Here is a 239,930-nt window from a genome sequence, read left to right as displayed (position 1 = left end):
GGTAAATGATGTAAGAGTCCCTTTTCCTTCCCTCCCCTTCTGTCCTCTTCAAGACGAGATGTCTCCCTGGGAGTGGGGCGAGCTCTCTGCACATGCAGAAACTGGTCCTGGACTCCCCCCATGGCCAGACTGAAGACGAGGTCGCGCTGCGGGACGGAAGCGCCCAGATCAAGTCCAGCTTGGGTCCCTCTCGAAGAATAATAATGGTGGCATTGGTTAAGCGCTTACTATGTGCCAAGCACTGTTCTAAGCATTGGAGTAGATACGAGGTAATCAGGTTGTCCCCCATGGGGCTCCCAGTCTTAATCCTCATTTGACAGATGAGGGAACTGAGGCCCAGAGAAGTTAAGTGACTTGTCCAAAGTCAAACAGGTGATAAGTGGCAGAGGCGGATTAGAACCCACGTCCTCTGACTCCCAAACCCGGGTTCTTCCCACTAAGCCACGCTGCTTCTCTAAGTCATGCTGCCCTTTACTGGCCGACCCCCCAATTCTTCCGGCCCTCCCGGCGTTTGAGTCGTTACACATTAACTGGGGGGCTCGGAGAAGGCCCAACCTTCCTGGAGGGCTGGATTTCGGCGGGGAGCTCGAAGCGAGAACCGGACACCTCGCGGATCACCCAGGCCATCATCCCCAAATACCCACGTTGGAACACACCTGTTTAAAAACATGAATATTTGATAATAATGGTGACATTTATTAAGCGTTTACTATGTGCAAAGCACTGTTTTAGGCGCTGGGGAGGTTACAAGGTGAACAGGTTGTCCCACAGGGGGCTCGCAGTCAATCCCCATTTTACAGATGAACTAACTGAGGCACAGAGAAGTTAAATGACTTGCCCAAAGTCACACGGCTGACAATTGGCAGAGCCGGGATTCGATACTTGGGGGCGGGCAGGCCCCCTTGATGGGGGCGAGCAACGCGGGTAGAATGGGCCCGTTGAAAGCCGGGGAGCCCCTTCTAATCTCCTAGGAGGGAATTTTATTTTTAAAGCCCCGTTCCGCCTCCGGACCGGCTCAAGGTGCCCGTCTCCCCTCCCCTTGTCCCCCATCCCCTTGACCCTATTGTGATTTAAATGGGACCCCTTTTACCGGACGAAACAAAAGCACCTTAATGGCAGGCGCGAAGAATTTAGCTCATCTGAAAATCCAACAGTATTTAAGTGGATTAACTCCAATAACCCAACGGGGCGAGTGATAACTATCGCCCGGCGAAACAATGGACTGTAAAGGCACAGCCGCGAGCCCCCGGCCTTTCATCTCCCTCGCCTCCCTCTCTCCCATTCTCTGGCATTTCAAAAGGGGGAATGTTTTCGAGATGAGGCCTGGAGGGCAATTTTCCCTCCCCCGCCCCCGGCCTACCCGTTTCCCCTTTCCCCCCCCCCACCCTGTGCGAAGCTCCCGGGCCTGGACGAGCTTCGAGGGACCGGACCTGTGCTAGTGAATGGTCACCCCCTGCGGGCAGCCGCCTCCACTCCGCCCTCACCCCAGCCACCCTCCCACAACTGACACTCTCTCTCCAGTGGCGCTTGCTGCTTTCTCGCTGTCTGTCTCATGATGTAATAGAAGCACTCAGGGTGGTCTGGAGAGGGAGAAGGGCAAAAGCAGAAAAAAAAAAAAGGGAGGGGGGAAGGGAGAAAAAAAAGCCCCTAAAAGATTTGGAAGCACTTAAAAGAAGGGACTTTTTTGACATGGAAAACATTTCATCCAGTGAGCAAGCATTTCCAAATGTTTTATGATAAAGTGGGGAGGGAGGAGGGGAGTAATGGGATTTGAAACTCATCCGCTCCTCAGTGATGCCCAGACAGCAGGGAGAAGGAGGGGACGACCCCTGACCGAGTGATATCATATATTTTTTTTTTTTTTGGTGTGTGTGTGTGTCTGTGAGAGAGATGTTTGCCCTGGTTTAATCATTGGCTGGCGATTAAAAATAAAACCACGGTTCACGTTGTCATAGTAATAACAATAACAGCGATAGAGCGCTAAGCGAGGTTGTAAAAACTTCTCTCAACAATGCGGATTTCTCCTGACCTGCTCTCGTCCTTTTTCCGGAGTCGCTGCTAGGAAGGGGTTCGCAGATGGCGGGGAGCTGGGGGAAGGGATTGAACTTTCCGAGCTGAAGTTCCAGATCCTCGTTCTCGCCTCCAATGCCAGCACCTGTCTGGACACACACACACACACACCCTTCCCAGGATCGACGACAAACAAAACAGCGGCAGAAACTGTCTGAATGCGGGACCCTGTCATTTCTCCCTTGATTTAACTCGAGGAACAGGATTTACATGCTTAGAAAAACAACGGGGTATATGTTCCACCACTTTCTGCCATTACAGCTGAGAGCACATACACATCCTGCATTTCTAGAGCACTAATTTTTTAAAATACGGCACATCAGACATTTCCCTTTTTATCCTCACAACATCCCCTGAGGGATGGGGGTGGAGTGGGGCGGATGAGAAACTGAGGCCCTAGGTTTCCCAAATCAGAAGGGCTAAACCTAAATTCCCAGCTTCCCAGGCTAGTGGGTTCGGGGCTGCCCTTGCTCATGGCACTTCCTCCTTGCACCTGGGGCCAAGCGAAAAGAAATATAAAATCTTGGGAACTTCCCACCAGTTCCAGGGTACCCTAGCGGATAGAACACAGGCCTGTAAATCAGAAGGACCTGGGTTCCAATCCCGCTTCCGCCACTTGTCTGCTGTGTGACCTTGGGCCAGTCACTCAGCTCCTCTGTGCCTCAGTTACCTCATCTATAAAATGGGGATTAAAGCCCTGGGCCCCATGTGGGACATAGACCGTGTCCCACCTTATTACCTTCTATCTACCCCAGCGCTTAGTATAGTGCTCAACACATAGTAAGCGCTTAACAGGTACCATAAGAAATGCACCCCTCACTGGGACCCACGATCCTCCCCCCAGCCCCCCACCACCAAAAGTTCAATTTCTGTAAAATTAAAATGGATTTCAGGGGTTGTTTTAAAACTCTACCCTGCGGCCATGTGAGAAAAAGCTGGCTATTGTCCGCTGCGATTGGGGCTATTTTACGCGCACATAAAAAAGGGGTATTCCTGTGTTTCTCTATTAATCTCTGGTAATTGATGTGGTCACAAGCGTATTCCTCCTCCGGAGTCGAGTTACATACACTTCAAGCGGCGATTAGGCTGTTCCTATGGTTCACTGCAAATATTTGATAATGAGGCTAAATATATTTTGAGCCCGATGAGCATAGTCAAGTGATCCGAGCATTTGCATAAAGTCGGCACACAACCTTTCCTGTAGGCAATTTCTTTCCTCTCGGTTATTCTCGCAGCCTGGCAAGGTGAATGCCCCGGGAAACAAAGAAAACCGGGATCTTTTAACTTGACACCTGGGTTTTGTGTGGGAGTGAGAAAACAGGCTCGTCTCAAACCCTCACATTACCACACTAGTCACAAAACAATGTTATCAGGCCTCTTGGCTGGGAGTAGCGTTACCTGCGGGGCCCTGGTGAAACAGACTGTTGAGACGGTGGTCAGGGAAAGCCGAAATCTGCAGTTATGTTTTTTTATGAATTTGAAACAAGAAGAGTACAAATTACTGGTGAATAAAACGCGGAATTTATTGGCAGGCCGAGATTTATGTGGCAAAGGTTATATGCCTATAAAAGTCACAGGGGATTGCGAATTTCCCTCCAGTTGCAAATGGGCAGGTTTCGAGTTTAGATAGACGCTAGACAGTTACTGAGACGGGGCTCCTCTGAAGAAGCGAGGGTTTCGCTTGGATATCTTTAAAGCAGGGAGTACCAATACCTATACTCCGACATGCAGAAACACGCCAATTTCTCAATAATTAAGGTGAGTCAAGAGCTATAAATAGGTCCGGAACGGGAAGTCCGCCCATCAGAGCGCTGACTCGTTTAGCCCCCGCCTACACTGACACCCGGGCGGGGATTGGGTTGGGGAGGGGTGTTGGTGGGAGGAGGGGCGCCGTGTGAAAACCTAATGGGGGTTGGGGGGTTCACCGACTCAAGTGCACCCCTTCAGAAAATCTCTGTTCAATTAACTGATAAGGCGAGTAGGTGTATTTCATATCTTAAAACATCATCTCTTTCTTTAAAAAAAAAAAGAGGCACATCACTTAGAGCAAGAGCAGACACTGGTCTGGGTTTTTCAGATGGGGACAGTTTGGGGCTGAGCGACCTTTCTATTTAAAGAGAGGCTACTGGAGACGATTATGTACAATTTGCAATTACTAAACGCCACATTTCTTTATCTCCTTCCGAGGGTTTCTTGGTTCAGAGTAATTCATCAGAAAGCGTTATTAGTTCATGTTTGTAAGTCTCCTTGAAGATCAAAAGGGTCCTACAAGTGTTAATTATGTTGTGATTATTATCAGCATTGGTGATCAGGACTTTCAGGTTGGTGACTACCCAGAACAAGGGATGAATGAGTGTCTGAGCCTTGCTCCCCTCTGCTGCAGCAGGGAACTGGGGAGGGGGCTGGAGACAGAGCCGGCCTGATTGGGGAATAGAAGCCCACCAGTGGTCCTCTTCTCCTCCTACCTGCAAGAAGACACAAGAGGAGGAGGCGGGGAGAGGAGGGGAGAGGCAGAGGGAACTGCCAAACAAGACTGTCACTACTGCGGTTGAACACACATACTTCTCCCCCATCAAGTCTCTCAAACCCCTCATGCATGTATATATATATATATGCATTCATCATCATAATAACAATAATTTTGGTATTTAAGTGCTTACCCAATGCCAGACACTGTTCTAAGCACTGGATTAGATACAAGTTAATCAGGTTGGACACAGTCCCTATCCCACATGGGACTCACACTCAGAACTCTCTGGTAACCAAAACATTTGAGGTTTAAACATGTTTCAGAGAAGTGAATTTTTTGGATGACTCTGAGTTAAAACCTGGGTGGCCTCTTCCAGCTTGGGTATGATTTCAGACTCTTTGCCTGATGGATAATGATGATGATGGTAGTGGTAAAGAAGAAGTTTTCTCCCGCATCCATGTCTTTCCCTCGACCTGGCCAACTTCACCAGCCCTCCTTACTGTCCTCATCTCTTTCTGTTTCCTTTTCTGAGAGACACTTGCCTAACTGGAATAAATTCCAAATGGAAATGGGTGTGTGGGAAACCCGGGGGAGGGGAGCACCCCAACAAAGCCGGAAAAAGCTCAGGCAGAGCCGTTTTCCAGCCATGAGGAGTGGGAAGAGGCTGGGTGAGGGTGGGTCCAGGTAACTGGGCTGGCCAAGAAAGAAGGGTCTCCTCTTTGCACATTCTATCCCAGAGTTTGAAGTGCTAGACCCAGACCCAGAAGAACAGGCAATTCATTCATTGAATCGTATTTATTGAGCACTTACTGTATGCAGAGCACTATACTAGGCACTTGAGAAAATACAATATAACAATAAACAGACACATACCCTGTCCACAATGAGTTTACAAGCAAAGTCCTCAGGGCCCAATCAAGAGGCTGGCTAAAGGCTAAAGAGAACGGGATAAAAGGTCGATTTGGGAGACTGTGGGCTCTTCTGGCCCACACCTGAGAGGGTAGAGGAGGAACCCTAAACCAAGGAGTCAGAATTGTCCAGGAGAGCCATATGAGAATTCAGTTTAGAGAAATTTGAGAGACACAGTCCAGTGGGTTTGCATGGAGGTTTATTCTTAAATGCCTTATCTATAAAGCAACCAGATTTTCTGGAGCCCAAATGAGAACGAGGGCTTCTGGGAGAGAGCCAATGGCCCAAGCCTGGGCTGCGTAGTTAGTGAGAAGGAGGAAAAAGCAAGGAAGAAAAAGAGTCAGAGGGAGGGAGAGAAAGAACAAACAGAGGCAGAGACAGTCACACAGGCAGGGCACACATACACACTTACAGAGACACACAGATGTACACACATTCACACCCACTGTAGGGGTGAGGCCTTTGATTTAGGGTCTGAAGGTGAAGTAGACTGTTAACGCTCTAAGGCATTCCAGTTTGGCACTGCACTTGACTTGGGGCCTGTTCCTTAAAATCTTTCAGCTGACGTAAATAAACATAACCCAGGCTGTTCACGGAGACAGAGACGAGAAGGGGTCCTGAGATGGCTGTAACTAGAGGTTTGTGTTCATCCATCAGTTCCTCCCAGTCCTAACTGGTTCCAGTATCTGCTGGTGAGTTGGGCTCTGCACTGCAAATGGGGCTCTAGGCCCCAGATCCGTCGCTAACTCCCTGGGTGACCTTGACAAGTCACTTTATTCTGCTTCTGTTTCTCCTTCAGGAGGAAGAAGACAGCAGACGCCAACCCCATCTCCTGCAAGGGAGAATGATGAGGGCAAATGAGATCATAGATGTAAGAGAACTCTGGGATCATAGGAGAGGAGGCCCGCAGAACCTTGAAAGAGCCCTCGTCACTGTTGTGATATGGGTCCTAACCTAGAGAGTTTGACCAAGACATAACGGAATAGCAAATTTATTATAATAATTGCAGTATTTGTTAAGCACTTATTATGTTCCAAGCACTGAACTAAGTACTGGGGTTGATACACTATAAGCAGATCGGGCACAATCCCTATCCCACACAGTTTTCACAGTCTAAGAAGGAGGAAGAACGGATATTTAATCCCCATTCTACAGGTGAGGAAACTGAGGCTTAGAGAAGTGAAGTCACTTGGCCAAGGTCACACAGCAGGCAAGTGGAGGGACCGGGGTTAGAACCCAGGTCCTCTAACCGCAAGGCCCATGTTCTTTCCACTAGGCCCAGCAGCTTGTTCCTCCATGGTAGTATAGTGTTCTTTTTCTGATGGAAGGTGTAAGGTCTGGTGTTGATTCACCAGAATGTGAATCAACTCTCTGTTACTCAAAATAAAAATAACCGTTGAGGACATAATATTGACCGCCTGGGCTCTCCTCCTGCCATAGCCAAATATATCTTTAATGCACTTCAAAAGTGGCAGTTACATCCTGACTCTGAAAAGCTAAGGATCAAATCAAACTTTGCAGCCTAGAAATAAGGCACCGGGGACGGTGGCGGTGTCCATGGGAAGTAGGGTTGGGCCATGTCGTAGCTTTTTGGGCATTAAGTCACAGCCTGGTGACCGTGAGGGTGGACTACATTGTTCTGGGCTTGGGAGGGGAGCCTTAGGGGAGAGAGAAGCCGGAGTTAAATTCCATCTTTTGCGAAGTCCTGGTGAAATCATAGCAGAATTGCCGGTCTCCAGAAGCCTCAGCAGGCCTGGAAGTTCTGGAATCTCCTTAAGGGCATATATACTGTCTGCCAACTCTTTTCTCTCCCTGAAGCACTTAGTACAGTGCTCTGCCCACAGTAAGCACTCAATATTTTTTTGTGGTATTTCTTAAGTGCTTACTCTGTGCCAGGTACTGAATTAAGTGCTGGGGTAGATACAAGGTTGTCAGGTTGGACACAGTCGCTGTCCCACATGGGGTTCACAGTCTTTATCCCCATTTTACAGATAAGGTAATTGAGGCACAGGAAGTTAAGTGGTCACACAGCAGATAAGTAGCAGAACCAGAATTGATTGGTTGAATTTGCCCACCTGTTAGGAAGGGTCTGAAAAGGGCCACTGTCTAAGTGACCATCTAGCGGGGGTTTGGGGAAAGAGTGTCCTTCCAAATACCTGTTTGCTTAGTTGGGCCAGATTTGCAATTCAGCAGTAACCAGTCCCTCTGTTTCCAATGAATAACTTGCTGGCCACCTTTAAATATGAGTAATTCAAACTGTTACACCTGCCAGTGACAGTTAGAAAAGAGAAAGTGGCAAAATGTGCCCACAGAGAGGAAGGAAGAGAATGAATATTTGACCCTTTAAATATCTTTGCAAGTAACCAGTATTGCTGGTGTTGATGTCAAGTAATGATTTACACCCAGCAAAAAGTCAAGAAGGCTGATTCCAAGTAGTGCTCTTCCTGGAGGAAAGATGGGTGGGCAAAAATAGTGTTGTGGGCTGATACATTTTAAGAATGTACTTGCAGGCCTGCTTTTAAGCTTCATTTCTTAATGAGAGGCTGTACAGAATCAAGAGTAACTGTTTTTAATGTGAGGGAGGGAGAGAGAGAGATAGAAAGAAGGAAAGGTAAAGGAGGACAGGGAGGAGGATAAAAAGGGAAAGACGAGAGAAGGGAAGGAGGGGGAGAAAGAAGGAGATGGGAGAGGGAGAGAGAAAGAGTGAGAGAAGGGAGGGAGGGAGGGAGAGAAGGAGGGAGAGCAGGGAGAATGCTTCTACAAATGTTTTCCTGGCTGATGAGAGCAATGTCCATTTTCCCTTCTTCATGACTTATCCATTTTTCCTAGTTCCTGACTCCGGGGGCCAAGTGGGATCCATATTCCAAAAGTTGATTTAAGGAAATGACATTCCCCTGAAATAAATACTCTGGCCTGAAACACAACCTGTTCCTGCCCCGGGTGTCCAGCAGCAGGTTTATGGTGATGGATTGCCACTTCCTTAATGGGCTAGTAGCAGCAGTCATCACTGCACAGTAGCTTTCTAGAGGGGGAGACAAAGGTTGGCGTGCCACACAAATGTGTTTCCATGAGCGATGGCAAGAAAATAAGAATGAAGACCTGTAGATCACTGCGACCTAATGGCTTTCCTCTTTTCACTCTGGTGACAGAATGAAAAGGATTAAACGATGTGTCCATCTCTCTTCCATGCAGAATAGAGGGGGCCAGTGAACTGAATCTGAAGTTAGGGCATCTGGATCGAGTTCTGCCCTGCTTCGCTGTGTGACCCTGGGCAAGTCGATTAACCTCTCTGTGTTGGTTTCCTCATCTGTAAAATGGAGATAATGTTATCTCTCCTAGCCCTCCCCCGCCCCATCTCCTGGCTTCAAAGGCAGCCATAGCTGAGGTGGTCCTCTTGGACTTCCTTTGATCTTTTCTGCTCCTCCTCCTCTCCATCCCATCCCAGTGGATGAGATGCGCTAGCTGCTACTCTATTTAGGAGTAGGCGAAGGAGAGGGTGGGGAATCCCAGCCCCTTCTTCCTCCCCACGCCCAGGGCACAAAACCATCTTGCTCAGGATGGTCACTCCATTTGTAAATAGGAATAAATGTGCAGCTAACTCTCAGGGCCCTGCTACACACCCAAGGTATTGCATAAATTCATTTATTCAGTTGTATTTATTGAGCACTTACTGTGTGCAGAGCCCTGTACTAAGCGCTTGGAAAGTAAATGCCACATCACAATAATAAACGGTGGTAAGAGGCTACAGGACAACCCCCTATCTGCATAATCCTCACAGCTGAGGGAAACAGAGGAGCCTGAGCCAGAAGAACCATCTTTCAAACCCTGTTCTGTTTTTTATTAAGAGCTTCCTAATCATCCCCTGTCTCGGAAGCCATTTTCTCCATTGTTTTCCTAAACTCCAGGACCCTATAGGAGTCTTATCCCTTTCTGCTTTGGTTGTCCCTACTTTCATTCACTCATACTGTCGCATTTATTGAGCACTTACTGTGTGCAGAGCACAGTACTAAGTTCTTGGGAAAGTACAACAGTACACAGTGACATTCCCTGCCCACAATGAGCTTACAGTCTCGGGGGTGGGGTGGAGGGGAAACAAACATCAATACAAATAAATAAAATTACAGATATGTACATAAGCGCTGTGAGGTTGGGAGGGGGGAAAAGCAAGGGGAGCAAGTCAGGGCGATGCAGAAGGAGTGAGAGATGAGGAAAAGTAGGGCTTAGTCTGAGAAGGCCTCTGGGAAGAGATGTGCCTTCGTTAAGGCTTTGAAGGAGGGGAGATAACTTTCTGCTCTCAGAGGAATAGTGAATAGTGAATAATGGACAAGGACCATGTGCAACTGGATTAACTTGTTCCTTTCCCAATGTTTAGCACACCACTTGGCACATTGTAAGAACTTAGTTGTAAGCTCATGGAGGGCTGGGATTGTGTCTAAGTAACTCTATTGTAGTGTCCTAAGCACTTAGTACACTACACACAGAGTACACACACTGCACAGAGTAAGTACCCAATAAATCAATTTATTGATAAATTAACCTTAATGAAATGGTAGTAAACAGATCTGGAACTGCTTTGGCATTTTGGGGTTCAGCACCCCAAAATATATAAGTTTAGGTCACTGTGCTAAGAAATCAAAACCATTTAGAAAACTATCCAGGCTGGAAGATTGACAGTCATATTTAAATATATTAAGATTCACCCACCTACCTAAGATTACTCATTCATTTCTCTGGAACACTGTATCTGTTGGAATACTTAAACCTAATTTCAAGATTGTGCTGTAAGACCTAGTATTTTATTCAGTTTGTCTAGCTATATAATTTCCAGGCAACTTCCTGATTAGTGTGAAAAAAATTATATCATAACACCGAAAATGAAGTACTCACACTGGCTCCAATGGATGTAAATTTGAAGTTTGTTCAGCCCCATGAAATGAAGTGTTTGGTATCTCATCAGTGTGGTGCTGGACTAATAAATCCAACATGTATTTATGAGCAGCGTTGTGGCCTAGTGTTTAAAGCCTGGGTCTCGGAGTCAGAGGACCTGGATTCTCATCCTGGATCTGCTACTTGTCTGCTGTGTGACCTTGGGCAAATCACTTAACGCCTCTGTGCCTCAGTTATCTCATCTGTAAAGTGGGGATTAAGACTGTGAGCACCAGGGACTGTGTCCAACCTGATTAACTTGTATCTACCCCAGCGCTTCGTTCAGTGCCTGGCTCATAGTAAAGGGCTAAACAAATGCCATGGGGGGAAATCAATCCACAGTCGATCCACACAGAGAATTTACTCTGTTGAAATCAATGTAAGAAGCTATAGGAAGGTAATACCCTAACTCTGTGGAAGGAACTCACAGAAGTCTGCTACCCCTAGAGAAGCTGGGAGTGCCTTCTCTAAACAGCCAGTTATTCTGGTAGGGAAAGAATTATAAATAATTCTTATTTTGAAGATTGAGCTCTTGCATATAACTGATGTGGATATAAGAATGTTTGTAGATCAAACCCAGTGAGACCAAACTGTTATTTGATCTGGTAAAACTCTTTCCATTAGCAAATATCCGGTTTCAGTTCTCCCCTAGACACATGCACGTCTCTCCCGTTAAAGTTGGTGGAGTTTAGGTTCGACTGTGGAAAGAAGACAGCTTGAGTCTAGCATTTCAGCAGCCTTTTGCTTCTTCATCGAAGGATATTTTCAATCCCTCAATCAATGGTGTTTATCGAGCGCTTACTTCTACACACGGGGCTAGTCTACTCCAAAAGCTAAATAAGTAAGATTTTCCATCCTGAGTCATCCATTTGTATCCTATCCTTTTTCCTTTTTCTCTCCCAATATTCACTCAACCCACCTCTCCTTCCATTTGTTTCTTCTTTCTTTTTCAGTGGCCTTCTCTTCATCTCGCAAGCCAGAAAGATCGACCTGTCTGCTGTATGACCTTGAGTATGTCACTTAACTTCTCTGTGCTGCAATCTCTGCATCTATAAAATGGGGGTTTAATACCTGTTCTCCCTCCTATTTAGACTGTGAGCCTCATGTGGGACAGGGACTGTGTCCAATCCAATTACCCTGTTTCTACCCCAGTGTTTAGGACAGTGCTTAGAACAGGGTTAGTGCTTTCAAAGACAATTATTATTATTAGTAGTAGTAGTAATAGTAGTAGTAGTGGTAGTAGTAGTAGTAGTAGTAGTAGTAGTAGTAGTAGTAGTAGTAGTAGTAGTAGTAATGTTATCAACATCAATGGTATTTATTTAATTTTGAGTGCTTGGGAAAGTACAACAGAGTTGGCAGACACATTCCCTGACCTACTGAGCTTACAGTCTCGAGGGGGAGATAGACATTGATATAAATACATTATTTATTATATATAATTTAAGGATATGTACATAAGTGCTGTGGGCTTGAGGGTGGGCAAATATCAAATACCTAAAGGTTACAGATCCAAGTGCATAGATGAAGCAGAAGGGAGATGGAGCCAGGGAAAAGCAGGGCTTAATCGGGGAAGGCCTCTTGGAGGAGATGCTACTTTAATAATGTTTTGAAGGAGAGGAGAGTGGCGATCTGGTGTATATGGAGGCAGAGGGAGTTCCAGTCTAGGGGGATGATATGAGATAAGGGTCGGCAGTGAAATAGATGAGATCGGAGCACAGTGAGCAACCTGGGGCTAGAGGAGTAAAGTGTCAGTCAATCAGTCATATTTAATGAGCATTTTTGCATGCAAAGTACTGTACTAAGCGGTTGGGAGGGTAAAATGCAACGATAAACAGACACGTTCCCTGCCCACAAGGAGCTTACAGTCTAGAGTGCAGCCTGGGCTGAAGTAGTAGAACAAATAGAAGTAGAAGTAGTAATAAATAATAAATAATAATAAATGATGAAATAAATGATAAAAATAATAATAATGATGGCATTTGTTAAGCGCTTACTACGTGCCCAGCACTGTTCTAAGAGCTGGGGTAGATACAGGGTAATCAGGTTGTCCCACGTGGGGCTCACAGTCTTAATCCCCATTTTACAGATGAGGTAACTGAGGCAGGGAGAAGTTAAGTGACTTGCCCAAAATAACACAGCTGACAAGTGGCGGAGCCGGGATTAGAACCCATGACCTCTGACTCCTAGCCCATGCTCTTTCCACTAAGCAGTACTAGTAGTGATACCCACTGGTTCAAATTCTCAGGCCTTAAAATAAATCAGGTGGTGGGGGTCGGGGTCACAGGGAAGAAAGAGGAAGCCTAATGGTACTTAGCAGACCCATTGAAAAATCAGGCAGTAAACCTAAAAGAAAATGAACACATTCACTTCTCATTTCCATTCCTGTCGGTTTGGTTTTCATGAGGAACTGTTTATTGCGGTTTCTGAGTGTTTTTGCTGCTGTCAGGCTGAGGTATGTGGATTCTCTCAGCTCAGCAAGGTGGGGGATAGCGGCACTAAAGCAGTGATTTAGAGCAGTGAGAGCTGCCCTTCATTCTTCTGGGGCAGCTTCCTGCAGGAGCTCGGTGCTCTCAAAACATTCCGATCAAAAGCAACTGAACATGCTCAGCAAGACTCTGTGATAACAGAGGGCTCTTCAATAGGCGTTGTCAACACATTACTGAAAATAACAGGAGGGCTCCTCTGCTTTGAGAGCTCTCATTGGCTCTAAGTGCACCCAGCCCAGACTTCCAACGTCTGGGCTCCTCATCTGGACGTGGCTACAAGAGAGTGAACACAATTGGTCACAAAGGAAGCCTCTCTCAAGCCCTGGAAGAAAAGTCATCCTGTAGCCTGCAGGGGCTATTAAATGTCTCAAACAGGTCAATGTGGAGAGGAGAGGCCCTTCCCCACTTTTTTCTATCTTCTAGAATGAATCCATCTCGGTGACATGTTGGGCTCCTCAGTGGTAGGTTTGTGGAATGAGGAGAAACACCAGCCTCCTGAGGAGATAAAGTAGATTTGGGAAATTATTTAAAGGCAAAGCAGCTTTTGAAAGGAGCCCCAAGGTAGCTAAGATATCTCAGTTTCGCCACTGTCTGTGCCTTTCCCAATCTCTCTGAAGTTTTTCCTTTCCCTTATAATTTCACGGGGTTATCACAATGTCTTCCTATTGAAGACGGGTTCAAGCCATTTTTAAGTCCACTTTTATTTGCCTTTCAGACTTTCCCTTCAACGTTCAATTCTAGAAAACTCAGAGTTGATCTTGACACTTGCTTAGAAGTCAAGATGGCTCTCTTTCTTCTTACTTTCAGTTGCAGAACTTTGTGGGCTTCGTGCTACACTGTAAACTCATCAGGGACAGGGAACGTATCTACCAACTCTATTATATTGTACTCTCATGACCTAGTGGATAGAGCATGGGCTTGGGAGTCAGAAGCTCATGAGTTCTAATCCTGGCTCTGCCACTTTTCTGCTGTGTGACTATGGGCAAGTCACTTAACTTATTTGGGCCTCAGTTACCTCATCTGTAAAATGGGGATTCGGACTGTGAGCCCTGTGTGGGACAGGGACTGTTTCTGACCCGATTATCTTGTATCCACCCCAGCGCCTAGAATGGTGCCTGACACAGTAAGCGCTTAACAAATACCATAAAAATTATCATTATTATTATTATTATTACTCTCCCAAGCACTTATACAGTGTTTTGTATACAGTAAGCGCTCAATAAATACAATTGACTAATTGATTGATTCACTCACCAAAGGAACCATCATGTCTCCATTTCTTAATTCAACTACTGCCTAATTTAGGGATTCCAACAAAGGCCTCCTTCAGAATTTTAATAAGCTCCTGTTACCCAAGCTTCAGGGGTTCAACAGGTTTCAACCAGTCTTTGGGCCTGGAAATGAATCTAGATGTTTTATCTATCCACTATTATCTCCCTTGATTCCTTCTCCATCTCAGCAACAGCCTCCTGGAAACCGTGCACCTACTTGTTCCAGCCTATGTCGAAGACTTCCTCTCCAAATCTTCCCCACCCTTCCCCCACATTGCTCCACCCCTCTTATCTTGTACTCAGTTCTCTTCCCCATGACTCCCCACTGCAGGGCTGTCACTCTTGGACTTGTGCCATTGCATCTGTCTGGAAATCACTTTTGGTTTCTCATTCTATGACTACGTACCATTTCCTGCTGCCATTGTGATCCAGGAATTTGCCTTTGTAGTGTCTGCCGGTCCCTGCGTTGAAATTTGTGATTTTCCTTTAACTATGTTGGTATTCAGTCAATCAGTGGCAGTTCTTGAGGGGCTACTGGATGTACAGCACCATGACAAGCATTTGGGAGAGTACAATAGAGTTGGTAGACACAATCCCTGCCTTCAAGGAACTTACAATCTATTGGACTTTCTTCAAGGATTAAAAGGAAATGGAGAGTCATTAGGTTCTTGAATTATTTCTGGCACTACAGAACAAACAACAAAGTCTGCATTACAGAACTCATTAGGTAATTGGAAGCAGTTTGAATGTGGCACGTGTTTATTCATGATCTCTCCAAAGTTTTAATAGAAATAAGGAAAGGTACAGTGCCTCTCCTCCACAATGGGCATTTAGCTGAGCCTTTTTTCCCTTTCCATTAAAAAGACACTATATATATCTATAAGAAATGATCTAATATATCCTAAATGGAGGCCAGGAAAAGGTCTTAAGAATTAGATATTCTCATTTAAGGTGAACTAGTTGCAAATCACTGAGCCTTGTGGCTCAGTGGAGAAGCCAGTCATTTCCTGTCACATGTCCCAGTGCTCCGTGGGCTTTAGTGAGTTCCCTTCATTGTGATCTTCACAATGTAGGTCATGCCCACTGCCATTCTTCTACCACCTCCACAAAGTAGAAGAAGTAGAAGTTTCTTCCCAGTCAGATTTATAAGGGCTGAGGCCAGTTCTCCCATGTACAATTGTTTAATAAATCAATTAATCAATCAATGGTATTTATTGAGTGCTTACTACGTTCCCAGCATTGTACTAAGCACTTGGAAGAGTACAATATAAGAGATTTGACAGTCATGTTCCCGGCCTGCAACGAGCTTACAGTCCAGCGAGGGAGGCAGACATTAATATAAATAGGTCATTTGTAATATTGCTCTGAGGACTCTGGGCATGTGTGTGTGTGTGTGTATGTGTGTCAGAAAAAGAAAGAAGGAAAAAGAGGGAGAGGGAGGAAGAGAATGCAAGAGAATAGCTCACCCTCCATCTTCAAACCAGTGCTGCATAATATCACATAATGCCACTCCATTCCTGCACATCCCAGGCTGTATATTAGTGAAGGGGAACTTGGCCTGAGGGTACAAGGAGGAGCACTACTCAAATTAGCTCTCTTCATTCTTCAAGCCCAGCAACATTCTGCAGCCCTTCCCTCCCCTCATTCTTTTCATTATGGCCTCCGGTCGGAACCTCTTTATGTTGACTGAATTTGTAGAACCCTGCTGTTAGTCTATTGGAAAGAGCCTAACTCTGGGAATCAGGAGACTTGGGTTCTAGTCTGCTCTGTAATTAGGGAAGTGCCATCAGTGATCAAGTGTTCTGCTTGAAGAACCCCTGGGGTGTTCTGTGAGGTACAGGCCCAGCAGGAATTCCAAAAAAGCAAGTGGCTAACAAAGGCAGCATTACATCCGTGGCTACCAAGGCAACTACCTACTGGCACAGCATTGATACTACACTGTGTTCACTTGGGCCGATAAATGGATCGTGCTTATTCATGTTGCAGCATTCTGCGTCTCTACCCACCTTGTGTCCCAGAATGAATTAAGATTGGCAGAAACTGGAGCGTGAGTGAAACTGTGCAAACCACGATAATCAATTCCTTCATGCAGGCTGTTGGTCCCGAAATCTCAAGATCATCATTCTCTATGGGAGATTCTATCTTTATCATCATCTGTGCAGCCTAACCTTCTTGAGGTCAGGGACAGTGCCCTCAAGAAGTGGGTTTCAAGCACTTACATCAGTACACTTGTGCTCAGAGATCACTCAGAGGACTTGTTGGCCAGTTGACTGACTGAGGGCGGCAAGCATCCATTTACTGTGAGAATTGTGGAGAATTGTGGAATGCTCCTCCTCTGTGTTCTGGGGAAGTGGGGTAACCCTGCGAAATTGAGCAGACAGCCAGGGAATTCTCCATCCCTCCCAGGTTGATGGAGAAGGGCAGAGAAAGAGATTGCGATAGAGAGAAAAATCAGAGGGCCAAAAAAGGTCAGAGACAGAGATCGTTGATCATTAGAATGCTCTACTAGGTCAGAGTTAGACCAAAGGTCCATCTTGTGCAGGGTTCTAGACTGTAGACTGTAAATTTGTGGACAGGGAACAAGTCTAGCAACTCTGTTGTACTCTCCCAAGCATTTAGTACAGTTCTCTGCATGGGATAAGCACTAAATAAATACCATTCATTGATTCTGTCTCAGTGCACCGGGATGCTTGGAGTGTCATGGTTATCAATCCTCAGGGTCATGGATGTGAATGAATGAATGAATGAATGCATGTGCCACCTAACTCCTTTTTTTTCCTCTTCTAATAAAATCTAATCATAGACCTAGTGACCGTGAATTTATGCAAACCCTTCTTGAACCTTTCTCATTAATATCCTTGACCTTTCCCCTTAATAAGCCCCACAGACCCCTTGACAACAAATGTATCCTAATCTTTCCTTGACTTATTGTTACTTTCTGCCCCTAAGTCTTCCACTGGAAACAAATTTGGCACATTCACCACTTGCTGTGTGAAGTTTTCTTTCTGTTTGTGTTGAACCAACCCCCTTCAGGCATCAGTGGGTGCCTTCTAGACCTATTGTTGTGGATTTGGGGAGCCACCATTTCTCATCTGTCCTGTCCTCACCCTGCACTGAAGACAAACAGAAACAGATAAAAATGGCCAGACAGACCAAGAGAGACATGGAGAGAAATCAGGTAGAGAAGCAGACATAACACGCAAAAGCAAAAAGAGGATATAAACAAGTGTCAGGGATGGAGGGGGGCTTGAAGTAGCTCAAGATTCTAGTGCATTTGAAATCAATTGTTTGTGTTGTGATTTGCTGAACAGCCTATAACGTTGGGTGGCCTAAATTCCGGTCGTGAGCAAATCAGTCCCCCTGGGGGACATTTAGAAGGCAGGGCAACTTAAATGTTGGGCAAATGGGACATTTTCCCAGGACCCTCCATTTTCAGGGGTTGGTCCTCCTACCGACCCCCCACCCCCCGACCCCTCCCGGCTTCCCCACAAGATGACTGAATGGTCCTCCTTAGCTACCCCTCCCCAACTCCCCATCCCCATTCTTACCTTGGCCAAATGGTTGCCCTGATTTAAAATAGCCCCCACAGTACCAAGGGAAGAAAGGGATAGCAGGCACAACCCTCCTGTTTCTCCTGCCCTGGCCCTTCAGATCCTTAAGTCAGTCCTGCCAGAAAGCCAAATTTTCTCCTCCCACTTTCATTTTCCTCTTTTGTTCCTCATGCCTTCCTGGTCCAGAGGGATGGCCAGAAGATCCCTGTGAGTGGTTTAGATGCAATCCTTCCTGGAGGCAGGGGGATGGATTCTGACCTCGGAGGCCCTTTCCTCTCTGAGGAATTGCCTGTGTTTTTGAAGCACCCCGGGAAAAATGACCTCCCCTCCCTGAAGCCTTGGGACAGTCAGAAGGATTACTGTAGAATTAGGTGCCCCTCCCCTTCAAAGAAGCTGAGCCAGACGTGAATGGAACATAGAAGCTCTTTTCATTTCATTGTCTAGACGGTCTGAGTAACCAGTCTGACCATATGGACTTCCGTTGAATTTCCTTTCTCTCACCCTTGCGCCTGGTCCTTTCTCTTCCTGGCATTCACATACCTTCCCCTCACATTAATGGGAAGACCAGGCACACACCAGAAAGGGGATTTGTCATTCCTTTGTATTTTGATTCTAGCCATGAAATCCTGGGGAAATGAACAGTGTTTGCTGTGCATGTGCACCCATCATTTATTTGGTTTCACGCTATCAGCAGGTTCAAGAATAATTGGTTTGTTTGTTCTTTTTAAGTCATCTATTCTGAATAAATATAGCTGAGTTCTGGATTCTGACCCTCACTTTCCTCCCAGTTTCACATAGTCTTACTGCTCTCACACGTTCTCTCTGTTTTCTATTTTTGAACTTTTTTTTTATTATTATCATTCCCATGTCCTGCCCTGGATCCCACTCTGACTGTGAAAGCCCTCAGCTACAGGACTCCAAAGAGAATCAAAATAAATTATGTCATGTGCACTCCCATTATCAACCCTCCCCAGAGTTTCTTTCTCAGAACCGGCCCAGGCTATTTTGGGACCGCTCCCCGCAGGCGAAGGGTGCTGGGGCCCAGACTCAAGAGGCTCAGACAAATTCTGGGCTGACCCCGTTTAGAAATTATGTCCATAGGATGAGATTTTTTCCCTTTGATTTTTTTTTCTTTTAAGTTCTGCAAGAATAAAAAGGTCTCTGAAGGAGAAGCTGAATTCTGAGGATTTTAAGAAAATCAAAACAATAACAAAACAAAACAAAAAAAAAAAACAGAAAAAAGCTAGTCTTATTTTTAACTGAAATCAATCAAATTAATAAAAGGCCTAAGATGGTGATTACATACAAAGCCTTGCCAGCAAACTTAATCATCTACAGTTGGAGCATCAGAGAGTCCTGACTAGGAGACTGAGAGAGACTAGGATTTCAGAGGTATTTCCGAGGAGGAGAACTTAGCTAGACTTGGCCTCTGTGAACGTTGCACAGTTCAGAAAGAAGACCAGAGGGGAGATTGGGATATATTTGTGTTTCAAAAGCCGCAACTGGATGCCATCAACTGATGGAGATTTCAGGAAACACAGGCTGTGGAATTAAGTGAGGGGGTGGTAAACATTCAAATTTGACTGACTTTTTAATTTCTGATAATCTGGGAAATACTGGCCCAGTGGCATAAATCAGAAACAATAGAACACTCTCGATGAAAAGAAATCCATTTTCATATGAAAAGAGCATGAGAGTCAATTATATAAAATATCTGGAGTTTTGAGAATCCCAGGTCTTAAGAGGACCTTGGGAAATCATCAAGTCCACGCCCCTGTCTGGGTAGGACTAAGAGATAGCTGCTCTTTCCCTCTTACTTTTCCACTCTCTTCTCACACTTCACCCAGCTCACACCCTTCACAAGGTAACCTATTAATTGGCCCTCAGTTTTGTCTCTCCTGTCTCCCTTCCCCCTGCCCTCCCCCTTCAAATACATCCATCCTCAGTTCTCTCCTCTTCAAAGCCCTTCAGATATTTCATCTCCCCAGGAGGCCCTCCTCAATTAATCTTTCTTCTCCCCAGGTTATAATTCTCACTACTACCTTAGCACTTCTCCTATTACACACTTCGTATTCATTCACACATGTAGCACTTCTGTACACATCGACTTACATGCCCTACTCTTTAAGCATTTACTCATCTGCATACTAAGCCCAAGTGCTTAGTACAGTGCTCTGCACACAGTAAGCGCTCAATAAATACGATTGATGATGATCTGCATATCCATTTTTTCTTTCTCTTCTATTCGTCAATTATTTTTTGTTGTCGTTGATAAACTGTAAGCTCCTTCATGGTAGGCATTGTGTATTCTAACTCTACTCCCCTCAAGCACTTTGAACAGTGCTCTGCACCCAGAAGGTGCTCAATAAATGCTATGGATCGATAGATTCGTTGATTGCGATGATTTGAAATGAATAGACAAGTCTTAAACAATATGTCCCATTTTCACTAGCTGGTAAAATATATGTTGCATTCCTTTAAAAGAGTTTTTCCCAGGAACATTAACAATGATTGTGGTACTTGTTGACCACTTAATATATGCAAAGTACAGTACTAAACACTGGGATAGATAGATTACAATTAGATAGAGTCTACCCACATGAGGTTTCCAGTTACAAGGAGGAAGAGGATGAGTATTTAACCATTTTACAAATGAGGAAATGGAGGCACAGATGAAAAAGTGACTTGCCCGTGGTCACACAATAGGCAAGTGACAAAGTTGGGATTAGAACCCAGGTCCTCTGACTCCTAAGCCTGTGCTCTTTCCCAGAAGCTGCTAGAGGATATACAGCTCTTCCACTGGGGCCGTAGAAGAGAACAGGGATAGGGGAAGAAAGTTGTTAACCTACATCAATCAGGGCCAGGTCCCTCCAGAGAGGTCTGAATCAGAACAGATAAATCTGTTTAAATATCCCAAATTATTAATCCCATCACACTCCACTGGACCATTTCTACCCTGGACTGATTGCGTTCCTCACCCGAGGTGGCATCGCTTCTGCCACCACTCGTCAGGGATCGATTGTGGCCTCAGAACCCTCAGCCCTGAGTCATCATTGGCTTGCAAATGAGATGCAAATTGTGAGTGACAACCCCAACCTACTCCCCTAGAAAATCTGTTTTCTCTGCCAGTGCTTGATGCATCCTGTTCCCATTACCAGGTGTGTTTCACTAGCGGCGAGGACATGTCAAAGACCCAACGCCCGTCCTCCAGGGGATTCCATGGATAGCCAGAGCGATCCTCCCTTCTCTTTAAGATGCACAAGGCATCCCGCTTCCAGACAGATCCAGATTTCATTTCACCTGCTTGGTTTCCTTTTCCCATTTGAGCTGCTGAAAACTCCCCTGGTCTGAAAGATCGAGATCTATTATCACGTCTGACTGAAAGCAGCAGAGGAGGGGAAATGAAGCATCTGATGTGCATCTCCACCAAGTAGCTTTCTCACCATTTAAGGAAGAACTTCCTGGTTGTCAGGGTGATTAAACACTGGAACAGACACCGGATGGGTTTTGGATTCCCCATTCCCAGAAATATACAACCACCCACCCCGGATGGTTTGGGTGTGCACCAGCCTAGATGCAGGAGGCTGGAGCAGATGACCTCTTGATTGAATGATTTATTTCCAGAAATGGGAAGCCCAGCAGCTCTGGAGAATCAGGGTGGGTTGGGGGAACGTGGGGGGCAGTGAGGGCGGGGTGGTCAGAGGCTCATTGCCAGAAGCCTCTAAAGAGCTGCTTCTGCCCTACGGCACCGAGTGGACATTCCTTTAGGGTGTCTCAGTTTCCTCCATGGGCAGCTCCCTTGCTCGGGAGTTGAGGTTCTGGAAACTTTCTCCTGAGCGCATATTCTCCCTGCCTTATCATCGCTCTTGGGAAGGGGAGGGAGGTCTGGGGAGAGGCGGAGGGGAAGAGGCCACTCACTTTCCAGATGGAAGGCCCCATATTGCCCTTCAGAGGGGAGTGGATGTATAACCTGTGAGACGAGACACCAAATGAGACAGTTCAAAGGCCTAGCCGGGCCCCTCCGGCAGACGGGGGAGAGGCAACGATCCCAGGAGGGCCCTCTCAGCTGATTCAGCCACCCAACCTCTCCTGTGTTAGAACTTGCACAGGCAGCTGGGTGCTCCGGCACAAAGACTCTCTCGACCATGGGCACAAGAAGAAGAAAGTGCTTTTTTGGCCCAGGATGATGTTAGTTAATTGAGTACTGAGTGCATTCATTCCAGGCCATTTCCATCTTCTGCTCCAGGTGGCTAGGGTGTCGAGTTCTTACATCCCCAGGGCTGCATGGGAGTGGGCAGGAGCGTCTTTCCAAGAAAAATCTCTGGGCCCATTTTGGATCAGGCTCAGAGACAAATACGGGGAAAGTCTTCAGATAGGCACATCTGAAAATGCTTCTCAGTTCTTTACGATCTGGAGGAGAGCCAAGCAGAAGCGCTGAAGTTTGGGTGGGTGGATGGGTTTCTTTGGCTCAGTATATCCCCATAGGGGCCATCTAGACTAGTGAACACAGAGGCTCCTGTGTGTTGGTATAGTCTTTTATAGTACCTGTTCTTGGGCCCTGTCTTGTACCCTCTGGGAATGGTTGGAAAACTAAATGGAGAACTAAAACAATACTTAATAGGACAAAGAAAATTTGAGCCCTAAAAAAGATCTTCTTGCATTAAAAAGATCCAAGCGCACAGGTCTGGGAGTCCAAAGGACCCAGGTTCTAATCCTAGCTCTGCTACTTGTCTGCTGTGTGACTTTGGGCAAGTCACTCCACTCGCTGTGCCTCAGTCACCTGGTCTGTAAGATAGGAATTAAGACTGTGAGCCCCATGGGGACATGGACTGTCTCCAACTGGATTAGCTTGTATCTATGCCAGTACTTAGTACAGTGCCTGACAAATACATAGTAAGTGCTTAACTATTACAGCAGACAGATTCCTTGAGCCTTTCTTAGCAAAAGGGTGCATTGTGGTAGAGCCCCGCCCAAGCCGAAGACTCAGACTAGGAAGTTCTACAACAAACCCAGCCCAAACCAAACTTGAAGAGTGTGTGCTGTCTCTATATCGAAACCTTGGTTGAATCTGACCTCGCGGCTTGGTGGGGGTTTGTGCTGGGATCACAGTCCCAGCAAGCACACATGAACTTCAGCTCACATGTTTCTCATGTACTCTGCCAAGAACTTGGTACAGTGCTCTACACTCAGCAGGAACTCAATAACCATTGACTGACAGATTGAATTGTTGACATCCCCTTTTAGGGAGAGGCTCATAAATTTATTTATTCATTTTATACATTCTTTTATTCCTTTTTGCCATATTCCTGCTGTTCCCAGTTGGATCTGCCTTTCCTCCTGTTCTCTCTATATGTATATTATTTAGTGCTGTCTGTTTGTCTTCATTAGATTGAGAGCGTCTTGAAGGTAGGGACTGTGTCTTCTACGGTACTTCTATTGTCCTCTCCTGAGCAGCTGCTACAGTGCCTTGTTCACTGTAGGCTCTCAGTGAATACCATGGGATCAACTGGGCCAGCCCAAGCTCCTCAGCCTGAACCCAGCCCCTGACTCCTATAAGGATATATCCTGCCTTGGTTTACTCAAGGGGCATGAGTACTAACTAGTGCTCTGTGATAACCCCCCAGAGGCATGGAAGTTTTATTTGAATAGTATTGTTGCACACACTCTCAAGGTGCCTAGCTATCTTTCCACTTCAGGAGAACACAGGCCCTCCCACATTACTAGTCCCTAGTAACAAAAATAAAAGAATATATATATATGTATGTGTGTATATATATATATATATATATATATATATATATATATATATATGTTTTAAATGGCATTTGTTAAGCACTTACCATGTACCAGGAACCATACTAAGCGTTAGGGTAGACTGGGCACCGTCCATGTCCCACATGGGACTCATGGCTTTAATCCCCATTTTATAGACGAGGTAACTGAGGCACAGACAAGGTAAGTGACGTACCTAAGGTGACACAGCAGACAAGGGGTGGAGCCGGGACTAGAACCCAGGTCCTCTACCTCCTAGACCTGTGCCCTTTCCACTAGGCCATGCTCCTTCTCAATTCTTAATTCTAAGGAAGACTATAAGATTTCTCATGGTGACTCTCCCAGCCATCCCATTTGGTTTGGATTTCATCTATTTCCCTCTCACTTGACCGCTGTATTCCAGGAAAATGCCACACCCGCTCCCTTCATAAAAGTGTTCACTCCTGGGGAAGAGTTACAGAACAGTTACCAGCTTTCTATGGCTCTTTCCAAATGGGGGACACCATTCACAGCTGGGAATTAGTTGACTGAAAAATGACTCATCCCTTGCCTAACCTTGTCCCCGCCCCATTGGAGCAGTCGCTGACTGGTCGGCCACCCCTTCCTCCATCCCAGCCTGGCCCTGAAGGAAGCCAGCTGGGCAGCGAGACCTAGCGGGAAAAATCCCGCTTTAGAGCTGCCAGCTTTGTTTACATGTTTCCTAAGAGTTGGACACCTTGTTCAGCAATCATCCCCATGACAGACTCTCTACATCTTCAACATTGCCAGGAGAAGCCAGCCTGCCTGGCCTCCCTGTCTGACGCAGACAAAAGGGTCCCAGAAACTGGACATATATGGCCATTATCCAGAAACCACCATGACTAATGATGCCATCATAGAGAAAAGGCGAACCAGATCCCTACAGCTTCTCCAGATTACCCAGTATCAACCAGGCAAGGACAGTGGGGGCACAAAGATTGAGAAGCAATGTGGCCTAGTAGAAATAGCATAAGCCCAGGAGTCAAGAGGACCTGGGTCTTAGTCCTGGCTCTGCCATTTGCCTGCTGGGGACCTTGGGCAAGTCACTTAGTTTCGCTGGGCCTCAGTTTCCTCATCCTTAAAATGGGGATTTAATACCTGTTCTCCATCCTACTGTTGACCACCCCCTTCTCCTGGAAACATTATCCAACCTCTCCTAGTTCTCCTCCTATCTCTTCAATGTCCTCTCTTACTTTTTCTCCTATCTCTCTGGCCATTCATTCTCAATCTCTTTCACGACCTCCTTCTCTGCCTCCCACCCCCTAACTGTGGGTATTCCTCAGGGTTCAGTTCTGGACCCCCTTCTATTCTCCCTCTACACTCACTCCCTTGGAGAACTCATTCACACACATGGCTTCAACTACCACCTCTATGCGATGATACCCAAATCTACATCTCCAGCCCTGATCTCTCTCCCTCTCTGCAGCCTCACATTTCCTTCTGCCTTCAAGATATCTCTACTTGTAGCTCAGTGGAAAGAGCCCGGGCTTGGGAGTCAGAAACTGTGGGTTCTAATCCCAGCTCTGCCACTTGTCAGCTGTGTGACTTTGGGCAAGTCACTTAACTTCTCTGTGCCTCAGTTCCCTCATCAGTAAAATAGGGATTAAGACTGTGAGCTCCACGTGGGACAACCTTGATTACCTTGTATCCCCCCACTGCTTAGAACAATGCTTGGCACATAGTAAGCACTTAACAAATAACATTATTATTATTATTATTATGTCCTCCTGCCACCTCAAACTTAAAATAGGTGGGACAGAACTCCTTATCTTCCCAGCCAAATCCTGTCCTCCCCCGACTTTCCCATCACTGTAGATGGCACCACTATCCTTGTCTCACGAGCCCGTAACCTTGGTGTTATCCTTGTCTCTCTCATTCAACCCACATATTCAGTCCATCACCAAGTCCTGTCGCTTTCACCTTCACAACATCGCTAGACTCCTCCCTTTTCTCTCCATCCAAACTGCTCCCACGTTAATAAAATCACTCATCCTATCCCACCTTCATTGCTGTAACAGCCTCGTTGCTGACCTCCCAGCCTCCTTTCTCTCCACACTCCAGCCCATACCTCCCTCTGCTGCCCAGATCATTTTTCTACAAACACATTCAGGCCATGTTTCCCCACTCCTCAAGAACCTCTAGTGGCTGCTCATCCACCTCCACATCAAACAGAAACTCCTCACCCTTGGCTTCACAGCACTCCATCACCTGCCCCCTCTTACCTCACCTCACTATTCTCCTACTACAACCCAGCCCACACTCTTTGCTCTTTTAATGCCAACCTTCTCACTGTACCTCCATCTCTTCTATCTTTCTGCTGATCTCTCACTCACATCCTGTCTCTGGCCTGCACCATCCTCCCTCCTCATAACCAGCAGACAATTACTCCCCCAGCCTTCAAAGCCTTAATGAAGGTTTATCTCCTCCAAGAGGACTTCCCTGACTTTCCCTTTTCTTCAACTCCCTTCTGTGTCATCCTGACTTGCTCCCTTTATTCATCCCCACTCCCAGCCCCGCAGCGTTTATGTACATATCTGTAATTTATTTCTTTCTATTAATGTCTGTCTCCTCCTCTAGACTGTAAGCTCGTTGTGGGAGGGGAATGTGTCTGTTTTATCATACCCCAGTAAGTAAGCACACTGTAAGCACTCAATAAATAGGACTGGCCGACTGAAAGGCTCCTTAGACTATGAACCTCATGAAGGACAAGGACTGTGTCCCCCTGATAATCTTGTATCTATGCCAGTGCTTAGTACATTGCTTAGCACATAGTAAACGCTTAACAAATACCACAGTTGTGATTATTATTTCCCCTCCTTAGGCTATCTCATACCTCCTGAATGCCCTCCAACTGGCCCCCAAATAATGAGGGAGCAAGTGTCAACCAAGGGACTACTACCATCTGGCCTTTAGCTCCCTCTACTGCTGGGCTGGGTGGTGTTCTCAGTCTCCCTCTTCCCGGCCTCATCTTCAGGGAAAGAAAATCTGAAGAACTCACACAGGTCATTCCTACACCAAGAAGGGCTGTCATTCTCAACCAAATTCTCTGTAGGCACGTCCCTATCAGCCGCAATTCCTTACAGTCCGACCGGTGCCAAACTAATGCTCCATGGGTCTGGGTTGGGATCAATCGATGGTACTTATTGAGTGCTTACTTTGTGTTGAGCACTGTGTAAATTGCTTGGGCAAGTACAATGCACTTGGTAGATTTATTTATTTATTTTACTTGCACATATCTATTCTATTTATTTTATTTTGTTAGTATGTTTGGTTTTGTTCTCTGTCTCCCCCTTTTAGACTGCGAGCCCACTGTTGGGTAGCGACTGCCTCTGTATGTTGCCAATTGGTACTTCCCAAGCGCTTCGTACAGTGCTCTGCACATAGTAAGCGCTCAATAAATACGATTGATGATGATGATGATTTCTTTATTTTACTTGTACATATCTATTCTATTTATTTTATTTTGTTAGTATGTTTGGTTTTGTTCTCTGTCTCCCCCTTTTAGACTGTGAGCCCACTGTTGGGTAGGGACTGTCTCTATATGTTGCCAATTTGTACTTCCCAAGCGCTTCGTACAGTGCTCTGCACATAGTAAGCGCTCAATAAATACGATTGATGATGATGATGATTTATTTATTTTACTTGTACATATCTCTTCTATTTATTTTATTTTGTTAGTATGTTTGGTTTTGTTCTGTGTCTCCCTCTTTTAGACTGTGAGCCCACTGTTGGGTAGGGACTGTCTCTATATGTTGCCAATTTGTACTTCCCAAGTGCTTAGTACAGTGCTCTGCACATAGTAAGCGCTCAATAAATACAATTGATGATGATGATGGTAGATGCGATCCTTGCCCTCACTTAGTTTATAGGCTAGTGGGAGAGATTGAAATAAAGTACTGGTAATCAATCAACCAACCAGTGGCATTTATTGAGCACTTACTATGTGCAGAGCACTGTACAAAGCTTTTGGGAGAGTGCGATACTGCAGAGCTGGTAAACCAGTCTCTGCCCACAATGAGATATTGAGTGCAAGGGAAAACAGTTGAATATAAGGCCATGTACAGGAGTGTTGTGGGAGTGGGGGTGGGGTGAGAAGCTCAGAACTTAGTTCTATAATCCATTAGGGACACAGGCACCACAGTTCTGCCACTGAGCCCTCTTAGGGGCATATTTCAGGCTCTTCCCCTTTCCTTTCCCTGTCCCCAATGCAGTTCCCAGAACCCAGCCCTGTCCATACCTGGGAGTGACAGGAAATGGGGAGGAAGAGCGGAAAAGGGAAAGTAGGCCCACTCATTCTCTGGGACCTCAGCAACACATGGAGAAGCCTTCTGGCCCAACCAGGTAGCACATTCGAGGAAACTCACTCTGTAGCTCTCCTGCCTGGTCTCCGCCAGCCCGACCATCACCAAGGCAAACAACGCTGAGTTGCCCCAACAGTAATGGTTAGTAACCAATCTCCCCAAATAGGTGGATTGAAGGGTGAGGCGGGAACCACAACAACCCGCTCAATAAATGTTATTGATGATGATGTCAAGGTGCAACAGGGGACAACCCTTCACAGGATTCTTCACCAAAGAGTAGCCAGGAAGCAGAAGAAAGCTTTTGAGAGAGAGAGAGAGAGAGAGAGAGAGAGAGAGAGAGAGAGAGAGAGAGTGAAAGAGCACAGGAAGGAAACGGAGAGGTTCAAGAGATGTTCAGTTCAGAAGTCCAGAAGACCCATGTGCTCACCTAAGGGAGGACCTGCTGACAAAAGAGGATTCTGTCTGTCCATCTGTTTGTCTGAAAGCAGTAGGGCACACTTCCTCTCATGCAAAATCATAGCTATTTCTCTTCACAACAGCTGGAGAACACTTCCAATCCTCCTCCAAATTGTAAGGTCCTTGAGAGTAGGGATGATGTCTCCCAACTCTTTTGTACTGTACTCTTCCAACCACTTAGTACAGTACTCTGCACTCAGCAGGCACTCAATAAATGCCGCAGACTGACTGTTTTCTCAAAGGCAAGACTGTTGGGTGTTGTAGCCTTCCTGGGCTAAGGGAACAGGAGACTGGGCTGTGGGCCAGAGAGAGTAGCCTTGGTTTGTAATTTGGCTCCATTCATGGCTGACCAATAATCTTTTCGTACCTGAGGAACCCGATCAGAAAGGACATGAGAACCTTTCCCATGCTGACACCAATTAGTAGAACTGCATACTGGATAGAACACGGGCCTGGGAATCCGAAGGTCATGGGTTCTAATCCCAGCTCCACCACTTGTCTGCTGTGTGGCCTTGGGCAAGTCACTTCCTTCACTATGGCTCAGTTCTCTCATCTGTAAAATGGGGAATAGGACTGAGCCTCAGACAGGACAGGGACTGTGTCCAACCCAATTTTCTTGTACCCACCCCAGTGCTTCGTACAGTTCCTGGCACATAGTAAGTGCTTAACAAAAACCATAATTATTATCATTATTATTATTTTTACTAGAGGAGCAGAGATTTAGTCTCCTCACAGATCAGAGTACAACAGTCCCAGCTGCAGCTCCAGTGGCCACAACAACTGCAACAGTTGCCCCAGGCAATGTTCTACCTTCTGAAGGGCCTGAGAGAGGAATAAAAAGGGACGTAACATTTTGAAGGTTATTTTTTGTTGCTGCTTGAAATCGACTCCTGGTCTCCCTTAAAATATGTTTTTTTTCTTCCATTGAAAGGCAAAACAGCTGAAAAGCCACGTTAGAATGCTGATTGGAGTCCAGGAGAGAATGACCTCCCCCTCTCCCCCCAATCCCCGGGCTTTTCAGAGAGAGGTGAGGCTAGAACTCTTCCCCCAGGAATAGACTGAGGGAGACAAGGGATATTGTGACTTAACTGACTGATGCCCATGGGTGGGGAGCCCGGGGGACAGGTTTAGGGTTTATTTGATCTTGAAAGCCTGGAAGAGGCAGGCAAGGAGACCCATTCTGCCCAGAATATCTGCTGCTACTGGAAAAAGGGTGAACTTCTGATTACTATAAAGGCATTGCACACAGTAAGCACTCAATAAATACCACTGACTGATTGATTGCTGCACAGTACTTTGTGCATACACACACACACACACACACACCACTTGGGAAAATAAATGCATTCAACCCAGATTCACCTACTAGCAAATTAAATATCACCATCTCATTGAAAACCCCCTGTCCTTCCCAGTGTTAAGTGGGAAGCAATCAGGATTTCTTTTCCAGCCTCCCCTCAACCTCCCCCATTGATCCTACCAGAGAGCCCCCATTGAAATGCTATCATCACATCTGCCAGATGAGCTGAAGTATTCAGACTCTCCCACCCTTCTCGTTTTTTCCCCACTAGTCCAGTTCCCTTTCCAGTGGTATGGATGTCCATATCACCCAGTACAGGTGGCACAGTTCTCATAGGGCAGGGTGCCTTGGGAGCCATATCTGGATCTTCTGGGATCCAAATGTGGCTCTCGAGCCAGGGGGGTGGGGAGAATGGCCAGACATTTAAAACCGTTCTAATCTGGCAGTGAAGCACACTACACTGATATGCATTTAAATGGGATGACTGGCTCTATGTACACCAACTGCTCAAAGCTTCCATTTCATTTGGCTCTGTGCACGAAAAGGCTGCTGACCCCTGCTTTAGGGTTATTTGTACCTTTGAAGGCCTTGCATTCAAATATGACAAATACTAAGTAAAACCATTGCTGCGGATATCAATAAAAGTTAATCTCATTATACTCCATGGCAAATATGTCTACCCAATAGAACGGTAGTTGGATTTATTTACATCTTAAATCATTGGAGACAGGATTCAGGGTAGATTAGTTAGTTGAACTGCTGTAATCTGCTTTTAAGGCAGAGGAATATGAATTTCTTTTGCTGAATCATTTTAGCCTCCAGAATATCTTCAAATGTGGAACCGATTCAAATGGAAAGGCTACATCTCCCACAGGCTGTAAAATGAAGTTGGAGGTGGGCCATGATAGGTTCCTTCCTACTGGGATGGGGAGGAAGAGCGGGAGAAGGGGCTGGTTTTCTTCCGACATCTTCCCTCTGGAACCTGGGTTTCACTTGGCATTTTGTTCTCCAGCAATATGAACAAGGTCGGTGGCCCTGGGAGCTGCCACTGGCCCTACACAGCTCTGGGCATCACTGAGAAAATCTGAAGTGAACATCTCTTTCCTCTTGATTGGCCTTCTTTGGATTCATCCAATGCGGTCTCTTTTTCTTGGCAAACTGCTTCACTCCTACAGAACTAGGCAGTCCACTAATAACACTAAAAATTGCAGTATTTAAGTGCTTACTACTTGCCAAGCAGTATACTGAGCACCGGGTTAGAAATAAGATAATCAGGTTGCACACATTCCATGTCTCTTCCGGACCTCATGGCCTAAAGGGGAGGGAGAACAGGTATTCACTCTCCATTTTACATTTGAGGAAATTGAGGTACCAAAAGGTTAAGTGACTTGACCGAGGTGACACAGCAGGCAACTGACAGAGCTGGGATTAGGACCCAGGTCCTTGACTCCGGACCTCAGCTCTTCCCTCTAGGCCACATTAGCCTAATGCTATTAAATGCCATTTAAAGAAATCACATGAGGAGTATCAATCAATTGATGGTTTTTATTGAGCACTTACTGTGTGTAGAGCACTGTACTAAGTGCTCGGGTGAGTACAACACAACAGAGTAGGTAGATACTCTACCTGCCCACAGTGAATTTACAGACTAGAGGGGGAGACAGCCATTAATGTAAGTTGGAAGTAGTCTCCCCGGCTATCTGAGAAATACCTTTAGCAGTCAATGGATGGACCTGGAGAGGCCCAGACGGGATTAAGCCTAGGGAGTTGTGGGAGTCTGTGAGGGTAGAATGAAACAGCAAATTGAGGAAAGGCATGAGTTTCTTCCTACCACTTCTGCTTAGCTCTTGGCAGAGTTCATCTCTGCCTACGAGCTTAAGTGTACTGTCTGCATCAATGTGAGTATATTTGTATTTGAATCTGTGTTGCCTTGAATATGTCTGTGTTTGTGAGTTTATGTGTGTGCGTGTGAAGGAATATGAGTTGCCTCGACTATGTTGGTGTTTGTTTTTGTATGTGCGTATGTGTGTGTGTGTCTTTGTGACCATGTGTGTGCACATTAGAAACTCTGTATGTATCTGCCTGTCTCTTTGTGTGTCTCTGGGTGTATGGACCTATGAGAATGTGTATATCTGTTGCCTTTACTGATATTAGCCTCTGTCTCTGTCTCTCTCTGAGCGCCTGTGTGTCTGTCTGTCGTCGCTCTGTCTCCTTTTCCTGCCATTTTCTACCATCTCTCCCATGTGCTGGATCACTGGCCCCATCCCATGAAAAATCCCACCCTCTTCCCACTTTAAAGCCTGAAATATCTGGTCTAAGATTGAGGCAGGTCAACCCCGGCTTCCAATGGAGAGATCACCCCTGAGCAGCAGCTCTGGGGGATGCCATCTGTTCTGCTAACTGAACCAGGTGTTCAGTGGGGAAGCAGCGTGGCTCATTGGAAAGAGTCAGGACCAGAGTTCTAATCCTGACTCTGCCGTGTGACCTTGGGCAAGTCACTTAACTTCTCTGTGCCTCAGTTTCCTCATCTGTAATTGGGGATTAAGTCCTACTCCCCCCCCTCGCTTAGAATGTGAGCCCTCTGTGTGAGAGGGACTGTCCAACCTGTTTACCATGAATCTACCCCAGCGCTTAGAACAGTGCATGGCATATTCTAAGTGCTTAACAAGTACCACTATTATTATTTTTAGGGACTGTGTCTGATTTGATTATATTATATCAATCAATCAATTGTATTTATTGAGCACCCACTGTGTGCAGAGCACTGTACTAAGCGCTTAGGAAGTACAAGTTGGCAACATATAGAGACAGTCCCTACCCAACAGTGGGCTAACAGTCTAAAAGGGGGAGACAGAGAACAAAACCAAACATACTAACAAAATAAAATAAATAGAATAGATATGTACAAGTAAAATAAATAAATAGAGTAATAAATATGTACAGACATATATACATATATACAGGTGCTGTGGGGAAGGGAAGGAGGTAAGATGGGGGGGATGGAGAGGGGGACTTAGCACATGGTAGGGTTCTTAACAAATACCACAGTTTTCATTACTAAGGATAGGGCTCATCAATCAGTGGTATTTATTGAGTGCTTACTGTGTGCAGAGCTCTATACTAAGCGCTTGGGAGAGTACACACAACAGAGTCGATAGATACGTTCCCTGACCAAAACAAGCTTACAGTCTAGAGGGGGAGTATATATGTATATATGTTTGTATGTATTTATTACTCTATTTATTTATTTTATTTTTACATATTTATTTTATTTATTTTATTTTCTTAATATGTCTTGTTTTGCTGTCTGTCTCCCACTTTTAGACTGTGAGCCCGCTGTTGGGTAGGTACTGTCTCTATATGTTGCCAACTTGTACTTCCCAAGCACTTAGTACAGTGCTCCACACACAGTAAGCGCTCAATAAATACGATTAAATGAAAGAATGAATGAGAATAGACAATAATATAAATAAATGAATTCATAGATATGTTAATAAATTTATAGATAGATGTACATAGATAAGTCATTTCTTCTAACTTTAGAGCACTTTCCCAAACACAGTGCTCTGCTTACGGTCAGAACTCAGTAAATACAATTAACTGACTAGCTGCACTTCCCACAGATACAAGGGAATGAGGAGTCAGTCTTTCAATCGGAAGGGGACCCAAGGAAATCTGGATATCCAGAGGACCGGGAGGGCCAACCCTGGAGAGGCTTTTGTCTGTCGAATTGCTTTTCGAGGTTCCTTCCTTATTAATCATCCCAGTCTTTATGTATATTTGAGAGTAGTTGGATTTCTTTTAGGTGTTAGACTCCCACCTCGCTGACCAGTTTCAGTTAGTGAGCACCTTGATGACAGGGATCGTGTCTGCTAATTTCATTTTCTTTTCCCCGGTCCCAAGACTGGCACTTAATTGCTGTTGAGCATAATGATAATAATAATCCTGGTATTTGTTAAATCCTTACTATGTGCCAGGCACCGTACTAAGCACAGGGGTGGATACAAGTAAATCAGGTTGGACAGAATCCGAGTCTCACATGGGGCTCACCGTCTTAATCCCTGTTTTACAGATGAGTTAATTGAGGCCTAGAGAAGTGAAGTGACTTGCCCAAGATCACACAGCAGATACGTGGCAGAGCCAGGATTAGAACCCAGGTTCTTCTGACTTCCAGACTCATGCTCTATCCACTAGGCCATGCTGCTTCCCGGGCCTAGTGAAGAGAGGAGCCCCTCAAGAGGTGTAGGAGAGTCAGCCCAACTCTATCCCGGCAGGGAGCCTTGGGTTCCGCAACGTTGCCGTTCTCAGCTGCAGATACTGGAAAGTCAGAGGCCAGCTGTGGCCCAGTAGGCTGGGATTTTTTAGCCCACTTTGGATATTTATTTCCAAATCCACACTTGACCACTGTGCTCTGAGAAAGTCCACGGGACGTACTGTGGCCTTGAGGGATTTGAAAAATTCATCTGGGTCCATTTGCCCCTCGTCCACCTCCTCCAAACCGTCGCTAAGCTGGCTCCCTTGGCTTCATTCCAGGAACCGCAGCTGCTGTCCCCTCTGCAGTGCTTTCGCCCTGAGAAAAAGCATCGACAATTTAACATGCTGCTGACATCCGAGCCGTTCTCCTGCAGGCAAGGACATTTGTTTAGAATTGGTTTGGAGAGTCAACTTTTCTGCATATGCCAGGCCAGCCCGTGACTGCTCTGAGCCTGGTTTACTGTCCCCCATCTGCTCAGAGCAAGCAAGTGCCATGAGCCCTCTCCGGCATCCGGAAGCGAACATCTCTCCCATCCCGCAAGCCACCTTCATTTCCAGAAATCGTGCCAGCAGTAGCAGCAACACCCTCGCAGGGCACGTTCCCTTCCCCCATTCACATTCCGCATTTGCACTGATTTCCTGGAAATAGGGCCGGAAAGGGAACCCTGCTTCAGGGAGAAGAGAGAAGCACACAGTGGGTGAACAGTAAATGTCAGCAGTGAGCAGCGGGAGAGCAAACGGCCAATGCTGGAGCAGGTAAGTGGAAGGAGGTGACCTTTAGAAAGCTGCTCTATTCCTGTCACTCCAAACTATGGTTCAGATCCATTCATTCATTCATCAAATCATATTAATTGAATGCTTCCTGTGTGCAGAGCACTGTAGTAAGTGCTCAGGAGAGTACACTATAACAATAAACAGACACATTACCGGTTCAGAACCACCCCTATACCCGCTTCGCTGGTCCAGGCTTGGGTATGGAAGTCAATATCCTGGGCCAGTTTTTAGTAGAAAGAGAGCACTGATCATCAGAGCTCCTGCATGATGCTCTGTGGGTTGCCAAAGCGTAGCGATCACGAGAATATTACCCCACCTGCAGGTTCAGGGACGGGAAGCCCAAGGCAGGAAGTCATTACTCTGCAGCCTCTTAGGGGGCCGGTGGACCCATGACCCCCCCGCTGTCCACCCGAGCCCGGCACAGCGTGGGGTTGACCTACCTCTGCTCCAGATGTTTCTCCGAGACAGTGGCATTTCCAAGTGTCAACCTGTTTATTCCTCTCGGTGGGAATGAGTGCGTACGCGGCCACGATTGGAGAAGCCCAGCCGGCATCTGGCTGTAATCACGTCTGATTTGGGGTTGGTTCTACTTCTGTCTTAAGGCTACAATTATGCCTTTAAGAATGAAAAGCATTAAGTCACCTAATCATCACATTATCCTATCAGCACGTACATCTGCTCCTCATGGACACCCAAGAACTAGGGCTTTGCTCTTAAGACAAGGTGGTTTGCCCCTAGAGAGGAGGGCCAGAAAAGCTCTGGGAAGCTCTGAGGAAAACTTGGGAAAACGGGAGTGCCCCACCAGCGACTAGGGATCGGGCAAACCTATAAACACCCACTGTACTTTTTCTTCCCATCGGGACAACATATGGCAAACACACCAGCCAGACACACCAGCCAGACACTAAGTCACTGGGCCAATTCCACAAATAGGACAGAAGAGAAAGCCCCATGTGGTTCAGTGGAAAGAGCACAGGCCTAGGAGTCGGAGGACTTGGGTTTTAATCCTGGCTCTGCCACTTGCCTGCTGTGTGACCTTAAGTCACTTCACTTCTCTGGGACTCAGTTTATCTGTAAAATGGGGATTCGATACCTGTCCTCCCTCCCCCTTGGACTGTGAATCCCACATAGAACAGGGACTGTCCCGATTATCTTGCATCTACCCCAGCACCTAGCAGAGTCGTTGGCACAGAGTAAGAACCAGACAAAGGCCCCAATTATTAGCACAAGGGAGAAAAGCATTTGCAGCCGCCTCTCGCCATTTTCACCGCTGCTCCAGAAAACGTGGAGGGGTGGTACCGTCCATCGTATTTCACAGCACCGCACGGCGATGCGCTCGGACAGAACAATCGCTAGGCTTGTAGTCTCACAGCAAGACAAGGGTGCTTTCAAAACTATAACAATCCATTTTCTGTATCAAAAAGGGTCAGGAATGGCTACTTCCCCTGCAAGGCCCTCGGCAGAGTTTTCCGAAAGCAGCACAGCAGCAGCAGCCCACAGATGAAGAAAGCACAGGCGGCCGGCAGAAGTTATCCAGACCCTCGTTCACCTCCACCTCCCCACCACCCTGGCTGGAGAGCCATGAAATCCAAGCGGTTGGGAAGGACAAGAGCTGCAGGATAAACTGAGGGGAAGGAGAGTAGCCTGTCATCCTCATAAACCCAGGCTTCAACAGAGAGAACCCAGGCTTCAACAGAGAGCCTTCTCCACTGGGGTTGCTTTACTGAAATCCCAACCAAGAAAATTAGTACAGTGTCTGGCACACAGTAAACACTTAACAAATACCATTAGAAAAATAATGTCTGTCTCCCCCTTTATCTTTTTGTGGTATTTGTTACACGCTGACTATCCCAGCTCCTCCAATTGTCAGCTGTGTGACTTGGGCAAGTCACTTAACTTCTCTATGCCTCAGTTACCTCATCTGTAAAATGGGGATTAAGTCTGTGAGCCCCACGTGGGACAACCTAATCACCTTGTATCGACCCAGCGCTTAGAACAGTGCTTCGCACATAGTAAGTGCTTAATAAATGCCATTATTATTATTATTATATGCCAGGCACTGTTCTAAGTGCTGGGGTAGCTACAAGGTAATCAGGTTGGACACCGTCCCTGTCCCAGATAATAATAACAATAATGGTGGCATTTGTTAAGCTCTTACTGTGTGCAAAGCACTGTTCTAAGCGCTGGGGGGGATACAAGGTGATCGGATTGTCCCACGTGGGGCTCACAGTCATCACCCCCTTTTTACAGATGAGGTAACTGAGGCTCCGAGAAGCTAAGTGACTTGCTCAAGGTCACACAGCAGACATGTGGTGGAGCTGGGATTCAAACCCATGACCTCTGACTCCAAAGCCCATGCTCTTTCTCCCTCGTCCCCCTCTCCATCCCCCCCATCTTACCTCCTTCCCTTCCCCACAGCACCTGTAAATATGTATATATGTTTGTACATATTTATTACTCTATTTATTTATTTATTTATTTTGCTTGTACATATCTATTCTATTTATTTTATTTTCTTAGCATGGTTTTGTTCTCTGTCTCCCCCTTTTAGACTGTGAGCCCACTGTTGGGTAGGGACTGTCTCTATATGTTGCCAACTTGTACTTCCCAAGCGCTTAGTACAGTGCTCTGCACACAGTCAGGGCTCAATAAATATGATTGATTGACTGATTGATTGAGCCATGCTGCTTCTCTCAAAGTCTTAATCCCATATTTAACAGATGATGTAACTGAGGCCCAAAGAAATGAATTGACTTGCCCAAGGTCATATAGCAGACAAGTGGTAGAGCCGGGATCAGAACCCAGGTCCTTCTGACTGCCAGGCCCATGGTCTAGCCACTAGGCAACGCTACTTTAGGTTGGAAGTTCGTTGCGGGCAGGGAAAGTGTTTACCAACTCTACTGCAGTGTAGTCCTCCAAGTGCTTAGTACAGTGCTCTGCACACAGAAGTGCTCAATAAATATGATTGATGATGATGATAATTAAGTGGAACGTGTAAATTCTCCAGTGGCATATGAGTGGGGCTCTTTGCAATAAGCCACAGGGAGCAATACAGAGATGCAGCTGCACACACGGCTGGGTTTGGATAGGTTCTGGATAGAACAGAGGAATCAGAGTCGGAAGGGACAATTCTGGAAAGAACGTGGGAATCAAAGTCAGAAGGGTTTGCATGGTCACCTGCTTCCCTCCTCCCCCTTCCCCCCACTTTAAACCATCTGAGACAGAGAGTTGCCTTTCTGATTGCCTACCCTATAAAGATTTCCAGGGCTGGAGGCTTCCAATGTTTCTCAGCGGTCCACTGAATCAATCACCCTGGCAGTCAATCAATCAATGGTGTTTGTTGACAGTCAAGATGCTCTTCTTCATGTCCGACCCCAAATTCTTTCTATAAATTAATCCCATTTCCTCATCCCTCCTTTCTCTGCCCAAGCACAAAGCAGTGCAAAACTAGAAACTGTGTTTCCACTCTCACATGGTCCAAATGAACTGAATTCTTTTTACGCTCAGACCATCAGTGTCTTTGCATGTGCAATTCCCTCAGGGCGCGTACTCTCAAAACTGGGTTTGGCCTCCCATCAGTTATGTGAGAAGCAGCGTGGCCTAGTGGAAAGAGCACAGGCCTGGGAGTCAAAGGACCTGGATTCTAATCCTGATTCTACTACTTGCCTGCTGTGTGACCTTGGGCAAGTCACTTAACTTCTCTGGGCTTCGGTTTCCCCACCTGCAAATGGGGATTCAATAGCTGTTCTCCTTCACCCCTAAACTGTGAGTCCCACGTAGGACAGGGAAAATAACTGTTCTGATTGTACTGTACCTACCCCAGTGCTTAGCACAGTGCTTGGCACATACTAAATACTTAACAAATATCTAAGCAGCATGGCATAGTGGAAAGCAGTGTGGCACAGTGGATCGAGCACATGCCTGGGAGTCAGAAGGTCATGGGTTCTAATACTGGCTCCGCCTCTTGTCTACTATGTGACCTTGGGCAAGTCACTTCACTTCCCTGGGCCTTAGTTACCTCATCTGTGAAATGGGGACTGAGACTGTGAGCCCACTGTTGGGTAGGGGCTGTCTCTATATGTTGCCAACTTGTACTTCCCAAGCGCTTAGTACAGTGCTCTGCACACAGTAAGCGCTCAATAAATACGATTGATTGATTGATTGATTGACAGGGACTGTGTCCAACCCAATTTGCTTGCATCCACCCCATGCTTAGTACAGCACCTTGTACATAGTAAGCACTCAACTAATACTACAATTATTATTATTATTATTACTATTAATAATAATAACTGTGGAAAGAACACAAGATAGAGCAAACTTCCCACTGCCAATTAGTTTAGCTGGAGACTGAACTACAGGGTGCTTTTTGTGGGCAGGGAATGTGTTTGCCAATTCTGTAGTGTTGTACTCTCCCAAGTTTTTAGTACAGTGCTCTGCACACAGTAAGCACTCAGTAAATACCATTGATGATCAGTCTACTCCCCCTCCTCCTCCTGGCAGGAGGCAGGCTTAAGGATTGTGCTTCCGGATAGGATTACGACTTTGACAAGATCAACAAGTGAGATCACTCATGGGAGAGGGCCCAGGGAAGCCCAAAATATCCCTGGCTTCTTGAGAGCCTTTGGATGGCCACAGGGGCTGGCACCAGGATAGATCCATGTTTTGGAAGAAAGGTCAGCCTTCTGGGAAACCTTCCCTTCCCCCAGCTGCTCAAGCTAAAACCCTCAGCCAAGGGTGGCAGAGCATCAAATGCACACCTCCTGGATCCCATAACCCCTGATTTCTAGGTCCAGCACCTAACCGTCTGACCCTTCGATAATCGTAATAATACTAAAAAAATAATAACGAGGGCATAGCTGTGCTCACCTAAGCACAGCTATCCCAGGTGGGACTCATGGGCGGAATAAGCAACAACAGCAGGATACCCAAATAGCTGCTGTACGGCAAGATGAAGCAGGGAGACAGTAAGCATGGAAGGGAGTGGAAGCATTTTAAGGATCCAGATAAAATGGAGCTTCAGACAATACTACAACCCAGCTGAAAACTGGGAGTCAATTGCAGACAGTAGATCTGCCTGGTGCATTGGCCCACCAACAGGAAGGGAGTAGTTCTCTTAAAGATAAAGAAGCCAAAGAGAAAACAGCTTCAGGTACTACAAACATCAAGTTCAACAATACAACCAGGGACAACCTTTGTGGAGGCCCACTGAGGCAGGGATTGTGAATGTCGCATTGGCTTCTTCAGCCACACGTGTAATCATAAGGTAAACTTCACTGCCCATGGTGTCTTCTTTGAATACACAGGATGACCATATTTAGTAATAATAATTGCAGAAGCATTGGATAGAGCATGGGCCTGAAAGTCAGAAGGTCATGAGTTCTAATCCTGGCTCCCCCATTTGTCTGCTGTGACCTTGGGCAAGTCACTTCACTTTTCTGTGCCTTGGGTGCTTCATCTGTAAAATGGGGATTAAGATTGTCAGCCCCATGTAGGGCAGGGACAGGGACAGGGATTTGCTGATTTGCTTGTATCCACCCCAGTGCTTAGTAAAGTGCCTGGCATATAGTAGTTGCTTAACAAGTGCCATAATTATTATTCAAAATGCTGGAGTAGATACAGTATTAGCAGATTGGACACAGTCCCTGCCCCATACGGGGCTCACGGTCTAAGAGAGAGGGAGAACAGGGATCTTATCTCTATATTTACAGATGAGGAAACAGAGGCACTGAAAAGTGAAGTGACTTGCCCAGGGTCACACAGCAGGCAATCAATTAATCATACTTATTGAGTGCTTATTGTGTGCAGAGCACTGAAAACGCACTTTGGAGAATACGATATAACAGAGTTGGTAGACGTGTTCCCTGCTTTCAAGGAATTTACATTCTAGAGGCAAGTGGCAGAGTTGGGACCAGAGCATATGTCTCCTTTCCAGAGTTGCTCAATGCTTAGGAATTTGCACAGTCTAAGAGCTGAGTGGTTCTCTTTGCTCCCCAGAATCTTCTTTTCTTTTCTCAAGACAGCCTCCTGGCATTGGCATTCTCTGGAGCTTTGAGCGAAAAAGAAACTCTGCCATTTAGCCTCCAGTGCTCTAACCTGCTTGAAACTGGGGGATCTGTAGATGCCTGTTTCATTCCCTACAGGAATGGACTGATTGACTGAAGTGCCCTTTGCATAACTCTGTCATCCAAAACCTAGCTATTGGGTTGTGAAGGCTGCAGCTCAAGTGAATCTTTAAGTAGGTCTTGTGACAAGTGAGGAGGAGCCCAGACTATTTGGAACACAAGTTGGTAAAATTACAATCCTGTTTATTCCATTTCCCTAGTTTCTTTCCAGAAGGCTTCTCTTTCCAGTTCACAGTGCTCCTAGTACCAAAAAATGACTTCCACATTCTTCCCTTTCCCTCCTCATCTCCAGTCTAAATCCTGCTCAGTGAGCCCCAGAATTCACCACCTCAGTTAAACTGATTTTGGGGGTGAATCACACCATCGACTTTTTCTTTGAGCCAACCATCAAATAGATACGGGACCAGCACCAGGAGGTGGTCCCCTACACTGTCAATTAACACATTTACCTCTAGTATAAATGGGATGCAGCATGGTCTGGAGGATAAAGCACAGGCCTAGGAGCCAGAGTACCTGGGTTCTAATCCGGGCTCTGCCACTTGCCTACTCTGCGACCTTGAGCAAGTCACTTAACTTCTCTGTGCCTCAGTTTCCTCACTTACAAAATGGGAATTCAATACCTGTTCTCCCTCCTATTTAAATGTGAGCCCCATGTGTGACAGGGATTATATTCGGCCTGATAAACTTGCATCTACTCTAGCCCTTAGAATAATGCTTGACACATACATAGCAACTACTTAACAAATACCATTCAAAAACATCATTTGACTTGGAGTATTGAAATTCACATTATCCTCCAGAGAGATATTTTTAAAGTTATCTTGACTATGTCTCAGCATTCATTCATTCATTCATTCATTCAATCGTATTTATTGAGCACTTACTGTGTGCAGAGCACTGTAGTAAGCGCTTGGGAAGTACAAGTTGGGAACATATACAGATGGTCCCTACACATAGCACTCCCTTCTGCACTGCTTTGATTGGCACCCCATCACCGGCTCCATAGCACTTACATATATATACTTAAACTCTGTCACTTTCCCTATCTGTAATTTAATGTTTGACTCCTCCACTAAATTGTAAGCTTCTTGAGGGCAGGATTCTTGTCAACCACCTTTATGTATCGTACTTTCTCAAGCTCTCCACACAGTGAGTGCTGAATAAATACAAATGATTAATTCATATGCTATTCTTGTTTTTTGGTATCTACATGCGTAAGAGTGAAGTTGTCACGGTCTGGGTGACTCCCTCCATGTCCTCTGCTGGCTCTGAGATGTTCCCAAGAGAGTTGGCTGAGCGGGCGAGGGGCCATGTACACAACACGGGCTGCCCATTGTCCAACATCACCTCCTCCCACTTTTTTAAAAATGGTATTAGTTAAGCACTTACTACTTGCCAGACACTGTATCAAGTGCTGGAGTAGATACAAGCTAAATAAATTCTCACATTCTTAATCTCCATATTACAGATGAGATAACTGAGGCCCAGAGAAGTGACTTGACTTGCCCAAGGTCACGCAGTAGACAAGTGGCAGAGCTGGGATTAGAACCCCAGTCCTACTGATTCTCAGACCCATACACTTTCCACTAGACCATGCTCCTTCTCAGTTACTGCAGTACTGTCTCCCGGAAAAGCATGAATGTGGAAAAATGACCCCTGTGAGCCAACTGGTTTCAACCCTTTCCCATCTGCCAACCCCTCCTCTCTCTCCATCCTTCCCCAGTTACAGAATTAAGGGCTGAATCTCAGGGTGGGGTGAGGAGAAGCTTCTTTCTTCTGCCTGCCATTCCAGGTGTCTCCAACAATGGCTTTCCCCAGAACAGACACAGGATGCGGTCAAGACTGCCTGAGCCCACAGAGATCGCACTTTTAGCCATGGCAGTCACAACAGAAGCCCAACTCCTCGAGGATGGGGATCGTGTCCACTAAGTCTACAGTGCTCTCTCAAGCATTTAGTACAGGGCTCTGCACAGAGTAAGCGTTCAATAAATACTACTGATTGACTGACTCAAGTGGCAACAGGGAGTCTAAGAGAGGAGCAGTTAATCTCCTACCCCCTCCAAATCTCCACGTCTCTCTCTCTCTCTTGCTCTCTCCTCAAATGTCTTACTCCATACTTCATGCTGCTGCCCGGATTATCTTTGTCCAGAAACGCTCTGGACATATTACTCCCCTCCTCAAAAACCTCCAATGGCTACCGATCAATCTGCGCATCAGGCAGAAACTCCTCACCCTGGGCTTCAAGGCTGTCCATCACCTCGCCCCCTCCTACCTCACCTCCCTTCTCTCCTTCTACTGCCCAGCCCGCACCCTCCGCTCCTCCACCACTAATCTCCTCACTGTACCTCGCTCTCGCCTGTCCCGCCATCGACCCCCGGCCCACGTCATCCCCCGGGCCTGGAATGCCCTCCCTCTGCCCCTCCGCCAAGCTAGCTCTCTTCCTCCCTTCAAGGCCCTGCTGAGAGCTCACCTCCTCCAGGAGTCCTTCCCAGACTGAGCCCCTTCTTTCCTCTCCCCCCTCGTCCCCCTCTCCATCCCCCCGTCTTACCTCCTTCCCTTCCCCACAGCACCTGTATATATGTATATATGGTTGTACATATTTATTACTCTATTTATTTATTTATTTATTTATTTTACTTGTACATTTCTATCCTACTTATTTTATTTTGTTGGTATGTTTGGTTCTGTTCTCTGTCTCCCCCTTTTAGACTGTGAGCCCACTGTTGGGTAGGGACTGTCTCTATGTGATGCCAATTTGTACTTCCCAAGCGCTTAGTACAGTGCTCTGCACATAGTAAGCGCTCAATAAATACGATTGATTGATTGATTGATTGATTGATTTGTCTCTGTGTCAGTGACCCCTCCCCTGTATATGTTTCCCTCTGTGTCACCCTGGCATGAAGTATGGGTCTTTTTGCTAGTTAACTATAAATGAATGTGAGTCTGCATTTCATGCATACCTGATTATAAAACAACAACCGCCAAAGAGCCATGCTGAGCCTCAGTCTCTAGTCCAGGATTAGCCATTTATTTACTGGGGAATACCCCAATTTAACCTTTTCAGGGTTTCTCTTTCTCATTCTGCAGATATGAATAGGATTCCTTGCCTAGATCATCATAACATTGTGGGGATTTAGATTAGCTGTAAAACCAATGACAGTACTATTTTAAATTGAGCTAATTATTTGGTAACGTTTTATCCAGAGATTGACAGTTCGATATGCAATGAGGGACAGAGGCTCTGCATGTTGAAATTAAATGATTTTCTGATTCAGGCACTGTGGACTCTACTAACCTCTCTGCGTATCCCTGAATCTAAGTGTGAGGGAGGGATTGGGTTTCAGGGGATCCTTGCCTCAATTTCTGTTTTGTACAAACCCCCAGAGTTTTGGGTGGCCAAGGGGAGCTCTGTGCAAGGGCCAGGATTCCTAGCACTTGTTTTGCAGCAGGGTTCCCTACCTGCCTTGGGGCTGATCAAATTCTGGAGGTGGGTCTGTGTGGCTTCTGAGAAGCAGGGTGGCCTGTACGATAGAGCACCCTATACATTTTCTTTCCAGTTCACAGTGCTCCTAGTACCAAAATATGAATACGATAGAGCACCCTATACGTTTTCTTTCCGGTTCACAGTGCTCCTAGTACCAAAATATGACTTCCACATTCTTCCCTCCTCATCTCCAGTCTAAATCCTGCTCAGTGAGCCTCAGAATTCACCACTTCAGGTAAACTGATTTTGGTGGTGAATCACACCATCGACTTTTTCTTTGAGCCAACCATCAAATAGATATGGGACTACCAGGACGATAGGTCCTGGTAGTCAGAAGGACCTGGGTTCTGGTCCTGGCTCCGCCACTTGTCAGCTGGGCGACCTTGGGCAAGTCACTTCACTTCTCTGTGCCTCAGTTACCTCATCTGTAAAATGGGGATTAACACCTTGAGCCCCATGTGGGACACGGACTGTGTCCAACCTGATTAGCTTGAATCTACCCCAGCACTTAGAACAGTGTTTGACACATTGTAAGCACTTAACAAATAACATAAAAGGAAAAGAAAAAAAAGGAAAGCTCTGGCCTGGACTAAGATACCATGAAAAATTGGTGTTCCCAAGTTTTGTGGGCTCCAAAAGCAGTGTGGCCAAGAGGAAACTGGATAGAGCACAGGCCTTGGAGTCAGAGGACCTGAGTTCTAATTCCAGCTCCATCACTTCTCTGCTGTGTGATTCTGGGCAAGTCACTTAAATTTCTCTGTGCCTCAGTTACCTCATTTGTAAAATGGAGATTAAGACTGTGAGCCCTATGTGGGTCAGGGACTGTTCAACCTGATTATCTTGTATCTACTCCAATGCTTAGTAGAGTACCTGGTACATAGTAAGCACTTAACAAATGCCATTTCAAAAACAAACAAAAAAACAAAGCAAAACTTCAGATACTATATGACATGTTTCGATACGTCTAAGCAGGTCCCCAGTGTAACCGTGGTTTTCACTATTTGAAAGTTCACAATTTCACTAATATAGTTACTTCATACTATGTCTTCCTCCATTTAATTACTACAATCATTTTTATAAGGTAATAGACTATCACATACTTCAAACAGTCTTCAATGATTTTATTTTTCTTCAAACAAGAGTTCAAATCTGGTTTCCATGATCTTTATATATGGTTTAGCTCACAGAACAACTGCAGAAGTTAATCTTCAATCAGATAAGCACTTTCAAGTTTAAGTAACCATCAAATGTTTTCCTACACATTACACCAAACACAAGATTTGTTGCTTTGTTTCATTTTACTAATACAGAAGCTAAAACACAACAGGGAAATATTATGTGATTGCTGAACTGAAGACCTCAATTATTTTTTAAAAACAGACTGCGTAAATCTACACAAAAGATGAAGACAGCAAAATCCAGCAAAGAAAATACAGCCCTTATGTAACCAAGCTAAAGGAAATGATTTGTGGGATCTTGTAGTCAGTTCTCTTATAACGCAGGGGACTACATTCTTGATGATTAAGGAAAAGTCACAGGGTATATGAATTTTGACTGACACCATGGGCATGCATATCCTGTTCCTTCTGACTCTGCACGGCATTGCATCCAGATTCACAAGATTCTCTCTTGTGGGAAGAACATTTCCTAATGCCCTAACAGCATTTCTAGCCAAAAGGTGTATAGGGAGCACTTGTGTTATGGGAGATCTGAGTGCACATAAGAATTATTGGTACAAAGTGATCAAAACCCTAACACTGACGAATTAATCTAATCTTGAGTTGTCTTCTAATAATCTTCTAAAAAAACCCCCAATCATCAACACCTTTTTGTGAATCAGTCCTTTCCATAAGCCTCAGCCAAACTTCTGCCCTAATAACTTTTTTGACAATTGAGAATGTCAGCACCTTAATTTTACATGGAATTTGTCAATGTACGTGACCGGAAGGGCATTTTGCTGCTCTGTTACATTTTAAAGTGATTTAGTTTAATAGGTTTTTACTATAGAGTAGTTATAAAGAGATTTTAATGTAATAATCTGTTCACATGATTGAGTCTATAAATGTACCTACTGTGTCCGATGGATTATCAAGAAAATGTCAAAAAAGACATTTTTCTCTGTTTACATTGGATTATACATGAAACATCTAAAGCATAATATTAAATAATAAATATAACTCAAGCGACCACCAAAAATAATCTAAAATATCTTGAAATTACTAAAAACCGGCTGGTAGAGAAAACATAGGAGTTGATTTGTTTTTATATTTTGGTTTTGTTTAGTTCATGTATGTAAAAGGACCTTTTGCCTTAGACAGTTAAAAAACAATTTCTGGAGTCTATGTCCCAGAACGTAATTTGGTTCACTGCATTACTTCACATGCATGAAGCATCACACAAATAATCTTACTGCAGTTGCACAGTAACATCCCTGGAGATGAGATAAAAAGGTAATAGTTTATAATTTTTAAAAGGCAGAAAGGTGTTTAAATCAATAAAAAAATTGCCTCAGTTGTTAAGACAGAAGAGGCTGCTTTTTATCATGAGTTAATATTTGATACTGTTCCCATAATTCCCAATTTTAGAAGATTCCAAAACAGGGCTAATATGATACTTTTAAAAATAAGAACAACAGGTGTTTGAGACGAAAAAAATATAGTCAGGCAGAAAAAAAACATAGATAATGGGTTTAACTATGATCTGAGTTTCAGGTGAGCTAAGTGAGCTCCAACATTTTATAATTGATCCATTACTTGATGAAATATTGAATTGCTGTTAAACATTTCCAACACCTTTTTTTGCGTGATCTTCAAGCAGAGGGATGTGAAACCCACTTTGTACAACTCTTAAAACCACCCTGAAGAAACATCCTTTGTCACTTAAAAATATCAAAGGGGGGAAATCAAGGAAAGAGAAAGATGAGGGGAAGGAAAGAAGAGGGTTCTATTTATTTTATTTTGTTTGTATGTTTGGTTTTGTTCTCTGTCTCCCCCTTTTAGACTGTGAGCCCACTATTGGGTAGGGATTGTCTCTATATGTTGCCAACTTGTACTTCCCAAGCGCTTAGTACAGTGCTCTGCACACAGTAAGCGCTCAATAAATACGATTGATGACGAAGAGGGTGAATGAGTCTTGGGTATGGAAACAGCCTATAAAATCTTGGATGTGCGACAGCCCCTCTCATGATTTCCTCTATGCAACACCCAACTTTTTTTTAAGGCTGGAGTCCTGGTTTGAGGTCCCTGGTTCTCTGCTCCCAGAGCCCAGGCACTTCGAACTCTACAATTTTTGGAAATGTCCATATTATGGTACAAGACATAAACATCTGACTCAGCCTTTCATACAAGTACAGTTTTACCCAATCCCTACACTTCACCGGTAATGTCTTCGTGTTAAGTACACTAGCGAAGTGATAACATGATATCAGTAGCACCTCTCTCTCTCTTCCCTTTCACTTACAGACATTATTGGTTGGTGACACTTGGACGCTCCTGAAAAATGATTCCTCTTTTAGATGCTCCCCTTCGCAACTCTGAGTTGCTAAGGAGACTGCAAGTTTCAATAACAGAATGACCCAGGATTTGACTTTTTAGCACTCAAGTGTTCCTCCTCTAGACTGTAAGCTCCTTGTGGGCAGGGAATGTGCCTACCAACTCTGTTGTGTTGAACTCTCCCAAGTGCTTACTATGGAGTGCTCTGCACAAACAGCATGTGCTCGATAAATACAACTGACTGACTGATTCTCTCGCCTGCCTCTTTATAACTTTGCTATTGACTACCATCACATGGATTTTAGAGTCCATACCCATTTAAACATATTTTCCCCTAAAAGGCAAAGGGTAAATTACCTGAATGCCTCATGAAATTCAGCTAAAATATAAGGGTCTTCACTGGCATTTTGTCTGTAATTTTCATAAAGACCTTGAAATACAGAAGGTGGTTATTTTTTCTGCCAATATGTGAGTCAAAAATCTTATAATTCATCAAGGTGCTGAGAAGCTAGTTTCATCCAAGCAGTTGTCTCCCTGTTTCAATGGTGTGCAAAAATGGAGTTTATATCCAGTACATGAGAAAGTAACATAAAATTTCACAAAAAAATGCACATCTCATTTTCTCAAACAACTAGGGAAATGGCACAGGTCAATTTTTTTCGGGCACAAAGGAACACAAAGGTGGCAATTCCAGATGACGTTTCTTAAACGGTCAGAGAAATGAAGCTGTTGTATCTCTGAATGTTTCTCTTCAGGATCTCAGAACATGGGCCGAGCACCCGTTCAAAGCGAGGACGATCCAGTTTTACACACTTCAGTGGACCACGGGCCACCACGGTGGCGGCCCGAGGTCGGTTGAGCAACAAAGCAATTTCTCCTGAAAGAAGGAAGAAAATTCCGGTCACACTTTTTTGTTTCTCTTTCTGGTGGTCCCTGCAAATATGGTTCACCTCCAGCACATTAACAGGGCTGACGGAGGAGGTGTCTGCTGGATACCAAACCTATTTCTGTGACCCAGAAGCTCAGATGGCCATGTGGGTCACATGCATTGAAAGAGAGATTTTAGTCACAGGGCTCAATAAATCCAAGTGAGTGATGGACGGATTGGCTTTAATGAGCTCTGCTTTTGTTGGAAATTCAAGAAAACTAGTTCCAAAAGGAGGAGGAAAAACGCCAATTTTTTCAGAGCAACATGAAAAACAAAGATGATGTTCTTACCGAAGTAATCTGACGGTCCAAGTCTTCCGACCTCTACGTATTCCTCATTATCAGATCTGCGCTGAAGGACAGAAGCTGTGCCCTAGAGAAAGAAAAAGGCCAAAAAAAGAGAGACTAAATCATGGGTTTCCAAATCTTAAAGGACATGTTGGTGCATAAAGTGATTTGAGAGGTTTTCGTCTTCATAGTCAAGTCCTTTTAATGATGGAATCTCCTGTCTGAAAACTTCAGGACCAAGAACCTGTGCAGAGGAAGTGACTACACTGATGATACTCTCTCGTCACTGCCCGCTATATTTCTGCTGAGGTATTTTTATAGTATATGGAGAAAAAATGAGTTAGCCAAGACCAGCTCATTATTTCCCAAGTGTAAATATAAGGTCATGGGACAGAAATGCTGCTCAGTGACATATGACTGAGTGCATCTCTACATATTCTGCCATACCTTAAATAACCCAATTTCCCGTTGTATTTTTGGAAATATTTAGAGTTTCTTGAAATAGAAACCAATAAAAGAACCAGTTACAAGAGCCAGAATCTTACATAGCAAGAAGGAGAATGCTAAGAAAATAACTCTCTTCTTTTTTTTCCAAGAGTATTTATGTTAGTATCACTTTTGCTGCCCAATGCTTCCAACTGACCTTTTATTAGCATTCAAGGTCTGGGAAATGTTCCACAACACTCTCTGTCCTCCCACCATACAGAAGCAAGTTTTCAGGAGACAGAGCATCAACTGGACAATCCTTCTCCCCTTAGAAATCTATCCTGGGTGGGGAGGGGAGCTGGGTAGACATTCGACTGTTAAATTATTAACACCAGGACTGTGAGCTCAGTGGACATGGCAGAATAATAATTAAGGAATGCCTGATAAAGTCCCCACAAAATACATTACACATTAAAAAAAGCCCAACCTTCAGCTCCAGGCAGACCCCAAAACATAGTTTATCACAATGTCAGAAGTGCTCCCTGACCCCTTACCTCAAATGACACCAGTGTTAATAAGAACATATACCGAGCTGGATGCGAAGTCAGATGAGACTCCAGTATCAAGTTATACAACTGACCAAATTCAATATCAGTGATTGGGGCAAACCTGCTGGTTACTTCTTGTGCACAACGTCTCTTCTGTTTCTTGGGTTAAGGCTACACAGCCCAAAGTGTAATGGAGAGTTGGCATTAATCCAGTGACTCTGGTTATGTAGAGCGCCAATCTAGATCACCCAGGGCCAAAAATGCAGTAAGACAACTTTTTTGGCACTAGAGGAGAGATAAGAATGGATTCATTTTTCATCCACAATTATACACCCATCCTCAAGCCTCATCATTTGTGAATATATACATATTCCAGACAGTTATTCTTAATACTTTCAGAGAACCTGCACACCATTTTTGTCCAATTAACTTTAACAAATTCCCCAAAAGAGTAATCAGCTAAGCGTGAGTGAGCTCTGTACTCCGTGACTGTATTTTGCTCACCCTGGCTCACCTGAGGAGCAACGCATTAAGAAACGTTAGGCTTTTTACTGGGTTAATTTATAATCTTAACCTCTAATTGGCCTACAGAGTACACAAGTCAGAGGATCCAACTGCTACTGACCACACCAAGAACCTGCAGGCACCTTATATTTGAAGCTCGGATGAAATTTTCTGAGTATCCACGTCCCTATCATTGGGGGTTATTTATAAACTGTGTGCCATGTTTACCAACTCAATCTGAAAGACTACAGGTAACAGCTTCTCCTAGGAACCACTATTAGAAAGTGCAAACTGCACTTAGATTGTGGAAACGCTTGGGAGGAGAAAGAAGACATTGTCAATTGCTCAAATTCTCATGAATTTAAACCATTCTGAAGCTTTATGACAACCACAATAATACTACCTTACAATAACAATAATTAATAATATTAGTACGATCTGATTATATTGGGTTGAGGCCCCTCCCCAAAGTCAACACTCCTCTAACCTTTAAGGAGGAGTTTTTATTCCCAGCATATTAGCTTTATATAATAATAATTGTGGTATTTATTAAGCACTTACTATAGGCCAGGCACTGTACTAAGCACTGGATACAAGCAAATCGGGTTTGACACAGTCCCTGTCTCACGTGGGGCTCACAGTCTCAATCCCGTTTTTATAAATGAGGTAACTGAGGCACAGAGAGGTGAAGTGACTTTCCCAAGGTCACAAAGCAGGTAATTGGTGGAGCTGGGATTAGAACCCATGACCTTCTGACTCTCAGGCCCGTGTTCTATCCACTATGGCATGCTGCTTCAAACCAATCAATCAATCAATCAATCAATCGTATTTATTGAGCGCTTACTATGTGCAGAGCACTGTACTAAGCGCTTGGGAAGTACAAATTGGCATCACATAGAGACAGTCCCTACCCAACAGTGGGCTCACAGTCTAAAAGGGGGAGACAGAGAACAGAACCAAACATACCAACAAAATAAAATAAGTAGGATAGAAATGTACAAGTAAAATAAATAAATAAATAAATAAATAAATAAATAGAGTAATAAATATGTGCAACCGTATATACATATATACAGGTGCTGTGGGGAAGGGAAGGAGGTAAGACGGGGGGATGGAGAGGGGGACGAGGGGGAGAGGAAAGAAGGGGCTCAGTCTGGGAAGGACTCCTGGAGGAGGTGAGCTCTCAGCAGGGCCTTGAAGGGAGGAAGAGAGCTAGCTTGGCGGATGGGCAGAGGGAGGGCATTCCAGGCCCGGGGGATGACGTGGGCCGGGGGTCGATGGCGGGACAGGCGAGAGCGAGATACGGTGAGGAGATTAGTGGTGGAGGAGCAGAGGGTGCGGGCTGGGCAGTAGAAGGAGAGAAGGGAGGTGAGGTAGGAGGGGGCGAGGTGATGGACAGCCTTGAAGCCCAGGGTGAGGAGTTTCTGCCTGATGCGCAGATTGATCGGTAGCCATTGGAGGTTTTTGAGGAGGGGAGTAATATGTCCAGAGCGTTTCTGGACAAAGATAATCCGGGCAGCAGCATGAAGTATGGATTGAAGTGGAGAGACACACGAGGATGGGAGATCAGAGAGAAGGCTAGTGCAGTAGTCCAGACGGGATAGGATGAGAGCTTGAATTAGCAGGGTAGCGGTTTGGATGGAGAGGAAAGGGCGGATCTTGGCAATGTTGCGGAGCTGAGACCGGCAGGTTTTGGTGACGGCTTGGATGTGAGGGGTGAATGAGAGAGCGGAGTCGAGGATGACACCAAGGTTGCGGGCTTGTGAGACGGGAAGGATGGTAGTGCCGTCAACAGAGATGGGAAAGTCAGGGAGAGGACAAGGTTTGGGAGGGAAGACAAGGAGCTCAGTCTTCGACATGTTGAGCTTTAGGTGGCGGGCGGACATCCAGATGGAGATGTCCTGAAGGCAGGAGGAGATGCGAGCCTGGAGGGAGGGGGAGAGAGCAGGGGCAGAGATGTAGATCTGGGTGTCATCAGCGTAGAGATGATAGTTGAAGCCGTGGGAGCGAATGAGGTCACCAAGGGAGTGAGTGTATATTGAGAACAGAAGGGGACCAAGCACTGAACCTTGGGGAACCCCCACAGTAAGAGGATGGGAGGGGGAGGAGGAGCCTGCAAAAGAGACTGAGAAAGAACGACCGGAGAGATAAGAGGAGAACCAGGAGAGGACGGAGTCTGTGAAGCCAAGGTCAGATAACGTGTTGAGGAGAAGGGGGTGGTCCACAGTGTCAAAGGCAGCTGAGAGGTCGAGGAGGATTAGGACAGAGTATGAGCCGTTGGATTTGGCAAGCAGGAGGTCATTGGTGACCTTTGAGAGGGCAGTTTCCGTGGAATGAAGGGGACGGAAGCCAGACTGGAGGGGGTCGAGGAGAGAGTTGTTGTTGAGGAATTCTAGGCAGCGCGTGTAGACAACTCATTCAACCAAACTCAGGTAATTGAAGATGTGAACTATAAATAGGAAAAAGTAGAATAATAATAATAATTATGATATTTGTTAAGCGCTTACTGTGTGCCAAGCACTCTTCTAAGCACTGGGTTAGATACAAGGTAATCAGGTTGTCTCCCATGGGGCTCACAGTCTTAATCCTCATTTTACAGATGAGGTAACCGGCACAGAGAAGTTAAGCGGCTTGCCCAAGGTCACACAGTAGACAAGTGGAGGAGCCGGGATTAGAAACCATGCCCGTGCTTTTTCCACTAAGTCATGCTGCTTCAACAAAAGAGGCAAAGGGGCAAATTGGGGATGGGCAGTGATGTATTGGGCAATGAAGTGCCTGATGAGTTTGGGCTGGGTAGAAAGAATTTTTGGTTGAATAGTGAAGATAATTTCCTTAAGTCTCTACGAATGGAACTCTCTCCACTGCAAACCCAAATTCCTGGAGACACCCAAATCAGGAAGGACCCAGTTCTCAAGTCTTCTAATTATTTCACCCTCAAAACCTGAGTGTGATGAAAGTGAACCCTTCCTTAAAGACTAACAACCACCAGACCAAAGTTGGAGGATAAAGAACTGCCTTTGTATCAAGCCTGCACTCTCTTTTTCCTAATTTCCATTCCTGTCAACTTCTCTGCAGAAAACAAACCAACGTAGCTTCCAGGAACAGAAATACAAACCTTGAGCAACGCTCCAGCATAAAGGGGAGTATTCAGAAGTAATTACACCATTAAGCAATACTATTTTATCTCACTTAATAACATCATGCTGCATCCATGGTTTTAATCGTGGCAAGAGCCAATACTCCGTGCAATTTCTTTGACCCTTCTGGTGCAGTCTGCATCTTTAATTCAGGAACGCTGTGATATCTGCTGGAGAAAGACTGAGATGTCTGGGCTCCTCAATAAACACAGTGCTTGGCAGGAGAAAGCAATGCTTATTCCAGATACATATTTTTCCATTCTCATTTTAACAGTCATACTCTCGTCCTGCTGCTGAGCAAGTACAGGACTAAAACCAAGGCAAACATCCCTGACACTGAAACTCATGTACCACAGTTTCAATTCGACTGTGGGATAGTTCATGAGGAATTCACAGGGGACTGCCAGATTGACTTTCCTTGGTACTCTCTGCCTGTTTGGATACCAAAGAGAAAATGTGTAAAGGTCTCCCAGGAAATCCTTTACAATAATGACTATGCTCTGTTGGATTTCTATCACACTTTTCCTCCAAAGAGCTTTCACATCTCATTTGTCTTCTCAATATCTCTGTGAAGTTGGGTGGACCACATAATGTTCCTCTGTTTAGGTGGGTGAGCCGAGGTTCAGTGAGATTAAGGGATTTGCACCAAATGATAGTTTGTCTGTAGCCGAAGGGGGACTAGAACTCAGATCTCAGTTCTCAGCATCTGGTAACTTCTGATACCCTCTTATATTTATTTACACAAACTTAACAATATTCCAGGTTGGTCTATTTCTTCTTTTCTAGACTTCTTTCAAAATGCCACAGAAGGACACCCAATCAGGATTCACTTAAAACTAGCATGTTTACTGATAGCTTGTTAGCAGCCTACATGCTTGAACTTAAACAACCCTGGACACGTACGGAAATGCAGCATAAACCACAGCCAAGTTTTAACAGATCTTGATAGAGGAATTGTTAGCTAAGCAAATACCTAGTTCCTGAAAGCAAGCAAGGAAGCCCGGCTCATCACCAGGAGATGTCTGGGAGTGAACCCTTAATCTTTAGTAGACTTGGACATTTTCTCGCTAAGGCAATGAAAGGGCTCTATCTTCTCGGTAACTGATACCATTAACCTCTCCTCTCAGTAAATTTAGGGATCGAGTTGCAAAGGCAACAAATGCAGTTGATCAAAAAGCAGCCTGCTTCTAAAATCTCTTCACCACCCCCTCTTCATCCACCTGCTCATTCCCAAAACAAGAGGACTCGGCCGAGGCTCCTCATTCGTCTTTCTTGGCGGAAGACTCCATCCACCAATGGGATAAATACCCAGAGCTGAACCTAGAGCAAAGCCCACACCATAGTGCCCGCTGGGGAGAGGAAATCCAGAGACCTCCAGTGAGTGATCATAGTAGTAGGATTTAATAAGCTCTTACTATGTACAGACCACTGTATTAATTACTGGAAAATAATACATAACCATGACTTGCATTGGGTAGGAGGGGAGAGCAGGAGTGGTAATGCTCTAGGAATAATAACTGCGGTATTTGTTAAGTGCTTACTCTGTGCCAGGCATTGTACTAAGCGCTGGGGTGAATACAAGCAAATTGGGTTGGACACAGTCCCTGTCCCAAGTGAGGCTCACCATCTCAATCCCCATTTTACCAATGAGGTAACTGAGGCCCAGAGAAGTGGAGTTCCTTGCACAAGGTAACACTTAAGATAGGTGATGGAGACAGAATTAGAACCCATAACCTTCTGATTCCCAGGCCCATGCTCTATCCACTGCACCATGCTGCTTTTCTAAGCACACCACAGCCCCTGACACCACGTGGGACCTTGTCCACCCCATCTCTGGAGCTCTGCTCGGCAAGAGGGATGGGACATTCCAGATTGGAGGTGCCTGGGCAGCCTGCTGTCCTGCCTAGAGAGGCAGAGAAGTGGCAGCACAGTACCTATCTGGGAATGTGAGGAGGGAAATTTAAGGACAAAACCTTCTCTCAGACCACCTCGACCCTCAGTAGATAGATGGGGTGGGTCCTACACACTAGCTTCACTGCACTCTGAGTGGCCCTGATGCCCAAGCTAAGGCAGTAACAAATCTTCAGCCATAATTGTCCTCCACTCAAAATGGAATAACTAGACAGGCAAAACTAGAATACTCCTTTCCGAATCAATCGATCAGTGGTATTTACTGAAGGCTTACTATGTGCAGAGCACTGAATTAAGCCCTTGGGAGAGTTCAAGACAACAGTTAGTAGACATATTCCCTGCCCAAAAGGGAATCTACAGTCTAAAGAATCAAGAACAAACTCCTGTTAGCTCTCTCCCTCTTACTTATCAGCTTTCTTCTCCCACTCTGAGCTATCACCCAGTCTTCACTACTCCCTGTGCCTTTCTCACTGTGCCTTATTCTCTACCCCCTCATCTGCTCAGACCCTTCCTTCTACCCGAAATTTCTTTCTCATTCATATCTGTCAGGCCACACCTTCCCCCATCTTCAAGGTGGTCTTGAAATCACACCTTCTTTAGGGAGGCATTCCTTAATTAACCTTCCCCTCCCTTGGTCACATCCTTCCTACTATCACCTCAGGACTTAGGCATTCACAATCACCCAGTGCACTTTGGTTCTTAGAATTCTATGTACTCTATTTAAGCACCCATTTATTCCTCTATCTAGTCAACTCTTTTCATTCATTCATTCATTCAATCATATCTATTGAGCGTTTACTGTATTCAGAGCAATGTACCAAGGCTTGGGAGAGTACGATACAATAATAAACAGACACATTCCCTGCCCATAACGAGCTTTTTATCCTTTAAGTAATCTATTCTGAATCTGCTTCTCCCAGTAGACTGTAAACTCTTCGAGTTTAGGGGTCATGGCTTTCATCTTCCATTGGACTCTCCCAAGACTCTCCCATGCGCTTAGTACAGTGCTCTGGCATCTAGGAGGCACTCAATAAATAATAGCGAATGATAAATCAGGAGAATTAGTCATTAGTGGTTGAGAGACTGGGATTAATACTGCAGCCTCTCACCATAACCCACTCAAGGGCACGTTGGTCAATACCTTCAAGACCTATTAATGTGAGACCCTAAAGAGTTGCATCTTCATCTGTCATTTCAACAGAAGAACCATCATTTCCTTCCTGGTCCCCATCTTCTAATTTAGGGTTACGCATATGTCCTAAACATTCACCAGCCCATCACCATTTTCTTCCCCCAGGCCACAAAGTTTCCAGCTATCCTTCCACTAAATCGTACACTCCCTGAGGGCAGGGATCATGTCTATTCATTCTATTGTACTCTCCCAACTGCTTAATACAGTGCTCTGCATAAATTAGGAACTCACTAAATATTATTCATTTGATTGATCCAAGTAGAAAAAAAATCAGCTTTGTTTCATACTCTGTCACTTAACCTTGGCAAAATTACTCTAACCAGAGAGCATACTTGAAGACTTTAACTGTAGGTGTGCGTCTGAAAAACATCCCATTCCAGGCAATTAGTTGTTTCCAACTTAAATGCCAGTTAAACTATTTTGAAGAATGTAAATTTTGTTATAAGCCCATCTCACAACTGCTTATCACTTTGCCTGGAAAATTTCAGGTTATGCCCAGGGATTCCTAAACAATAATATTATGTGAATAGATTTCACTCATTCGTTCAGTTTATCTTGTTTATTCTCACCTCACCCCTGAAAGATAAAGATAAGTCTTTGGGCAAATCATTTTTCAAAGGAGAGAAGGGGTTTAAGTAACTTGCCCCAGACCACATAAATCTGGTCCTCATTAGATATGATCCAAATAATTTGTTTCTTAACTTTGGTGACAATTTTATAGTTACTTCAAATGAAGGAATTTTAAGATTGAAATACCATCATCATTATCAGTATTCCAGATTACTGAGGCCAAAGAATATTGTTGACTGGATCTATTGGGATTATCTGCTAATGTAGATTTGGCCAAAATGTGCCTGTGATCACACTCGGTATGGATTTCATATTAGAATCCTTGCTCAGCGCTCCACATCCAAACAGTGCTGCTTCCTCACTGTGGACCTCAAATCAAATATTTGTTGAGGGCTTGCTCTCTCCTACACAATGCTCCTCCTATACTGGTATTGGTTTCAAAATGGCATACATATAGACTAAAGAAATGAACTGTCCATTTTTAGAGGGAGGAAACTTTGCACTTCTAAATCTATTCATGGAAACATCCTTTTCAACTTCTTTGCTGTTACACATAGTTATTTTGCTACAAAATTTCTCTTAAGTTATGAGTCCACCAGATAGCATTCACTGTGTGAAACAGAATTGTACTTTCACAGACTGAGGCTTTTACTAATGTCAGAAGAGGCCCCAAATGACATTACTGTAATAATGAGAGCACTGTGTTGCTTATACACTTGTCCTGACAGTATTATAGCTCAGAAGGGGCCTTTATATTGTTAATACAATTGCACTGACATTATAGGAGCTTGGAAATATTAATGCACAGTATACTTACTATGCAAAATTCTGACACTATCTGCTTGGCAATATTAATGCATGCTATAAGCCAAATGGAATGCTGGAAAACAAATTGAGACCTGACTGGTTAATGTACTAGACATTAGTTCTCCACGAACGCCTGGTACAGCCCAATGTGTGGTGTGATATGTATATCAGTGATCTCATATAGGGAGAGAGGGCGTTGTCTAGTGGTTTGAGCTCAGCATTGGCTGGCAGGAGCCTCTGGGACACATCAATTATCCTCTGCGCCTCAGTTTCTAATCCATAAAAGGGGCTAATTCCTCTAGCCCCATCCACTCTACTAAATGATCCAGATCTCTCGGCTGCAAAGATACAACCTCACTTATCCTATTTCAGAGAATGAAATGCCTGCAGAGGACCTGAAATTTCAAAATAATTGCAGTTTGAAGTGCATTTTCTAATCCAAATCGCTTACCAGTATAGCCCCAGTTTTAGGCCACGGACAACAAGAGCAAAATGAAGTGGACAAATGAGGCAATCCCTGGATGATTATGGCCAAAGAACACTTTAACTTGAACTACATAGATAACTGGGGCCCATGTGGCATTTTTCTAAAATTATCGGAATAACTGTCCCAATTTTTTACTTTAGCTGGCTCACAAAGAACCCAGCCAGAGGGCAGCTCTCTGAGATCCTTTCATAAATGCTTTGAGCTCCTTCGAAGAAAGGCATTACTGCACATAAATGTCAAGTGGAAGTAATACAGTAGTCATAAAGTGCAAAGCATTGTCACTAAACAGGGCAACTGCAAAAAAAAAGGTGCTTTAAAACTTCAAATAAATATGCAATTTCAAACCACCATTAACAGCTGAGTCTCCCAGGAGACAGGATTCGTTCATGATAATGAGTTAAATACAGCCAATCCTCCAGGTCACCATTGAAATGTCAGGAAACCTCAAAGTAACGATCACTTAGCCCAACCCTTTCTTACTATCAGTGGCCATCTTAATGGACAGCAATCCTACCTTGAGGGATAGGTTTGCATATCCGAGAGCTTAGTAAAATTGCACCGATTATCAGTTGGCCTTTCAAAGATTCTGTGGGTGATCATTAGACCTCTCTTCCCACCAGATTGCAGAGCAAAACCAGTGGGAACCCCTGCCGCCCTCCCACCGTGCCCCCCCCACCGTGCCCCGTGGGGCATTAAGCAGCAGCAGTGGGGCACTGCCTCCACAGATTTCAGGATGTTGAGAAGCTCTAATTGACTGGATTCTGGCTGACCTGGGCAGGCGGCACCCTGAGCCCCTACAAGACCCCTTTGCCTTCAGACTTGTTGGACTCTGAACTTTGTTGTTGGTGTTGTTTTGTATTTATTTCATCTTTCAGACTGTATCTGTTGCCATCTACTTTCCCACCTTATTTTTGGACTGCGAACACTGTAAGCTCCTTGAAGGCAGGGATTATTATTATGATTATCATTATGTGCCAAGCACTGCATTAAGCTATGTCTACCCACTCTACAGAACTCTCCTAAGTGCTTAGTACAGTGCTCTGCACCCAGTAAGTGCTCAATAAGTATGATTGATTGATTGACTGAAAGGTAGGCCAGGGACCATGTTTTTATTATTATTATTATTATGGTATTTGTTAAGGGCTTACTTTGTGCCATACACTGTACTAAATGCTGGGGTAGATAAAAGGAAATCAGGTTGGATACAGCCCCTGTCCCACGTGGGGCTCACAGTCTCAATCCCCATTTTACAGATGAGGTAACTGAGGCAGAGAGAAGTGACTTGCCCAAGATCATACAACAGACAAGTGGCAGAGTCGGGACTAGAACCCATGAGGGCCTGACTCCCAGGCTGTGCTCTATCCACTACACCATGCTGCTTCTCTCTCAAGGGCATTTTTCCCCAGCACTCAGCACAGTGCTCTGCACACATTATGCACTTACTAAACACCGTTACAACACCTAATACATTTCTCTTTTTTCTCTCCCCTCACCAGACCTAAGGCTCCAATTTATCTGCATCTCTGCCTCTAGACATTGGGCTTTAGAAAAGGGAAATGAGGAAGAGCTCAGCAAAGCACTGCTGGAATCTCCTACTACTGAAACTCCCCACATCAGGATCTGGAAATTTTGAAAATTACAGATGTTTTCAGAAAAGTGAAAAGTGTGTCCAGTGACTGTTACTCAGAGTAAAAAACAAAGCTCATCCTGTCTCTGGGTCAAGCCACTTTTCTTCCAGGATCTCTTTGATGTGGGTGCATCCGTGGTAAGAAGCACAGAGGTGAAGAGCCAACACTTCATCCTCCAGCTTAGTACCTAATGATGGTATTAAGTGCTTACCAGGTGTTGAGCACTGTTCTAAGCACTGGGGGTAGATGCAAGATAAACGCAAAAGACACAGTCCCTATTTCACACTGAGCTCACAGTTTAAGGAAAGAGAGCAAGTATTTGATCCCCATTTTACAGATGAGGAAACTGAGATAAAGGAAGGGAAGGGACGTGGCCATGGTCACACGGCAGGCATTTGGCAGAAATGGGTCTAAAACCTGAATCTTCTGACTCCTCTTTCCCTTAGGCCACATACCTCTGCAGTAATTAGCCATACCTCATTCTTCTTCTGATTCACCAAACCCCTCGATGCCCTTCCCCTCTTGGAACAACACAGTGAATCTGTAGTGAGTTGACTAACCTTTTCCTCTAACATGATATTAATGAAAAAATTCAGTTCCATATCTAAGTAAGAACAGATCAGGTGAGAAGCAGCCTAACGGATACAACACAGGCCTAGGAATAAGAAGGACCTGGGTTCTAATCCCAACTCTGACACATGTCTGCTGTGAGACCTTGGGCAAGTCATATAACTTCTTTAAACCCAGTTACTTCATCTGTCAAATGGGAATACTTCAGTGAGCCCCATGCAGGAAATGGACTATGTTCAACCTGATTATCTTGTATCTACCCCAGTGCTTAATACAGTACCTGGCACATAGTAAGGGCTTAACAAATATTATTTAAAAAATGACAAAAAGAACAACAAAAGCCATAAATCTGGTCAGCCCTACTGTGCAGCTTACACTGAAAGAGTGTCCTCTTTGTGAATGAGCATCCCTGCCTGTAATGAGCTTACAGTCTAGAGGACGTCCCAGTATTTGCCAAATAGTAAGGGCATAATAAATAGCTAAAATGGAATTTCATGAACAGAAGACTTTCCCCATTTTCAGACAATGTTAAATCCCAAAATAAAATAGCAAAAGTGGACAGGAACTCACACTTTTAAATCACTTTTTTCATTTATTTTTAGGGAGCTAAATTACACTTAACCTTGTGTGGGTGCATTTCTATTTTATTTGTGCACTTATATACTATATGCTTATATTGTAGTATATGTCCATTTGATGTACTGATTTGCATATAGAAATAAATGCATCCACATAAAGAACATACCACTAAATAGCTGTATAACACATTGGCATTTGAAAAGGATTATTTCACAACTGTTACCTAAACTTCCCCCACTTCAAATCATTTTCTGTCCACTAGTACAAGCAACTTACCCAAGGACTTCCCAGTTAGCAAAATGTTTTATGGTTTGGGGTTGCTTTTTACAGTTTTCATGTCTCCAAAACTCTTGGAACGAACGTGTTTGTACCCTCTATTTGTGAAATCTCTCTTTTTTAGCCTCTTTCTGATTCTCTCTCTATCTCTTTCTCTCTCTCTGTCTCACACACACACACACTCCTACATCAAACATTCCAAGTTTATACATTTTGTGGGGTTAGTTGTACTTGAAACGGCATAAGAACCTGTTTCGGTAGGTGGACTTCATAAATTAGACCCAGGTGCCAACTTTTAATGAATCATCTTAGAGATACTTGGCCTTGGCTAAGGAACTAATCAGTAGCTTCTGTGGGAAAACAACTGAATTAACATTCATTCTGATGCCAGATTTTAAAGACGGTCTGTGCCAAGCACTGTGGATTATTGCCAACAATGCACTGTTTTCCTCCTTCATACATATCAATGTACAAGGCAATAAAAGTCACAAAGAAAAAAAGTTGCATTTTAAAGATTCTTTCTTTCTACAAAGCTAGCCTTTATTTTAATTCTCTCTGAAGCCAGGAAATGTCCACTGGTTTGACATAAAAAGTGACTCTATAATGGATAATTCATCAACTGTTCACACTTCTAACTGACCTTAATAGCTAGTATGTCTCAAGACTAGCTGTACAGAACACTTCCACCTACAAAACCTGAAATATTGGAAGAAAAATACTGAACACAAGAGGAAAAAAACACTGAAAAAAAAAGCTTTCCTAGCGATAACCAGTTTTAGTTGTGAATGTCGTTTCACGGCCCAATTACTCCTACCACCATCTGTTACACTGTGAAAACATTCTGAAGATACTAAAGTAACCAGACCAAGCAAAAGTCTGGGACAGACATCATGATTAAAGTCTCATAACTAATAGAGGGATGGGAAATGGGAAGGAGGAAAAAACATTTATGCTAATAGTGAGAAAGCAAATTTTTCATTAACAAACACTAAGGAAATTTCCAAAGCCACTAACAACATGGGGGAGGAGGAGGGAGGAAGGGAGGACGGGGGAGAGGGGAAGAGAAAGAGAGAGAGATGGGAGGGTTGGGGGGACACACCAGTTCTCCTTCTTATTTGGACAAATGAATGACCATTCAGTAAAATACATATTATCGCAGTGCGGCACACACAGAAGTTTTCAGTCACGTCAATATTCGGGTGAGATGAAAGAAAACTTTTGAGTTCCAAGTGAGAAAAAACAAGTAAAAACCAAATGTATTTAGTTTGGACCCAGCAGAATTACTGATCATGTTGACTAAGTAGTTTGAGTCATGGCATGCGAGAAATAACTTTAATTCCCCGAAGGCTTTAGACATATCCTGGGAACCTCCGGAAAACTCTCAGAGACCGAGCACATTTAAGCGTAGCATCAAGAAAATTCTAACAAAGTGCAGTTCCCCATAAGGCTACAGTGAAGGAAACTTAAAAATATTTAACATTTTACAACTTCTTACACATGAAAACTTGCCATCATCAGGAGATGAGGGCAGGTGGAGGAATGGTACCGCTGATGACTAAAATTGGACTGATTTAGATATTAGTTTTATCCACTTTCCTCTAATATTTGGGCCTCACTGAAGAAGCACCTGGAGGCTGTGGTGAGCTGCAGTCAGGTCCCTGGTCAATCAAGCAATCAATCGTATTTATTGAGCACTTACTGTGTGCAGAGCACTGTACTAAATGCTTGGGAGAGTACAACTTAAAACAGTTGGTAGACACTTTCCCTGTCCATGATGAATCAGGATTTGGGTTGTAGTCCCGGTACTTCCACTTGCCTGCTGTGTGACCTTGGGCAAGTCCCTTAACTTCTCTGTGCCTCAGTTCCCTCATCTGTAAAGTGGGGATTAAGACTGTGAGCCCCATATGGGACAGGGACTATGCCCAACCTAATTAGTTTATATCTACCCGAGAGAAGAGGAAATGAGGGTATAGTCAGGGAAGGCCTCTTGGTGATGTGCCTTCAATAAAGCTTTGAAGGTGGGGAGAGAATGATCATCTGTGGGATGTGAAGAGGTAGGGTGTTCCAGGCCAGACTGGCTGTGTGTGAAAGGTCAGCAGTGAGACAGACAAGATTGAAGTATACTGAGTAGGTTGGCATTAGAAGAACACAGAATGCAGGCTGGGTTGTAATAGGAAATCGGGAATAGGAAATCAGGGAGGTAAGGTAGGAGGGGGCAAGGTGATTGAGAGCTTTAAAGCCAATGGGTTTACCCTGGTACTAGGATAAACCTCAATTTTAAGGGGATTAATAAATGAGCTGCTTCAAATTACATCCAAATGAGAATGAAAATTATATGCAAACCGTCATTCCAGATGTGAAGTTTTTTGCTAAATAGAAGGGAAAAGCTAATCCACAATGGGGCAACTTTGTAGTACTGTTTGTGGACCACCCAAAAACTATTGTTTGCATTGTGCTACCTAAAAACACAAGCCCCCTTTTTTTTTGCTTTGTTTTCCTGAGAGTTAAATTTCAATGTGGTTCTTCATGTTTTGGTACCTAAAAGAAGAAAACAACAGAAAGGAGCATAAAAGCATGAATAAGGAAGGGCACTAGTTACTTTCTGAAATGATTATATTGAATTCCTTCTATTTGTACTTCTGACTCCTTGTTTTGTTTCCCTGAAAATGGCCCTGACATTTTAAATGCATTCTTTCCAATCGAAAACTTTCTTTAGTTTCCCAAAACTAAAATGGGATTACTCCAAATAAACTGTTTTTCATTTATTTCTCTTCCACCCTTAACATCCCCTAACACAAGTTCACTTCCAATTTTATAGGTAGCAGATGTGATGTGAGCCATTTGAGGTTATTATTTCAGCACTAGGTGAGCTGGAAGTTTGCCTATTATTTGGGTAATTTGACTGGATTGAAGGGATTTTATCAGAACCTGATAATTGTCAAATTTTCACTGCAACTGTTCATTGGGCCCATTCTTAGAATGGACTATTTCTACAGGTGACAAAGCTTTTAGTGAGTTCAGAAAGTGGCAGGAGATTTTTGGTGACTTTGGTCACTAGTACACTAGTACCCCAGGACACTAGTACATAATGCACAGAATGAAATACAGTTCCCATTCTCTTTAGGGAATGAACTCAGCTTCAGAGGACTACTCTGTCCTCAACCAAAATTATCCTTCCTTATTCAGTCCAAAATGGGCATTGCTTCCCTTAGTTGGTTGTATGTATTATAATGATAACAATAATAATAATAATAATAATAATGGTATTTGTTAAGCACTTACTATGTGCCAAGCACTATTCTAAGCTTGGCACACTGTTCTGTTATTTTCAGGAATTAATAAAAACCCAGGCAACACCAAAGCAGTGCAGACTGAAGCGTCTGAGACACCATTTCTAGACAAGATTTGTCTTTGTAATTAATAATTAATCATGCGGTGTTTCTAAAGAGATTATCAGGGTGATAGCAGAGTGTGCCTAAGGCAGGGACTTCATTAATCCAGGTTGAAGAGGTTTGCTTTGTAGTTCCTCTGCTTGCTGTAGAGCAGACCAAAGGGGGTCTTTTTCAGGTTAAAGTCGAAGGGTGACCATTTAAGTCAGGAAATGCACTGGCACAGTCATTTTTTTCTTCTTGTTTTCAGTGTTGCTCTTCCACCATTCATCTTCGGAGGCTGGTTTTTATCACTACACCTGGCCCCTGGACCTACCCTCCCCTGTTTCTGGAGCAAAGGGAGAAAGGATCAGCTTAGGCACGCAGCAGCCACATGATAACATACATGGTTTTTAATGAAAGACCCTTTCAGTAACTGCTATGGTTCATATTTAGGCAATGACTGCTTCATGTCTATGGCTTTCTCAGGAATTTGATGATGATGATGATCATCATCATCATCAATCGTATTTATTGAGCGCTTACTATGTGCAGAGCACTGTACTAAGCGTTTGGGTAGTACAAATTGGCAACATATAGAGACAGTCCCTACCCAACAGTGGACTCACAGTCTAAAAGGGGGAGACAGAGAACAAAACCAAACATACTAACAAAATAAAATAAATAGAATAGATATGTACAAGTAAAATAAATAGAGTAATAAATATGTACAAACATATATACATATATACCGGTGCTGGCATTTATTAAGTGCTTACTTTGTGCCAAGCACTGTTCTAAGCGCTGGGGAGGTTACAATGTGATCAGGTTGTCCCGCGTGGGGCTCACAGTCTTTATCCCCATTTTACAGATGAGGGAACTGAGGCCCAGAGAAGTGAAGTGACTTGCCCAAGGTCACACAGCTGACAGGAAGTGTAGCCGGGATTAGAACCCACAACCTCTGATTCCCAGGCCCAGGCTCTTACCACTGAGCCACGCTGCTTCTCCGCGTTCCAACCTGTTTAATTCCAAACTTTTGCTACGGCAAGTTTTCTACTTCGAGAAGACAGCTCACAGGACTGGTTCTATCTTTCACCTCAGAAGTGAATATGTTAATTGGGAGAACTACATTTTCTTAAATTTAGGAGCTGCCTATCCACTGAGGGATTTCTGTGGCTTCCATTTATCTTAAAAGCACATCAGAATTTAGAGACTCAAATGTTACTCATTTAAAAACAAAAAGCAATGTCCATTCTTATCACATCCATTGACATGTTTTTCCACTTTGCCTTTAATCTTCTCATAATCTGCACAACGCCAGGGAGGTGATGGGGTGTGATTCAGTGGAAACATGTCCAGGGCCATCCTATTTTATTTCCTAGCTTTATGCCGGAATACTCGGGGAGTGTGGAAAGACAGCAAAAAGCTGTGAGACATCTCCATACATGGTTATAGTTTGGCATCACTTTAGAGCTTTGAGGATTCTTTCTGGGTCCAGCTTTTTTTCTTTTTTAACTCTGCACGCATCAAGATGAAAGTTCGTGGCTACCAACTGGCAAGAGAGAGAAGTTTTGAGCATATTCACTTTGACGCACACTCAGCCTGACTCTGAGCCATTAAATACATGATTTATAGCATCTGCTTATTTTACAAAGGGCTTTTAAAGAAATCATCTCTGTAACCCTGTGATGTAGAGAGCAGTGGGCAATCACCTCTGTGTTCCTGTAATGAAGAGAACTGTGGGTATCATTTCTTATTTTGATGACGATGATGACGGTAGTGAGGACGATGATGGGCAGGGAATGTGTCTGTTATTGTATTATACTCTTCTAAGTACTTTGTAGAGTGATTTGCACACAGTAAGCATTCAGTAAATATGAATGAATAATTGAATGAATGGATGATGGAGTCTCCCACTGGGGATTCATTCATTCGATCATATTTATTGAGCGCTTACTATATGCAGAGCACTGTACTAAGTGCTTGGAAAGTACAGTTCAGCAACAAATAGAGACAATCCTTGCCCAACAATGGGCTCACAGTCTAGAAGGGGGAGACAGATTTCAAAAGAAGTAAACAGGTATCAATAGCATCAATATAAATAAACAGAATTATAGGTACGCACACATCATTAATAAAATAAGTAGAAAAATAAATATACATATATATATATATATATACACACACAAGTGTTGTGGGACAGGATGACAGATGAAACTCTAGGTAAGCACCTAGTACAGTGCAATGTACTAAATAGATACTCAAACACTCCTACTATTAGTATTACTACTCTGAGACTCAGTCCTGATATTTTGGAACTAAAAATCTACAGGAAGGAAGTGATTACAGTGATTACAGTGGTCTGAACAGTCCCACTCACCCTCTCTTGTTCCTGTCATTCATGTTCCCGCTGGGACAGACTGTAAGCTCCCTCTTGACTGTAAGCTCATTGTGGGCATTCATTAATTTATTCATTCAATCTTATTTATTGAGTGATTACTATGTGCAGAGCACTGTACTAAGCGCTTGGGAAAGTACAACACAACAAAACTATGACATTCTCTGCCCACAACGAACTCACTGTCTTGAGTGGGGGAGACAGACATCAATACAAGTAAATTAAATTTCAGATACGTACATAAGTGCTTTGGGGCTGGGAGGGGGAGAAGAGCAAAGGGATAAATAAAATTTCAGATCTGTACATCAGTGTATTGGGGTTTGTAGAGGGGAAGAGCAAAGGGAGCAAGTCAGGGCGATACAGAAGGGAGTGGGAGGTGAGGAAAAGTGGGGCATAGTCTGGGAAGGACTCTTGGAGAAGATGTGCCTTCAATAAGGCTTTGAAGCAGGGAGGGTGGTTGTCTGCCGGATTAGAGGAGGGAGGGCATTCCAGGCCTGAGGCAGGACGTGAACTAAGGGTCAGTGGTGAGATTGAGGCACAGTGAGAAGACTAGCACTAGAAGAGTGAAGTGTGTGAGCTGGGTAGTAGAAGGAGAGAAGCAAGGTGAGGTAGGAGGGGGCAAGCTGATGGAGTGTTTTAAAGCCAATGGAGAGGAGGAGTTTTTGCTTGGTGGATGGGCAGCCACTGGAGTTTTTTGAAGAGTGGGGTGATGTGTCCAGAATGTTTTTGTAGAAAAATGATCCAGGCAGGGAACATGTCTGTCATATTGTACTCTCCCAAGCGTTTAGTACAGTGCTCTGCTCACAGTAAGTGTTCTATAAATACAATTGACTGATGACAGACAGTGCAACAAGTGTAGGCAGGCAGGGGTGTGGTACATTTCTAAGGACAAAGGCTTTTTCTATGTGCATGACCAATTGCTGGCCAAAGTGACCATAACAAAGTGCCAAGGCTCTGCCGTGACCCGACAGTCAGTTGCCTTGGTAACCACTACAGTCCTTCTTGCCCTCATTAGCCAGCTATTTGTCAGGATTCCTGTTGGGTCTGTCCATCTTGTGCAATGCCCTAATTGGCTCTTCACTTAATCTTCCTCACTGATAATATAAACTCAGCAGACAAAGCTAGGACTATAGTAATAATGAAAATGATGATAATAATAATAGGACTAAGAATCCAGTTCCCCTGATTCTGAGTAGTGCTCTTTCAAATAGGCCTTATTGCCTATTTCTCCCATTTTAGAGATGGGGAATCTGGGAGCCAGAAAGGTTAAGCGATTTGTTCATGGTCACACAGCAGTGGCAGACCTGGGATAATAACAATAATAATAATTATGGTATTTGTTAAGTGCTTACTATGTGCCAAGCACTGTTCTAAGCACTGGGGTAAATACAAGGTAATCAGATTGTTCCACATGGGGCTCACAGTCTCAATCCCCATTTTAAGGTAAGGTAACTGAGGCACAGAGAAGTTAAGTGACTTGCCCAAGGTCACACAGTAGACTAGTGGCAGAACTGGGATTAGAACCCACGGCCTTTGACTCCCAAGCCTGTGCTCTTGCCACTATGCCATGCTGCACGCTCTCTCCATTAGATAACACTGCCTCCCATTCACAGTTTTATCATGACAAACTGATTCATAGGATCAAAAATGTAAAAGTGGTAGGGCCAACATAGTATTCCACAGCCGTGATTTCTAGTAATTAGAGCAAGTGAATCATATAGTCACCCTGGGCAAACCTTGCTGCTAATACATGGTCAGAATTTAGAGTACCTGAGGACAGCTTCCTTTTTTGCCACTATTGTTCGCTATGTCATTAGCCTGATCTGTATTAACGCACATCTAGGACAGTGCTTTTTCCCTTCATCCCCACTGAATAACAGCTCCAATTCAAATTACTATGTCCAGGAATATTTTTTTTAGCCTCTTAGCTCTGTGAAATGTGCACCCTAATGGTCTGAACTGATAGCCAAAAAACACTCTACGCTCCCTCCAAAGTCAATCTCCTTGCTGTGCGCATACACAGTTTGGTGGTTTGCTACAACTGCAAATTTATTTGTTAAAAGCTGCACATCTGTTATGATTCTCCCTTGCCAAAATATCATTCTTTATGGCAACAATCATTGCATGGTGCTTAAAGTTCTTCACCTCGGTGCCAGGAATCTCATATGGGATAATCCCATGACCTTGGAATCCGGCAGATACATTCCACATCTGTCTAGTCTGGGAAAGCCTGAGCTGTTTGTTGTGTGGAGAGCAGAGTAGGAAACAAGATATGGAAATGTCTGAACATTGAAAATAACTCAGGGTTTTTTTCAGGGGCTGGGAGGGGCGAGGAGGGGTGAAGATTTTGGTGTTCTTTTTTCCCAGCATTTATCTACCTTAAAACTAAGCATTTACTGATCTCCCAGTGGATTCCTCTTATCTTCATGGAAAAAAATACCAATTTGATTGGTCCTCAATTATTTATATGAAGGCTTACTTGAAGATTAACAATAACACTTTTATTCATTATCATGGGCCAAACAATTGGATGATTTAGACAAACTACTCCCGATAACACTCTAACAAAAATCAATGTTAAGATCATCTCACAGTCTACTGTGGCCTGGCCATCTAGTACCCCACAAAGGACTGCTGAGTTTCTAAAACCTTAGTTCTCAGGGAAGCTCTATTCACTCAATCGCATTTATTGAGTGCTTAGTGTGTGCAAAGCACTCTACTAAGCGCTTGGGAGAGTACAACATAATAAGCAGACACATTTTAGGACACAGGCACCTTCCCTAGAAATAATCCCAACACCTTCATGCACAGAAATCATTTCAAAATTATCCTAATGGCCCATGAACATGAGAACATGTTCAACAGGGCCAATCAGGTGGAAATTAAAATATGCGGTTTGTAATAATACCACCCAAGTTCTCAGGGGGTGAATTACAGTGGCTTCTCTGTAATGAACACAGCCAGAGACAATTGTCTCTGTCCAACAACAAACTAATAGGTAGAGACCAGTAAAGTAGATGGTTGCCCTGAACCGACCAAAGCCAGTTTTGCGAGGAGTGCAGTTACTTCCAAGTCAGGGGACATGAAAACAGGCAGTAAAGATGAAAATATTCCCTACATGAAGATCAGTCAATCCACCAGAGGTATTTATTGAGTGCTTACTGTGTGCAAAGCACGGTACTGAGCTAAAATGACATTTGTCAAATGCTAACAAATGGTATTTGACAAACGCTTGTCAACTACTGTACTAAACGCTGGGACAGATAGAAGCTAATCAGGTTGGATACAGTTCATGTCCGATATAGAGCTTCACAGTCTTAATCCCCATTTTACAGATGAGGTAACTGAGACACAGAGAAATTAAGTGACTTGCCCAAAGTCACAGAGCAGACAAGTGGCAGAGCCAGGATTGGTACCAAGGTCCTCTGACTCTTGGGCCCGCGTTCTTTTCACTAGGCAATTCTGCTTCTCTGCTTTATACGCTTGGGAGAGTACCATAAAACGAGTTGGTAGACACATTCTCTGCCCACAAGGATCTTGCAGATGAGACAGATGATCCAACTGCATGAGGGAGAGATTTTACTCGATATTGGAAGCGTTGATTGCAACATAAAATAGCTGTAGAACCCCATGAATATATTTCTACTTCAGCAAAATGTGAAAATTATCAGATAACTTAAAAGAAGTTTGTGAAAACTCTCCAATGAGGGCTGCAGAAGAATGCCTGTGCTTCTGCACACTGTTTAGAGGTTCCTTGGTTCCACTTCTTTTCTGAAACATTATAATGAACTATCATATACAACCCTATGTTTCAACTTTGTCAGCAGCTTACAGAACCAGTGCATGTATTACTAAAAGCTAAGAGACCAGGAAAAACTCATAAGCACTTTGGAAGTTTTACCATTCCTTCAAAATATGAGCATACATAAAACAAATTTGTAAAGACAGAGTTCAAACCAACTAAATGTCTCCAAAAAAACGCAGTGTGCAGCCTCAGTAGATGGGAGATATTGATGTGGGAATGGATGTAAAGATTTCATTCTTCAAATCTATGGGGAAAAAAATGCCTTAATTTTACAGATAACCTGTTTGCAGTGACCCAGCTGCCACCAGTAGGAACTGTTGGTTCTCATGAAGGAGGAAATTTTAGTGGCTTGGAAAAGAGGAGCCAGCATAGAGGTTTGCACAGTGACAATGACTTGACCAAATAATAAGGGGATTTAATGAAAATGAATATGGTTACCTCACAAGTAGTGGCAGTAAAAGTGTTAAGTACTTACATACTATGTGCAGAGCACTCTACAAAGTGCAGGGAAGGAATAAATAGATGGGAATTAGACATGTCCCCTGTCTCTCAGGGGGCTCACCATCTAAAAATAAAAATGGGGAGCGGTGACTTTTTTATGGTAAATGTTAAACTGTTTACTATGTGCCAGGCACTGTACTATGTGCTGGGGTAGATAAAAGCTAATGAGGTTGGACACAGTCCATGTCCCACATGGGGCTCACAGTACTAATCTCCGTTTTACAGATGAGGTAACTGAGGCACAGAGAAGTTAAGTGATTTTCCCAAGGTCACACAGCAGATAAGTGGCAGAGCTGAAATTAAAACCCAGGCCCTTCTGACTAGCCCATACTGCTCCTCTTGGTGACAGACACATAGGGAGAGAAGAAACAAAAACACAAAGGCAATGTAAGACAAAAACCAAAGGCTGGTAGGGTGTTGTGGCTAGAAGAGCAGAATTTCAGGTTTCTGTGGCTCAGAATCCAGTCACAACCACAGCCACGGTGACCGCTACAATAGTAACAGCAGCTGCTTTTCTCTGTGCCAACAGGGTGATGTGAGGAATGCCCGGATGAAGGACAGCAGTGCGGGTACCCAGGGAGGTAGCATGGGCCCTGGAACCATGATGGAGGCAGTGACAGGTGCCCAGAGGAGTCCCATGGCCATCTGGGGGAGATAGAGGTAATACTGATACTAACTACTAATTTTGGCATTTGTTAAGTGCTTCCAGTGTGCCAGGCACTATACTAAGCGCTGGGGTGTATACAAGCAAATCAGATTGGATACAGTCCCTGTCCCATGTGGGGCTCACAGTCTGTCTCATTCCCCATTTTACAGATGAGGTAAATGAGGCACAGAGAAGTGAAGTGACTTGGCCAAGGTCACACACGGCAGACAAGTGGTGGAGCCGGAATTAAAATCCATGACCTTCTGACTTCTAGGCCCATCCTCTATTCACTATGCCATGCTGCAGTGAATGCCTAGCAATGACTTGAGTCCATGAGATTGGTGGTGCTTAGGTCATGATGGGAGCAGGGGCCTGGGAGATGTGATTGGAGGTGGGGGGCAGCTGGCACCTAGAGAAGTCACACAGCCATTAGGTGGACAGAAACAATGTTTCTCCCAATTCCAAACCTTCCCCTTAAGGCCCTGCCCAAATCCTCTGCTAAATCACAATCCTGGTGAGCATAGTACAAGAAGATCTACATTCTATCAAGACTTTTATAACAGCCAGACTATCAGTCAGTGTCATATATAGGAACTGAACTCTCTTGGTGTCTTCTTTCTTATCTTTTTCCAGACCAAAAAGTCTGTACTCTGGAATAGGTAAATTCCTTTCTAACCCAGATAATAATAATAATAACTGTGGCATTTGTTAAGTGCTCGCTATGTTCCAGGCACTGTACTAAGCCCTGGGGTAGTTACAAGGTAATTGGGTTGGACATTGTCCCTGTCCCGTGTGGAGCTCACAGTCCTAATCCCCATTTTATGGATGAGATAACTGAGGTCCAAAGAAGTGAAGTGACTTACCCAAGGTCATACAGCAGACAAGTGGCAGAGCTGGGATTAGAACACAGGTCCTTCCGACTCCCAGACACGTACTGTATCCACTAGGCCAGGCTGCTTCCCATGATCCCCCATTTGTTCAGTTTCTGAGCTTATGGTCTGTCTCCAGCTCCAGACTGTAAGCTCGTTATGGGCAGGGGACATGCCTGCTAATTCTGTTGTACTGTACTCTCCCAAGTACTTAGTACAGTGCTCTTCACTTAGTAAGCATACAATAAATACAAATGATTGACTGACTTCCTAGATCTTTAAGGCATCACACAGTAAGAAAATGCAAGCCCTAAAACAGCTGTTTCTGACACCCAATTCTGAGGTCTTTGTGTTCCCACAAGGTAGAAGAAAGAATCCTGGGGATAGTCAACTACCCTTAGGTAAGTCCCTTTTTCTTTGAGGTGGATACCAAGCAAGGGGAAGATGCTGACTCTTATGAGGCGGCACAGCTGCTATTGACATCATCCACCTTCTAGCCATGTGGTTTTTCTATTCCGCCTTTCTTCCTGCTCCTAATAACAAGTACCAGGCCAGGGAAAGGGGTGCTTCAACTTTGGGCGGCTGAGCATACTTTCCAAGACCTTTGGGGATCGGGTTTCAGAGCGGTTGGCAACTCCTAAATAACTTCAAAGACAGCTGGTGTGAGCCGCCAGAGAAAAGGAGGCTCCTCCACACAACCTCCACCAGCAGGAGGGAAGAAGTCCTGGAGGGAGATGGCGTCTTCTCAGGTCATGGAGCTGAAATCCAGAAACAAGACAAACTCCTTGAATCCTCTCTCTCTCTCTTTCTCCTTCTCTCTGTCCCTCCCCCTCTCTCTTTACCTCTTACTCATTTATCAGTCAATCAATCACAGTCCTGCTTGCACACTTTGCTCTTCTAACACCAACCTACTCGCTGTACCTCTATCTCTTCTACCTCGCTGCTGACCCCTTGCTCATGTCCTCCCTCTGACCTGTAACTCCTTCCCCCTCCATATATGACAAACCAACATTCTCTTCACCTTCAAAGACTTACTAATGTCCTACCTCCTCCAAAAGGCCTTCCCCAACTAAGTCTTCATTTCCCTTTACTCCCTCCCCATTCTAGTCACTGACACATTTGGATCTGTACCCTTCAAGAACTTGATATTCACCCCACCCTCAACCCCCAGGACTTATGTACATATTCACAATTTATTTTAATGTCAGTCTTCCCCTATATACTCTAAGTTTATTGTGGGTAGGGAGTGTGTCTACCAATTCTTTTGTATCGTACCCTTCCGAGTGCTGTGTATGGTGGTTTGGGCACAGTAAGCGCTCAATAAATGCCACTGATTGACTGAGCATTTTCTGTGTGCTCACCGTAATAAATCCCACTGATTCACATGCAACCATAACGTCAGACTCAGTGATCAGAAAGAACAAGGAGAGATGTAAAAATTTAGCTGTTTCCAAATGGAGAAATGGAGAAGAAATGCTCTCCCTAACTACTAGTCAAATAAGTATTAGCTCGGTTGTCATGTCCTGAAAGTGGTCTTCAAAACCTGGGAGATAGTTAACTCCTTACTGAATGATCAGAAAGCATTTGACCATGTGGAGTAGGATAATTTCTACTTTGCTAGTCAAATGAATGTATGTTGGCACCAAAGGGTTTCTAACCTTCATAGAAAGCTGAAGGTAAATTAAAAATAACAAGACAAGGTTATTTTCCTGCCGTTATGCTCTCTATCAAGGAGACCGAGTAAAGTGATGGTGTAAAAGTCTTGGAGAGTATAAAATGTCCACAAAAATGAGGGTTAATAAGCCAAAACTACCCTAATGCTCCATCTTGAATTTTCAATTTTTATTCCATTCTGTATTTGCCCACAGCCTGATTTTCTTTAGATGCGGCCAAATTTCTTCTAGGCCCCGGTATTTCACATAGCTGTAGGATACCTGTTTGAAACCCAGTAAATAGGACCCACCAAAGAATCAGAAACAGTTTCTTAATTGAAAACTTTGGAGAACACTAATCCAAATGGTTCAATGGAAATTTACAAATCTCCGACCACAGAATCAGAGAGACAAAGGCACTTTATAACACAGGGAAATAAGACCATTAAAGCACTAGATGACAATGCAATAGCACCGATCACATGCTGAGAGACACTTGTATTAGGGTGCTTCATACAAAGAGAGCCAGGGGTACATAACATACAAACAGATTTTCTCCCAAAAAGTCAGATTGATTTCCGTTTTTCATAAAAGAGGTTGTATATTGAAATGTTATGAAATAATGACGGGAAATTTTGAATAGGGTGTTTGTTGTTTTTGTAGCCCCGGTTAAGACAGGGTTTCTGTAGTTACTTGAAGGTCAAATCTTGTGCAGTGTTACAATAGAACAGGCATGACAGCTGTAGCCAGAACTTTAAAGTGGGGTGGTAGATCTGCATTAGACATAAAGTGCAAATAAATTACATTCCACTGTCCTCTATCTAGAAACTTACTTTTCTAAAAGGCAGTACAAATGTACCCTTAAGGAATAATTTTCCAGCTTTACCAGAATGTTATACATGACAAAAATACAAGCACCCAGGTTGGAAACACCTGTAAAATGTTAGAATAAAAACCTAATAAAACATTCACAATTTAATCACTGCCTTCAGAGAGATAAATTATAAGAAAATCCCGGCTTTTCCATAGACCACTGGTTAATTTATTTTAATTTGGAGGCAATTCAAGGCATCGGCCGGTAAACTAAAGTATTTTCATATCATTACCGAAAACTAAGATACACTTTTTTTTTCCTTTCTCTAATTATGCTTTCTATCCTAGGGAGAGAAGTTGTTTCCTTTTAAGGCACAAAAATACATTTATATAGGCTGACCAGAAAGATGATATTTTCTGCTGAGATTTCTATCTGTGCATGTAAAAATTACTGCTGGAGGAATTTCTAGCCCCAGGGATGAGTAACAATTTTTAATGGATTCTTTTAAAACTAATTTGTTCTCATGACAAGAGCAGGCTATTTCATTCCCTCTCTCACCCTTCTATCCCAGTATAAAAGCAAGGGTGACAACTTTACATTTTGATTTTGGGGGTGAACTTGGGGTGGAGCTTGGAGGGGATGCGGTCGCCCAAAAGAGTTATAGCCTATAGGAGCTATGGTTTAGAGAAGCAGAATTTCCTCCCTCTTTCCCAGGTGTTAGAAGAGGAGAAGCAGCCTAGTGGAGAGAACATTTGTCTGGGAGTCAGAAGGACCTGTGTTCTAAACCCAGCTCTACCAACTGCTTGCTGTGTTACCTTGGGCAAGTCACTTAACTTCTCTGGGCCTCAGTTTCCTCAACTGCAAAATGGGAATACCTGTTCTCCCTCCTATTTAGACTGAGAGCCCCGTGGTGGGCCGGAATTGTGTCCGACCTAATTAATTTGTTTCTACCCCAGTGCGGAGAACAGTGTTTGACACATAGTAAGTGTTTAACAAATGCCATAAAAAAAAAAAAATAAGAGTCCCAGACCCTGAAGCCTGATGGAGATGCAAAAAGGTCCTAGCAATTCCAGGAGTCACGGGGGAAGTCAAAAGAGTCCTGGGCTCAGAATCTAATGGAGATGGGAGGGGCGCCCAGCTCATTCTGCCAGGCTTTCTAGCCAGGGGTAAATGATCCTCTGCTTGGAATATCCAGTGAATATGGGAAGAAGCTGGTGTTCTGGTCTGGGCCCAGGTCAGGGACACTTGGCATGCTTAGAGAAGCAGCCTGACTTAATGGAAAAAGCAAGGGCTTGGGAATCACAGGACCTGGGTTTTAATTCTAGCTCTGCCACTTACAAGCTGGGAGATCTTGCATGGCTCAGTGGAAAGAGCATGGGCTTTGGAGTCAGAGGTCATGGGTTCAAATCCCGGCTCTGCCAGTTGTCAGCTGTGTGACTTTGGGCAAGCCGCTTAACTTCTCTGTGCCTCAGTTACCTCATCTGTAAAATGGGGATTAAGACTGTGAGCCCCCCCGTGGGACAACCTGATCACCTTGTAACCTCCCCAGCGCTTAGAACAGTGCTTTGCACATAGTAAGCACTTAATAAATGCCATTATTATTATTATTATTTATCCGTACCTCAGTTTCCTCACCTGTAAAATGGGGATTAAATATCTGTTCTCCTGCTCCTCTAGACTGTGAGCCTCAAGTGGACTTGAACTGTGTCCAACCTGATTATCTTGTATCTACCTCAGTGCTTGGCACATAGTAAAGTGCTTGATAAATGCCACGATTATTATTATTATGACTTTGGCAGAAGGCAAGAAATGGAGCCAACATCATGGCTCCATGGTTCCAGTCCCAGTCTCCATCTGGTTCCAAGAAGATCGACTGGCTTGTGGCTGCTTTCCTCATCCAAAAAGCTGGAGCAGGAAATCTAATGGCTTCATGCCCACAGAATCAAATCCACAGGAGCAATGGCGCTCAATAGTCACCGAACTGACCTCCCCTCTTTAAAATAATATTTTCCACTTATGCAAGGTACACAATGGTTATTCTGGGATTGGTGATCTAGTTTATGGGTTTAGATGATCTCTTTGTCTCTCTTCCCCCTTCTTACTGTTTCTCTTTTGACTATTTCACTCCTCATTTGTATCTCCTCTAATCATTGCATGACTTGGGGAGGTAGGGGAAAGGAAACTCAAATTAGTAAATTGTACTATTTGTTAACAACTCTAATAAAAGGCTTTATGGAAAACGATGTTGAAGATTTTTTTTTACATGATCTGGATTTCATTATTATGCTCTTCACGTTCCCCATTACAACTGATATTTGAGAAATGATTTTATAAGATGTTCTGTGTGGTACAGAAACAGTTTTTTTGGTGGACTATGCTCTACAAAAGATTTCATATTATATAATTGTGTAAGAGAACAGGTACTAGGTTTCTGGCCAAAATTCATGAGAAATGATTTTATAAGATGTTCCGTGTGGTACGGAAACAGTTTTTTAGGTGGACTGTGCTCTACAAAAGATTTCATATTATATAATTGTGTAAGAGAACAGGTACTAGGTTTCTGGCCAAAATTCACTTAAAAGACAACTGCCATCCTTCTCTATGAATCCCCTAAAGCTTCAATAGTTTTTCCATAAGCACATTTTTAGGTCATTCAATTTTCTTCTAGTAGTAGTAGTAGAAGCACTGTAGAGGGCACTTGGGGAGTCTAGAATAAAGAAGTGACACTTTTCTTGCCCACAACTCCAAAGTGCTAACTGTATTTTTCCTCCAGAGGGGGTCACATTTCAATAGTGAGAAAAGTGATTCCAAGATCCTCTGGTATTTATGATTTGATTGATATAAAATTGGGGAGACTGCTCTGAGATTACGGGTGATAAAGGTACACTATGATCACTGCAGGCAGTGAGCCAAAATGGGAACACATTTTCGACCAGGGAAAATAGAACAGCAATAAATTAAATTTGCTGGATAATTCATTTCTGGACTACACAGTGCAGCATACGTTATCTCAAAGTGAACATTTACTGCTATTCTACATTCCTCTGGAAAACAAAATGAGTTTATAACAGGAAGTTGACAACATTGCACCACGGCAATACTAGAGGTTACAGCTTTAACCATTGTACACAAAAATAAGTGGTTGTTGGAAGGTTTTTACATCTTCCTACGGAAAGGCACAGGCGCCTCCTAAAGAGATAAACTGGATTTTTGTAGCCATCAAATCCAGTGTGGAAAATTGGCGGCATGCACAAACAGTTACCAAAGGGTATTTTCCCGTCCTCCTCCTGTGAACAGCTGCTGAGATTTGGATTGATGGCAAAAAAAAAAAATTAACATGGTCTACCATATCTTATGACTCCAGGGAGTCATGGACTTCAATTTTAAAGCATGCATTAACGACTTTACAAATAGTAGCACTTACCAAGACATTCTGGTATTTTTAAATATATAGAATTAATCCAAGTGACTCTAAATTGTACTCCCAAAAAGTGTTAGTGACCCCCATCCAATCTAGTATCAACTGCAAACTTGAAAAGTGTAATATCTCAATTTCTTCACCCTAATCACTGAGAAATAAACACAGTCAGACCAGTCTCTTGGGGGCATCACTCAATATATCCTCCCCATCTCTCTTTCCCATTTGACATTTTTAGATCCTTGACTAATCTCTCCCTCCTAGTAAGAATCAAATCAAGGATGTTTAAGTTAGTGAATTCCTCTATTTTCTGAACATGAAAACTGTCCCGACACAATGAAAAATCTATTTGATGATCTCAGGCTCGCTTAACTGGTTTTACAGCAAATATCTGGTTTGTTTAAGTCTTCTTCCACCATTAAATTCTGACCTGAAGTAACTTTGGCTATTCTAGGACTACCCAGACTTCTACCATGGCACCTTTATTCTTCTCCTATTCATATTTACCAACACTCACGTATATTTCTTTAGGGATTAAACGTTAATTTCTTGAGTAAATTTGACCCAACAATGTCCACAAAAAGCAACAATCGTATGGATCTCACAACTAAAAACCCAAATCAGTAGCCAATTTAAAAGATCAAAGAATCATTCAGATATTTGTTCCATCATAGCCATTTTCAGGGCTCGTTACAAGTTATTTATCATCAATAATACAATCCTAAGTGCTTGGTATAGTGCCAAATACTTAGTACAGTTCCCTGAACCCAGGAAGCACCCAATAAGTACCATTGATGATAATGATGATCAATAATATTTATTGAGCACTTACTGCGTGCAGAGATTATATTAAGCACTTAGGAAAGTACAAGAGAATCAGTGATCGTGGTGCCTGCCTTCAAGGAGTTATTCAATAGATAAATCCTGCTGTTGGTCCAGTGGAAAGACTACTTCTCTGAGAGTCAGGAAATCTGGATTCTACTCCTAGTTCCATCTTTTCAGACTATACCACCAAGTGGTAATGTTTTTTTGACTACAGAGCACCTCAGGGCATTCTGCAGGACCCAGCACGAGTCCTGGAAAAAAAAAAGACAGCTGGCTAATGTGAACAGCAAAGAGCTGCCGGGTCACTGTGCTATGGCACTGTAACACTACATTTTCGTCACTTCAGTTGGAAATGGATCTAGCAAGTAAAATAATTCTGTGGTATTTGTTAAGAGCTTACTACGTGCCAGGCACCGTTCTAAGTGCTGGGGTAGATACAAGATAATCAGGTTGGACACAGTCTGTGTCACACAAAGGGCTCCCATTCTTAATCCCCGTTTTACAGATGAGGGAACAAAAGTGATTTGCCTCGGGTCCCACAGCAGACAAGTGGCAGAGCTGGGATTAGAACCCAGGTCCTTCTGACTTCCCAGACTGTGCTATATCCATGCTGCTTCTCAAAATATCTTTAAGTGAACTCTGCAATGCGCTGTAACCCAGCCCGCCTATTTATTAGTTTTGCTTGTTGCACTCCATGTTCCTCTGGTCCAGGAAATGACCAGCGGGGATTAAAGGGTGTGAGTGGTATTGTGCAAAACCACTAGCGACTATAATCAATTCCTTTGCACAGATTCTTCGATCTGAAATCTCAGGACTGAGGCTCATCCATCATTCCTGACAGGAGACACCATCATCATTTAAAGGTAACACAATATTTGTTGAACTTCTTTTGGAGAGAAGATCTACATTTTCCATTCTATGGCCAAAGTTTGTTCCTTCTGAAGAAAGAGTTCTTAGGAAGAAATCCAAGGTATTATCTACACTAGGTTTTTCACTATTTAGACTCATCGGAATTGGACCTAGTTTAGCTGATTGATAATCTGAAGGACCCAGAGAAGCCTTTAATTTAAAACTAATCTAATACTCAACAAACCATATTAAAACCAATGGCCTGGAGGAAGGGAGTTTTAGGAATGGTAGTTCGCTGGGCAAAGTGGTTAGGGGAGCCGAACCAAAGCCATTCCCTCACCTCAGGAAATCTGGGTCACCCTTTGAAGCACCCAAGCACTCAATAAATACGATTGAATGAATAAATGAATCTCAATGACTAACTGATGGGGAATGCCACTGAGTGACAATTTTCGAGAATAGAAGAGGATGTTCCAGCATTTCTCGGAATTGCCTGTTTTTTAGACGAATGCTAGAGTGAGGGCTAAATGCAAACTGGCCTAGATGATCCCAAAATCCAGATAATAAGGGCTACAAACATTACTTTGCTAGTAGAGAGATAGAGAAGTCTCATGAAGTAGGACTCACCTCTGTAATAATGAAGAAATCATCCCCTGGTTCACCCTGAACAACAATTTTTTCTCCATCTTCAAACTGGACAGGTTCAAGTGCATCAGCCACTGTCAGTCGCTCCCATTTATCCAATGATTCTAAAGCAATAGAGATTAAAAAGACAAACAAAGAACTGTTCATTATATCTCATAAGACGTGGAATTTGGGACCTAAACCATGACAATGCTATCATTACTCCTCCTGAAACATTTGAAAACAAGATAATTTTTTTGCCTTTTCCTTCAAAATGTATATTCAAAATAAATCTGAAAAATAGCTATGTGATGATTAATCTTTGCTGAGGGAATAATGAATAACACATAAGGCAGCAAAGGTTACAAAAATGCTTTTTCCAATCTCTTTATACTTCAAAATCCCAGGCACTTTAAAATTAAGTTGGACGCTTGCAACATATGATTAGAACCCAGCCTTTAACAGCTATACATGGTATAACACACTAAGAGATCTAATTAGTCAAACCTGAAAATTAGGCATAGGTAATAGCAAATTATTTAGCAAGAATCACTTTTGCTGATTGCAAAAGAAAAAAAAATACTATTACTTGGACTGCAAAGGTTTTCTATTGATTTTTTTAATCTCCCAAGCACTTAGTACAGTGCTCTGCAAACAATAAGCACTCATTAATTACTTTTGAATGCTTGACGACTTCAAATGGGAAAATAATTTAATAGCGAAAGCAAACTGTGCAACCAAATAGCATCGTCATCAATCTGGGAAATACTGAAGGAATTTGTACTGGCCTTAATGTTCTAATTTAGAAACATATCCTAGTTTTAACTGTTTAAGGTGAAAATGCCTAAATAGAAATTAAAATTAAAATTTCCATGTCTATCTTTTTTCCACCTCTTCCAAAGCAGGGAAGAGATATGTGCTTTCTGTAGGAAAAAAATTTATTTGAATAATTATTGCCTTTTCTTTTTTTGGTAAAGAAAATTTCATTTGATTTTGCCCCGTATATAGGGCAGATGCTAAAAATAAAGGTAAAGTCAATTTATTTAAAAACTAGGTTAACAATGGGAATCGCTAAAAAACTTCTTGCCAGTTTTAATGTTACAAATTATACAATAGTACTTATATTGAAAGATGAACAGCTGGTTTCTATTCAAAAACCTACACAATTTTGTAGTTGTAGTGCAAGTGAATTGATGTCATTTTAAGTAAGTTTGCTCAGAAACAATCTAAAAAAATGTGCTCTGGCATTATGGACATGGTCATTTAATAATTCAGAACAATGTTAGAGTCATATTATTTAGAAGTTATGCAAGAATACTGATTATAATATCCCTGGTACTACTACGAGGATAAGAATAAAATACATGGTAAGCCTGGCATTTAACAACATAATTTGTATTTATTTTCAAAATGGTAATTAACAGCATTATGCTTGCCCAAAAAAGTAGTTACTAGATTCGATTCCACATTTGTTTACTAGCAGACTTTTCCTAGTAATTTGAGAACGTTTATTTCTGATAAAGAGTTTCAACAGCTTTATAATCATTGAAAAAAAATCCCTCTATTGTATTTTGCCAAGATTAGAAGAGATCCGAGAGAAGAGATCAAGAGGAAGGAGAAGATAAGGCCATGTCAGCTTTATTCAACAAAATTCTAAAATGTCAAATGGATTTGTGGCAGTTCTTTAAGAACAAAAAACATTTTCAGTCTTTTCAACTAAATTCAGACCCCTTGAAACAATCAATACACTGAATGCTAAAAACGTGCTATATTTAGAAATCACAGAATATACTTACAGCAGCAACCTATGACTGGAGTTTGTGATAATTAATGAATCTTTTCAAGAAATTCATTGTAAACATTTCAACACTGAGACTACCCAAAATAAATGCAGGTGCAATTTTATAAAGCATCATGAAATAATTTAGAAAAATTGATGTTTCCAGTGTTGAAAAACAATCTTAAATTCAGCAAGGAAGCAGGTGCTCTTGTTGTGCTGGAAAGAAAAATTATCTAAAAGAATAATTCAATGCTAAATTCTGCCTATTCACGTTGTGCAACTGCTGACTTTCAGCAGCGACCATGTAGAGAACTCAACTCCATTTTCACTCTTTTTCACTCTCCAGGAAAGAGGACCAATCTTCTTTTTTAAGTACAATTTTCTTTTCATATTTATGCAATTAAAATTTAGAATTATAACTAGAAATAGTTTACTTAGTCTAAGACAATATAATTTAAGAATACACTCTGAAGGTAAATTTCTCAACTGAAACATGATACACTTCCTCCAAAGTCAACCTTTCTGTATTGTCTAACTCTGCTCCATTTATTAGAGACTTTTCTTCTTTTAATGGTGATTGATCAGGAGGGATTAGAAGCTTGTTGTTTTTCCTACTGAAGGCCATCAAGAACATGTCCACATTTTGTGACTATCACATTAATCAAAGAAAAACATTATCCACACGCATGAAGCTAAACAGATGGTTTAAGAATGCTTGACAAGATTGTAAAAAGACCAAAGACCAAAAAAAAAAATAGACTTCAGACCATTTCGATTTTGGGGTGTTAGTTAGTTTAATGTCCACAAAATTATATGAGAGGTTACATCATCTCTTTTACAAGGAAACGTTTCTCACCTTTCAAGTAGAAACATCTTGGATGATAGTAAAACATGATACTAAATTTCTCATCTTTCCAAACGTCCTTTATACCACAGAGTCATCTAGTGGCTCTGCCACTTGTCAGCTGTATGCCTTTGGGCAAGTCACTTAACTTCTCTGTGCCTGTTACCTCATCTGTAAAATGGGGTTTAAGACTGTGAGCCTCATGTGGGACAGGGACGGTGTCCAACCTGATGAGCTTGTATCTACCCCAGAGCTTAGAACACTGCTTGACACATAGTAAGTGCGTAATAAATACCATTATTCTTATTCTTATTGCCTAGCAGATTATTCCCACTAAGTGGGACCAATGGGAAAAAAAAGGGGGATTATTTCCAACCTGATTATTTTGTATCAGTGATTAGCACATAATAAGTGCTTAACAAATACCACCATTAAAAAAAATTATGTTACTGGACAGTTCTTCAGGCCAGATGCCACGCTGCTGGTAGCTGTGCACTTGAATGGCCCTCCTTATCAATGTCAAATTAATAATAATAATAATAATGATAATAATAGTGATATTTTTAAGTGGTTACTGTGTGCCAGGCACTCTACTAAGCACTGGGGTAGAGGCAAGCAAATTGAGTTGGACATAGTCCTTGTCCTATATGGGGTTTATAGTCTTAATCTCCATTTTACAGATGTGGTAACTGAGGCCCAGAGAAGTGAAGTGCCTTGCCCAGTATCACACAGCAGACAAGTGGCAAAGCTGGAAGTAAAACCCACGACCTTCTGACTCCAAGGCCTTGAAGATATGCAGAGAAGCAGCGTTGCTCAGTGGAAAGAGCACGGGCTTTGGAGTCAGAGGTTATGGGTTCAAATCCCAGCTCCGCCAATTGTCAGCTGTGTGACTTTGGGCAAGTCACTTCACTTCTCTGTGCCCCAGTTACCTCATCTGTAAAATGGGGATTAAGACTGTGAGCCCCCCGTGGGACAACCTGATCACCTTGTAACCTCCCCAGTGCTTAGAACAGTGCTTGCACATAGTAAGCACTTAATAAATGCCATCATTATTATCATTATTATTATTATACTCCCGATAGTTATGAGCATTGGTGCAATGCCTCAGCAAGGGGCTGATTTTTCCCTTCATTTTTATTTTTAAAAAATTATCTGTAGTTTGATTTTAAACTACACCTAGTTTTTTTCAGTCCCCTAGCCTGTGGGCCAGTCTTCAACTAAAAAGCTAGCAGAGATGACCTTTTAAAATCTCTTCCTACCCCCGCGATTGTACGCTTCTGACATGTTTTTCTAGATGGACATTCGACTGGGAAGAATTCTGCTAGATAGTTTACCGCTTTCACCATTTCTTCCCAAACAGAAATACACTTAGCCAGCACGCATGATAGAGACACACAGACACTGAAGAATAAAGAACAACTGACCCAAAATGGAGACCTTGCTTAGGAATTCCTCATACATCTTCCGTTTCCTCAGTGTGCTGCCCTAATAGAGAGAAGAAAGAAACTGATAAGAGCACAAGGCATTATACAAATATTTGCATAGTGTGCTCCTACAAATGTCTTTTCTGAACTGTTTCCTATCTGAAGGGCAGATAGAATACACAACCCAAAGCTAAAATTACTCTTTCATTTACAATTAATACACGGTACCAGGACTCAGATTTTAACACCATTGAACATGTTCCCGCTGGGCTTAATTAAATTTTTAAAAAATATCATCCCATGAATGGAGGCAGTATAATAAAGGGGATAAGTGTACTTGTGCTTACAAATCTTATTCCTACTCTTGGTACTCAAGTACATATGTATATATTTAAGTGTACGTTCAAAAATGAAATAATTCCAAACAGCTTTAGAGTCATATTATTCAAAAGTTATGCAAGAATGCCTTTATAATAAATTCACAATTAAATAAGTAAAAATGCAATTGCCATTCCCTGAAATTAGCAAGAGTATATGAATAAAATAAATGGGAAACCTGGCATTTAACATCATTTTTATTTATTTAAAAAGTGGTAATTAATGCTTGCAAAAAAAATGTAGTTACAATGTTCATTAGACATGCGTTTACTAGAAGATCTTTCCTAGTAATCAGATCCTTTTATTTATGATAAAGAGTTCCAACAGTTTTACAATTATTTAAAAAAACTAATTTGTAAATAACTTTTACCAGTCTCCAACATTAAATTGCAAGGTCTTTGAAGGCAAGGAATGTGTCTTGCTAACTTTTGTACTTCCCAAGTGTTTAGTATGGTGCTTAGCACTCAGGAGTTACTAAAGTAGGTCAAGCATTTTGAGCACGTCTCCCCACTCCTCAAAATCCTCCAGTGGTTGGCCATCCACTCAACTCTTTCCCTCATACTTATCCTTGCTTCTCTCCACCTACAACACAGCCGGCACATTTTACTCTTCTAATACCACACTGCAAACTCACGGTGGGCAGGGAATCTTCCACTCTTGTAAGTACTCTCCTAAGCACTGGAGAAGCAGCTTGGCTTAGTGGAAAGAGCACGGGCTTGGGAATCAGAGGTCATGGCGTTCTAATTCCGGCTCTGCCACTTGTCAGCTGTGTGACTTTGGGCAAATCACTTAACTTCTCTGTGCCTCAGTTACCTCATCTGAAAAATGGGAATTAAGACTGTGAGCCCCACGTGGGGCAACCTGATTACCTTGCATCTACGCCAGTGCTTAGAAAAGTGTGAGCCCGCTGTTGGGTAGGGACCGTCTCTATATGTTGCCAACTTGTACTTCCCAAGTGCTTAGTTCAGTGCTCTGCACACAGTAAGTGCTCAATAAATACGACTGAATGAATGAATGAATGTTTGGCACATAATAAGTGCTTAACGAATACCATCATCATTATTACTTAGTACAGTTCTCTGCACATGGTAAGTGCTCCATGAAAACCAATGATTGATTAATACCAACCTACTCATTATTGCGCCTCATTCTCAACTCTCTCACTCCCTACCACGTGCTCATACCTCTCCCTGCATGGAACTCTTTCCCCTACATACAAGTCACTACTTTCCCAATCTTAAAAGCCCTACTAAAATCACATCTCTTCCAGGAAGCCTTCCCTGACTAACCTCTCATCTCCTCAATCTATTTTCCTTCTCTACTGCATCATCTTTGCACTTAAGTCCATACCCTCTAAGTACTTAGGTCCTCACCCCATCCCTACCCCAACAGCACTTATGTACATATCCTTACACATGGTTGCCTCACTTACTATGTCATTTATTTTAATGTCCTTCTACCCTGATAGATTTTTAAGGCCTGTGAGGGCAGGGATTGTGTCTACTTATCCTATTGTACTCTCCCAACTGCTTAGTACCTCTGGATATACTAAACACTCGATAAATACATTGATAGTGATGATGGTACTCCACAGATACCAATCAGTAATATTTATTGGGAACGTACTGGGAACAAAACCCTATATTAAGCACTGGGGAAAGTTCAATAGAGTAGGCAGACATGATCCCTGCCCTCAAGGAATTTACAATCTAGCAATGGAGAAGGGCATTAAAATAAATTACAGGTAGGGATACAATTGAGTATAAGGATAACGTATACCAATCTTGGGGGTAGGGGGAGGGAAGTGAATACTTAAGTGCTTGTGAGGGGGTGGGGGTACAGATTCAAATGTATAGGTGAGGTAAAGGTAGGGAAAATAGGGAGGGGAGATGGGAGGTTGGTTAATGGATGATTGACAGGGACTGTGTAAATCAGGAAATGTATAACCTAATCTCAGTTTCACCACTGACTCAATGGACAACTCTGGGCAGGTCACTCACCTGCTCTGTGCCTCAGCTTCTACACTTATAAAATGTAATAATGCCTAGGCCTTCCTAATTCAGAAGGAATTTCCTTATGAAAAACCCCCAAATAAGAATCAGAAAATTATTAGATATCTTTTTTAAAAAGATATCTAAAAATTTTCCCATTCTTATCTGGGATTTGTTCATATATCTTTTTAGAGATCTTTGCAAGAAAGTAGTTTATCAAGTCTCTATTATCTCTGCTACTTCAGGAGAGCAGTGGCACAGATAGTGCAAATAAGTGGTAATACAGAGGAGGCAGCTGAACCAGAGGAGAAGACTGCTTTTTGACAACTACAGAATGTATTTATTATTCTTCTTTTGGCATCTACTAAGCACTTACTGTGTGCCGGGCATCATACTAAGCACTGGGGTACATACAAGCTAATCAGGTTGGACACAGGCCATGTCCCACATGGGGCTCATGCTTTTAATCCCCCTTTTTCAGATGAGGCAACTGAGGCACAGAGAAGTGAAGTGAATTGCCCAAGGTCAAACAGCAGACAAGTGGCAGACCTGGGATTAGAACCCAGGTCCTTCTGACTCTTAGGCCCATGCTCTATCCACTAGGCCATGCTGTGCCTCCATTATTGAGGTTTTATTGAGTACCTACTCCGTGCTCCCTACTCTGACAGTAGGGGTTTGGAGAACATACAAAAACATATAATCTTTAGCTGCAGACAAGCAGTGTGACCCAGTGGAAAGAGCACGGAAATGGGAGTCAGAAGAACTGTGTTCTAATCCCAACACCACTTGTCTGCTGTGCAATCCTGGCCAAATCACTTAACTTCTCTGTACCTTGGTTCTCTCAGTTGTAAGCCCTATGTGGAAAGGGACTGTGTCCAACTGATTATCTTGTATCTATCCCAGCATTTGGTGCAATGCCTGGTACAAATACCATTAACAGAAGAAATGAGGTGTCTAGAATCTAATGACCTATTTACAGGTCAAGGGAGGGAGATTTAAGTCAGCAAAACCTACAGAGAAGCCCATTATAGTCTTTGAGTACCTGGGTGAGACAAGGCCTGTAGGGTCACAGGTTTACAACTACTGAGAGTTTTTAACATGCTATAAATTTTTCATAAAGGAGATGAACCCTCAGTGAATAATAATGGGTTGGCTATTATCCATTCCAAGTAATTACTAATCTATTCAATCATTACTACCATTACTTTTATTACTAATAATGATGGCAGGTCATTTTCAATACCAACAGCTATTCCTCTCCTAAGGTTTTCACCCTGTTTACAAAGAGTGCACAGATACAAATTGGAATGGGACAATACGATGACACGGGAAGGCACCAAGAACCACTACAACATAGTTCTTGCTATTTTTGACAACGACTGACTGCTGTGTTCTTGCTATTTCTGACAACGATTGACTGCTGTGGACTAAATAAAGTTACGACAAAAGTAGTAAAACATTTTGAGGTGTAACACGACACCTGATTGAAAAAGCAGACTACAGTTACTACCATAGTCAGTGAAGGAGAAGGAACATGGAGAGAACATGTTGATTTTCTGAAACAAGGAAAAACACAGGCCCTAGCCTCTCTTGTAAAAGGCCCTATTGCCTTATTCTCAGCTCTGGGGGATGCGGAAAAGATAAAATGAAAAAGGATGTGCCAAGGCAAAGTGGAATAAAAGACATTAACTCTAGTCAGAGTTATTCCTCTCTTTCAATTCAAGTCTCCAGTGCCCTTGCTTTTTCTAATGCTTTCTTCTTTCTTCAGTAGACTGCAAGCTCCTTGAGGGAAGGGATTATGTCTATCTACTCTATTGTATTGTTCTTTCTCAAGGATTTATTACAATGGTCTGCCCACGATAAGCACTCAAATACCACTGAATGATTCTGTGGAGTTTAAAGGCTCTTGTTTCCCCTTTCATCACCTGCACTCTCTCCTAATCAGTACTGTTTTGAAGTCTTCTTATTTACAGTTTTTTTTTATTTTTATGGTATTTGTTAAGCACGTACTATGTGCCAGGCACTGTACTAGGCACAGGGGTAGATAAAACTAATCAAGCTGGACACAGTCCACGTTCCACAAGGGGCTCATCATCTTAATCCCCATTCTACAGATGGGTAACTAAGGTACTCGGAAGTGAAGTGACTTATCCAAGATCACACAGTAAACAAGTGGCAGGGCCAGGATTAGAACACAGATCCTTCTGGCTCCCAGGCACAGGCCCCTGCTCTTTCCACTAGGCAACACTGCTTCTCATCACGTTCTCACAGTGCTTATAGTTTTCAAGAGTTATTTCCGTCCTTCTCGTGACACGGCTGAATCCATAATTTCTGCTCCATTTCCATGCCCTAGTGGGCACGTGATTGGGTACGGAAGCAAGAGTGTGATTAGTGCTATGTAAACCACTACCACCAGAGTCCATTCCTTGGCACAGGTTCTCATCTGTCACTCTTGATGGGAGACTCCATCATCAGAAGTGGTTTAAAAGCAGGTTTGCAAATATGCCCCCAAAATATGCCTGACCACAAAATTTGCTTTCCGGCCTGCCCAGGAAGTTCACATGGAGTAAGTGAGGCATTCTTTCTTACGCTGTATAATCTTTACCCTCCCTGGAAGAGACAGCAAGGGCTATTTCCAAAACTGGGTTTCAAGTTGTCATTTTTAAGTTTGAAATCCAAAGTAGAGCAGACCTCACTAGATGTATGTAAGGAATTAAATTAAGCCATATAGTGTTTTGGAAAATAGGACATTTTCTCTCCTGGCACTGGGATTACTGTTCTAGGCTTACGTATGCAAATGTGTCCCAAGCAAGAGTGTGAAATGGAAGCTGAACTCAAATCAGACTTTCATTTGTAAGATTTTTAATGATAACAACAGCTGGACTACCAAAATTGTCCATTGCTTAATCAGATACTTTAAATAAGACTTTAGATCAGCATCGATTATAGGTAACACATGAACTTGGGGGATATCTTCGCACAGTGAAAATTCGGAGATTTTCCTGGTAGTAGCTAGTTTTAAAAAATGGAAGGTGAGGAAATATTAACAATCCTAAAATAAAATGTCTAAGGGCTGCAAATGACTGGGAGTCACTAAGGAAGATTTATTAATGTAACATTCATTCATTCACGCATTCAATTGTATTTAGTGAGCGTTTACTGTTTCCAGAGCACTGTACTAAGTGCTTGGGAAGTACAAACCGGCAACATATAGAGACGATCTCTACCCACCAACGGGCTCACAGTTTAGAAGCTCTATCATATATCCCAACCTCTACTATTTCACATACACTTCATTTAAGTGCTTAGTACATGCTCTGCACACAGTAAGTGCTCAATAAATATGATTGAATGAATGAATTTGCTCTTTCCCCTCATATTCTTTCATTCATTCAATCATATTTATTGAGCGCTTACTGTGTGCAGAGCACTGTACTAAACACTTGGAAAGTACAATTTGGCAACAGATAGGGACAGTCCCTACCCAACAACTCGCTCACAGTCTAGAAGGGGGGTGACAGAAAACAACACAACACAAGTAGATGGGAGTCAATACCATCAGAATAGATAAATACAATTATATAAATATACACATCATTAATAAAACAAATAGAGTAGTAAATATGTACAAATATACACAAGTGCTGTAGGGAGGGGAAGGGGGTAGGGCAGATGGAGGGGGTGGGGGCAATGGGGAGGGGAGGAAGAATTCACTCCTCACTTTCTTTCCAATATCCCCCTCCCAATCAGTGGTATTCAATCAATCAATCAATTAATGGTATTTATTGTGTGTTTCACTGTGTGCACAGCACTCTACCAAGCACTTGGTAGAGTACGATACAACAGAGTTGGTAGATACGTTTCCTGCTGACAAGGGGCTTTCAGTTTAGAGAGGGAGACAGACATGAATATAAATAAGCAACTTCCCCTTACTCGCTCTTTCCATTTTTCAAAAGGCCAAATGGGCAAGATGCAGGCTGTCCCCATTCTCTTTGTACAGAGGGGACACAGCATCCAAAGTACCACTTTGAACATGGAGCCCAACGAACTGCAGCCAGGTGCCAACTTTTCATTTTGAGAATGGGGCAAAATGGGGTAGAGGCTTGGATGTGGAAGGTGGGCTTCGAAGAGATGTGGAAGGTGGGTTTCGAAGAGCTAACAGTTCAGAAAGATCCCATTCTCAGCCTCTTGCAGTAGCTCTCGGGTTTGACTGTGAAGACCTGGGATGACCAAAGCTGGGAGTCTGGCCCATGGTTCCCACCAGTCAATCAATCAATAGTATTTATTGAGCACTTACCTTGTGCAGAACACTGAACTAAGTGCTTGGGAAAGGGGGAGACAGACATTAAAATAGATTTTAATGCCTCATGGAGTGGGTTTCTACATTGTCAGAGCCTGGGAGTCAGAGGACTTGAGTTCTAAATCCAACTCCGCCACTTGTCTGCTGTGTGACCTTGGGCCAGTAACTTCTGTGCCTCAGTTTCCTCAACGGTAAAAATCTCTTCTAATTAGACTGTGAGCTCCATATGAGACAGTGACTGTGTACAACCTGATATTCTTGTATCTAATGCCAGCACTTTGTACAGTGATTGGCATGATAAGTGCTTAATAAATATCATTATTATTGCCTTACATTTTCCCCTAAAAATTATAATCACTCCCACAAAACAAAAATCAATTTACAGTGCCCTTATCTCCCAGTGCCTAAATCTCTTGCAATTTATAAATTAGGGACTTGGGGGAGTATATTATCGTTTAGAAAACTAATTTATTTAGTGGCCTTTAAGAGTCTTCCATTAGCAGTTAATTTACTCAAGAGTTTAGGCATCGGAAAGAATGTAACTTAAGAATCTATCTGGACACAAATGCTGAACAAGTCATTAAACACATAAAGCCTCTAACCTTCAGAAACTCCTGTCCAACATAAAAAGGGCTTAGAGGCATACAGGTAAATATCAAATACACAAATTAAAATATTTACCTTCCGGACAAATGTGAAAATGCAATGTGTGATGGAAAGAGGGAGTAGAAGAAGAAGAAAAAGATACAGAGCGGGATCTGAAAATATCAACACCTCACTTTAAGGAAGCCAGGAAAGACTTTATGGAGGAAGTGGAATTTGAAGTGGAATTTCCAAAGCAGTTTGAATGATGGAAAGAGTAAACGTGGGAAGCCTGGAGGAGGAAAGTATTCTAGGCAGAGGGTGTGGCACGAGAGAGCTCCAAGTTGGATGTCCGGATGAGGTGGACAGACATACACCGGTGATACCCGAATTAGGCAAAACCTAAAGGGAGGTGGCGGTGGTTCTAATCCTGGCTCTGCCACTTGTCTTCTGTGTGACCTTGGGCAAGGCACTTCACTTCTCTGTGCTTCAGTTATCTCATCTGTAAAAAGGGGATGAAGATGTGGGACATGGACTGTGTCCAACTTGATTACCTTGTATCTTCCTCAACTCTTAGAACAGAACCTGGCACACAGTAAGCACTTAACTTATACCATGTATAAAAAAGGTTCATGGTATCAATATCAGTCTTAAATGGAGTTAATCAATCAATCAAGCACATTTATTGAATGCTTACTGTGTGCAGATCACTATACTAAGTGCTTGGGAGGATACAATAAAAGAGAGTTGGTAGGCACGGTCTCTGCCCACAAGAGCTTACAGTCTAGTGGGGGAGACAGACATTAATATAAATGAATAAATTATGGATATGTACGCAAGTGCTGTGTTTAATGCTGCGTTTATATGTACATAAGTGCATAAGTTGACAACCGACTCACTATCCAGTTAATACTGGGGGTTTGGAGCAATTTAGTCTGGTAGGGATAGACATTGTGCAGAAATGGCATTTTTTCCCCTCTACATCTAAATCATCTGCTTCCCAATTAACCTGAAAGTACTCCTATTTATAAACTGCTGCTCTGAAATGAAGTGGTTCTGCATTGGAACCCAGGTCCTCTGACTCCCAAGTCTGTAAACCTTCCACTAGACCATGCTGTTTCCCAGGAAAGCAATGGTCTTTAACTTACTTTAACTTAACCCTCCCTATCTTCAAGGGTTTCCCATACAGAGCGACAGCCCCCTACAGCTTTTTGAGCTAGATGTCCAGACTTGTTCGTCCCAGGTCTCTGACAAGAACTGAGAGTTTCCAAAAAGGGCTGAAAGAGAATCACAAAGGGCTTTCTGGCCTATTAACTCTTTGAAACCTGTCTCCTCCTAGTTCTCATCCCTCTTATATCCAATATCCACTTTCTATTCTGGGACTCAAAATTAAAATTTGGTACCTGTGCTAAAGAGACAAGCTCTGAAGTCACTGAAGAAAGTCTCATTTCCTCAAATTTTACCTCCCACTGGATACTGCCAAAACATATCTAGAAAAGTCCATATTCTCCAACTTTCAGGGTGAAACTGGAGGCAATGGGATGACTTCACTCAATAAAAATCTGGGGGTTAATCTCTTGTAATATCTTCCACTTATGGTGGTACCACACTTCAGGCTGGGAGTTTATGTGTAACATGTTTTAATAAAGCAAGGCTCCTTCCTGAGCTGTCCACATCATCTGGAGCTCCAGAAGGTTTAATAAAAGCTTGACATGCCAAGTAATATCTCAAAACAAGATTTTATGATCGGCTAAATAAACGCTTGAAAATAGACCATTCATAACAGAAACACAGACAGACCAATTAACTGTAACACTCCTAGAAGTGCCACTAGTACTATATATCATTTTTTAAAGTATGTTAAAAATGATCTGCCTTAAAACTAATTTGCTGTGGAAGGTAGAGATATCATGCAATTCTAATCCTAAGAAATATTTCCTTCAGAGGCCATATAATTATACCTTCACTTAGGGCTTTTAAAATGCAAAGTTGAATGAATGCCACACACACACTTAGATTTCTAGGCTCCAGAGCAAGATGTTTAAAATGAAATGAAATGAGCATGCGACTGACATGCATTTTCAAACTGGAAGAAAGCTATTATTTTATATTGTGTCAACCAAGTTTGCTCTGGATCATCTGTGGCCAAATCTGGACACCAAACTGAAAACTAGAAAGGGAAATGAAATGTGAGCCTACAGGCAGGAACTATGCACTCTCGAGCACTGGAATGAGAAAAACCTTCCTCAAATCCTGACTGCCAAGTCCACATTTCTGACTCGGCAGAAGCTGAGAAAGTTGGACTGGGCTGAAAACTGGGTGGCAGAAAATCTAGACTTAAGAGAACATAGTTGAAAAAAGCTATAGCAGAATTGCTGCAAGTCTATTTTACCCCTAAACATGTCTTCTCCATTCCAATCCACTCCCATTAGTGGACTGCACAGCTTAGAAACTGTTTTGTTGATATATTCAAGCTCACAGCATCTTGGCTTTATTCTTTTCCCCCACAGGGAGGATAAGGTAGCATGACCTGAGTTTTCACTTTTCAAAGTCCTTTTCCTTCAAGATTCTCATAATCATTACATGGAAGAATCATTACTTGTATTCTACTGCAGAGAGAGGAAGAGCATAGTTGAGTCATATGATTTCTGTGCAACTCCTGACTCCACCAAAGTTTATTTGGAAGAGAGTGTCTGCAAACAGTGAAGACTTGAGGCAGACATTCATGAAAGCTAAATTTCCAAAGCCTGATTTTGTAGAAGCGAGTTGCACTGCCTCCAGGAGACCCAGCATGCTTTTGCCATTCATAAATCTTTGGCTCTTCTCTCCAATTTACTCCAAGATCAAGGATATCTTGTCTGAAAATGACTGTTTGTTCTTCCCTGAAACTGGAGTTCACCTGAACACCTATGAAGTCCCTCCCAAATAGCCTGGATATGGCCAAAGATTGCTAAGCAATCTCAACTGTGCAATTCTGTTTTCCTGTTGTACAGATGAAATTACTTCTTTTTTCTAGAAGCCCAACTGGTTTTCCAATCATATCCACAAGAATTCTTAGCAAAAAAGAGTTCTATATTAAAGAAAGAAAGTTTCTAAATTAAAAGAAGGAAAAAGAGACCCTCTGTAGTTTTCAAATAGTCCTGGAAGCATGCTTCCGGCCACATAAAAGCCCAAACTAAGAAACTCACAGGACGAAAGAGAAAGAATGGTGAATATTGATGCGTTCTCAGCTTTTCCCACCTACTGAACTACTTTTTACTCCAAGCTCATACCCTTCACTCTTCTCACGTTAACCTACTCACTCTGCCTTGTCCTCATCTATCCCTCAGTTGACTTCTTGCTCACGTCATCCCCGTGCCTAGATCTCTCTCCATCTTAACATCCAACAGACCACAGATCTCTCCACCTCCAAAACTCTTCTGAAATCACATCTCTTCCCAATCAATCTCTAATCAATCAATTGTATTTATTGAGTGCTTACTGTGTGCAGAGCACTGTACTAAGCGCTTTGGAGAGTACAATACAACAGAGTTGGCAGACATATTCCCTGCCCAAAACAAGGCCATATTTTCCCCATTTCACCCTTCTGCACCACCTAAGCCCTTAAGTAATTATAACCCCCCACCAAGCACTTATGTACATAGCTCATATAGTCTATTACTTCTTCTTATTGGTATTTTATTTAAGTATCTGTCTCCAGAGTCTGTCTCACCCGCTAGAGTAAAAGTCCTTCTGGGAAGCATGATGCATGATGAAAGTACTCCCAAGCATTTAGTACAGTGCTCTGAGCCCACTACTAGATATCCAATGAATGCTACTGATTGAGTGATTAGAGTTTATGCCTTAAAGGTGAAAAAATGGAGGTGAGGTACTGTGTTTTTCCTCTCTCTGCCTCTAAACTGATAGATTTTAATTTCAAGGAAGAACTGCATTATTGGGGAATGAATTCTACTCACTCTATTAACACTATCCCTGTGTGGACAAACCTTCTGACTTTTGGATATGCAGACATTCACTTTCAGAAGTTCAAAAGCCTAAAAAACAAATGACTGGGGGAAGAAGAAAGAAAGCACTCATGGTAGGGGTGGTTGGCATTGGTCACAACTGACTCACTTTCTCTGGCACCCACTTTCCCCCTGGTTTCCACTGGCAAAATTACAGTCTCTCTATTGCTACTATCTTTCACAGTTTATGATGATGTATTATGATGAATGGAGGCGGAAACAGTTTCAAGATGGTTTTGATTTGGGAACCAAGTCATCCAGGAGTGAATCACAAAGTGTGTGTTCTCAAATGACTTCAAGAGAGCCACCTCTGACTCAAGAGTCACAAACTGACCACCTTCACACGACATTAAATTTTTAAAATCTTGGACAATTTATCTGTGAGCAAAATATAGGCTTCAGATGCACTCAAATGTCCATGAAATTTCTACCTTCCGACTTTAATCACCATCCCCAAAGAAGTTTAAAAAACTGTGAGCTTATGAGAGCCAGAGATAAACTTTAGTTTTTGTTACTGGTCTCATCTTAGGCATTGACTTTATCAAATATCCCTAAGTGCAATAAGAAGGTCAATGGTGAGCAGTAATTGACTAGAAGCCAACAGTATTCAAGTTATCTAGTTATCATCCTTCTTCAAGGACCAAGAGGAATCCTTCAAATTATGTTCATCTTTAGAGAAATAACTTCTAGCAGCGTAGATATTCTTCAAGTGATCAGCTTTTGAAGAACACTTTATCTGACTCATTGCTTTTGGCCTTAACTTGGGGGAGTGATTGTGTCTGACCAGTTTGGAAGCTCCATAATGCTAGCTATCACCTTTGGGTAAATGCTAAAATCAAAATTGTGCCAAAGGGATCCTCCAATAATGCACTTCATGGAGAGCTCTTTCACAATAGCACGCTTGAATTTTAGTACTGGTTTTCTTTGGAGAGCTCTTCCACTTCACAATAATGCTCTGGTTTTGCAGTGTGTGCAAAGTTGACTTTGGCTCAAACCCTTACCTTCCTTCCCACTTGCCTCCCCTTCCTTTGAAGTATTTTAACTGACTGAAGAGAGAAATTAAAAGCCCATTTCAAAAGCTGTTTGTTTTCTTTTTGGCATTAGATTAATGATAGATCTTTAGTTTATTAGCACAAGATGCTTTTTGCTGACTAGGTTGTGAAAGATAGTATTTTGAAAATTATTTTTTTATGATCACATAAAATAGAATTCAAAATTTTTTACTATTGGTACATATTTATATCACTATTTGAACATGTCACTATATTAGTGTTTTTTCATCGTTGCTTTAGTCATTTTTTTTTAACTTGGGAATGTGTTAATGTTATTTCCTATGGAAAATACTTCCATTATTTTATCTAGGAACCTCTACTTCATTTAGAGCTCTTTCACTTAACAGTGTATTTTCATGGAACACATTAAGAGCATTAAACAGGGAGTCCCAGTGTACTACATGACTCTAGAGCCAAGACAGATTTTTTGGCTCAAATGAAGCCCTTAAAACCAAAGGTTTTTCCTAAAATATCAGTCTAAGCAATTGCCATCAAATACCGGCAGTTGAGCCACTTCCCTCCCTCTCACCTTCTCTCTGCCATTCCCCAGAAACAAGTCCTAGAAGAGGGGGCAGAGCCCAATAGAAAAGGCTGGAAAAAGACCAAAATGGAGGTTTTTTCCTCTTTTTACCTTTCCTCAGTCTGTTGGCATCTCTGCCTTTTCCTCTCCGAGTCTTTAGCTCTCTGTTACTCGGTGTATCTGCTTCTAACTCCATTTCTCTCTCACATTCTCTCTCCATATTTATTTCTCAGTTCACCTGCTAACATCTTCTCAAGCTGGGTATCTACTTCTTCAACATTATCACTATCATCACCACTATTATATTGAGTACTGAGTGCAACCAGAGCACTGTACTAGACCCTTGAGTTCCTGTTCTTGAGGGGTTTAAATCTAAAGAGGGAGACGAACCAAGACAAATTTGAAGCATTCAAAGGCTAAAGAACATAGAAACAAATGATCAAAACAAATCAAATCAAAACAAAAGTGGGCAAGTGAGACTATAGGATGTCATTTAAAGGGAAAAGGGATGGGGGGGGAGATTAAAAAGTTAAAGTCAATGTAGTGAATCAGGAAACAAATGCCTAAGAAGCAGATGTATGGCCAAATGTAAATGGATGGATTCATTACTTTGCCATTCTGAACCCTTCAAGGGACTCACCATAAATCCTGGGTCAACTTGGAACTGGAACATAAGGTAACTGTTTTGGGTCAGGTTGGGAGAAACCTAACCACGACATACCAAAAGAGAATTTTAACCCCCTTTATACTGTAATCTTCAGAGGTCTTAACTGGACTTCAACATATTCAATAATACGTACTTTTGTGAAACACAAATCCCAGCACCTGTTCATTTTATGGCCTACATCCCACTTCCCCACGTTTCTGTGACCTGAGACCAACTTGGGAGTTCAGGTATATTTTTCACTAGGAAAAAAAAATATTGTGGGTAATTATCTTTCTCTTCTGACATACTTTTGTGTTTTTGCAGCATGTGCCTGATAGTCCAAGTCAAAGGAATCATAAAACCTCAAGGATTTGCAGGATGCATGTCAAGTATTGTTTTTCTGAGAAGAGGATTTAATGCTCATGGAAAGTATTATTTTCTGGGTACAGTGAACTTTCAAAGAACAGATGGGAAGGATCGTGCTGTCAAAGGGGTTCCTGAATAGGGAGACTTATTCCCGATTTCCAAGAAATGGGTGGAGCCAAGGGCTGGGGCCACTCTTTGGCCCTAGTGCTTTGTTTGCATTACGGATGATGGATAATAAGCTTAAGAAAAGCACTGCCTAGTATAGGGATGGCTGAACGACATTACAGAATGTCAAGTAGCGGACGGCTGCTTTACTGACCTGATGGACCTGTAGTTAGGAGAAGTTCGGGCGTGACCAAAAAGATAAAAATGCACCTGTATATATGTATATATGTTTGTACATATTTATTACTCTATTTATTTATTCATTTATTTTACTTGTACATATCTATTCTATTTATTTTATTTTGTTAGTATGCTTGGTTTTGTTCTCTGTCTCCCCCTTTTAGACTGTGAGCCCACTGCTGGGTAGGGACTGTCTCTATATGTTGCCAACTTGTACTTCCCAAGCGCTTAGTACAGTGCTCTGCACACAGTAAGCGCTCAATAAATATGATTGATGATGATGATGATAAAAATCCGATTAGCATAAAAAATGCTAAATACATATGATGGATGGAATCTCCCATTAAAAACACAATGGAGGAGCCTCAGTCCTGCGACTAGAAGACCTGCCCGAAGATATCTGTATTGATAATAACAGTAATAATAATTATGGTATTTGTAAGCGCTTACTATGAGCCAGGCACTGTATTAAGCATTGGGTGGATATGAAGAAATCCAAGCCGACTGGATCGGCTTGGACACAGTCCCTTTTCCCACAGTCTCAATCCCCATTTTACAGATGAGGTAAATGAGGCACAGAGAAGTTAAATGACTTGCCCAAGGTCACACAGCAGACAGTGGCAGAGCTGGGATTAGAACCCATGACCTTCTGACTCCCAGCCCCATGTTCTAGCCACCACTGCTGTCTGTCTCCCCCCCCACTCTAGACTATAAGCTCACCGTGGGCAGGGAATGTGTGTATTTATTGTTGCACTGCACTCTCCCAAGCACTTAGTACAGTGCTCTGTACATAGTAAGTGCTTAATAAATATGATTAAATGAATTAATTAATTGACCACTGTGACTATGGACTGCACAGCTCCATTTGCACGCTCTCACCCCTACCCATCATATTCCTGTTAGGGCCTCTCGACTAGACTGTCTCCGCTTCTAGACTGTGGTGGGCAGGGTACGTGTCTATCAACCCTGTTTGCACTCTCCCGAGCGCTTAGTACAGTGCTCTGCACATGGTAAGTGGCTCAATAAATACGACTGTGATTAGGACACAAGGTGTCATGAAAGAGGGGTGGACAGGGGAGCAGCACATTGTGAAGGGAATGAAAAGGTTTTTAACCTACATGACCCACATATGGCAAAGTTACCACAACATAATGCCAATGCTGTAACAAAGCACAGAAATCTCTCAGACAGCTCTCTGGATAGCCTCTGCGGTGTCTGCTGCCTATATTATTCATTCATTCAATTGTATTTATTGAGCGCTTAACGTGTGCAGAGCACTGTACTAAGTGCTTAGCCATTATGTTTCATGAGTCCTCTTGGGCCTGCCGCCTCACTGAGGGCCCTAGGTGCTTTTTTGTCTTTGGTGTGTTTTTTTTTTTATAGTATTTGCTAAGCACAGACTATGTGCTGGGCACGCTGGGGTAGATACAAGCAAATCAGGTTGGACACAGTCCATGTGTCACGTGGGGTTCACAGTCTTAATCCCCATTTTACAGATGAGGTAACGGAGGCCCACTGAAGTTAAGTGACTTACCCAAGATGACACAGCAGACTAGTGGCAGAGCAGGGATTGGAACCCGGGGTCTTCTGATTCTCAGGTTCTTCAGCCAGAAATCATGATTACTGATAGCATAGTCCCCGAGGGCATTCACTTCCTTACTGAGCTAGGACAAGAAGCTAGGTCTCCTGCTTCCCAGAGCTATGCTCTTCCACTGGACCAACTGTCAGGATAGTAATATCAATCCCATGTGTGGTTTGCAGCTGCCACTTGAATCACCTGGCCTTGCTTCTGAGTAGACTTTTTGACCTGCAGTCTGGCTGAACCCTATGTTCAAGAAGACCCTCAGTCCTAATTATGATGTTAGGTATAATAATAATAATAATGGCATTTATTAAGCGCTAACTATGTGCAAAGTACTGTTCTAAGCGCTGGGGAGGTTACAAGATGATCAGGTTGTCCCACAGGGGGCTCACAGTCTTAATCCCCATTTTACAGATGAGGTAACTGAGGCACAGAGAAGTTAAGTGACTTGCCCAAAGTCACACAGCTGACAATTGGCAGAGCTGGGATTTGAACCCATGACCTCTGACTCCAAAGCCCGTGCTCTTTCCACTGAGCCACGCTGCTTCTCTATCACAATTCCAATGTATCACTAGATCGTTCTCATTAGACTGTAAGCTCCTTGAGGGCAGAGATTGTGCCTTCCAGGTGTACTGCACTCTCTGGGGTGATTAATACAGGGATCTGCACATGGTAATCATTCAATAAATATAATTGATTGATTATAAACAAGTCTTCTTGGCATTAAGGGTTATGCATAACTTACATCCAACTTTAGAGAAGCAGCATGGCCTAATGGCAAGAGAACAGGCCTGGGAATCAGAAGACCTGGGTTCAAATCCCAACTCCAACACTGCAGTGTGACCCTGGGCAGGTCACCTCACTTCTCTGTGCCTCAGTTCCCTGTACTTTCCAAGCGCTTAACACAGTGCTCTGCACACAATAAACGCTCAATAAATATGATTGAATGCATGAATTAATTAATACTGTCTTCCCTCCTACTTAAACTGTGAGCCTCATGTATGACCTATCTTGTATCTACCACAGCACTTAGTACAGAGTTTGACACATAGTAAGCACTTAAATACCACAATTATCACCATTATCATTATTACTATGCTTTGACGAGCTTTTAAATCAAACCCTTAATGCAATTTTAAAATAATATTTTGTTATATTTTATCTTGGTTGCAAATGGAAGACTCATTTTATGCTGTCAAGTCGTCTCTGACCCATAGCGACTCCATGGACATATCTCTCCCAGAATGCCCTACCTCCACCTGCAATCGTTCTGGTAGTGTATCCATTGATTTTCTTGGCAAAAATACCGAAGTGGTTTACCATTGCCTTCTTCCGAGCAGTAAACTTGAGTCTCTGCCCTCCATAGGGGAGTTCTGATTTGTACCAGGCTGTCTTTCACTGGCCAGTCACTGGCCAAGCTAGGAATGGAATGTGTATATCTTTTCTTGACTCTCGCTCCCACAGTCAAGACTGGTAGAGTACTGGAAACTCTACAAGACTGAACCAGAGAGGGAGGGATGGTTTGTAGATACTGCAATTATGACATTTTAAATGGACGGTTCAGTAGTTTCTTGTTGCCTCCACTGTTTCATCAGAAATAATGAGGATAATACCCAACAGAGAATAGAAAAATAAGTCACATACACACACAGCACAAAATGTATCACTCACCATTAAAATCCTCCTGTAGCTGTCCCTGTCAATTCCCCAAAGTTTGAGATCTGTCTTGGCCTTGACCGTAGCAGCCCTTGGAGTGCCATAGATGAGGGCAAGTTCCCCAAAACTGCCTCCTTCTCCAATGCTGGTGACCCATTCTCCATTCACATACACCTGAATAAAACAATAAGGGAAAATTTGTTAAGAAAAATTTCCATCTTTGTTGTCCACTCTTACTTTCGGTTAACCTAATGCTCCCATTAATAATTGCATTTCCAATGTTCCAGGCTGGAAGGGGTGAAAAGAACAGTTAAACCATTTCCTCACTCAATCCCAAAAGAGTGACAACCTGCTTTGTGGCTAGAATTTCAAGTCCTCTTGCTTCAGCACAATGACTGTATTTACTCTCTGAATTTTTCAGCTCCTGCGGTTTGTTGGCTTGAAGCTTCTCTTCTTAGGCCTTCAATCCTAACACAGCCAGTAAGCAGAACTGTCACAACTTTACCCTTTCATTAGCATAGTCAAAGTCAAAAGGAGGGAGATTGGCTGAAAAAATCTAATGAGGTTAGTAGGCAAACAACATAGCTGTGAACTGAAAAACAAAATGTTTTGACTTCTACAGTGATTTCTTAAAATCTTCCACTCCACTCAATGAATCCCAAACGGTCTGGCCTAATGCAGAGGTTCCCAATTTGTTTCTTCAGGTGACTCCTTTAAGCTCAAGAGTGAACTACAGAGAATTTCCATTTCTTTTTCACTGGCAGCTCTCCTCCCTCCTTGTTTCCTACAGCCACGGCCTTGTTCCTCCTCCACCCTCGTGAATGGCTCTTTCCACTCTCATCTGCTCCGCTCAGTGGAATCTTCTGGAGCTGACAAAACTTGGACAAACTCAGGTGGGCCCAGAGCTGGATTTTCACTTTGGAAAATAGGGGGATCGATGGCCTCTCATCCCCAAGAACAACCTATCAGCTTTTTGGGCCTGGGGGCACAGTATGAATGGAATCACTCTGACTCTGCTACTATTGTTAAGCTGTATCTGACCAAAGATTCCTTTGGACAAGATTCTCTTTCAACCTATGTGGGTTGATGTGTTTTTTTGCACAGTATTCCTACTATGCATTGACTAGGCACATTCAGAGTCAATCGAAGAATAGTACAAATTGTTTATTATGCAGCTTTTACGCAGCTTCGATTACTATACATTGACACAATAAATTCTTTCTTCTATCAATGTGTCAATGAGCTTAGAGAATAGCAGCCAAAAGAGAATATATTCCAACTGGAATAGAATGTATTCCAAACTATTAGGGAAGCAGTTACAATTGAAATCAATGAAGAATGATCTCCGAAGCTTAACATGCAGGGCACTTTGAAAAATACTTCTCTAGTTGGTAACTGAATGAACACATGAACAAAACTGGCTTGCTGAAAGGAATATAGTACCTGACCCTACAAAAGAACTAGGACAGTAAAAAAGATAAAAGGCAATTTATGAGCTACACCATATCTTGAGGAGCTTGTTTCTTCATAGGATATTTTCAGTATACTTCATAGGACTGAAAACTATTCACCTTCCTCCTGGCTTGGGTTATTTATTTCCTGCTTCAACGCTAATCAATTCCCGTTCATCCAGTGTGCTCATCAGGGAGCAAGAGAGGAACCCATCTAGTTACATGGTCAAGACAAATCAATGCTAAATCAGTACTTCCAAATGATTGGCGGGAAGCCAGAAGAAGATAGATTCTGAGGAGACCAAGTGACATTTCAGGGTGAGCAGCAATGTAAGCAATGAAGAATGAAGAAAGTGTCTTCATGTTCAAAAGAATATACTCCAAAGGTTAGCTACCTGGAAACAAGGAGACTTCTGCATTTCTCAAGAACAGCAGGACGGAATGACTGGATGGGATCTTTTATAGAAGAGGAGAATTAAATTACTGGCTTAGCCCAAAGTAAGAATGTACAGTTGCAAACCTCACTTTATCCCACCCTGATTTTTCACCTTTCAGGAAAAAGAAATGACCAACTGCACTTGAAAATGCCTGTCATTTTATTTTAAATTTATGTCACAAAATTACCACCTCAACCCCTGAATTTTCCATTCAGAGTGCCACTGCTACACCCACGCAAATCTTCTCTCCATCTCAGTACCCAAACCTCTGTGTGGCCGGGGGCCTGAACGCCTAAGTGATCACACCACAGCAACACTGGTACAGAGTTATATCAAGCGGGACCAGTGCTTTAAAACCTTTCTTTTGCCCTTTTGCCCACTTCTTCCTGCATGACTACATCCATTTTCTTCTACCTTCCAGCTTTTCAGGTTGAAACTCTGAGTTAGAAACCCTGAAACCCTCTCTGATTCCCTCTTAGATGAAACTTAAGTAAAATCTATATAGCACTTGGGCTGGATGTGACCAATGAACTTCCCCTATATACAATTAATATGAAAATTCTACATTTTCCGACACGATCCTCCCATAGCTCGGTCAGTCCATCATGGCTATTCACTGAACGCTTACTGTGTGTCGAGGACTGTACTAGGCACTTGAGAGAAAAATAATAATAATAATGATGATAATAATACTAGTTAAGCACTTACTATGTGCCAAGCACAGTCCTGAGCTCTGGGTCAGATATAAGATAATCAGATCGGATACAGTCTCTGCCCCACAATGGGACTCACAGACACTTAGACATTTAGAACAGGCATTGAGGAAAAAGGAAAGAGAGAGGCAGAGGGACAAATCTGGAGAGGAGACAGCAAAGACAAAGTCCTGGAGAGAAGAAAGGAAGTGACTAGAGGTAGACATGAAAACATTGAACCAAAGGTAATGCTAGAGTTGAGGGGATGGGGAGGGGATGGGGGGAGAGAGAAAAGAGAGAGATTCATTTGTTTTTCCTCTTTGGGTCTCCTAAGAGAAGTGGAACAAACTGAACCCACTGTTGTCTTCGGGAAGGCAGGTTGGGCTCACCTGAGGAGAAGCAAGTGGGGCCAGGGCCACTGCTAGAAAAAGGTGCCAGGTACAAAGTAGGGCCTAAGACAACACTTTGGAAATCGTGGCAATTTTAGCAACTGGGAAGTGGGCTGGATGTTCCCCTCGCAGCCAGTAACAAGACACAAAACAGACTACATATATATTTTAGCCCATCCTGCCCTAAATTTCCTAGGATGAAGACTACACCCCCAAGATCTACTCCAGGGTGGGCAATCATCCATGTAGCTCTACCTATGCCAAGAAGTTAATAGTAATAATAGTAACTGTGGCATTTGTTAAGATAATCAGGTCCCACATAGGGCTCACATACAGGCCAAGTAGGAGGGAGAACAGGCATTGAATCCCCACTTTATAGATGAGGCAACTGAGGCACAAGGAAGTTAAGTGACTTGCCAACATCATTCATTCATTCATTCAATATATAAATCATATTTATTGAGTGCTTACTGTGTGCAGAGCACTGTACTAAGCGCTTGGGAAGTACAAGTTGGCAACATATAGAGACGGTCCCTACGCAACAACGGGCTCACAGTCTAGAAGGGGGAGACAGACAACAAAACAAAGCATGTGGACAGGTGTCATCATCAGAATAAATAGAAATAAAGCTAGATGCAAATCATTAACAAAATAAATAGAAGAGTAAATATGTACAAGTAAAATAGAGTAATAAATCTGTACAAACATATATACAGGTGCTGTGGGGAGGGGAAGGAGGTAGGGCAGGGGGGATGGGGAAGAGGAGAGGGGGCTCAATCTGGGAAGGCCTCCTGGAGGAGGTGAGCTCTCAGTAGGGCTTTTTAGGGAGGAAGAGAGCTAGCTTGGTGGATGTGTGGAGGGAGGGCATTCCAGGACACAGAGCAGATAAGTGGCAGAGCCAGAATTAGAACCCAGGCCCACTGACTTTCATGCCCGTGCTCTTTCCACTAGGCCATGCTGCTTCTCAGCTGCTCCCACAACTCCAGGTAAGGAGGTTTTCATGCCACCAAGTTTTCAGGGAAGTAGTTTTCATGCCTTGATGAGTCATTCCACTGCTATATAACAAGAGAATCTTCCTTCTGTGTGAGAAGTAACATGGTGTATTGGGTAGAGCACAGGCCTAGGACTCAGAAGGTCAAGGTTTCTAGTCCTGGCTCCGTCACTTGTCTGCTGTGTGACCTTGGGCAAGTCACTTAACTTCTCTGTGCCTCAGTTACCTCATCTGTAAAAAGAGGACTAAAACTGGGACACCCATGTGGGGCAGGGACTGTGTCCAACCTGATTACCTTGTATAATAATAATAATAATTATGGTATTTGTTAAGCGCTGTTCTATGCATTGGGGTAGATGCAAGGTAATCAGGTTGTCCCAAGTGGTGCTCACAGTCTTAATCCCCATTTTACAGATGAGGTAACTGAGGCACAGAGAAGTTAAGTGGCTTGCCCAAGGTCACACAGCAGACAAGCGGCAGAGCTGGGATTAGAACCCACGTCCTCTCTCAACTCCATGCTCTTTCCATTAAGCCTTGCTGCTTCTCTTGAATCTACCCCCAGTGCTCAGAACAGTGCTTGCCACATACCATAACAAATACCATAATAATAATAATAATAATAATATTATAATTACCCTTGTACTTGAGTTTGCACATTTTATTCACCCCTCCCTCAGCCCCAGAAAACTTATGTACATCCATAATTCATTTATATTAATGCCTGTATCCCCCTCTAAACTGTAAGCTCATTGTAGACAGGGAAGATGTCTACCAACTCAGTTATACTTTACTCTCCTGGTGCTGGGCACACAGTAAACACTCGATAAATACTATTGAGTGAATGAAATGTGGAAATGGCTGAAATACATCACCAGTTGAATAGTTAGCCACAGAATTTGCTTTTAATTGGAAAATCTAACATTACTATACAGCATTCTGAGCATATTAGCTCAGACTTGCCCCCTCCTTCCTCCCCCACTCCTCCCCCTCCCCATCCCCTCTGCCTTACCTCCTTCCCCTCCCCACAGCACCTGTATATATGTATATATGTTTGTATACATTTATTACTCCATTTATTTTATTTGTACATATTTATTCTATTTATTTTATTTTGTTAACATGTTTTGTTTTGTTCTCTGTCTCCCCCTCCTAGACTGTGAGCCCACTGTTGGGTAGGGACTGTCTCTATATGTTGCCAACTTGTACTTCCCAAGCTTTAGTATAGTGCTCTGCACACAGTAAGTGCTCAATAAATACGATTGAATGAATGAATTAGCAAAAAGAAAATATTTCTTCCTCATGTGGGCAAGGAACATATCTACAAACTCTGTTATATTGTAGTCTCCCAAGCGCTCAGTACAGTGCTCTGCACACAGAAAACACTCACTAAATATAATTTATTAATTGATTAATAAATTCAGCTTGGAAGTTATTCCTCCACATCCCACCTTTTACTTTTGTTTCTCCTTCCTACCATTGACCACAATACTAGAAACACTGCATCTTAAGACCACTCAGCCCTGAGTCAGGATACAGAATTGTTAACTCAAACAAGTCCCTTATAGGAAGGCTTTCTGGGGAAACAGGCACTCTCTTCCCCATGATAGTGCTTTTCTCCACCGTCCACTCCCACTCCTCACCCCACTCGTCCCTCCAAAGGCAATCTCTTCAAGACCCAAATACAAGAACAAGTTATTGTATTCACAGAGAAAAGTCATTGTGCTGAACTCTCCAGAATGGAACCAAGTCAACAGTACACTAGATCACCATCCTGGAACAAAAGTGCATTCTGTAGGACACTAAGCACTGTCACTCCATCTTGTAGCTCAAAGTTCAATTACACTAAGCTTCCTTACAAGATGGGTCATTTTTTACAGAAGAAAGGAAAAGTGTAGGGAAGATAGATCTTTTCCAGTTTCATCCATTCTTTCTGAATCTGTTTCTTAGGAAAATGTCATAGATATTATGTTATTTATACTTCTGGGATTACTGAAGATTATTTCCCAAAACTAGAGTGGGTCAGCATAAGTAGTTTTGAACATTCATCAACGACAGTAGAAAAATCAAACTATTTCCACTTTTCATCTAAGACAGATGAGCAGGCAACCTTCAGGCTGAAGTCTTTTTTAAGGAACTGAAAACTTTTTTAAGCAGCTGAAAGGAAAACACATCAGTAGCCCCTGGGATGTCTTGAATGACTTTGATCTTCAGAAACTTGGATTCTTTCTATGTTCCCCATACAAATACTAATTGTGCAAACTAGAAAATTATCCGAGTGCCCTCTCTGGATGCCTCTTTCTTTCCCTTTTTCTTGAGCTGGTGAGAAAATAACTAATGATCCATCTCCTCTTTTCTTCCCAGGGCCTAATGGTGAGAAAAATCAAAGCTGTTCTCACCAAATATCCACTGGGGTAAGAACATGTTTCACTTTCAGGAGAAGGTGGCTGCAGGAGCAGTATGTAATATGAGCATTTAACAGTAATCCCATTATTTACCCTTGAAAAGTGGGACATATTATACTTCCAGCTACCAACTTGACACTGCAGCAGCTGTGCCCAATTTTTGGATTTGTTAAGTTTGTGCTCAATGACTTTTCTTTACATTAAGCTAAGGAAATGTCTGTCCTTTATGAATCTGATTCAACTCGCTGCTTCATTTCTCCTCTGCTGGAAGTGATTGAGTTTGGGGGAGTTTTTCTGTGAAGTGCTTACTATGCGCCAGGCACTGTACTAAGTGCTGAGGTAAATGGAGCCACTTGGATTTCCAGATAATATATTTTCCTTTGGTTTCTTCTCCTCAACTTTGGTTCACGTGAAACAGCAGGAGCCAATACTTTGCTTTTAAATTCCTGCTCCAATACTGTGTGTGGTACCTGAAGCAGTAGTAAGATTATGCAATCAGATCAGTGAACCGGTATTTCTTTGGGGGACTCTAATCTTAGCTATGGCATGTTTATATTATTAAAGCACTGACACTTTCCCCCTCCCCCTGCCCAGGTTTGAACACTACTCGGATTTAGGGTTTCAGGATCTAGAGATTGAGTTCCCTCGACAGAATTCCCCTGGTCCAGTGCAGCTATCCAACTTCACTACTTCTTTTTAAAAGCTACTGAAAAATGAAATGGTGTCAACTTCAGAAAATATTAGCATCAGAAAAGCCAACAGAGGACCTGACTGCCACAAAGAGAGGCTACAAAACTCACAAGATGGAAACTGAACCAAACTAGGAGCCCTGTGACTTAGCTTCCTGCATCACGAGATCTAAAAGTGATTGGAAATAAGTGGAATTTTCAGGATGCATCCTTGATTCTGGTGATAGCCAGTGTTGGGGCTTTTCAACGGATCTTTAGTATCTGTACCAGCAAAGCAGGGATGGTATCTTTAGTATCTGTACCAGCAAAGCACCATCCCTGCTGTAGTTTGTTTTATAAATAACAAATGCCTGCAAACAATTAAAGAAAGAATTAGGTCTCTAAAATGGGTAACCCAACTGGAAAAGGAGTCCACAAAAATTAGTGGCTGAAATCTCCTTTTAAGCAGAAATGTTAGGTTCCATGAATAAAATAAATAAAGATATTTTTATATTAGAAAAATGGATTATAATTCTTGGCAACACATCCACTTCAGCAGGCACTTCAACGGTAATTTAAACTTAACATGGGTATTTTTTGGCATTTATTCACCTGGCTTCTAAACAGTGGTGTCTCTGGACATCTTTCACCCAGTTGGAGAAAAGTTTTCTGCATAAACACAACTTCCAAGCAACATGCCCTTGAAGTGGGGACGGAGGAGGGAGTCTGTTGGGGTTCTCGTCACATATCTATTAAGGGGGAGAGACTAAATTTCTCCTAAGCCCAGAAGGAGTTAGGAAGGGGAGAATGTAAGTATTTCACTGAACACAATTCAGCAGAAGTTAATGTTCTTCTCTCCACCTCTCCCCTCTCAATAAAAACCGCTATCATTACAGTCATAGCCTGCCAGTCCTCTGAAACCTCACACGTTGCATATGAAAGCTGCTAGTCTGGCGATCCTTGGCTTTCTGTTCCCATCAAGCGAGGTCACATGTCTCTGTGTTATTTTATTTCATTGCCCACACATTAAAAAAAGTAAGTTTACAGAAAGAAACAAACAAAAAGGACTGTGAAGGCCCAGGGAGAAGAAATGTTATATTGTCCATGGGTAGCAATAACAGTAATTATTATAATATATACCCCAATAACTCAAGTGTGCTTGTCCATGATCTCATTTATTTCATTCCAGATGCCATGCTTAGAATCTAAAGAATCTTTGATTCCTTAAATGTGGCAGGTACCCACACACCTACTTTACTGCTTATTCATCTACCTATACCTCCATATTTATTCTGAAAATTAGGTCCACCCCACATCAGTAAGCAGAGTTCTCTAAATATGCTTCCTTCAGAGAGGCACACCCTCAGTTCTACCCTGAACCCTGTAGGCCTCATTGCTGGAAATTGTAAGAAGCCTGACAGGGGCCAGAAAATCAGATGCTTTCATTCCGTAACTCTGGTATTGCATCAGTAAAGATGGACTGATTGAGACAGGAAGTTTTCCTTCTCCACCTCCCTACTACTTTTAGGCAGGTACAAAAGCTACATTAAAGTAGGGCTAAAGGGAGGATGACTGCATTTGCCAAGACAATATATTTGGAGAACCTCAGTTACTGGACAGTGAAATAACTTTGTCCTTCATGAAACTACCTCCACAAATCCCCATATTTGGAGACTAGCCAGGGAGCAGTTACACATCTATGTATGAAAAGAGAGCTTGACAATAGGTGGTTGTCTGAGGGAAGGGACTGCAGAATCATTTTCTCAACTTAGGCATCTTTCGCTAACCTCAGCAGCTAAAGGGGACGGTGGGGTGGGGAGGGGGAAAAAGAGAGAAATGAAACTTGGTGCTGAGCTTCAGGTTGCTTGTGTGTCAACGTCAGAAATGGCCACATCAAACGTTGGGTACTGAAACAGTTCTAGATGCTGCCAAAAGGCCAAGATGAGGGAACACCAAGACTTTCTTGAAGCTACATACAAGCTTCTCACGTAGCAAGGTTTTAGTGCAACATCAACTCAAATGGAAGTTCCACTCTCTTGGGTAACCACGTCTAGCTGCCTTAAAGAAGTCTGGCAGAATGACAATCACCCCCAGCTGTAACAGCTTAGAGTGGCTCACTCTTTGTGGCCTAGTGGCAAGAGCATGGACTTGGGAGTCAGAGGATGTGGGTTCGAAACCCTGCTTCTCCACTTGTCTGCTGTGTGACCTTGAGCAAGTCACTTACCTTCTCTGTGCTTCAGTTACCTCATCTGTAAAATGGGGATTAAGACTGTGAGCCCCACTTGGGACAACCTGATTACCTTTTATCTACCCCAGAGCTTAGAACAGTGCTTGGCATTAATTCAATCATATTTATTGAGCGCTTACTGTGTGCAAAGCACTGTACTAAGCACTTGGAAAGTACAATTCAGCAACCAATAGAGACAATCCCTACCCAACAATGGGCTCATAGTCAGCACTTAACAAATACCTTAATTAGCATTATTGTTATGCCTACATACACTGTGAGGTGTAGACATTGACCCTAAAAAAAAGCCTTGCATGACTGGGGTTTCATTCTTTCAGAATGAAAAAGGAATTGAACAGTTAATAATATGTGAGAGAGCTGTTCTGGAGGTTTTAGAGACTAGAAGAGGAGAAACCGTAGAGGCAGCCATTAATCAAACAATTAATTGTAATAAATTGATTGATTTAAAAAGAATGAACTGTCGTGGAACTGGTCAACCATGCTGACCTAAAACTACCATACTTAATGGAACCATTTAGAGAACCTCTTTTAGGAACTAAATAATGGAGCCACTTGATTAAAATCTGGAGACTTTCTGAAGAGAGAGGTAATGGAAGCCTGGGTGAGCATTAGGCAATACCAGCTCAAATGACATGCTATTGGCCCTGCTTTTGAGAAACCAAGGCTGTGAACTTATGAATCCCCTAAATTCAGAGTAGAATGTGGGCAGTCAACAGAGAAATATGGAAGACAAACACACATTTGATTGTTTATCCCTACTCACGTTTACAGTTGTTATGAGACTCTTTTAAAAATAAATCTTATACCATCAGAAGAGGGATACATGGTCTAATGGTGTGAGCAAAGGACAAGAAGCCAAAACATCTTGACTTCTCATCCTAGCCCTGTCCCTGGATTCCTCTACAGTCTTGGGCAACTCAATGCCCAGCTCTGCCTCAGTGCTCTTCATGTGCAAAAACAAGAATTATTCTGCTTACCGATGATCTCCAGGGGTTTGAGGTTGATTAGCTGACACTTTCTGAAGGCAAAAGATCCATTTTAAAATGCTTTCTTTTTCTAATGCAAAGTGTTTTCTCTTGAGTGGATTCAATAGGCACAATTTGCCAGCTTGATAGGAACAGTGAGTCATAAGGATTTCCTGTGTAACTTGCTGCCAGAGGCAGAGTGTGAGGTTTTTCAGTTCCCAGAAATACTACAATTAGATGGTCGACTTGACACGAACTGGTAAAATAAATAACTTTCACTAAAATAGCTATGACTGGTGCCTGAGGTTCAGAAAACCGAAAAATCTGACTTGTTTTAAAAAAAAATCCCAAAACAATGAATCTGAGGACTGCATTGCAGTGTAATTTGTAAGCAAAGGCTGTCTAGCCCTGCAACTAGACAAGCCAGCGTTTTCAAAAGCAGGATGGCAGTCCAGGATCCAGGCAAAACTTAAAAGGAGTCAGATCTGTGTCATAATTTATTGTGAAACTGTGAAGAAACAGTCAGACTAGGTATTGAAACCACTTGCAATGTGTTAAACTTTGCCAGTAACGCTGTCGGGTGAATATTTACTGGGAATACTGTTTTAGTGTTTTAAAATTAAGCATAACCTACCTGTATAATTTATTGCTTGCTTGGTTTTTGACTCAGAACCAAATGAATTTTGTAACCACGGTTTGAAAAAAAAAACACACAAAGTGAAGCTGTACAAAGAGAAACCATTTTAATGATAGCTCTCACAAGCTCTTCAGGATTCCATTTTATTCCAGAAGGGGTTGGCAAAAGGGGACAAGGAAAAGGAACTGTGGAGCAAAACTGATGATATTACACTTAAAAATAAGGGAACTGACCTTGTAAATTTCCTTTCTGAGCTCTAATAAAATGACAGATTACAAAGACATTTGGATCGATTAGGTGACAGCAAAATAGTTAAGATTAAAACAACAGAAAAACAGTTGACATAGGAAGCAGCCTGGCCTAGTGGATATAGAGCACAGGCTTGGGAGTCAGGAGGACCTGGGTTCTAATGCCGGCTCTGTCACTTGTCTATGTGACACTGGGCAAGTCACTTCACTTCTCTATGCCTCAGTCACCTCATCTATAAAAAGGGGATAAAGACTGTGAGCCCCATGTGGGACATGCACTGTGTCCAATCTAATTGGCTTATATGTACCCCAGAACTCAGTACAGTGCCTGGTACATAGTACGCACTTAACAAATACCATAAAAAAGGTCAAATTTCCTAGTTCTCAAAAATACACTTGCGGAGTAGTATAATTTCATAAAGTGACTTAAAAGGTACTTACATCAACTTCTCCTTGATCAATTACGTAGAAATTATCTCCTTCATCCCCTAGAACCAAACACAGAATATATGCTAGTGCAAAGTTTACTGAGAAACTAAAACTTGAGAAGATGCCATCAAGTCAAACTTGGCAAGTGCTTTCTGAGCCCTGAATGGGAAGTCCCATACCCTACCTTATCACATGATTCCTTCAAAGCTGTTTCCTATAAATGCTTCCCTCTCCATCAGTATTTGATTCACAGGGGACAAGTGAAAAAAAAAATCCAACGGGATTGCACTAGTTTGAAATCATAAGGGGTGATCTCCCTATAATTTCCCCTGCTCCACTAGAGCCCCTTACTCCTTTTGCCCCCCTTCAACTCTTATCTCAAGAGGAGACCTCCTACCTCCTCTCAAAATCCACCCCGTCACATCTCATCAAAACCCTTGGCCCCTCTAGTTTTCCTTCCCTGACTGCCATCTTCAATCAATCAATTGTATTTATTGAGCACTTACTGTGTGCAGAGCACTGTACAAAGCCCTTGGGAGAGTGTAACAGAGTTGGTAGACTTGTTCCCTGCCCACAATGAGCTTACACTCTAGAGGGGAGCTAATGGTTTCTTCTCCACTGCTTTCAAACATGTTCATGTATCACCTATCCTAAAAAAAAAAACCCTCCCATGACCCCATGGCTCCCTCCACTTATTGCCCCATCTCTCTTCTACCTTTCATCTCCAAATTCCTAGAGTGTATTGTCTACTCCTACTGCCTCAACTTCCTCTCCTCCAATTCTCTCCTTGACCCACTCCAATCTGGTTTCCATCCCCTTCACCACATGGAAACTGCCCTCTAAAATGTCACCAATGTCCTATTTCTTGCCAAAGCCCATGGCCCCTGCTCCATCTTAATCCTACTTGACCTCTCATCTGCCTTCAACATTGTGGACCATCCCTTTCTCTCAGGAATGCTAACCAACACTGGCTTCACTTATTGTCCTCTCCTGGTCCTCCTCCTATCTCTCTGGCTGCTCATTCACAGTCTCTTTCACAGATTCCGCCTCCTCCTCTGTCTTCCTTCCTCTAACAGTAGGAGTCCCTCAAGGTTCAGTTCTGGGTCCCCTTTTATCCTCCACTACAACCACTCCCTTGGAGAACTCATTCACTCCCATGGCCTCAACTACTATGTCCATATGGGTGATTCCCAAATCTATCTCTCCAGCCCTGACCTCTATTCCTCTCTGCTGACTGGCATTTCCTCCTGCCTTCAGGACATCTCCATATGGATGTCCTGGTGACACCTCAAACTTTCTCCAAAACAGAACCCTGTTTGCTCCTGTCTTTCCCATCACCACAAACAACACTGCTATCTTCCCTATCTTACAAGCCTGTAACCTTGGCATTATCCTCAACTCATCTCTCTCATTCAACTCACATGTTCAATCTGTCACAAAATCCTGTCAGTTCAACCTTCACAATATCGCTAAATTCCATCCTGTCTTCTCCATCTGAATTGATATTTTGCTGATCTAAGCACTTATCCTATTTTGCCTTGACTACTGCATCAGCCTCCTTGCTGGTCTCCCTACCTCCTGTTTCTCCCCACTCCAGTCCGAACTTCGCTCTCCTGCCAGGGTCATTTTTCTAAAAAAAACTTCAGTCCCTGTTTCCCTACTCCTCAAGAACTTCTAGTGATTGCCCGTCTATCTCCACAACAAACAGAAACTCCTTACCATTGGCTTTAAAGAAATCACCTTGTCCCCTCCTACTGTACATCACTGATTCCCAGGATGCTTACTTCACTCCTCTAATACCAAACTACTCACTATACCTTGAGCTCAACTATCTCGCCATCAGCCCCTCACCCACATCCTGCCTCTGTCCCGGAGCTCCCTTCCCATTCACTCTCCCCATATCTTAAGCTTTATTAAAATCACAACTCCTCCAAGAGATCTTCCGCGATTTAGCCCTCTTTTTCCCCTGACTCGCTCTCCCTTCGGCATCATCTATGCACTTGGATCAGTATCCTTTAAGCATTTGATAATCACCCCATTCTCAGCCCCACAGCACTTATTTACATAACCGTACTGTATTTATTTTAATTTCTGTTTCCTCCTCTAGACTGTGAGCTCCTTGTGGTCAGGGAACATGTCTACCAACTTTATTGTGTTGAACTTTCCCTAAACACTTAGTATAATGCTCTGTATACAGTAAGTACTCAATAAATACCACTGACTGATTGATTTGTTTTAAATTGACTTCTTAGCCTGAATGTTTTTATGGAAAAGACATTTCAACTTTCCTTTTACTTATAACTAACCATCAATCTCCCTTTTCCACTCAAAACCTCCCCTCATGCTCCCTCTCTCTTCCCCCCCTCACCAACTCAAATGATCCACCTCTCTTCTCCCCTTCTCTCTTTCTCTGGGTCTTTCCTCATTTTTTATTGGTCCCCACCTGCCTCTCTGACAAATCATCAGTCCCAGAGGGGAGAAAATTAGGGGGTTGATGAAAACATTGACTTGTCATGGTTTGAATGAGCCTAGCCAAAAGAGGTGGCCATTTTTTTTTGAAGGTACCACTTCCCTAACAATCTTTACCTTTCCACTCCATGACCTCACCCACACGAAACACCCCTTTATTCCACCAAACCCTTCCTCCACTCTTGGCACAGCCCAGGGAGGTAAGGTCCCAGCTCTGGTTTCTGACACTTCTGGGACAACGCTCTTCAGATGACCCACCTCCAGGCAACTGCTAGGGAACTTTCTTAGTTAGAGGGAGTCTAACCTTGGTTAAGGTAACATCTCCTCCAAGAGGCCTTCCCCGATTAAGTCCTCTTTTTCCCGGCTCCCCCTCCCTTCTGCGTCACCTATGCAGTTGGACCTCTGACCTTCAGGCACTTGATGTTATTCCCACCCTCAACCCCACAGCGTTAATGTACATATCTATAAATTATAAATTGTATATTTATACTAATGTCTGTCTCCCCCTCTAGACTGCAGACTGCTGTGGGCAGGGAACATGTCTGCTAACTCTGTCAAACTGTACTCTCCCTGGTGCTTAGTATTGTACTACGCTCAATTAATATCACTGATTGATTGATGATGTCAGTAGTATTATTGATCACCCACCGTGCACTGCACAGTCACTGCATTGGGTGCTTTTACCATTTGGCGTTTTCTCTACTTTTATCCAACTCTCTATCCCTAGTACTTCTTTCACTTTTTCACCCAATCTCTCCCAATCCTTTCACCTCTACTCTGCATATGGCCCAAAGGTTAGAGAACAGGCCTGGGAGTCGGAAGGTCATGGGTTCTAGCCCCAGCTCTGCCATTTGTCGGCTGTGTGACCTTGGGTGAGTCACTTCACTTCTCTGGGTCTCAGTTACCTCATCTGTAAAATGGGGATTGAGGCTATGAGCCCCACGTGGGACAGGGGCTGTGTTCAACCCAGTTTGCTTGTATCCACCCCAGCGCTTGGGACAGTGGCTGACACAATGTAAGCACTTAACAGATACTACAATTATTATTATTATCCTAACCCAAACCAGGCATCTTGCCTGGAGAAGCCTCTGGACTAACAGAGGAGAGATGAATAACTGTGGGTGGGGCAATGTACGCCTCCCTAGTTGGGTTTCTTTGTACACATGCTTTAAGTTATATTCCCATCTGGCCCACTAAACCCCAAACTATATTGAGCAATTCATTCCTTTTAAAGAATCAATTAAGTGATTTGCCCATATTCAGGAAGGGCCTCCTTTTGTGAATGAAAGCTTTAGAGTGGGGGCACACTTGTTTTGATCCAAGACACATTAATAAATTCCATGAACACGGATGGTTTAATTCATATTCACGAGCAATATGCAAATAGTTGCAGTCAAGCAGGAATGGAGATAAATGAAAATTACCTTGTTGTATGACTGTTTCTCCAGCAATATGGGTAACAGGAAACATGGCATCAAAAATGTCACTGCAAAATAAGGTATGTGTAAATTGCAGGGTTGGCTGATTATCATTAACATTCCACCTGTTTACATTTGCAGCAAAAGGAAAATGTAAGCACAATGTTGAATGAACTATGCTCTCTCTTCATCGTTCTCAGCTTTCACTGGAGAAAGAATATGTTAGTCAAAACATCCCAAAGAGCCTCCGCAGGGAAGAAAAAAAAATCAGCAAATATAATACTAATAAATTTTAAACGCTGGAGCTAAGATTCAATGTTTTAAATGCTAAAATGCCTGACATGCTGACTCATCAAAATTACACTACTATGGCTAGCAAGCAAAGACCCACATTAAATGGAAACATTTTGCAAATTAGGCAGCTTGTGCATTTTTACTTTCTAAATTTATATGTGAATACGACCATACAAGCAGGATGCAAGCTGGAATGTGAAGGCTTTAATTCATCCAACAATGAGCTGGCAAAGGGCAGAGTGAAGTTTTCACAGTGTGGAAACATTTGTTCAGCTATGAAAGTACATAAATGAATACGCACCTCTTAATCAGTTCTCAACTTAGCATGTTTATAAACAGACAAAGGGGCTCAAATTCCTCTCCATTAAGTAAAGGAAAATAAAAAAATCCTTAAAAGGATAAGCACACCTAACACTTGGCATACCTAAGGGAACAGGAGCCAGGCCAACAAGCTTATGGCGATTGTTTAAACTCTCAGATGGGAAATACACGTTGCAAAATTCTATGGTTAACTTATTTCCTGCCCCAACTGCTTAAAAAAAAAATCCATTCTTGGAAACATTTGCTCAGAGGCTAAAGTTGAGAATCCCAAATGAACAAGCTACTGTACAATAGACCTAAGGTCAGAACTGCACTTTCCAAGTGCTTAGTGCAGTGCTCTGCAAATAGTAAGTGCTCAATAAATACGACTGAATGAATAAGAACTGTTGCAGTGAGACTGGGGCCACGATTTCCCTAAAGATGATTCTCAAATCAGAATAAAGTTCCTGAATATCAACAATCTAACTGAAAAACCAATTTGTTCAGTTTTTTTTTTTTTCTGGACTGGACAGGAAGGAAAGCCTTCATTAAAACTTTTGATTTTTGTTCTCTTTTCCCTGTTTAATTTCATTTGGGATTTTAACAATTTCAGAAATCTCAAGTTAAAGGACACGCCAAAACATGACCCACTAAAATGCATAGATCTTATTTTAAACAGGGTCGCATCCCCTTCTTCTTTGCTCCCACCTACAATAAATACCTAACCTCCTATTGCAACCTAGAGCTCAGTGAGCTATCTTTCTCAGATTGCATTTTAAAGATACCACAAAATGGAGAAGAGGCAAGTAGCTGAATAATTTAGACTAGAATCCCTACTATGGAAGAAAAAAGACCATTTTTTTGGCTAGTGGGAATCAGACTGGCCAAGTACATCTATTGAATTATCCAGATTGTAACTCAACTCTCTATTATATTTTGCCTATAAAGACACTTAGATAGAGAAAGCAAACAAAGGTCTTCAATTTTTCTACAAGAGGTTTTGAGACTAACCTTGTGAAAGCACCACAAAAAAATCTATTAGATTTACTTTCTTTAAGCCTAAACTTCCATGCAGGTATATGCCTTCATGTCATTGACCAGTTGAAGAAATAAGTCAATGCAAAATTTACCAAAACATTAAAAGTATATCCAATCCAGTCAGATGAGTTTAGCATTCCTAGCCTCCCTATTCCCCTCTATTTTTTCTTTCCTTTAAAAACACATTTTCCTAATTCAAGATTTTTAAATGTTATTAAAAAGCCCTGCACTGGCATTCTAGTAATAATCGCTAAAGATTTTAGAGTTTGGGGGCAATTCTTGTTTTAACTCATTTTTTTCTTCAGGGAAAAAACTGGTGAACATGGAACCAGCAGAATCAGTAATTCGATCAATGGCATTTGAGAGCTTACTGTGTGTAGAGCACTGTACCAAACACTTGGAAAAGTACAGTACAACAGATTAGTAGACAAGATCCCTGCCCACAAGGAGCTTTCCAACTACAGGTTTCCCGACCATTCCTCTATAGACAATATTCAACTGCAAAGCACTCCGGGGGCTCACTGTTTTCCCAGTTCATACAACCGCTTTTTGTCACCTGCCTGGTTGTGGGTACTTATATCCCATTTCAGTAAAAGTGATCTGTCAACAGCTTCAACACATCCTTTCTTCTTCAACTTCAACACATCCTTTCTTCTTCAACTGCAACAGGATAAGCACTTAAAACTAGGTTAGGCCCTACAACACCTTCAAAAATGGTCAAATAGATTATGGGAAGGAGGGGCATTTATCAAGAGCTTCCAACCATCTATCATTCAATCAATCATATTTATTGAGCACTTACGTGTGTAGAGCACTGTACTAAGCACTTAAAAGATCTAATGACCAATAAATGCCCAAAGACTCTCACCTGGGAAATTTTAGATTTAGGGAATCACAGTTCGGGAAACATAGGAAATGGAGACAGCCCCAGAATCTTACAACAAATAATTGCAATTGAGGAGACAGTAACACTTTTTAAATACTAGAAAAGCCAGGTCATTTTTGAGAGACAGTGTTTTTCATCACCAGTGCCATTCCTAACCTGCCAAATGAATGCCTTTCTCTCTCCTTTAAGTCTTTGTTTCCCTCATCTCCAAAGAGGACTCTACTAGTCTTAGCCATTTTTCAGGGCAGGAACTGTGAGCCCATGTAATGAAAATGATGGCACACATCCCAAAATAGATGTCCATACAAGTAGTCCACTGTAGAGCTATTTGCAAATGAGATGACACCACTTGCCTCAATTTGGCTTAGTTCTGTACAACTTGGAGAGGAGCAGCAATCAATTCCACGACTCGCATGAGAAGTATATAAACTCTGACATACTGGTTTTTCTTCATTTCAAAAGAGCTTACACAAACTAATTCTTCTGTCAGTGTAAGAACATTTCCCCTTTGGAAGCACAAAGGATACCTGAATGTTTGCTTACCCAGTGCCTTGGTAATCAATCAATCAATTGTACTTTTGAGGGAGAATACAATAGACTTTGTATTAAAGATCTCCGCCCTGAAGGAGCTTGCAGTGTAGCAACTAAAAGAAGTTGTAGATAGTGAAAGTAAAAGAGTATTAAGATACATAAATAGGTGTTACGGAGGAGTAGACTGTGAGCTCATTGTGGGCAGGGAATGTGTCTACCAACTCTATAATGTACTCCCCCAAGGGCTTAATACAGTGCTCTGCACACAGTATGCGCTCAGTGAATACGATTGATTGAATGTATTTAAATATTTAAGTGGCATGGAAGGGGTGAAGTGGCAGTTGCGAGGGCAAAGAGTGGGGAGAGGAAGTTAATGGTGGAAGGCCTCCTGAAGTAGAGGTTATTTCAAAAGAGATTTAAAGGTGGGAAGAGTTGTGGTCTGTTGGATGTGACGGGGAAGAGATTCCAGACAAGGAGGGAGGGAAATGGGCAAGGAGTCGGAGGTGGAAGAGGGTTGAATGAGATAGAATAAGTAGGTTGGCTTGAAAGGAGTGAAGTGTAAGAGCTAGGGTGCAGTGGGAGAAGACAGTGGATATGTAGGAGGGTGAGAGTGCTGACTGAATGTCCCACAGACAATAGTTAGGAGCTTCTGCTTGATGCAGAGAGGAATGAATAACTACTGGTGGTTTCTGAGTCTAGGGACAGATAGAACAACACTTTAGAAAAGTTATCTAGACAGTAGAATGAAGAAAGGACTGAAGAGGGAAGAGATTAAAGGCAAGGAGATCAGCATGGAGGCACTAGTCATGCTGGGATATAACAAGTGTCGAAACCAGCATGGTGGCCCATTTAGATCAGGAACGAGAAGTGATCCTGGAAATATTGTGAAGAACGAACCAATTGGATTGGAGGTTGAATATGGGGATGAAAGGAGAAAAAGTCAAGGATAATGCCAAGCTTATGGGCCTGAGAGGTAGGGAGGCTGTTGATGTGGATGGAAAAATTAGATGGGGGCCAGGATTGAGGAGAGATAATTAAAAATTCATGTGTGGTCATGTTGAGCTTGAGGTACCAATGGGACATTCATATAAAGATGTCCTCAGTGAAGGAGGAAATAGGGGAGTGCAAAGAGGGACAGAGACAGATTTGTGATTCAGTTACGGGAAGTGGTGGTTGAGACCATGAGGCCAGATCAACTCACTAAAGCAGTGAGTATAATTTGAGAACAGAAAGGCCCCAGAACTTGGCCTTGAAGGAACACCTACAGTTAAGAAGTGGGATACAGGGGAAGATCCAAGGAAAGAGACTGAAATTATTGATCAGAGACGTAAGTACCAGGAGAGGGATGTCAGAGAAACCATGGATAGAGAATGCTTCTAGGAGAATGGTATAATCCACAGTCTTCAGGCAGTCAAGAAAACAAGGGGCTTAGAATGGATTAAAATCACTTAGATTTGGCAAGAATGAGGTAATTGGTGACCACGGAGAGAACGGCCTCAGTGGCACGAAAGGGGGTAGAACCCGGATTGTAGCGGGTTAACAGAGGAGTTAGAGGAAACAAAGCAAGAGGAGCAACTGTATACCACCCATTCGAGGAATTTGGACAGGAATCGGAGGGGGGAGATGGTGAGACAGCTGTGGGGTGAATTGGAGTCCATGTTTACATGGGGGCTAAAATCCCCAAGAGTCAGAGTTAGAGGTAAGAGAAAAAGGGAAAGAAGGCGAGAAAATTGGACGTGGTGATGGAAGATGACATCAACAAGTAATTGTAGAGGTGGATGGCATGGGCTTTGAGAGGAGAAAAGGATGGAAATGGGTGGTGGTACAAAAGTGGCATTGGAGGGCAAGAAGTATGCTGATTTTTGGATTGGGGAGACATACATATACTTGAACAGAAAGAGCAAAGGGATCATTGGAGTCTTCAGGAGAGAATTTAAGGTCTGAAATAGTTGGTGGGGGCCATAAGAATGAGAATTGAGGAGGGAGAAAAAGGAGGCAGAATTAAAACAGCTAAGGCTGCATATGGAATAGCCAGCTGTCTGGATTTTTGCCAACAGAATATTATGAAATGAGTACAAGAATGAAGGAAGCATACTGTTAAGCTGATTCGGAGCTAGGAGTTAGTGGTGTGAGATCCAAGAAGGGCCAGCGAAAGAGAGGGTGGATTTGTGCATAGGGAGAAGGGAGGCTGGATAAGGAATCTAAATGGGTCATGAAGCCCTGAGGTAAATGGAAGGGGTCTAGAGATTAGAGGTCACTGTGTGAGGACAGGACAGTTTTACAGGGAGGTGTTTATAGGAGAGAAGGCAATTTAGTAGGTTGTGGTTGTGTAGTGGAAACTTAGAGCTAATGAGATTAGGGATGGTACAAGGACTACTGATGATGAGATCCAGCATGGGTCCAAGTTTGTACGTCGATGAGGTGGGGTGGAATAAGGGGGTCAGCAGAGTTGGGGAGTGAGTTCCCTGCCCTCAAGGAGCTTATAACCTAATGGGGGAGACAGTCAACCGTTATGAATTGTGAAAGCAGGAGGAAGGATAGAGCAGTAAGTAAACAGTGTGGCCTAGTGAATAAAGCATAGGCCTGGGAATCAGAAGAACCTGGGTTCTAATCCCTGCTCCACCACTTGTCTGCCATGCAACCTTGGACAAGTCATTTCATTTCTCTGTGCCTCAGATACCTCATCTGTAAACTGGGGATTAAAATTGCAAGCCCCATGTGGGACATGGATTGCATCCAACCTGATTAGCTCGCATCTACTCCACCCCTTAGTACAGTGCCTGGCACATAGTAAATGCTTAACATATGCCATTTTTAAAATATAAAAAAATTGGGATAAAATAGCTCAATAATTGAATATACAACTAACAAATATTCATCTGTTCTCAAGTAATAGTAGTAGTAATAATGATGGCATTTATTAAGCGCTTCCTATAATAATAATGATGGCATTTGTTATGCACTTACTATGTGCAAAGCACTGTTCTAAGCGCTGGAGAGGATACAAGGTGATCAGGTTGTCCCACGGGGGGCTCACAGTCTTAATCCCCATTTTACAGATGAGGTAACTGAGGCACAGAGAAGTTAAGTGACTTACCCAATGTCACACAGCTGACAAGTGGCAGAGCCGGGATGCACAAGTATTATGAGTAGGTGTTAGGTTCAGGCTTCTGTGGAGTTGTGAATCAATTCGGGTAGGCTTCCCGGAGGAGTGGGATTTTCAGGAGGGCAATGTCTCATTGCCTGAACCACAGTACATCTGACACGGGGCAGAGAACATGTCTACTTACTCTGTTATATTTTATTCTCCCAAGTACTTATTACGGTGCTCTGCACACAATGCACTCAATACAAACAATGGATCAACTGATTGAGAATATGGTCTTCTATCCTCCTAGCTTTTGATAACATGATTACCCACAGCTTTGAGTTTATCACTTACTGAAGCAGGGAAGCCGGCAAGATTGTAAAAATGGCATGCATACTATAAGGCATGAAAATTATAAATATGCAGGGAAGGGCCTCCTCCTTGCTTATCATCAGTAGCATCTTTAAAATGCTGTAAATGATAATCATGTCTAGAGGCCAGGTCAATCACGGGAAGAAAGAGAGTGCTCCTTGCTTGCTTCGTAGTCTTGAGGAAGTGAGTGATTTCTTTTGAGTCCAATGGGTGAGGCATCATATTTAAACAAACCCCAAGCGATACTCACTACAGCCGAAAAGGGTAAAAGGCTGGGAGATGTTTGGGAGTGAGACTATTTTGCTTTCATGGGGATTCATTCCAAAAAGTGACTGAAATACTATGGTGGTTTAATCAGGGACAATATCCTGTCCTGTTAAACTACATTAACTTTTCCATACACAGAATTGCTCTACTGCTATTCACTGCCTATTGCACTTCCTGAATTTTTAGTGTTTACTGCTGACCTTGATTTTTATATTGTATTGGGTTTTTTCTTTTATCAGATATCTTATTATTTGTCACCAGCTCACGACCATGCCCTCACCTCCACCCCCATGCCCCCCCCATGTCTCCCTTAGTTTTAGAATGTGAACCCTCTTTGTGGGCCAGGGATTCATTCATTCATCCATTCAATCGTATTTATGGAGTGCTTACTGTGTGCAGAGCACTGTACTAAGCACTTGGGAAGTACAAGTTGGCAACATATAGAGATGGTCCCTACCCAACAACGGGCTCACAGTCTAGAAGGGGGAGACGGAAAACAAAACAAAACATGTGGACAGGTGTCACATCATCAGAATAAATAGAAGTAAAGCTGGATGCACATCATTAACAAAATAAATAGAATAGTAAACATATACAAGTAAAATAAATAGAGTAATAAATCTGTACAAACATATAGACAGGTGCTGTGGGGAGGGGAAGGAGGTAGGGTGTGGGGGAGGGGATCAAATCTAATTCTCAAATTTTTATTTTTTTCCCCAGTGTTTGAGACAGTACTTTGTACAAAGTAGGCACATAGTAAATAATATCACTACTAGAAAACATCTACTTGTAATTCAATCACCTTCCCTGAGGATTGATTATAGTATTTACTAAGCACTTACTATGGGCTAAGCACTGGAGTAGATATACGATAATCAGATCAAACACAGTCCACACTGAGCTCACAATTATCCTAATTTCACAGAAGAGCAAAAAAGCCCAGCAAGCTTATGTGACTTGCCCAAGGTCACATGGCAGGCAGGTGGCAGAGCTGAGAGTAGAACTCAAGACTCCTGATACTGCCACCCTTAATTCTGATTTTCTTCAACTTTCAGTGATTCCTTTCAAGGAATTCCCTCTATTTTACTAGAAATGAGGATCATTTCTCTAATTTCTCATCTGAGAAATGGGGATTCTCATCTGTAAAATGGGGATTAAGACTATGAGCCCCATGCGGGACAACCTGGTTACCTTGCATTTAGCCCAGGGCTTAGAACAGTGCTTGGCACATAGTAAGCACTTAAAAAATACCATTATTATTATTATTCGGCTAGCAGTCTCACCCTTTGTCTCCTGTGATCTGTAATTTGATAGCAACTTTCTGATACAACTTTAAAAGGCATTTTATTGAAATGAAATCTAAAAACGATATTTGTAGCCAACATTGGTGACAGTGATCCCAGCCCAGTAAAAACCAATGAATTTGTTTAGACGTTAAAGGGATTATAATCTGTATTCAATTTTTTTAAAATAGGTTTTTTGGGAATATCAACATTTCCCTTTATTCTTTTATCAAATGGCTGTGGATAGCAAGAGCTTGTACATGTTATAATGTGTAGAGGGATGCTTAATACACAAAAGGGAGAGAGAGACAGAGAGACAAAGAGAGACAGAGCAAAGTTAGATTTAAAAGACAACCAATTCCCTCCAAATCACAAGAAGCACTCAACTGAAAATAAATAAAAACTCAGAACTGACATTTTTAGTACGTGCAAAAGGAGACAAGAAAACCAGTAAGAAATGATGAAGGTATTTCAGGCCGTGGTCACGGATATTAAAAAACAAACAGTATAAGACTTGTTAAAACAAAGGTAGAGAACAAGGATTTCAAATATTCTTTCATGTCAGATTATGAAGAAGGGCAAGCACTGAACATTTAGAATTTATTAGTTTCAGGGAAGAGAGATTCCTTTTCATTCTAGGGGGTTATGAATAGACCACAAAGAGCAACTCCTAAACAAAAGACATTGTATTTTAAGACACAAACACAAAATGTTTGTTTCATCTTCAGGTGACCATTTGTCAACTTCAGCCAGATTATTTTCACACACCCACAAACAGGCACACCACAGATTTTCACTCCTTTTCTAATTTACCACTGTATGGAAAACCAATATGTTTAAAATACATTGCTGCGTGAAGATTATACGATGTTTTCGTTTTGTTTCACAAACTTCATTTGGCAGAGTTCCACCTCTATAAAGTAAACCTTTTTGAGATAATTAAGTTACTGCTCACTGGATTGGAAGCAAACAGGGTTTGCTAATTAGCGCATTACAGTTTCTGGGAGCTAGGTGATCAGTTCTTCCTTAAAGGGGGGTAGGGGGAGGGGGGGCCTTAATTTTCCCTCCTTTAACCAGAGCAGGTTATTTTGATGAAGAGTGGTAGCAGCAGTAGTACTGTACTAACAGAGAACATGATGTCACCCCTTATCCTTTATAGTAAGGACCTACGGGGGCCGGGGGAGAGCGGGAGAGGGAAGGTCCTAATGATAGTACATTGGCACATCCACTCTGCACTTATGCCAGATGCTACAGGAGAGTGAAAGACTCATTTTCCTAGCACTCAAAGGTAATGAGACTCTGGCATATGGCCAGAGTACCAGAGAGCAGCCCCAAACATTAAGACCTAGAAGGTGGTGTGGCTTATTGTTGAAAGAACTGGGGAACCCGTAAACTTCATTTTATGCTACTGAACTAGTCTCTGAACTTATCAGTTAGCCCAGGTTCATTTTGCATCATTTCAAGGCTAATGAATAATGATAATCATAATCATCATCATGATTGTGGTATTTTTAAAGTGCTTGCTATGTGTCAAGCACTGTACTACGCACTGGGGTAGATACAAGATAATCAGGTCTCACACGGGGCTCACAGTGCAAGTAGGAGGGGGGACAAGTATCGAACCCCCAATTTGCGATGAAGGAACAGGCACAGAGAAGTGGGGCAACTTGCCCTAGGTTACACAGCAGGAATGTGGGGAACCCCATATTAGAACCCGGGTCTTCTGACTCCCAAGCCCATTCTCTTTGTAGCCACACTGCTTCTCTATGATAGTAATCTTTTTCTATAGTTTTTGTTCAAAGGGGAAGAACTCTTGGAGGGGTAAGGAAAGGGGAATCCTCAAAGTGAAAGGAATACTCACACCCACTACTTCTTCAGTATTTTTAAGTATATTTTAAGTTTTTTAAAAAAAAACTACCTAAAGAATGGAAGAGGAGTTAAGTGACTCTTACATATAAGCCCACTTTGACACACATTCTTATTCTACATTCATTCATTCATTCAATCGTATTTATTGAGCGCTTACTGTGTGCAAAGCACTGTACTAAGCACTTGGGAAGTACAAATTGGTAACATATAGAGTCGGCCCCTACCCAGCAACGGGCTCACACAGTCTAGAAGGGGGAGACAGGCAACAAAACATATTAACAAAATAAAATAAATAGACTAGTAACAGGTGTCAGGTCATCAGAATTAACTGAAGTAAAGCTAGATGCACATGATTAGCAAAATAAAATAAATAGAATAGTAAATATGTACAAGTATGTGCCAAGCACTGTTCTAAGCGCTGAGGTAGATACAAGGTTGTCCCACGTGGGGCTCACTGTATTCATCCCCATTTTACAGATGAGGGAACTGAGGCCCGGAGAAGTGAAGCGACTTGCCCAAAGTCACACAGCTGACAAGTGGCGGAGCCGGGATTAGAATCCACGACCTCTGACTCCCACAGATGTTATACATACATTCAAATGCCATTCATTAAACCATATGCCATTCATGGGAACAATTTTTAAGAGCATACTATTCAAAATTGTATATCCTGAAATTGAAAGTTGTGCTTAGATGTGGTATACTCACTATTGAGCAGCAAAAAATTCAAATGGAAACTTGGAGATTGCATACAATTACTTTATTCCAGCTGTAGTCCTTCAAAGTTTTTATGTGATGAAGTTTCCAACTGAATGGTTATTTCAGACATAGGAAAGTAATGTAAGAAAGCCAAACTCTACTTCTGAATGCAATGTTATTCTCTACAAACACATTGGCTCTAAAGAGCTTGTTATCAACAGGAAAATCTAACTTCTATGCCCTTTATATTTCACTTCAAAATACATAATGGGGATCTAAAATTTCACCAAGAATTGCTCAAATTCCTTTTTTTCATTGTTATCACATCTAGATATGAAGAATGCTGTTGTTATAGAAGAGTCACATTTAGATTCAATGGAAAACAAAGTAAAATTGCTTCATGGTACTAAGTGAAAAGGAAACTACAAAAGAAAATATCCCTTTTATGTCAGGTAAGAGCATCAGTTACATAGCACTAGTCTTCTTATCATAGGAAGTAACCATAAAACACGATACCATACGAAAATACCTTTTCTTGATATTCTCTCTGGTTTGCTTAACTCTGCCATCTAAAACTCCTTATTCTACACTATTATTCTGAAGAAAAAAAGCATTTACCCCTTCCATTGGCAACTAAAATTCTGTGGGGAGTGAGATGTCTAATGGCTCTGATAAGTTGAAAAATCTTCTGAAAATCCTCTGGAGTACAATTTTCTGGGGACTGAAATACAAAACGTACTAGTCTGGTTGCCTAGGTTTAAGTACATAAAATACCTCTCACGTGTTTGTGCTTTAAAATAGTTTACCTAGAACATTCACAAATGAATAATGAAATCAAACAAATCAGTTATATAATATTTTTGCTCAAAATATGTTTAGACACTATACTGCTGATTGCTTTTATGAATCCAAGGGCATTGAAAATGTTCTTTCAAACTTCTACATTTGCGTATGAAACTGCATTTAATAATAATGATAGCACTTATTAAGCACTTACTATGTGCAAAGCACTGTTCTAAGCACTGAACACTGTTCTAAGTGTTGATCTCTTCTCTTCTGTTCGTAAAGGCCATTTCCTGATTAAATATTGTTCTACCCTTATCATAGCTACAAGAAAGGTTCTACAAGTATATTAAATGGCTAGTTGATACTTTGAGAACCATTCCAGCCATATTGGGCCTGGGTTTAGGACATTCTAGATGCAGTGCAAAGCTGTTAACTTCATGTTTCCTTGTCTTTCCTACAAGATGTTGAATTGTTTCAGCACAATTACCCTGATTCATGTAGAATTTCTCTTCTTTATTGAATGACTTCCTAAGAATGCATTGATGCTCTAACACTCTGTGAGAAGCGGCACGCTTAAGGTAAAGATCATGGGGCCTGGGAGTTATAGAACCTAATTTCTAATCCTGGCTCTGCCACTTTCCTGCCATGTGACGTATGTCGCTTTCGCACTATCCCTCCTTCCCCTTCCCTTTCCTTCCCTTCCTTTGAAGCCCATATTATTCACCTCTACCACCCCCTCCAGATTCTTGTAGCCATCATCTACCCCCCCCCGTCCCACCTCCAACTTCTTTAACGATTTTGACCCCTTCCTCACCTTCCTTCTCTCCTTTTCCACGCCCACTCTGATCCTCGGAGACTTCAACATCCACATGGATATACCTGGTGACTCCTCTGCCGCCCGCCTCCTATCTCTCCTTGACGCTGCCAACCTCTTGCTCCACCCCACCTCGCCCACTCACCAACTTGGTCACACCCTCGACCTCATCATCTCCTACCACTGCACTGTCTCCACCCTCACCAACTCTGAAATCCCTCTCTCTGATCATAAGCTTCTCACCCGCCTCCTCACTCACACGCCTTTCCCCTGCAAATCCATATTACTCCCTCACAGAGATCTCTGCTCTCTTAACCCCATCCATCTTTCTGAGCGCCTCACACCCCACCTCGCCTCCCTTTCCTCTCTACCCAATCTTGATTATCAGATTACTGCTCTATTTGCCCTAGCACTTAGTACAGTGTTGTCACATAGTAAATGCTTAACAAACATCACTACTGTTATTATAGGATTCCTCTCAATCCCCTCTTTTAAAAGTGCAACATACAAGTTGAAACCTACTTTATGAGAACAATCTCCACCCCAAAAGCCCCATTTGGAATCTTCATAATTCACAAATTTGGCACCTCCACAGTCCACCCTTCTAAAATAAAACTCCTTATTGCTCATTTGGCTGTGGACTTTGACTCCCAAAGGCCCTTTAGTTTGTTTTCACCTAAGTTGTCTGGATCCAGGATTCATTACTTATTTCTCTGTGAAATTCTCAGTTCTGGCCTCCAACCAGGAAATGCACTCCATAACCATTTGATATAAATGAAACGGCAATCGCCGAGTGACTAACAGCCTTTTGTGAAATCCTTTATATGTAAGACCTAATGGATAATGTGAGCCAGCTCGTGCTCAATAGATCACCCCAGGCGAAATCCCAGATATGTCATATATTGGCCAAGCATCAGGTAAATCTTAGGCTCTCTGTTCACTGTCACCCTGAAGTTAGACACTCCTCCCCTCAGACGCCCCACTAAAGGATTCTGCTGCACAGGCTGAGCAAGCAAGTCTGAGGCACCCGGCATGCATGTTTGTGAACTACATGCCTCAGCTGCCACCGACATGCCACAGCTGTAGCCAGAGTACTGCTTTCACTGAGCAGAGATTAAGCCCAGAAATGCTGCAGTCACTGCTCCAATTTTGGACAAGGAACTCCCATCTTGTGACTCTCCCTTTCTCCACACAGAAAGAGACTAAGTCACCAAAATCTTTTTAATTCACTTCATTCAATGCTTACTGTGTGCGGAGCGCTAGTGCCTTCCTTCAGAGCCCTGATTAATAGGGATAATGTTGACACTGAGACTTGTTTTTACTAGGTGTCAAGTGTTGCTAGGTACTCGATATGCAGAATGGTATCCATGCAGTCATTTAAAGGTTCCAAATTATTCCATCAGGGCATCCTGTCCTACAGGGTCGAATTCCTGCTGATCAATAGGATCACCGGCTCCCCTTCTACCTACTCTTTTATCTGAATATTTCTATGGGACTATCTACAGTCATATGAGGGACTCTGACAAGATTGTCATATTAACACAGACGCTGCGAGCAAGGGGCTAGAGGAGACACTATCCTCCCCGTGCATATATTTTGCCTCGGGCCTGGAATAGCTGACACTCATCAAATTCTAGCAGATGATAACTAACAAGCAAAGACATATTTCCAACAACCAGTTTCAAGGGGCTCTATACTCTTTCCGACTCAGAGGCTGAGATGTGCTAAGATTTAGCCGTTGGAGGAAAATGTAGCAATAGGGGAATAGAGTTAAGGGAGAAAATTCACTTTCAGCAAATGAGGTTTTTCAAATCAATCAATCAGTGGGGTTTACTACAACATTTCCTGTGTGTAAAGCACAATACTCAACATGATCTTTTCAGAACTTCTATTCAAAAGGAGCCTACTCCTTTCTTGACTGCAGTGAGCCATCCTGGACTGTCTGCCCCAGTTACTGCCCAATTTTCAGCTGAGATGCAGTATTGCCCGAGGTTTTATGCATTCTTAAAATGCTTCCTCTGTCCCCTTTGTTTTCAGTTACCCAGTGTCAATCAGCTCACCCTACTACTGCTGTTTGGATACCTTAATTTCTGGCCCTCTCCTCACATGTCCCATGCAGCAAGGCTGTATCAAGAGAAGACTAGTGCCCATGCTAAAAGACTGACACTATTCCAAGACTTCATTGGTTGTTATTCTGTTTTACCACTTGATACTGAGTATGGCCCAAAAATGACACTGATGGAATCGATCAATCATATTTATGGAGCATTTATTGCGTGCAGAACACAGTACTAAGCACTTGGGGTCAATCAATCAATGGTATTTCTTGAGCACTTACTATGTGCAGAGCGCTGTACCTAGTGCTCGGGAAAGTACAATACAACAGAATTAGCGGACACTTTCCCTGCCCATAATGACCTTTCAGTCTAGAGGAGGAGACAGATATTAATATGACCATGAATAATATATGATTTAAAGATGCATACATAAGTGCTGTGGGGTTAGGGGGTGGGATGAATATCGAATATCCAAAGGTCACAGATCCAAGTGCGAAGAAGATGTAGAAGGATGAGTAAGCTGGGGAAGAGAGGGCTTAATCAGGGAAGGCCTCTTGGAGGAGATGTGACCTTAATAATGCTTTGAAGGCGGAGAGAGTGCTGGTCTGGCGTTTATGGAGGGGGAGGGAGTTCCAGGCCAAGGGGAGAACGTGGGAAAGGGGTCGGCGGTGAGACAGATGAAATTGGGGCACAGTGAGTAAGTTGGAACTAGAGAAGCAGAATGCGTGAGCTGGGCAGTAGTAGGAGATCAGTGAGGTGAGATAGGGTGGGGCAAACTGACTGAGTGCTTTAAAGCCAATGGTAAAAATAATAATAATAACAGTGGCATTTGTTAAGCACTTACTATGTGCCAAGCACTGTTCTAAGCACTGGGGGAGATATAAAGCAATCAGGTTGTCCCACATGGGGCTCACAGTCTCTGAGGCACAGAGAATTCAAGTGACTTGGCCGAAGTCACACATCCGACAAATGATGGAGCTGGGATTAGAACCCACAACCTCTGACTACCAAGCCCGTGCTCTTTCCACTGAGCCACATGGCTTCTCTGCCACATGGAGTTTCTACTTCATGCAGAGGTGTATGGGCAGCCATTACAGGTTCTTGAGGAGTAGGGAGGCAAGGACTGAACGTTTTTGTTGTGAGTACAATATAACAGAGTTGGTAGACATGCTCCCTGCCCACAAGGAGTTTACAGTCTAGAGGGGGAGATGGACATTAAAATAAATTGTGGATATTCTTTAATGGCATTTCTTAAGCATTTGCTATCTGCCAGGCACTTTGCTAAGCACTGGGATAGATACAAGTTACTCAGGTTGGACATAGTCCATGTCCCTCATAGGGCTCCCAGTCTTAATCCCCATTATACAGATGAGGTAACTGAGGCACAGAGAAGTTAAGTGACTAGCCTAAGGTTACATAACAGACAAGTGGCACAACCAGGATTAGATGCCAGGTCCTTTTGATTCCCAGGCCTGTCCTCTATCCATCACTAGGCCACACTGCTTCTCCATAAGCGCTGGGGGGCTGGGGGGAGGGTGAATAAAGGGTACAGATCCAAGTGCAAGGAAGATGCAGAAGGGAGATGGAGTAGGGGAAATGAGGGCTTAGTTGGGGAAGGGTTGAGATTTTAATAAGGCTTGGGGCTGGCTCCCATGAAGAGCTGTTCAAGGAATCAGATGTGGCATTGTGGCTAGCGATAAGGTCTCACAATAAGGAAGAAAGTCAGACAGCACTCTAACTCTGAAGATCTAAAATTTAATCTGAAGCTTTATACCCCAATGCTGCCTTGCTGTCTGATAGCCTCCAAAGGATGTACTGACCCTCTTGATTAGATTTTCTACTTCCTTTCTTATTAGCCAGTGTACTGCCTAGGTAACATAATTCTATGAATACACAGCCAATATAGATGCTCTATCTTGTATAAGGTTTCCCCAGTGCAGGCTGATATATTAATTCAGTTTTCTTCTGACGTATTGTCAGTCCATAGCAACTACCAGATTCGACAGAGCATTTTACAACCATTTGCATGGGTTCTTGCCTCTAGGGTTTCTTGGGTTCATATGCCTATAGGGCACAGTCATCTGCACACAGGAACTGTTGAATAAAGGATGGTGCTCATACCCTTTTATGCTGGAGGAGATTCCCAAAGGAGTAGAAGTGTTTTCTAACACCTGAATCCAGGTTCACTGTTATAAATTACAGCAAGGCTGCTTAGAATAAATTCAATTTGGCTAGGCCTACTGAACACCGTGATTATACCATGGGCAAAGGTAAGTGGATTAGCCTTTGGAGAAGCACGGGTGACCTAGTGGAAAGAGCATGGGATGGGGACTCAGGGTGCTGCACTTGCCTGTTCTTCCTTCGCATTGCTAAAATCTGCCCTTTCCTCTCCATCCAAACTACTACTATGCTGATACAAGCACTTATCCTGTCCCGCCTTGACTACTGCATCAGCCTCCTCACTGACCTCTCTGCCTCCTGTCTCTCCCGACTCCAGTCTATACTTCACTCTGCAGCACAAGTCATTTTTCAAAAAAGACATTCAGTTCACATGTCCTCACCCCTTTAAAACCTCCAGTGGTTGCCAATCAAACTCCACATCAAACAGAAACTTCTTACCACTGGTTTTAAAACATTTAATCAGCTCACCCTCACCCCCACATCTTACCTCACTGATTTACTACTACAAACCAATCCCGCACACTTTGCTCCTCTAATGCCAACCTACTCAACGTAGCTCAATCTCATTTCTCTCACCGCCAATACCTGGACCACGAACTACCTCTGGCCTGGAACTCCTTCCCTCTTCATATATGACAGATCATCACTCCCCACCTTTAAAGCCTTAGTAAAATCCTTTCTCCTCCAAGAGGCCTGCCCTGACTAAACCCTCATTTTCCCTACTCCCTCTCCCTCTTGCACTGCCTATGCACTTGAGTCTGTACCCTTTAAACACTTGTTATTCACCCTTCCTCAGCTCCACAGCACTTATATACTTATTCACAGTTGATTTCTTTATTTTGATGTCTGCCTCGCCTTCTAGACTGTAAGTGGCCGGTGGGCAGGGAACACATCTAGCAATTCTCTTCTACCGTACTCTCTCAGGTTCTTAGTACAGTGCTCTGCAAACAGTAAACACTCCCTAAATACTACTGATTAACTGCCTGCTGTGTGACACTAGACAAGTCACTTAACATCTCTGTGGCCTAGTTTCCTTTATCTGTAAAATGGGGATTAAATATCTGCTCTCCCCTTCTCCTTTAGACTAACAGCCCCATATGGAACAGAAACTGTGTCTAATCTGCTTAGGAGGTACCTACTCCAGCTCTTAGTTTGGTACTCGGCACACAGTAAGCACTTAGAAAATGTTACCATTATTATTATTATTATTATTACTATTATTATTATTAGAAAGGGCACCCATATTCTCTGCTATCACTGTGGGGAGGGAACATGTCTGCTAACTCTGTCGTACAGTGCTCTGCACATAGTAAGTGCTCAAATACCACTGAATGATTGATATGACCAATTAGGCCTTCAGGATCTTAGAATCTTAATTTAACGGATGCCTTAAGTGCAGTCAAATTAACTAAACAATTTCCCAAATCCGGATCTAAGAATTATTTTTAATGCTTTTGCAAGATCTAGGAAAACCATCCCGAGGTCTTGGTCTGCCTCCCTGCACATCTTCTGCATCTGTTTAGCTGCAAAAGTAGTTTCTACTGTGCCACACTGGGGACTAAAGGCACATTGTGAATCCAGGAACATAGGGTGAAAGCTATTCTTTAGGAGATCACCCAGAAGTAGGGCAGGCCAGAATCTTGCCAGCAATCAAGAGCACTGAATTGTCTTCACTGTTGTTGCTGTCTAATCATTCACTGGTCCTCATTAAAAAGGTGATGGTGGTAAGACCTGGGAGATACTGCGGCACTGACTCACTGTTTCACATCTTGAGGAAATGGGTGTGTTTAAACTGTGTGCTTACTCTCCCCTTGTACATCTCTGTCTTCATGGCATTGGGTCCCCATGCTTTTCACTGTTCATGGCTCTAATCATCATGGCGACTTCCTCAACAATGAGAAAGTGCCACCTCTTTCCACATTAGTGGATTTTTTAGGTTTTACAGGGCCTTCTCTTCGATAGAAGAAGGTACGTTTAGGACAACATTCAACCAATCAATCAATCGTAATTATTGAGTGCTTACTCTGTGCAGAGTGCTGTACTAGGTGCCTGGAAGAGTACAATATAACAGAGTTGGTAGACACGTTCCCTGCCCACAATGAGCTTACAGTCTAGAGTCATCCAAAAGATACACAGTTTAAAGGGTGGATCATAACCCAACTCTACAGAACGCATATAAAGAAAGGCAGGGAGGTAAACTCCAGGTCATTTTCCTTTGCAATTCCCTTCCCCCTCAAAAAATTTACAACACAAAAAGATCTTTGAGTCATCTAATAATAGTGCCTAGAGGAATGCCTGATGCTTCTTTAGATCACTATTTTAATATTCAATTTTATTGCTTTTAAATGTTTTATGGGTCTGTATTTCATTTCTCCATAAAATATGCCGCAAAAATAAAGCCCAGAAGAAAACATAAAAGATTACCTAAAGAAACCTGCAAACGAAACAGGTTCAACTAGTATCCTCAAAAACAAATCTAGAGTATCCACATTTTCCCCAAATCCACTAACCCTCAAAATGATGAGGGTCAGGAAAGGTCACCAAGCATGAAAACACAAAGAGGGACATCCATATCTACTTAGAGCTCACTTCCAGATCATATTCATTAACACCGCTGAAAGTAGTAATGGTTTTTATTGAATGAGTCCTACGTATGAAGCACTATGTGAGAGTCAGGGTAGATACAAAGTAAGCAAACATTAAGTATAAAAGCCAAGACCCTGACTGCAACACTTTGCCAGTCTTTCAAAGGAGACAACAACTGTACAGCAAAGGAATCAACCTTTGGCTAATTTAAAAATACACAGTTTTGCTATTTCAGTAATAATAATGATAATTGTAACATTTGTTAAGTGCTATGTGCCAAGCACTGTACTAAATCCTGGAGTACATGCAAGATAATCAAGTCAGGCAGAGTCCCTTTTCCAAATGGGGCTCAACTTACGTTGCAAGTATGCATTACCTCTGAAAAGCAGTGCAATTTAATGGAAAGAGCACAGGCCAGGGAGTAAGATGACCTGGGTTCGAATCCCTGTTCCACCACTTGTTTGCTGTGTGACCTTGGGCAGGTCACAAATTCTCTTTTCCTCAGTTTCCTCATTGGCAAAATGGGAATTCAATACCTGTTCCCCCTCCTACTTAGTGTGAGCCCCATGTGGGACACCGTTTTAACTTGAATAGTATTTGTTAAGCACTTACTACGTGCCAGGCACTGTACTATGCACTGGAGAAGATACAGGCTAATCGGTCAGGTTGGACACAGTCCCTTCCCCAAAAGGGGTCCACAGTCTTCATTCCCATTTTATAGATGAGGAAACCGAGGCACAGAGAAGTGAAGTGACTTTCCCAGGGCACGCGGCAGACAAGTGGCAGAGCCGGGATTAGAACCCAGGTCCCTCTGACTCCCAGGCACATGGTCTAGCCACTAGGCCATGGGGCCTGATTATCTTGTATCTACCTCAGCGCTTAGCATAGTGCTTGGCATACAGAAAGGCTTCAAAAATACTATCTCTGCTCAAGATATCAGAAATGTCTGCAAAGTGATCCAAATCAATTTGCTTCAAGTGACATTTTCTCCAAAGAGTCACTTCAGAATTGTTTTCTGAAATGTCAACTACACAATCCCTGGGGGGAAAAAAGGTAACTAATGTTTGGCGCATACATCCAAGGAAGAGTACTAGTTGTAGCAGTAGCAGGAGGAGGAGCAGTGGTATTTATCAAGGGAATAGAAGCACTGTGCTAAGTGCCCTGGTAATCATATGGTAAACAGATTAGAGCCTGGTAAGTCCCACTTGGGGGCTCACAATCTAAATGGGGATAAGCACACAGACGGAATAACAGTGAAAAATAAAAGAGCAATAAATCACAAAATCAACAATCTAAGAAAGCAATGTAAAATCGGCTACAGGCCATTCTGGGAGGGAGGAGTCATCACCACTCCTAACATCGTCAGGCCCATGAGGGCATCCGACTCCAGGCAGAGGACAGGCTGACTGAAACCAGACTGCCTAATATAAAATCAAGCAAATGACCAGCCAACTCTCAGACCACCCGGGGCTCTATCGGGAATCCCAGAAATATACCTATAATGAAGGCAGCAGGTGATCTAAAAGCGTTTATGCTCTTCCTAAATTGTCTAACTTCCTATCATGGGGACAGCAGTTTAGGCACAGCGAGAATTGGGTTTCTACAAGCATGTGAGGTTACCTTCATTAAAGAGTAAGGAGCAGGTCCTTCATTTCCTAGGGGGTTTGGGCAGAAGCACAGACTTGGAACAGCAAGCTGTCATCCTACTGACATTACAAGTTGTCTAGAAACATTTGGCTATGCCAATCAATCACTCAATCTATTAAGAAGCAGTGTGCCCTAGTGGAAACTAGGTGCTAGTTAGTACTAGGTGCTGTAATTAGTACAGTGCTAAGCGCTTAGTACAGTGCTCTGCACACAGTAAGTGCTCAATAAATATAATTGAATGAATGGAAAGAGCACGGGTCTGGGAATCAGTGGACTCTGCCACTTGTCTGCTGTGTGACCTCGGACAAGTCACTTCATTTCTCTGTGCCGCACTTACCTCATTTGGAAAATGGGGATTAAGTCTGTGAACCCTAGGTGGTACAGGAACTGTGTCCAACCTGATCAGCTGTATCTACTCTGATGCTTAATACAGTGCTTGGTACATAGTAAGCGCTTAACAGAAACCATAAAAAAATCAGTGGTACTTATTGAGCACTTACTGTGGGCAGACCATTATACTAACACTCGGGATAGCACCCAGGAAGGACTCACGGAGTTGATAGATGCAATCCCTACCCACAAGGAGTTTACAGTCTTCAGGGGGAGACAGATACTGAAATACATTAATGAATGGCTCTGCTTCCTGGAGAAAGGAATATTTAACCAGAACTCCTGGTGGAAGAATGGTCTTGAGGACCGCAAATCAATCAGTTGTATTTATTGAGCGCTTACTGTGTGCAGAGCACTGTACTAAGCGCTTGGGAAGTACAAGCTGGCAACATATAGAGACAGTCCCTACCCAACGGTGGGCTCACAGTCTAGAAGGGGGAGACAGAGAACAAAACCAAACATACTAACAAAATAAAATAAATAGAATAGATAGGTATAAGTAAAATAAACAGAGTAATAAATATGTACAAACGTTTATACATATATACAGGTGCTGTGGGGAAGGGAAGGAGGTAAGATGCGGGGGATGGAGAGGGATGGGGATGCAAATGAACTATCCTTCTCAAGAGAAAGCCTCCTTTTGAGTACAACTCCCCAGCTAGACTTTAAGTTTGTCAAGGGCAGGGAACGTGTCTACCAACTCTGTCGTACTGTCTCTCCCAAGCACTTAGAACAGTGCTCTGCTCACAGTAAGTGCTCAATAAATAACACTGACGATGACTTCCATGCTGCATCTAGATGGGCTTTCTTCACGGTACCAATACACCTTCAGGAAGCAAAACACTCTTGAAACACCTTTAAGTAACAAAATGTTTTGGATTTTTCATCACCTTATATAGCTGAAACAAAGTGGGATCATCAGTAAGGATCTTCATATAATTGGTATGAAAGCAAAGAATGTTCCAGACAGTCTAGAGAGATGACTTCATTAGCGGAAACCTTTCAAGGCAATCTTTTTTTTCTGCCTTCCTCCAACATGGAGGGTTAATGTGATTATTTTTGCTGGTCCTTCATTCACTGCAGACTGTATGTTTGCTTTAATGTGGTTAGAAGATTTACCACAACTTACCGAGCAAAGCAAATTTTGTTTTAACCCAATATAAGCCTAGGAAACTTCAATAAGCCTTGTGTGTGACTCTGCAAAATTGCAAATGAGGGAAGGAATCGTAACGTTACTTGATCTTTGCAGCATCTCCTCCCCTTAACCAAAAGCTCCCTCCTTGTTCACAGAGTGCTGTTTAGTTTGGCCTCTGGCGTGACAGAAAAGAATTCTTTTCCCACTTTACACAACTCTATGAATCAAACGTTGACAACAGTAAGCTGCTCTTCAATCTGACTTCGGGGTAAATGTCACACAAAAACAGTCAAGTACACTGCTCACTCTATCAAAACTCATACATAAACCAGCTCCAGCATGGCTCGTGGCCAGAGCCAGAGGAACCGGGGAGGAGGAGGAGGAGGAGGAGGGCTGCAGGGAAGACAAGTGCGCTGGGCAACTACTCTTGACTACATGTCAAGTGGGTTTCCAAAGCTGGCCAAGGAGGCCGAGGTGGCGGAAAGGTCAGCTTTGTGCCTCTGCCAACTCTAGAGACCTTTCCAGCACAAGTCCGGGGTTCCTGCCAGAAGACAGTGCTGTGTGGATGAAGGCAGCATGGCGGCTCCATGACACTTCAATCAATTCATTCATTCATTCAGTGGCATCTATTGAGTGCTTACTATGTGCAAAGCACTGTACTAAGCACTCGGGAGAGTACAATACAACAGCAGACACAGTCCCTGCTCACAAGCTCACAGTCCAGATGGGGAGATGGACATTAATATAAATAAGCAAATTACGGATATATACTTACGTGCTGTGGGGATGGGAGAAAGGATGAAAGACGGAGCAAGTTAAGAGTGGTGCAGAAAGGAGTGGGAGGAGAGGAGGGCTTATTCAGGGAAGGCTTCTTGGAGGAGATGTACCTTCAATACGGCCTTGAGGTGGGGGAGAGCAATTACCTGTCTGATATGAGGCCAGAGGTAGGATGTGGGCAATCAATCAATTGATGGCATTTGAGTGCTTACTGAGTGCAGAACATTGTACTAAGTGCTTGGGAGAGTACAATACAACAGTTAGTAGACACATTCCTTGTCCACAAGGAGTTTCACTCTTTTAGACTGTGAGCCCACTGTTGGGTAGGGACTGTCTCTATGTGATGCCAATTTGTACTTCCCAAGCGCTTAGTACAGTGCTCTGCACATAGTAAGCGCTCAATAAATACGATTGATTGATTGATTGATTGATTTACAGTCTAAAAGGGAAATAGACATTAAAAGAAGTTAGATGAATACGTGCAAAAGGGCTGTGGGGCTGAGGGTGGGGTGAATATCAATACAGATCCAAGGGCATAAGTGATGCAGAAGGGAGAGGGAGTAGGGGAAATGAGGGTTTTGAGTTGGGGAAGGTCTATGGAGGAGATGTGATTTTAATAATAATAATTATGGTCCTTGTTAAGTGCTTACTGTGTGCCAAACACTGTTCTAAGGGCTGGGTCAATACGAGTTAATCATGCTGGATGCAATCTCTGTCCCACATGGGGCTCCCACTCTTAATAATACAGTTTTGAAGGTGGGGAGAGTGGTGGTCTGTCACCGATGAAGGGGGAGGGAGTTCCAGGCCAGAGGGAGGATATGGGGAGCGAGGAGTTGGTGGCGAGACAGAGGAGATGGAGGTATTGTGAGTAGGTTGGCATTAGAGAAGGGAAGTTTATGGGTTGGGTTGTATGTCCCCTGGCGCTGCCCATCTCCCTCAGCGCCGAACTGATGCTCGTACCAGGACTATAGGGATCTTCAGAACTGAAGGGCAGGACTGCTCGGGAGCAAGCAGGATGCTCCAGTGTCATGGGCCTGGCCCACGTCTCGCATCAATATCGAGTCAGCTCTCCTGAGAGCTTACAAAATGTTTGTTCAATCAAATGTATTAAGCGCTTACTGTGTGCAAAGCCCTGAACTAAGCACTTGTTCAAAATGCTATCTTCTCAGGAAGGAAAAAGCTAAATTGCAGTTCTTTCCCTAAACTGGTACTCACTTTTAGGCAGATAATCTTGACATTCATTCAACTCTAACGTGTATTTTCAGCTTTCCTAAGTGAATAAAAATGATCCTGCATAATTCTTTAGATAAATACTTCAGGTCAGTCCAGATTCCCTTCAATTTGTTCTACTTCAGAAAACAAGACCTACAAATTCCTGTGCTTCCTTGACCAAGAAATGAACTAGAATGAGTCACTGGCTTTTTTGGTCATATTTGGAAAAAAGGTCCAAATGCTCTATTTAGGTAGACGACACCACAAAGAGGCACACTCTTTCTTCTGCCTGGAACTCCATCCCACTTCACATAATAATAATAATAATGGCATTTATTATGCGCTTACTATGTACAAAGCACTGTTCTGAGTGCTGGGGAGGTTACAAGGCGATCAGGTTGTCCCACAGGAGGCTCACAGTCTTCATCCCCATTGTACATAGGAGGGAACTGGGGCACAGAGAAGTTAAGTGACTTGCCCAAAGTCACACAGATGACAAATGGCAGAGCCGGATTCGAACCCATGACCTCTGACTCCAAAGCCCGTGATCTTTCTACTGAACCACATCTGGCAGACCACTGCTCTCTCCATATTCTAGGCCTCTCTGAAACCACATCTCCTCCAGGAGGCCTTCCCTGATGAATCCCTCATCTCCATAACCTACTTCCCCGCATAGCCACTTCAGTACTTCTGTGTCACCTGCGCATTTAGGTTCTATACTACTGCTCTTAGGTATATATCTTTGTGTTCCACTGCCTCCTCCTACCTGCAGAGGTCATGGGTTCTAGTGCCGGCTCCACCGCTAGTCAGCTGTGTGACCTTGGGCAAGTCACTTCACTTCTCTGTGCCTCAGTTACCTCATCTGGAAAATGGGGATGAAGACTGTGAGCCCCACATGGGACAACCTGATTACCTATGGGAAGCAGCATGGCTCGGCGGAAAGAGCATGGGCTTTGGCGTCAGAGGTCATGGGTTCAAACCCCGGATCCGCCAATTGTTAGCTGTGTGACTTTGGGCAAGTCACTTCACTTCTCTGGGCCTCAGTTACCACATCTGTAAAATGGGGATTAAGACTGTGAGCCCCCCGTGGGACAACCTGATCACTCGTAAGCTCCCCAGCGCTTAGAACAGTGCTTTGCACATAGTAAGTGCTCAATAAATACGATTGATGATGATAGTAAGCGCTTAATAAATGCCATTATTATTATTACCCCAATGCTTAGAACAGTGCTTGGTACATAGTAAGTGCTTAACAAATACCAACATCATTATTATTATTATTATTATTACTTTAATGTTTGCCTCTCACGCTAGATTGTAAGCAACCTGAGAGCAGGGATTGTGTCTACTTTGTTGCACTATCCCAAGCATTTGATATACTGCTATTTGATATAACACTCTGGGCATATTACTCCCCTCCTCAAAAATCTCCAGTGGCTACCAATCAATCTGCGCATCAGGCAGAAACTCCTCACCCTGGGCTTCAAGGCTGTCCATCACCTCGCCCCCTCCTACCTCACCTCCCTTCTCTCCTTCTCCAGCCCAGCCCGCACCCTCCGCTCCTCCGCCGCTAATCTCCTCACCGTACCTCGCTCTTGCCTGTCCCGCCATCGACCCCCGGCCCACGTCATCCCCCGGGCCTGGAATGCCCTCCCTCTGCCCATCCGCCAAGCTAGCTCTCTTCCTCCCTTCAAGGCCCTGCTGAGAGCTCACCTCCTCCAGGAGGCCTTCCCAGACTGAGCCCCTTCCTTCCTCTCCCCCTCGTCCCCCTCTCCATCCCCCCCATCTTACCTCCTTCCCTTCCCCACAGCACCTGTATATATGTATATATGTTTGTACATATTTATTACTCTATTTATTTATTTATTTATTTTACTTGTACATATCTATTCTATTTATTTTATTTTGTTAGTATGTTTGGTTTTGTTCTCTGTCTCCCCCTTTTAGACTGTGAGCCCACTGTTGGGTAGGGACTGTCTATATATGTTGCCAATTTGTACTTCCCAAGTGCTTAGTACAGTGCTCTGCACATAGTAAGCGCTCAATAAATACGATTGATGATGATGATGATGCTATGCACAGAACAAGCACTCGGGAAGAAATAGGCTACATGCTAAGCAAATCAGGTCCCCAAGAACTGATGAGCTTCTGGAAAATGTATGTTTTTGTATCTGTTGAAATGGCTACCTCCTCCTTAGACTCTTAGAAAGAACGACAGGCCCTATGGTGTCCCCAGTAGAGTACTGGGAAAACGATGGTCCTTATCCTAATGCGACCCTCTTTTCTTGAGCTCAAAGGGCAGTATAGGAGCATGGTGGAGGAGAAGTAGGACCACCAGTCCAGGAATAGTGGAGGAAGGAAGAAAGAAAGACCAGAAAAGGAGTCCAAGTGGCAGAAAGATGAAAAGGCAGGGTGACCAACCCACATTTGCATACGCAAACACAAATGAAATACTTTATTCACCCCAATGGCATTTTTGGCTTGGGGCAGCAAACAGCAGCATCTGCAGATAAGTGCAAAAAAGAGGCAATCAGCGTTGCCTGTTCCCTGCCACCATCACAGTCACCCTTCTTGCCATGCCTGCTAATTCTGCTGTGGCAGGCTGCTCACAGAAGCTTTCCATTATACCCACCCTTTATCTCCATCATAATCCCACTGCATCTCAGTTTTGCTACTTGTCAGAGTGGAAATAAACCTTGCTCCCTCTTGATTTTATAGGGCTATCGAGAGGATTAAGTAAGTTGCCTGGGGAGCCCTGGGAGCTCTGGGATGGCTGGAAGGTAAACAAAAATTGTTCTGGACAGGACGGCCGGAGCTACAATCCTTGGAGGTTGTAGTAAATTTCAAAAGCATTAGGCCTGACCCTTTAGGCAAGAAGACAGTAAACTGCTCCTTTTTTGAGGTTTGACAGGCCACCGCTGTACTCTTTAATGTCCTGGATGGAGTTATTTACTGAATGGATCCTAGTGCCCGGAAAGACAGCCTGGGAACGATCTCATTGTGGAATATGTACACGAAATACGGTAATAATATGAATTCCCCTGTTTACCCTCCCCAACTAACAAAATATTCAGGAAAGCTGTGACTGTTGGATTACGGACGGCCCTGCCAGACAATTACAAAGCCTGAAACTCTTCTCTAGCAGTAATGTAGCATTGCTCTCATCATTCATGTCGGTGTCCTTGTTTCGTTACTCTGTTGATTTCACTTTAATCGCATTACCTTTTCCTTGGTTGCTTGCCATCAGTTCTGTCTTTTAGATTGTGAACCACCTGCAGGCCAGGATCATGTCTGAATTATTATCTTTGTACCTTTCCCCTACATGGCACAATGCTTGGCACAAAAATTGCATTTAACAAATGTAATAAAACATTTTTAAAAGCCCATAAAATCCGTCCTTTGGACATATCAATCAATAATATTTATTAAGCACTTACTATGTGCAGAGCACTGTACTAAGCGCATGGGAGACAACGATACAAAAGAATTAGCAGATAAGTTCCCTGCCCATAACAAGCTTACGGTCTACGGACAAGTTTAACATCTAGAGGACTGCAGATACAAATAAATATTATAAAACATAGGCATAGGGAATTTGATTTTTATTTTTTCTCCAGAGATAATTCATTGGGAAGCAGCCTGGCCTAGCGGCAAGAGCACGGGTTTGGGAGTCAGAGGTCGTGGGTTATAATCCTGGCTCCACCACTTATCTGCTGTGTGACCTTGGGCAAGTCACTTCACTTCTCTGGGCCTCAGTTACCTCATCTGTAAAATGGGGATTAGGAGTGTGAGCCTCATGTGGGACAGGGACTGTGTCCAACCTGATTACCTTGTATCTACCCCAGCACTTAGAACAGTGTTTGGCACATAGTAAGTGCTTAACAAATAACATTATTGTTATTATTATTATTTAAGAGGGTGTCTCTGTCATGTACTACTTGCTGGACTCCATTCCTGCTACTTTAACTGTGTTGCTGCCTTCCTCAAGAAGACAGTGTGGCTTAATGAAATGAGAAAGATTTGGGTTCCTTTTACAGCTCTGCCACAGACCTTGCTGTGTGACCTCAGGGAAGCCACTCAACCTCCCTTGCTCAATTTCCTCATTCATTCATTCATTCATTCAATTGTACTTATTGAGCACTTACTGTGTGCAGAGCACTGTACTAAGTGCTTGGGAAGTACAAGTTGGCAACATATAGAAACGGTCCCTACCCAACATCTGTCCCTCAACTGTAAAATGTGGATAGCAATACTTTGCCTCTCCCAAATCACGGGGATTATTCTGAGAATAAAATGAGCTAACTGCAGTGAAGCACTTTTAATACATTTTCAAAGCTCATGGTACCATTATTTTAGTCCTCAAAACGGAAAACATTAAGCTGCCTTGGAAATTTGATTGTCTACATTGTCACAGCCCATTAGTGAAGAGAATCTTTCTCCTAATGCAATTCCTCCTCTTTTCACATTAATTCATAGCAAGTCCCTGAAAGTTCAGGAAATAATAAATTAAATAATTTCAAATGACTTTTTGTTCCAGAGTGGATGCAACCACCGGACAAGTCTAAAAATCAGCAACCAGATCTTTAGAGCCAAGGCAGGCTGACAGAAGCCATTAAAGGCCAGCTGAACATCAAGTACAGTGCTCTGCACACAGTAAGTGCTCAATAAATATGATTGATGATGATTCAGCTTTGTCTGCCTCAGTCAATCAGACAACAGTATTGCCTGAGTGTTCCCTGCAGCCGCAAGCCTGACTCCACACCAAATAATCACCAGCTCACTGAGGAAGGCAGGGTGCCATTGCCTGAAATTTGTGAAGCGATCCCATTACTATCTCCGTTTCACATGGAATTCTTTTTTACCTACATTCTGATTTTAGGCCCAATCTCAGGAGACTCCCAGGATGCCACTGAGAAAGTCTTCTGAGTGCCAGATTAGCCATATTTTACATCCTCAGTTGAACTAAGGGAGGCAGTCCTCACTAGTTAGTTATGAAAATTATCTGCATTTGGATCTGTGATCTTTGGGCATTTGATATTCGCCCCACCCTCAGCCCACAGCCCTTATGCCCATATCTGTAAATTATATATTATAAATTTATTTATATGATTCTCTGTCTCTCCCTCTAGACCGTGGGCTTGTAGGCAGGGAACTTGTCTACCATCCCTATTGTATTGTACTCTCCCAAGCGCTTAGTACAGTGCTCTGCACACAGTAAGCACTCAATAAATGCTGCTGTTGACATTTATTAAGTCAAACACTGTGCTAAGAGCTGGAGTAGTACTAGAGTAATAGATCAGATACATTCCTTCTCCCTGCCATGGCTCACAATTTAAGAAGAGGGGGAAGCAATTATCCCCATTCCACAGGTGCAGAATCTGAGCAACAGAGAGGGAAAGTGATTTCCCAAGATTACACAGCAGATCAGCAGCAGGGCTGGGATTGAAACCCAGGCCACCAGAAACTCAGGCCCAAGTCCTAGGCTATAATGCCCCTAACTGGGTAATCTGCAATACTAAAGGGGGAATTTACACCTTGACTACATATAGACTTTCTTACGTACATCTTAAATGTAGTAGGGTGAGACATAAGGTAATGTTGATATCTTCCAAGGATCAGAGCATACACTTTAAAGTACTAAACAGAAAAATATATCTAAAGTGTAAGTAGATATTGCCTCTGATTGAGGTAAACAAAAAGTCATTCACCCAAAAGGTAACATCCCAAACAGATCAATATTGAACCATGAGGCTAATAAATCTTGCTCCTGAAACAAGAAGGCAATAGATACACATACACAGAAATAGAACTGTCATTGCTACATATATTCCTTTTTTTTTAATTAGAAAGGCACAGGACTGCAAATTTCTCAGTGATACTCCGGATGTTTTTTAAAGTGAGGTTTTCGTGAGAAGATGAGGCTAATGGAGAGACCTATGATCGTGTATTTTTTCAGTTTCCCATGTGTTCCACGGACCTTAAGATTTTTGAGGGGAGTAATTGTGTGTGATCCTTTGTTAACTTTCTGAGCACCTAATGGAAAAGTCTACACACTCACTTGATGATTAATACAGTAATGGGATAACACAAGAATCCAAGAAGAAATAATTTCTACCGACAATCAGTTTGGCCCTTATTTCTTCTTTACAACAGGAATGCAAAATTATTCTTTCCTGTACATTAATCCATCATTTGAATCGAGCAGCTACTGCATGCAGAGCTCTATGCTATGGCTTGGGAGAATATAGTGGATAGAGCACAGGCCTGGGAGTAGAAGGACCTGGGTTCTAATCCCACTCCGCCACTTGTCTGTTGTGTGACCTTGGACAAATCACTTCATTTCTCTGTGCCTCAGCTACCTCATCTGTAAAATGGGGATTAAGCCTGTGAAGCCCATGTGGGACACAGACTGTGTCCAAACTGATTAGTGTGTATCTACCCCAGCACTTAGAATAGTGCTTGACACAAAATAAGCGCTGAACAAATACCATCATTATTCATTATTATTAGAGGGCACACTTCCTGCCCTCCAGGTGTTTACAGGGCTGGGGGAAACAGAAAAAAATTATAGATAGGAAGAAGAGACTGGTGAGATGGCTATGTGGAAAAGCAAGTGCTTAAGATAGAATACGCACTAGCTTGAAGCCTTCTGAAATGAAGAATTCTGGAATCATTTTGAAATCATACCTTGATCGGCCCTAACTGCTGGATTTCCTTTTCATTATATCTGGCATGAAAGATTTTTTTTAAGTACCCAGAATTCGTTTCTTAGAGATGAAATTAGATGAATGACTAGGAAATTCTAGCCTGAAAATTCAGGAGTTTCTAAAAGAAGACATTCAATTATAATTCAACCCCATACAGAAATTCCTACTGTAGCCCATCTGGTCCGTGGAAGGGATGGTATAAAAGAGGATCTGACCCCGAACAGCTGAGCGATTCTCAAAATTCAGAAGGCTCAGCCTCCCTTTTAACAACACCTTGGCTTTCTGAAAACCAAAGCCGTGGTTTTAAATTACAGGGGTGGTGGCACAGGCAGAAGACTGACAATTCCCATGTAGGCGGTGCTGCTTAAATAACCTCTAGGGCAGTGCTTCCCAATGTTTTTTTGTTTCCAGACATACGGAAGACAAAAGGAGTAGTCTGCGGGCAACCGCTCTTCCTACCCCTCCCTGGCCATCCCAGAAGTTTTGGGGAGCAAATGGAAAGGAAAAAGATGTTCACAGGCAGATCCTCATGCCTTTGATGTGCCCTACAATGAAAAAGATGCAGAAGTCCCCCTTGGGTGCCTGTCCATGCGTGCATGATAAAATCAGACATGGCAGCACTCAGGGCTGCCCCAACATCATCGGAAGAGTCACAGATAACACTCATAGATCCCAGGATCCCAGCTGATAAGCCTTCTCTTGGGGGAAATCAAGATAGCCCAGGAAGAAATCTCCAAGCAACATCAGGTGTGGAAATAATAACAGTAATAGAAGCAGCAGGGCCTGGTTGGAAAGACCCGGGGCCTGGAAATCAGAGGACCTGGGTTCTAATCCCAGCTTTGCGAAGTGCTTGCTGTATGATGTTGGGCAAGTCACTTCTCTATGACACATTTCTCCTGTTCTCCCTCTTACTTAAGACTGTAAGCCCCATGAGGGACAAGGACGGTGTCCAACCTAATTCACTTTTAATTACAGTTTTATCTTTAAAACAGTGTTTGACACATAGTGACCACTTAACAAATACAATAAAAAAAATGTAGACTTACTCTGTCACCCTGATTTGCTCCCTTTATTCATTCCCTCGCCCAGCCCCACAGCACATTTGTACAGATCTGTAATATATTTATTTATATTAATGTCTGTCTCCCCCTTTAGACTGTAAACTCACTGGGGACAAGAAATGTGTCTGTTATATGTTACACTGTACTCTCCCAAGCACTTAGTAGAGTGCTCTGCACACAGTACTATGGATTGATTGCACAGCACTGTATTAAGCACTAAGAAAGAATACACAGATGGAAATTAGATGTGATCCCTGCCCCTTGGGGGGGCTCACGACTAAGATATTAAAAGAAAAATGAAGTGAAAACCTTCCCCAAAGTACACAGGTGAGACTAATGTGGGGATATATAGAGGTGGCCATCCTGAAAGGAGTTTCAGATTCAGCAGTAGAACAGAAATTTAGGACAGTTTTCCCAATTGGAAAAGCACCTGTCACCATAATCTATCTACTGCAAAGAGCCCAGAAAACTGATTAACTTGCTTCACACATGCATATTTAGAGCAAAATCTGTTCTGTTATTCAAATGGAAGCATAATAAACTTGTATTTACAAAAATGAAAAGGTTCCAATGTCTGAAGTTTACCAACCAGGTAAATAAATGAAAACACAAATGAAACTATACAATGAGAAAAAAAAAACAGAGGTCAAGAAGCAACACATTTCTTAATTGAATACAGCAGAGTTAAAAGAAGACAGGGAAGGGCAAGATTTGGACAAACGACACCCAATTACATCCTACCTACCCACTCAAGTAACTGAAACCAAAACTGGAAACTTGGTCAAACTTATTCTGCAAGGCCTTCCTGAGGTCTGAAACAGAATTAGCTGAACTGGGTTGCACATGAAAACAGATGCATCACAGACTGGTTCACCAGAGGTCAACTGCATTTTACTTAAAAATCAAGCTCCCCTAGACCCTAGAACATGGTTCTTTGGGTGGGTGGGTGCCGAGGGAGGGGGTGGTAGGGGGACGGGGGAGGGGGGTATTCCGTTTACAGTTTCTGACTACAGAAAAGTCATTTGAAAGTTGCAAGTCATACTTGGCATCTATATTTTTTCCCTTGGTTGCCTTAATTATCGAGTTAATTGCCTCCATCTTATGCTCCATTTACTTTGTTCTTAAAGCTCTAACCCCAGAACAATCATATAAATATTACAGGTATGATTCTACACGACCCTGCAGAACTCCACGGGTGGCTCCGTAGACAATAGAGAAGAAGAAAAAGGTCAGCCTAAGTTAAAGGCAAGCCTTTGTGCTCTACGGCACTCGGCTTCAAAAACCATTTTCTGAATTTCTGGGAAAAGAAGGGGCATTACTTTAAACAAAATAAATGCAGCTTGTGATCACAAGACTTACCGCTTTGCTCCTTTTAAAATAATCACATCTCAATCTCCAAGTGTGTAGGATGTTTAAATATATAAAACAGCAATTCTACAAAATCCCTGGAAACGTGCCCTTCTCCAAGACTGTTGTTTTTCAGGGGTTTTGCCTACCTGTTAAATCAATTAATAGCTAGCAGTGATGCTTCGATGAGCAAAATCCTGACACTGAAAAACTTTTGTTAGTTATGAAATGAGCACACACACACACACACACACACACTCTCTCTCTCTCTCTCTCTCTCATAAAACACAGGCCTGTGAGTCAGAGGACCTGGGTCCTAATTCCGATTCTGCCACTGTGGCTGCTGTGTGACCCTGGGCAAGAAACTCAACTTCTCTGTGCCCCAGTTTCCTCATCTGTAAAATGGGAATTCAATACCTCCCTCATTCTTAGAATGTGAACACTGGCTGGGGCAGAGACTGTGTCCGACTTGATTACTTTGTATCTACCCCAGCGCTTAGTATAGTGCTTGGTGCGTATTAAGCTCTTAAATATTATTATTACTGTTATATTATTATTACTGTTCTTAAGCTAGCATCTGAGGGAAGAGACTGGGGAGAGAAAAAGAAGAAGGGACCAACAGAAATATTTTCAAAGGAACAGTCCAGGGATTGGCTGTATTTCTGGCAAAATAGGGGGAGTGTATTAATGACTAAGAGGTCCTAGAAGCACTGTGAAGTTACAGTTGGGAGACGATGAGTTGGAGAACTTAAATAAACTTTGCTGATAGGAGGACTGTGATATTTCAATGGCTGCCCAAAGGATCACTGGCAGAAAATCATCTGGAAAATACTATTTTGGACAATTATGAAGTCACTGGTGGGTGGATTTAGTATCATTGTTTTATTCTGGGGAGGGAATTTTAGTGAACTCAAACTGTTTTTATTTAGTTTACTACAAACAGCAACAGACAATAACGAAGGACCTTAGTCCTTAGAGGGGACAATGTCTTTGACATATGAAGACATAAAAATGAACGAACAATACCAATACGAATATTGTAAAAAAGCAAACATGTGTAGCCTTCTATACACTAATTCTTTCCATAATATCTGACTATTACTTTTAAGATGAAAGGTGGTGCTTTTAAAATAGACTATTTTAGGCCCTTCATCACTATCGACATCAGGTTTGCCAGGGTACATTCAGGACCAAATGACATTTTCTATCAGAAAATGTTCTTCCAAAACTACATTTTGTCCTTAGAAGCCACAGCTCTTGAATGGCTTTTTTGCTCATTTGCCAAAGACAGGTTTCAAGATAACCCCATTCATAGGCTGAAAAAGATTTCTTAAGATTTAAAGCCCACCACTTTTCAATGCCCGATGTCTTATGCTTGAGAAAATGGAGACAAAAAAACTATATGCCTCCACAATTGCGAAAATGGAAAAATGTTGGTTGCTTTCTTTTTTCTGACCTCTATAATGATGATGATGATGGTATTTGTTAAGTGCTTACTAAATGCCAAGCACTATTCTAAGCACTGGGGTAGGTACAATGTAATCAGGTTGTCCCACATGGGGCTCACAGTCAATCCTCACTTTACAGATGAGGAAACTGAGGCACAGAGAAATTAAGTGACTTGCCCAAAGTCACACAGCTGACAACTGGTGGAGCTGGGATTAGAACCCATGACCTCTGACTCCCAAGCCCGTGCTTTTTCCACTAAGCCACACTGCTTCTCTATAGGAATTAACGTATTTGTATTGTACTCTCCCAAACACTTAGAACAGTGCTTGGCACACAGTATGCACACAATGAATTCCATTGATGAAATGGAATGAAATGATTATCACATTTCAATTACACATAGCTTAAATCAAATTTAAAATTAAGCATGCCAGCGAATGAAATAACATTTCATAGAACCATCCAGGCCTCTTAAAAAAAAAAAAAAAGAGGGTTTAATGTTCACATAGCATAGGCCTGGAGGTCAGATGGTCCTGGGTTCTCATCCCAGCTCTGCCACTTATCTGCTGTGTGACCTTGGACAAGTTACTTAACTTCTCTGTGCCTCAGTTATCTCATCTGTAAAATGGGGATTAAGATTGAGAGTCCCATGTGGGACAGGGACTGTGTCCAACCCGATTATCCTGCATCTAAATCAGTGCTTATAATAGTGCCTGGTACATAGTCAACACTTAAATACCATAATTATTATTATTATATGCTCACATTTCCATTCAGGTCCTTTGGACTCACTAAATAAAATGAATAGGGTTGTGCAGCCTTGCTTTATCCCACACCAACGGGGAATGCATCAGATAGGGAATCCCAATTCTGCCAAAGCTAGTCATGGTGTCTTGAAATAGTCTCAGAATCTTAATCAACTATTCAGGGCAGCCAACTTTACCGGGTCATTTCCAGATCAAACCATGGTGTCATATACTTCTGTGAGATCTGCGAAAACCACAAAGGAATCTAAGTGCCAAATTTGATGTGAAGTTACATTGTAATTGTGGGAACATTCGACAAATGGTATTAAATAGCCACTCCACAGAGCACTCTGGTTAGGATTTTGGAGAGTAAAGAGACGCCTCAACTATTGTATAAGCTAAACGCTCAATAAATACCATTGACTGTCTTGATCTTTCATCATTATTCGTGAAAACAATGATGAGAATGGCATCTTTGAGATCTTGAGGTATATCTTCAGTTTTCATATTAATTGACATCCATCTCCTGTCTCTCCCCACTCCAGTTCATACTTCATTCTTCTGCCCAGATCAATTTTCTACAAAAACAATCAGTCCATTTTTCTGTACTCCTCAAGAACCTCCAGTGGTTCTGGATTTTTTAAGACTCTGGAAAAATGTTCATATGGCAGTAGTTTCAATACACCTATTCTAAAACATTTGCCTATAAAGTCAGACTTTGAATTTACTGATTTATGTTCTTTTCACGAAGTGAAGAATATCAAACTATTACTGGTGCAATTCAAAACATGATCTTTAAACCTTCAGCCATTTTATCTGAAACTCATACTTACGCTACACTGCATCCAATATTATGCAGATTTCCCTAAGCATACTTAATCTGAAGAATGTTCAAGTGGCAAACTATGTGTTCTCTGGCTGTTATTACCTCAAGAAGTTAATGATACTATCAAGCAGTTTCAGTTAAGTGGTCTCTGTCAAAATGTAAACTATTTATCTAACTTTGTCTTTCAATGGCACCTATCACACTTAGTACTAAGGGAGGGAGAGAATATATAATCTTTTAAAACAAGCATGTGGGAGGGTTCCTTAGCCACTTACATTTTCAAATATGGCCACAACTTTTAAAGGAGGCAAATTACTAAAAAAATGCTTTGTAAAATTATGAACACACTAAAAATGTCTTGTGGGTAAGTGTTAGTGGATGGGACTCCAATGGGTGCAAGGATAGTGCTCTAAGAATCAATCAATCAATCAATCATATTTATTGAGCACTTACTGTGTGCAGAGCACTGTACTAACTGCTTGGGAAGTACAAGTTGGCAACATATAGAGAAAGTCCCTACCCAACAGTGGGCTCACAGTCTAAAAGAGTGGGCTCACAGTCTAAAAGACTGTGAAGAATAGCAGAATAAGAATAGCAGGGGAGAAAAAGAAATGAGAGAGACAGATTAAGAGAGACAAAGAGAGAAAGAGAAATAGGGAGAAGCACTGTGTTCTTCTCAGGCAAGGAGGAGTGAGAAATACAAAGACATACTGAGCACTCAAAAAAAGAGCATATGCACACATAAACCAAGAGGACCTCGTTTTAAGAGAGAGAGAGGGGAAACAGAGAGAGCAGAGAGAAGGTGGGGAGGTTACGTGGGAAGGGTTGAGGTGGGGGAAGAAGGGAGGGGAGACGGAAAGTTTTTTTATGGGCAGGGAACGTATCGCCCAACGATGATGTACTGTACTCTACCAAGTGCTTAGAACAGTGCTTTGCACACAGTAAGCACTCAAATACCAGTGACTGATAGAGAGGGAGAGACAGACAAGGAAGGGGAGGACCTTTGTGGGTGGTCTCTGTTGGTTCACGTTCCATACAGGAGGAACCACTGCTCCTGCTCTCTGATTTTTCCAGTTGAGATCTATGTTTAGAATGCCTCCAGCTGCCCCAGAAAAGAGCCCCAAGCAGGAGCAGAGCTCCCAGCCCTGAGCAAGAGCCAACAGAGACAAAGGATGAGTGGGCCTGCGGTCGTATTTCTCTCCCCTCTCCCTTCATCCTCCATGGTAGGTACGTTGTCCTCTGATGATCACATATAATCTAAAGGCAGACCATGAGTTTGATACACCTCTTTTACAGTCATAGGTAGCTTAAACCATTTTTGTCTGAGGGTATGGCTTTAAAATAAATCTTTCTTATTCATAAAATGATTAGCATTTCCAACAAAACAGCAGTCAAACAAATTTAGATTTAAGGGACTAGAATGCCAGGAAACCACCTGGAATGCTGGATCTCAGAGAATTCCTATATCTGTGAACTCCCATGTGGGTCAGACACTCTGTTCAACGACATTGTGTTGTAGCTAGTTACTTCAGTACTTAGCACTGAATAAGTACTTGAATACCCCTACTAGTTTCCTTAGTACTATTAACACTGGCCATAAACCAGCAGGAGACAGACATTTGAGGGTAGGAGAAATGTGGAAAGTTCTATTTTTCCATGCCTCTCCCACCATTCTCCAGGTTTTCAACAGTTTCCAGGACTGCCCTCTATTCTACCTACCATAAGACCCACAGCAGGTAGAATAGTTTTCCCTTCACCTTCACACCTTTCCAATGCCCTACTCTCATCTGCAGAGGGGAGTAGATGGGAAGGATGGCAAAAAATGTGTCTTGTTTGATGAGCTATTTGATGTTAAGAATGGTCCTGTTTTTCAAATGCACATCTTAGTAGAAGAAGGGTGGCTCCTTTTCCATCCATTTATAGTACGCGCGCATCAAGTCCCATCTTCAAAGCCGCCCTTAAAACCTTCCTCCTATAGGAAACCTTCCCTGATCAATTCATAACAACCCAGGTGTGGCAACCCAACATCCACTCTACGAGCTTACGTATCTTATTCCTAGCCTCAGGACTTATGTACACTTCTAAAAAGTTATTCATTCATTCATTCATTCAATCGTATTTATTGAGTGCTTACTGTGTGCAGAGCACTGTACCAAGCGCTTGGGAAGTACAAGTTGGCAACATATAGAGATGGTATTATTATTTGCACATAATAAGTGCCTTATCAAAAAAAACCAAACCAGAAGTGTCGGAGGCGGGATTAGACCCCAGGACCTCGGACTCTCGTGGCTCTGGGCCCGGCTGCTCCCCTAAGCGCTTAGCAAATGCCATTATTATTATTATTATTATTTGCACATAGTCCTACATGCTTTTTATCCGGGCACTTCATCTTTTATAATTTTGCTACTTTCTGCCTTATCCTTCTTGTTCTTCCTATTTCCAATATTTCAAAATATTTTACCTCTGTCCATCTCCCCCATTAGCTTGTAAACTCCTAATGGACAGTGAACAAGTGCCTTACCGCTCCTGTTCTATCCTAAGTCCTTTGTTCAGTTCTCAAGTAGCCACTCAGATTCCATTGATTGAAATATATTTTATCTAGGCAGACTTTCAATTAAACAGATCTCATAGCCCCATTGACCTGTACTTCCCAAGCGCTTAGTACAGTGCTCTGCACACAGTTAAGCGCTCAATAAATACGACTGAATGAATGACTGTTTACGTTGGGACCAGAAGAAGGGAATTTTTAGCTTGACTACCTAAAATCAAGTGTCTATTATCACCTTTGGGAGGGAGGGAGACCTAGCTTTCCATTCTCGCCTAGGGGGTCATAAGTGCTAAGCTCCAGTCTTTTGAGGGCCACAGATGAGTCTTCTCAGGACTACAGTACTATACAGGACTATAGTACTACACTATATGTAGTACTTGCTGACTGACTCCCCGACAAACTTTGAAATTCTTGGATGAAATCTGCCCCCAACATAATGTGTAGGATTTTAAACCATTATCTGACAATCACTCCATCTCTCATTCTTAATGGCCTCTTTCAAGACCAGGTTCTAGATCAGCTTTGAATTCACTCAATAAACTACTTTGGCAAATATTGGGATTCACCTCAGCCGGCTTAGTTTCTCACACCTTTAAACTGACTTTTGAAGCAGATGAATGGTGATGCTTCCCTACTATCTATTCCAATACAGAGAATCCTTCTAGGTTCAATGTAGAGTAAATACTTAGCAAGCTGAAAAACAGTTGGCTATGTAGTGGCTTACAGCAGTTACGACTAACCTATTATGACATTGGGGTTTTCTAGCATTCAGACTGTCAGCATTTATGCTTTCAGGGTATTAAAAGCTTGAAACTCCCTTCCAGCACCCTAATTCTAATCAATTTAGCCTTTGAGGCATGGGAAATGAGAAGTAGGGCCACCCTGTGGCTACTCTAGCAAAAATATTACATAATCTACGCCCCACACTGACCAACAGCAAAATCTTTATTTGAGAGCTACTGACTCTGGAATAAAAGAGAATGTCTGTGTAAAGATGGCAGTGTGTACAGATTACATATTCATTCCATCATCACCCCATAGATTGAACACAAAACCTAAATGTTTTATAATTTGGAAGAGGTTAATTTCCTAAGATTACTGGAATGTGCCAACAGATTTCTCATAAAAAATAGTTCTTAATTTTTCTAATGTGAATGATTTCATTGGCAGACAGTGACCCAAAGAATGTACACAGTGTTTTGCTTTATTGTTTAACACTAGGCCTACACAAGTCCAGTTGAATTTGACAGGTGTAAATTGCCACACAAATAATTCATTCCAAATGGGGTCCGACCTTTCTTTCTCGAGAGTTGGAGACTTGGCCCTGAATTATCTAAATATTGCCCTAAATCTCCAACCTACCATCATTAAGGTGTTTCTTTCTCTTCTTAAACTGACTGTACACTTCTGTAGGGCAGGGACTGTCTATCCGATAACATGTATTCACTAGTGCTCTGCAGCTAGAGGGCAACTAGCAAATACTTCCTCATTAACTGATGAAATATCCTACAAATTCTAAGGGCAATGGACTACTAAAAAAAAATTCTACATTTTACTGCATACTAACCAAACAGTGAGTTTATGTAAGTATGTAGAAAAGAGATGTTGAAATGATTTGGAAAATCTAATATTTCCCTTTGTGAATCTTACTAATATCATCATCATCATCATCATCAATTGTATTTATTGAGCGCTTACTGTGTGCAGAGCACTGTACTAAGCGCTTGGGAAGTACAAATTGGCAACATATAGAGACAGTCCCTACCCAACAGTGGGCTCACAGTCTAAAAGGGGGAGACAGAGAACAAAATAATAATACTACTAATAATAATAATAATAGTAATAATGACATTTATTAAGCGCTTACTATGTGCAAAGCATTGTTCTAAGCGCTGGAGAGGTTACAAGGCAATCAGGTTGTCCCACAGGGGGGCTCACAGTCTTAATCCCCAAAATTGTCAGCTGTGTGACTTTGGGCAAGTCACTTCACTTCTCTGGGCCTCAGTTACCTCATCTGTAAAATGGGGATTAAGACTGTGAGCCCCACGTGGGACAACCTGATCACCTTGTATCTACCCCGGTGCTTAGAACAGTGCTTTGCACATAGTAAGCGCTTAACAAATACCAACATTATTATTATTTTACAGATGAGGTAACTGAGGCGCAGAGAAGTTAAGTGACTTGCCCAAAGTCACACAGCTGACAATTGGCTAAACAAAACCAAACATACTAACAAAATAAAATAAATAGAATAGATATGTACAAGTAAAATAAATAAATACATAAATAAGAGTAATAAATATGTACAAACATACATACATATATACAGGTGCTGTGGGGAAGGGAAGGAGGTATGGATTGGGTATTCACTTAAACAAATGTATTTATACTTTGAAACCAAATGGATTTTTTAACAGTCTAATTTAACATCTTTTTAGGGTTATTAGCTGGCAAAGTTTTTTTCCTTGAAAATTTTCTCCGATTCCTTTTTTTTGTGGCCCTCGCATCTTTCTCCTCTTAATAGTCTTGAATACAGTGACCTCAGGTGGTAGGTTCCATAATGGTCCACTCATCCTCCTCCATTCTTCCAACCAAGAAGTCCTTTTTGCCTCATTTATCTGAGTGAAGAATCAGCTTGGTTTCAATTTCTGCCTGGGCTCTAACCATTACAAAATAGTTACTCCTCACTACTGTGGCAAAATAACGTCTACCGTAAGTCAATTTATCAAACAACTGTCATTTTGAAATATTCAGTAGGAGGAATTTTCTAGTGACTACAGATATTGGTCCTCAACGCACATCACCTATTTCAGCTCTGCTGAAAGGTTCAAATGCCCATTGCATCACAGTTTAACAACCTTGAGACATAAATTGAAAACTCAGCTTGTCAAAACCTGGTAAACCTCTGATTCTCAATCTTCCCAAAGTTGAGTTTGATTCTCCCTTTTAAGGTCAACAGCGGGTAACTAAACTCTCCCCTGGGGATGAGGAGTAAGGGAAGAAGAGCACCCTCCATCCCATTTCCAACTCCTGGCGTCAAGTCAGCTAATAATACCTTCTAAGTGGGGCTTCAGAGCAGGAGGGGCCCCTGACAGCCAGCAAAAGGATTCTCTCACCCTTTTTCTAAATCGGTGTACAAAACACTTGCTCAGGAATGTACCACCAGAGGCCAAATAACCTTCTGCATAAGGCCTCTGGCTCTACTCCCAATTCTCCCTCGGCCCAGTCGGTCTCTAGAGTAAGAAATCAGGGTTGCCAATGACTGTCCCAGGTGGAATTGAAACTCACTCCAGCCCCACAGCATTTATGTAAATATCCCTAAATTCTATTTCCCCCTTCCCTAATTTAATGTCGGTCTCCCCCTGGAGACCGTAAGCTCCTTGTGGGCAGGCAGCCTGCCTACCAACTATGCTGCATTGTACTTTTCCAAGTGCTTACTTAGTACAGTGCTCTACTGTATTGTACATATTTACTATTCTATTTATTTTGTTAATGATGGGCATCTAGCTTTATTTCTATTGTTCTGACAACTTGACACCTGTCCACATGTTTTGTTTTGTTGCCTGTCTCCCCCTTCTAGACTGTGAGCCCGTTGTTGGGTAGGGACCGTCTCTATATGTTGCCTTCTACTACCCAAGCGCTTAGTACAGTGCTCGGCACACAGTAAGCACTCAATAAATACGGCTGAATGAATGAATGAATGCTCTGCAAACAGTAAGCAGTCAATAAATAACATTGATTGATTGAGTCAACACAGGCACACATGTGAGAAGGGGCAAAGAACATAGAAAGCCCTACCCCGTTTTTCCACTAACCCACAGAGGCTGCCATGGGAACTCTAGGGATTTTCAACAATCCTGCCTTTCCCTATTCATCTTGTGAGGCAATATTTGGAACCTGATATCTCCTGGAGGGAAAAAAAAATATGTTACCACTAAAGTCTCCATGTTAGGTCATCTGATTAGAGCCCCTTATATGAGGCAGAGCGAATATTTCAAACTATATATTAACTAAGAATGCAGAGGACAAGTGGGTCAGCTTAAATCTCTGCAATATTTTTAAGAGTAACAATTTCCTGCATTTAGCCCATTTTATTTAAATCCTAACCAAAGCCAGAGTTTAATAGCTGAGAAATATTTCCAGAACCAGGGCTGAATATCTTCATCCCTGAAAAAAGTCACTAAAGAGTTCACTGGAGTGCTATAACATAACTCACATGTAAAAAGGAGTCTGTTGGTCTCATCCTACTCTCTATTTGAAGATAACACTTTGGTATGGTTGACAGGTCTTTCTCCAGGGAGCCTGAGAGAATGAGACCAGCAAGGAAAGCAAAAAGGATTGATTCAACTGCGTGTGAAGCCTACATCAGCCTTGTAAATAAGTTCTAAAAACAAGTACAGCCCACACTTTTTTTTTTAACAGACCACCCTCCACGGAGATGATACTGGCAGAAGGAATGACCTTAACATTTTTCCCTCAACCTAATACAAATTATTACTTGCACCAGGTGAATAGATGAGTGGCCGTTTCCTTAGTTCCTAATGCAGATCACATTATATCCTCAGCACTTTTATCTTCTTGGAATGTACAGTCTTTTACTTTGAATTCCTGAGAGGGAAGGAGATTTCTCATTTAGCAGCCATCTCACATATTAATATCAGTTATAGACTCCAAAGAAAAAACAATCCTATCCCAATGAAGAAATTAACAGGGCAGATCAATGTGTTCCAGAGGTGATCAGGAATATCCCAATCCTATCTAATTTAAACATAATCCCACTTGGAGCTATTGGACTAGATGGAAAACATTACCTTTCCAAAGACCACTAAAGTTCACTGGAGTGCTTTAACACAACTTTAGAGACTTTCTCCCCCTTCTAGACTGTGAGCTCGTTGTTGGGTAGGGACCATCTCTATATGTTGCTGATTTGTACTTCTCAAGTGTTTAGTGCAGTGCTCTGCACACGGTAAGCACTCAATAAATACGACTGAATGAATGAATGAATGAACCATCTCGACTACAGCCACGGTGGCCAAAATAAATACTCAGAAATGTTTATCAGAAGAAGCTTTAGTCATGTAAATGACCATATAACCAAATGCCCTGGGCCTACATGAAATCAAAATAGTTCTAAGAAAAACCATCAAGGGACCCAGAGAAAATCAGACTATCTTAAAAAAAGTTAGTAAAATCTGCCTCTCTTGTATTTTATCTCAGTTATGTTTATAAGTGAATCTGGGCTTGTGGGAAATTTCTCAGTGTACAAGGACTGAGCAGGCAGCCTAAATAATACAGAAGGATAAGAGAAATGGTGTTATTAGTAAGTACCAGTGGGGCAAATGAAGAGTTTATGAGTGAAGAAATGTTTAGTAGATCCAAAATTGCTTTTTTAAAATATACCTGCATGGCTTTTCTCTTTTCACTGTTACATGAATTACTACTACTCTATGACCACACCATGAAACGATGGTGAGGCAGCATTAACACAATATTACTTTGTCTCTTTTTTATCTTCATTCCTTTTTCTTGTGTTCTCATCTAATCCACTTTAAAAAACTATTGAAAGTAAAAAAATGATCTACTAGAGCAGTTTGCAAAATCATTTTCCATGCAATTAAACCTTGTTTTTCCCAAAGCATGATTTTAAAATTGGCCTATTCTCCTAAGCCTAAACCTCTTTAAACGCACAATACCCAACATAAACTCCTATACTAGGAAATTGCTTCAAGAATGCTTAAGCTTCCTAATATAGTGCCATTGTAGTCCAGGTAATTAAGAATAAGCCAAGTTAAACAAACTAAATTAAAAGCATGATTTAAATACTTAAATTGGCCCTCCTCCCAAGCATAACAAGAAGAAAGCACCAAACCCAAGGGGGTACATTAACCCAAAACTTTAAGTGTAAAAGGTAGGAAGCAAGAAGGGAGGAAGCAAGAAGGGCAATAGGCTTTCTATCTTCCGGTGCCACCACCAGGAAGGCATTTTTCATGTCAATCAGTGGTATTTATTGAGCACTTTCTGTATGCAGAGCACTGTACTTAAGCACTTCAGAAAGGTCAATACAAGAGAATTGGTAGACATGTTCCCTGCCCCCAAAGATCTTCGTTCTAAAGGGGAAGACAGACATTGAAATAAATTACAGATGTGTGCATAAATGCTGTGGGGCTGAGGGTGGGGTGAATATCAAGCGCTGAAATGGTACAAATCCAAGTGCAAGGGAATAGGGAAATGAGAGCTTAGTCAGGGAAGGCCTCGTGGAAGAGATTTAATTTTATTAAGGTTTTGAGGGTGGGGAGAATGGTGATCTGTCAGATATAAGGAGGGAGTTGCAGGCCAGAAGGAGGATGTGAGCAAGGGTTAGGCAGTGAGACAGATGGGATGGAGGTACAATCAATAAGTTGGCGCTTAGAGGAGTGAAGTGAGCAGGCTGGGTTGTAGTACAAAATCAGCTTGTTAACATAGGAGGGGGAAAGGTGACAGAGTACTTTAAAGCCAATGGTAAAGAGTATCTGTTTGATGCAGAGGTGGTTAGGCAACCACCTCTCTGAACGTTTTTTTTTTTTTGGCTTAATAACTATCTATCTTCTATGAGGAGAATCAAAAAGAGCACTCTACACTCAGAGTATAAATTGAGGCTCAACAGAACGAAGCTGGCTTTCAGGAAAAGGTAGTGTCATCACCACCTACAAGCCTCAAACATGCTGTAAACTATAGCTTTCTGCAAAATGCTTGTGATCCTCAAATGGATGCTATGGAACCATAGTAGTATAGAATAACTAATACTATTTTAGATGGAAAATAAGGAAGTTACACTAGTACTTTGTAAGAAATACTTGAATTTTCCAGTTTTAAACACACACACACAGGAAAAAGGCTTATAGAAGACATTATATCTTTAAATAATAATAGTGGTATCTGTTAAGCACTTACTGTATACCAAGTGTTGGAGTAGACAAGATAAACAGGTCAGAAACAGTCTCAGTCCAACATAAGGCTCACAATCTTAAGCAGAAAAGAGAACATGCTTTGAATTCCCATTTTACATAAGAAACTGAGGCACAGAGCAGTTAAGTGACTTGTCCAGGTCACACAACTGGCAAGTGATGGAGCTGGGATTAGAACCCAGGTCCCCAGAATCCCAGACTCGTGCTCTTCCCAGTCTTCTAGACTGCATACTCCCCTCTAGACTGTAAGCTCCTTGAGGACATGGAACAGGTCTACCAACTCTGCTGTACTGTACTTCCCAAACACTTAGTACAGTACTCTGCACACAGTAAGTGATTAATAAATATCACTGATTGATCAGTCCATGATTCTTCTTTTAATGCCTTTTTAACCTTGTTTTTTAATCTAAAATGAATGTCAAAGCCTTTTGATGTGTCATCAGAAAACTAAAACTTGAAAAGAAGTATGAACTACCTAGAGAACAAGATTGCAACACCATTTGTTTCATTATAACATCCAAACCCGAGGAGGTACTTCATACAAAACACTATGTTTACATAATCTAGATACAGTTCTACCTAGGTTGGTTAAACAGAGTTTAAACTTGCTATTATTTATTGTATTTCTTAAGGGCTTAGACAAGCACTATTTTAAGCAATGGTTGAAGTATTTAGGGAAGCAGCGTGGCTCAGTGGAAAGAGCACGGGCTTTGGCGTCAGAGGTCATGGGTTCCAACCCCGGCTTCGTCAATTGTCAGCTGTGTGACTTTGGGCAAGTCACTTAACTTCTCTGGGCCTCAGTTACCTCATCTGTAAAATGGGGATTTAAGACTGTAAGCCCCCTGTGGGACAACCTGATCACCTTCTAACCTCCCCAGTGCTTAGAACAGTGCTTTGCACATAGTAAGCGCTTAATAAATGCCATCATTATTATTATTATTATTAAGTATAATCTAACATCCTGACACTAACATAGTTGGATATCTACTAAATTTCCTTGTCTGCCTTTTTGGTCCCCTTATTGGAAAACAATCTCATACTTCATAAAACATTTTCTGAAGTTCTTGAGCCCTCCAATTCTTAAAGTAAACAAAACCTAAGGGAAACAGGATATATATGTATATATCATATCCAAAAGAACCAGAGGACACATGGTTCCATACTCTTGATGTTTTCCACTACCTCAAATGAGCTTCTGGAAAACCAAAAAGTCACAGGACCAACAAAAATATTCAAATGCTGCTAGCAGTTAAAATAGCAACAAACATTCACAGCTCTGACAAATTTACGAAAAATGGCAACCCGTGATGTTAGATATAGTTTGTCTGGACTGAGGCATTTTACAATCTACATATAGGATGGCTATATTGTACTCTTCCAACTATTTAGTGCAATGCACAGTGCAATAAATGTGACTGATGGTTATATTATTCTCAGGAAAGTAGCAGGGCCTAGTGGGACACTGAGTCATAAGATCTGGGTTCTGATCCCAGTTCGGCCACTGACCTCCTGTGTAACCTTGGGCAAGTCATAACTTCTCTGTGCTCTGTTTCCTCGTCTTTAAAATGGGGATGCCAGCCCTCCCAGCCTCTTAGACAGGGAGTCCCATAAGTGACAGGGATTTTGATCTGATCATCTTGCATCAACAATGCTTTGGTACATGCAAGTGCTACATATGACAATAAGCTTTAATATTTCATGTGAACCTATTGATGAGTTAAAGGGCACTGAGAGACAAAAAACATCATTACTCTGGGTTGAAAGCTTAGACTAGAAATACCTACTTGCACCACAAAATCTTATTTTTAAAAAAAGAGCCCCCAGCCCATATGCAATATAATTCTAGAAGTTGGAAATTGGTCTTAGTATACATCTTACACAATAATAATAATAATAATGGCATTTATTAAGCACTTACTATGTGCAAAGCACTGTTCTAAGCACTAGGGAGGTTACATGGTGATCAGGCTGTCCCATGGGGGGCTCACAGTCTTAATCCCCATTTTACAGATGAGGGAACTGAGGCACAGAGAAGTGAAGTGACTTGCACAAAGTCACACAGCTGGCAATTGGCGGAGCTGGAATTTGAACCCATGACCTCTGATTCCAAAGCCCAAGCTCTTTCCACTAAGCCATGCTGCTTCCAGAACAGAAAATCGATTCACATTGAGACAATAGTTCAAAGAGGCAAATCCTTTAATTACTGCATTTGTGTACAAATCAACCTTGGACTTCACTTCTACTACAAGAACGCAAAAACCCAGAAGATGGCACTTTCTGTCTGGGGGCGGGGGTGGGTGGGTATGGGAGATGGGGGTGTAGAGAAACTAGCCTAATGGCTCCAAAGGGTTAAAGTATTCTGTTTCAGTCAGTCTGAATATATGAATTTAGCAGCTGACAGTACATGGTGTGTCAGTCTCTTACAGCTGTTCCAGTTGATTCAAAGACCATCTTTGTTTCTCTAAATCTTAGCAACTGTTACTTTATCTGAAGGACAATGATAGACCAGCTGTTACCTCACAAGATATAATATAGTGCAGGTCAAAATCCTTAATAACCAACTTTTAAAAAAGAATGAAATCATTGTTTAGGTTTATGGGCCTTTTTTAAAAACAGATTCTACCTCCTCGTAGTCAAACGAATGGAATTCTTAATTTCCATTAGTGGACTAAAGAAAAAATTCATATGGCCGTTAAAGCAGATCTTTAGTTTACCAAACAACTATTTAATGTAGGAAAACAAATCCAAACTGTTATTCAGCCATGTTGGAGACAAGCAGAAACACAAAAATACATGTATGAACTAAATGTGAACTAAATTCAAAATAATTATTTTAATACAAATCTCATCAGAGTACCTAAACTCCAATATAAAATGCACCCATGATCCTAAATTCTGAAACAGCTAAAAAATGAATGCCACGCATTTTCAAATCTAAATACCCCCCCTCATTTAAAAAAATATATTTAAACACGCTGTGAAAATTAAACAGACCATTTTGGCCCAAAGAGGAAAATAACTCATTCCCAAAAAGGTAGCCATCACTTTGCAAAGTGACAAAAATAAAAGGATTACTGATAAAGATGGAATGTGAAAACACTGCTTCAAATCTTGCTGGTTATGAAAAAAAGTAAATGCACCTACTGCAGAGGCATTATGGTGTTCAGGAAGTCCTGTTGAAGAGATCAGCGATGAAGACGAGGAGGAAATAGTTGTCCTTTAAAAACACATGAATTTTTTCAACTCACAAGGAACTGCTTGAAAACTGACCTGAACCAGTACACTAAACAGTACCCTGGTGATTAATTCACCTCCAAAATAGAAAAGCAAACTAAAGAGCAGGCTCTAACCCACTGTGTTCAATTTCTGAATTACGTCACGGTCCTACCAATTGCCAGAAATAACTTTGAAATAGTCTCAAAATAGCAAGTGGTCAATAAATTCAACAGTTTAATTTTTTTTCCCCCTTGATTTTTTTGATTTTTTCTTGCTTAACATTTTAAAGCTGAAAAGTGGTTAAGAAACTATTAAAAATGTCAGCCAGTACAGTAGCTATAATGTAGAATGATGAAATCCACTTTGGACTTGTTACCTCTATGACTGCCTGAACGAAGCAAGAATATGAATTTTAAACCAAATGTTGTAGTGATGACATGTGGCAAATATAGCCTTTTATTTGCTCATTCAGTGCATCTATCAAACCTTCATGGTGAATTAGGAAAACGATTTGCATTGATTTACTCGTTTCTGATCCATTAGCAGCATGTGGCAAAGTGTTTTATTAGGAGTCATTTTTAAGAGGAATAATGTGTTCTTGAATTGATTCACCTATTTATTCTACTTGAAATAAAAACCTTGCCTAAATTTTGGCAAAGATATTAAGACCAAGTACATCTACTTCCAGTTCCCTGGGTTATTGGAATCCATTCTTCAATGCTATGCCATTATAAAACGCTTGTACCAAATATACTGCATTAAAAATTGATGGATTTTTTAAATGATTCTATGTGGAATTGGTGGCATACCAGAGCAGTCTCCTGAAGACCACAAAATTTGGAATGTCATATAAACTAACCAAGAGAAAGCTGCCTTCAGGCATAATACCCTTCTTATCAGGCTGACATTTAAAAAATATGTGTATCCCTGGTTAAAGAGAGGATAAACTTAAAAACAGTCAGCATTAAATTTGTGTCTATTCCCAAAATTTGGGTAGTTTCTTGTCTAAAGGGTTGAGGATTCTACTTGAGCACATCTTCAGTTCTTCTGACATAATATGATTACTGAAAGTTCACATGTGATTTCAATATCCCAGCTTTAAGTATAAATGATGGAGCAGAAATAGATTGAAAGTCACTGATTTGGGGAAAGGGAATAAACAACAAAGAAGAATGGATTTAAAAAATAGTTTAATTTTGGTCAAGGAGAGACTAACAATGATCTTTTCTTTATAAATGCCACAGGTCAAATTTCTTGGATGGAAATTCAGGAAATTCAGTTTACTTCAGTTACTTTAGTAACTTTAGTTAGAGGCTCTGAGACTGCTGAGAATAAGGCAGTTCTCATTTTCCAAATTCATTCATTCAATCGTATTTATTGAGTGCTTACTGTGTGCAGAGCACAGTACTAAGCGCCAGGAAAGTACAATTTGGCAACAGGTAGAGACAGTCCCAAAATGTTGTATTGTGGAAAAATGAAAGCATACTAAATACTCCAATTTCAAATTCTAATCAATAGTACTGTGCTCTGCACATAGTACACACAGTGCACATGGTAAGTGCTCAATAAATACTACTGATTGATTTATTGAGCACATACAGTACGCAGACCACTATACCAAGCTCTTAAGTACAATACACAACTGTAATCAAGTTATAGCTACTGGAGTTATACATCTTTTGAAGGTGATGGAGATTATTTTTATAAATTATAGCCACTGGAGTTATACAACTATTGAAGGTGATGGAGATTATTTTTATTGGTATAGGAGCCAATTCTTCAATTCCAGCATATCACCCATTTTCATCACTTTCCTGGCCTTCATTCTTTCCCTACGCCGCTCCGTTAATTTCCCTTTATCTCTCTCTCTGTATTCCATTAACCCTTTCACAAAAAGTTACCTTCAACATAGGATCTTTCTCCTTTCACAGCATGTAGATCACTACAGTGTCTTCAGAGACTTTCCAGAAGCATTTGGAACCAATCAGAACATATGGATTTTAGAAACAGCTTAGTAAATCTAACTCCACTGAAGAGTTCATTGAGATTCTGAGGTCATGGCTGGCCAGCTCAGAGCTGGGAGTGGCCTGGTTTGTTCTACTCCACGTTGCCAGTGAGGTAAGGCAGAGGTGGGTAGTGGACCCCATCCTATTTAATTTATTCTGCAAGCCATGCTGGAGAATGTGGGGGCTATAATATGCTCTGGAAAACCCTTCCAATCCAAAAGACTTCGGGCATCATCAATAGCTCCAATATCTACCTCCTCCTTTAGACTGTAAAAGCTTGTTGTGGGGAGGGAACGTGTCTATCAATTCTGTTATATCGTACTCTCCCAAGCACCTAGTACAGAGCTCTGCACACAGTAAGCGCTCAATAAATGCCGCTGATTATCAGCTGGCAGGCCACTGGGCATTTTTTTTTTTTTACCTACGAATCACAAATAGTGTAGTCAGCCAGAATCAAAGCAACTAGGAAACGTTCCCAGGACAGAAATCCAGCCTAAGGACAGGGGTGGCCCTGAACCCCCAAAGGACAAGTCTCCTGAGCTCTGGGCAGAGCTGCACGGATCAACGGAGGTAAGCAATGTGGGTGACCAGAGGGATGGAACAGACTGTCCTCTAGACTGTAAGCTCATTAAGGGCAGGGAACGTGTCTATAAATTCTGTTGTATTATGCTCTCCCAAGTGCCTAGTATAGTGCTCTGCACATAGGAAGTGCTCAATAAATGCCACTGATTACTTGAGTGTGGCCAGGCCAGGTCCTGAGGTATCAAAGCAGGCCGGTAGGCTGAAGTTTACCTTTGACTGTAATCTATCTTTAATTTATTTACTTATATTAATGTCTGTCCCCCTTCTAGACTGTAAGGTCATTGTAGGCAGGGAATGTGTCTGTTCATGTTCATGTGTCTGTTCTTCTTTATACTATGCTCTCCCAAGTGCTTAGTAGGCTGCTTTGCATGCAGTAAGCGCTCATTAATCCAACTGAATTGACAGAATTTGGCTTTCAATTCAAGGTTCAATGGAAGGACAGTGCCGTGAAGCTAAACATCTATAATTCTGTTTATTTATATTAATGGCTGTTCGCTTATTTTGATGTCTGTCTCTCCCCCTCTAGACTTCAAACCCAGTGTGGGCACAGACTGTATCTCTTTATTGCTGAACTGTACTTCCCAAGCACTTAGTACAGAGCTCTGCATACAGTAAGTGCTCAATAAATATGATTGAAAGAATAAATGGATGAACGAATGAACATCAGCCAAGGCCAGCAATGGCTCCCATCAGCATCATCGAGTGGAAGCACCTGTGACTGCAACTTAGCTTCCCTGGGTACCCTCAGCCCAGATGCCCTCCTGCCACCACCTTGTGGTTGAGCAACCCTCCGGCAATCCCCAGGATACTCTGCAAACATCAGGCAGAGTACAAAATCCACTGCTGTGCCTCCTCTTCCACCCTTTCTGGCTAAATGCACACCGCTCACCCTTGGCCCTCCCACTATGGCTGAGGAACACCCTACGTGCCCGCAGCAAAGCTCTGTGCAGGCCGGGCCGGGCACAAAAGCCGCCACCGCGCCTTCTCGGCCCCTCGTTACCACTGAAGCTGAGTGAAACATCCAGCATTCACAGCCTCGCCTCCCTAGGCTAGGAATGAAACCGTGGCCGCTCAAGTCTTAGACCGGCCACCCGGCCCCTAGACTGCATAACTTTTGACTTTGATTTCTGAATAAAAGAATGTTTAATTTTATAAGCTTGGTTTATTTCACTGGAACTGAGTTTCAGGATATTTTACATTAATGTCTGTCCCCCCCACCCCTGGACTGTAAGCTCGTATGGGCAGGGAACGTGTCTACCAACTCTGTTGCATTGTACTTTTCCAAGTGCTTAGTTCAGTGCTCTGTACATAGTAAGGACTCAATAAATACCAATAAATTCATAAATAAATAAAGCCCCTCACCAAGGCTGAGCCAACCGCTTTCCCTCACCACCTCCTTCCAGCTCCACTCTGCATCATCCAGGGGACCCCAGCCCATCCTGCTTCCCATCAGCCCAGAGGGAATGACAACAGCATCTGCAGAGTGAGGTCTTGCATAATCCTGGGATAGTTAGTGGCTGCACAGCCACTGCTGCAGACTCTGAATCCAGACTGCAAGCTCATTGTGAGCAGGGAAGGTGTCTGCTATATTTCTATAATGCATACTCCCATGAGCTCAGTACAGTGCTCTGCACACAGTAAGCGATCAATAAACACAACTGACTGGTTGACAAACACGAGGAGAAATCAGGCTGCTCTAGCCACAGCTCCCTACTGACTTTTGTTTTTAATTGTGAATTGCATATTGTCCTTGTCCTTCGCGTATTTTTAATGTTTTAGTGTTTCATTATTCCTGATGTGTCCATCTCCAGTTTTCACTTCCCACCCATCCACTACCTAAATTCGGTCTATGGAGCCCTCAAGGGACAGGGTCCGTGTCTAATTCCTTCCTCTGTACTTTTTCCCAGCACTTAGTACGATGCTCTGCCCACAGAAAACATTTAATCAATATTATTACTATCACAATGAGATGGGATTGAGTGATTTCTTGTCCATACTCAGTTATACTCTATAGTTTCCCCCTCCCTGTGAATTGATTATAGTGTCTGTCTGTCTCCCTGGCTAGAGTTTCAGCTCCTTGAGGGCAAGGAGCATATCTACCAACTCGCCCAAGAGCTTAGAATAGTGCTCTGCACAATGAAGCAAACTCCCTGTTGATACTATCGATTGATGACTATTCTAAGGCAGAGCATTTACAATGTAATCGATCAATTTTAACTTCTGCACCAGAGCTGATTTTTTATTTTCAAGAAATTTCAGAAACCCCCAGCTAAAGGGGAAAGAACTTCTAAATTCGAACCGATTTCTTATAGCACATTATGTGCTCACAGAATGGGTCAGCTCTACAGCAATAAAGTAGAGCACTGTGTAGTGTATAACTTCAAATATGCAAACTATTTGATTGTACAGGCAGTCTCTCTTAGGTGCAAGGCTATTCTGCAAGATACCAACTTTCTAGAAGCACACTATCTATGCAAAAAGACAGGGAGAGAGACTTGGAAGATACAAGAGAGCAGGCAGATTTGGAATTTGGCACATGAGGTATGCTTTTCAGTTACCCGAGAATGTGGCCCAACTCCTGGAAAAACAGAGAAACTGAGAAGCAGCATGGCCTAGTGAATAGAGCTCAGGCCCGGGAGTCAGAAGGACCTGGGTTCTAATTCCGGCTCTGCCACGTCTATGTTGTGTGACCTTGGGCAAGTCACTTTACTTGGGGAAAGACTGGGTGTCCTGATTACCTTATATCTACCCCAGTGCTTAGAACAGTACCTGGCACATAGTAAGTGCTTAACAAACACCATAAAAAAACAACAAAAAAAGTGCCATGCTTTAAAGATAAGGGAGAGGAAAGCAATTAGAAATCCTGATAACAAGTGGACTGCACTTCTGTGTTTCTCAAATTAAAACATTTCAATCCTGGTTATTTTTAACTAACACTGGACATTTATGTATCAACCATCACATCTTGATAATAATGCTTTCCACTGAATGTTTGGCTAGCTATCATATTCATCTGTAAAGTTCCAAATGAAGGGTCATTTAAACTATTTGCTTCTTAGTATCTTTTTCATATATAAAACATACACAAATGATTTAATATCTTATCTTGATTTTCAATTTCACCAAGATTACAAAAAAATTCTTATGTGTCTTTAAATGAGCATATTTGGCATTACTAAGATCTCCCAACAGCCAACTCAGCAACGTTTAAGGCAAACAGTCCATCTCCAACATCTCACAGATGTCTCATTTGTACTGGAAGTATCACATCTTTTTTTTTTTTTGCTCACGTTCAGGTTTCAAAAGGGGCAATATTTTCTAGTGTGGTTATATCATCATAAAGTCAGTTTCTCATTCTAGGTTCCAGGAGTTCTCAGTCTTAAATCCCAGGCGAAATAGATCCTCAGAGTCCCTAAGAGTATCCAGACCCCTGCTAGCTTCTACAGGGCCCTAATGCCCTCTAACCCCTCAGGGTCACACCTGGAGAGTTTCCAGTACTCTACCAGTTTCGATTATGAGAGGGAGAGTCACACAGAGGCATACCCATTCCATTCCTAGCTTGGCCAGTGGCTAGCAAGTGGAAGGCAATCTGCTACAAGTCAAGACTTCCCTGTGCTGGGCAGCAGCAGCAAGGAGAGAGTTGAGGTTAGAGACTCAAGTTTGCTGCGCGGAATGAGGCAATGGTAAAACACTTCCATATTTTAAACGAGAAAACTCTATGGATACACTACCAGAAGAATTGCAGATGGAGGTGGGGCGTTTTGGGAAAGATGCGTCCAGGGTGTCGCTATGGATTGGCGACGACTCGACAGCATAAAACAAGACGATGTCCTCCACTGTTTCCCTTTCTGGGTCAGGCAGGATTTTGGGGTTCCCTGCCTAGCACGCCCCAAGTCGTGAACCCCTCCTTTCACTACCATCACTCCATCTCTCAATTCCAGGTATTTCTCCGAAGGCACAGGGATCACTTGGGAATTAGCGAATCATTCCCCTTCCAGGGTCTAGCTAGAGGAAACTTGGAGAAAGAACTATCTCCCCTTCCATTGGCTTCCCATGTCCATGTGTCTCCCCAGAACTCAGAGCCTTTTCTCCCACCCACACTGCAGGCAGACACGAAGGTCAGAGTTCTCAACAGATTTCAACAGGCATCTTGTAAGAATTATTAGTGTGGAAATCAGATAACAAATAGAACAGAATTTGTTCCTGTCTAACTCTTTCCTCCCTTTTCCAGGTTGCTTTTTAGTTCCCTGTCAGTACACAGTGCACACTTTCTTCTAGTCTTTTCCCCGCCTGTCTCAGGGTGTCTCAGGTTTCCGTCTCACCCTCTCCAAATCCTTCCCTTAGGATCTTTAGATGCCAAGGTAGCTGGCTGCTGTTTCTCCTCTTCGGGGATACGAGCCTCACTCCTCTTGAATCCTAACCTTTGGACCCTGAAACTTCTGGGTATCCTAACCCTACGGAATGACATCACAAAACTCTCTCTACATCCTGTGTCCTTCCAGGGTCACAAGGTCAAACCTTCTCCAAGTACTATTAACTACCACTAATAATAACGATGGTATTTGTTAAGTGCTTACTATGTGCCAGGCACTATTCTAAGCACTGGGGTGGATACAAGCAAATCATGTTGGACACAGTCCCTGTCCCACAAGGGGCTCACAGTCTCAATCCCCATTTTAGAGATGAGGTAACTGAGGCCCAGAGAAGTGAATTGATTTGCCCAAGGTCACACAGCAGACAAGTGGCGGTGCTGGGATTAGAACCCATGACCTTCTGACTCCGAGGCCCGTGCTCTATCCACTAGACCATGCTGCTTCTACTACCCTCCCAGGATCACAGCACAGGGATCCCCCTGCCCTTCCTGAGTGTGGGGCTTGGCGTGCCCGTGACACTAACCAATTAGAACAATGCCCACGCTCATGTAGAAATCATTTTTTACAATAAACGGGTAGCATTCTGTCATCTAGATTCAGAATTATTTTGGGCTGTGGATCTTCAAGAAAATTATATGCATTAATATGTTAACTTCTAACCTAACAAAAGCTTCCACAGAGCTATCCCTTTGAGCCACAAAATGCCTCATTTTAATAGAGCTTAGCTTCACATTGAGGTGGGAGGGAGAATAGAGAACAATATAGAAATTTCTCTATTAACTTCAGGAAATTAGCTCTTGAACCAAACTGAAGCAGTGGTTAACAAAATACTTAATGGCATTACGGTAGTGCCCATACTAAACCAACAGGGTGGTTGAGATGTGTCATGGCAAAGTTGGATTTTTTTGTTTGTTTGTTTTTTTAATTAATTAAGGACCTATTTTAAAGAGGCATTAGGTCGTCTAGTTGTTTTTCAACCTTATCTATACCCCCGTCTATTTTAGGAGGTGCAGGCTGAAGGATGTCAACCTATGGCAACAGACACCTCTTCCTGAAAAGGGCACTAGTTGGGAATGGGCCAAACAAATGCCACAAAGTGTAAATTTTGATGATTACTTCTTATAAATGAAAAAGAGTAAAGGGTTGTTAAAAAAAAGTACTACCTCCAAAGAGCATTCATGCTTGCTTGGGTCGGCTTGTTTTCTCTCACAACCCCCAAATACCCAGTATCTTAGGCAGTGCAATGATTCCAGGCATGTCCCAGGGTAGAAGCACCCCACAACACGTTCAGCCCTGGAGATAAATGCTACCTGGTTTGATTACCGACTCCAGCATACATAAGCTCCACTCTAGAAATTACATCTGCTTGCTGCAGGAAAATTCATTTCTTCTCCCACACGCTCTTGCTTCACTCAGCCCTGCCCTCTTCTACTCGGGGCAGCTTTCCTGTGCCCGCTGATCCTCTTACACTGAATTGTACTGAAGAGTACAGCTTTTGCATCTTTCTTTTACCTTTAACTCTTCCCTTAGGGGACACCACGGCAGTCACCGCCATCCTACTCACACATATCTATAGCCACTTCCAGATTGATGACTTGCGGTCCCCCTTCCCCATCCTGGACAAAGTTGCAGGGACTGAGGCAGCGATGGACTAGGGCAGGATGGAGAAGGGAGGACCATTAGCCCAAGCTACTGCCACTGTCCTCCCCATCATCCCAGCCTGATCCATGACTGTCCCCTGCACCCGTCAGTCAATCAATTGTATTTATTGAGTGCCTACTGTGTGCAGAGCGCTGTCCTAAGCACTTGGCAGAATTCAATGCAACAATGAACAGACACATCCCCTGCCCACAATGAGCTAACAGTCTAGAGTGGGGGGGACAGGCATTAATATAAATAAATATTAACGGGTGGGTCAGGAAAGTGGGACTGCAAACCAGCAACTGTTATGGGGAAGAAGGAAGGTAGCGACTAAGATTACAATGAATGGTGGAGGAGCAAAATCAAAATATTATACTATTTAGGATAGGCACAAAGAGCACAGAAGGACAGAAAACTGCTGGGAATGAGGAGGGTAAGGAGAAAGCAAGGAAGGGGGAAGGGAGGCATTTTACACTCAGGGAACTACCTTCTTCCCTCAGCAAGGTCTGGTCAGCCCAGTGTAATTTTTTTTTTACAGATGAAAAGGTTGAGGGAGTGAAGGTTAGGGATTTCAGAGTTGGAAATAGGACCAAGGAATACTGGCATGCAGACGCGGGAGCCATAACTTTTGAGGCACTGAAGAGTGTTCTTTGCAAAGAGTTCGTAGGTGCATAGGTATTCACAAAGTGTTAGCCTGACATAAATACTTTCTGAAGAAAAGGAAAATAATGTCGTTCCATCTAAGTTATCTGCATTCTTTACTAAAGCTGAAAAACTACTACAGCCAACAGAATAAGCCTCTGCTTCTGCAGCCTCCTGCAAAGACTCAATCATATTACAACTTGTTTAGTTCACGTTGTCGTGTTACACTAAGAACTACTGCAACAAGGATTAAAAAATAGTTTAGGTTAACGTCACATTTATGGTATGTAAAGGAATTTCATATTTTTCCAGAAGTTCTAAAACAGATCCCAATTTATAAGATATAAGACCATGGGAATATGTAGCCCGCAAAAGAGCCGCACACTTTCAAGGAACACAATCCTGCTGAAACAAGAAATTTGCCTGTACACTATCAGTGAGGCCAAGGTCTCCTCCCTCTGTAAAAAGAAGCGTTCAGACTGTCATAAACCCAGGCTAAACTAGATTTACAAGGGAGAGAAGGAGAGAACTGCTCTCCTGTTCCTCCTCAACTCCAGGCACGGCTCCTCTCTTTTTGACTAAACCCAGGGGCAGCACATAAAAGTAGCTGAAGTCTGGACTGCCCACCTGCTCTAAACATCCCTCGGAGCTGTTCAAAGATTACAGACTAGATTGGTGGCTGCTGCAAAATCTCCTCCTCCCCATTCCCCCTGTTCTACCTCCTTCCCCTCCCCACAGCACCTGTATATAATAATAATAATAATAATAATAATAATAATACTGGCATTTATTAAGCACTTACTATGTGCAAAGCACTGTTCTGGGGACGTTACAAGGTGATCAGGTTGTCCCACGTGGGGCTCACAGTCTTAATCCCCATTTTACAGATGAGGTAACTGAGGCACAGAGAAGTTAAGTGACTTGTCCAAAGTCACACAGCTGGCAATTGGCGGAGCCGGAATTTGAACCCATGACCTCTGACTCCAAAGCCCGGGCTCTTTCCACTGAGCCATGCTGCTTGTATATATACAAGTATACATACTTGTACAGATGTATTACTCTATTTATTTTACTTGTACATATTTACTATTCTATTTATTTTGTTAATGATGTGCATATAGCTTTAATTCTATTTGTTCTGATGATTTTGACACCTGTCTACATATTTTGTTTTGTTGTCTGTCTCCCCCTTCTAGACTGTGAGCCTGTTGCTGGGTAGGGACCATCTCTAAATGTTGCCGACTTGTACTTCCCAAGCGCTTAGTACAGTGCTGTGCACACAGTAAGCGCTCAATAAATACGATTGAATGAATGAATAAATACGATTGAATGAATGAATGAATGCACAAACACAGAAATCCCATCAGGGTGTCCCATTCCCCAGACTTTCGACTACACATCCAAGTGGCGTTGAGGACTTTGGGGCTCTATTCCATGCAGGGACACAGAGCACTGTGAGCACTGTCTCCCCTTTACAGGCTTTATGATCAATCGTATTTTTTAATGGTATTTGTGAAGCACGGACTACGTGCCAGTCACCAATCTAAGCGCTGGGGTAGATACAAGTTAATCAGGTTGGACACAGTCCATGCCCCACATGGGGCTCACCAGTCTCAATCCCCATTTTACAGATGAGGGAACTGAGGCACAGGGAAGTTAAGTGATTTGCCCAAAGTCAAACAGCAGACAAGTGAGAAGCAGAGAAGCAGTGTGGCTCAGTGGAAAGAGCACGGGCTTGGGAGTCAGAGGTCATGGGTTCTAATCCAGGTTCCACTGCTTGTCCGCTGTGTGACTTTGGGCAAGCCACTTAACTTCTCTGTGCCTCAGTTGCCTCATCTGCAAAATGGGGATTAAGACTGTGAGCCCTGCGTGGGACAACCTGATCACCTTGTATCCACCCCAGCGCTTAGAACAGTGCTTTGCACATAGTAAGCGCTTAACAAATGCCATTATCATTATTATTATTATTAAGTGGCGGAACCAGAACTAGAACCCAGGTCCCTCAGACTCTGAGGCCCATGATCTATCCACACAAGACCATGCTGCTCCTATTTATGGAGCGTTACTAGGTCCAGAGCACTGTACTAAGCATGTGGGAGAGTATAATATAACTGAATTCGTAGACATTTTCCCTGCGCACAATGAGCTCACCGTCTACAGGGACCGCAAACTGTAAAAAAAAAAAATTATATGTAGAGATCCTTTTGCAGACCTAATATAGTTAACAGCCAGTTCTCTTTAAGAGGGGTTTGGGGAAGGAAGAATCATGCTCAATGGGAGTAAAATTTAAGGTTTAAACATAATTGCTCTCATACACAAAATGATGTGGCAATGCTTGTGCGCGTGAACTTGTGAAGTGAGCAATTTGGGGGTGGTTAGTTCTTTAACTCTTTGTTCTAGACTTAGGAGCCAGAACTATGGATTATTAATTTAAAATCCTTAAGAAAAATCTAAGCATTTTTCTTGTTCAATCAAGTCTGATCTGAAACTTTCCAGGTCTATATGACAGAGCTGGGCTTAGGTATTGAAAGGCCTTCAGGTTACAGATTTTTTTTTACTAATTCCTAGGAACCCAATGCAAAAGAGACCTCTACTGTATTAAACGGATGGATTTGCCTCAGGGAATAGTCTGGTCTAATGGACAAAGTGTAATTTTGGAGTCAGGAATGCATTCTAATTCTAAACTTGCTGTCAGAGTAATTATAAAATGCTCTCCAAATTTTAAGTGCTGCATACATTATTATTATCTACGGGCACTGAACACCATTTCTAAATCAGGCAGGATTTGTACTCTCTGAAGTGCTTAGTAAAGTGCTCTGCTTATAGTAAGCACTCAATAAATACCACTGACTGATAGATATCAAATCCAGGACTGCATTTGGAGGGCAAAAGAAGAAACCATGTGGAAATAGGCCTTTGGGTAGTATGATGGGATAGGTAGATCAACTACCCTTTTAAAAAGAAAAAAAGACAAACAAGTCTTTTTCCCAAACCTCGCTATACATTACTCTCCCCACACTTCAAAGCTTTATTGAAGGCCCACCTCCCCCAAGAGGCCTATCCAGACTAAGCCCCCCTTTCTCTTCTCCCACTCCCTTCTGCATCACTCTGACTTGCTCCCTTTGTTCTTCCCCCCTCCCAGCCCCACAGCATTTATGTACATACAATAATAATAATGGCATTTGTTTAGCGCTTACTATGTGCAAAGCACTGTTCTAAGCGCTGAGGGGGGATACAGTGTAATCAGATTGTCCCACGTGGGGCTCACAGTCTTAATGCCCATTTTACAGAAGGGAACTGAGGCACAGAGAAGTGAAGTGACTTGTCCAAGATCACACAGCTGACAAGTGACGGAGCAGGAATTAGAACCCATGACCTCTGACTCCCAAGCCTGGGCTCTTTCCACTGAAACATGCTGCTGTAATTTATTGACATTTGACTCCCCACTTAAGACTGTGAGCTTGTTGTGGGCAGGGACTGTGTCTACTGTCGTACTGTACTCTCCCAAATGCTTAGTACAGTGCTCTGCATACAATAAGCACTCAATAAATCTGACTGAATGAAATTACCATAGCCTACTTTAAAATTATAGCTATATTACAGTGGCTCATGTGTCCTTGGAAGGAAGGGACCGTGTCTAATTCCCATCTGTGGATACTTTCCCAGCACTTAGTATAGTGCCCTGCGCACCATAAGCACTTAACCAATACTATTACTTCTAGTACAAACCCCAAATCTGTTACTAATAGTTAACTAGTAAAACAAAGTTCCTAACTATAATTGACAAAACTTGTATTCCTAGGAAGAACTAGAAATCACAGCAACTCTTGGTAAAAACACAAGTTTATGGCATGATAACTAGTATTTACTGCTTTTTTTAAAACAATAACAATTAGGTCTTAAAACATGGGTAGGGACTGTCTCTATATGTTGCCAACTTGTACTTACCAAGTGCTTCGTACAGTGCTCTGCACACAGTAAGTGCTCAATAAATACAATTGAATGAATATCCCTTAATAAGAATTAGCTGCTATTAATACCTGTTGGGTAAAACTGATTCTTGCCCTGAATGGTAGGGTCTAAACTCTCCCCGCTCCAAGTTATTCTACACGTGGCTGCACAATCATCTACCTGAAACATCACTTGACACCCACCTCTCCCCTCCTCAAAATCTCCCACTGGCTCCTGGTGTCTCTTCAAATTGAACAAAATACTCCTCACGCTTGCTTGATTCCAGGCTCTCCACCAACTAACTGGTCCCACCTTACCTATTTACTCTATTTGCCTGTTATCCCCCTACTCATTCACTCATTCATTCAATTACATTTATCAATCAATCAATCGCATTTATTGAGCGCTTACTGTGTGCAGAGCACTGTAGTAACTCGCTATCTTGGTTCCACCCAGGCCAACCTTCTAACTGTACCATGATCTTTACTCTCCTGCTTCTCTCTGCTGCTCACACTATTCCCCCGTCTTAGACCTCCCTTCCCCTCCACATCAGACAAGCCACCATATTCAAGTCCTTTCTAAAATGCTACCTCCTCCAACAAGCTTCCCCAATTAATTTCCCAGCACCTGGGCCATACCAGCGCCATCTGGTAAGTTCTAGAACTTACGAACTTATTTAATCAATCACATTTATCGATTGCTTACTGTGTTCAGAGCAGTATACTAAGTGCTTGGGAGAGTACAATATAAGAGTTGGTAGACATTCCCTGCCCACAACATCCTGGATCAGTGGTATTTACTGAGCACTTACTGAGTGCAGAGCACTATTTCAACTGTTCAAGACAGCACAGTAAGTAGACATAATTCCTGCCCTCAACGGGCTGACAATCTAGTGGGAATACAGATATTAAAAAGAATCAGAGGAAGATACAGGGAAATGACCAAGAATAAAGTTGTACATCAAGTACTCCGAGTGATGGTGTAAATATCCAGGTGCTTAGGTGGTATGGACTCAAGTGAAAGGGTGACACAGAGTATAAGAGAAGCAGCATGTCCTAGTGAATAAGACCACAAGCCTGGGAGGCAGAAGGGCCTGGGTTCTAATCCCGGCTCCTCCACTTGTCTGCTGTGTGACCTTGGGAAAGTCACTTAACTTCTCTATGCCTCGGTTACCTTATCTGAAAGATGGGCGCTACGACTGTCAGCCCTGTCAGATGGGGACAGGGACTGTTTCCAACCTGATTAGCTCGTACCTGCCCCAGTGCTTAGTGCTGGACACAGAGTAAGTGCTTAACAAATACCATCATTATTATTATCATTAAGATCTCTCATTCGTGTGTGTATACGTGCTCAAATAAATGTTTTGAACACTCTAGTTGTAAATATACCTACATATCTCTACTGTTAGAGCTTAGGTTCCTTGAGGAAAGGGAATCTGCTCCTTCATTCTGTTCTTCCGAAGTGCCTAGTACCAAAGGGGCAATAAATGCCACTACTAACCTGTAGAAATTGGTTCTACACACCGTGGTCATCATCAATGGTATTTATTGAGCATTTCCTATGTGCATTGAGGTAACTGCTTGGGAGAGGACAATACATCAGAGTGCCACAATAGCTCTTCATGCAGAAACACATTAGAATAATTTATCTTCATTCTCTACCTATTTTTGTTCATTTTGGTAACTATTTTTAATAAGAATTCACATGTTAAATTTTAAAGTATTAGAAAATAAAGTACACATGAATAACCTGTTTTGTATTGCAGATATTCTTATTCACTTCAGTAACAATTTTTAAAAACTACTTCTTGAAAATGCTTAATTTTAAAGAATGAATATATGAGATTCGCAAATTTGTCTTCCATTGAAATCTTTTTCTTCTAATTAATGTTTTTATTATAAATGATCTTAGTTTTCACTAGGAGACATGTGGAAAAACCTAACTGTTACTAAAAAAAAGGAGTAACCACAAAACGTCATCCTATAAATTTGTGTTTTTCTCAAAAATTGTTGTGATTTCTAGTTCTTCTTAAAGAAGCCTAGTTTTATCAATCATTGATATGGGATTCCAGTTTTTAATAGTTACAACTGCTAGTAGCAGATTTGGGGATTTTACTGTAACAAATACAATAGCACAAATTAATGCGACAATATCCTTCGCAGGCATTAACAATAAGCTACTTTACATTGCCTTCTTTCATTTTTATAGGCTTAAGTATAATTATTTTTTTCCGAGCTTTCACATCCCTGGCTTGAGTTAAAAAATGTCCTGAAAGAAAAGGCTCCATTATTATTGGTGAAAGCAAAGTCGCTAGATTTGCTTATTTACAACACAGATTTAAAAGGGGTCTTAAATGCAGGCTTTCTTTAAATATGTTCTTTAATATTTCCAAAAAGGGAAAGAATTTAAAGAACATATTCCATGGGGACCAAGTTCATGAACTAGACCAGACATTCAAAAAGTTAGGAAAGAATTCTCCTGAACTAGCCAAACCACAGATAAGCAAGAGACAAAGCTCTTCCCCTCCTCCCCCTCTCCATCCCCACCATCTTACCTCCTTCCCTTCCCCACAGCACCTGTATATATGTAAATATGTTTGTACATATTTATTACTCTATTTACTTATTTATTTATCTTACTAGTATTTTGTCAGTATGTTTGCTTTTGTTCTCTGTCTCCCCCTTCTAGACTGTGAGCCCGCTGTTGGGTAGGGACTGTCTCTACGTGTTGCCGACTTGTACTTCCCAAGCGCTTAGTACAGTGCTCTGCACACAGTAAGCGCGCAATAAATATGATTGATTGATTGATTGATTGTGAAACCCAGCTTCTAGTAAATTGGAGAAAGGCAACATATTTGTATAATGGGTTGGGGAGATTTCTTGTGAAAGTTCAGGGAAAGCTATCTTCCCTGCTTCCTCCAGGTTTAACAGCTTATTCAAAGGTGCTTCATTAAGGCATTGGGACTGAAAAGAAGGCACTTCCAGGGTATAAAAGTGGAAGTTGATGTTCCTGTTTTAAACAAAAGACCCTGGCTCACAATGCACCCTTTGTGTACACTGGTTCAAATAACCCAGACAAATAGGAATCTTGAAGAATGGCCCATCATCCCTCTTTCCTACTCCCTTGCCTGTATCAAAAGTCCAGAGGAGCCTGGGGAAGAGTTATGCAGGACAGGAGTTAGGTTCCAGTGCAGATGGAAATGGAACTGGGGATGACAGAGAAGGATGTCTAGAGCACACGGTTTCCAGACACCTAGCTACACGTGTGGCTGCTTTCAGATTTATTTCTCTGGAGCTCTGAGTGACAGTGGAACTTAGAAATCTATGATACTTCTTGCAAGGGTGTAGATTTTGACAACGCCAACCCACTCATATAGTCTATATAGCATGTAGCCATTGAGCTTGACCCTTCCAGTGAGAAGTGAGTCCAGAGTAAATGGTTTACTTTGCCAGGGAGGCTCAGAGCGTGGAGGGAGGTACAGGAAACCTGAAGCCATGGGGCTCCCGTTTAGCGCATAGCTGTCCAAATCCAAAGACCCTGGAAATCTCATCTTCAAAAACTAGAGAGCTGCAAAGCCTCAGTGATTCGTGAGATGTGTGCTGCCCTTTAGAGTGGCAAATCTGCCCAACACCCCCTCCTTTATACACTCCAAACTAATGCCGAAATTCATGGGGTTTCTTTCACCTCTAACTCTCCTTCATAAGTTTTACGCTTGGGAGTAGGAGTTGATAGAATGGGCAATGAGCAGAGGCAAAAAAACTCAACACGGAGGCAGCAGCACCAAAGTAAGCATTCTCTGGGTGTCACCAATGAGCTGGGCTTTGATTTTAAAAGGGCTACAGAAAGAGCCACCCCGGTTTAACGCACTCAGCCCAAACTACAGTGGCAATTCCTCGGCCACAGGCTTGATAATTCAGGAGGGGGAGGAATGGTTTTAAAGAGCACAGGGGAGACACATGGCTCAGGCAAATCACTGATTCGAGAAGCTCATCTTCCCCAGGGTTGGCTTAGAGGGATCACTCACATGGCTTCCTGCTACAGAAGTAGCATGGCCTAGTGGATAGAGCGTGGGCATGAGAGTCAGAAGGTCATGGGTTCTAATACTGGCTCTGTGTGACCTTGGGCAAGTCACTTCCCCTCTCTGTGCCTCAGTTACCTCATCTGCAAAATGGGATTGAGACTGTGAGCCCCACGTGAGACAGGGACTTTATCCAACCTGATTTGCCTGTATCCACCCCAGCGCCTAGTACAATGCCTGGCACGTATCAAGCACTTAATAAGATTATCAGCGCTGAGAGCAGTGCCTACCACATAGTAAGCGCTTAACAAATAACATTATTATTATTCCTTTCCCTGAGCTTCGCAGATCCCCATTTTCCACATCTGGACTTCTTCATTTGCTTCCTGCCACAACAAAGCATCCCCTAGTTCCTCGCACCACCCTCCATTCTGGATTTTATGACACTTTACTAGCATATGGCCAGAGAATTCACCATCAACAAATTATCGAATGGTAAACAAAAATCATAGAAATAATGGGTTTACAATGCTTGTCCCTATAAGTAAAGATTTAGTGCAGGAGAATGCCAGACGGAGGGGTTGCCAATCCCCCACCCCCAGAGCCTCTCTGCAAGCCAAGGATGGAGTCAAGAGGAGGCCTGTCAATCCCCCCACTGCGCCCACCCCAATCACTGGGGGGCTTGGGATTTTACCAGAGGGAAGGGACCCCAGCCCCCTCAGCCTCCCCAGCTCCATGTACCGGGGGCCTGAGACCGCACCGGGGAAGGAACACCCCCACCCCACCGTGCCTTGAGGAAGAACATCCATTCCCCCAACTCTTCACACATCAGGATCCTTATTATTATTATTAAGTGCCGTCTAGTCATTTCCGATTCATAGAGACTCCATGGATATACTTTCTCCAGAACGTCCTGTCCCCTGCCATAATCCGCAACTTATCTAATGGTTTTTCTGTTATCGTTGGTATGGTCTCTATCCATCTAGCTGCCAGTCTGCCTCTTCCACGTTTTTCCTGAACTTTTCCTAGCATTAGTGTCTTCTCCAAAAAATTAGACTTCCTGATTATGCGTCCAAGGACCCTGTCTGAGGATCAGGATTTTTATGCCCCAACAGTGATCTGAACCTGAGGAAGCAACCAACTACTGCCAGAGACAGGCAATGATTTCAAGCCATATATTTTGGCAGTGAGGTAAGGCAATGAACTAAGACAATAAAGCCTATACGCTGTCTTATCACCTGGCTAGATAGGAAGCCCGGTATTTTTCCTGCAATTTCAGAAATTCATACAAAATTACTATGAAAAACTTCCTTTTACATATCTCCTGTTATCACTCAGGCATTGGAAATAAGCAAAGACACAGTTAACCCTGTTTCACAGGCTCAGTTGATAGAGTCTAGTGAAAGAGTCAATTCAACGACTGGCATTTACTAATTGTTTTCATTATTATATCCAATTCACCTGATATTTTGGAGATTAGTTTATTAGGTCTCTGTGCAACCTACTTTAAACTTTAAATCCAGAAAACAAATATAAGCACTAAAAAGGAATTGTTCCTGTTTTATTCATTCATTCAATCATATTTACTGATCAGTTACTGTGTGCAGAGCACTGTACTAAGCACTTAGAAAGCAGCTCTGGCTTAATCATTATTATAAGAAAAAATATTATTCCCCTTGGTTTTCTGAGTGAGAATTTGTAAAAAAAAAAAAAAAAAAGGCATGGATGAATGGATGGGCGTGGTTTTTAATTCCTCTCCTGTCTGTGCTTTTTGGTTCTGGGGCTTCAATTTTTAAGGACTCTAGGTGGCTTAATGCAGATTTTTGTATTACAAAGAGAGGGAGAGGGAGAGAAAGAAAAGGAAAGGGAGAAAATTCTAGAGAACGTAGCAGCAACAAAAATGACGACATATCCTACCCAGGTTCACCCAAGTGGCTAAACAGACCTATGTGTTATTCACAATCCACTCCACCCACTATGTGTGTAAATATTGTCCTTGGCCAACAGATGAGTTTGCCACTTGCAGCACCTACCCCTGTTCATGAAGCTGCTCGCATTACACGCTTGACTTTCCCACTGTGGCTGCAGAAGGTAAGGCAAGGTGTTTGAAGCGATTTACCCTCATTGAGGAAAGAGGATGGGAAATTTCAAAACCCTCGAACTACCCAATCGAGTAAGGGAAAAATATAAAATTTTCCGACCAGGCCAAAAGTGGAGTTGCAAAACCCCACATTAAAACAAACTCATGGGTAATCCTCACCCATTCTAAGGCCGTCTTTTCCCCTGGTCACACAAGCAAGCCCTTCTGTTCTACACTAGTGCCTCCTGGATTCAAATGGACTGCCGCTGTCAGGACAGGCAGTCCCAGATTTCCTAACCACATTCCAGCCAAATACCCTTTGTGGCCAAACTGAGTGTATTTCCGATCTATCACAGTTCCCTCATTTTGTGTGCCTTAATTCGCCACGAAGTTACAGGTTTGGTTGTTGTTCATCTGGTTCCTACATGCGCATTGTCCTGTTATTCTGTAATCCTATTTAAATTCTGATAATGAGGGCAACTTTTCATACCCTGCTTTGTACCAGGTAGTTTATTCTGTTTCTTTGAGAGTTACTGTAGGTACCTGGCTAAATGAATGACCCCCTTCAGAAAAGTAATCCTCTTTTAAAAGGCTTTAAATTACAAGTTAGCGTACAAAGTCACTTTCCATATGTTAATGAACTTCTGCTTTTGCTCCAAAAATCCAGAGTTTTCCAAAACTAAAGACACAGTTGCAGATCCCTGAAATTACAGTCAACACAACTGGGTGGTGAAGCCGCGATAAATAGTGAACGCCCCATAGTCATAGAAACTTAATGACACAGTGTGGGAGGGCATCTGAGGCTTCTAGCTTGGAAAATCATATGTTTCTCATCTTACAGAGGCTTTGTCTTTAAGGACAGTTATGCATTCTTTGGGTTAATGGTATGCATAAACAAAAAGTTGGAATAAGCAAACAAATCTTTCATACCTTCTCTCGTTGTCATCAAGGTGAGCAAAGAGTACATTTTTAGATATCGCCTTTGCCAAGGCAGTCATTGTTTTGTAGTCCTTTGGAATAACCTGAAGAAAGAAAATAAGAGAGCCATTCTTCCTGTGAATATATTTTAGATCTTAGGGAGTCAAAATGACTGCAGTTAACTTTGACTATCCATAAGGGGATTAGCCACGGCTGATTTTTCTAAGCTCTAACTAGCTGTGAGTCTGTCTACCCTCTGACTTCCTTCCACACTATGGCACCAATCTGCAAGTGACTGTCTCCAGGCTCGTCCCCTCCCCTCACTGCCTGGAAAGACCCCTGGAGCCATGTATCACCACTCTCCCTCTGTTAGCATGGGAAAACCAAGTGTCAATTTCTTCAATACCATTAACTGGGAACAAAAATTATAGGACAACATACAGGAAGAGTTGATAGCACTACCGAGTTAGGGCAAGGAACACAAAGGAGAGTCTCTCTTTTTAAAAATGTTACAAGTTTTCATTTGTCCCCGACTATCAACACATGATTCTATTAGCACGCTGCTTTCTTTATAATTGGCTACACTTCGATGTAACTTTCATCTAAGGTTTTACTTTGATTTGGGACTTGTGAAGGAAAGATAAATTCAATTTACAGGTAATTATAATTGTGGTATCTCTCAAGTGCTCACTATGTGACAGGCACTGAACTAAGCACCGGGGTAGATATGAGGTAATCGGGCTGGACAATGTCCCAGTCCCACATAAGACTCACAGTCTTAATCTCCGTTTTACAGATGACGAAACTGAGGCACAGAGAAGTGAAGGGACTCTCCCAAGATCACTCAGCAGACAAGTGGTAGAGCCAGGATTAGAACCCAGGTCCCTCTGAATCCCATGTCCATGCTAATTTTCTGCAAAGTGGTACTCAAAGGCTCACAAAGGTTTCAGAGCAAATCAGAGGTATGACTAAAAGGGCTAAAATCCTGACCTCCTGGATCCAGTTATATGTTTTAGCTATTAAATAGTGAGCCTTACTCTCCTCAAAGGGGAGTTATGTGTAGACTTGCATCAGGATTTGCTGGAGAAGAGTCCAAAAAAAAATTTTTTTTTTAAGTATGGTCATGAGTCAAGTAGGCTATAGTAGGGATGAGTGCTTGGCTCAGTGGAAAGAGCACGGGCTTTGGAGTCAGAGATCATCGGTTCAAATCCCGGCTCCATCACTTGTCAGCTGGGCGACTTTGGGCAAGTCACTTAACTTCTCTGTGCCTCAGTTTCCTCATCTGTAAAATGGGGATTAAGACTGTGAGCCCCACGAGGGACAACCTGATCACCTTGTAAACTCCCCAGCGCTTAGAACAGTGCTTTGCACATAATAAGCGCTTAATAAATGCCATCACTATTATTATTATTATTACGAGTGCAAAATACAATCCCTACAGGCAGAGGGGAATGTTCCTGGTTCTGCTAAAGCTTTGTCTAAGGGTATTAGTAAGAATAGTATTTATTGAATGCCTACTACTTGCTATATACTGTACTCAGCACTTGAGAAAGCAAAACAGAAGAACAAGACACTTCTAATAAACACAGATGAACTGTGTGTGCCAGCAATGTTTCATTTCTACTGATTATATAAGTAGCACAGTTTCCAGGGGAAACTTCATTTTCCCTGTACCTGCACACAAACCAGAGGGAAGGGAAAACTGTGGGACAGAGGATGAAGAAAGGCAGGTTTCCAGGAGGGGTACCAATCTGAAATAGCTGAACTCTCCTCCCGAATGCAGGGAATACAGGAGGTAGAAGGAGGCATAAAGATGCCCTGGGTATTTATACGTATAGGACGCTCACCATTGTTATAAGACCAACCTGGAAAGTGCTCCAGAGCAGAAGGGAAGGTGTTTTGAGATCTGGAAGCCATGCTCAGCTCTCCTAACTAGCTCCAAAAGGCTGACTAGGTCAGCGCAATGCATCCAGGCACTGGCATAATAATTTTATCCCTATTTTCAACTGAATTGGAAAACTTCACTAGGCCGGAGAAATCGATATTCACCATGAGCCCAAAAGTCCAAGTCAAAATGACTTTGTGAGCCATACCATGAAACTTTCAGAAGGGGAGCAAGATGGGAGGAAAGATGCAGGATACCAGTGTAGCAGAGGTTTGACAATTATCCTCTGGAGTGGACTAGTGATAATCACTGTTAAATGTTGATACTGTTAAATGTTGAGGGTCTAAGTGATCCTCACCACAGTTTTTTTTTCATTTTTTATATTTTTAAGCACTTACTATGTGTCAAGTTCTGTTGCAAGCACTGAGTAGAAACAAGATTACGTGGTTGGACATAGTCCCTGTCCTACCTGTGCTCAGTCTAAATTGAAGGAGAGCAGATATTGAATGGCCATTTTACAGAGGAGGTAACTGAGATACAGAGAAGTGACATACCTTGCCCAAGGTCACACAGCAGACAAGTGGCAGAGTCGGATTAGAACCCACGTCCTCTGACTCCCAAGCCTGTGCTCTTTCCACCAGGCCAAGCTGGTCTCTATGCAACATCCAGTTTTATCATTAATAGCTTAGAGGCAACTGAAAATGCCCGATTATTTTCTTCTCCAGCTAAGTATAAAGGGGTTAGGCATGTCGGTTAGGGGAGGCAAGTTCACCTCCTCTCTAAGACATTCTGATATAAAATGATCCAGGGCTTCAAATTTGGTTTTTTGCCTAAACTGGATCAATGAGGTCGCCACTGTAGCTGTCGGTCATTTATGAAAACCTGCTGAAATGTGGCAAATTACCTTTCTAACGTAAGAGACAGCATCTTCTTCGGTGTAAACCTCAGCACTCACACCACCTCTTCTTCGGCGGGCTTTAACGACTGGGTTTGGAGGAGGTGGAGAAATTTCATCATCATGGGAATCTGACTGAGAATTGGATTTCTGTCGAGCCAAAATCTGTTTGCCTTCTTCCTGTAAATGGAGGAAAAAAGTTGTTAATGTACATACACAAAAGAAGCCATTCTTCCTAGAACTACAAATAAGAATATAGGTGAAATATTTAATCTTTGCTAAATAGATATATCATCATCATCATCTAGCATTTGTTTAGAATCCGCTCAAGACAAGACACTGAACTGACCCTATTAAATTCTCCATGTCCTTGGCTAGGCTTTCAATAATAATTAATAATAATAATAATTATGGTATTTGCTAAGCAACAGACAAGAGACGGAGCTGGAATTAGAACCCACGACCTCTGACTTCCAAGCTCATGCTCTTTTCACTAGGGCATGCTGCTTCTCTTCCCACTGCTTTGTCTCACCGCCTAGTAAGAAGAGGTATCACATAAAATCAATCAATCATTCAAGGATACTTATTGAGCACTTAATGTGTGCAGAGCACTCTACTAAGCACCTGGGAAAGTACAATAAAACAGAGTTGGCAAAGATGATCGCTGCCCACAAGAAGTTTACAGTTTACAGGGCAAGATAGAGATTAAAATAAGTTACAGATAGGGGAAATAATAGAGTGTAAGAATACTTACATATGTGCTGGAGCTGACAGGAGTATCAAGGCATTAAAATAATAATAATAATAGTATTTGTTAAGGGCTTACTACATGCTAAGCACTGGGGCAGATACCGAGATACGGTTATAGATAGATCAGATGTGGTCCCTGTCCCAAAGGGGACTCTCAGTCTAAAAAGGAGGGACAACAGGTATTAACATTTTACACGTGAGGAAACTGAGGCTTTGAGAGGTTAATTGGTTTGCCCGAGATCCCACAGCAAGTAAGTGGCAGAGGCAGGATTAGAACCCAGGGCCTCTGACCCACCCACCCCCCGCCCGTGTTCTTTCCACTAGGCCATGCTGCTTATCACATATGAGCTGCGATATCCCCAACAAGTCCTGATGTTATGCACCCAAGCAAAAATTCAGTGAAAGACAGATAAGGTACAGGAAGATGCACATGGAATGCTTCTCGGTTGCCAGTGACTACATATGCTTTTCCAGTCTTTTGCCTCCAAAACTCATTTATTTTCCACATGCTGACAAAGTGAATACTTGGTGTTGAATTCACTTCCTAATCCAATATCTTAGCCAGACTGTATTATTAAGAGGAATGACTTATAGCTGACACATCAACAATGACACCACAAAGAATTGTGGTATAAACCTGGCAAAGGTCCATTCTTTTAAAGATTTAAATGTAAAATAAAAGACTAATTATCTTTGTAAAGGTTGGGAAAATTTAGCCATGCTCTTTATCATTGACTTTTGTATTTCCTCCAGTTCTCTCCACCTATGCTTTTTCTCTGGTCAAGTGAACCCTCTCTGTCCACTCTATTTCCTATCCCATATACATACACAAAGAAGCAGCGTGGCTCAGTAGAAGGAGCCTGGGCTTGGGAGTCGGAGGCTGTGGGTTCTAATCCCAGCTCTGCCACTTGTCAGCTGTGTGACTTTGGGCAAGTCACTTAACTTCTCTGTGCCTCAATTCCCTCATCTGTAAAATGGGGGTTAAGACTGTGAGCCCCACCTGGGACAACCTTGATTACCTTGTATCCCCCCCAGCGCTTAGAACAGTGCTTGGCACATAGTAACCACTTAACAAATACCAACGTTATTATTATTATTATATACATTTATTCCCTCTACCTTATATTCCCCATTTCTACCACTTCAGCACCATAGCACTTAGGTACTCCCTCCCTACTACTTTCTCCTACCTGTCACTTTAGTGTCTGTCTCCCCCTCTAGACTGTAAACTCTTCGAGAGTATGGATCATGTCTATTAATTCTACTGTACACTCATTAGCACTGTGTATACTGCTGTGTACTCAACAGGCATTTACTAAATCTTTTGATTCACTGATCTCCTTCCTCCACACTGCCCTAATGCCTAAAAAACCTTTCCATTTATCTTTACTAAGGCATCTCTAAGCGCTTAGTACAGTGCTCTGCACATAGTAAGCGCTCAATAAATACAATTGAATGAATCTCTCAATTCCTCATTCAAAACTCTCCTTGAATTCCACTATTTCCAGAACATCTTCCCAGAGTAGGTAGGTCAGGAAAAAAGGTATCCACTTTCCCACCACAGACCTGATATTTGTCCCTTGCTCGACTTCTCCGTAAAAAATAAAAATAGGTTAAGAAAGCAGTTGATTTCCCATGAAGGTAAGCTTTTAAAGTAGGAAATGAGATTTTTTTAAATCCCTCAAAGTTGTAGATATTATGGGCATTATTAGTATATTAAGAAACAGCTTGGCCCAGTGGAAAGATCGTGGGCCTGAGAGTCAGAGAATCTAGGTTCTAATTGTAGCTCCACCACTTGCCTGCTGTATGGTCCTGGACAAATCACTTAGCTTCTCTGTGACTCCTGACTTATAAAATAAGGATTAAATACCTGTTCTTCCTCCTCCTTAGACTGTGACCCCCATGTGGGGCAGGGACGATGTCTGACTTGAATTTCTTGCATCTACTCCAGTGCTCAGCACACAGTAAGTACGTAAATATCACAATCATCATTATTAGTCAGTCAATCGTATTTATTGAGCACCTGCTGTGTGCCAAGCACTATATTAAGTACTTGGGAGAGTGCGGTATAACAGACACATTCCCTTCCCACTTAGTAAAATGTACACAGAATTCAGAAAAGGATTAGTAAACCCCCCATCCTGTCACGACCAACCACAGTTGATAAATACATTCCCTCTCCTCAGCGAGCTCCAATCCCACTCTGCGTGGGATCAGTTCCTATCCCACTTTCTGACCCAAACTCAGAGCCCCCACCCCTAGTAAAACACGACACACGGGCACTTCACTCAAGACGTGCTTCGGTGCCACAAAAGGGAGGTGAACGGGAAAATGTTCATGAGGCCCTGGTTGGACCCACTCAAAGTCCAAACACCTGGCTCCCTGCCTCACCTCCTAAGCATCGGGGGGCTGGCTCAGTTTAACCTGGCTACCTCCCTTTTAACATTTTCTGTCAGGCTCCAATCTTCTTGTTTTGTCTTGGGTTCCTGAGTCGTCTCGAACCCAAAGCGAAACTATGGACAGAACGTCCCATCCCCATCTGCGATCGTTCTGGTAGTGTATTCATAGAGCTTTCCTGGTAAAAATCCAGAAGTGGTTTACCATTGCCTCCTTCCATGCGGTAAACTTGAGTCTCTACCCTCGACTCTCTCCCATGCCACTGCTGCCCAGCAACAGGTGAATTTTGACTTGTAGCAGATCGCCTTCCATTGGGTAGCCACTGGCCAAGCTAGGAATGGAATGGGTATGCCTCTGCTTGACTCTCTCTCCAGTAGCCGAGACTGGTAGAGTACTGGAAACTCTTCAGGTGTGATCCTGAGAAGGGTCCAATCTTCTACCCCCACCCCCAAACTAACCCACCAGCCGCGTGCTTTTGGGCTCCCCAGTGGTTTCAGCAATTGTCCCCTCCTGGCCCCCACACCCAGGCCCTGTTGGGGCTCTGCTCAAATTGCTATAGCAACCCCCAGCCCCCTTGCCCCTCATCCCCCCTCCCATGGAAGCTCTCCACCAGTTGCTTCAAGTGCTTCTGGGCTCGTCAGCTCCTCAAAACAGTCGCTGCCACCAGTCTCTATGGTAACCAGGGTGGCCGCTCTGCTTAGAGCAGCAACACTAGAAGCAGCTGAACTCCATTTGATAGGGAACAAGAGACAGACAGCTGAGGAGAGAGAGCAGCTGACGAGCACAGAGCCACTCTCAGCAACAGAGGAGAGCATCCCGATGTGGGGGGGGAAGAACGGCCAAAGCTCTGCAACACTGGGGATTGGCGCTTCTCGGGGGCCGGGGGCCTCAGAAGGAGCCAAAGCAGCCCGAGTGGGCAGCCAGTCAGCACACATGGCCAGGGGAAAGAGGTTGAAACCAAACAGAAAGGGGTAAGAGAGAAGTAACCTGGGCAAACCAGGGCAGCTCCTGGGCACTTGAGGCAAGAAACAGCAAGGCGTACTGGATAGAGCATGGGCTGGGAGGCAGAAGGTCATGGGTTCTAATCCCAGCTCTGCCACTTGTCTGCCGTGTGAACTTGGGCAAGTCATTTCAATTCTCAGGGCCTCAGTTCCCTCATCTGTGAAACGGGGATTGAGACTGTGAGCCCCGTATGGGACGGGGACTGTGTCCAACATCATTTATTTGTATCCATCCCAGTGCTCAGTATAGCACCTGGCACATACTAAGCGTTTAGCAAATACCACAATTATTATTATGATTGTTAAGGAGGTGGGGACAGGACCTAGGCGTCCAGCTAATCAGTCATATTTATTGACTGCTTCCTGGGTGCAGGTCACTGTACTAAGAGCTTGGGAGAGTACAACACAACAATACAACAGACACAAATACCCTGCCCACAACAGAGACAGTCTACAGGAGTCACTCAGCTGTGAGAAGAGTCCCAGCTGAAGCTCAGTAGCATAGGTGCTTAGTACAGTGCTCTGCACACAGTAAGCGCTCAATAAATAAGATTGAATGAATGTATGGTCTTGCTCCCTTCCTGCTGAGTGCAGCACATGGCTTGAGGGGGGCACCATAAGTGTCACTTATTTAAAAACCACGTACTAGGGAATCAGGGAAATTTAGGGTGCAAATGTGTCAAGAAAGCCTCTACATTTTGGGGGTTGTGCAAAGGTGAGGGAATGAAAGGGTGGGGAGGAATCTACAGTGTAATCTTGGCTGAGCTGACGGGCTCGACTGTCATGTTGAAGTGGCTGGTTCCCAAAAGGCACCTAACTAATTGCACACTCATTCACTAGTATTTACTGAGCACTTACTATGCGTAGAGCACTAAACCAAGCGCTTGGGAGAGTATAATACAACGTAAAGACACATTCCCTGCCCACAGCGAGTTCTCATTCTAGAGGGGAGACAGACATTAATATAAATAAATAAATTACAGATATGTACGTTAAGTTCTGTGAGGGTGGGAGGGAGGGACGAATGAAGGGAGAAAGTCAGGCAACACAGAAGGGAGAGGGAGAAGAGAAAGGAGGGCTTAGTCAGGGAAGTTCATGTTAGTCATGTTTGTCAATGGGTGAACTTACCCCCAACGATACAGTCACAGTTTTGAGGTGCATGTAACCCGTCTCTAAGGAATAATTGTTCATGATCCTCGCTAAACTGGCATATACCTAATTCTCTCTGGGCTTTTAGTATATCCTGAATTACACTCCAGTCTATAAAGCTACTCCTCTAACAGCAAGTAAGTTTGAAAGAAAGATAATTTCTCAGCAGACTAGTTATGCTAACATCTATAATCATTCATCATTTGCTATGACTACTTATATGGAACATACTTCCAAGTAAACACCTCACCACTCTTTTGTTGTCATGACAACCAGCCAGCTCATTTTCCATGAGAATGGCACAAAACATTCACAAGGCTAAGAAATCATATTTTTATATAACAGCCAGATTTAAAAGGATATGCAGTGAAGATGTCAAATACATACTTTAACCTAATTACTTGCAGCTTTACTTTTTTCAATGATAATGACTAGTTTGATAAAGGACATTGTTTTGGTGAAAATACTACAAATTTCTAGGAGCTGCATAAGAAAACAATTTTACATGCACTTGGAATAAATGGAAATGTTATCTTTTTAATACTGTTTTTTAAGATTAGTAACTCAGGACCTTCGACTTTCTAAAAGAAAAGGGACAAAATGTAATTTCCTGATCAGATACTGGGGAAAATCATTAGTCCACCTACCAAAGTCATCAGAGAAACCATGGAAATTTGGTTTGATAGATTCACAATATGGATTACTTGTGGCAATGACATAGCATAGGCATTATTCCAGAAAAGAACAGAGAATGCAGAATATTAAGGAAACAGAATGGGGATGAGGGGGAAAAGGTAGAACACGTTGTTGTGGGACACAAATAACCAAGTCAAACAAGATTTAAATGAGATGGAAAAAGTCAATATGGTTTATCTTTTTTTCCTAATCAACTAAATAGAACTGAATAAACTAAACAATAGCAGCCAGTCTTCTGTTTCAAAGGAGTAAGATACTGTTGCAGTTAAGATGGTGTTTTTTTCACAGAGCTATGGACAGCGTACAGATCTGTTGGAAGCAAGAAACTGGGGCTCTTTGCAAAGGAGAAGTTTTAAATGTTTCAGGATAAGGTGGCAAAAACAAAGGTACTTCCCTGCTAATAATAATAATAATAATAATAATAATAATAATGGCATTTGTTAAGCACTTACTATGTGCAAAACACAGTTCGAAGTGGTGGGGGGGATCAGGTGATCAGGTTGTCCCACGTGGGACTCACAGTCTTAATCCTCATTTTACAGATGAGGTAACTGAGGCACAGAGAAGTTAAGTGACTTGCCCAAAGTCACACAGCTGACAAGTGGCGGAGCTGGGATTAGAACCCATGACCTCTGACTCCCAAGCCCAGGCTCTTTCCACTGAGCCATGCTGCTTCTGATCCTGGATGACTTCATAACCTGCCAATCCTCAATGTTTATTGTTATCAGCAAAGAGAACAAAATAGCTTGGGCGGTAATAATGCTGATGATACGAAGTCATTACTTTCGAACACAATCTTTTTCCATTTCCTTTTAGTGCTTTCAGGAAATTAACTGTTTAAGACCCTTTTTCTAGGCTGATTCCTTGTTTGAACACTCAGTATACTGACATTCACTAGATCATGGCAAGTTTCCAAAAGGCAAGCAGCTTCAACAGCCCTAGAAAAATATTTTCCATAAGCATGTTAGTTAAGTGGACATTTTACCCTGCAATACGCTTCACAAGGAATTCATCCTCCCATCTTACAACCTGAGGTTAATTAATTATGTTAAAATGACATTGAGACTCTCCTCAAACACACAGAGTCAAAACCCAACCTATGAACCTATTTCCTGCCACATATTTTGAACTGATGCAGGATTTCAAAGTCAGATCCCTCCTCCAACCATCTACACCCTCTTCCTTTTCTTCTGTGCAATGTGAGCAAAAACCAGATCAATTTAGGCAGGGAAAGGAGTGGGGTCAAAATGGAGAAGTGGAGGGAAGAGGGAGTGAGAAGAGAGAGGGAAAAACAAAAGAAGCACATATAAGGGAAGAGGGAAAAGGGGAAAAGGAAGATGAGGGGAGAGAAGTAGTAGTTCTCTCAATCAATGTCATTTATTGAGCGCTTGCTTACAGTGTGACAAGCATTGTACTAAGTGCTTGGAAGAGTATAACAGAGTTGGTAGACTTGTTTCCAGCCTACAAAGAGCCTAACTTTAAAGGGGAAGACAGACATTAATGTAGATTAAATTACAGATTTGTACATAAGTGCTATGGGGCTGAAGAAGGGGTGAATAAAGGGTTCAAATCCAACTGCAAGGGCAACACAGAAGGGAGTGGGAGAAGAGGAAATGAGGGTTTGGTCAGGGGAAGGCATCTTGGGGGAGCTGTGTTTTTAATAAGGCTTTGAAGGTGACAAGAGGGAATGTCTGGGCAACAGAGTGAAGTATGACTGAAGTGGGCAGGGGAGACAGGAGGAAGGGAGGTCAGCAAGGAGACTGATGCAGTAATCAAGGCACGACAGGGTAACGTGGTAGCAGTTTTGATGGAGAGAAAAGGTGGCTTTTAGTGATGTGAAGGTTGAACCAGTAGAATTTAGCGATTTGAAAGAGATTTGATTTGAAAGAGATATGAGTCAAGGATAACATCACAGGTTTACAAGCTTTTAAGACAGGGAGGATGGTGGTGCTTTTCACAGTGATGGGAAAGTCAGGGGGAGGAGAGAGTTTGCATGGGAATATTAGGAGTTCTCTTTTGGAGATGTTAAGTTTGAGGTGTTCTGGGACATTCAAGTGGAGATGTCCTTTAGGCAATACGCAATAAGAGATTACAGAGAAGATGTGGGCTGGAGATGTAGATTTGGGAATCATCCACATAGAAATTGGTAGTAGTAATCATGGGAGTGAACAAGTTCTCCAAGCAAGTGGATACAGATGAAGAATAGAAGGGGACCCAAAACTGAAACTTGAGGGACCCCCACAGTTAGGGGGTGGGAGGCAGAGGAGGAGCCCACAAAAGAGCCTGAGAATGAGCAGTCAGAGAGATAGGAGGAGAACCAGAAAAGGACAGTGTCAGTGAAGCCAAGGTTGATAATGATTCCAGGTGGTTGACAATGTTGAAGGTAGCTGAGAGTGGTGGAGGAGGATTAGGATGGAGTAGAGGCTTTTGGATTTATCAAGAAGATCCCTGGTGACCTTTGAGAAGGCGGTGTCGGTGGAGTGAAGAGGATGGAATCCAGATTGGAGACAATAAAGGAGTGAATTGGAGAAGTGGAGGAAGAGCGTAGGTAACTCTCATGGAGTTTGGAGAGGAAGGGCAGGAGGGATACGGAGCAATAACTGGAGGGATAACTGTGAGGTCAAGGGAGGTTTTGGGGTTTTTTAGGATAGGGGAGACATGAGGATAGCAGTGAGGGAAGAAGCCATTGGAAAGGGAACAGGTGAAGACAGCAGTCAGGGAGAGAAGAAGAGAGGGGGCAAGAGTTTTGATAAAATGTGAAGGGATGCAGTCCGAGGCTCCGGTGGAGGGGTGGATTTTGAGAGAAGGCGGGAGATCTCTTGAGACACTTCTGGGAAAGTTGAAAGAGTTGAAAAGGGGCAGGAGGAAGGAGGGACTGGACAGGAGCAGGCTCTCCTAAGCACTTAGTAGAGTGCTCTGCACATGAAAAGCACTTAAATACTATTGATTGAGTGGATTGGAAAGAGGCACTCGCTTGCTGCCTACACTGGGGCTGCCTCAACTTCTCTTCGATGCAGGCACAGCCAAGAACAGGCCATATTCCCGAGGAGCCTGGGAAACAGCAGTGCTGGCACTGGGCTAACTGCCTCTTCTGGGGGATGCTGGGCTGGCCAGGGGCCCGGGAGTCTGATCTAGTCTTACAGAGCCCCAACCCTGTGGCCTGCTGGACAGCTGCAGTCTCCGTGGTCTATGATCCAAAGGCCTGGTATTCATAACTGTGAGTGCACGGGGCCAGAGCTTGCTTGGATGCTGTGGACCTGAGGATCACATGGCAGTCAAACACGCCCTCCCCTGTTCTTCTTTTCATGCCCCTGCTGAGATATAATAATAATGTTGGTATTTGTTAAGCGCTTACTATGTGCCAAGCACTGTTCTAAGAGCTGGGGTAGATACAAGATAATCAGGTTGTCCCACGTGGGGCTCCCAGTCTTCATCCCTATTTTCCAGATGAGGGAACTGAGGCCCAGAGAAGTTAAGTGACTTGCCCAAGGTCACACAGCTGACAAGTGGCAGAGCCGGGATTTGAACCCATGACCTCTGACTCCAAAGCCCGGGCTCTTTCCACTGAGCCACGCTGCATCACTCTCCCTGGGTGACTCCTCCCATCAGCCGAGATGCACTTGTGAGAAGCAGCGTGGCCTAGTGAATAAAGCACAAGCCTGAGAGTCAGAAGGACCTGAGTTCTAATCCCAGCTCCACCACTTGTCTGCTGTGTGACCTTGGGCAAGTCACTTCACTGGGCCACGGTTTTCTCATCTGCCAAATGGGGATTAAGACTGGGAGCCCCATGTAGGTCACGGACGGCATCCAACCTGATTAGCTTGTATCTAACCCATCGCTTAGTACAGTGCCTGGCACGTAGTAAAAAGCTTAACATAATCCCATTAAAAAGAATATTTGGCCAGCTTGGGAAAGCAGAGTTTACAAGGTGGGAATTTGGGAAGAGGGGCAGCTCAACCTCACAGGCAGTGATAGTCCTTACTAGGGTTAATAGTCAAACCTGGAAAATAATACAGGATTGCAGGAAGCAACTGTCTCCCCTGTGGAAAATGAAAGCCCCTCGTGGGCAGGGAGCCCATCTCATGCTTCTGTTGTTCTTTCCCAAACACTTACGTACCAAACGTTGGCCCCAGTGGGCCTTCAATAACTTAACTACTGCTCCTTCTCCTGAACAGATGCAAAATAGTCTAAGAGGCTTGGCTGATCTTGGGCAATTGTTTTTTAGAACTCACTTTTGAAACTGAAATAAAGGGTGGCTTGTTGAAAAGCATGCACCCCAGGACAAAGGGCAATTTAAGCAAGAGGTTTTCCAGATTTCTGCATAAGTAATCATGGTTCTTCTGAAAAGAAATATGAGTAACTATGTGGGATTTTTTTACTGCCTTAAATCACATCCTTAATAGGACTTTTTTTATTCAATTGTTCTCTAGTAGACTGCTGATTGTGAATTAGCCATTTGAATCAAAGGATTATTTTATTATTTTTATGGAATTTTATGAATAAGAGAAAATGGTAGAAAAGTCCTTCATTATACTTTTCCCCCCTTTCAAAATCTTTCTCGGAAGGAATCAACTTCAGAAATTCAAGAGTTCAGATTACCAAATTGGTTTCGGTTATCTCCAAAAGCAGCTGCCCAATTTTGTTCAATCGTGATTTAGGCAATCAGCTTTCTACATTAGTTTTAATTACACTTAGAGGTTTTCCTGCCAGAGTGCACTTGACTTGGACAGACGAGAAGGGGATGGAAGAAGTAGAGAATGGTGTCATCATATGAAATGGCCTGTTCCAGAAGTATATTTCATGCAAGATCAACTAATCACCATGGTAACACTGTTATCAGTTCATTAGTATGGCGCATAGAACCAAGTGAGCACTGCTGTCATTATTAATTGGAAACTGAACTTTAAGCAGCTGTAAACTGATGCCCAATACTATGCTAATGAGTTAAAAAAAGGTCAGTTAGTATCAGGACAAGACAGTCACTTGAAACAATTTTTTTAAAATTTCTTCACCACCTTTTTGAATTTCACATGGCATAACCAAGGTTGGGTACTAATACAACTGTTTTCAAACCATCTTTCCCTTAAGCTCTTATTCTTCACTGAAACCGTGATTGATGAAACATTTTTTTATTACACAGACTTCACAGGAATACAACCATCTTGTTGTAGGAGGAACGCTTGTACTTAGAAACGCTTAAAAACCATTCTGAGACATGAAAGGGCAAAAAGCGTCTCTATTTATGGGTGCTTCTATATCTGCAAAATTAGAAGTGTGGCCAACTGTTTTGCCACCTCCAAATGCTTTAACTGGCTTGGAGATGGTTTCAAGTGACACTTGGCTAGGGGAATAGTGTGTGTGGTGGGGGCGGGCGTACAACCCATGTACCTGCTGTAATCCAACCAACAGAACAACTCCCTGCTCTCTGATAAAACGAGCTTATCGGCATAGTACTCAACTAGAATTGTACAATACAGCAGCATAATGTCAAAGGACTAAATTGGGTGGGCATCAAAATTTGACAAAATGGTAAAATAAAGGCAGACTGGCATTTCAATCAGTCAATCAAATTTATTGAATGCTTACTGGGAGCAGAGCACTGTCCTAAGCACTTGGGAAAGTAAAATATAACATTGTTATAACAATAAAACATTTCTTGTAAGTATTCGCAGGAAAGCTTAACTGTGAAAACTCTAGGACTGGTGATTAGATATTTGTTGTGATTATTTTTAATCCAGATAAATTTCCAGTGATAATATTTTCCATTTTAATAAAAACCAAGTTCTCATCCTTCCAAGTACCCTTTGGAATGCCTCTAAATAGAGCAGATCCACAGAGCTGCAGAAGGAAACAATTTGGACTATAACCAATTTGGTATGTTACTGTAACCAATGGAGCTTTGAAATTCCTCCACCGAGCAACACTAAGTTCAGTTCATCTTTCCATTTTAAAAATAATCAATCGTATTTATTGAGTGCTTACTGTGTGCAGAGTACTGAACTAAGCGCTTGGGAGAGTGCAATATAACAGAGTTGGTAGGCATGTTTCCAGCTAGAGGAAAATAGTGAAAAAACTGTATTTACCTGCAACCAGGTAAATATTACAGTAGGATTAAAAAAAAGATCATTTTCTTTTTCAACATATTACCCTGTCGAATCTCGATTTTTAATAACTGTGGGATGACTTCATATGAGTAGGTTAGCCTATCACCATCATTATCATCATCAACGGTATTTAGTGAGTTCTTACTGTGAGCAGAGCACGTACTGTCAGGGAGAGTACAATAAACAGAGTTAGTAGACACGTTCCCTGCCCTCATCAAGTTTACAGTCTATGTTCTGAGTGCTACTTCCTCAGAGATCTCATGGGACTAGAAACCACCAGGGTTTCAAGCCCATATCTTGAAGGGCTTGTTTGGGGAAAACGTGAACCAAACACGGCAACAGTCGAGCAAATATGTTTACCTCGCAAAAATCTAGCTGCACCTACATCTTTATCTACTGGCAACCCTTCAACAACTGGGAAGATAGTGTCTTATTTTACAGAACTCTATCTGGTACGGGGAGTGGAATTTTAGACCAGCCACACAAAACAGAAACAGAAAAAAATTCATGGTCTTTTTTTATGGGATAGAGACAAGTAGATTCGGCCACCCTGAATGCACTGCCAAGCCAACTCTTGATAACTGAAATACTCAAGTTGCCTATTGCCTATGCCAGAAGGTTCCTGCATGTGCCATGTGAAGAATGAATGAACCTCAGTCCCCTCACACAATGGAGCACGAAATCTTTTATCTTGCCTTTGCACTGAGCGACCGCAGATGACTTTATGGAAGGGGGAGGCCCTTCTTGACACAAAATACATAACAAATATTTTATTTTTACTTCAGATCTTTCTAGACCCAATGCAGGTAGGCCTTAAAGCCTCTGTAAATCACCACCAAAAATAATCTTTCCAAACTGAGAAGCAGTATTTCCACTTGCTCTATTTTAGGTCCCTTAATCTGTCCAGGAGCAAAAATCTTCTTTGAAAATATTTTATTTCCCTAACTGCTAGGGTTGATATTTCTTTAATTTTATCTCCACCTCCTCACAGTTTTATATGTGAGTTTGCCACTATCTCTAAGCATATAAAAAATTCAAACAAGATCACTGACTCTTTGGATCCACTCCGATAGCCAAAGTGAAGATATCTAACCAGATTTGACTTGGAAAGAAATAGAGGGCATCCCCCTCCTTTGACGTCTAGGGAAAAGACCCCCTTTTCCAAATAACTCTGTAAATCACACACGCCCTCAGGACCCTTGTGTGTGTCCTCCCACATATGAGTTAAAAAAACATATAATGGCAGCAGCACTCAATCAATCATATTTATTTAGAACTTACTGTTTGCAGAGTACTGTACTAAGCGCTTGGGAGAGTACAATATAACAGAGTTGGTAGACATGTTCCCTGCCTATGACAAGTTTATAGTCTAAAGAAGGACCTTACAATCTAGAGGAAGAAGCAGAGCCCAGCACCAGAAAAGAATAAGAGAAATTACAGCTACCACCAACACCTCCTCAATTACCACAGCTACAGTCATAGTTGCCAGTGCTTTTGAGTTCTTATTATCTCCTTTCCAAACCAGGGAACGAAGCATTAGCGCAGCAACTCATCTTCCCTTTCTCTGTGGATGCTGTTCTACTCCAAGGAGGGATGGCTGCTTCAGGAATGGGGTTAGGAGGAAGAAGAGTGTGTGGGTGTGTGCTTTTGTCTCCAAATGACCGAGTCTAAGTATACACAGGACACAGCGAGCACACTGTAGCAGACGATACATGTGGCAAAATGTGTGTTTCTGTGTGAGGGGAGCTCAGTCTCCCTCTGTCCCTGCCATCCTTTCCATGGCACTCTCTGCTGGTCTCCCTCCTTTGATATCTTCCAAACCCCAGGTGAAGCAAACGTAAGTGCGCTCATCAGTTAGGTAAAAACATTTGGGACATGGTGTTGACTTTAACAGGAAGAAAGTGTAACGGTGACTGGCCATGCACATTTGGATGGTTTGTCCACACCACGTTTGACAAGTTAGGGGCTGCAGGGGGGTCCAAAAATGTTGCATCTATACTGAGTCAATGTAAAGGCACAAACACCACCATTCTCTCCTACCCCTCTCCGGAACTGATTTGGTTCTGAAATTCCATCCTAGCCCAAAGGGTCTGAGTTTGAGTCATTTTTCAGACCCATATTTCCTGGAAACTAGTTTTGTTCCAGGATAATCATGGGGGTTCAGGTGGGCTCTAGGTCAGGCCCGGGGTTTGGATTTATGTCCCAAGCCTTCCCTGTTTAGCCCTCATTCTCCCTACCCGCCCACCCTTCTGTTTCACCTACACATTTGGATCGGTACCTGCTAAGCACTTCATCATCATCATCATCAATCGTATTTATTGATTGCTTACTGTGTGCAGAGCACTGTACTAAGCGCTTGGGAAGCACTTGATATTCACCCTACCCTCAGCCCCAGAGCACTTAGGTACATATCCTGCCATTTCCCCTATCAATAATTTATTTTGATGCCTGTTCCCCCCTCTAGACTGTAAGCTCCTGATTGGAAGAGATCGTGTCTACCAACATTACTGCACTGTATCTTGCCAAGCACTTAGTAGAGAAGCAGCATGGCTCAGTGGGAAGAGCACGGGCTTTGGAGTCAGAGGTCATGGGTTCAAATCCCGGCTCCGCCAATTGTCAGCTGTGTAACTTTGGGCATGTCACTTAACTTCTCTGGGCCTCAGTTACCTCATCTGTAAAATGGGGATGAAGACTGTGAGCCCCCCGGGGGACAATCTGATCACCTTATAACCACCCTATCACTTAAAACAGTGCTTTGCACATTGTAAGCGCTTAATAGATGTCATTATTATTATTATTATTATTACAGTGTTCTGCACATAGTAAGCACTCAATAAATACCACTGATTTAGTTCATATCGCCTGCAAATCCCACTCCCCTTTCCCTCCCAATGAGGCCCACAGGTATCAGCCCCAGAGTTTCCAAAATTGGGAGGACCTAGAGACTCACTAGACCTCACGGCATAGCCCTGGAACCCAGCCACTCCAGCACAACAACAGCAGATAGAGCAGGAGCCTGGGAAACAGAAGGTCCTGGGTTCTAATCCTGGCTCTGCCATTTGCCTGCTGTGTGATTTTGGACAAGTCATTTCACTTCTCTGTACCTCACCTACCTCATCTGTAAAATGGGCATTAAGACTGTGAACCCCATTTGGGACAGGGACTGTGTCCAACCCGATTGGCTTATACTTACCCCGGCGCTTAGTACAGTGCCTTGCACATAAGTGCTTAACAAACACCAAATTATATTATTACTACTATTATTATGGGATTTGTTAAACACTTACTGTGTTCCATGCACTGTACTAAGCACTGGAGTAAATGCAAGATAATCAGGTCCCACATGGAGCTCACAGACTAAAGGGGAAGGGAGAACAGGTATTGAATCCCCCTCTAGATTGTAAGCTAATTGTGAGCAGGGAACATGAGTACCAAGTCAATAAACTATACTCTCCCAAATGCTTAGTACAGTACTTTGCACACAGTAACTGTTCAATAAGCTCATTATGGGTGGGGAACACAGCTGCTAATTCTGTTGTATTATATTGTTCCAAGCACTTAGTACAGTGCTCTGCACATAGTAAGCTCTCAATAAATACCACTGATTGAACATCAATATGATTGATTGAATTTAAATGATTTGCCCAACATCACACAGTGGACAAGTAGCAGTACGATTACAACCCAAGTCCTCTGTCCCTGTCCTACAGCACTTGTGTATATAGGTACATATCTATAATTCTATTTATTTATATTAATGCCTGTTTACTTGTTTTGATGTGTATATATCTATACTTCTGTTTATTTATATTGATGCCATTGATACCTTTTTACTTGTTTTGAGGTCTGTCTCCCCCCTTCTAGACTGTAAGTCCGTTGTGGGCCGGGACTGTCTCTCTTTACTGCTGAATTGCACTTTCCAAGGACTTAGTACAATACTCTGCATACCGTAAGCACTTAATAAACACGGCTGAATGAATGACTCCCTCTCCTTTCACTATGCAACGCTGCTTTGAAACAGAACCAAATCAGCCTTGAATAATAATAATAATGGCATTTGTTAAGCACTTACTATGTGCAAAGCACTGTTCCAAGCGCTGGGAGGATACAAGGTGATCAGACTGTCCCATGTGGGGCTCACAGTCTTAATCCCCATTTTACTGATGAGGTAACTGAGGCTCAGAGAAGTTAAGTGACTTGTCCAAGGTCACACAGCAGACATGTGGCGGAGTTGGGATTAGAACCCATGACCTTTGACTCCCAAGCCCGTGCTCTTTCCATTGAGCTACGCTGCTTGAAGAAGAGGGGACAAAGTGTCATCACCCCAGTTAACTGTCCCATTGTTTCCCTCTGACTGTTCATTCTCCTCCCATTACACCAAAAGGCCCTGGGATGATAGATAGGGCATCTTTTATTCCTTTTGGATTTATTCACTCTTTTGTTCATTCAAAAATATGATTATTGAATCATACTAAGCACTTGGGAGAGTACATAGTAAGTGCTTAGCAAATACCAAATTATACTATTATTACTATTATTATAGGATTTCTTAAGCACTTACTATGTGCCAAGCACTATAGTAAGCACTGGGGTAAATAAATGGACACAATCCCTGCCCACAGTGAGCTTACAGTCTAGAGGGGGAGACCGACATTAATGGAAATAAATGACAGATATTCATTCATTCACTCATATTTATTGAGCGCTTACTGTGGGCAGAGCACTGTACTAAGCACTGGGGAGAGTACAATTTAACAATAAACAGACACATTCCCTGCCCACAACAAGCTTACAGTCTAGAGATAGGGAGATAGACGCCAAATGTACGTAAATGCTGTGGGGCTGGGAGGAGGGATAAATAACGGGAGCAAGTCAGGGTGATGCAGAAGGGAGTGGGAGGAGGGGCGGGTTATGTCAGGGAAGGCCTCTTGGAAAAGATGTGCCTTCAATAAGGCTTTGAAGGGGGGAGAATAATTGTCAGATTTGAGGAGGGAGGGCATTCCAGGCCAGAAGCAGGAAGTGGGCGAGGGGTCGGCAGCGAGGTAGACAAGATCAAGGTACAGGGAGGTTAGCATTAGAACAGCCAAGTGTGTGGGCTGGGTTGTAGTATGAGAGTAGCGAGGTGAAGTAGGAGGGAGGCAAGGTGATTGAGTGCTTTAAAGCCAACGGTGGGGAATTTTTGTTTGATGCAGAGGTGGGTGGGCAACCATTGGAGGTTCTTGAGGAGTGGGGAAACATGCCCTGAACGTTTTTGTAGAAAAACGATCCAGGCAGGAGGTCAAAGCCTGGACTGGAGTGGGGACAGACAGGAGGCTGGGTGGTCAGCAAGGAGGCCGATACAGTAATCGAGGCAGGATAGGATAAGTGACTGTAGTTTGGATGGAGAGGAAAGGGAGGATTTTAGCGATGTCATGAAGGTGGAACCGACAGGATTTAGTGATGGATTGAATACGTGGGTTGAATGAGTGGCGTTTCGAATACGTGGGTTGAATGAGTGGCATTTTGGATGTTCCTACTGGGCTCAATAAATGTTGTCGATGACGATGATGCTGATGTGAGGTAGGGGCAGTTAGCCATATCTCCGCTCCACCACTACTGAGCCTGCCTGCCTGCCACGCTGCAATTGCCAACCTAGATAAGTCAGCAACTCCCTTTAGATAGCTTTCTTAAGAAACACCTGGTGTGGAATAAAAAATATGAACAAAACAGCAACTGAAACCTGAGAAGGGGGAAAAAAAGTTTTCTAAATAAATACAAAGAGCAAGCAGGAACCTAAGCCCTGTGAGAACTTTTCCTCTCCTGACCCCCAACCAGATCCTCCTATCTGGGCTGCCTTTAGGGAAAATTTCCTAGTAAAGTGGTAGTTGTGGTTTGTTTTACATACTGGTGATAAATGAAATGCATTGTATAAAGGAAAAGGCTCACAGCAAATCATCTTGGTGTCTAACATTACCTCCTTAAATGGTTTTGGTGGGGCAGAGCGGAGTTCAGTGTTTTGATTTGCAAGTCAGTCTATGGAAGGGGACGTTTTCTTTTGAAGCTAACATCTTTTAGATTGTGAGCCCCCCCAGGGGACAGGTACCAGGTCTAATTCCCAACTATGTATTCTTTCCCAGCTCTTAGTGCAGAACTCTCTGCACACAGTAAGTGCTTAATACTATTACTACAACCTGTGTTTGAGGCTAGCATCACATTGTCTATCCGACCCACTTACCTGATTGTTTTTAGATCTATGCCTTCCCTAGGACTATGAGAGCTCTGCTGTTGGTCCAGGGGAATAAGCACTGCTCTGGGAATCAGGACACCTGGGTTCTAGTCTCGGTTCTGCTGGTAACTGGCTAACACTGGCCAGGATGGCACATGTGCTGCACTCCCCACCCACTTGCTTGCTGCATTCTGTGCCCCGTAAAGAACAGGAATAGGAGGGGCAGCCACTAGCACTATAATCAATTCCTCTGCATAGGTTCTAGGTACTGAGGAGAGGCTGGAAAGCAGTGTGGCCTAGTGAAAAGAACAGGCGATTGGGAGTCAGAGGACCTGGATTCTAATCCCACCTCCACCACGTGTCTACTGTGGATCCTTGGGCAAGCCGCTTAACTTCTCAGTGCCTCGGTTCCCTCATATTCAAAATGGGGACTCAATAACTGCTCTCTCTCCTACTAAGACTGTGAGCCCATGTGGGACCTGATTATCTTGTATCTACCCCAGCACTTAGTACAGTGCTTGACACATAGTAAGTGGTTAACAGATACCACTATAACTGAAGGAGACTCCATCGTTAAAAGGGCGTATAATATTATTTGCCTCCCACCCTGATTATCTTTGTGTCTACCCCAATGTTTGGACAGGGCTTGGCACATAGTATCAGTCAATTCTATGGACTGAGCGCTTACTGTGTGCAAAGCACTGTACTAAGTGCTTGGGCGAGTACAACAGAGTTGGTAGAGGCGTTCCCTGTCCACAATGAGCTTACAGTCTAAAGGGGGAGACCAACAACATATATAAATTACAGATATGCACATGAGTGCTGTGAAACTGAGGGAGGGGTGAATAAAGGGTGCAAATCCAAGTGCAAGAGTGACACAGAAGGGAGTGGGAGAAGAGGAAATGAAGGCTTAGGGATGGCTTCTTGGAAGAGACATGCCTTCGATTAGGCTTCGAAAGTGGGGAGCGTGATCTTAAGCAATTAAATGCCATATCATCGTTATTACAAGAAGCTCCGTAACAGAATGATGACGATGATGATGATGGTATTTATTAAGCACTTACTATGTTCAAAGCACTGTTCTAAGTGCTGGGGTGGTTAAAAGGTGAGCAGGTTGTCCCATGGGGGGTTCACAGCCTTAATCTCCATTCTACAGATGAGGTAAACACACTTAACCCAAAAATCATATTGTAAAATAAAACCTCAGAGAAAAAAAGCTGTGTGAAAATGGATCTAATGCCACAATCAGTTAGCATTCCTAATCGATCCTGAGCCCCATGTGGGTCAGGGACTGTGTCCTGCCTGATTTGCTTGCACCCATGCCAGAGCTTAGAACAGTGCCTGGCACATAGTACGTGCTTAAATACCATCATTCATTCATTCAATTGCATTTATTGAGCGCTTACTGTGTGCAGAGCACTGGACTAAGCGCTTGGGAAGTACAAGTCGGCAACATATAGAGACGGTCCCTACCCAATAATGGGCTCACAATCTATTATTAATCCTCACTTGAATGCTATATTGGATTCAGAGTCAACATTTTCAACTTCAACCAGCACCTCTCCTAGTAGACACTGCCTCTCTTCCCTCAAGCCCTCACACCCTTTAAGAAAATGTAGTTCAGCTCAAGGAAAGAGTTCTCCACCGTCTTTCATAAGGTTTTCTGGGTGTGGACATTAGTATTATGTGAGCTGAATTCAACCTAGTTGGAGGTGGTCTGATGCCAGATGGGAGTTGTTACATGCTGCACAAAAGAGATACCTTCACTAAAATAACTAACCTGCTGTTCAGTTTTCATCAATTTCCAAGAGTGGCCATAAATCTGGAGACAATTTCCAGTGGTCCTTTAGAAGAATAACTGCTCTTGGTCACCCAGATCTCCTGGACAAAAGATTGTTACTCTTCTGAAGGACCACCTTAACATATACCACATTATTAGTGTCCCCTGATTTATAGCTACTTTTGTACAGTGTTGAAAACTGAACAGTGTGCTGGCTATTTTAGCAAAAGCGTTTCCTAAAATACACTGCTTCTCTAACTACAAACTCCAGCGAAAAATGAATAGCATCAAAGAGAACTGGTCAGAGAAATCAACCACCTCATCTTTTGTAGGCTGTGGGTCACGATTATATTGGGTTGAATTCGTTAAAACTCCTCTATATCGTTCTTTAGGGCAAACCGGCCTTGTTCTTGAAAATAATTCAAACTCCGGAGATTTTATTTTTTCTTAAACAAAATTGGCCATTGCCGAATTGAGGCAGTAATGATTAACAGACTACAGATAAGAGGAAATACTATCTGTGTTAGTTATGGAACATGGTATCCTAGCATTGCAGTTAAGCTCACCATAACACATCTTCACTGGGTGGGACTCATGGAAAATGACTGACAGCAGCTGTGGGAAGCAGGGTGGCCTAGCAGAAAGAGTCCAGGACTGGAAGTCAGAGGACCTGAGTTCTAATCCCAGCACTCGTCTGTTGTGTGACCACGGGCAAGTCACAAACTTCTTTGTGCTTCAGTTCCTTTAATAAGCAATAAGGGATTCAATCCCCGTTCCCCTCCTACCTAGACTGTAAGCCCCATGTGGGACCTGATAATCTTCTATCTACCCCAGCACTTAGTACAGTGCTTGGCGATTATGTATCCATACGGCAGCTGTTTGGATAAAGTTGAAATTGGGAAATTTCTGAGCAAAAGGTTCACGTGGGAAGAGATCAGGAGGGCAAAGACAAAATAGCACTAAGCGTTGCAAACATTAAGCAGAACTCTATAATAATAATAATAATGATAGCATTTATTAAGCGCTTACTACGTGCAAAGCACTGTTCTAAGCGCTGGGGAGGTTTCAAGGTGATCAGGTTGTCCCACGGGGGGCTCAAAGTCTTCATCCCCATTTTACAGATGAGGGAACTGAGGCCCAGAGATGACAAGTGACTTGCCCGCAGTCACACAGCTGACAATTGGCAGAGCCAGGACTTGAACCCATGAGCTCTGACTCCAAAGCCGACACTCTTTCCACTGAGCCAAGCTGCTTCTCTAGGTCTAACTCTAGGTCCAACCTTCTTATGTGTCTAATGTGGCTGGGACTGAGGATCCCTTTTCCTCTGATCCCCCTCCCCTCCCCATCGCCCCGACTCACTCCCTTTACTCTACTCCCCTCCCAGCCCCACAGCACTTGGGCATATATGTACATATTTATCATTATAATTCTATTAATTTTTATTAATGATGTGCATATTATCTATAATTCTATTTATAATAAGGCTACTGATGCCTGTTTACTTGTTTTGATGTCTGTCTCACCCCTTCTAGACTGTGAGCCCATCGTGGGCAGGGATTGTCTCTAGCTGTTGCTGAATTGTACATCCCAAGCACAGTACAGTGCTCTGCACACAGTAAGCACTCAATAAATATGAATGAATGAATCCCGCAATGAGGCCTTTTCAGCCACATGTGAGTTCATAGGTGAATTTCACTATCATTAGTGTCTTTCTTTCAATCGTATTTATGGAGCGCTTACTGTGGGCAGAGCACTGTACTAAGCGCTTGTGTCTATGAAAGACAACTACACACACATGAAAGACAACTACACACACACACACACGTTTCAGACCATCTAAATATACTACTACTTCTTTGTATACGCATAAAAGTGCAGTTATTTTAAGGATAATTAAATTAGTCAAGCAATCAGTCATATTTATTGAAGTTTATACTGTGCCCCCGCTAATCCTAGGTGTATGAGAGAATATGACAAAATTAGTAGGCAAGATTTCTTCCCTCAAGGAACTTGCATTCTAGTAGGGGAGCTGGACACTCCAATAATTTATAGCTGGGAGGAAGAAAGAAAAGGGGATATGAGTTGTTTAGGGAAGAGGGTATGTAAATGTTTCAGAAGATTGGGAATATTTAAATGAGAAGCAGTGTGAACTAGTGGAAAACACTGGGGCCTGGGAATCAGGGGACCTGGGTTCTAATCCCAGCTCTGCCACTTATCTGCTATGTAAACATGGGCAATTGATTTAACTGCTCTGTGCCTCAGTTTCCTCATCTGTCAAATGGGAATTAAATCCTACTCCCCCTTACTCAGTATAAGTGCCCCACATAGGACTGGAACTGTATCCAAGCCGATTGGTTTGTATCTACATCACACTTAGTAAGATGCTTGGCACACAGTAAGCACTTAGCCAGTACCATAAAAAATACCTAGGAGGAACATAAGTGTTGAAGTGGCATTGGATTCCTCAATATAAGCAGGGGAGACTGGAAATTAATTGGGAAAGGCCTCCTTGAGGAGATTTGCTTTTGGAAGGGCTTTGAAGATGGAAGGAGTTGTGGTCTGTACATTGGAAGGAAGAGGGAGTTTGAGACAAAAAGGAGGGCATAAGCAAGAGATTGGTGGTGGGAGAGAAGAGAATGAAGCACAGTGAGTAGGTTAGGGCATAGGCTTGAGGAACAAAAGTCAAGCTAAACTTGAGGGTAGATAAGGGAAAAGAGCTGATTGAATGCCTTAAAACCAACATCAGGACTTTGTGCTTTATGTGATAAAGAATGAGGAACAATTGGAAGTTTCTGAGGGGTGGAGAAATGTGTGCAGAACAATGCTTTAAGAAAATTATCCAAAGCAGTGAAATATGGACTGGAGAGGGGAAGAGACTAGAGGCAGGGAGACAACGGAGGAGCCTGATGCAGTAGTCGAGTAGGAACGTGACAAGTGTCGGACCACTGTGGGTAGCCATCTGAATTGGGCGGGGTGGGGGGGACAGGGCAGACCATGGATAAGTTGTAGAGTAAAAACTAACACAATTTGGCAACAGAATGAACATGGGGGGTTGAATGAAACAGAGAACGGCGGAGTCAAGGATCAATCAATCATATTTATTGAGCACTTACTATGTGTAGAGCACTGTACTAAGTACTTGGGCGATTACACTACAACAAAATTAACAGACATGTTCCCTGCCCAAACGAGCTTACCGCCCAGAGGGAATAACAACAAAGTTGTGGGCTTCAGCGATGGGACGGATGGCGGTCGTGTCAACTGTGATGGGAAAGTTGGTGATGGTGAGGATTTGAGAAGGAAGATGAGTTCAGTTTTGGACATGTTAAACTTAAGGTGCAGGTGGGACATCCAGGTAGGGATGGCAGGAGGAAATGTGAGATTGCAAAGGAAGAGGAGTTGGGGCTCATAAAGTAAATCTGGGAATAACCTGAATGAAAAATGGTAAAGACATGCGAGCAGTTGAGCTTTTGAAAGGGGTGAGTGTAAATTGAGAGGAGAAGGGGACTCAGAACAGAGTCTTGAGGGGTACCCGCAGCAAAAAGGAGAAATACAAAGGAAGAGTAATAATAATAATAATAATAATAATGGCATTTGTTAAGCACTTACTATGTGCAAAGCACTGTTCTACGCTCCGGGGGGATACAAGGTGATCAGGCTGTCCCACGTGGGGCTCACATTCTTAATCCCCATTTTACAGATGAGGTAACTAAGGCTCAGAGAAGTTAAATGACTTGCCCGAGGTCACACAGCAGACATGTGGCGGAGCTGGGATTAGAACCCATGACCTCTGGCTCTCAAGCCTGTGCTCTTTCCACTGAGCCACACAGAGACAAGAAAACTTGATGAGAAGTGTGTCAGGCAAGAACACAGAGTTTCCAGAAGGTAGTAGTCCACAGTTTTAGAGGATAGTAGCTAGTAAGGTAATATATAGTAAGCTCTTAGTACCCCGTTTTGCACATAGTAAGGGCTCAATAAATACAACTGAATGAAAAGGCAGCTGAGAGTTCGAGGACGATTATGATAAAGTCATGTTTATTATAAATGGCTACAAGGCCACTAGAGACCTTGGAGAGAGTGATTTGGTGGCATGAAAAGGACAGAAACTAGACTGTAGAAGATCAACAAGAGAGCTGGAGGAGAGGAAGTCAAGCAATAGGACCATTAAAGGAATTGGGACAGAAACAGGCGGAGGGAGATCGGGTAGCAGCTGGCGGGTGCAGTGGGATCCAGAGACAGTATTTTTTTCTCTTTTTTTGAGTAAAGGAAATGTGGGCTTGACTCAAAATTATGTCTAAGCACTGTCTTAAATAGTGTGTGTATGTCAATCAATGGTATTTGAGAGTTTACTGTATGCAGAGCACTGTACTAAGTGCTTGGGAAAATAAAAAACAGAGTTGGTAGACAACATCCCTGCCTACCACAAGCTAATAGTCCACAATAGATATGTCTGGAAAGCAATCATCCATTTAAGGAACCTACATTCGGCAACTTTTAACTCTAAAAGGTACTAGGATCTAATAGAAAAAGTAGGCTATACGATGTAAATCAATCTTCTGCAAGAGCGCTCTGCTTGTAACAATAACAATAATAGTAATAATAGTGGTATTTGTTAAGCGCTTACTATGTGCCAGGCACTGTCATAAGCAGTGGCGGGGGGACGAGGAGGGGAAAGGGGGAGGGAGAGAAACAAATACAAATCGGGTTGGACACAGCCCCAGTCTCACACTGGGCTCACAGTCTTAATCTCCATTTTATAGATGAGGTAACTGAGGCCCGAAGAAATGAAGAACTTGCCCAAGGTTACACAGCAGATAAGCGGTGGAGCTGGGATTAGAACCCATGACCTTCCAACTCCCAGGCCTGTGCTCTATCCACTAGGCTATGCTACTTCTCAAGCTAGAAAGCCTGCAAGAGAATTATTCTGCCACATAACTGTTACTGTTCCAGCTAAAGTTTTAAACCTTGAGCAGATGTGAACATTATTAATTGATATATAAAGGTGCAATTTAACCTAAATACTAGTTCCCACCAGAAAACAAGCACAGCATTCAAATCAACGAAAGAGCAGTTGTTTGTCTTAAAGTGTTGGCCACATGTGCAATCATCCAAACAGTAGTTCACAGATGAATCCTTTGGCACGATTAACTTTTGAGACTCCAAAAAGAGCGACTGTTGCAAAGACAGTGGTGACACTTCTCACTCGGCCTACACCATGTGTATGTTCAGAGTATTTTTATTTGACTAGACTTATCTTGGACTTCTTTTCTCCATTCACTGAACGCAAATGCTACAAGTTTTACTCTGTTGAAAACAAAATAACACCGGCACAGATCACTGCACCGTAAGTTAAAATGGATCAGATGAAAAGGTAATACATTCATCAGGTAGGGTGGAATGGTCATTTCTCTCCACAGAACAAAAAAACCCAAAATAAAACACAAGAAACCTTTCATTTCACACCTCCCCACTCCTCAAAAAACTTGGAATCAAACAGAAACTCCTTACCGTGGCATTAAGGCACTCAATCAGCACTCTTCCTCCTACTTAACCTCACTAATCTACTACAACCCAGCAACACACTTCACTCCTTTAACGCCAAACTAGTCCGTGTACCTCGATCTTCTCTCTCACTGCTGACCCCTCATATCCTTGTCCCTCTGGCCTGGATCTTCTAGATTGTGAACCCTTCTAGACTGTGAGCCTAGATAGAGACCGTCTCTTTATGTTGCCAACTTGTACTTCCCAAGCGCTTAGTACAGTGCTCTGCACACAGTAAGCGCTCAATAAATACGATTGAATGAATGAATGAATCTCCCTTCCTCGTCATATTTGACAGATCTCCACTCTTCCCATCTTCAATGTCCGACTAAAATAATCTCTCCTCCAAGAGGCCTTTCTTGGCATCCCCTCATTTCCCTATTTACCCTCCCTTCTGCACCATTTATGCTCTTCACTCTGTGCCTCTTAGGCACTTTGCTATGTAAGTACCCCACGTCCCGCTCCACAATACTTTTGTACATATCCTAATCTTCTGCTTTTTCCTCCATCTGTAATTTCTTAATCTCTACCTCCCCTACTAGACTCTAAACTCCTTAAGCGCAGGAATCATGTCTACCAACCCTATTGTATTATACTCTCCCAAGAGCATCGTAGAGTCCTAAGCATTCAATAAATATCGACTAAGGAGAAAAAAAAGTCAGCACATTATATTTATATATATATATGAATTCTATCTGAAATAGGTATCAGTCAAATGAATGTGGTTTCTTTAGAGTGGTAATTCCTTCAATTTTAGCAGCAAGTGAAAAATGCTAATGCAGTGTACTTACTTTCCTTTTGTAATGGGGAAAGAAGGGACGTGAAACATAAAATGTACCATGGCCTACAGCCAAAGGGGTCAGAGATGTGCAATTTTGCTAACATCACTTTAATCCTGAAAGTTCCCAGCCTATTTTCAAATCAGACCTCCAAAGAGGAGGGTTTGTCAAAGTTTTGCAAAGGGAGCTAAGGTCAACTGCTGTTGGAAATTCTCATTTATGTATGAAGTTAATTTTCGGAGTAGATTCATAAAGGTACCACGTTTTTCATATAAGAATTTGAAAATTTAGAAATCCAGAAAATAATTCTTAACCCACAAATTCTCAGTCTCCAAAATTAGAGAAGGAAACACCCTTGTCCCATTACCATTCTCTTTACTACCTCAAGTCTATCACATTTGGTGTGGGGGGAGAATTCTTCTGTCCCCTCACGTTCTATTAATCATGTAATTCAGGAAACTGTGAGGAACTTGAAATTCAAAATGTGCCCTTTCTCATGGTTACTAGTCTCTTTCTGGGCAGGGCTTTTTTCAGAAATGATTACTTCTTCCTCTTCAGCTCTGTGACATCGGTCTTTCAGGAAAATCAAGTTCAAAACTCTCTCCCCTTTATCCTATTCACATATCACAACCCCGGTCAAACTTTTATTATGAAGGCCCATAGCCATTTATATATTCGAAGAGATTTAAAAATAGAACTCCTTATTCAATATAGGTCCCAGAAGAAACAGGAATTCTAAATATAGAGCTTGACTGAACAGCCAACTTTAAGTGGTTCCTGAAGGCCGGCACCACTGGTGTTGTCATTTTTACAGCTCCTTTCCCATTTAAACTGGGTGCAGAAAAACTGATGTGAAAAAGAAATACTATAGACTACAAGGTGAACTGAGTTAGAAGGACTTCCTCGTTGGGATGTGTGAACTCTTACCCAAATATTTATGAACAATTTTTTTTGAAAGCTAGTTTTCTGCTACATATAAGAGACTGGCCAGCTACGCAATGCATGACGACAAAAAAGTAACACTGAAAAGATGCTGAAGAAATATGGTTTTTCATCCAATTGCACCTAATCTCCATATTTCACAATTTAATTGACTGCCCAGAGTTTCCACATCCAAACTCCCAAGATTTGGCCTATCTCTGGAAAGTGATATATCCATTATCCAACGAACACATACTTGGCAACAAAGTCACGAACACACTCGTTTCCAAATGTTTTTCTAAAAATGAGTTTCACTGTCAGGAACCAAGAAGATACTTCCTACAACAGAAAAAAATGGAACTCCACATCACCTACAAATTATTTTCAAAAAATTACCACTTTCCTCCACATATGGTTAATATGGCTATTTGATAAACAAACGAATTCTGTTTAACTCATTAAAATATAATCCTTTTCTGTATTAGTAAGTTAAAATACTAAATTGTACAGTGCTATAAAATCAATTTACCAGCATGGTTTAAACTAACGTCTGTCATAAGTACAATAGTGTACTTCAAAATTTTCAGAAAACAAATTATTTCCATTTAGTACCAACATGAGGCATGCAATCTTATTGGTATAAACAATAGTAAATATAATTCGAAAAAAGCAATAGTAAATGCTGAAAAAATTCATGATTAAAAAAGGGAATTGAAGTTATAAAGTCTTCCTGCCATTTTATGAGAAACAAATTGGGAAAGGTGGGAGAGGAACAATTGCTGAGATTCTCCAGGTCCACTTGAGTGCTGAGGCTGTCAGTAGGTATGGAGATGTTTTTTTTGACCTTCAGCAAATATATCTTTTGTAAACAGTTAAGTCAAAAGACTCATCTTAAAAACTCTCTCTAAAATTGACTAAAATATGTAGCCTTTTTCTCATTTTTAATATTAACGTTTTATGTAAATTTCAAGCTTGAGAACATAGTACATGGGTTATTTGTAAATGATGGAAGGCTTGAATTTGGAATATTACCAGTATGTAAAGACCATTATTTGTTAATTAAAAAAGAGTTTTGCATGAATCTACAGCTTTGGCAATGATCTAGCTTAGTACAAGTGCTTAGTACAGCACTCTGCACACAGTAAGCACTCAATAAATACGACTAAATGAATCTAATTTGCTAATACTTCAGAGGGAGAATGGCTTGGTGATAATTTGGTTCTGGAAATAATAGCTTATGGAACTGGATTTGTAAATAAATTTGCTAAAAACTCGGACAAAAAATACATCAGATTCTCAAAACAGGATAGAACTATCATTTAAAAATAGCATGGCTTCCCCACAGTCCCCCGAAAATATAAAAACTTTGGATTTTCTTAGAGCAGTTTTAAGCAATCTTCCAAAGGAAAAGAAAGTTCATTTTATGCTCTTAATACACTGGCAAATGGAAAGTAATGGACAGCTCAAAGATACTGACCTTTTCTAGTTTTTCAAAGTGCTCTCGCAGATATTTCATGGGACGATCTGGTTTGGCAATGCAAAGGTTTACAATACATTCTTTCAAAATTTGTTGGATGTTGTGCTTCTGAACATATAGTTCACATCCTTTCAGGCTCTCATCTTCTTCTACATTACAGGAGGAAGAAGAAGCCATCTTCAAACCTATAAAAAAAACAAAACAAGATACCCAAGAAAATGGTGCAAGTAAAACATGGCATTAAATAGCCCCAAAAGTTTGTCTAGGGATTTAATCAAACGATATGACAAATTACACTTTTATCTAAATATATACAAGTATGTATATTCTAAGGTTTTCTATACCTGGCAAACTCTAAGCGCAGATATTTACTTTGATTTTTTTTTTACTCAGATCTATGGCCAAAGTGCACTTCGGAACCAAAGAGAGCAGTCTGGGGACAAGTCAGTGTGGAGAACTCAAGAATGGCTTTGATGCAAAATAGTTGCATACATTTATAATCGGCGCTTATGTGATCTCGGCTAAATATACTCTTATTAAGCGACCGATGTGAGATAATTAAATTTAGTCACTACCCACAGTATTTGGCCACGACAACCACAAAGCGGCGAGAAGAGGGACAAAGTCTGAGAGATCTTTAAATGTTTTATGGTGACTTATTGAAAAAAAATTTAAGTCCCTTCTCCGCATTAAGGAAAGCCTTGACTAATGGCCTAAAATCAATTCTTGGCAACTTGAACGAAGTCTGCTTCTCCATGATGGAAATTATACATAATTAGGGATAAAAAGGAACTTAAATGGCCATTTGGTGCATGCTCCTACCACAGATAAACCATCCCAATCGCCTGATCTATTTTTAAAGATCTCTGAAACAATAGATTCATATCCTGCAATCCCCAAATCCTTACCAGTAGGCACCTGTCAGACTTACTAAGGTAAATTTCTGCATCCCCCACCTCCAAAGCAAATCTATTTATAGTGATGCTACTGATGCCTGTATACTTGTTTTGATGTCCAGTGCCCACCTTCTAGACTGTCAACCTGTTGTGGTCAGGGAATATCACTGTTAATTGTTCAATTTTCCAAAGCACTTGGTACACTGCTTTACACACAGTAAGCACTCCATAAATACGACTGAATGAATGAATGAAATCAGTGACCACAACCTCATGACCATACTCAAATATTAAAGACAGCGAAGAGGATGAGGGAAGTGATTCATTCATTCAATCGTATTTATGGAGTGCTTACTGTGTATAAAGCAGGGTACCAAGTGCTTCGGAAGGTACAACAATAAACAGTGACATTCCCTGCCCACAATGAGCTCACAGTCTAGAGTCTGAGAGACAGACATCAATCCAAATAAAATTACACATATGTAGAGACGTGGTTTGAGGCTGAAGGGGGAAAGAACAAAGGGAGAAAGTCAGGGCAAGGGAGTGGGAGATGAAAAGTGGGGCTTAGTCTGGGAAGGCCTCTTGGAGGAGATTTGTCTTTAATACGGCTTTGAAGCAGGTGAGAGTGGTTGGGTTGGGATGGGATGGGTGGGTAGGGAGGAAGAGGAGTCACCCTGGCCTCTGCATCTCACCTGGGCTTGGAGATCCACAGTTCACAATCTCACCAACCATTGGCAATTGGAAATGTTACGATCTCTTTCTGTTGTTGGGGAGGGAAGCAGACAATGCATGGATGGTTCTCCCCGTGCGGGAGCCGGGGCCTGTACTGCCCACTCTCCCACCTCTTATAGCATCCATCCTTGGAGTTCTGTGCATGGGTTGGACTGCGGGCTTCATTCTGGCCTGGCCTGGGAGAGAGGGTTTGGTGGGGGGAAGGAGCCTGGGAGAGAGGGTTTGGTGGGGGGGAAGGAGAGTGTGCACCATCAGCAGGCCCAGGCCGCCGCCCCCCCGCCCCACCAACCAGGCCTGGCTAATGCTGCTGCTGCTGCTGCCCCTGCAGGGGAGGGGGGCTGACGGGGGAAGGGGCAGGGAGGAGGGGGAAATGAGCGAGGGGGTCCTCCGGGTCCTGGGGACGGACGGGGCACAAAGGGGGCGGGGGAGGCCGTCAGGTCCACCGGGGGGGCGGGTGGGGGGGAGAGGAGGGAGAGGGAGATGGAGAGAGAGGGGAAGAGAGAAGGGGGGGAGAGACCGAGGAGAGGGGGAGAGAGGGAGGAGGGGGAGAGGGAGGGGAGAGAGAAGGGGGGGGAAAGGGGGAAAGGGAGGGGAGAGAGAAGGGGGAGAGAGAAGGGGAGAGGGAAGGGGAGAGAAGGAGGAGGGAGAGAGAAGGGGAGAGGGAGGGGAGAGAGAAGGGGGAGAGGGAGGGGAGAGAGAAGGGGGAGAGGGAGGGGAGAGAGAAAGGGGAGAGGGAGGTGAGAGAGAAGGGGGAGAGGGAGGGGAGAGAGAAGGGGGAGATGGAGTGCAGAGAGAAGGGGAGAGGGAGGGGAGAGAGAAAGGGGAGAGGGAGGGGAGAGAGAAGGGGGAGAGGGAGTGCAGAGAGATGGGGGAGAGGGAGGGGAGAGAGAAAGGGGAGAGGGAGGGGAGAGAGAAGGGGGAGATGGAGTGCAGAGAGAAGGGGAGAGGGAGGGGAGAGAGAAAGGGGAGAGGGAGGGGAGAGAGAAGGGGGAGATGGAGTGCAGAGAGATGGGGGAGAGGGAGGGGAGAGAGAAAGGGGAGAGGGAGGGGAGAGAGAAGGGGGAGATGGAGTGCAGAGAGAAGGGGGAGAGGGAGGGGAGAGAGAGAAGGGGGAGGGGAGAGGGAAAGGGGAGAGGAGGGGGAGAGAAGGGGGAGAGGGAGGGGGAGAGAAGGGGGAGAGGGAGGGGGAGAGAAGAAGGGGGGAGAAAAGAAGGAGGGAGGGAGAAGAGGGGAGGGAGAGAAGGAGGGAGATGGAAGGAGGAGGGAGAAAGAAAGGGAAGGAGGGAGGGAGAGAGAGAAATGGGGACAGACCCCCCCCCCAGGCGGGGAAATACCTGGATGGATGGATGGATGGATGGCTGGAGACAGCAGTCTCAGCAGGAAGGTGGTGGTGGTGGTGGTGGTGGTGGCGGCGGCGTTGGGTTAGGGCTCCGCAGTGCAGCCGGCTCAGCCCCGATCCCGGCCCGGCCCCGGATCCTCCTCCTCCTCCTCCTCCTCCCCTTCTTTCTCCTCCTCCTCCTCCTCCTCCTCCCCCCGCCCGCGGCGGCTGGGGCTGGGGCTGGGCTGGGGAGCTCCCTCGGCGGTCGGTGGTCGGTCCCCGATCCCCGATCGATCAATCGATCGATCCCCGGTCCCCGGTCCCCGGTCCCGCCGCCGGAAGTCCCGTGCCTGTCAATCACCGGAGCCGAGCCCCGCCCGCCGCGGGGACACCCCCCGCCCCCCGCCCCCCGCCATTCATTCATTCAGTCGTGTTTCATTCATTCATTCGATCGTATTTATTGAGCGCTTACGGTGTGCAGGGCACTGTACTAAGCGCTTGGGAAGTACAAGTTGGCAACATAGAGAGACGGTCCCTACCCACCAACAGGCTCCCAGTCTAGAAGGGGGAGACAGGCAACAAAACCAAACATAGAAACCAAATAAAATAAGTAGAATAAATATGTGCGAGTAATAATAATAATGATGATGGCATTTATTAAGCGCTTACTCTGTGCAAAGCACTGTTCTAAGCGCTGGGGAGGTTACGAGGTGATCAGATGGTCCCACGGGGGGCTCACAGTCTTCATCCCCTTACAGATAAGGTAACTGAGGCCCAGAGAAGTGAAGTGACTTGCCCAAAGTCACCCAGCTGACAAGTGGCAGCGCTGGGATTTGAACCCATGGCCTCTGAATCCAAAGCCCGGGCTCTTTCCACTGAGCCACGCTGCTTCTCTGTAAAATAAATACATAGAGTAATGAATCTGTACAAACATATGTGCATCTATACAGGTGCTGTGGGGAGGGGAAGGAGGTAAGGCAGGGGGATGGGGGGAGGAAGGGGAGAGGAAGGAGGAGGCTCAGTCTGGGAAGGCCTCCTGGAGGAGGTGAGCTCTCAGTAGGGCTTTGAAGGGAGGAAGAGAGCTAGCTTGGCGGATGGGCAGAGGGAGGGCATTCCAGGACAGGGGGAGGACATGGGCTGGGGGTCGACAGCAGGACAGGCAAGAATGAGAAAAGGGAGTCTTTTAGACAGTCTTTTAGACTGTGAGCCCACTGTTGGGTAGGGACTGTCTCTATATGTTGCCGACTTGTACTTCCCAAGCGCTTAGTACAGTGCTCTGCACACAGTAAGCGCTCAATAAATACGATTGATTGACTGATTGAATGAGGCACGGTGAGGAGGTTAGCGGCAGAGGAGCGGGGGGTGCGGGCTGGGCTGGAGAAGGAGAGAAGGGAGGTGAGGTAGGAGGGGGCGAGGTGATGGACAGCCTTGAAGCTGAGAGTGAGGAGTTTTTGCTTGATTTGAAGGTTGATAGGCAACCACTGCAGATTTTTGAGGAGGGAATGACATGCCCAGAGCACTTCTGTAGAAAGATAATCCGGAAGGCAGAGTGAAATATAGACTGAAGACCCTACCTGCCCACTCAGCGGGGCCTAATGGCCACCTCACCCCTCAGCTTGCCCCTCCAGCGGAGCCACCCACACTGACCCGCCAACCTGTCCAAGCCCTACAGCCCCCTCCTCACCATCAACTCATTCACTGTCAGGGGTGGACCGAGAGGCGGCCCTCTTGGCCGTTCAATTCAGGCCCTGCTCTAGCCCATCACGCCCAGCCTTCCCAGGCACATCTCTCCCCCGTACAGGGACAGGTGAAAAGGCAATCAATATCAATCAATCGTATTTATTGAGCGCTTACTGTGTGCAGAGCACTGTACTAAGCGCTTGGGAAGTACAAGTCGGCAACACATAGAGACGGTCCCTACCCAACAGCGGGCTCAAAGTCTAGAAGGGGGAGACAGAGAACAAAACCAAACATACTAACAAAATAAAATAAATAGAATAGATATGTACAAGTAAAATAAATAAATAAATAGAGTAATAAATATGTACAAACATATATACATATATACAGGTGCTGTGGGGAAGGGAAGGAGGTAAGATGGGGGGGATGGAGAGGGGGACGAGGGGGAGAGGAAGGAAGGGGCGCAGTCTGGAAAGGCCTCCTGGAGGAGGTGAGCTCTCAGTAGGGCCAGTAAGGCACGGGTTGTTCGACCCAGATCTCACCATCGACTATCTTTAACTCCCTAGCAGGGTAAGATGAAAACATAGCCCTCTTGGCCCCTCAATTCAGGCCCTGTTCTAGCCCCCCTAAACCTTCTTCCCAGGCACATCTCTCACCCCTACAAGGACAGGCAAAAAGGCACTGGTTGTTCAACCCAGACCTCACCATCGACCCCCTTTAACTCCCTAGCAGGGTCAGACCAAGATACAGCCATCTTGGCCACGCGATTCAGACCCTGTTCTAGCCCCCCTAAACATTCTTCCCAGGCACATCTCTCATCCCTACAAGGACAAGCGAAAAGACACTGGTTGTTCAACCCAGACCTCACCCCCAACCATCTTTAACTCTCTGTAAGGGTCAGACCAAAAGACAGCCCTCTTGTCTACTCAATTCGGTCCCTGTTTCCAGCCCCCCTTCCCTCCCTATTTATCCTACCCAGGCACATCTCTCACTCCTACAAGGAGAAGCAAAAATACATTGGTTGTTCAATCCAGGCCTCACTCCCAACCATTTTTAACTCCCCGTCGAGGTGGACAGACGTATGAGCCGTTTAGTGGGCTCAAGGAGCTAAGCAGCTCGGTTTAAGATTTGTCACCCAATTCATCAGTGTCTACATCTGTGACCCACACAAAGCATTTAACCCTGTTCATGATACCTACTAGCCCACCTCTCTTTCAGAGACAGTAAAAAGCCAGTTAGACTAAAGAACTATCATTTTTATATCAGGGTCACGAGAGCTGCTTCGGGCTTGAGAACTTCAATCCCAACTGGTTCCTTCCACCCTTTTCCCTTTAAAAAAAAAATCTAACCCCAATACTCCCATCCCAGTGATCTCAACCAGAGCCCAGGCTGGATTTAACCTACTTGGCTGACATAATGAAGACACACAAAAGTCTAAATAAGATTTTTCTAAAACTCTTTGAGTGCTAACAAAGGCCCAAATCATGTGGAACAAATAGATAGCTCAGAAGAGGACATCTGGCAACAGGAATGTGTCTTAAAAGGCATCAGACTTGGCTGGTTATAAAGTGTGTCTTCAAATTCCCCAGATTTTATTGACTTTTTGGGGTTTTTCATAAGCTACCTGTAAGCTGACACCTGCTCAGAGTGACAGGTGTTTGATTTTCAACCAGCCCCATTCTGGGTAAATGCCTCACCCTACAGGCTAATCCTACCTTGATACCCTGTCTGATCTGATTACCTTGTATCCACCCCAGCACTTGGCAGTTCTTGACATGTAAAGAAGGTCTTAATAAATACCATCATTGTTTCTGATTGCCCTTCTGACCCTGAATTTGATTACGACACTGGGCAGAACAAATCACTAAACTGCCCTGTGACTTAATTTCTTCAATTATCCAAAGGGACAACTTCCAGGAGTGGTGTGGTTGTGATAATATTCTGAAAACTTTCTGGAAATCTATTCGAGGTAAAATAAATCAGCGTACTTCTGGGTTGTGGGCAGTTGAGGTATATGAGTATACATATGGTAACTTGTATTTATTAAGCAGCCATAGAGGATAACATAACCCAGAAATATAGAAAAACGATCTTTGCTTCTTTAAAGGTTACATCCCTAAAGCAGTGTAATATACCCCTACCCCCTCCCCCCCACTACACACATACAGATAATCTTCATATCTGAATATGATGCTGCAGACATTGATCACTATCCTAGGTGACTAAAAAAGAAAAACATGACCAATAGGTCTCCTTACGGCATTCACCTAAATACTGCTCTTTGGTTTACAGCTATCATATGCCTCTTTAGCCTGACATACTGTAAGTTCAGTAAACACAAGGGTTTTGTTTCTATTTATGTTTATATTTTGGTTTTGTTTGTTTTGTTCCATTTACACTAATGTTTATTCACTCCCATTTCCCTTTCTTGATTATTTTTGACACTGTCAAAACCCAAGAGCAGTATTTAAGTGTTCGCAGTAAGGAGAGGCTTATTGGTCATGCATGTTTTCTTAGAACCAAAAATTATCCCTCTTTCCTGACCCAATTCAGGATTTTGTCAAATTAGCTGAAATCCACAGGTAATACGTGGAGAACTTAAGATTCATGGCCTTTCTCTCCTTCCAACCAACCACCTGAAATTATGTTTCCTGTTCAACTTTTTACCTGCTAGTTTTCAAGTTTCCTGGACTCTCAGGATTCATCTACTAGACTTTTCTAGTCCCTTGGAGTTACCTTCCTCAATTTTCCTGGTTCCCTCTGGACTTCCTAGCTCTGTTTTGCTTAGCTTGCTCAGAATTTTGGCATTATTATCATTATTATTACTGTATTTCTTAAGCACCAGGCACTGTACTAAGCGCTGGGGTGGATATGAGCAAATTGGGTTGGATATCAGACTAAGCAACTTGCTTTCTGTCACTCCATCCTACTTGCTGTTATTGAGGATGTCAGAAGATTCGGCATTAAATTTTGATGCCACTTTCCCAGCTGACACTCTGGAGGAACTCAGGGATTCATCCACGAGAAGCAGCGTGGCTCAGTGGAAAGAGCATGGGCTTTAGAGTCAGAGGTCAGGGGTTCAAATCCCAGCTCCTCCAACTGTCAGCTGTATGACTTTGGGCAAGTCACTTAACTTCTCTGTGCCTCAGTTAACTCATCTGTAAAATGGGGATTCAAACTGTGAGCCCCCCGTGGGACAACCTGATCACCTTGTAACCTCCCCAGCACTTAGAACAGTGCTTTGCACATAGTAAGCACTTAACAAACACCATTATTAATATTATTATCCAGGTGCAATAGCTAGTCCCTACTCTTCTCTATATAAGGGGAAGAGGTGAGCCATCAGCGTGGATCACTGGAAAGAGCCCGGGCTTTGGAGTCAGAGTTCATGGGTTCAAATCCCAGCTCTGCCAATTGTCAGCTGTGTGACTTTGGGCAAGTCATTTCACTTCTCTGGGCCTCAGTTCCCTCATCTGTAAAATGAGGATTAAGACTGTGAGCCCCCCATGGGACAACCTGATCACCTTGTAAACTCCCCAGCGCTTAGAACAGTGCTTTGCACATAGTAAGCGCTTAATAAATGTCATTATTATTATTATTATTATTTTCAGGAACCGTGGCAGCCTGTCACCACCGCTGCAACAGAACTGGGAACAAGACAAAGGAAAGCAAAAAATAAGGAGAAGGTATTTGAGGAGAGTAGGTTTAAGAGTGAAAGTCTATTGTCCACCCCCATTCTTCCTTCCTAATTCAGTCCTTCCTGTGGTAGAGGAGGAAAAGGACAGTTGAGAGCTTTGGACCGTGTCCTCTGAGTGCCCCTACCCCCAACTTCTTCTCTGTTACTGTATGGAAAGGGAGGACTGCGCTAACAAAGACATCTTGTCTTGTCTTATATCGTCAGGTCGTTTCCGACCCATAGCGACACCACGGACACAACTCTCCCCGAACGCCCCCCTCTCCATCTGCACTCATTCTGGAAGTGTATCCATAGAGTTTTCTCAGTAAAAATCCGGAATTGGTTTACCACTGCCACGTATATATGTATATATGTTTGTACGTATTTATTACTCTATTTATTTTATTTGTACATATTTATTCTATTTATTTTATTTTGTTAATATGTTTTGTTTTGTTGTCTGTCTCCCCCTTCTAGACGGTGAGCCAGCTGTTGGGTAGGGACCGTCTCTATGTGTTGCCGACTTGTACTTCCCAAGCGCTTGGTACAGTGCTCTGCACACAGTAAGCGCTCAATAAATACGATTGAATGAATGAAAGAATGAGTCGCCACCCTCGACTCTCTCCCAGGGCGCTGCTGCCCAGCACGGGTGAGTTTTGACTTGTAGCAGATTGCCTTCCACTCGCTAGCCACTGCCCAAGCTAGGGATGGAATGGGTAGGCCTCTGCTTGACCCTCCCTCCCGCAGCTGAGACTGGTAGAGAACTGGAAACTCTCCAGGTGCGACCCTGAGAGGGTCTATTTGTCTAGTGAATTTGCAAAAATGGAAGAAAATAACTTCAATTACATCGATAAAAAGTGATTTGGGTCTGTCTTACAGGAACTAGTCTAGCACAGTTGCTGGGGTAGATGTACAAGTAAATCCAGTCTGTCCAGCATTAGATTAGGCAAACCTGGGCCCGGGTTTGAGCTTCTGGCCCCAGCTGTCAAGGCCAGCTATTTCACCCGTAGGCTGGGTTCCTGTTATTACTACTGCACCCAGGTCCCTTTTTTCCACTGATGCCCATCCAGCCCTCCTCTACCAGCCAGACTGAGCTCAGTTCGGAGACTCGATCAGTTTGCCACAAAGGAAACATAAAAAAAATGTCGGAGGTGGCTTGGGCCTTTGGAAAAAGGAGGAAAAGAAGCAGTAAGAGGGGTCAAAGAAGGGTGGTGAAAGGAGATGTGATGTTCGTAAGGCTCTGTACAGTTCCTCCCCCTCTAGACTGTAAGCTTGTTGTTGGTCAGGGAATGAGTCTATCAACTCTGCTATATGGTACTCTCTAAAGCACTTAGTACAGTGCTTTGCACAAAGAAAGTGCTCAGTTCCCTCACTTGCAAGTTGAAGATTTGATACCTATTCTCCTTCCTCCTTAGATCGTGAGCCCCGTGTGGGACTGGATTATCTTGTTTCTACCCCAGCACCTAGTTCAGTGCTTGGCACATAAGCGCATAACAAATACCACTTATTATTTTGTACACATTCCTTTGTTCTGGAAGGCTACATAAAGTAGCCTGACCTGTGCTGCTAGTGTAGCGTTGCTCTGTTGATCTTCTGCTCTGATTCCCTCTTTGTTTTGTTAACACTGCCCGGTACCTGAAGGATCTGGAAGAATGTTCATGCATTAATAAATCCCTACTGATGCCTCTAGATCAATATGTAGTCTTTTGGGGGGTGAGGGGGATGCCTTTATTTTTCATTCCAGGTATTAAATAAAATTAAAGAATTGGGACTTCTTCAAAAGAATCCTTAAGGCTACATCACAAAGCTTGCAGGGACATCTTCCTTACAAAGTTAATGACAACGATAATATCTAGCATTCCTATATGAGGGTCACCAATCTTAAGTTTCATACAGTGAATTCTCAGCTATCCAGGGTAATGAACACAGAGATACAATGGATAAATGACACCCACAGATGACTCAGAAGCCTAGTATTTCCCTCTTCTCCTCTCCATAAAACAATTATATCGCTGGTATTAAATTGGTGTTTTACCTGCCTCTCTACTTTTCCCATTCACGAGTGAAAGCGCCGACGATGAGTGAATTGGCACAAAATATGGGGCAAGAAGAAGGGAGGAGGGAACAAAAGGCTCGTGAACAAATGAGAATGAGCTCTTTGGGTCTGCGTTCCCTTTGGTTTTCTGAAAGATTGCTCAAACTTGTTTGTATATAATATCTCAAGAGAAAAGGATGCTTCTGATCCTGTTCTGCCTGCTCTAAACTGGATTATTTTGGGGATTGATTGGCCAGACCTAAGCGTCACTGGTTTGCTCTGGATGTGCTGCGGGGAGATGAGGACTAAAGTGGCTGCCATGTGATTCATTCATTTATTCATTCAACCACATTTATTGAGCGCTTACTGTGTGCAGAGCACTGTACTAAGTGCTTGGGAAGTACAAGTTGGCAACATATAGAGACGGTCCCTACCCAACAACGGGCTCACGGTCTAGAAGGGGGAGTCAGACAACAAAACAAAACATATTAACAAAATAAAATAAATAGAATAGTAAATATAGATCCACTAGACTCCCCTAATGTGGTTTCGCGTTAGACTGTGAAGCATCTGGGAACACTAGCAAGCACTGTGGGGTTTTGTTTTGTCAGTTCAAAAAAGATACTTTAGGAGTTTGAGGGAACGATTCAGGCAAAAGCATAACCCCATGAATAAAACAGCCTAGTGATGGCATTGGATTTCATCTCTGTCTTCCCTCCCTGATTCTTCATGTGCAATATTTACTGACAAGCTGTGAAAACAAAATCTGTTAATAAAAAATCATTTGGGCCACAAAGTCAGCCAATCAGAAGCCAGCCAAGCAGCTTTCTATTTTTTTTAATAGGGTGATTACTTGATTTGCAAAATTATTGGTTGTGAAAGGTGTCCTATATTTAGGTGACGATATTTCATGGCTATAGCTCTACTACAATCGCGATAGATGTGCTAAAGTATACCTCCTTCAAATACAAAATCTAGACCCACTTCTGCAGGCAGATTTTAGTGTTTGTATGCAATTTAAAACAGTGCAGGATTAGCTGAGGATCATTAGCAAAAGTGAATGGCTTCTGACCATGTACCATTTATGAATAAACTAGCTGTTGAATAGATTAAATTAATACATCTAAGTGTTACATCAGTATATAAGTATAAATATTTTTCCTAATCCAGCTTTGATGCAGCTATTTACATAATGCAGAAGCAGCTGTCACTCATCTCCTAATTCCAAACAAGGAGGAAAATAATTATATCCATCATATTGGACAAAACATTGTAATAGAATGCTGGGTTGTCTGGGAAATAAACAGTTGACGTTTATTTCAGCATCTGACAGTAGATTTATTATCTCAAAATAGTTTTTTTTTATCCCATTGGATGTTGTTCATTAATTGGGTCTATTTATATTACCCAAATAAACACTGGAAAAAGGAGAGATTTTGACAAACTTGTCTACATTGAAAAATAGTGTGTCGTCCATTTCAGACCTGTTAATTTGATCGTAGTCCTGTCTGCAATATTCGAGAGGATTAAAGGGAGTAGTTTTCGAAGACAAAAATGAGAGAGTTGAAGAGTTGATATCTGAGTGGAGTCCTTGGGTCAACTACTCAAAAATAGATATGATGCGGACCATCTTGGGACAGTCATATATTGCACAGTCTGGCAGATATTCCCCCTGAGATCGATTTCTGTTCTGAATTTGCCGGTCCTGGCACAGGTGATAAAATTGTAGAAGAAATGGAAGCAGCGAGGCCTAGTGGAAATAATAATAATTGTGGTATTTGTTGAGCGCTTACTACATGCCCGGCACTATAGTAAGTGCTGGGGTCAGCTGTGTGACCGTGGGCCAGTCACTTAGCTTCTCTGTGCCTCAGTTACCTCATCTGTAAAATGGGGATTAAGACTGTAAAACAACCTGATCACCTTGTAGCCTCCCCAGCGCTTAGAACAGTGCTTTGCACATAGTAAGTGCTTAACAAATGCCATTATTATTATTATTATTATTACAAACAAATCAGGTTGGAAACTGTTCCCTGTCCCTCATGGGAGGCACAGAGATGTGAAGTAGCTTGCCTGAGGTCACACAACAGACAAGTGGTGGAGCCGGGATTAGAACCCATGATCTTCTGACTCGCGGGCCCTTCCTTGCTCTATCCACTACACCATGCTGCTTCTAGAGCATGGGCCTGGGAGTAGGAAGACCTGGGTTCTAATTCTGCCTCTGCCACCCGCTTATTGTGTGACCTTGGGCAAGTCACTTAACTTCCTTGTGCTTCAGTGTCTTCACCTGTAAAATGGGGTTTAGATACCTGTTTTTCCTCCTCCTTAAACAATGAGCCCCATATAGGACAGAGACCATGTTCTGCCTGATTATCTGTATTTAAACCCCAGTGCTTAGTATAGTGCTTGGCACATTGGAAGTGTTTAACATTATTATTGTTATTAACATTACCATTAATGATAGAGTTGGAAGGGACCTGGATTTTCACCAGTCCAACCACCAGCCTCCAGTTAGGGGAATAACTAAAAGTGAGCAGATTTTCTGAATGGTCATTGCCAAACATTTGGGTCTGAGGTTGAAGAAGAACCCCCAGTGAGCCCCCCGTGGGACAACCTGATTACCTTGTAACCTCCCCAGTGCTTAGAACAGTGCTTTGCGCATAATAAGTGCTTAATACATGCCATTATCATTATTATTATATTATTATTATATTATATTATTATATTATTATAGACTGTGAGCCCACTGTTGGGTAGGGACTGTCTCTATATGTTGCCAATTTGTACTTCCCAAGCGCTTAGTACAGTGCTCTGCACATAGTAAGCGCTCAATAAATATGATTGATGATGATGATGATGATTACTATTATTAAGAAAAAGGCAGAAAAGGAGGGCTGATATGATGAGACACATCCAAGAGTCTGAGAGGCATAGACTCAGACTTTTTGAGGCTCCATTTTCCCTTTCCTCCTTTCACTCTCAACCTTTTTTTCTTTTTTCCTTTTCCTCCTTCCCTCCCTTTTCCTTCTTTCCCTTCTTCTCTGCGTCCCTTCTTTTCTCTGATTCCCCCCGAAACTCGTTTTGAAGTCCAACACCTGTCCAGTATAAGGTAACTAACCTTTTAGTCATTTCCTCGTGGGTCAAGGAGTGCAGACCAAGTGCCGTTCTCCTCGGGGACTGTTTCTGGAACGGTATCCCGTTTCCCCTAGCGCTTAGGGCCGGCGAGGTACAAAGGGGAGTCTCTAGTCAAGAAAGAGTGGGACCCACACAGAGAAATTGATTACAATGGTAGTGGATTTGGCAGTGCCATTTTCACGCTCTCATTCCTGCCAGATGGGTTCCCCCTGGAGCATGGAGTTCAATGAGCGAGTGGGTAGGCAGAGATAATAATAATGATGGTATTTGTTAAGCGCTTACTATGTGCAAAGCACTGTTCTCCCCCTTTTAGACTGTGAGCCCACTGCTGGGTAGGGACTGTCTCTATATGTTACCAACTTGTACTTCCCAAGCGCTTAGTACAGTGCTCTGCACACAGTAAGCGCTCAATAAATACGATTGATGATGATGATGTTCTAAGCGCTGGGGAGGTTACAAGGTGATCAGGTTGTCCCACGGGGGGCTCACAGTTTTAATCCTCATTTTACAGATGAGGTAACGGAGGCCCAGAGAAGTTAAGTGACTTGCCCAAAGTCACACAGCTGACAGAGCCGGGATTTGAACCCACGACCTCTGACTCCAAAGTCCGTGCTCTTTCCACTGAGCCACGCTGCTGAGATGCAGTTAGGATGGACAGAACAGCACTTCAAAAAACCAGACTCTGCTATGCACCCGATATCACTCATGCCATGCTCTGCTGCCGTGCAGTGCGATGTGAAGAGAAGCAGGGTTGCCTAGTGGAAAGCGCACGGGCCCGTGAGTCAGAGGACCTGGGTTCTAATCCGGTCTCTGCCAGTCGTCTGCTGTGTGACCTTGGGCAAGTCACTTAACATCTCTGCGCCTCAGTTACCTTATCTGTAAAATTCATTCAGTCAGTCAGTCGTATTTATTGAGCTCTTACTGTGTGCAGATCGCTGTACTAAGCGCTTGGGTAGCACAAGTCGGCAACAAATAGAGACAGTCCCTACCCAACAATGGGCTCCTATTGATTTTATTTTGTTAGTATGTTTAGTTTTGTTCTCTGTCTCCCCCTTTTAGACTGTGAGCCCACCGTTGGGTAGGGACTGTCTCTATATGTTGCCAATTTGTACTTCCCAAGCGCTTAGTCCAGTGCTCTGCACATAGTAAGCGCTCAATAAATACAATCGATGATGATGATGATGATGATGATGATTAAGACTGTAAGCTCCATGTGGGGAATGAACTGTGTACAACCCTAACCTGAATATCTTGTATCTAATCCAGTGTTTAGTACAGTGTCTGGTACAGAGTAAGGATTTAACAGATAGCTGGAAAAAAAATGCCATTTTGTGTAAATCTGCTCCATTAGGCCCAGATCAGACTGAACCAAGTGGGCTTCTCCCAGAGCCTATGCATTCACCTCCCAGGCCCGTGTCACATCATCATCATCATCATCAATCGTATTTATTGAGCGCTTACTATGTGCAGAGCACTGTATTAAGTGCTTGGGAAATACAAATTGGCAACACATAGAGACAGTCCCTACCCAACAATGGGCTCACAGTATAAAAGGGATATGTACAAGTAAAATAAATAAATAAATAAATAAATAGAGTAACAAATATGTACAAACATATATACATATATACAGGTAGACATATATACAGGTAGACATGGATGTGGGGAGGGAGGGCATTCCAGGCCGGGGGAGGATGTTGGCCGGGGGTCGATGGCTGGACAGGCAAGAATGAGGCACAGTGAGGAGGTTAGCGGCAGAGTAGCGGAGGGTGCGGGCTGGGCTGGAGAAGGAAAGAAGGGAGGTGAGGTAGGAGGGGGCGAGGTGATGGACAGCCTTGAAGCCGAGAGTGAGGGGTTTTTGCCTGATTAGTAAAACCTCGCATATATTCTGGTCCTCTTCCTCTCCAGGGTGAAACCTGGCATCTCTCCACTCTGTGTGAAATGAGGACAGTTGCATTCTACCTTAATCAGATCAAATTAGGGCAGGTGATAACCCCTGCAGGCAACATAATTATGAAAAATGTTTGTGTTCAATACAAATTGTTATTCCATCCTTACAACCTAATCGGACGTCATATTTAACCGGTGATTCACGGTGCATCGATATACATTCTCTCTTTATCCCCTGTGGATGAAAGCTAAATTTCAAGTCAGGATGTGAGGAAGCTATGTCGCTCAGCCCAAGAATAATTCTAATAACATTTTTATAAGACTTAGTAATCCACTATAACAACTACAGAGAGGCTGAACTGCAGAACTCAGCAGCAGGAACTGTGGCAAGAGGCGGCTTAGTGTCCCTAAATTTTAAATGGATACAAAAGTGTGCAGTATTGCAGTGGAATGGAACAGTGTACAGGCTCCCTGAGAATCAATCAACAGGACTTACTGAGGGTTTACTGTGTGCAGAGCACTGTACTGAACACTTGACAGAGGACGATACAAGAGGCGTAGGAATACAATACATTCTCTGCACGCAGTGAACATATAGTCTAGAGGAGGAGACAGGCATTAATATAAATAAATAAATAATCATGGTATCCATTCGTTCGATCGTCTTTTAGACTGCGAGCCCACTGTTGGGTAGGGACTGTCTCCATATGTTGCCAATTTGTACTTCCCAAGCGCTTAGTACAGCGCTCTGCACACACTAAGCGCTCAATAAATACGATTGATGACGATCGTATTGTTTGAGTGCTTACTGTGTGCAGAACACTGTACTAAGCACTTGGAAAGTACAATTCAGCAATTCAGCAATAAAGAGAAACAATCCCTCTCCCCCTCCTCCCCCCTCCATCCCCCCGCCTTACCTCCTTCCCTTCCCCACAGCACCTGTATATATGTATATATGTATTTATTACTCTGTTTATTTATTTATTTTACCTGTACATGTTTATTCTACTTATTTTATTCTGTTAATATGTTTTGTTTTGTTCTCTGTCTCCCCCTTCTAGACTGTGAGCCCACTGTTGGGTAGGGACCGTCTCTATATGTTGCCAGCTTGTACTTCCCAAGCGCTTAGTACAGTGCTCTGCACACAGTAAGCGCTCAATAAATACGATTGATTGATTGATTGATCCATACCCACACTGAGCTTACAGTCTCGAAGGGGGGAGACAGACATCAAAACAAGTAAATAGGCATCAATATAAATAAATAGAATTATAGATCTGTACACATCAAAACAGGTACAAATAAATAGAATTACAGATCTGTACACATCAAAACAAGTACACAGGCATTAATATAAATAAATAGAATTATACGATATGAACATATATACACAAGTGCTATGGGGCGGGGAGGGGGGTACAGCAAAGGGAGCGAGTTGGGGCGATGGCGAGTGGAGGGGGAGCTGAGGAAAAGGGGGGTTTAGCATCTGTTCAGTGCTTACTATGTGCCAGGCTGAGCACCAGGGTAGATATAAGATATTCAGGCACGGTCCATAGCCCACTTGAGGCTCACAGTCTTTATCCTCATTTTACAGATGAAGTAACTGAGGCCCAAGAGTAGGGAAGTGACTTGCCCAAGGTCCCACAGAAGACACGTGGTGGAGGTGGAATTAAAATCCAGGTCCTTCTGATACCCAGGCCCGTGCATTTTTTTTCCAGATATCTGTTAAAGTGCTTACATCGTGCCAGACACCGTACTCCCCTCTTCTAGACTGTGAGCCCTTTGTGGGCAGGGATTGTCTCTGTTGCTGAATTGTACTTTCCAAGGGCTTAGTGCAGTGCTTTGCACACAGTAAGCGCTCAATAAATACGATCGAATGAATAAATAAGCAATGGGTTAGATAGAAGATAATCAGGTTGGGGTTGTATCTGAATCCCCATTTTATAGATAACTGAGGCCCAGAGAAGTGAAGTGACTTGCCCAACGTCACACAGCAGACGCCTGGCAGAGACCGGATTAGAACCCAGGTCCTTTGACTGCCGGTCTACTAGGCCACACTGCTTCCCTAACATTGGGAAGTTGCCACTTTATACCTTGAATCCTTTGAAACTCGGGGCAAAAAAAAATAAGAGGGGTGATTCAGAGTGGTTTCTGATCCATGCTCCTCTAACTACAGCGCTTGTGAAGATATGTATATATCTATAATTCTATTTCTTTATACTGATGCCCATTTACTTGTTTTGCTGACTGTCTTCCCCTCCCCAGACTATACTAATTCCATCGTGGGCAGGGATTGTCTCTATTGCTGTCTTGTACTTTCCAAGCACTTAGTATAAGTGCTCAATAAGCAGCGTGGCTTAGTGGAAAGAGCACGGGCTTGGGAGACAGAGGACCTGGGTTCATCCATTCATTCAACCGTATTTATTGAGCACTTACTGTGTGCAGAGCACTGGACTAAGCGCTTGGGAAGTACAAGTTGGCAACATATAGAGACGGTCCCTACCCAACAACAGGCTCACAGTCTAGAAGGGGGAGACAGACAACAAAACATATTAACAAAATAAAATGAATAGAATAGTAAATATGTACAAGTAAAATAGAGTAATAAATCTGTACAAACATACATACAGGTGCTGTGGGGAGGGGAAGGAGGTAGGGCAGGGGGATGGGGAGGGGGAGAGGAAGGAGGGGGCTCAGTCTGGGAAGGCCTCCTGGAGGAGGTGAGCTCTCAGTAGGGCTTTGAAGGGAGGAAGAGAGCTAGCTTGGCGGATGGGCAGAGGGAGGGCATTTTAGGCCAGGGGAAGGATGTGGGCCGGGGGTCGACAGCAGGACAGGCGAAAATGAGGTACAGTGGGGCAGAGGAGCGGAGGGTGCGGGCTGGGCTGTAGAAGGAAAGAAGGGAGGTGAGGTAGGAGGGGGTGAGGTGATGGACAGCCTTGAAGCCGAGAGTGAGGAGTTTTTGCCTGATGTGTAGGTTGACTGGTAGCCACTGGAGATTTTTGAAGAGGGGAGTAACATGCCCAAAGCGTTTCTGCACAAAGATGATCCGGGCAGCAGCGTGAAGTATAGACTGAAGTGGGGAGAGACAGGAGGATGGGAGATCAGAGAGGAGGCTGAGGCAGTAATCCAGTCGGGATAGGATGAGAGTTTGAACGAGCAGGGTAACGGTTTGGATGGAGAGGAAAGGGCGGATCTTGGCGATGTTGCGGAGGTGAGACCGGCAGGTTTTGACGACGGATTGGAAGTGAGGGGTGAACGAGAGAGCAGGGTTCTAATTCCGGCTCCGCCACTTGTCTGCCGTGTGATCTCGGGCAAGCCGCTTCACTTCTCTCGTCAGCTGAGGCCAGCCACTTAACTTCTCTGTGCCTCAGTTACCTCATCTGTAAAACGGGGATTAAGACTGTGAGCCCCAAGTGGGACAACCTGATCACCTTGTAGCCCCCCCAGCGCTTAGAACAGTGCTTTGCACACAGTAAGCGCTTAACAAATACCACCGTTATTATTATTCTCTGTGCCTTAGTTCCCTCATCTGTAAAATAGGGATTAAGACTGTGATCCCCACGTGGGACCACCTATTTTGTTTCTACCCCAGCTTAGAACAGTGCTTGGCACATACATAGTAAGCGTTTAACAAATACCATTATTATTATTGTTATTATTATTATTATATTTTCCCCAGCGCTTAGAACAGAGCTTGGCACATACAAAGTAAGCGCTTAAGTAACACCATTATTATTATTACTATTATGATTATTACTATATCTACTCCAGTGCTTAGAAGAGTGCTTGGCACATAGTCAGTGCTTAACAATGATGATGGTATTTGTTAAGTGCTGTGTGCCAAGCACTGTTCTAAGCACTGGGGTAGATACAAGGTCAGCAGGTTGTCCCACATGAGGTTCCCAGTCTTCATCCCCATTTGACAGATGAGGGAACTGAGGCCCAAAGGTGAAATGACTTGCCCAAAGTCACCCAGCTGACAGGTGGCAGAGCGGGATTAGAACCCATGACCTCTGACTCCCAAGCCTGGGCTCTTTCCACTGAGCCACGCTGCTTCTCTCTTACCATCATCATCATCATTATTACGATTATTATAAATATGATTGAATGAATGTATGAATGAATGAGCCCGTGCCAATTTGTACTTCCCAAGCGCTTAGTACAGTGTTCTGCACAATAAGTAAGCGCTCAATAAATACGACTGAATGAATGAATGTTGTCTGTCTCCCCCTTCTAGACTGTGAGCCCGTTGTGGGGTAGGGGCCGCCTCTATATGTTGCCGATTTGTACTTCCCAAGTGCTTAGTACAGTGCTCTGCACACAGTAAGCGCTCAATCAATATGATTGAATGAATGAATTAATGGCTCAGTTGAAAGAGCCCGGGCTTGGGAGTCAGGGGTCATGGGTTCAAATCCCTCCTCTGCCGCTTGTCAGCTGAGTGACTTTGGGCAAGTCACTTCACTTCTCTGGGCCTCAGTTCCCTCACCTGTCAAATGGGGATGATGTGTCAAATGGGGATGATGACTGTGAGCCCCCCATGGGGCAACCTGATCACCTTGTATCTTCCCCAGCGCTTAGAACAGTACTTTGCACATAGTAAGCGCTTAATAAATACCATCATCATCATTATTTTTATTATTCTCTAAGCCTCAGTTCCCTCACCTGTCAAATGGGGATGATGACTGTGAGCCCTACCGTGGGGCAACCTCCGACCACCTTGTATCTTCCCCAGTGCTTAGAACAGTGCTTGGCACATAGTACGTACTTAAAAACTGCCATCAGTAGTAGTAGTCCAGCGCTCTGCACACAGTAAGCGTTCAGTAAATACAAATGAATGAGTGAATGAATGAGTGAGTGAATGAATGCATGAATTTGTGAATTTATGAAGGAAGGAATGAAAGAATGAGTGAGTGAAAGAATGAATGAATGAATGCAAATTTATGAAGGAAGGAAAGAATGAGTGAGTGAATGAATGAATGAATGAATTTGTGAATTTACGAAGGAAGGAAAGAAAGAGGAGTGAGTGGATGAGTGAGTGAGTGAGTGAATGAATGAAAGAATGAATTTGTGAATTTATGAAGGAAGGAAGGGAGGAAAGAGTGAATGAATGAGTGAGTGAATGGATGAATGAATTTGTGAATTTAAGAAGGGAGGAAAGAATGAGTGAATGAGTGAGTGAATGAATGAAAGAATGAATGAATGAATTTGTGAATTTATAAAGGAAGGAAGGGATGAGTGAATGAGTGAGTGAATGAATGAAAAAGAATGAATGAATGAATTTGTGAATTTATGAAGGAAAGAAGGAAGGAATGAGTGAATGAGTGAGTGAATGAATGAAAGAATGAATGAATGAATTTGTGAATTTATAAAGGAAGGAAGGGATGAGTGAATGAGTGAGTGAATGAATGAAAAAGAATGAATGAATGAATTTGTGAATTTATGAAGGAAAGAAGGAAGGAATGAGTGAATGAGTGAGTGAATGAATGAAAGAATGAATGAATGAATTTGTGAATTTATGAAGGAAGGAAGGAAA

The 239,930-nt window shown here is 42.9% G+C and overlaps 1 protein-coding gene and 2 non-coding genes across 5 annotated transcripts; 1 reads left to right on the top strand and 2 right to left on the bottom strand.

Moving 5' to 3' along the window:
* Window positions 1–47,907: 47,907 nt before the first annotated feature.
* On the bottom strand, window positions 47,908–222,038 carry PRKAR1B (protein kinase cAMP-dependent type I regulatory subunit beta). 3 transcript variants are annotated; one of them, XM_038762673.1, is made up of 11 exons: window positions 222,001–222,038; window positions 219,039–219,223; window positions 190,248–190,418; window positions 187,471–187,562; window positions 118,198–118,259; window positions 114,317–114,363; window positions 102,763–102,921; window positions 85,326–85,386; window positions 81,281–81,402; window positions 48,877–48,958; window positions 47,908–48,535 (listed from the first exon to the last, which is right to left on the bottom strand). In XM_038762673.1, the coding sequence occupies exons 2-11, from the start codon at window positions 219,213–219,215 to the stop codon at window positions 48,363–48,365; spliced, it is 1,146 nt and encodes a 381-aa protein (XP_038618601.1). In that variant the 5' UTR covers window positions 219,216–219,223; window positions 222,001–222,038; the 3' UTR covers window positions 47,908–48,362. The 3 variants fall into 3 exon arrangements, with proteins under 3 accessions (XP_038618601.1, XP_038618600.1, XP_038618602.1); XM_038762672.1 differs by lacking the exon at window positions 222,001–222,038 and adding an exon at window positions 220,627–220,716; XM_038762674.1 differs by lacking the exons at window positions 219,039–219,223; window positions 222,001–222,038 and adding an exon at window positions 195,515–195,709.
* Window positions 173,298–173,435, top strand: LOC119942955. Its single transcript, XR_005455447.1, has one exon. It is a non-coding gene; the product is annotated as a small nucleolar RNA SNORA7 (small nucleolar RNA).
* A 5,961-nt stretch (window positions 222,039–227,999) lies between the features above and the next one.
* LOC119942990 lies at window positions 228,000–228,137 on the bottom strand. Its single transcript, XR_005455480.1, has one exon. It is a non-coding gene; the product is annotated as a small nucleolar RNA SNORA7 (small nucleolar RNA).
* Between the last annotated feature and the right edge of the window lie 11,793 nt (window positions 228,138–239,930).

Source organism: Tachyglossus aculeatus, chromosome 21 (assembly GCF_015852505.1).
Source record: "Tachyglossus aculeatus isolate mTacAcu1 chromosome 21, mTacAcu1.pri, whole genome shotgun sequence".
Taxonomy (NCBI): Eukaryota; Metazoa; Chordata; class Mammalia; order Monotremata; family Tachyglossidae; genus Tachyglossus; species Tachyglossus aculeatus.
The sequence above is the reverse complement of the archived record's forward strand: the minus strand, read 5'-3'. Positions and strand labels throughout refer to the sequence as shown.

Excerpts from the sequence above, each read along its gene's own strand:
- PRKAR1B (XM_038762672.1), bottom strand. The coding sequence starts at position 220,666 with ATGGTTGGTGAGATTGTGAACTGTGGATCTCCAAGCCCAG. Across the intron at positions 85,387-102,762 it reads GCTACAGGAGGATTTTAATG|GGCAGCACACTGAGGAAACG; the intron begins GTGAGTGATACA and ends TCTCTCTATTAG. Across the intron at positions 81,403-85,325 it reads AAGCAAGGTCTCCATTTTGG|AATCATTGGATAAATGGGAG; the intron begins GTCAGTTGTTCT and ends CTATTGCTTTAG.